The sequence below is a fragment of the Lynx rufus genome, unplaced genomic scaffold, assembly GCF_022079265.1.
Source record: "Lynx rufus isolate CCGP_SWC_20201006 ecotype Redwood Valley unplaced genomic scaffold, mLynRuf1.p SCAF_1, whole genome shotgun sequence".
Taxonomy (NCBI): domain Eukaryota; kingdom Metazoa; phylum Chordata; class Mammalia; order Carnivora; family Felidae; genus Lynx; species Lynx rufus.
Window position 1 is genome coordinate 11688664 of NW_025814823.1, and position 288358 is coordinate 11977021.

General features: G+C 37.4%; 1 protein-coding gene across 6 annotated transcripts; it reads left to right on the top strand.

Annotated features, from left to right (window-relative positions):
• The first annotated feature begins 7790 nt into the window (after positions 1-7790).
• PDS5B (PDS5 cohesin associated factor B) lies at positions 7791-201947 on the top strand. 6 transcript variants are annotated; one of them, XM_047078710.1, is made up of 35 exons: positions 7792-7856; positions 74328-74454; positions 77620-77823; positions 80476-80562; positions 80667-80764; positions 82012-82138; positions 88784-88864; positions 95774-95914; positions 97688-97803; positions 100921-101015; positions 112490-112635; positions 114484-114635; positions 115848-115961; positions 122826-122907; positions 125884-125932; positions 128114-128253; positions 129559-129674; positions 134463-134568; positions 137366-137526; positions 150805-150928; positions 153578-153736; positions 165441-165509; positions 167075-167211; positions 170121-170244; positions 176433-176637; positions 179376-179490; positions 181256-181388; positions 184249-184368; positions 185610-185672; positions 186255-186400; positions 188854-188959; positions 193596-194035; positions 194126-194236; positions 197330-197468; positions 198908-201947. In XM_047078710.1, exons 2-35 carry the CDS (start codon positions 74347-74349, stop codon positions 198941-198943), a joined length of 4350 nt encoding a protein of 1449 aa, XP_046934666.1. In that variant the 5' UTR covers positions 7792-7856; positions 74328-74346; the 3' UTR covers positions 198944-201947. The 6 variants fall into 6 exon arrangements, with proteins under 6 accessions (XP_046934703.1, XP_046934666.1, XP_046934691.1 ...); XM_047078735.1 differs by having other exon boundaries at positions 188854-188953; XM_047078728.1 differs by having other exon boundaries at positions 7793-7856; positions 194129-194236.
• Positions 201948-288358: the final 86411 nt, after the last annotated feature.

A 288358-nucleotide genomic window follows, 5' to 3' on the forward strand; every position in this document is an offset into this window, starting at 1 on the left:
TGAGTTCAAGCCCCACGTCAAACTCTGTGCAGACAGCTCAGAGCCTGGTGCCTGCTTCAGATGCTGTGTCTCCTTCTCTCTCTGCCCTCCCCTGATCGTGCTCTGTCTCTATCAAAAATAAACAAACACTATTTAAAAAAAAAGTAATTTTTTATAGTGACATGATTGTAATTGATTTTTTTCCTTTTTAATCTTAACTGCATTTACAGATTTCTCTACAATAAACTCATTATTTATTAACTTTTCAAAAAATAGAATATGCTTAAGCTGGTTTTATCTCAGCAAACTAAAAAAAATTTTTTTTAGAAGTAACATCAACATTTTTCAACAGCTCCATCTGCTGGCCACTAAATAAAGTTAATTTTCAGATATTAACTGTATTTATTTTTACTACAGCCAGGAGAAGAAATAGAATTCCTGTGTTAAAACAAAGGATGCTTCCTACATATCTTTGAAGAGTGAGTATTAGGAATCAAGTTAATTTACCTGCTATGAAAAGTGATGCGAACTTGGGTAGCTAGAGAGCAGGCTATTACCCCAAACACAACCCAGACCTGTTTGCCTAGAACAGAGACAGGACACTGAAAATCTGGTTTGGTGTTTTTGGCTATCTTCCACTGGAATGCTGATTTTGATGGTTGTACAAAATAAAAACATCGATAAGAGATTGAAAATATATATGTATGAAATATATGATATTGCCCAAATATTCAGAGGGGCAGTCTAAACTCTCCAATGTCATTCTCATTACTCTTCAAGTGAAATTGCTCTTGGTTCTGTATCTCTTTATTATTTCCTGAAATTGAATTGATGATAAATATTTTGCTAAATACAAATCTCTCTTTAGATGGTAATGGGAGGTATGATTGTATAAAAATCTCTTAGGGGCGCCTGGGTGTCTCAGTCGGTTGAGCAACTTACTTCAGCTCAGGTCATGATCTCACTGTTGGTGGGTTCGAGCCCCGCATCGGGCTCTGTACTGACAGCTCAGAGCCTGGAGCCTGCTTTGGATTCGGTGTCTCCCTCTCTCTCTCATTCCTCCCCTGCTCGTTCTCTGTCTCTCTCTGTCTCTCAAAAATAAACAAATGTTAAAAAAAAATTAAAAAAAACCCTCTTAGTTATCTAACTCTGGAACTGTTAAAAAGTAAGGTTTATCATTATGCTCAGTAAAATAAGCTAGTCATGAAAGCATGAATATTATATGATTTCCCTTGTATGAAGTACCTACAATATTTCAAATTCATAGAAATGGAAAATAGAATGATGGTTATGAGGGACAGGGGCAAAGAAGAGGGGACTTGTTATATTACGGGTACAGAGTCTTAGTTTTGAAAAATGAAAAAGTTCTGGAGATCTGTTTCACAACAATGGAAATAATACTTAACACTACTGAACTGTGCACTTAAAAATGGGTAAGAGGTGAATTTTATGTTTCTTACCACAATAAAAAGGTTTATTATATATATAATATTGATGTTATATATTATAGAATTTGTAACATATACATATATAACAAATTCAAAAGAACACATTGAAGCAACCCTGCACTACACTTCAGATTCCATTTTTCTTATCTTCTTGCAAGTAAATCATTATTTCCATACATTCATAGCATTTGTTTGTGACTTACATTTTAAAAAGATATTCAAACGTGTTTTTGAGATGGAATGAATCACATTGAAATTACTCTCTAAATTAATTGGAAGATGATGCGAGTCACTAAAAATGTCCCCCTATTTATGTATCCCTGTACAAGTCACTTAGCTTTTTGGGTCTCAGCTTCTTTATGGAAAGTGAGTTGAAAGAAGTGATCATTTCTATGCCTTATGAACCCTAAAATTCTCAAAATGTTTTCATGGCATCTTTTTGATGTCCTTCCCTAACCAACTCTAAAGCCATATATCTCTAAACAAACTGGTAATAAATTTTAAAAAGTCACCATCAAGTCGTTAAAGGTCTATTAGGTGCATTTTATATAACAAATTACACTTAGTTTGAGCCTATAAAAAAGAAGTCTCTCCTTTACAATAGGTAGAAGTAACACGAGCTTATAAAAAACACACTTGTTAAATGTAGATACACATGTAGGATTAATATAATATCCACACCTTACTTGGAGAGATGATTCAGACCCTAGAAAAGAATAGGGATTGTTTTATTTTTACCCTTATTAAATAAACAAAATGAGGTGAAAATTTTCTACAGTTTTAAATAGCATAGGCAGTACCACTATGGAGATGAAGGGTAAACTTACAGGACAAAAAAGTGTTGGGGCAAAGCAGCATGGGTGTGGGAAGTGGGGAAGAAGTGAAGAGGAATAATAACAGTGGCTAAGTAGCGGAGTCTGGTTGAGGTAGGAGTAGGCCCCTATACAGCCTCAGACTTACCTCATCCACACTAGTGGGAGCTGCCCTGGATGCCAGAGAATTCAAAGCAAAATATAAATACGAGGCTTGAGGGAGAGTCCTCATTTCTATTCCATTCCGTCATCTGGCCAGATTGCTCTAGTGCTCACTATATCTAACAACATGTAACAAAATTTATTCTAAAAAAACATGCTTAAAGAAGCTCATGTATTACTATAGGTATGCTTCTGGTACTAAGTTCAGTTGCTTGCTGAGATTGTGGCTAGTTCTAGTGGCTAATCACAATATTCCTTAAACCAATTCTCATTTGCTTTCTTACATAGCTGAACCAACAATATACTTGACATAAAATATGAAATTTAGAGTAAGTCATTATTCTATATTAAAAACACGAACATAAAATAACCACGTACATTCTGTATATGTATAATACTATGTAAGTATATATGTGTGTATGCCATGTATATATATTTAAATGCATGCACTTAAACTGGTATGAGCAAAATTCTTAACAACTTCAACAGTTGCAAAGAATACGTAATAAAACAGTGTTTGCTATTTATTACAAGTTGTTCAAAAGTAGCATTTTTGATTCCAGGGTCTATTGGCTGTGCTGTTCACAGCAGGAAGCCATCTGCCACATGTGCTTACAGAGCACTTGAAATATCTCTAGTGGGAATTGAGATGTGCTTTAAATGTAAAATTCACAATATGAATGAAAGAATGTAAAATATCTCATTAATATATTTTTTATATTGATGGCATGTGGAAATGACAATATTCTGGATATATTATGTTATGTAAAATATTATTAAAATTAATTTCACTAGTTTCTTTTTACTTTTTAAAATTGGAAGATGTTAAATTGCATACATGGTTCACCTCATATTTCAGTTGGATAGCATGGATTTACAGTGTAAATAAATGCAATTTCCTCCCATTAATCAAGTGCAAGCCCATGGATTACACACACTGCTGAGTGCTGACTACGGATAAGAGTGAATGGTCTTTGCTTTGGCTGTTCTGCCTCATATATTCAGGAATACTCAGTCAGCAGCTCAGACCTCACTCACAATGGTGACCTATGCTATTCAACTCCAAGGCAACCAAGAAGACTCTAGCAAGTGTGTATATTTATTCAAACAATATTTTATAACACACACACACACACACACACACATTTCTCTAAAGATCCAAGAACATTTTTTAAGAAGAAAAAAAGAATTTTAGTTTAATGTTTGCATAGATCAGGAGTACCATTGGTTATTAGGTAGGTAAGAAGATGTTCTAGAATTCCTTAAGGAACAAAATGTACTTAACAAGATGAGACCTTTAAGACAATGTTCAAAAGAAAGCATTTTCTGTTCTTGAAGAAGAAAGTTAGAAAACTGCTTTGGCTTATGTTTGCTAGCTCTGGTATTAAGATGTACTATGAAGTAGGCAGAAGTCACCTTTCCCTAATTTTCCTTTGTGCCATACTTCCCCTTCTAGCTCTTCCCCCTGTTTGGAAATCCTAGTGCCTTTCTCAGCTCTGTCTCTCTTATTTGTCTCTTTCCATAGAAAGAGAAATAATCTTCTGTTAATGTAAGGCCAGTAGAAGGTTGGGCTCAGAGACACATGCAGTTTGCAGAAATTTCCCAGGTGATTTTGGGATTCTTTCACTCCACTCCTGTCGAGAACCACTGCCCTCAGATTGTAGATGAATGTAGCATTCTTCCAGGAATATTTACCTTAAAATAGGAGAGTCACAGAAGGGGTACCTGGCTCACTCGGTAGATAGAGCATGTGACTCTTGATTTCAGGGGCTTGAGTTCAAGCCCCATGTTGGGCATAGAGGTTACTTTTAAAAAAATAAGTAAATAAAATTAAATAAAAGGAACAGGCAAAAACAAAACAATGTTTAAGTGGTGCCTGGCTGGCTCTTGATCTTGGGGTCGTGAGCTTGAGCCCCATGTTAGGCGTAGAGTTTACTTAAATATTTTTTAAAATAAAAATAAAGAAGGTCACAGAATAGGCACAATGCTTAATACAAGGAATTAATCATGGAGGGGGGAATTCTAGGCACCAGAAGCTGAGTTTTGGCTGAGGGTGGAGGACAAGAACCTCTATGCTATCTTTCCATGGTGGCTGCATTGTGAATAAGGGTCTGACTTCAGGGTTTTGGAGAAGATTGCTTCATCCATCACCTGATTGCCTAATGCCTAAACATCACAAAGCTAATTTCTACGGGGCTTAGTCTCTGCTAATTGATACCTATGGGCTAGTGGGTTACCTTTTGTAGGTAACACAAACACATTTCAACATGTTTTCTGAAGATCCAATACCTTAACCCAAAGAATTAATTAGTTGGAATTTCTGCACGTTTGTAGGCTGGCAGGGATCATATTTTTCAGATTGACTGGCCTTTGGGATGTACTTTGAATTACACAGAATAAATAGCACCCCATATCTAGGTAGGGCCCAGCCTTCTAATTTACTGACTATATTTAGATGCTTCTGGAATGAAATGATGACTGTGAAAGTAAAATAATACACTTACTCTTTTTTTAAAAAATATTATTTTTGAGAGGGAGAGAGAGAGCAGGGGAGGGGCAGAGAGAGAGGGGGACAGAAGATCTGTCTGTGCTGACAGCAGAGAGCCCAATGGGGGGCTCGAACTCATGAACCTTGCTTGAGATGATGACCTGAGCTGAAGTTGGACACTTAACCGACTGAGTTACCCAGGTGCACTGATACATTTATTCTGATCAGATATTACCTTTCAGAAATTCTCTCGTTGTTTTTTTTTTTTTTCTTTTGACGTGCCCATACAGTTTCTTATAGTTCAGCATACTTCCAGTGCATTTTAGGAAGTGATTCTTACATTAATTTTGCTATTCATATATTTCAATAAATATAATTGCCAACAATAAGTACTATATTTCTAGAGGAGTACATTTATATAGCATTCTATTTTCTTTTTAACCTGGAAATTATTTTCTTTCAAATGCCATTCATTTGAAATTCTAGACCCTCAAGAGACAATTCTCCAGCATACATCTGCTGACATACTTCCTGCAAGGTTCGCGTCCCCCAGGTAGGGTAGGGTGGGTAGTCAAGACTGTATGATTTCTGGCTTCAGGTGTGCAATAACAAAGATTTCAGAAACCATGCTCTACTGTAGTAAGGCTAGTCTAGTAGTATAGTAAAGTGTAGCAGAAGAGTACTAGGGGGCAATGTAGGCGTTTTTAGGGCATTCCTGATGTCTTCCAACTTCCTAATCCCCTTCATCTCAGCTTTAAATCCTACCAAAAGAAAAGAAAAGGTCCAGATAACCCAAATATGAGTAATGTGGTAGGCAGAATAATAGCCCCAAAGATATCCATGTTGTAGTCCTCAGAACCTGTGACTAGGTTAGGTTACATGGCAAAGAGGAATCGGGGTTGCAGATCAAATTAAGGTTGCTAATCATCTGACTTTAAATTAGATGGGGGGGGGGCTTATCCTGGACTACTCAGGTGGGCCAGTATAATCACAGCGTCCTTAAAGGTGAACAAAGGAGGCAGAAAGGAGTCAGAGAAAGAGATGTGGCAAGGGAAACGGGGTCAGAGAGATGCTGCCATGCTGCCTGTGAAGATGGAAGAAGTGGGACACGAGCTAAGGGATGTGATCAACTTCTGGTAGCTAGAAAGGTAGGAAAATGGATTCCTCCCAAGACCCTCCAGAAAGGAATGCAGCTGAGCCACATCTTGATTTTAGCTCAGTTAAACCCCTGCGGGTCCTCAGAAGCACAGAACTGTAAGGCAATACATTTGTGTTGTTTTAAGCCACTAAGTTGGTGATAATTCGTTACAGCAGCGGTAGAAAACTAGTACAGCTGGTAACTGGATTTGTGGTTCTTTGTAATCAAAGATAATTCTAACCAAGTCTGTATAAAATCAGCATTTTTAAAATATGATTCCCATATAATTCCTCTTTCTCAAGGTCGGCAGCAGTGACAGCTGACTTTTAAATGGTTTATGTTCTTAACTGTCTTAAATTACGCCATATCCTATTATATCTCTCCTGATGAATTAGAATTTTGTTGTTTTTTGGACTTCATTTTTATTAGATGAGTTTTAAGTTCACAGTAAAGTTCAGAGGAAGGTACAGAGATTTATTTACTACACACACCCTTGTCCCCACACTTGGTTATTTTTTAAAGCCCTAACACATAAGTTTATTTTTGCTTTAATACCAATTTCATTCAGATTCCAGTTTCCCTAAAGAGTGTTGCTTTAAATGAAGGTTTCTATTACAAATTTCTGGAAATCCACTTCCTGTTGTATAAAACACGGTTTCTTTTGTCAGAAACTATGCTTCTTTGAGGCCTTAAATATTTTTTCCTCTCTGTCCTAAGGGTAATTGCCAGGTCAACTCTTTTTTTTTTTTCTTTTTTCTTTTTTGGAGCCAATATACATAGTTTGTTTTAAATATGAATCCAAGTTAGTTAACATATAGTGTAATAATGATTTCAGGAAAAGAATTTAGTTCTTCATCACTTACACAGAACACCCAGTGCGCATCCCAACAAGTGTCCTCCTTAGTGCCTCGCACCCATTTAGCCCATCCTGATCAACTCTTAATACACTTCCCCAAAGCTGCAGGAGGGAGGAGCCGGCACCTCCCGCAGGTGAAGGGGGTTAGAGACCTAAATGGAAGGCTCCTTCACGATATTCAGATTATTTCTCCCTCCAATCAGGACAACTGTGATAACCTAACATATGAGTGAAATGTTTTGTTACAGGTTGAACCACTGACACTCTACCCACCTGCCGCTTAAATAATTCCTCAGAATGGGAAAGGTACGGATTAAGTAGACACATAATACACACAGCGTAGAAAAAAAACTACTCTCCGGTATTTTGAGAATACTAGGCAAGAGTTACCAAATAAAGAGCAAAGTAGTTAATACCCATTTCATTTACACAGCACAGCGTCAGTACTCAATTTCAGTGTTTTAAAACAATACCCAACTTTTATCCCCAAAGTTAGAGATCTATAACAATTTACGTGGTTTTCCCAAAAAGTCCAGGACCGCCGCAGTGGCAGAGAAATCATTGACAGCTGCGTGTCTGGCGGCCACCGCGGCCACAGCGGCGGCGGCATGCCCCCGTGGCTGCGTGCGCGCGCGACGGGGCGGGGCGGAGTCGGAGCCGGGCGCGCGCGCGCGCGCGGGGACGGGGCGGGGAGAGCCCAGAGGGCTGGCGGGCGCGCGCCCGGGGCTGTCTGGCCGGCAGGGGGCGCTGCGCACCCACGCCCCGCGCTGCCTGCCCCCGGGTGCTGTCCGCGGCGGTTCGATTGGAGCAGCCGCCGAAGAGCGCTTGGCGCCATTTTGAAGCGGAGAGGAGGAGGAACGGCCGGGCTGGCTGCGGAAGGGGAGGGGGGGGGGAGGAGGCGATTGGATGCGGCGGCGGCGGCGGATCCCGGAGAGCAGCGGAGTGAGAGGAGTAGCGAGTCGGGCACCCGGAGGTAGGAAACAATTCAGTTAACGGAAAGAAAATGTCTCTCTTCTCTGGTCTCCGTGCTCCATTTTTCAGCGCCCGCCACCGCGGCAGTGTCTGTGGCGGGGCTTAAGCGCCGCCCGCCTGCCAGCCGAGAGTCGCCTCCCGGCATCGGGGGCTGCAGCCGCCGGCTCCCTGGCGGCGGCCGGGGCCGGGAGGAGTGGGGCGCGGGCCGGGGGCGTGGGTCGGGCTGCGCGGTGGGGGTGGGGAGGGCCCCGCCGCCGGCGCGCTCCCTCCACGCCGCGGGCTCAGTCGCAGCCTCTGGAAATTAAACTTGCCGCCCTGGCCCCAGCCGGGGCGCCCGCGGCGGCGGTGGCGGCGGGCGGTGACCTTGCGCGCGGGCGGGGGTCCGCGCCCCGCAGCCGGGTCGCCCGCGCCCCGCCGCCTCCGCCTCCGCCCCTCCCCCCGCGTCCCGGCCGGCCGGCGGCTGTTTCCCGGGCGGCAGGCGGGCGGCGCGGTGCTCCTGTTGAATCCTCCCGCTGGCGGGTTTTCCCCCTTCCGGGCGAGGGGTGGGGAGCGCGGGTCCGGGCTGAACCCCGGGCGGCGTGCGGGCCTCGGGCGCCTTCGCCCCTTCGCCGGGTCCCCGCGCGCCTCGCCCGCGCCGCCCAGCCCTTCGCTCCGGGCGAGGAAACGGGCTGCTAGAGTGACATTTTTGCACTGTTACTTGCCAATCGCCGGACATAAAGCGCGCTAAGCGCGCTCTCGGAGCTGGTGCTGGGGGAACCTGAGGACCTGGTGGAGCGAGAGCGCAAGTACTGGCTGGAGAGACTCCTCCTGGGCGACAACTGGGTTCTGGCTTTCCTTTAGGAAGCCTTGGAGTTGGAGTGACAATGAAAATGGTGTGCAGTTGGAAATAGTTAACATTTTTGCGCTGTTATCTTAGTGACACTTGAAAAGTTTTGGTCAGAAGAAAAATCTTGTATGTTGCCGCTGTTGTTTTTTGGTACGTACGTTCAAGCTGCGCCAAGCAGAAGTACAGTTATTTTGAGGGAGTGGATCTGAACCCTGAAATGCGGTGCCTCGCCTTCAGACTTGCCTTGTTACTGCCTTCCTTCCCGGGGAACGCGTAAACTCCGGGAAGGGTTTGAAAGAGCAGGTTGCTACCCTTTCAACACACGTTGTAAGAATCCTAACTAACCCAGTAAAAGAGAACCCTTTATTTTGCTTTGAAGGATGTGCTCTGAACGCTGTTTTCACACTTCTATTATGAAGTGATGGATGGGCAGTGCTGTCCTGAACGACCCTACCCTTACTAGTTTAGGAAACTTGGGATACAGCCTTTAATTTCCAAGGCTGGCCATAGGTCTTTAGTGAGTTGGGAGTCTTCTACTGTCTTCCTAATAAACTTTAAAAATTCAAGCGTGATTGTAAGAGCGAGCTGTAAATAAATTACAGTTATTTCAAACTTGCATGGCGATACGATCATTGTTCTCAACTGACCCCTGTAAAGTTCCAAGCTAGAGCATTTTTGGTATTAACTTACGTAATAAGTAAAATAGTTAAAAACACAAAAATGGTATTAAGCAAAATAAGGGCTGGAAAGGACACTTCATATAGGCAGCACATTTGTCAGAGATGTTAAGCATTTTTAGGGACAGTAAGATGAGCATTCCCATGGTTGTATGCAGGTCAGTTTGTGGAACAGTTAATCTTGTATCACCTGGTGATAGCAGAAAACCTAATTAAAATTAATACCGGTGAATATGTAGGTGAAAGTTTCAACATGGGACTTATGTTAGATGTATTCTCAAAAACTTAACTTTAAAAAACACATCTTAGGTCCGAACGTTATTCCTTTGAAATAAACTTGCAAATACATAGAGAAAAGGTGCACTTTTGACATTCTTTGATTACTGAAGTAGCTAATTTTTTTTGCCTTTTTTTCTTTTTCTTTTTCTTTTTCTTTTTCTTTTTTTTTTTTTTTTTTGCTGTTTAAAAAATTACCATTTTTGCAGCTGGGTTTTACCTTAGGGGTTAAATATTTTAAGTGACAAGGTAGTGTTTGGATTGGTGTTTCGTTTTAAAGAACTTTTGTGCTCTTTATTATTTTCTCCTTTTTTTGAGATTGATTCTCCTTGTATGAGCTTTGTTTTCACAGCAGCTTTTGTATTCTTCCTGTTGCTTTTATTCCTGTCTAATTATGTCTGTCTTTTCCCTCACTTTTTCCAGGAATTGCAGGAGATAATGTGATGACAGTGATTCTTGTCATGAGATGTCATGAAATGTTGCTAAGGTTATTTGACAGGTAGTCTGAGCTGGCTGTTGATAGAAGTTGCTGTATTAAGTTTACTTAAAAATTGTTCTGCAGCTTTAACAGTCACAAAGAGTAACATTTTGAGGACTTGACTTTATCGATAACTTGGTAAACCTAACAATAAAGTGATACCCTGTATTAGACAGAACTTGCTCTGATGAGGAATGATACTTTATGAGGAAGGGAATATTTTGGGAAGTTGTGTTTTGTTTCTGTTTTTTTTTTTGTTTTTTTGCTTTTCCCTCTTGAAGAATTAGGATTGTCCTTTGACTTCCTCATTGCAACTTTTTTGATCATATGTGCCTAGAACTAACAATTTAACTGTGATTTGGCTTGGATGGCAAGTACTGTATATAAGTTAGAAAAGAATAAATTTATGTTTCCTTTGTTAGTGTTAGAGAGCTATAAAGAAACTTAAAGATGATCATCACCTTAGTTATGATATGCATGAGAAATTAGGTTCAGATTGTAATTTATCCAAAGTCACAGTCATATTCATATGGTGGAATTGGGGTAACTCTTAGTTTCTCATGGAAGCTTAGAAGCTTCTATATGGTCTGTATTGTTTTGTTCAGGATTTAAGTAATAGTTAAAATTCCTGCCAGATTGCATATTATTCTTCATTCCCTTCTCCATTCATTCAATCAAGAAGTAATATTTCAAGGTTAACATCTGTTTCAGAGTCTGGTTTTAATAATTTTTATCTGGCATTCAGTCCACTTAAGTTGTCTCAGAAGATAACCTTTTGCATGTCTCTTTTCTGGAGTTAGTTGATCTTTCGTTGTGCAACGTTACTTGACATGGCATTCATTTATTCTTCTTGAAACTTGTAAGCCAGGGTGATTTTGAGGTTAGTATTGAACTTTATTTTGTTATAAGATGGATGTGTATGACGGTATTTTTTTCACTTTTAAGCTCCGTTTGCTACACCAGTCATTTGTCACTTCCAGTTAAAATAGATATTTGGATAAAATTGTGTTTGGTTTGAGTATTCCTGTTTGGAAATGTTAAAAATTCCAGAAATTCTTAGTTTAAAAGTAAGCCCAGTATTTTCTCCGAAAATGTATTTACTTTTGAAGCATATTTAAGAAGCTGGCAAATGGTTCTCAGTTTTGACTCCTCAGCGTGTAGAGGTCAGCTCTTCCTCACATTATACTGTTATGAAGCTGATTATAACCATTTTCCCCTATAAATGAAAAGGGTTTTTAGCCATTTCTCACTAGTGCAAAAATAGGGTAGGTTTGTTGCTTTGAGACTGTAATTGTTTTAGGTGGGAGGGATGATCATGCACAGGGAGAAAATTATGAAGATTAAACTCAGATGAGCAAAATTTAGTTGCTTAAAGCCATTAATCTGAGATATTTAAACATATCCATAATAGTTATTGTGTTCTAACGACTAGGCATTAATAATAGGCAGTAATTAGAAGTGCTTAGTTTAGTTGCACAACTTCTAAGTGGCTAAGGGGACTGGAGGAAGACTGGTTAAAGCAGGAAGCATCTTTAAAGGGCCATGACCTGGAAGTACTCCTCTAACCTGCCTCTCCCTTTGACAGAGAATGCTTTAACCTGATTCAGTTAAAATGAACAAATGTTAAGCTCCCATATGCAGAGTGCCAGAGATGATGCAATAACAAGGACTGAGATCTTGCCTTGTAGAAGTTTAGGGTACTGGTTGGCCACCTGCACCAAGGTGGTGGGAACTGAGAACCAGACAGTAAGATCCCTGCTGTTAAGGCTTCTTTGAGTAACAATTGAGGTTGCTCTTCTTTATGTGGGAGAATGAAATTAGCCAACACTAAATATAAAACTGATAGGAAGAGGGAATATAATAACCATAAGCATTGCCTCTTTCTAGGAGAGGATGGTTGGGGGGGGCAATAGGAAATGAGAGTTTGTGGTGCTTTGGGCAGTGTAGGGATTCTTTTTCTTTTTCATCTCAGAAGTGGTTTTAGAGTGAAGAGATCTTAAAGAAAAGCCCCAGATGTATACCCAAAATCTATTTCCACAATATATCCTCTACTAGCTGAAATTCAGTCAAGCAATTTTAGTCAGTCTTCTGATATGGAGATGGGGGAGGGGCTGTGTGTGGATAGTTGATGGTGAGAGTCGTGGTTAAGGTTGTGGGGCTTAGAGGACTTTAAGTAATTTTATACTTTAGGTTAAAAGTTATACATGTATATGATAAACATTCTGATGGCACAAAAAAGTAAAAATAAAAGCTACTTGTCCTCCCTCCCCCCCCCCCCCACCAACAGGCAATCCACTGTTAATAGTTTCTAGAGAGTTTATTTTTCAAAAAACTTATACAAATAGTGTTATATTGTACCGCCCATTTTTTTTCAACTGCAGTTTACTTTTTTGCCTAGCTAATGTCACAGAGCAGTTTTCATATTGGCACATATAGATCAACGTAATTAAAAATGATTATTTTATGAGGATGTATCATGATTTTTTCTTTCGAGTGTTTAGATTGTAACAATTTACACTGACCAGTCGTTTATGAGTATGCCTGTAACATGTTCACCAACATTGGACTTTATTAAACCTTATGCTTCTTGCCAATTTGATATGAAATTTTTATCTTGTTTTGATTTGCATTTCTTTGATTATGAGTGAGGGTAATCACTTTCTTTTTTCTTTTTTTGGGGGGGTATATGTTTATTGGGCAGAAGTTACTTGTAGCACATACTTTAGATGGAGCTTATTTTACTTGACTCTTTCTCCCCCTCCCTCGTCTAAAATGAACTGAGAGAGGTGCAATTTTTAGAGAGTTATAATATTTTTAGAGCCTGTGGCACCTTGAGGGGGGCATTGCTCTGAATGGAGAGACTACAGTGCTAGACTTTGAATGACCAAGGGCCAACATTGAGCATATTGAGAGCCCTTAACTTGGTGTTAACGAGGTATATAAAGTCAGGAAGGGAGATTTGAGAGGGCAAATAAATTTTGTATAGGGCCAGCTCTGTCTTCTGTCTGCTTCTCCTGTCTCACTACTCCCTTCCACCTTCAATTGTCATTTGGTTTTTACCTGTGCTGTCATTTCGTTTGCTCCTGTTCCCTGGCAGGGGTAGCAACCTTGACCTTGTTATTTCAAGAGTTCCTCCAGAGATGAGGGACACTTAGTTTTAATTATAAGGGAAACTGATTTTGCTTCAAACCAGTCAAAGGGAGCAGTTCTCATTTCTTACATCCTTTAGATCTATTTTCTGATGTTTAGTAGTACCTTTCTGTAGTTGATATTCTCCTAGGGTGTCAGAGGCCTTACATGCTGAACTGTACAGAAATCAGGGGATGTTGGCAGGACTACATGGACTTTGTTCCTGTTTAATCCCTACATACCACCCTCACCCCCAGCTTCACAGTTTTTTTTTTTTTTTAATGAATTTTTTTCCTTGTAGCCTTGGGAAGTGATAGGTTTAAAGGGCTTTTGTCTGTCACCCCCTCTGTCCCCAATCACAAATGATAACCATGTGTAAGTGATGTTAATTAATGTGACTGTGGTGATCTTTTCACAGTGCATGTGCATAGTATCAAAACATCAGGTTGCATATCTTAAATATGTACAATTTTTGTACATCAGAGATACAAAGCTGTTAAATTTTTTGTCTAAAGTTACCGTACATGCTAGTTAACATCAGATAGCTAGTCCTTTTTCATCATTACCTCTAGCCTTGGCCAATGGTTCTCAAATGGGGGTGTTTGGGACACCCCTTCCCTCCCCAGTGCCTCACACCAGGACATTTGGCAAGGTCTGGAGACATTTTGGCTATCATAACTGGGGGAATGGGGGAGGGTGGTACCACTGGCATCTAGTGGGTGGAGGTCAGGGATGTTAAACACCCTACATTATGTAGGGCAATGCTCCACAACAAAAAATTATCTGGCCCAATGTATCAATAGTTCCAAGGATGAGAAACCCTGGTCTAGGTAGAATTTAATCCGGGAAGCCCGTAGTTAACCCCAGCTCAACTGAACTAGGCCTGCCCACCAACTCTTGATAGTAGCAATCCAGCTATTTCAAGGCTTTCATTTAGTTTTATGCTCAAAATGGCAAGCTTTGAAATACAAGTCTTGAGCACTTTTTTTTTTCTTTGTCTCTTTGGTAAATTTCTTTTTGGCTATTGACTTTCCTTCTCTTCTCCCTTATGATATAATATAATTGGGGTCAAAGCTTTGTAGTTCTAGTTGGGAGTTTGGAAGGTCAGTAGCATTTAAGACTTGAACGGCAGTAGGAGCATATGTAGGCATTTGATGCAATGCTTGATGAGCAAAAGCCCTTTCTAAGGAAGGCAAAAGAGCTTGGTGGTTAAGCCTGTAGACTTGACTTAGGTTTTTATTCTGTCTCCATTACTAGCTAGCTTTGTCACCATGGGCAAATTACTAATTTTGCTAAGCCTCAGTTTCTGAATCTGTAAAGTGGGTGATAATAGATACCTCACATTTAAAAACAGCTTAATTCAACTATAATTCACATACAGTATAATTCACTGAATGAACGTGTACAATTGTTTTCTAGTACATTCACAAGTTTATGCAACCATCACTGCAATCTGATTGTAGAACATTTTTATCTCCCATGAGAGAAACCCCAGACGTGTTAGTTGTCACTTCCTATTACCACTAATCTCATTCGTTGTTGTTTTTTTTTTGTTTTTTGTTTTTTGTTTTTTTTTGGGTGGGGGGCAGATAAGCCAGACCAAATGCTTACCCTGGTGCCAAGATGGTAAGTACTCAACAAAAAAACCATTAGAAGTTGGTGCAGGGATACTGTATTTGTGCAAAGTCCATTCATATCACTTTAGAGGGCCAAGATGGAAAATTGTTTGTTAAATGGTTTATTTTATATACTATACAAGAAATTCATGCTCCAAAATATAAAGATAAAAGATATTTTTTCAATTATGAAATGTATATTCAAGTAGGAAGAAAGAAACTGGTTGTATAAAATACCAGTTATAATTAGAAAATAATTGAAAACAAGGCAGAATAAAGTGTTTTCAGGAAGGTGTAAACAAAATATCTGAAATTGGGAATTTGATAAAAGGAAATTGATTAATCATGTCAAGCTGAGAGTACAGGAATCATGAAAAACCTCTTGAAGTGAGGGACTTTTTGGCCAAGTCTTAGATGATAAAATATGAGACTTTGACTCCTAAGAAGAGCCCTTGAAGAATGCTATACTTCTTGAGGTATTGGTGGTACCATCATCATCATCATTTCTTGCTGCCTCATGCTCCTGCCAAATGTTGCCTCTGGTAGCTTTATCCATGGTCTTTTTTGATGTTTCTAATCTGTTGTATTTGGGAATTTATCTAAATGCATTAAGTAAAGTTTTAGTGAGAGGTTGATGTCTGTGACAAAAGGATATGAATATGTGGCCTTATGTTGTCTCTTTGAATTGCATTTTTCGTTTATTTTCTGATTTAATTGGGTTTATTGAGTAAATAGTTCCTAGACAAATTAGGCTGATAAAAATGTTTTCTTCTTCCAGCGCTTCTACTATGAACTATATCCCTGACCTCTCTCCTAAATGTCCTGTCTTCTTTTTCTTGTATACTGTATTGGACACAATACCTCCAGTACAACATATTCAAAACTGAATTGCTTTCCTCTACCTCTACCCTTTAACATCCTGTCTGGGTTAATAACACAGATACCTTTTTTTAAGTTGTAAGGGATGACTAGATTTGTTATCAAGTCAGAAACCTGGAGTCTTCTTGATCTTTCTCCTTTACTTCTCATATCCAATGAATTAACAAATCTTGTTGATTCTGATACAGTATTTTCAAAGGTATTTATTTATTTATTTATTTTTTTAACATTTATTTTTTTTTGAGACAGAGAGAGACAGAGCATGAACAGGGGAGGAGCAGAGCAGAGAGAGAGGGAGACACAGAATCTGAAACAGGCTCCAGGCTCTGAGCTGTCAGCACAGAGCCCGACGCAAAGGTTTTTTAAAAAATAAATACTGTATGCATATTAGTACTTCAAAAGTGAAACAGCAAAAAGAGGAAAAAAGATACACAATCAAAAGTTTCTCATTCATAGCCTTTCCTATCTGTCTAGTTCCCAAATTTCTACAGTAGTTTACTCACGTTATTGATTTCTTACATATCCTTCTGGGGATTTAAAAAATACAGCCGTTAATAAGTACATTTATCCCATCTTTCTCTTTTCCCCTCCTCCTGCCCCCAGATGTTTTACATTAGTGTTGGAAACTAACTGCTTTGCCTTTTACTTTCTCTCTCTCTCTCTTTTTTTAAGTTCGTTTATTTTGAGAGAGAGTGAGAGAAAGTGAGAGGCGGAGGAGCAGAGAGAGGGGGAGAGAGAGAGAATCCTAAGCAGGCTCTGGCACTATAAGCTCGAAGCCTGATATGGGGCTCAAACTCCCGAACCTTGAGATCATGACCTGAGCTGAAGTCAGACTCTTAACAGGGCCACCCAGGTGCCCCACCTTTTACTTTTTTTTTCCCCCACTGAACAATATACCTTGGAGATCTTAACGCAGTAGTGTATAAAGTGCTAGTTGCTTATGCACGCTCTCTACTTCTCTCCACTTTTCAAAAGCTGCTGTTCCTTTTTACTTATGAACCACAATTTAACTGGTAGTATAAAACACCAGTTATCATGAAATAATTTAAAAGAAGGCGGAATAAAGTATTTTCTTTTAAAGCCCATTGGTGGACAGCTGTATTGTTTCCAGTTTTTACTATTATAAAAATTATAAGAATCTTGCATCAAGCAACACTGTTGCATATATCATTCTGTACATATGCCCATGTGTCTGTAGGATAAATTCCTAGAAGTGGAATTGCTGGGTCAAAGAATATAACAGGTATAATTTTGATATTGTTAAACTGTGTTTCATAGATGTTGTAACAATAACGTGTATATGAGAATACTTGTTTCCCTATACCCTTGCCAACACAGTGTGTAATCAAGCTTTTTGGATTTTTGCCAATACGATAGGCGAAAAATGGTATCTCAGTGTAGTTTTAATTAATATTTCTCTTACAAGTGAAGCCAAGCATCTTTTCATATGGTTAAGAGCCCTCTATATTATTTTTTTTCCTGTGAACTCTCTGATTTTAATCTTTACCCATTATTTTCTGTCCATTTGGGGATTCTTAAATTTCTCTTCAGTCCCTGTGCCATTGGTTGGTTTAGTAAATGTAAACATGACTTGCTTGTTTGCATGCATTTGTCTTCTGACAGGTATCTGCTTACACCATCACTCCCTTCTAGGCTATCTCTTAGACTATTAACAGAGTGATATTTCTAATCATGAATTTGAGTGTGTCATTTCCTTGCTTTAAACTCTTCAGTGGCTCTTCACGCCCTTTGTAATCCAAGTATCTTAGTATTGGCATGGTACCTACCTGCCTTGCCAGCATTTCATGTCACTTTGTGTTAGGCTCGCTCAGCTCCCAAAACACTGCTCATAGCTCCCTACTGTGTTGGACCTTTTGTCTCTCTGTCTTTACATGTGGTATTTCTCTTCTTGCAGTGGTCATTCCTGCTTGTTCACATGTCCAAACACCTGCTTTTCATCCTCTACCTAATGGAAAGGTTTTTCTGATACATGACTCTTCTTTTGGGCAACGTGTTGTGCTCTTTACCCCTTCTCACAAGACCCTGTGTATACCTTTATAATGGAAACCGTCATGTCATGTGTTGTTCTTATTTGTGTGTTTTTTGCCCTTATACGGTTAACCTTTGAGGCCATGAACTTATAGTTATTTTGGAACCTAGCAGAGTATTTGGCACTGGTAGATGATTAATATTTACTGAATACACACAAATGTATGTATATATACGCTAAATATAAGTCTGGACAACCCAAGACTAGGTGGAAAAAGGGAAAATTAATACAGTGAGCTCATGAATTGTTTTTAAATTTATTTTTGATTTACTTATATATGTATTATATATTATATATATTTATGTTCTGTATCTGCATATATTTATATTAAGGTGTAAACTAAATACAGTGAAATGTACAGATGTCACTTTGATTAGATCAATACCCAGTGCCCAAAAGATGACATTGAGCATTTTTGTCATCCCAAAAGGTTCCCTCTTTGCCTTTTTTATCCAGTTCCCTCTTCCCCAAGCACTCTGATATCTAACAAGGTAGATTAGTTTTGTTCTGTGTTCATGCAGTGTGCTTTTTTGCATTTAGCTTCTTTTGCTTAGCATTTCCAGATTTATCCATGAAGTGGAATATATCAGTTTTTCTTTTTATTGCTTAATTAAATTAAATTGGATGAATATACCACAGTTTATCTTTTCTTCTGTTGATGAACATTTGAGTTGCTTCCAGTTTTTTACCATTAAGAATAAGACCTATGCGTGTCTTCTTGCAAACAGTTGTTTTCATTTTTCTTGGGTAAATACCTAGGAATGGAATTGTGAGTTTATAGGCAGATGTGTGTTTAACTATGTCAGAAATTCCCACATTTTCAAAGTGATTTTCTACTTTATATTCCCACCATGAATATATGAGAATTCTAGTTGCTCTACATTCTTGCCAACATTTGGATAATCAGTCTTAATTTTAGCCATTTGTAAGGTATGAAACGGTTTCTCATTGTGGTTTTATTTTGGATTTCCTTGGTGGCTAATGATGTTGAGTAGCTTTTCATACAGCTATTGATAATTAGTGTATTTTCTTTTGTGAATTTGTCTTCCAAGTTTTCTGCATGTTTAAAAAATTGGTTATCTTTTTATTGGTGTGTAATATAGTCTGGATACAAGTTGTCAGATCAATGTGTTAAGAGTATTTTCTCCTAATTTGTAGTTTGTCTTGTTTTTTCTTTAATAGTGTATTTTGACAAAGTCTAAATAATCAAGTTTTTTCTTGAATAGATATGCCTTTTGGGGTGCCTGGGTAGCTCAGTCTGTTGGGCGTCCGACTTTGGCTCAGGTCATGATCTTGGGTTCATGGGATTGAGCCCCATGTTGGGCTCCGTGCTGACAGCTCAGAGCCTGGAGTCTGCTTCAGATTCTGTGTCTCCCTCTCTCTCTGCCCCTCTCCCGCTCATGTTCTGTCTCTGTTTTTCTCAAAAATAAACAAACGTTAAAAAAATGAAAAAAATAGATTACGTTTTTTGAGTCGTAAGAAGCTTTGCCTATCCAAAAGTCATGAAAATAATTTCTTGTGCTTTCTTTTAGAAGTTTCATAGTCGTAACCTTTATCTATAAGGCCATGATCCATCTTGAATTATTTTGCACGGTGTGAAGTAGGAGGTTAAAGTTCATTTTTAAAAATACATTTATCCAATTCCAACACCATTGTTTGGAAAACAAAAACAAAAACGAAACACCTTTTCTTTGCTGCAGTGATTAGCCTTTGTGTCTTTATTCAGAATCCTTTGAACTTATATGTGTAGATCTATTTCTGGACTCCATTCTGTTTCATTGATCTATTTGTTTCTCCTATGCCAGTGTCACAGTGTCTCTATTACCATAACTTTTGGAATCAAATAGTGTGAATCCTCCAGCATTGTTTGGCCAGTCTGGCTCTTTTGTGTTTCAGGGTCTCAATTTCTATAAAAAGAAAGTCTTTTGGGATTTTGATTCGGATTGTGTTGCTCTGTAGATATATATAGGGAAAACTGATCTGTACCAATATTGAATGTGGTAGTTAGCCTCTCACATGGTTCCCATTGATCCCTGTCTGGTATTTGCACTGTTTCATAGGCCAACTTGCACATTGATTAGGGTTGATGTGTGTGATCAATAGGGTATGGGAAAAGTGATGGTATGTCACTTCTAAAATTAGGTTAAAAAAAGATACAGTGGCTTGTTACTGGTCTTTTCCTCATCACTCACTGTAGAAAAAACCAGATGCCATATTGTAGAGAGAACTTATGTCAAGACCGTGAAGGGTCTGAGTTTTTACCCTACTTGCAAGCTCTCAAGTTAGCTTACTATAGTTTCATGGGTGCTGATAAAAGACATGAGGCCCCTGGGTCAGATTGGAAAGACTGTCAGAATTACAGGAGGAGTAGCTAGGGTTTTGGCATTTTTGCACCAGTTCCTTGAGTTCCATTTCACACCTGGTAACATGAAGAGGGCCAGATGACACCTACATATGCAGTGGGCTATGTTTCAGGAGAGGAACTTTGGACACGGGGAACCTGGATATTTTTATTTATTTTTTTTATGTTTTAAATGTTTATTTTGAGAGACAGCATGAACAAGGAGAGGGACAGAGAGAGAGAGGGAGAGGGAACAAGGGAGAGAGAATCCCAAGCGTGGAACCTGATGTGGGACTTGATCTCATAAACCATGAGATCATGACCTGAGCCGAAATCAAGGGTCAAATTTTTAACCTACTGAGGCCACCCAGGTACCCCAAAACTGGATATTTTTAGATGTGCAGTAAGCATACCTGCTCTTTGCTTTGGAGGTGACTTTCTTTATCTTCTAAGTCTGTTCATTTTATAGATACCTTTGAAACATAGTTTAGAACAAAGGGCAGTCCATCCTCAGTTGCAAAATGTGCAGAAATGTAGGTCCCATGGATTATTGTCTCCTAACATCTACGTGACAAAGAACTGGGGCTTTCTGCCAATAGCCTTGAGTGACCTTAGAAGCAGATCCTCCTCTAGCCTTCAGTTGACTATTATTTATTTGACTACAGTCTCATCAGAGACCCTTGATCCAGACCCACCAGCTAAGCTGCTTCTGGATTCCTGACCCTTAGAAACTGAGATAATTTTGTTTCAGCTGTTAAGTTTTGGGATTGTTTCTTACACAGCGATGACTAATACAGTTGTATATCTCTCCTTTTATTTAGTTCATCTTTAACATGTGTTGTATATGTGTGTGGAAGATCTCTACATCAACCTATTAAAATGGATTTTTGCATATTAATATGTTAACATATCAATCATATAATGTGATGTTATGTTAATGTGTTAATTTATATACATGTAATAAAAAGTAACATTTTGGGGCACCTGGGTGGCTCAGTCCATTAAGCGTCTGACTTCGGTTCAGGTCATGATCCTACTGCTTGTGAGTTGGAGCCCCGTGTTGGGCTCTGTGCTGACAGTTCAGAGCCTGGAGCCTGCTTCAGATTCTGTCTCTGTTTCTCTGCCCCCTTGCCTGCTTGCGCTCTTTCTTTCTCAAATATAAATATTAAAAAAATCTTTTAGGGGCGCCTGGGTGGCTCAGTTGGTCAAGTGTCCAACTTTGGCTCAGGTCATGATCTCACAGTTCGTGGGTTCGAGCCCTGCGTCAGGCCCTGTGCTGACAGTTCAGTGCCTGGAGCCTGCTTCAGATTCTGTGTCCGCACCCCTCCCCTGCTTGCATTCTGTCTCTCACTCTCTCAAAACTAAATAAAACATTAAAAATTTTTTTTTAGACAGTAACATTTTAATATTCTCTGTAGAGATCTTGCATGTATTAAAAATCTTTTTGATGCTATTACAAATGAAATTTTGTAAATGTTCTTTGTATACAAAAATGCCATAGTTACTTTAAATTGAGTTCAGATTCGTTTAGTTCCAGGACTCTTTGTAGATTCTTTAGGACTTTCTTTACAAAAATAGTCAGATAATTTGTGAATAAGACCGTTTTATTCCTTCCTTTCCTCATCTTACAAGCTTTTTCTTTGTCTTGCCTTATTTCACCATCTCGCATTTTCAGTCTAATGTTAAAGAGCAGTGGTGAGAATGGACATCCTTGTCTCGTTCCTGATCTTAAGGGAAAACATTGTCCTTCACCATAAAATAGGATGTCAGCAGTGGGTTTTTTTGTAAATTAAAAGAAATCAGATGGAAGATACTCCCTGTTGTACTGAAACTTTTAAATTATGAATGGGTGTTAAATATTGTCACACATCCCCCCCCCCTTTTTTTGTATTTAGTGAGATGATTGTATGGCTTTTATTCTTTATTCTGTTATTTATTTTGGTGAAATATATTTATTGATTTTTTTTCTAAAGGAAAGTTTTTTTAATGTTTATTATTGAGAGACAGAGAGAAACAGAGCATGAGCAGGGGAGGGGCAGAGAGAAGAGGAGACACAGAATCCGAAGCAGGCTCCAGGCTCTGAGCTGTCAGCACAGAGCCCGACAGGCCTTGAACTCACAATCCGCAGGATCATGACCTGAGCCACCCAGGTGCCCCTATTTATTGATTTTTGAAAGTGATACCAATCTTGCATTTCTGGGATAACCTTACATGATCATGATGTTTTGTCCACTTACCTGTTTTTGGGTTTGTTTTGTTAAGGATGTCTGTGTTCTTGATAAATACGGTTTATGATGCTTTTTTTTTTTTTAATTTTATTTTTGAGAGCAAGAGAGAGCACGTGCCAGCAGGGAAGGGGCAGAGAGGGAGACCCAGAATCCTAATTAGGCTCCAGGCTCCCAGCTGTCAGCATAGAGCCTGGTGTGGGGCTCGAACTCACGAACTGTGAGATCATGACCTGAGCCAAAGTCAAGCAGTTTGTGGGTTATTTAAGTTATCAAATCTTTTGGCATATGGTTTATAATTTTCCATTGTGATCCTTTTAATGCCTGCAGGATTTGTCGTGATTGGTCTTTTATTCCTGATGTTGGTAGTTTGTATTTTACTTTCTTCTGTTCTTCGTCATTCATGCTAGGGCTTAGTAATGTTATTTCTTTTCACAGCTTTTGGTTGGCTTCTGGTTTTAACTTGATAATTCCTTCATTCTTTTTTCTGTTGGTTTAATATTTTTTTCTGGCTTTTTTGAAAAAAAATTAAGCTTTATTTTTGAGAGGGGGAGAGAGAGAAGCAGAGAGAGGGAGGGAGAGGGAGGGAGGGAGGGAGAGAGAGAGAGGGAGGAGCAGAGAGAGGGAGACAGAATCCGAAACAGGCTCCAGGCTCTGAGCTGTCAGCACAGAGCCCGACACGGGGCTCGACCTCATGAACCACAAGATCATGACCTGAGCTGAAGTCGGATGCCCAACTGACTGAGCCACCCAGGTTCCCCTTTTCTGGCTTTGTGTCTAAATGTGGAAATTTAGACATTTAAACTTAAGACTTTGTGTTTAAATATAAGCACTTGAAGCTATCCTTTCTTCTCTAAGCATTGCTTAATTGCATGTTTAATGTTTACATATTGTATTTTCATTATCAGTTAAAAATATTTTCTAAATTTCTTTGTGATTTCTTTGACTCATGGAGTATTTAGAAACATGTTGTTTGATTTCCAGGTATTTTGAGTTTTCATAGATAGTTTCTTATAGTTGAATGCTAATATGATTCTGTTGGGGTCAGAAAACATACTCTAAAATTTCTGCCTTTTAAAATTTGAGACTCATTTTATGATGCAGTATATGCTCTATGATACAGTTGGGTCAGATTGGTTAATAGTGTTTAAGTCATCTATATCATAATCAAAACTTTTTCTTTATATATAAAAAATATTTTAGGGGTGCCCATCCCCTGCTTGCACTCAGTCTCAAAATAAACATAAAAATATTTAAAATAAAGTATTAAAAAATACGTAACATAAAAGGTGACAGTAAAGGATGGGAGAAAAAAACAGGTTAAAAAAATAAAACACATAGCAAACAACAGAGTTGATTAAAAAAATACAACACACGTAGCAAATAACAGACTTAAATTCAGCCATATAAATATTGTTAAATACAATGTTTCCTAAAACTCCAAAGACAGAAATTGCTATATAAGTAGGTTTAATATTAAAAAAACAAAATGAGGGGTTCCTGGATGGTTCAGTCGGTTGTGCATCCATCTCTTGATTTCGGCTCAGGTTATGATCTCTTGGTTGGTGGGGTCAAGCCCCCCAGTGCTGAGCCTGCTTGGGGTTCTCTCTCTCCCTCTTTCCCTGCGTCTCTCTCCTCTGCCCCTCCCCCATGCATACACGCACGGCCACACACACTCTCTCTCTCAAAATAAATACTTAAAGAAAAAAAAAATGAATGAGATCTTGGCCTTTTGCGACAACATGGATGCTAATAAGTTAAAGACAAATGCCAAATATGTCTTTTATATGAGGAATCTAAAAAAAAAAATAAGTAAACAAACAGCAGAAACAAACCCATAAATACAGAGAACTGATGGCTGCCAGAGGGGTGGAGGGTGAGGGGATAGGCAAAATGGGTGAGGGAAACTGGGAGATACAGGCTTCCAGTTAAGGAATCATTAAGTCATAAGGATAAAAGGTACAGCATAGGGAATATAGTTTTTGGTACTGTAATAGTATTGTGACAGATGAACTATACTTGCAATGAGGATAGCATAACATAAACTTGCCATATAACTATATTGTACACTTGAAACTAATGTAACATTGTATGTTTACTATATCTCAATAAAAAAGGAAACATTTTTAAAAATGAAAATAAAGTCCACTAAATATATGCTGTATATAAGAGATGCATTTTAAGAACAAAAACACAAGTCAGGTTAAAAGTGTAATAATGAAAATCATACATCATGAATGTAAATAGTAAACACAGGAGAGGTTGTGTACTTACATTAATAACAGAAAAAAATGTAACTTCAGGTGTGCCTGGGTGGCTCAGTTGGTTAAACATCTGACTTTGGCTCAGGTCACGATCTTGTGGTTTGTGAGTTTGAGTGTCTTCTAGGGCCCTGTGTCGACAGCTCAGAGCCTGGAGCCTGCTTCAGATTCTGTCTCGCTTTCTCTCTGCCCTTCCCCTGCTTATATTCTGTCTCTCTCTCAAAAATAAATAAACATTAAGAAAAATCTTTTTATTAAAAAAAAAGGGGGTGGTGGTTAACTTCAGTAAAGAATTATCAAAAGTAAAAAGGTCAATTCATCCAGAAGGCATACCAATACTAAATGAGAATCCATCTAATACCAGAGAGCCTGAGGCAAAAACTGCATTAAGGAAGCACATGAAGCAAAAGCTGATTAAGTTATAGATATAAAAGTTATAGGAAGAAATGAACAAATCTGCAATTATAGCTGGGAGTTATAATACCCCTCTCTTAACAAGTGAAATGGGTATAAAATAACCTACAGAAATATAGATCAGAGATCAGCAAACTACAGGGCAGATCCATGGCGCTCTGCCTGCCTTTATAAGTAAAGTTTTATTAGAACACTGCCATGCCTATTCATTTCCATATCGCCATGGCTGTTTTCACACTACAATAAGAGAATAGCCACTGCAAGGGCTATAATCCACAAAACCCAAAATATTTTTTTTTTTAATTTTTTTTTTCAACGTTTATTTATTTTTGGGACAGAGAGAGACAGAGCATGAACAGGGGAGGGGCAGAGAGAGAGGGAGACACAGAATCGGAAACAGGCTCCAGGCTCCGAGCCATCAGCCCAGAGCCTGACGCGGGGCTCGAACTCCCGGACCGCGAGATCGTGACCTGGCTGAAGTCGGACGCTTAACCGACTGCGCCACCCAGGCGCCCCCCCAAAATATTTTTTTAAAGTTGTTTGAGAGAGAGAGAGACTGCAAGCAAGTGGAGAAGGGGCAGAGAAAGAGGGAGAGAGAATCCCAAGCATGCTCCATGCTGTTAGTGCAGGGACCGATGTGGGGCTTGAGCCAGCGAACTATGAGAACATGACCTGAGCTGAAATCAAGAGTCGTATGCTTAACTGAGCCACCCAGTTGCCCCTATTTTAAATCTTCTATTGGCTTTTTAAGCTAAACTGCTTTGTAATTTTTTAGTGGTTGCTCTAGGAATTACAGTATTCATGATTAACTTTTACATTTTATTTTGCACTAACATGCTATTTCACGTAAAATGAAAGAACTTTACAAAGTATAATTATATTTGACCTTTGTGCTGTTGGTGTGTTATTTTTTGCTTCAGCACAGTGCTGTGTTTGCTTTAGTCACTGGTCTCTTGAAGAATTTCAGAGAAAATAAATGAGATAGTCCTTGATATATACCTACATATTATTTCAGGTTTTCTTTCTTTCTCTTTCTTTCTTTCTGTCTGTCTGTCTGTCTTTCTGTCTTTCTTTCTGTCTTTCTGTCTTTCTTTCTTTGTCTTTCTTTTTCTTTCTGTGTACATCTAAGTTTCAACTGATGTCATTTCCCTTCAGCTTGAACAACTTCCATTAACATTGCATAATGCATAAATAAATTGATAAAGTCTTGAGTCTTAGTTGAATATGTTTATGTTTTTTAAGAGTATTTTTGCTGGATATAGATTCTGGGTTGATAGTCTTTTTAATTGCTTTAAAGATGTATATTTATTGTCTTTTGGTTTCCATTGTGTCTTCAATTTTCAATAATTTGATTTATATTTTTTCTTTTCCTTTTTTTTTCTGCTACTATGTTTAGAGTTAGCTGAGCTTATTAGATTTGTAATTTGATATTTTTCACCAAATGTGGGACATTTTAACCATTATTTAAAAATACGTTCCCTGTTCTGCTGTCTCTGCTCCTTTTGAGATTCTTGCTATTCTGCTTAAAATTGTACTGTAGGTCTCTAAGTCTGTTAACTTTTTAAAATCTTTTCCCCTCAGTTCTTTAGATTGAATAATTTCTACTGCTCTGTCTTCAAGGTCACTGACTCTTTTTTATGTTTTTTTTTTTAATTTGCTTTTAAGTATCCCTGCCCAAATCTTTTTTTTTTCTTTTCTTTCATTTTTCAGCTTTATTGAGCTGTAATTAACAAATAACATTTTGTAAATTTAAGGTGTACAGCATGATAGTTTGAAACGTATATATTATGAAATGATTACTACAGTAAGGTTAGTTAACACATCCATCACCTCACATAGCTAACATTTTCTGTGTGTTGTGAAAACATTTAAGATTTTTTCTTAGCAGCTTTCAATTATATAACATGTATGGGATTATTAACTATAGTCACCATGCTGTACGTGAGATTCTCAGAATTTATTCATTTTATAACTGAAAGTTTTTACTCTTCAAAAAAGTCTCCCCATTTCTCCCATACCCCAGCCTCTTGCAACCACCAATTTACTCTCTATGAGAGTTCTCCTTTTTCAGATTTCACGTATAAGTGAGACTATTTGGTATTTCTTTCTCTGATTCATTTCATTTCGCACAGTGTCTTCAGGTTGCATCCATGTTGTTGTAGATGGCAAGATTTCCTTCTTTTGCTTGACTGAATGAATGCATTTTATGATATACACATACATAAAATACACCTTTATCAAGTCATCAACTGATGGACATTTAGGTTTCCATGTCTTTGTTACTGTGAACATTGCTGCAGTGAACATGGGGGTGCTGATATTTTAAGCCCATTTTTAAATACTATACCCTTCAGTTCTGGTATTTCACTTGGTTCTTTTTTTTTAAATGATTTTTTTTCTTTAAAAAAAAATTTTTTTTAATGTTTATTTTTGAGAGAGACAGAGACAGAGCATGAGAGGAGGAGGGGCAGAGAGAGAGGGAGACACAGAATCCAAAGCAGGCTCCAGGTTCTGAGCCATCAGCACAGAGCCTGACATGGGGCTCAAACCCACGAGCTGTGAGATCATGACCTGAGCTGAAGTCGGACACTTAACTGACTGAGCCACCCAGGCGCCCCTAAACCATTTTCATTTATCCACTGAGATGTCCCATTTTGACCATATTCTTCATTAAGTTTTTCAACATATTTATAATAGCTGCTTTAGCATCCTCGCTTGTTAGTTCACTCTTCTGAATTATTTCATAGTGTTTTTCTTTTAACTGCTCCCCCCCCCCCCCCTTGACAGCACCTCATATTTTCCTGCTTATTTTCATGTCTAGAAGGTTGTAATTGTAGAGTGGACATTGTGGATGATATGTCATCTCTAAATTCTCTTTATCTTCCTTTGGGGAGTATGATTAAATTACTGGCTGATCATCTTGAACTTGTGGAGGCTTGGTCTTATACTTTAGTAAGATGGGTCTATAGAAAGCCTGAGGTGTTTTCTAATGCCTTGTAACTTGGTTGGATTCAAACTCCAAGCTCATGTCTCTGCAATGGGAAGCAGCTGACATTGCTGCTGAATTCTTTCAGCTTTCCAGTTTTCCGCTGGGCTCCTTGGAATCTTCTTTAAGCATATACAATTCAAGGGTTTTTTTTGTTTTTTTGTTTTTTTGTTTTTTGAAGAATTTGAAGAGTTTATATTAGTTTTTGAGGGTTCTCTTGCTATGGCTAACTCCTTTACTGAATTTCCTCTCTGAGTTTTCAGCCACTCTGTGGCCATGAACTTCAATAAAACTTCAGTTTTCTGCCTGAGGTATAGTGGACTTGTGTTATTGCAGTTGAGGAGTGCCCTTCGAAAAAAGCTGTATAAATTTGAACACTGTACTTCTTTTCTTTCAGTAGTCAAATTTCCCAATATCTACCTGCTCTTGGTTGCTTTGTTTTATCTTTGAGTCATTCTTAAAATTATTTTATCCAGAATTTAGGGGTACCTGAGTGGCTCAGTTGGTTAAGCGTCCAACTCTTGATTTTGGCTCAATTCATGATCTCACGGTTCCTGAATTTGAGCCCTTCATTGGGTTCCACCCTAATAACATAGAGCTTGCTTGAGATTTTCTCTCTCTCTCTCTCTGTCTCTCTCTCCCTCTCTCTCTGTCTCTATGTCTCTCTGTCTCTGTCTCTGTCTCTCTGTCTCTTCCCCTCTCTCTCTGCCTCCCCACTGCTTGTAGCTTCTCTCTCTCAAAATAAATAAACTTTAAAGAAATATTTTCTACAGAATTTATAACTGACATCTGTGGAAGGGTTAGTTTTAGGAGTAGACAAAAGCTACTCCACCATTATTAGAATTCTTCACAAACTAATTTTCATTCATTTCAAATTAGGCCTTTAGGCATAGTTGCTTTTAACACACATCTTATTTTAGGATTACACATTTTTAGAGTAAGAGAAGTTTGCTCTTGCTTCAATTACATACACTTGGTCTAAATCAGTAATTTAGTGAAGAGTTGGGAGCTAAAGAATGTTTACAAAAGCTGGTGAAAGGGATTATATTAAAGCTGTATTTCTACTGCTGTTCCTTCTTCCCCTTTTTAGCACAGACTTCATAGACAGCATTGGGGACACATAGGATCAGATAATAATGGAAAAAAAGTCATTTTTCAATTGTCTTTGACCTTCTCTTAATATTTCTGCTTTGTGGAAAAAGTACTAAAATGTAAATGTTGCAGCTGCTTCTGTCTTCAAAATTTGTGTTCATGATTGGGCTGTTGGATATCTATTTATGTTTAAATGTTTAGCTAGGTACCAGCTCAGGTCCAGAGGACCCTTTAGATTCATTCTACAAAAATTTGCCTTTAAACAGATTAAAAAAGAAAAAAGTGTGTGTAAGAGGGAACTGAATGGATTGGTTTAGAGATGGCACATACGTCTTCTAAGAGATTTATTGTTTTGTGCTTTCAACACACATCTAAGGTTAACATTAATGTAGTCATTAAAAATACTAGTACATTAAGGTGTTGTTGATTTTTAGTTTTCTTGAATTTGGACAGCATCTATTTTGTTATTTTAATGTGAATATAACTATGAGAAGGTAGATTTTATTTTATTTTATTTTGAGAGAGAGCACAAGCTGGGGAGGGGCAGAGGGAGAGGGAGAATCAGAAGCAGGTTGTGTGCACCATCAGCACAGAGCCCAGTGTGGGGCTTGATCCCATGAACTGCAAGATCATGACCGGAGCTGAAATCAAGAGTCTGCCACCTAACTGAGCCTCTCAGGTGTCCCAAAAAGGTAGATTTTAAATTTGAACTTGCTCCTTTAGAAAGTAAATGCATTTGAAACTTAATGTTTTTCAGTTAAATTCTAAAGTATTTTTGCTGATAGAAGGAAAGTGAGGTACACGATAACCCCCAATGTATGATAGTTGACTTTTTCTTTTTAGTTGGGTGTAATATGAGGTGGAGAAGAGAAGGGTGGACACATTCAGCCCTTTCTACAGTAGTCTAATCCTAAATAACATTTCCATCTTTATTAATTAGAGTTTGATTAGAGAAGTAAAATTATTGTAGTGATTGATTTTTTTTTTTTTTTTAAATGAATTGTGGGATCTAGGTATACACTCCTGAGTGTGGTGCTAGGCTTAAGTCAGTAGGGATGACATGTGGGAAGGGAAGATAGACATTAAGTTGGGGGAAGTAAGGTTAAACTGAAACATGCAAAGATCATTTGGAACTTATGGAAATAGCTAGAACCTGTAAGCCCAAATTTCAACCTTCATTGCTCTCTCATTGCTTCCAAACCTGCAACTTTGATGATGTGCATAATTAGTAGGTATGGCACACCACAACTTTCAGGAAGTATGGCACAGTCTCAACTTCCAGTTTCATCATTGCTGCATCCCTAGGTGGAAACTAAGATCCGTTGTGGAGCTGCACACAACCTGCCCTAGTATTACTTGGAAAAATGAAGAAGGAGATCTAACAGGAGCTAGGGGAGCTGTGGGCCCAGTTGCTGCCTCATGCCAATGACTGTGGGCCCAAAGATCCATGACAATGTGTGAGAACTGCAAAACTACCTGACTTCATGTTGAAGTTCTACATATGGCTGTTTCTTCACTTTTATTTTCTAAATTTCATGGGAATGTCTTTTGAGGCCAACCCTAACTCGCAAGCATGCAAGGAGTGAAATTTGGAGAAATGTAGTTCCGGCCTAGCTAAGATGACAATAAAAAGCCATCATAGTCCATTCTTTGATACCATGGCACCTATAGACCCCTCTTTTAATTATATTTAACTTACAAAGACAATTGGAAAATTATGCTTTTGATGAACATAATGCAACTATCCTTTGTCCAACTGATAACATACAAATATTCTTCCTAAGATAGGAAAGAAAATTCCTTTATCCATAGTGGGTTCATTTTTTTTTTCTGCTTAAGTCACATTTTCTACTTAATGTCCTGTAACTTAAATATTGATATGAAATTAACTACTATTAGATGGTTGTAGAAAGATAAAAAGTTTATCTATATATACATATATATGTGTGTGTGTGTATATATATATATATATATATATACATACTGATTTCTTATATCAAAACAAATAGTAGAATGTTCATTTCTGCAACTAGTCATGCGGTTGTAATTGCTATCTATAATTGCCTTCTCCTGTCATTCCACATTCCCTGTGTTCTTGGCAAGTACCTCAGCTGGTTGTGGTTGCTTGCCTGGTAGGGTGGCTCAAACCTTTATTCCTTAAGGGTCTGTGTCATTAGCAGTCTTGCCTGGATTGTTTCTACTGACTTTAATCACATTACATGGAAATACTAAGTGGTGTCCCAGAGGAACTCCTGCATTTCAGACATACTTTTTCTTAGCCCCTCTTGTGTAGTAGGAACGTAGCTTTCTCTTCATAGTAAGATCAGTCACCACAGTCAGTTCCGTAACCTCTTCCTTTGTTGATTCATTGGCATGGAAAGCCCAAAGTGGCTGAGTGGTGGTCTCAACTTCCAGTTTAATCATTGCTGCATCCCTAGGTGGAAACTAAGATCCACCGAGGGCACTGTATGGGCATAGGTGTATATATAGGTGGGTAGATGATGTGGTGTGTTGTATGTCAGTGAATTGGGAAGCAAAGTGCATCAGGTAAGAGTGAGAATGAGTTAATAAAAAATAAGTACATTTTGTAAAACACAGAGAATTTATCAGGATATCCTGTACACAAATATTTATTTACATTGAAAGAAGTATAAATATATCAAGGAAAGTATATGTAGTTTTTCTTTTTTGTTGTCTAATACTTAATGGACAGGTGGTATTAGTAATTTGGTTCTAATTCCAGTGTACTTTTTGGATATTTTACTTGAAGGAGAAAACAAAAATTAAAATTAGTAGTTCGAGCTTTTATAAATTTTCAGTAATATGAAATAGTGAGCATATGTGGTTTCTGTCCTTTGCACAAAGGAAAATGGTATAGTAGCATTGCATGTCTACTTTGAAACTGAGGAAGTTATATAATGTAAGTAGGAGGGTGAGCTTGGATCCAGACTGCCTGACTTTAAATCCTAGCTCTTCTGCTTACCATGAATTTTGATTAGTTATTGCTCTAACAACCCAAACCCCTGCCAAAACAAAAACAAAAACTGGTGGTTAAAACGAATGTATATTATTACTCATGCATCCATGGGTTAGATGGATGGTTCTGATCATCAGGGCTAGATTTGGCTTATTTCATCTGGAATTGCTCCTATATCTGCAATCACTTGGCAGGTTGGTGGTGGGGGTGCTGCTCTAGGGTGGCTTTTTACATTTGTGGCGGTTTACTGGCTCTCTTATGGGGGGGGGTGGGTGACTGAGGCACATGTCTCTCATCATTCATCAGTGAAGTCTGGGCTTGTTCATACATGGTGGTGGCAGGATTCTAAGAGAGGTAGTAGAAACATGCAAGATCTCTTGAGGATTACACATGGAACTGGCACGTCACTTCTGACTTTATTTGGCCAAGTTCATTGGCCAAGGCAAATCAGGAGGTCAGTCAAAATTCAAGATGTGGGGAAATCAACTCTTATCTTCTTATAGGAGGAGCCAGGGTCATATTGCAGGGGGTATGGATACTAGGAGGGGTGGAGAATTTGGGCCATTTTATAATCAATTCCGCTATACAGCGTGATCTTGCACAGTCCTTCATCTCTCTAAACCTGTTTCCTAACCTGTAAAAATGGTTAGGAGAGTCACTATATTTTCTGAGATGATTTTGAAGATTAGAGAACTTCTGTAAAGTGCTTATGGTAGTATCTTGGTATACCAAGTTTTTTTGTTTGCTTGCTTGTTTGTTTTCCTTTAAAATCTTAAAATACTTGCCTTTGAGAGCCAGTACAGTGTTTAAAAATGTGGGCTCTGGAACTGACTGTGTTGGAGTCCTTGCCCCACCCCTTCCTGGCTTTTAGCCTTGGGCAAATTACTTAACTTTTTTGTGCCTCACTTTCTAGGAAAGATTACTTATTTTGCAGGGTTGGTGAGGATCAAATGAATTAATACACAATAAGTGTTTAGAACTGTGAGCACTATATAGGTACTCAGTGTGTTGTTATTCCTCCTCCTATTATTACAGTGTGCTGCCTTTAATCCAAACCTTTTAAAACCTTATTGAAAAGTTTAGATCAGGCTGAAATTAGCATCCTTTCTTGTTTAAACCCATCTAATTTTTTAATGAAGCAGTTTTAACCTTTATGGTTGGTTTGCTAATATAATTATGAATTTTAGTGATGTGAATTCATTACGTAGAAACATTTCAGTTTGGAGTAAAACTGTCCTGTAGTATTTTGTCTTTTATTTACTTGCTTTTTAATCTTCTTTCTAAGCTTTTCCTGCATGTCACTTATTTCCGTGGCTTCCATTCTGTGTTGGTTACCCCCACATTAACGTTTCAGGTTTAACTTTCAGTTCTGATTTTCATTCATTAACGATTTTTTTTTTCTTCTCTCCAGTTAGTCATTAAATTTACTTTTTTTCCTTTCTCCCACCCTTCTCCTCCTTTATGCTTGTTACTTTTCATTTGGTCCAGGTCTCTTTTCCTTTATGCTTGTGGCTTTTAGTTTAGTCAAAGTCCTCAATTATTTCCTTAAATTAGTAGCCTCCTAACCAGTTTCTCAACTCCAATATTCTACTCCATCCTCTAGGAACTGTCAAGATAATTTATGTAAAAGATGTTTGATTATTTCATTTGCTTGGTTAAAATTTCTTTTTTAAACTTCCCGTGCTTGCAAGAAAAAAATAAATTTGAGCATCCAAGGTTCTTGATGAATCTGCCTCTGCTTCCCTTTTCAGCAGAATTTTTAGTTCACAGTAGAATTACTTAGTCCTGGCTATATGAGATTATTGAGGACTGTCAAAATCTCTTGCACTTTGTGCTTTTAATTTCATCCGTAATCCTCTGCCTAGGTTTGTTCTGTTGGCAGACTTTCAGATTGTGCATTTTTATTTATTTTATTTTATTATTATTTAAAAAAAAATTTTTTTTTTTTAACGTTTATTTATTTTTGGGACAGAGAGAGACAGAGCATGAACGGGGGAGGGTCAGAGAGAGGGAGACACAGAATCTGAAACAGGCTCCAGGCTCTGAGCTGTCAGCACAGAGCCCGACGCGGGGCTTGAACTCACGGACCTGGAGATCATGACCTGAGCCGAAGTTGGCCACTCAACTGACTGAGCCACCCAGGTGCCCCCAGATTGTGCATTTTTTTTTTTAAATTTTTTTTTTCAACGTTTATTTATTTTTGGGACAGAGACAGACACAGCATGAACGGGGGAGGGGCAGAGAGAGAGGGAGACACAGAATCGGAAACAGGCTCCAGGCTCTGAACAGTCAGCACAGAGCCCGACGCGGGGCTCGAACTCACGGACCGCGAGATCGTGACCTGGCTGAAGTCGGACGCTTAACCGACTGCGCCACCCAGGCGCCCCCAGATTGTGCATTTTTTAAAAAGATTTAGCTCAAGTGTGATTTCTCAAGGAGGGTTTCCTTATCCCTACTACCCATTCTCAGACATCTGATTCTTTGCCTGGTCTGGTGTATGCTTTTATTATAGCATTTATCACATTGGTGTTTTTAAACATCTTTGTTTAGGTATGATTCATATGACATACAATTCATTGAAGCGTGCAGCTCAGTGGTTTAGTATATTTATAGTTTTGCATCTATTACCACAGTCAATTTTAGAACATTTTCATTATTTTAGAAGGAAACCCACACCTCTTCACAAGTACCTCCTAACATCCCTTTCCTTCTATAATCACTAATCTATTTTGTCTCTATAGATCTGCTTATTCTGTGTATTTCATATTAATGGAATCATTTAATGTTTGGTCCTTAGTAATTGGCAGCTTTTATTTAGCATAATGTTTTCAGTTAGTCTGTGTTGTAGTGTATAGCAGTATTTTTTTTTTTAATTGCCAGATGTTTCATTGTGTGCTATATTTTGTTCACTAGTTGCTGGGCATTTGGGTGGTTTCCACTTTTTAGCTATTATGAGTAGTGCTGTTGTAAGCATTTGGGTACACGTTTATGTGCAAACATGTTATTGTTTCTCTTGGGTATGTACCTAGGAATGGAATTGCTGGATGCTGTGGTAACTGTTTCACTATTTGGGGAAATGCTAGACTGTTTTCCAATGTTGTTGCGCCGTTTTACATTCCCACTATTAGTGTGTGAAGGTTTCAAATTTTCTACATCCTTACCTACACCTGTTATTGCCATTCTTTTGATTGTAGATATGCTGCGGGTGTCATCTGGTATCTCATTATGGTTTTGATTATTTTGTGATGGCTAATGATGATTAGCATTTTTTCATGTGTGTATTCACTATTTATATATTTCATTTGAAAAACTATTAATATCCTTTTGTCCATTTTAAAATTGGGTTCTTTTTATTAGTGTAGCAGTTTTCTAGATACAAGTCTCTTATCAAATATAGGTGTTTTTGTTTTGCATTTTCTGTCATTCTTTTTGGTTGTTTTCACTTTCTTGATGTTCTCCTTTTAAACATGTTTTTTTTTCTTTTTCTTTTTTTTCCTTTTTGCTGTGAATTCCTAATTCTTACTGTATTTGAAGTTAAGCCCAGTCTCTCTCTCTCTCTCTCTCTCTCTCTCTCTTCTGTGTTGTCGTAGTCTTGGTACTTGAAGGGCTCCAGCATAAGTTACTATGGCATAAAAAATTATTTTGGGAAGGTATTTGAGTTCCCGAAATCTTTTATCTGCCAAAGAACAGAGCCTCTTCAAAGAACTCAGTTGTCATAAATTCTCTCTGCCCAGGAGCAGCCTTGGAAGACTCACTCTTCTCACTGGTGATGAGAAGTCTCCATACCACGCCTAAACAGACATTGTCACAAAACTACCATATCTCCTATCCTGTTCTCCTAAGGGCCCATTTATTTTTCCAGAAAATGATTTGTTTTCCTGTAAGTGCCCTTCCCCCTTTCCCCTATTAAAGCTGGTATGTAAGCCATAGGTTCTAAACACCTTCTTGAGTCACACTTTTTTTGTGAACTACTATATATACACACGAATAAAAATCTGTCTTCTCTCTAGCTAATCTGATGTAGGAGAGGAAAAAAAATATATTTTCTTTACCCATCCTAGGTTTATTAGCTGGGACCATACAATTTAACTGACAAAAGACAGAATAATAAGAGAAAAACAGAAGTTTATTCATTTTTGCATTGTGCATACACATGGGAATACTCATTGATGAGTAACTCAAAAGGGTGGTTAGAACTTGGGCTTATGCAACATCTTAACAACAGAACAATACTTTTTTTTTTTTTTTTTTTAAGAGAAGGACAAGACAAAAAGGACTTTGAGCTTCTAAGGGTGGCAAATTGTGGGAAATTATATGGGGGAACTAATGGAACATAAGTGTTAGTAAAGTTAAATTTGAGATATAATCATGTACACCCAAAACTGATTATATAACATGATTTAATATTTGTATTGCAAAATGATCATAATAAACCTAGTTAACATCCATTACATGTAGTTACACTTATTTTTCTTGTGGTAAAATCTTCTAAGATTTACTTACTCTCTTAGCAACTATTTAAATATACATCTCATTATTATTAACTGTAATCACTGTGTTGTATATTACATCCCAAGACTTAGTCATCTTATAACTGGAAGTTTGTACTTTTTTTTTTTTAATTTTTTTTTAACGTTTATTATTTTTGAGACAGAGACAGAGCATGAAGGGGGGAGGGGCAGAGAGAGAAGGAAACACAGAATCGGAAGCAGGCTCCAGGCTCTGAGCCATCAGCCCAGAGCCCGACGCAGGGCTCAAACTCACAGACCGCGAAATCGTGACCTGGCTGAAGTCGGACGCCCAACCGACTGCGCCACCCAGGCGCCCCTGGAAGTTTGTACTTTTGACCACCTTTACCCATTTCATCCATTCCTCAACCTTTGGCCACTGGCAAACTCAGTGTGTTTTCTGTATCTATGAATTCAGCTTTTGTTTTTGTTTTTATTTTAAAATTTTTTAATGTTTATTTTTGAGAGAGGGACAGAGTGCAAGTGGGGGAGAGGCAAAGAGAGAGGGAGACACAATCTGAAGCAGGCTCCAGGCTCAGAGCTGTCAGCACAGAGCTGGATGCGGGCCTCGAACTCACAAACTAAAAGGTCATGTCCTGAGCCTAAATCGGATGCTAAACTGACTGAGCCACCCAGGTGCCTCTGTTTCTGTTTTTGTTTCTAAAGTTAACTTATTTTGAGAGAGATGTTAGAGCTGGAGAGGGCAGAGGGAGAGGGTCTTGGATATCTAGTTAGATTCTATAGGTGTTCCTTACAATATGCTTTTTGATTTTAAATTAAATTTTTACTTGCTTTGGTTGGTATATGTATATCATACTTTTTGCGTACTAATCTGCCCATCTTGCGAGACTTTAGTTTCCCAATATTTAAAAAAAATTTTTTTTTAAGAGTGTGCAAGCAGAGGAGAGATCAGAGGGCAGAGGGAGAGAGCAAGAATCTCAAGCAAGCTCAGTGCAAAGCCTCACATGGGGCTCGATCTCACAACCCTCAGGTCTCACAGCCTGAGCCGAAATCAAGAGTTGGATGCTCAACAGACTGAACCACCCAGGCACCCCAATATATTGCTGTTTTTGAGTTACAGTACAGCCAACTGCATTATCTGGAAATAATGAGATAGTGTTTTTTTCCTAATCCTTATACCACTGGTTTCTTTTTCTCAGTGCACTGGCTAGAATCTTCTGGTAAATATTAAAAAGTGGTAGTGATAGTGGGATTCTGTTTGTTTTGGCTTTAGAGGGAATGCTTGATAAGTTTCACCAGTAAGAATGATGTTTGTTGTTAGTTTTGGGTAGATAACCTTTCTCAGATAAGCATATTTTCTTTGTGCCATTTTTAGCAAATGGGTACTGTTTTCTGCCTCTATTGAGATAGTTTTCTTACTTCAATTTGTTGATATGGTGAATTGAATTATATTGATTTTTTTCTGGTTATTAACCAACCTTGGCGTTATTAAGGTTACTCAGACTTGGTCATGATATAGCTACACTGTCCAATGTATAGCTACACTGTGCAGTGTATGAAGCAGTAGCTACACGTAGCACTTGAAATTCATGAAAGTTAAATAAAATCCAGTTTCCCAGGTATACCAACCTCATCATTTCAAGTGTTAATTGTAGCTGGTGGCTATCATATTGGAGAGTGCAAAGTACACATTTCAATTATTGTGGAAGGTTCTGTTGGGCATTGTTGTGATATAGTTGTCATTGAAATATATTGCTGGAGTTATTTGGCTAATCCATGTATATATGTTTGTTTATGCATCTGTAATCATGCCAAAATTTTATTAGTTAAAAAAAAAACAAAATTGTATTAGTTTCATAGAAAGAGATGGAAGGTAGTCTCTTTATTTCTGTTCTCTGGAAGAGTTTGTGTAATATGTAACCCTTTCTGGTCTTCGAAAATTTGAAACATCTCATTAAGCCTTCTTTGTGGGAAGATTTTAATTATTTTCTCTAATGATAACTGATCTTTTCAGATTTTTGGGTTTCTTCTAGAATAAGTGTTTGTTACTCATATTTGTTTAGGAAATCATCTGAGTTATCAGATTTATTGCCGTGAAGCAGGAGTCCTCAAACTGTTGCCTGCAGGCTGCTGCCTCCTTTTGGTAAATAAAGTTCTGCTGTAATACAGCCATGCCCATTCATAAGTTGTTGGTAGTTGCTTTAGTGCTATAAATGCAGAGTTGAGTAATTATGATGGAAGGTATGAGCAAAAACATTAAACTGTCTAGTCCTTTAAGAAAACGTTAGCCAATCCTTGGCTTAAAGTATTCTTTATTGTCCTATCTATTAGTGCATCCTTAAATCTCTGTAGATACATTTCTTTTTTTATTCCTAATGTTAATAGTTATTACTCTTTTCTTGATAAGTCTTGTCAGAGATTTACCATATTTTGATTGTTTAAATGTATACTCTCTAATTAATGAATTAGTTTCGGTTCTTTATTATCTTCTTTCTTAATTCTTTGGGAACTTTCGTATTGTCTTTTGGTTTCCTAAATTTCATGCTTAGTTTACTTATTTTGAGGCGTTTTTCAGTATAACATATAAGGCTCTTTCTTTTTTGTGTTACTATCCCTAATTCTATCAAGTTTTATGTTCATTATCTTGTATCACTCAGTTATATTACTTGTGAGCTTTTTGTAACATATGGAAATACTTATCTTTCTGTTTTCTACTAATTTAATTACATTTTAGTTATATAGGTGTGGTGGGTGAGATTTGGATTCTTTTGAATTTTTTGGGACATGCATTATATATCAGATTGTTCTGACATTGTAAATGTTTGTGTCCTTGATAAGATTATGTAAGGATGCAGGGTTGAATGACTCACAAATTAAGCTTGCTGTCTTATTTCCGTCTTCTATATCTTTACTAATTTTTCTAGTGTATAACCTATCAATGTGGAAAAAAGTATGTTAAATCTCTTGTGTCGTGGTGATTTTATTCCTGTGGTTTTATCAATTTTTGCTGTATTTTCATCTTATTTAATAGCTTACATAAACTTAAAATTATTTTTGTGGTGATTTGAATCCTTTAATCATTTTGTGATGACTTTTTTATGTCATAATTCTTTGTGTGTTAAAATTTGTTTGGTCTGATAAGAATGTAGGCACCTACTTTATTATTTTTCTTACAGTTCTTGTTTTTTACTTGGCCTTTTTTTCTCTTTGCCTTTTTTCTTTTTAAAAGATTATTTTCATTTTACTCCAGTCCCTTTTTTCTTTTTTTTAAAGCTTTTTAATTGAGTAAATTTAACATCTGACATTTTGCAAGTTTAAGGTGTACCTTGTGTTATTTTGATATGCTTATATATTGTAATATGATTGCCAATGTAGCCAAATTTATCATAGTGCATATAGTAGAAGATTATTGTTTGTATTCATTATGCTGTGCATTAATTAGGTCTCTATGTGTTATTTACTACTCATTGAAAATTTGTATCTTTAAACACTATTACTCTTACCTCCTCCATCCCCTAAAAATAAAAATTTTACTCTATGTTTTACAAGTTTAACTTTTTGGATTCCACATACATGTGGTATCATATGTACTTGTTTTTCTTTGTTCACCTTATCTCACTTAACATAATGTGCTCTGGGGCCATCCATGTTGTTGCACATGACAGGATATCCTCCTTTCTCATGGCTGAATATAGTTCCTTGTGCATATGTACCTTTTTTTTTTTTTTTTTATCCATTCTTCCATTGATGGGCATTTGAATTGTTTCCATATCTGGGCTATTGTGAATAATGCCGTGATAAACACAGGAGTGCATATATCTTCTCAAAATCGTGTTTTCATTTCCTTTGGGTATATACCCAGAAGTAGAATTGCTAGATCATAATGTTAGCTCTATTTTAAATTTTTGAGGAACCTTCATATTTTCCATGGTGGTTGGACCAGTTTACATTCTCACTGGTGCTATATAAGGATTCTCTTTTGACCACATCCTCACTAACACCTGTTTTCTCTTGATAATAGCAATTCTAACAGGTGTGAGGTGATATCACATTGTGATTTTTGATTTGCGTTTCCCTGATGATTAGCATTGTCGAGCATTCTTTCATGTGTTTTTCACTGGCCATTTTGATGTCCTCTTTGGAACAATGTTTAGTTTTTCTGCCTTTTTAAAAATTAGATTATTATTACTATTATTTTTTAAAGTTTATAAATGTTTATTTTGAGAGAGAGGGAGTGTGGGAGGGGCAAACACAGGGAGAGAGAGAATCTCAAGCAGGCACTGTGCAGTCAGTGTGGAGCCTGACATAGGTTCGAACTTACGAACTGTGAGATCATGACCTGAGCCGACACCAGGAGTTGGGTGCTTAACCAATTGAGCAGATTTGTTTTTTTATTATTGACTGAGCTTTTCATATACTTTTTATGTTGATCCCTCATCTGATACATGGTTTGCCAGAATTTTCTCCCATTGTGTAGGTTTTTTGTTGTTGTTAATTGCTCTTTTTCTGTGTAGATGCTTTTGAATTTGATATAGTCCCACTTGTTGAGTTTTGCTTTTATTTTGGCTTATGATGTCATGCCCAGAATTTATTGACAAGACCAATACCTGCAAGGTTTTTCTCTGCATTTTCTTGTAGGAGGTTTATGGTGTCAGGTCTTATGTTTAAGTGTTTGATTCATTTTGGGTTAATTATTGTGAGTGGTGTGAAATAAGGGTCCAATTTCATTGTTCTGCATGTGTTGCTGTAGTTTTCCCAGCACCATTTGTTGAAGAGACTATCCTTTTCTCCATCGGATATTCTTGGCTCTCTTGTTGATTGTTGATCATATATGCCTGGATTTAATTCTGGGCTCTCATTCTGTTTGATTGGTTGAGGTATCTGTTTTTGTTTTTGTGTTGTACTGTAGTTTGAAACCTGGAAGCATTGTGTGTGTGTGTGTGTGTGTGTGTGTGTTTGTTTTCAGGATTGCTTGGGCTATTTGGTGTCTTTAGTGGTTTCATACAAATTTTAAGTTATTTCTTCTATTTCTGTGAAGATTGCGTTAGGTATTTTGATTGTGGGGGTAGGTTGTGTTGACTCTGTAGATACCTTTGGGTAGTATGGCTATTTTAACAGTATTAATTCTTCTGATCCATGAATATGGGATGTCTTACTCATTGTGTCTTCTTTGATTTCTTTCAGTGGAGTCGTGTAATTTTTGTTGTACAAGTCTTTGGCTTCCTTGGTTAACATTTCTAAGCATTTTATTGTTTTTGATACTATTTTAATTAAATGATAGTTTTGTTTCTTTCATAGATACTTCATCATTAGTATATAAGGGAGTGCAGCTGATTTCAGTGTGTTGATTTTTTTTTTTATGGTGTCATTTTCCTGAAATCATTGCTTAATTTTCAGAGTTTTTTTGATGGATTCTTTGGCATTTTTCCATGTATAATTGATCCTTGAACATTATAAGGTTTAGGGATGCTCACCCACTGTGCAATCAGAAATCTGTGTATAACTTATGACTCCCCCAAAACTTTACTACTAATAGCCTACTGTTGACTGGAAACCTTACCAGTAACATAAACAGTCAATTAACATATATTGTATATGTTTACATGTATAATATTGGTATATTCTTAGAGTAAGCTAGAGAAGAAATGTTATTAAAATCATAAGGAAGAGAAAATATATTTATGATACTGTACGTACTGAGAAAAATCCACATATAAATGGACCTGGGCAGTTCAAACCTGAAGTTGTTCAAGGGTCAGCTGTATAAGATCATACCGTCAGCAAATGGTGACGGTTTTACTTCTCTCAGATTTGATTGCCTTTTATTTCTTTGTCTTGGTTAGTTGCTCTAGCTGGGACTTCCAGTGTTATATTGAGTAGGAATGGTGAGAGCAGTCATTCTTGTTTTTGATCTTATAGGAAAACACTTTGAATTTTTCTCCATTGAATATAATGTTAGCTGTGGTTTTGTCTTATGGCCTTTATTATGTTGAGGTATGTTCCTTCTATGCCTTATCTGTTAAGGGTTTTTATCATGGAAGGATGTTGTATTTTGTCAAATGCTTTTTCTGTGTCTATTCACGTGATCATGTGATTTTTGTGTTTTATTGACATGTGATATATGTATTGATATGTGTATGTTGAACCATCTTTGCATCTCAGGGATGAATTACACTTTGTCGTGCTTGATTATCTGATGTGTTCTTGAATTCAGTTTGCTAATATTTTGTTGAGAGTTTTTTAATCTATATTCATTAGGATATTGGTCTATAGTTTTCTTGTAGTACTTGTATGGTTTTGGTAGGAGTATAATACTGGCTTCATAGAATGAATTTGGAAGTATTCCCTCTGCCTTGATATTTTGGAAGAGCTTGGTGTTAATTCTTTAAATGTTTGGTAGAATTCTCCAGTGAAGTCTTCTGGTCCAGGAGTTAACTGTGTAGGGAGTTTTTGTGATTACTTATTAAATTTCTTTATTTGATCTGTTCAGATTTTCTATTTTTTCTGATTCAGTCTTGGTAGGTTGTTTATTTCTAGAAATGTATCCATTTCTTCCAGGTTTTGTAATTTGTTGGTGTATAGTTACTTTGCTACTGGTCATTTACAGTTTTATTTTTGTAGTATCAGTTGCAGTGTCTCCTCTTTCATTCCTGATTTTATTTATTTGTGTTTTCTCTTTTTTCTTAGTTTAGCTATAGGTTTGTCAATTTTGTTTATCTTTTTGAAGAATGAGTTACTAGTTTTTGTTTATCTTTTCTATTTTTTTTGGTCTCTATTTCACTTATTTCCACTCTAATCTTTATTATTTCCTTCTTTTCACGACTTTGGGCTTAATTAGTTTGTAAAGTTAGGTTGTTTATTTGAGATCTGATTTCTTAATATATGCATTTATTGCTATACATTTTCCTCTTGAGAGCTGCTTTTGCTGCATCCTACAATATTGATATGATGTTTTTCCATTTGCATTTGTTTCCAGATACTTTATTTCCATTTTGATGTTGTCGTGGACCCAGAGTTTGTTTAGAAGTGTGGTGTTTGTTTAGAAGTGTTTTGTTTAGAAGTGGGTGGCGCAGTCGGTTAAGCGTCCGACTTCAGCCAGGTCACGATCTCACGGTCTGTGAGTTCGAGCCCCGCGTCAGGCTCTGGGCTGATGGCTCGGAGCCTGGAGCCTGTTTCCAATTCTGTGTCTCCCTCTCTCTCTGCCCCTCCCCCGTTCATGCTCTGTCTCTCTCTGTCCCAAAAATAAATAAAAACGTTGAAAAAAAAATTAAAAAAAAAAGAAGTGTGGTGTTTAGTTTCCACATATTTATAGATCTTACTGATTTTTTCTTGTTGATTTCTAGTTTTGTACTTTTGTGTTGAGAAAAGACAGTTGGTATAATTTTAGTCTTAAATTTGCTCAGATTCGTTTTGTGGCCTGTCATATGTTCTGTCCTAGAGAATGTCCCCCGTGCAATTGAGAAAAATATGTATTTTGCTGCTGTTGAATATATATGTTAAGTCCATTTGTTCTTAAAGTGTGGTTCAGTTTCAGTGTTTACTTGTTTATTTTCTGTCTGCGATATCTTTCTGTTGCTGATAGTGGGGTATTTAAGTCCCCTACTATTACTGTATTGTTGTGTATTTCTCTCTTAAGATCTGTTAGTATTTGCCTGATATATTTTGGTGGTTGGGTGTTGAGGATGTATATTTTTATGATTATTGTATATTATTGATCTTTTTAGCATAATCTAATGCCTTTTTTTTGGTCGCTTGTTAACCTTTTGTGGCTTGAAGTCTTTTGTCTGATGTATATATATATGGCTGTGTCTACCTTTTGGTTTCTGTTTGGAATACCATTTTCCATCCTTTTGCTTTGAGCCTATGTGTGTTGTTAGAGCTGAGATGAATCTCCTGTAGACAGGATATAGTTGAGTCTTGTTTTTTTAATCTATCCAGCCACTCCGTACCTTTTGGTTGGTAAGTTCAATCCATTTATATTTAGGGTGATTATTGATATGTAACGATTTACAGCTGTCACTTTATCTTTTGTCTTTTGGTTATTTTGTCTCTTTATTGTTTCTTTTTTCTACTGTTTATCTACCTTTGTATATTGGTAGTTTTCCATGGTAATTTGCTCAGTCCCCCCCCCTTTTTTTTTTCTTTCTTTCTTTTTAAATGATTTGTGTCTCTGCTGTAGATTTTACTTATTGGTTTCCATGAGGTTTACATAAAATATTTCATAGATAAAATAGTCTTTCTGTTGGTAGTTTATCTTCATTTACCTATAAAGCTGTTCCATTCTTCTGTTCTTCCTTGATATTTTTGATGTCATAAATTATCTTTTTTAAAATTTTTTGTTTATTTATTTTTGAGAGAGCGAGAGACAGAGTGCAAGCAGGGGAGGTGCAGAGAGAGAAGGAGACTCAGAATCCAAAGCAGGCTTCAGGTTCTGAGCTGTCAGCATGGGGCTTGAACCCATGAACTGTGAGATCATGACCTGAGCTGAAGTTGGAGGCTTAACTGACTGAGCCACCCAGGCGCCCCCCTGATATGCTTGATTTTCAATGAAACCTAATGCATTCCTTATTTATCGAGTTCTTTATCTTTAGAACTGTGTAGTTCTTTTTTAGAATTTCTCTTCGCTAAGATACTCCTTGTGTTCATAAATTTTATTCCTGAGATCATTGTATTGCCTTCCTGAGTTTTCTTTTAGCTCAACTTCTTCACGAAGCTATTTTGAGTTCTTTATTAGTTAGATGGCAGTGTTTTGTGTTTTTGTATTTAGTTGCTGGAAAGTTTTCATTTTCTTTTGTGATATCATATTATCATGATTTTTTTATAGTGTTTGATTAAAAAGTGCTTCTGCCTGTATTGGAAGTAGTGAACATCTTTCTTATTTACTTAAAGCTTTATTTCCTTTCATTCTCAAAAGCTCAATAGGTTGGTAATTAGGAGCCTTCTTGTTTTTCAGTAGGTAGTGCTGTAGCACAAGTTTTTGGTGTCTCTGACCAGGGCTTACTTGCCACTATGTTTGTGAGTATTGGTATAAAAACAAAAACAAAAAAAACTGCCAGAGAGAAAAAGCATGGTGGCAGATTTGGGGGGAGGTGTGTGCTTAGCACTTGGGGCTTTGGGTTTGCCCACAGTCCAGTAGGGGAGAGTCCTTTAATGTTGGGGGGGGGGGCTCTTAGAGGTACACCGTGAGTCTTGATCGGCTTACCAGAATCCTGGGGTAGACAGTAGAAAACGATTTTCTGAAGTTCTTTGCCTGCTTCCTTTTACCCTTCCCTCCCTGCAGTCACTGTGGATTCTTCTCAGAGAAAGTAGTGGGTCTTTCCAGCTGCAGCATGCATGGCAGCATGCACTGGACGTCCAGTGATCACTTTCACCTTCCACCTTCTCTGCCAAAACGGACACTAGATCTGCTGCTTTTTCTGCTACTGTTCCTATCTGTAGCTTCCTATCCACCCATTGGTGCACAGACGGGTGGACCATCATTTGTGGTCCTGTTGTGCTGTGCAGAGGTGCTTTTTATTGGGCTATGGATGTATGATTAGTTACAAATCGAAGGAGGGAGAAAAAAGCAACTACTTACTTACAATGCAATGATGTTGATGTCTAACTGCCCTTTTTTTTTTTTTTTTTAGGTGTGGTAGTTTTAGTGTGTTTCTTTTAAAAAATAGTTAATACCTTTGAAATTCTGTATTGCATAAAGTAGTTTTAGTATTAATACCTTGGTCCCTTTCAAAATTGACACAAAGTCCCTTTTACTATCAATAGCACCCTCCTCCCAGCTTCCATGATGATATTGCCCAGCATTTTAGTTCTCTTTTTTATCCCCTAAATGAGACTTGTTAGTTGTGTACAGTGCTTGTTTGTATTCTGCTACCTTGTTTAAAAGTTCTTTTTTAAAAACTTTCTTCTATTAGAATTTCAAAGTTTGTTATCTCCTGTCTCTTAATTCTCCTTTAAATTTCTCACCTCCTAGCTTTGCATTTTATGTGGTTTCTTCAAATTACTAATTTTTATGACTTTCTTTCTGCCCATTTTTAATGTTTAACCTGTTCATTGAGATTTTGAAATCATCCATTAGTTTTTTTTGTTGTTCATTTCTAGTTTTTTTTGGTGATTTTCAAAAGTTTCTTTTTGTTCGCATATTCTGTGGTTTAATTTTTAAAAATCCCTTTTATGTGTGTGTCGTTTCATATTTTATAATTTGGCAATATTGAAGATCTGAATTCAGTGGTGTATAACATGTTCACTCTTGGTATTTGTGTCCTTAGGTGTGTGGTGATCCTTGAGCAGGACTCATATTTTGTTGAGCTTTATTTAATATGTGGAAAATTTGGGAGCTTACATTGAGAAGTTTTTTTTTGTTTTTTGTTTTTTTTTTTTTTCACTCCATAGAGGAATTTCTTTTGCATCTGCTAGGAAATAGGACTTGTTATGTCTTGGGAGCTGTCTAGGGTCTTATATGCTTAAAGCATGACTCTCAGGTTCAGTTTGCCTCCTAGTAGCTAGCACTGTGCTGATATGAATGTTTGTTTTCTTACATCTTTATGTGCATACTACTTATTACTCAAGTTTCATTTCATCCTATTTTTGTGGAGATGGATAGGTGGGGAGTGTGGCAGTGAAGGTGGAGTGTGGAGATATCCTTATAGATTTTCTTTTTTATGAGCTCAGCAACATAATTTCCTGCTGGATTTGTTGGGCTCTTTATAATAAGTCTGTATATTGTAGGATGTTCCATTTTTATTTATTTATTTATTTATTTTTTAATGTTTTTATTTTTGAGACAGAGAGAGACAGAGCATGAACGGGGGAGGGACAGAGAGAGAGGGAGACACAGAATTGGAAGCAGGCTCCAGGCCCTGAGCCATCAGCCCAGAGCCCGATGCGGGGCTCGAACTCACGGACCGCGAGAACGTGACCTGAGCTGAAGTCGGCCGCTTAACCGACTGAGCCACCCAGGCGCCCTGGATGTTCCATTTTTTAAGTTGTATTTGTTAGGCTCATCACTACCTCTGTTAGATACCTTTCTCTTCACCCTTTCCCAAAAGTCACCCTTTCCCTTTCTCATGCTTTCAGGTCCCCAGAATTTTCTTGTTTTACTGTTGCTACTTTTCAGGTAGTCTACTCTAGTCGTATACATAAATCTCTCCACGTTTCATTCAGTGTACTAATTTAGAAATTCTTTAAAATTTCTTCTGTGTCTTACTGTAGTTTTTAAATTTTACTTGACCTTTTTGCCGTGATACTCAGTTGGTGTACTTCTTTTGGACCCTCTGACTCTCCTGATGTGCTTGTTGATATGTCTTTGTTGATATGCAGTTAAGCGAGATTCTAAATTAATTATTATTGACAGTGGGTGTGGGCTGCTTTAGTAGTTGTACCAATTAGATTATTTTCTCTAGATGAGTTCTCCTAAGGGATGTGTGGCTCTAATCCTCTATGTGGGTTATCCCTGGTGTGGTAAATGAACTGAGACAGCATTTAAAAAAGTGAATTATTGTTTAGGGTATGTGGGCAGGGAACATATTGGCAAGGCTTGTGTCTCCCTTGAACAAGACAAATGGCTGAAAGAGCATTTGGGTCACAAAATCCCAAATGATTTATCTTGCAGTCTGTGTTGAGTCAAGAAAGCTCATATGAAAGCTCTTTGCCCATCTTAGCTTTGCTTTGATATCTGGTGGAGTTCCAAAATCCTATTTGCTGTGTTCTCTTGAGCTGAGATTATTAACAGGAATTAGGAAGTAATTTGCTGTAGAGGTAGGAGTAGTTACTGGAAGATTGTGTTTTATTAATTATGGTGGGCCAGAGCTAGGGTACATTCATCTTGTTGTCTTCAGTCCATTCCACTCCATTTCTTCTGAGTTGGGGTGGTTTATGGAGTTTTGGTTTTGCTTCTGTTGACTATCAGCATGGTCAGTGACCTTCTGATTTCTAACATTGCTTTTTCTTTGTTTTTATAGTTCTTGGGCCATTTTAATAGATTTGGGGGAGAAGAGAGATATATTATAATGTGATTAACCACTGTAAAATCAGAAGTTCTGTTGAAAAAGATTCAAAGGTTTATTCTCTTCTTTTCAGGTAGAAAAGTTCCTTCTTAACTAGGGATAAGATTTTGATGATTTTACTTTTTACATCGGAGCTCTAACTTCTGCATATCCACTCCTTCCTTACTGTTTCCCTCCTTTTTCATCACCCCTTTTTGTTGTTTTTGTTTTTTGTTTTTTTGGTTTTTTTTGTGTATGCATGATGAGGTGGGAATCTTAAGTTTTTTTTCTCTTTTGTGTTCCTTTATTACTAAGTAAGAATTTGTTGTCCCCTTTCTCGTGTTCGCACTCACTGACATTTTTTTGATAGATTGAGAAGTCATTGAGACTTTGAGAAGTCATTTATTAGGTCAGAGATTTTTTGTAAACTGGTTTCAATTAGAATAGAAAACCTCATGAATTACCCACAAAAAGAGTATTATTTAATGAGACTTTTTTTTTCTTAGCGTGTTTATGTATTGGGTTGTACTGCAATTAAAAAATGAAAATTTGAAAGTCACTGTCCTGGCCTTAGGTTATGGATTGTGACCTATGCCTCCCCCAAAGAATCCGTAATTCAAAGGAGATCTTCTGTAGAGTTGAGCAGCTTTAATTGAAGAGCTGGTGGCATTTCTGCCCCCTTCCTTGCAATAGCAGCCATAAGCTGTTTGTTGAAGTCTTGGAGTTCCAGTGGATACTGTTATAGGTGTGGAGGAGGTAGAACAGACTGTGGTCCTAGGCACCTCCTAGCTGTAGAGACTTCTGCTTTTTAGGTATTTTGTAACTTAGAATTTGGTGGGAGATTTTGTTTGACAGAAGAGCTCAAATGCTTAAGAGTATTTGAAAAGATTGTTAGATAACCAAGGCTTTGAGACCGAAATAGCCCTTGTCTTTATTTAAAAACAGTTTTTTTAAATGTTTGTTTATTTTTGAGAGAGAGCACGAGTGGGGGAGGGGCAGAGAGGGAGACAGGGAGACACATGCTCCAGGCCCTGAGCTGTCAGCACAGAGCCTGATGCGGGGCTTGAACCCATAAACTGCGAACCATGACCTGAGCCAAAGCCAGATGCTTAACCAGGTGAGCCACCCAGGAACCACGCCCTTGTCTTTAAATAAATCAGTGTAGTATAAGTAACGTTTGGGTATTTCTTTCTTTAGTTATTCAACCTTTAGTTTTGTTTCCTGCTTTTCTAGAATGAAATGTAGTGAACATCCTCACGTTTTGGTATGTTTTCAGTCTTTGCAGTTTTTCATTTTTTTTGGCCCTGTTACCAGTGAACATAGAGTAGACATGATGTACCATAGTGCAACTTAATAAAATATCTGTGACAATCACTTGTAAACATACAGTGAAAGGTTCCCAGAAATTCTTGGTTTATGGTCCCCTTTGTGTTTTGTCACTTTTTTCATAGAGCCAAAAAATGATAACCTAATAGTTCTGTTTCAGTACTCAATAACTTAAGTATTTATGGCTTAGGAATTACATATACATTGAAAGAAAAAATATATATTTTTAAATTCTTAAATAATGAAAGTTATTTACTAATGGGATATATTTGCCTGTTAGGATGGGATTGGACACTCCCACCTCATTTCCTACTTCTCACTGCAGTACTTTTTTTTATCTCATCACCTGCCCCCAAAGCCAGTTTCTCATTGATGTGGTACCTTCAGAAGGAATGTAGAATGATTTTATGTTGAAATGGAATTACCTCGAGCTAGTAGTTTACTTGGTGTCTGACAAATCTTGAGAATCATCACGTTTTATCGCTAATTAAAAATATCCCATAATGCCTGTGACTTTAGCAGTGGTGTTTTGGGTGTTCTGAGATATCTTGGAGCACCATTTGGTAATGGTAGGTGTAGGTATTTACAGCTTATACAGCAGTTAAGCAAATAGTTGCTATCTACATTTCATAGAAGAGAAAATGCAGCCATTTCTGTAGGGTAAGCTATAGGTATTTGTATGAAGCCAATCTACTGAGCGGTCTAGTTGCATCTTGTTAAAGGCAGAGGTGCCTTTGGCAGTTCAGAATATTTACACTCTTGGCTCCTGCCACGGTCTACAACCTTGAACATCTTTTGTCTAGTCTTCATTTAAAAGTTCAGTTTTAAGAAAAAAATGTTAAGGAAAGCTCAAAGGATAGGCAGTCCATAATATCTGTCGATTACTGGTTTGTTTTCCGTCTTTAAAAAATGCTTTTTAAAAATACTTTATTACAAGTACTTGAAATAACATATCTTATAAGAGAACTATTTTTCATTCAAAGTTCAAATCAAGTCTGTATTCCATTTTTACATGCTTGACAGTGGCAATAATTTTGAATTCTATATTTCCCGTTAATTTAGTTCTGTGCATATTTTTCCATCTCTCTAGAAGTGCTTTTATTTTTGGTATATGTTATGGTGGTACTTGTTTTATGAAAATGTTGTCCTTATATCCATATGTGTGTGTGTGTGTGTGTGTGTGTGTGTGTGTGTGTGTTTGCGCGCACGCATGCACAGACTTGAGAATAATACTTTTCTCGCTTAGCATTAGTATGGATGAGCTTGATAGAGCTTATTTATTGTACTGACTGCATAATCTTCTGTGGGAAGATTTGGCACGTTTCATTTAGCTGTTTCCTTGTCGATGTCAGGTTTTTCCCATGGTTTTTTTTCCCCCCACTATAAACAGTGCTAAGATAAATATTCTTGTACAATTTATATTGACATTTTTATTACGGTGAGATAGAATGGGAAGAGGAGGATTACTGGGTTGAAGGGAATGTGCTGTTAAATTTAATAGATATTGGGGCGCCTGGGTGGCGCAGTCGGTTAAGCGTCCGACTTCAGCCAGGTCACGATCTCGCGGTCCATGAGTTCGAGCCCCGCGTCAGGCTCTGGGCTGATGGCTCAGAGCCTGGAGCCTGTTTCCGATTCTGTGTCTCCCTCTCTCTCTGCCCCTCCCCCGTTCATGCTCTGTCTCTCTCTGTCCCAAAAATAAATAAACGTTGAAAAAAAAAATTAAAAAAAAAATTTAATAGATATTATGCATACATTTCTTTTTAGAAAGGCTGTAATAATTTACATTTCCAAACACTGACAGATCAGTGGTTTTCACATTGTTCCCCGGGACTTCCTTGACAAGAAGAGTTGGGGGCATTGGGGTACTGATCACCCAGTTCAACTGGAGAGCTCTTTTAACTTTTAATCTGTTCACTGTATTTGATGTTGTTGGAACATTTTGGTTAGAAGAATGAGTTTCATCATTAAAATAAGCTTGAAGAATCACTGCCCTGTGTAATCAGATTTTTCTTTTAGATCAAACCAGCCACTGAGATCACTAACTTTTTGGATGCTTGTGTTGGCTCCCAATTCCCATGGAATTGTTTTTATTGAACCATATTTTAAATACTTTGAATTGTACTTTGGCTTGCATTGAAGGATAAAAAGAAGTAAATAAAACTCATTTCTGTGCTTATTCTAGATATGGTGCAGGGTTATCCTTTGTATTACTCACTGATCTCCTGAGGGTTCAGTGAGGACTCAAGTGTCAGAAAAAGTTTCACTTCCCTTGAGCAAGTTTTAGGTTTTTAACTCTTGGACAGTGTTAACCTTACAGTTGATATTTCTGTTTGATTTATTCATCTTATGCTTTTTGAAGATAGTTTGTTAGAGACTTATTTGTTATATACCATAACTATAAAGCTCCATACTTTGTTTTTGAAATAAATAAAACCAAGAGGTTAGGTATGCTACTGTGGCCGTTTCCAGTCATATAACCATGTAAGCAGCTGAGGTGTCATTCCAGTTCTCTCATACAGGACCTTTCTGATCCTGGGTAAATCAGTCAACCTCTCTTGACCTAGGTTTCTTCATTTGTTAAATAGGAATGATAATAAAATGACAGTTAATGATTTATCAAAAACATCTTTCAGTACATTCAGTGACTGGTTTCATAGGTTTTTAAAGGGTTTTGTGATGAAAGAAAAAAAAAAAAGAAGCCAAAGTGCAGCCCATTAAAATTAAATACGTGGGGGCTAGGAGAAATGTGGCTCAAATCTGGAGCTTTCAGATGTTGTTTACCCACTTAAAAATATATAAATAAGTGTATATTTTCTGGTCAGATTTTGTATTTCTCCCTGATTCAGTCTTGGAAGAGTGTATGTTTCTAGGAATTTATACAATCTTCTTAGTAACCCAATTAAAATATTAAAGCATTCCTTAACTTTTCTTTTCTGGGTCTTTAGCCTTCTAGTATTATAAGCTGTGTACTTTCTCTCTAGAAAACACATTTTCACATATATGCAAACTTCATGGACTCTCTTACATGACTACATGCCTCATAGACCTCTTAAAGCCCATTTTTATGGGTTTCCTTTTTCGAAGTTCAATTTAAGAACTGATCTGGAGTGGTGGTTCTCAATCTAGAATGATTTTGCCCTGCAGGGATATTTGGTAATACTTGGAAACATTTTTGGTTTTATGTAAAACTACGGGTCATGGTGGGGTGCGTGTGTGTTTATGTTTATATGCTACTGGTGTCTGGTGGGCCAAGGCCAGGGATGTGGCTAACCATCTTGGAATGCGTAGGAACACTCATATGCCCACCCACAGCAAAGAATTCTGAGCAAAAACATCAACCAGTGGTGCTTTGGTTGAGAATCCCTGATCTAGAGGAAGAGATGAATCAGATTTCTTCCAAAAATCTTTCATAATCCTTGAAATCTAACTGGGCTTCTTTGCTGACAGTTGGGTAGGATATTGTTAAGGTTGTATTCTCTGGACCTTACTCTATCTTGAATATTCTGCCTTTGGTGTTTGCATAGTTTATTATTTTTCAGGTTTCTGTTTAAATGTCACTTCATTCAAGAGTCCTTTTTTGTCTTTGCAATCTAAAACAGCTCCCTTCTCCACTTACCCTTAGTTTTATTAACATTTCACATTACCTAACACACACGCTTATTTGTTGTCTTTCTCCCTTCAACTTTAAGTTCCACAAGAGTATGCTTCTTTGTCTTTATTGCTATATCTCCCCTAGCTCAAACAGTGCTGTGGTATAATAAATGTTCAAATATTTCTTGTTAAAAGAATGAATGGCATGAGTCTGGTATTGTGGCAAGTTTGTGTTATTTTAGCAAAGTTCTATGTTGTAGAGATCAAATGAGCGGATGGTAAGGTTGACAACCTTTTGTGAAAATTAAGGGCTCACCCAGGTGTAGAATAAGCTAAGAGCCTATCTGAGGGCTAAGCAAGGATTAAAAAGAAATAGTTCTGGGGGGCCTGGGTTGCTCAGTCAGTTAAGCGTCCTACTCTTGATTTCAGTTCAGGACATTATTTCTTGTTTCTTGAGATTGAGCCCCATGTCAACGTGGAGCTTGCTTGGAATTCTGTTTCCTCTTTCTCTGCCTCTTCCTCCCTCGCTTGTTCATGCTCTCTCTCTCCCTCTCTCACAATGAAGAAACAAACCTAAAAAAATAAAAAGAAATAGATTTTTGGCTGCTCTAGAATATTCTGTACTGTTCTTCAAACTTGTTTGACCATGGGAATTATCTGAGACACTCCTTAAAAATGTGGGATATGGGGGTGCCTGGGTGACTCAGTCGGTTAAGCTACCGACTTCAGCTCAGGTCATGATCTCCTAGTTTGTGAGTTCAAGCCCTGCATCGGGCTCTGTGCTGACAGCTCAGAGCCTAAAACCTGCTTCAGGTTCTGTGTCTCCCTCTCTCTCTGCCCTCCCCCGACTCACGCTCTGTCTCTCTTTCCTTCAAAAATAAATAAACATTTAAAAACAATGTGGAATATGAAGTCTCTCCCAAATCTACTGAATCAAAATTTCTAGAGGAGACACCAGGACATTTTTATTAAGAATAAATAGGAGAAGTGTAGTCTTTAGATGACACTGGGAGAACTGGGTTTCTACATGCAAAAGAATGAAGGTTGGACCCATATCTCAAACAATATATAAAAATTAGCTTAAAGTGGATCAATGGCCCTAAAGAGCTAAAGCCCATAAACTCTTCCAAGAAAACATAGTGGTAAAATTTCATGCCCTTGGATTTAGTAACAAATTCTTGGCTGTGATACCATCAGCAAAAGCAGTAAAAGAAACAAAATGGATAAATTTGGCTTCATAAAAATTAAAAACTTGTGCATCAAAGGTCATTATTAAGAAAGGGAAAAGACAATACAGAATGGGAGAAAATATTTATAAATCATATATCTGATAAGGATTTAATATCCAGAATATATAAAGGATGCCTGCAGCTCAACAGCAAAAGGACAAATAACCTACTTTCAAAATCGGCAAAGGACTTGAATAGACATTTCTTCAAAGAATCCGTAAAATCCTAAGTATATACCAAAAAATTGAAAACAGGGCCTTGAAGAGATATTGGTACACCCATGTTTATAGTAGTATTTATAATAGCTATAAGTGGAAACAACCTAAGTGGAAACAATCCATTAACAGATGAATGAATAAAGTGTCATATGTGTTCAATGGAATGTTATTCCATCATAAAAAGTAATGAGGGCATGATAGTTGATACAGCATGAATGGATCTTGGAGATAATTCTGAGTGAAATAAGCCAGGCACAAAAGGACAAATACTGTATGGTTACACTTAGATGAGATACTTAGAATAGGCAAATTGATAGAGATAGAAAGTAGATTAGAGGTTACTAGGGGCTGGGGAGAAGACAGAGTGGGGGGGGTTATTACTTAATGGTTATAGAGTTTCTTTTTAGGGTTATGAAAAGTTTCAGGAATAGATAATGGTGAAGGCTGCTCAACATTGTGAGTATAATCAGCGCCACTGAATTCTACATTAAAAATGGCAAAAATGGCAAATTTCACTTTATATATATTTTACCACAATAAAAAGTACCAATAGCAAAAGCTGTTGAATTGTGTACTCTATTATTATTTTTTAAATGTATGTTTATTTTTGAGAGAAAGAGCATGAGCTGGAGAGAGGCAGAGAGAGAGAGGGGAGACACAGAATCTGAGTCAGGCTCCAGACCCTGAGCCGTCAACACAGAGCCCGACGCTGGACTTGAACTCACAGATTGTGAGATCATGACCTGAGCTAAAGTTGGACGCTTAATCAGCTGAGCCACCCAGGCACCCCTTGAATTGTGTACTTTATTATTTTATTTTTTATTTAAAAAAAAAAAATTTTTTTTTTTTTTTTAACATTTATTTACTCTTGAGAGACAGAGAGATACAGAGCATGAGCAGGAACGGGGCAGAGAGAGGGGGAGATACAAAATCCGAAGCAGGCTCCGGGCCCTGAGCCGCCAGCACAGAGCCCAATGCGGGGCCCGAACTCAGAAGCTGCGAGATCATGACTTGAGCTGATGTCAGATGCTCAACTGACTGACCGACCCAGGCGCCCCTTGAATTGTGTACTTTAAATAAAGAGTGAATTGTCTGGTATGTGAATTATATCCCCATAAACTTGTTTAAGAAAACAAACAAAAACAAGCATTCATGTTTGGGCAGTAATGCCAAAGAACAAAACCGGGTTGATTTTAGCTAGGAAGTGTATTAGGTAGTTGTTGGCAATTATCTGTCATAAACAGAAAAATCTTTGTAATTCTCTCATGGAATAAGCAGCAGTTTCCTCATCAGGGTGATGCAGCTGCAAATATAATATGCCTAAATAGGTAAAGAAACTTTTGGACATTAATACAGTTGAAAATAACTGAAAAAAGTGATATTAATCAGTGAGACTAGATTAAAACGCTTGTGCATACCTTCAAAGTTTATATATTTAGGAATATCTTCAAATATTTATGTACTGTGTTGGTTTTGGTATGTTTTCCCATTATAGGGAAATTTACTGAGAAAGTTATCAAATTACACTTCTTGGTGGACTTGACATCCAGGTTTATCTTCCAGTCATCCTTCTCCCAATTTAGTCATTATACTTCCATCTACAAGGTACATAACTTAAAACATTTTTTAAAATTTTGTGGTAAAGATGGTTAATACAATAGAAAACAGGAGAGAAGTATGGTTTAGTGGGAAGAAAAAGGTTAAGACAGCAGTATAATGACCAGTGTTTAATTAACAACCTTGCTTAGGTTATGTAGTTACTGTACTTACACTTAAAAATTTTTAATTCTTAAGAAAATTTGTAACTTGTTAATAACTAGACTTATTTTAGTCATCATTTCACAATACATACATATACTGAATCATTATATTGTACACCTGAAATTAATATGATGTGTTATGTCAATTCTGTCTCAGAAGTTTAAAAAAATTTAAAATGTGGGACCAGTTTTATTATGTTTGAAGTTATATGGGATCTAGGTGTTTGACAAGATTGTTTAGATTTATTGTGTTATGAAGAAAACTACGTTCTTTAGTTTATTTTAAAGTGATAATATTTTGTACCCATAGATGCAAAAAAAAAAAAAAGGCTGAAAATCCTGATGCAAAATTGCCTTTGTTTTTTACAAGCAGAAGATTATTAGAGTCGAGAATCCCTAAGTCTTTCTGTATTAAGCAGTCTAGTACGGCTTCAAGTGCAGATAAAGTATCTGTAAGGCTGTTTCCTTCCTGTTTAACAAAAAATTGAAAGCTGTTTTCAATTTTGCTAAATTTATTTCTGTTAGAAGTCAGTACTACCTTCAAGGGCCTACATCTTGAAGGAGAAAACCTGAACTCTAATGTTCAATGTTGAAAAGTTTGATTACGATGCTGGAAATAAATGGAGACTAACTATGCTTGTATGATATTTGGATTGTTGTTGTTTTGCTAATGTTCTGTTTTATCCATTATTTTGAAAAGTGTGATTTGCAGAATGAGATTTTTCTAGAAATGCACATATAACAGATACCTGTACTTTTTTTTTTTCAGGTCTAGCATATTTTTGTGCTTTTTCTAATTGCTCAGTGTTTCCTCTGCCTCATAGCCATTTTGAATCCTAGAATCCATACCTAGCTATCTTCCTGTCTTCCACAGCTTGAATTCCAACTTTGTGATGTGCTGCTGCTGATTTTCTCTACCATCTTTGACAGAATGAGTTGTTCTCTTTTGTGTTTCCTTGAAAACACTTAGGTCTATAAGCCAGTGATTTTTAGCAAATTTAGAGTGTATAACCATTGTCCTCCAAAGATTGCTGGTGTCCATTTGTGGTTACTCCTTTCTCAACCCCAGTGCCAGATGACAACTCGTCTATTTGCTTTTTATGGATGTTTCCTGTAAGTGTAATCTATGCAATACATAGTTTTTTGTGTCTTGCTTTTCTTATTTGTGGAATATTTTTGAGGTTCATCCATGTTGTATCATATTTCAGTACTTTGTTCCATTTCATTCCTAACTAGCTTTCCCTTGTATGGGTATACCACATTTTGTTTATCCATTCATCAATTAATAGATGTTTGGGTTGTCTCTACTTTTTGGCCATTAAGTTGCATTGTTATTTAACTTTGCATATAAAAATCCTCATGTAACCTTTTTTAATGTTTGTTTATTTTTGTGAGGGAGAGAGAGAGAGACACTGAGTGTGAGTGGGGGAGGGGCCGAGAGAAGGAGAAAGACACAGAATCTGAAGCAGGCTCCTGGTTCCAAGCTGTCAGCACAGAGCCCAACGTGGGACTTGAACCCACGAACCATGAGATCATGACCTGAACCAAAGTTGGATGCTTAACTGACTGAACCACCCAGGTGCTCCATGGAACCTTTTTTAAGTGTGGGTGTTTGGGCCTGAAGATTAGGAGATTCAAGTGTGCTCCAAAAATTGGGAGCCATGAGGTTAAGGGAATAGGCTTTGGGAATCAGATATGGATTAGTTCCAGTTTAGTTGCTGGATAACTTCAGCATAGTTAATCTCTTTGACTCTCAGTTTCCTCATTTATAAAATGGGCGTAATTATGTAATTCATCTCATTATTAAGAATTATTTCTTGAGCTCAGCTCTCGCTTTTTTGCCTATCACTGTTACTTAGATATACAGCAGTGAACAAAATTATATTCTTATTCTCATATAGTTCATGAAAGTTCAGAAGGGAATATAGACATTAGAAGATAAACACCTATACTTATGATAAATTCTTTGAAGGAAAAGTACAGGGGTAGTGTTGAGAGCATATAGTAGAGATTTAGTTTAGTTTGGGCAGACTTGGGAAAGCGTACCTGAGGAATTGACACATAAGATTTGAAAAATCAGTGTTAGCCAGGCATGAGGGGAAGAGGTGACAGGAGGAAAAAGGTTTGAGGCAGAAAGAATAGCACACACTGAGACAGAAAGATCTTGGTTTGGTGCCTTTAAGGAGTAGAGGTGTGATAGGAGTATGGTGATTAAAGTGGTCAGATTAATATATTTGGAACTTATTTTAAGGGTACTGGGAATCTATTTAAGAATTTTAAGGCAATGATATGAGGAGATTACTGTGCTAAGAAGATCAGTTCTGGCTGCTGTTATGAAGAACAAATTGGAGGTGGCTTAGATTAGGTTGTGGTGAAATGATGGCTAAATGAGGGTGGATTTCATTTATCTTTTACAAGTAGCATTCACAGGACTTGGTTGGTCTTAAATGTTGAAAGGGTCACTCCCAGTTTTTTGGGGAGGAACAAATTGGGTACACTAAGGCACCATATACAGAGAGAAGATAGAAGGTGGGTTATTTTGGAAGGGGAAGAAGTTGGAAGATAGCTTGTTGTTTAATTTGGGGGATTTTAAGTTCAAGATGCCTTTGTGAATAAATTTTTTTTTTTTTTCAACGTTTATTTATTTTTGGGACAGAGAGAGACAGAGCATGAACGGGGGAGGGGCAGAGAGAGAGGGAGACACAGAATCGGAAACAGGCTCCAGGCTCTGAGCCATCAGCCCAGAGCCCGACGCGGGGCTCGAACTCACGGACCGCGAGATCGTGACCTGGCTGAAGTCGGACGCTTAACCGACTGCGCCACCCAGGCGCCCCGAGATGCCTTTGTGAATAAACCAAGTAGAAATGTCAACTGGTTGTATATGTGAACTAGCTTTTATAAGAGATCTGTTGGTAGGGTATGTATTATTTTAAAGTCTTTGGAGTAGGTTTTAAAAAGCTTATGGCAAAAGTCTGGAGAAAAACATATAGACTAAAAAGTGAATAAAAGGGTCAGGATTGAATTCTGATGAATTACTAATATTTAGAGGCTGGGTAGAAAAGGAGACAACGAAGACAAGAGAGACCAGTAAGGTAGGAGGAAAATCAAGAAGAGGTAGAGTAGACTAGGAACCAAAGGAAGAGAGTGTTTCAAGGAGAAGGGTATCATCAACTGTGTGTCTGTACTGCTGAGATCAATTAAATAAGGGTTAGAAAAGTGTTCATTTGATTCGACAGCATGGAGGTCAGTGATGACTTCTAGTTAGCTTTTATTGCATAGCAAATCACCCCACAAGTTAACGGCTTAAAATAACCACCGTTTATTTGGCTTCCAGTTCTACAGGTTGACAAGTTGAGTTTGGCTTAGCTGGGCAGTAGCTGGGCAGTTCTACTCATCTGGATCAGCTTTAGTGATCCCTTACCTGGGCTTGCTCATGCATCTACAGGTATGCCTCTGTCATTACCTGCTAGTTTGGCTGTGGCTGGCTTGTTCATGATGATCGTGGCTGGAAAAACTGGGACCTCTTTCCATATGATCTCTCATTTTCCAGTGTGATGACTTCTGGGCTTGTTTGTGCACAGGTTCAGTAGAGTTCCAAAAGCAGCAAGTCTGTAAACTCCAAGCCAGAAACCCTTGTTAAGCTTGCCAAATGTCCTAGTGGATCAAGTCATAAGTTCATTTCAGATTCAAGGGCTGGAAAAACACTCTTGATTGGAGGAGCAACAAAGTCACGTTGCAAGGGTGTAGTTACAGAAAAAGGAAAAATCCTTTGCCGTTTTTGAAGCCTGCTACGATGATTATGGCAAAGGCATTATTGCTGATGATGGGGGGGGGGGATGTTGGAAACAAGATTGCTAGTATGAAAAGTGAATGGGAACTGAAGATGTGAAGGTAGAAAATATACTTCTTGAGAGGCTTGGCTGTGAAAGTAATTTGAGAGAGAAGACAGTAGTAGTTGGAGGGGTATTTGTAGTCTGAGCAGGTGTGTTGCGGTATTCTTTCCACTGGAGAACAGAGTATGTTGAGTGCTGAGAGAAGGGATCGAGTAGACACTGAGGATGCTGAGGCAGAGGAAAGAGGAGACAACTAATTAAGTGAAAGTCTCTGATAAACCTGTAGAGGATGGGATTTTGTGTACCTGGTTAGGGATTAGCTTTTGATGTAAGGCTAATATACTTTCTAATAACAGGAAGGAGAAAATGGATATAAATGCTGTAGGTAGGCCAGTAGATTTAGTGATAGGACCCTGAAGAGGTTCCTGTTTGATAGAGCTGTTTTCTCAGTGAAATAGGGGCGTGCAAGAATGTATGCTTAAGGTTTGATGTTCATAGAGGAATACCCAATTTTATTTCCCCACTGAATGGGACACTGAGCTGATGTAGAGAAATACCAGTCATTTAGTAAATGGGAGATACTGTCATTATTAATACAAAAAGTATTACTTTAAAGAGATTTACAGGGGCACCTGGTTGGCTCAGTTGGTAAAGCATCCAGCTCTTGGTTTCAGTTCAGGTCATGATCTCATGGTTCGTGGGATCGAGCCCTGCGTCTGGCTCTGCACTAACAGCACAGAACCTGCCTGGGATTCTGTCTCTTCTCTCTCTGCCCCTCCCCCCACTTGCACACATGGGCATTCTCTTTCCCCTTCTCTCTCTTTCTGTCAAAATAAACATTTAATAAAATCTAAAAGATTTAACAGAATACTTTATGTATTGTTAGAAACTGGTGCTAATTGATGGAGCGCTTCACTGACTCCAGTTGGTTAAGCATCTGACTTCAGCTCAGGTCATGATCTCATGGTTCCTGAGTTCGAGCCTCCTTCGGGTCCTCTGTGCCCCTCCCCTGCTCATACTTGAGCTTGCTCTCGCTTGCTCACTTGTCTCTCAAAAATAAATAAACATTAAAAAAAAAAAAAAACTGGTGCTAGTCGAGATATTCTATGGCCTAGGGCTCTTTTTCTTTTTGAACCAGTTAAGTTAAACTTTACTCCCTTCTGTAATGTTGATGGTCCTTAAAAAGCATGTAGGCAAGAAATATGTTTAATCTTTTGTAAATAAACATTACCAAAAATATGAACAGAATGAGTTTGCTGTCTAAAAGGACTTTAAGCCATTTAAAATTGCTTTGTTTCACCAGAACTCATAGGGATAACTATTAAATAAACTTAATTTGAATTAAAAAAGATTAATTCAACTTGCTTAGTAGCTTAGTGGTAACACTGTATATGGAAAACAGCTTTTTGTTTGCATAGTTGGAAAATATGTAAACGTGGCCTTAAGGTTATACACTTAGGGAAAATTAACATAATTTATTTTGTCTTTTATTCTTTTAGAAAGCACTCTTACTAGCTTTTTAATTGTTCCTGGCTTAGAATAAGCCTAACTTCTATTCTCTGTAATCACTCTGGACTGGAAAGGTTGTCTTTATGGAGGGCACCATCTGCTGGTTATAAGAGGTACCGATTGTGGGAAGACTGCATTTTGCAGTTACCAGAGTCTTCACAAAATCTTGTTTCCCTTCTAATTCCAACTCGGACTTGGAGTAAAGTCCCAGGAGGAACAGCAGTTTTTAATAAACACAGCCAAGTAGAGATTCTAGTAGCAGTTTGATTTGATTTCTGTGACCCTGAATTTGTTGTCACATACTGGATTTTTAATAAAAATCACGACAGTGTCAGATGTCTTTATTTCTTCTCAGATCAGTTAAAAAAATGATTATTCCTATTGCTCTTACCTTTGCTCTTCAGTCCAGTCAGTGCTTTGTTTTTTTCCATTCATTGAAAGGATCTTAAATATTTTTACTGTAGTCTTATTTGATCTTAACAACATTTATTTATATGTGATATTATCAGAATAAAGAACAATGTTTTCATTGATTTTTCTTCCAGTGACTGTCAGTATGATTTTTAAAAATACTGATATGGGGGTGCTTAGGTGGCTCAATTGGTGGAGCATCGGACTTGAGCTTGGGTCATGGTCACATGGTTCATGAGTTTGAGCACCATGTCCAGCTCTGTTGTCAAAGCCCAGAGTTAGCTTCGGATCCTCTGTCTCCCTCTAGCTTTCTGCCCTGTGTGTGTGCACACGCTCTCAAAAATGAATAAACATGAAAAAAGATCAGATTAAAAATACAGATGTTTCCCTTAATTAACATTTTAGATGAACTTACTCAAAGGTTGTATAAGCTCTTTAGTATTAGAATATTTTATTGTGTTTTATTTGTTCATATTGGATATAAAAATGTAAATATTTGTAACAACATGCATTACAGTGCATACAATGAAATTAACTGCTTTCTGAAACTATTTGTTTCACATTACCCTTTAAAAGCAGGAAAATTCTATATCATAGTTTTACTATAAATTGGGGGTAAATTAAAAGCATATATATTTTAAATGGAAAAAGGAATTTGTTCTTCTATAGTGTATTTAGTATATAAAATGGATTCTGATAGTGGTCAGTTTTATGTAAATTATTATTAAAAAAATTTTTTTTTAGCATTTATTTATTTTTTGAGACGCAGAGAGAGACGGTATGAGTGGGGATAGAACAGAGAGAGAGGGAGACGCAGAATCCGAAGCAGGCTCCAGGCTCTGAGCTGTCAACACAGAGCCCGACATGGGGCTCGAACTCACAGTGAGATCATGACCTGAGCCGAAGTCGGACGCTTAACTGACTGAGCCACCCAGGTGCCCCTATATAAATTATTTTTTAAGTACGGTTATTATTTTCTTATTTTCAATGTATCCACTCTGCCTTACATGTGAATAATTGAAAGTCCACAAAGTTGAAATATATTATGTCAGATAATTTAAGTCTGTTAAACCTCAGAGGAGCAGCTGTATATCAATATCTCTTATTCATTTCTGATAAAAATTGAAGATCCTATTTATTTCCCATACCCTTTCTTTCTTCAGCATTGCTCCCTTTCCCTCTTTCTCATTTACACTTTTTTTTTTTTCTCTTAGGTTGCAGTTTAATAGTTATTTCTGTTATTTCGGGAAACTTTTTCCTTAAAGATCACCTTACCAGGTCCAAGGGAGTATTTACTAAGGCCATTTTGTATGTTTCAGCAACATGTGTTTCTGAAATAATTAGCACTGTATGCCACCCCTTCATCTTCAAGCATTTTTTTCTAGGTTAAAACATTTTTTTTTATTTTTATTTTTCTACCTTTTCTGACCCTTCTGTTTTTCTTCCTATCCCCCTCCCCATATCAATATAGATATTTCCTCAGGGTTGAGTCTTGGTGTCTCAGCTCATCCTACATGTTTTTCTTAATCTTGTAAACCCATAAAGCATGAGCTTTATGACCAAAATATTTTCTGGCTTTGATTTTCTTTAAAACTTCAGATCTATATCTTTAGTTACCTTTTAGACCAAAATTTTTTCACCAAGACTTGACCTCTGTATGTTTTTTCCCTATCTCCATTATGGTGAGAGCAGAGATTTTATATATTTGCTTGTCATTGCATTCCTTGTATATGGTGTAGTATATTGCACCAAGTAAATTCTCAGTAAATAAGTAATTGACTTTCAAGGAACAAAGGCTTTGAATCTTGTAATCATCTACTTCTCTTTCCTTTTTTTTTTTTTTTCTACTTCTCTTTTAATATCATCCATAAGTCTTTGAATCAGTTCTTGTTTCCCCATTTCTTCCTTACTTCTTATCTGGAATGTTGTAGCAGTTTTTTAACTGGTTTTACTGTATTTGATTTCTCCTTTCTGGTCTGTATTGCCTGTTGTAGCCATCATTTATTAGAACAGTTCTGGTCATTCATTCAGCAAGGATTTCCAGAGTACCTGCTTTGTGCTAGGTTCTCTGATAGATGCTAGCATAAAATGATATACTATCCTTCGCTTATAGGGCTTATGGCCTAGTAAGAGACATAGAATAAGTTCACTAAATATGATGTGATAATGCCAATTATGATATGTTCAAAGTTTTCCTAGCTATAGGGGGAGGAGTCTTGCTCTGGTTGGAGAAGTCAGTGAAAGTTTAAACATAGACTTAATTAAGGTACATCATTTGCTTAGTAGACAAGGGCCAGTAAATATGTCATTCTGAAGAAACAGCTTGTATATATTCACAGAGATACTTCAAATCTCTGCTTCCAGTTCTATTGTTTATAAAACTGAAGTGCAAACTGAGTAAACCTGCCTCTTTATTGGCTCTTATCTTTTCTTCCTTAGCTCCCTTTACTTCCTTCCACCTTTTCCTTCAGTCACAATTCTAGATCTTAAGTTAAATTCTGAACTTTCTTCTCTAGATTGGTAACACATTCTAAACTGTTCTCTCTGTCCTTTTGTTCTATACATCATTACCACTTCACCCCCATTCACCTGTAGAAATGGGCTTTCTTTTGATCTTATATTTTCCAAGCTTGTTATTTCTGTTAGAATAATTATAGAATTTACTGTGATTTAAATATTTAGGGAGATGTTTGGTTTTTTTGGTAGATTTTGAGATCTATCTTACTCATTTTGCCCGATGGTCACTGCTAAAGAGTTCTGCAAATAACAGGCACTTGACAAATTTTACCAAGGCCAATTTTTGACCATGTAGATGACTTTATTCTACAAAGGCACCATATCTATATTACTTAGTTGCAGGGTGTGGTCACAATTGTATATCTATTGTTAGGAATAATGAGCATTAGCTTTTACTTGTGTCGAGGCAAGGCAGAGACTTTTTTGTATTCCAGCTTCTGTGGAAAACTGGGAATCCTGTCACATTTACTATCCTCTGAAATGATTTGTCCTGGGCCTTTGCTAAATATCTATCTTCTTTGGTTGAAGGAACACAGCTATGACCTTGGTTCTTCTCACTAATCTACCTGGAATTCATTTTGTGTAAGCTGTGAGGTATAGGTATGATGTTATTTTTTTCCTTTTCCTTCTTCCTTCTCCCTCCTCCTCCCTCCTCCTCCTCCCTCCTCCTCCTCCCCCCTCCTTCCCCCCATCCTCCTACCTCGTTTATGTATTTTTGAGAGAGGGACAGAGTGCAAGTAGGGGAGGGGCAGAAAGAGAGAGGGAGACACAATCTGAAGCAGGCTCCAGGCTCCAAGCTGTCAGCACAGAGCCTGACACAGGGCTCGAATCCACGAACCATGTGATCATGACCTGAGCTGAAGTTGGATGCTTAACCCACTGAGCCACCCAGGCACCCCGATGTTATTTTTTTCTATGTAGGTATTAAAGTATCTCAGAACTTGAATGAATTATTAAAATTTCAAACAACTTTATTGAGCTATAATTTATATATTGTAAAATTAATAAATTTTATCCCTTTCAAGTGTACAGTTCAATAATTTTTTTTTTAGGCAATTTACTGAAAAATGCAATCATCACCATAATCCAATTTTAGAACATTTTCATCGGTAAGATCCCTCATGCCCGTTTTCAGTTAATCCCTCAATGGTTTCTGTTGAGTTTTTTCATCTTGAGCTCTCTGTAGCATCTAGTACTGTTGGCCACTCCTTGTCTTGAAACATGGTATACCTCCTACTTTCTGGTACAGCTTCCTTCCACATCTTCTCCATACTTCTTTGGTCATTCTCACATTCCTTTGTAAGTTCTTTTTCCTCTCCCTATTTCTTAAAGATGTGCCTTCTCTTATCTCTTCTTACTTTATAAGACTTCCTGAATCTGTCATCTGTGCCTCTGGTTTTAACTATCACTGAGGATCCCCACATCTGTCCCTGGCTCAGACATCTCTCTGGAAATCTAACTGCCCACTGACCATTTTCCCTCCTCTTCTTTTTCTTCTTCTTTCTCCTCCTCCTATTCCTCTTCTATCTCTTCCTCCTCCTCTTCTCCCCTGCCCCCACCCTCGACCCAGCAGATGGGGCAAAGCATTTTATTTCCCAAAGGGTACCTGAAAATCTTTTCTTTTTTTAAAACAGATTTATTGCTCTATAACTGATAGAGAAAACACTGCATATATATTATATACAACACCTATGATACCATTACCACACAGCTATCACTTCTAATAAAATAGCTATTACTTCTAAAAGTTTCCTTGTGCCCCTTTGCTTTTTTTTGGTAAGAACACACTTCACATGAAATCTATACTCTTAACAAATTCTTTTTAAAAATATTTTGTGATGTTTACTTTTGAGAGAGCAAGAGAGGTAGCACACATGAGCATGAGTGGGGGAGGGGCAGATTGAGAGAGAGAAAATGGAAAGCAGGCTCCAGGCTCTGCACTGTCAGCACAGAGCTCACTGTGGGGCTCCAGCCCATGAACTATGAGGTCATGACCCGAACCGAAGTCAGACGCTTAACCCAGTGAGCCACCTTTAGGTGGCCAGGCACCCCTACTCTTAAATTCTTAAGTTAGTCCTAAATACTGACTTAGCTATAGGTGCCATGTTGTATAGAACATCTCTAGAATTTAACCGTCTTGTATAACTGTAACTTTATACTCATTGAATAACTCCCCATTTCCTCCTCCTCTCATCTCCTGGCAGCCACTATTCTATTTCCTGCTTCTATAAGTTTGACTATTTTAGATACTTCTATAAATGGAGTCCTGCAGTATTTGCCCTTCTATCACTAACATATTTCACTCAGCATAATGTCTTCCAGGTCCATCCATGTTGTTGCAAATGGTAGGATTTTCTTCTTTTTTAAGCCTGAATACTGTTCTATTTTAAGTATATACCACTTTTTCTTTATCCATTCATCTATTGATGAGGATTTGGGTTCTTTCCATATCTTGGCTATTGTGAATAATATTGCAGTGAATATGGGTATGCAGATACATCTTAAGAGATATTGATTTCCATTGTTTTTTGGATATATAGCCAGGATCAGGATTTCTGGATTGTATGGTAGTTCTATTTTTAATTTTTTGAGGAGCCTCCCTACTGTTTTCCCTACTGGCTGCATCATTGTATATTCACATCAACAATGTACAAGAGTTCATCTTCCACGTTTTGTCAACACTTGTTAGCTTTTTTTTTCTTTTTCTTCTTTTTCTTCTTCTTTTCTTTTTTTTTTTTTATAATGGCCATCCTAACAAGTGAAGTGATTCCTCCTTATTGATTTGCATTTCTCAATGGTGAAAAATAGCTTTCTTCTAAGATCAGTAACAAGACAAAGATGCCCAGTCTTGCCACTTCTGTTCAACATGGTACTGGAAGTCCTAGTCAGAGCAGTTAGACAATGAAGTAAAAGCAAGAAATAAAAGGAATCCAAATCAGAAAGGAAGAAGTAAAATTACCTGTTTATAGATGATGTGAAAACCTTAAAGATCCTGCAAAAAAACCTTTTAGAGCTAATAAATTCTGTTAAGTTGCAGGATACCAAATCAACATGCAAAAATCAGTTACATTTTTATATACTAACAATGAACTGTGGGAGATGAACAAAAGAATTCCTTCACAGTAGTATCAAAAGGAAAAAAATGCCTTGAGAACAAACTTTATCAAGGAGGCAAAACACTTGTGTACCAAAAACTGCAATACGTTGATCAAAGAAGTAAGACACAAATAAATGGAAAAACATCCAGTGTTCATGGATTGGAATATTTAATGTTGTTGAAATATTAGGCAATATTCGGAACTTTTTATCTTGTCCTCTCTGATCTTTTCTTACTGTTGTGCGTTTCATATATTAATTTTCACGTATATTAATTTCACGTAGCTCTGATTCTAGGCTGTCTTTTCCATTGATTTTTTTTCCCTCCTGCACTAATGCTACATCATTTAAATTACCTTTATAATGGGTTTTAATATCTGATAGAACAAATCCATTTAGAGTGTTTTCTTCTTTAAGTATCTTGCTATTTTTGGCCTTTTGCATTTACATATAAATTTTAAGATAAATTTGCTATAGTTCTTTTAAAATCAAAACTTGAATTTGATTGGATTGTATTGATTCCATAATCACAGGGAAGATTTGCTATCTTTACAGTATTTGAGACTTCCAACCCAGCCCATGATATATCTTCATTTATTTAGGTTTTCTTTCATTTCTGTCAGTGAAGCTTTAAGATTTTCTCTAAAAGCACATCTTTTGTTAGATTTACTGCAGGTATTTTATGCTTTTCTATGTAAATTGCATTTTTAAACTTTCTAGTTGCTGTCCATATGAATACAATTGATTGGTTTGCTCTTAAGCCTTCTTATTTTGAAATAATTATAGGCATAAAGTTGTAAAAAATGAACATAGAATCCTATGAACCCTTCAGTTATCTTTTGCTGGTTGTGACATCTGATGTAGCTGTAGTACAATATCAAATTAGGAAATTGACATTTGTATAATATTGTTAATTAAATTACTGATCTTACTCTGTTTTCTCAAGTTTCTGCACAATATTTTCTCTCTCTCTCTCTGAGTGTATGTAGTCCTGTGTACTTTGATCCTGTGTATAGATTCTTGTCATTACCATCACAATCAAGATACAGAATTATGAAAGAATTCTCTCATGCTACCACTCAGTCGTATCTGTGTACCCTGGCAACCACTAATCTGTTCTCCATGCCTATAGTTGTCATTTTGAGAATGTTAAATTAATGAAACCATATAGCATGTAACCTTTTGATATTGCAGTAAGTCTAATGACCATAGATTATTGCATGTGTCAGTAAGTAAGTTTTTTAGTAGTGCGTTTTATGGATCTGTCAGTTTAACGGATCATTCCTTGAGGAGCTTTCGATTGCCTCCGGTTTTGGGGTGTATGAATAAGCTGCTATAAATATTCTTGTACAGGTTTGCATGAACACAAGCTTTCATTTCTGTGGGAAAAATACCCAAGAGTGAAATTGCTGGTTTGTATGATAAAGTGCCTGTTCAGTTTTATGAGAAACTGCTAGATTATTTTCAGCTATGTTTGTACTATTTCACATTTCTGCCAGCAGTGTCTAGATTCAATTTCTTTGCATCCTTGCCTACATTTGATGTTGTCGCTATTTTCTATTTTAGCCATTCTAATAGTATATAATGGATTTTTTTTCCTTATTTTGTTTTTAATTTGCATTTCCCTAATGATTAATGAGGTGAACATTTTTTCATGTGCTGATTTGCCATTTGCATTTCCTCTTCAAATGTCTGTTCATGTCTTTTGCCCATTTTGTAATGGATTATTTTTTTATAGTATCTTTTTAAGACTTGTTTATATAGGCTAGATACATGTGCTCTGTCATATATGTATTTGCAAATATTTTCTCCAGTATATAGCTTAACTTTTAACAGTTTTTTCACAGAGCAAAAGTTTTTAATTTTTGAAATCCAGTTTGTCACTTTTTCATTTTATGGATCTTGTAGTGTCATTTCTTAAAACCTTCTAGTCTCAATAGTGAAGATATCTTCCATGTTTTCTTTTAAAAATTTTTGTTTACATTTTCTATTTAAATCTTTGGTGTATTTTAAATTAATTTTGTATAAGATATGAGACACTTAGGTCAAGGTTTTCTTTTTTTCTTTTTCCTTTTTTTTCTTTTCCTTTTTTTTTTTTTTTCCTGAGTCTGTGTTTATCCATTGCTCCAGCACTATATGTGGAAAAGACTATTATCGCTTCATTCAGTTGCTTTACCACCTTTGTAAAAACAACAACAACACACACACACACGCACACACACCAATTAGGCATACTTGTGCAGATCTCTTTCAGGTTGTCTGTTTTTTTCTATTGATCTATAGGTCTGTCCCTTTTACCCACATCACATTGTATTGTTTATTGTACTATATAAAAAGTTTTAAAGTTGTGTAGAATGATTACCTTCTACTTCATTGTTTTCTAAAATTGTTTCATCAATTTTAGTTCCTTTGCCTTTCTATATACATTTTGGAATAGGCTTGTTTCTGTCTACAAAAAGTCTTGCTGGGATTTTGTTAGAATCTCCAAACCTGTAGATCAGTTTGAGGGAAATCTGATATCTTTACTATGGTGAGTTTTCCCATCCATGAACATGGTATGTCTTCCATTTATTTAAATTTTCTGTGGTTTCTTTCATTAGTATTTTATAATTTTCAGCATACCAATCTTGTATATGTTTTATTAGGTTTATACTGAAGTATTTCATTTATAGTAGGAGTGATTGAAAATAGTATTGTGCTTTTAACTAAGGTTTCCATCTATTCCTTGCTAGTATATAGAAATACAGTTGATTTTGTATATTGAGCTTTATATTCTGCAACCTTGATGAATGAGTTTTTTTATTTTTTATTTTTGTAGATTCTTTTAGAATCTTCTATGTAACAACCATGCCATCTGGAAATGTGGCTTCTATTTAATCTGTGTGGCTTCTATATCCTTTATCTTGCCTTAGTGTGTCTGGCTAGGGCTTCCGGTATAATCTTGAATAAGAGTGGTAAGAGCAGACGTATTTGTTCTGTGTCTGATCTTCAGAGGAATTATTCAGTCTTTTGCTGTTATGTATTGTGTTAGCTATAGGCATTTGATGTTTACATATTGAGTTTTCTACTCTATACCCTTGCTAAACTCAATCTTCTCTCTCTCTCTTTTTTTTAGTTTGTTTTGAGAGAGACAAAGACAGTGCAAGTGGGGGAGGGGCAGAGACAGGGGGAGAGGGAGAGAATCCCAAGCAGACTCCATGCTGCTGTTGCAGCATGGGGCTCGATCCCACAAACCGTGAGCCAAAACCAAGAGTTGGACACTTAACCAACTGGGAGCCACCCAGGTGCCCCACTAAACTCAATCTTCTTAATTCTGAGGTTTTATCTGTAAGTCCTTTTGGAGTTTCTATGTACATAATCATATAATCTGCAGACGGTAGCTGTTTTGTTCCTTCTTTTTTTATCTTTATATTCTTCATTTCTTACTTCGTTGACTACCATCTTTATTACTGGGTCAAGTAGAAGTGATGATGGAGGTATGCTTGTGTATGTTTTGATCCTAAGTAAAAATCTTTCAGTGGATCATGATTAATGGGCCATCAATAAACATGATTTATGGTGTATAGTATTTGTAACACCCGACCTTTCTCAGATAAAGGAAACTTTCATCCAGTTTTTAGTTTGTTAAGCTTTTTCTCTTTTTTGTCTTAGTTTTCAAACTTTTGTTGAAGTTTTCAAACTTTTTTTTTCTTTATTTATTGAGATTATCACACCATTTTTCTTTTTTTGTCTCAGTTTATTTGTTTTGAGAGAGCACATGCCAGCAGGAGAGGGGCAGAGAGAGAGAATCCCAAGCATGCTCCCCACTGGGAATGTGGAGCTAGAGCTCATGAACCATAAGATCATGACCTGAGCTGAAACTAAGAGTTGGATGCTTAACCCACTGGGTCATCCAGGCACCCCTTGTTTTTCTCTTTTTAATCTGTTAATATGAGGAATCTAACCTTGCATTCCTGGGATAAACCCAAGTTTTAATAACGTTGCTACATTTGGTTTCCTAATATTTTATTTAGGAATTTTGCATCTTTGTTTATGAGCAAGAATGGTATGTGATTTTTCTTGATTTTTCTCATTGGGTTTTGATATGTTGTGCTAGTTAGTTGTATAAGATTAGTTGGAAAAGATTCCCTTGTGTTTTGAGTCTTTGGAATTATTTATGTGGCATTGAAATTATTTCTTCCTCAGTTATTTGATAGAACTCACTAGTAAAGCTATGTAGACCTGGAGTTTTTTCCTTATAGGAATATTTATTGATTGTTGATTAAGTTTATTAAAGGTATTTTTTTTTCTTGAGTCATTTTTGGTAAGGTATAGATTTTCTTCATATTTGAATTTTCACATGCTGATATGTCAAAAATTTATGATTGTCTTCTAAGTTTTTACTTTATTGATCATATACTTGTTTTCTTTTGATTCATTCATTATTAGGAAGTATACTTACGAATTTTTTAATGTTTGGAGATTTTTATTTTTTGTTGAAGTAGAATATAACTGAGGAAAGTAAAAAATTATGTTGTCTAATATTGTCTAGCTCTGTGACTTTACACAAAGTGAAAACAGTTCTATAACCACCATCCAGATAAAGAAGTAGAACATTACCTGTACCCAATATAGCCTCTTTAGCCCTGTTTTAGTTACGTTTCCTACCAAAGATGTTCAGTATCTTGACTTATCATAGATTGTTTCCTTGATTTTGAACTCCTTCAGAAATGTAAGCTTGTGTCGGTGGGCGGGGGGGGGGGGGGCACATAGTATATGCTAAACAATATTCTAAATACTATATGTTTACTTATAGCTTTCAGTTTTTCTTTGGCTAATTTGTCCTTATTCCAATCTATTCTTGAAAATTATATTCCTTGGATGTAAGCTTTAGCTTTGCAATTATAGTCTTTTCCCGCATTGAGGATGGCATTTTGCTGTCTTCTGGATTATATTGTTGCTACTGAGAAGCCACTTACTAGTTTAAATACTGTTCCTTTCAAGGTAATATGATGGCTTTAAGGTTTTGTTCTGTAGAATTCTTAGTATTTTGAATTTAATTCTGTTTGCATTCTTGAATTTATGGATTGATATTTTATGCTGTTTTCCTCAGACAGAGGTCTCTTTCATGTTTTCTTTTGATACTCCCGTGAATCATGTTAAACTTTTCTGCCTTCTGTATATTCTTTTGACCTCTCTTCTAGTTGACTAATTCTGATAGCTTTTTCTAATCTGCTAATAAGTATGTCCATTGAGTTTTTAATTTCAGTTTTTGCATTTTTTATTTTTAGAAATTCTACTTTTCTGGTTTACTCTGTATAATTATTTATTCCTTGTTATTTTTTTAATGATATAGTTTTGCAATTTGTTTAATAATTTGTTCAATAATTGTAACATCTGAAGTCTTCGTGTGTCCTGTCTTGGTGTTTGGTATTTCTGCTGATTCCTTCTCTCATAGTGTCATGTTTCTTCAGGTTCTTGATTATTTTTGACTTGATAGTGCTCATTTTGACCCCTGGAAACATCATAGTGGGGATTGTTTGAGGTGCAGAATTTTACTTAATTAGGTGCTTGGAGGTACTACCACTCAGGGGTCACTGAGTTCATATGTTGAGGTTCTCTGGACAACTCAGGTAATATGAACCTCAGCAAACGTGCAGGCCCATGGCAAAAACTAATTAGCTGTACCTCCCTTGTATCTATGTTGCCTTGCTTAGTACCAAGGCAGCTTTCTCTGCTGTCCCCTGGTGATGGGGGCATGGGCACATGTTGATTTCTGGCTTATCTTTGTGATTTCTTTTGGAGATGGGGTAGTATTCTGCATTGATGTCAGGAAGGTCTCTTTGATATTCTACTTTGACAGGTTGAGATTTACTTCTGTCCCTCTTGCCTCATAAGACCACCAAAACTGAACTCTAGATTTGTGAGGGTTGGCAAATGGCCTTAGAGCCTAAATGGATATAATGTTCCAGTGCTCCATTTACTATTCTCAGGTCTTGTATTTGGTTTTATTTTGGCCAAGTAATTTGTGATGCTTTAAAAAACATGCTTATTTTGTTTTTTTTCCCCTTATTATTTATAATTTTTGTAGTTGGAGGGTTAGTGCAAATAACTTAGCTTGCCAGTAGTGGAAATGGAAATTAACATACAATTGAAAAAAATTGGGGAAATGTTTAATAAAATGTTTTTCGTTAATTAGGTGACCTACTGTAAATTAGGAAGTAGTTATAATAAATTACTTGGTGGGAAGATAGGTAACTTATGTTTATTATTAATTTTGTTTACACTTATTTTTTGGTTTGCATCTAATAGTTTTCTTATTTTAGGGGTAAAAATATTTCCATCATGGCTCATTCAAAGACAAGGACCAATGATGGGAAAATTACTTATCCTCCTGGTGTCAAAGAAATCTCAGATAAAATATCTAAAGAGGAAATGGTGAGACGGTTAAAGGTGAGTATAATTGTGTTACATTTTGGGGGCATCTGTTTAGGGTGGGCTGTTACCTGTGGAAATCACATAGAGCTGTATTTTATTAGGGCATCTGAAAAACAAATGAAAGCTAAAAAAGCAAATGAAAGCTAAAAATGGCTTTCTAGGGCCTCCTATACTTGAGCATAAAGAATCAATCTGTAGTACTCTTTATATTCTTTGTTGTCTGTAGAGAGTTCTCCTTTGTTCTATATCTCATTTATTTTAGAAAACAACCATTTTACTCTAAGAAAGGAAGTTTACAGTCTTTGTACTGAGCACTCAGGCTGTGTTTTACTTTCTTGTAAGTTATTTTGAGAGGTTAAAGTGCTTTACTTTTAGCTTCTCTCCCTGCTTCTGACATGCAGCAATGAATCAAGATTGATGGTGAACTTCCATAGATGAGGCAGTCATTGTATGGCTAGAGTCTCTTTATACGTGTTTGAACAATATTTTACTTTTGCTTCAGGGCAGTGATAGTCCCTGTGATTATAAAATGGTTAAAGGAGCAGAATGGCCAAAGAGAATGTTAAGCTAATTCATCAGTTAGTGGACATGTTTTTATTTTTCAGCATTTTTCCCCTTCTAGGTTATATCTACCTAGACGTTTATGTTGCTTGATACATTATTATTATTTATCCAGTATTTTAAGACTGGAAAACTTACCTTAATTAATCATTGAAGGCCTAGGAACCTTAAAGCAAAGTACTGTTTTATGGGTATTGCTGCATGGTTTATTCCTAATGCTCGTAAATTTCCTATAAAGTCTTAGTATTGTACCTTTATGCATAAAGTATTAGAATGTCAAAAAATATCGGAAGTTTATTATTCAAAGGAAAAGACATCTTTGAGCACATTAAAAATACCAATTTGTGTGTGTTATATCTAGTTAGGAACTTGTGTATGTTTTGTTAAAAATAGTGAAGCTACAAGCCCTTTGTATATGACATGTTCCATTTTCTGTGTATCTACATTCTCTTCATCTATTGACTTTTTAGAGAAGCGAGTATTCATTTATTTCCTCAGATTATATTTCAGCAGTGATAGGTAAACTTCTCTATTGTTTGCTAAGAAAGTATTATTAAATGCAGAAATTATACTTAAAGGCTGATTAACATTTAGTGTCTCGTAGAGATGTTATTTTCTCAGACATCTTTAATAGACAACTTAAATGTGAGTTACTGAGTTTTATAACACCATTTGAGTTGTAGACAATTTTGAGGGATTCTCATTATCTAGCCCTTGAGTAAACTTTGTTAATCTAGGTGGAATGATTACCACAGTGCTCACATTTAGTGTTTGTAATATGTTTTCATTATTTTGTTGACATCTATGCCCAGAAATCTGGTTCATATACTTTTCCTTCATTTTTGTTTCCTAATTTATACTTATACTTACCCATATTTTTAGCAACCCTCTTAGAGAATTGTAAAAAGGATTTAATGTGGGCTGATGGTAATTTTTGAAATGTACAATTATGGGGATAAGTTTTGTGAATTACAACAATTTGTTAACAGGTAAGGTGTCATTATATAATTTCTAGAGTTTCCTATAACATTTTATTCAAAGTATACTGAAACTCTTCCTCTTTGGTGAAGAGATTCTAGAGAAAGTAATGGTTTCCTGCATGTGGGTCTCTCTTTTTTTTTTTCTTTGCCTCTTTTCATAATATGCGTAGGCCGTCAAAGCATACATCTTACATCAATAAAATTAATAAGTTAGGAAGTAACTCTGGACCTCGTGCCCTTAAGCTAACTGTAGTGCCCCACTAGCAGGATTAGTCTACTGTTGTTTCTGGTGTCTGGCATAATAGAACTGAGGGTCTGCCCTCTGAGGAACACTGTTCCCTAGCAACACATTAGATGGTTTATTACTCAGAAGTCTAGCTCTCTGGCAGAGTAGAAATCCTTGTGTTTTTTAAGGACCAACTCATAGCTATTGATACTTGGTGGCAGCCCTACTTGTTGATTAGTATTCGCAGCACCACCTAGTGGATGCCAGGTGGTTACCTTTCCATTAGAATTGTATTTAAATGTGTGCTCCTGTCAAGTTAGGCGATTTAAAGTCTCATTTGAAGTAAGAATAGTACAGATGGAGGGTTCATTGCGACAACTGGTACTGAAATTAGAGAAAGCTTTTTACAGAACTCAAATGGTACCAATTCTCACCATTTTTATTTCTGTCCTGCTTCCTTTATGTAAATGTTTTTGAAAAAGGAACCATTTCCTATAGGTTATTTCTGCTCACTCCATACATGTCAGTGAGTTCTGCTAGTAACTATCCATGTCATATTCTCTTTTACAGTGGCGCAAGAAATATTTTGTTGGATGCTGTGGTAGTCACTTCATGGTAGCTTTTTAGTGTTTAGGAATGCATCTTCATCATCCTTTCTTAAATATATTTATATATTCTTTTTTAGCTGAATATATAAATCTGTATATCTGGAATGGTTTATGGCTCAGATGGAAAAAATAAATTGTTTCTTTTCCTAAGAAGTATAAATAAGGATTAGTTATATATAAAAAAGGGGCACAGTTTTTAAGAAGGACATACTCCTTTTAGTCCAGTTGTAAAAGACCAGAAATGCCATGTAAGGCTAGTTGTTTGGGTTTTTTTAAATATCTATATAATTTATTGTCAAGTTAGCTAACATACAGTATATACAGTGTGCTCTTGGCTTCGGGAGTAGATTCCTGTTTTTCATCACTTATATACAACACCCAGTGCTCATTCCAACAAATGCCCTCCTTAATGCCCATCACCCATTTTCCCCGTCCGCCCCCGCCCCCCGCCATCCCCATCAACCCTGTTTTCTCTATTTAAGATTCTCTTATGGTTTGCTTCCCTCTCTGTTTGTAACTATTTTTTTTTCTTTCTCTTCCCAAATGGTCTTCTGTTAAATGTAAGGCTAGTTTTAAACTTATTTGGCAAGCAGGTATGATGGGTAAATGAAAGTATTTTAGTCTTTTAAAAGAAAAGTTATTTTTCTGTAGTTTTAGAAGGATCTGTTCTCTCTCAGAGGAAAAATGAAAGTACTTTATATTAATTATTTGGAAGTTAATCTTTGCAATTAATTTGGATGTTATTTCAAATGACTGTATTTTTGCATGAAAGATTTCATTATTTCATTATTTTATTTTTGTATAGATGGTTGTGAAAACTTTCATGGATATGGACCAGGACTCTGAAGAAGAAAAGGAGCTTTATTTAAACCTAGCTTTACATCTTGCTTCAGATTTTTTCCTCAAGCATCCTGATAAAGATGTTCGCTTATTGGTAGCCTGCTGCCTTGCCGATATTTTCAGGATTTATGCTCCTGAAGCTCCTTACACATCCCCTGATAAACTAAAGGCAAGTACTGACTTAAAGAACTTAAAATAGTAACTGGTGCTTCTATTTATCTTTCTAACTAAAATGGGAGTTAAGGTATTTGGATAATTTCTTTGGATTTTTCGACATTACCTGCAGCAGTCTTTTATTAAACAACTTTACTTTTTAAAGACCCCCCCCCCCCCACACACATACCCCATTTAGTACTTACTTTTATTAAAGAATTTTGATCCTTAGGATAAGAAGTAGATTAGTACAGTGTACTCTATACTTTTTATAGTATGTTATCATTAGCTCTGTTTCAGCAACACTTGGAGGGGGACACTTTTCCCTTTTGAACATCCATACTGAAGACCATATTCATTATTTAAAACATGGTATTTAATATAAGCCTGAATGTATACCATATGAATCATTCATTTAAAGGAAGGTGTGATTGTGATGTCAATTGTTTGGAAGACAATACAGTGAACAAAATTTTAATGAAAAGTTAGGAACGACTCCTAGTACCTGTTTAAAGTAGTAGTAAGTAAAGCCATATGAATGGAGAATCTTTAAAAGAGGAAAGAAAAAAGGAGACTAGCATGATTAGTCTAGCTGCTAGAAAGTGTGAAATAACTAGAGCTGTGCAAAAAGATATTGAATAAAGCAGGTTAGAAAATGAGAAAAACCAGTAATGATAAAAGATAATTGTGGAAACTGTGGGTTAGAGAATGAATCCATAAGATTATTAATACCCAGTGTGGATAAAATGATGGACAGTTTAGGTTTATTTCATTTAACAAGTATTGATGTTTTAATTATGTGTCAGGAACTGGGTTTACAGTGGTGAAAAAGAGTCATGACACAGCCCCTAATTTCATGGAGTTGCTTCTTGATTATTGGAGTGAGGAACTTGCTCATTTCATCAAGTCTGCCAAAATTCTAGCATGGAATGCCCAACCTGCTTTGGTTGTAGTTGTTTAATATTTTAATTTGGTAAAGAATCTCAGGATAGGGGCAGTATTTGTCACTTAAAGGTGGAATTGAATTGTGAAATTTGAGAATGGTCAGAGGTTTAAGTAGATAACATGAGCTGATCTGTGGACTTGTGTACCCAGGTATATATTTTATTTTGTAATTACAAACCTCTGATTTGGAGATGGGATGTGGGCTCTTCCTTACTAGTGTCTTGTTGGCATTCTGATGAAGAGGAAGGTCTAATTTAAGAGTACTGCCACAGGTTTCTTCTGCGTCTTGTGGATTTCTCAGTTTGCATCATCAGTAACCTATCCTAGAGCTTTTGGGTAGTGAAAAGTCCTCCCAAAAGAATATTACACATCTGTTCTATTTATAACAGGACAATTTATAGGAAGAATATTGAGGAGCTGAGACTAAATTAGCATCGTTTTGGATTATTCCATCCCTGAAAAATTTAAAGTATCTTATATTTTCTGTTCATATTTTTTGGTCTTATTTTAAATGCCTCTTTTTTTTTTTTCTTTTGTTGAGGTAGTACTTAAAATTTAATCATTTCAAGGATGTTCTCTAAATATTTATGGAGTAGTTTTCACTATTGATTAGCATAAAGTTTGTATTTTTCTTTGTGGTAGCAGCAATAGAAAACTGACACATTGATCCTCGTATTTCCACTGTCAATTTATTGTTGTCATCAGAAAACCCTTTTTATACATCTGGCTTCATGTGTAATAGGTCAGTGATTGTTGTAGAGGTTATAAATGATTGTTTTCTTTCTATCTCCAGGTAGTCAATGTGGCACTTAGTTTTCTCTTAATCACACTAGGAGGGTTTATTCACAGAGGATGTATTTTGTACAGTATTGCTATCAAAGTAACCATTTTGCAGGTTGTACTTTTCATAGTATTTTTTTTTGAAAAGCTAGTCAGTTACCTGTATCTTTCTTCTCCTTTAAAAATATTCTTATCATTTTATTTAGAAGAGAAATATTTTTTTTTCTTAGTATTGATTGATTAGCATGCTTCCTTTGCAGATTAGCTTTTTTAATTTTACCCTTTTCTACGATCTTAAAAGGCTTATCTCCATAAAAATTGCCTTAAAGTGACATTGAACCTATCTCTATCCAGGTACAAAAGGAAGACATAGTAAAAAAATCAAAAGCCAGGAGATATGGGGATAGATCAAGAAATGGTGGGGAAAAACAAGTAATTACAATGATTAGGTAGGAAAGCTTTATAAGTTAACTTCCACAGGTCTTTTTAAAATTTCTAAGTTTCTGTGACCTAGTATATTTTCACTTGGTGATTTATTTTGGAATTTTAAGTTTCCCAAGCTGTGTTTTTGCTGTATAATTATCTATATAGTGCTGTTCCAGCAAACCTAATTAGCTCTCTGTCACTGCCACCTTTGTTATACTCATAATAGGATAAATTTTGGTTTAGTAGTTTTTGGGTCTAGTTTTTTAACTTTAAGATGGAGGTTTTTCTTTATCTAAGAGCATGGTAAATTATTTACTGTTTTCCTGTGAAGGGCAATAAGATGTTTAGTGTTTCCATATGGTAAGATTTTTCTAAGAAGTTCCAGCTAAATACAGTTTTTCCCCCTGGTTCTTTATTATGGTAGATACACATGAGTGCTGAATTAGCTTTAGGAGTTTAGTGAATATTTTTCCTTAGCATTCATAATCTAAACAATACTTTGTCTCTTTTTTTGAAGGATATATTTATGTTTATAACAAGGCAGTTGAAGGGGCTAGAGGATACAAAGAGCCCACAATTTAATAGGTATTTTTACTTACTTGAGGTAAGCAATATATCTTGAGATGATATTTCAAATTGGGTTTTTTGCTTGTATATTTTTACTAATTAAAGTGTTTACCTTTCGCTTTTTTTATTTCTTATTTTTAGAACATTGCTTGGGTCAAGTCGTATAACATATGCTTTGAGTTGGAAGATAGCAATGAAATTTTTACCCAGTTATACAGAACATTATTTTCAGTTATAAAGTAAGTTCATTTTACTAGGCATATAACTTATTTTAAATACATAGTATTTAAAACCCATAAGTGAATATGCATTAACTGTTTGTTATGATGAGTATTTGGAAGGTTCTAAGTAACATTAGAACTCATTAACATGGGGCACCTGCTTGGCTCAGTCTGTTAAGCTACCAACTCTTGATTTCAGCTCAGGTCCGTGATCGCACGGTTAGATCAAGATCGAGCCCTTGGTCAGGCTCTGAGCTGGCAGGGTGCAGCCTGCTTGGGATTCTTTCTCTCTCTCCTCCTCTGCCTCTGCCTCTGCCTCTATCCTGCTTGTGCTCTCGCTCTCTCTCTCTCTCTCTCTCTCTCAAAATAAATAAATAAACTTAAAAAAAGCCTCACTAACATTATTTTTATAGATGTTTTAAAAGTGAATAGAACTTAATTTGTAAGGTATAATACAAGAGTGGCATAAGGCAGTCTATATAGCCAATATGAAAATATTTTTTGGATTATATTTTTTTATCTTTAAATATTATTGGCTCCTTGATTCATGTAAATAGTTGAGTTTTTGTGTATTCTTTAAAATTATCTACTAGAATTAACTTTGCAGCAGTTTGATTTTCTGAATTTAAGGCAAAACTAAAGTTGATATTTGATTCAATTGCTTTTGATTGTGAGACTGGTTAAAATTAGGGAAAAGTAATCTAGGAAATACAGTTTAAAATATATTTTGGATGCTCCTATAAGATTTGGAATAGAGGGAAGCTTTAAGTGAATATATGGAATTTGACTTGATATTTTAGTATAATGTTTTATAAAGTAGTGCTCTTCAGTACCATGTTATGATTAAATCCTGTACACTTTATTTTTATTATTTTTGAGAGAAGGCGTGGTCCTTTGCGAAGTTGTATATATCCTAATACTTCATGTTGTACTAGTGTTAGGAAAATGTTTATGTGCACATTTGCGTGAACAAGAGACAGGTGGGAAGGGGCAGTGGTGGAGGGAGAAAGGGGGGGGGAGGCGGAAAGAGGGAGGGGGAGGGAGGGGGGAGGGAGAGGGAGAAAGAGAGAGGGGAGGGGGAGGGCGAAAATCCCAAGCAGGCTCTCCACTATTGGCACTGTCACTGTGGACCCCATGTGGGGATTGTACTCTTGAACAGTGAGATCATGACCTGAGTCTAAACCAGAAGTCCGACACTTAACTGACCCACCCAGGCACCCCTGAATCCTGTATGCTTTAAATAAAATATCTATTTTGAATTTCAGCAATGGCCACAATCAGAAAGTTCATATGCACATGGTAGACCTCATGAGTTCTATTATTTGTGAAGGTGATACAGTATCTCAGGAGCTTTTGGATACAGTTTTGGTAAATCTGGTACCTGCACATAAGGTAAGTAGCAACATATACCAATATGTCTAAAGCCTGTTAATATTAAGGTCAAGAATTTCTGCTTATGTTCCAAATACAATTTTTCCTGCTTTAACCTTAGTTTTAGAGAATCTGTTTTATTGGTTAATATTAATAAATATTAGTAAAACATGGTACACTTATTAGTTACTAATTAAGTAGATGTAGTTTATGTGATAAAATATCTGTAATAACTGTGTGGTGTAGGATATGTTTCAAGGAGTGAGTTAATACTACTTAGATGCTATCATATAACTTTATGTGTCAGGAGATGCTGAAAGCAGTTAGAGCCTTAGTTCTAAGACAGCAGTAGTTAGATGGAGTGGGGGGTGAAATTAAAAGGGAAGTCTCTACTAATTTCTGGACAAAGGATATGTTCATGACAGTGTTTCTTCCCTTGGTGATATTAATCAAGACTTGTTTGTGTGTCTTGTTCTTTGAAAATGACTAACTCTCCAGTAAACAGTTGGAAATAATGGTTCTGTGAAAGGGATAAAAGAGAGAGTTAAAAAGAGGGGCCAGGGAGTCACGAGTATAAAGATCTGTGCAAACTGAAGAACTTCCTGGCACGGTATAATCTAATTTCACAAGTATATGACATTCACACAAAAAGTGCTTCCATGAAGATGACTGCATAATTTAATATTTCCGGATTTAAAAAAAAAATTTTTTTTAACGTTTATTTGTTATATTATGGAGAGAGACAGCATGAATGCAGGAGGGGCAGAGAAAGAGGGAGACACAGAATCTGAAGGAGGCTCCAGGCTCTGAGCTCTCAGACCAGAGCTTGACACAGGGCTCCAACTCACAATCCAACTCACAAACCCGGAGATTATGACCTGAGCCGAAGGCAGACGCTAACCGACTGAGCCACCCAGGTGCCTCTAGTGTTTCCAGATTCTTAAAATAGTCCATCAATGCTGAAAGTTAAATACTGCAAATAGACCTAAACATTCAGATAATACATTTGTTAGATAAAAATAATAAATACCTTAAAAGATTTAAAGGTAATATATGCTTCAAGGGATCAAAGGCATGAAAATAAGAGTTAAAAACATAATAGCTAGATATATGAAAGAAGTTTAGGAAAAAAGTAGAAATGAGAAATGGTCATTGAAATTAAGATCTTGGGGCGCCTGGGTGGCGCAGTCGGTTAAGCATCCGACTTCAGCCAGGTCACGATCTCGCGGTCCGTGAGTTCGAGCCCCGCGTCAGGCTCTGGGCTGATGGCTCAGAGCCTGGAGCCTGTTTCCGATTCTGTGTCTCCCTCTCTCTCTGCCCCTCCCCCGTTCATGCTCTGTCTCTGTCCCAAAAAAAATAAATAAACGTTGAAAAAAAAGAAATTAAGATCTTTATTGGGTTATAAAAGATTTTGAAAACTAGGAGATAGATCAAGGAATTATACAGGTAAAGTGAGATAAAGAAGACATGAAAAATACTGAGACATGAAAAACAGAATGAAAAGGACCAATATAGTTTATAATGATTTCAGAACACAAAGTAGAGAGTAGAGAAGAAATGTTTAAATAAAAATTTGCTTAAAATTCTCCAGAACTGTTGGAATGCATGGATTTATGGGTTAGGTAGCAAAAGTCATGAGCAGAATAAATAAAAATAAATCCCAGTCCAGGAACATCCTGGAGAAATTCTAGAATGCCAACAGAAATTCTAGAATGCCAAATAATCTATAAAGCACCCAAAGGGAAAAGGCACGACACTTACCAAGGAATAAAGATTAATCTATTGCCGACTTCTCAGTAACAAGGATAGATGCCAGAAGATAATGGGACTATATTTCCAAAGTGCTAAGATAAAATAACTGTGCATGTATGTGTAGGTGTGTGTAGTCACATACCCAATTTGAGTGCAATTAAGATATTAAATACTCACTTGTCAATAGATTCTTCCTGAATGAACTATGTGAGTATTGTAGAATGATGGAAGTTGAATTAAAAGAAGGAACAAGAAATAATGATGTACAAAGAAATGCTCCAAATAAGAACTAATACATTAAAAAAAATAGTAGCAATGATAATGACTACAGGGATGTTAACAAAATAGTCCTGAATTACTGGATACGAATAACAAATAACAGATGAGATTGAATGGCTTAATGGAGAGTCAGTGAGTGATCTAATCCTGGTGGTGGTGGGGAGTATAGAGCTACTGATTAACATCAAACTTGAAGTATTCATATTAAAATTTTCAGGATTAGAGTAAAAGAAAGAATTACAATAAATGTAAATGGTCTAAATTTGCTACTTAGACTGTCATACTGGATTGAAAATAATCCGGGGGGGAGGGGGTGGTGTTGTGCATCTGGGTGGCTTAGTCAGTTAAGTGTCTGACTCTTAATTTCAATTCAGGTCATGATGTCATGGTCCTGAGATGGAGTCCTGTGTTGGACTCCATGCCGGTTGCAAAGTCTGCCTAAGATTCTCCTCTCTGCCCTTCCTCTACTATCTCTTGTGCATGTCTCTCACAAAATAGGAATAATAATAATAATAATAATAATACAGTGGGTCAAAGAGATAAGAACAAAAGTACTGTCACAAAAAAGTCAAAAGCTTATAAAAGGATGGAAAAAAGACTTGCCAGGCATATATTAACTGAAAGAAAACTGAAACAAGTTGTACTAATATCAGATGTAATAGTCATTACTGGGTAAAGAAGGGATTTGTACAATGATAAAACATTTAGTTCTCAGGAAGATATTCAAAGTTGCATGTATGTAGGCTCAAATATATAGAGTATAAACTGAAAGAATTACAAAGAGAAAGAAACAAATTCACCACTTGGTGGCTTATCTTAACAGTTTTCCCAATGATTATAAAGTTTGTGGGAATTTTGAAGATTTGAAACAAACAAGTTTATAGCAACCATGATTAACATGTCAAAAGAATAAATCATAATGGTTGGGGTTTTGTACATAGCAGAGCTGCTCCCTGCTGTGATCTGTTGAAAGTCAGCCCTCAAGACAAGGGCTTGGTGGGGTGGGGGTGGGGGGGCAAGAAAGAAAGAAAACAAAAAATTAAAAACAAAACAAAAACAAAATAAATCGTAATGGCAATTCTGAAAGATTTAGTAATGATAATTAAAATGATACATATTAAAACTTGTAGGATACAGCTTAAATTTTTTTTTTAATTTTTTAAATGTTTATTTATCTTTGAGAGAGAGAGAGAGACAGAGACAGAACACTAGCAGAGAACGGGCAGAGAGAGAGAGGGAGACACAGAGTCTGAAGCAGCCTCTAGGCTCTGAGCTGTCAGCACAGAGCCTGACGCGGGCCGAACTCTCAAACTGTGAGATCATGACCTGAGCTGAAGTTGGATGCTCAACCAGCTGAGCCACCCAGGTGCCCTGAATGTTTTTTAAATCTAATTTTATTGGCCAAGTGTCCAATTCAGGAAGTTTATAAAAATAATCAGATTATACACCGTATACAAGGAAGAAAACAAGTACAGAAATTAAAGACATAGAAAATACAGTACATTTCACACAAACTCAAAGCTGGCAGTTTGAAAAATGTATTAAATAGTCAAATCCATGGTAAGTTGAATCAGAAAAAAAGAGATGGTATCAATATATGGTTTTGGAATGAAATGGGGAACAACAGACATTAAAAAGCTAAAAAGACAGTTCTATGAACAATATTTTATGGTAATATATTTGAAATTAGGTAAAAGAATTTCCTAGAAAATATAACTTGCCAGAGAAAATTTTAAATAACCTTTAACCAGTAAAAGAAATAGAATTCGTTTTAAAAATTGTATCCATAAAATGAACAAAATCCCTTCCTCCCAAACAACAGTGGCAGCAATAATAAAAGTAACAGCAGCAGAACACAAACCAACCACAAAAGAACTTAAACTGAACATCAGGAGATAACTCCTAATCATTTAAGTAGCATACAATTCAAATGTCAAGTACACCTTTCTAGATTATAGAAAAGGAAGAAATGCTCCACAGTTCACTTTATGAGTGGAATATAATCTTCATAGAGAAACTAGACAAAGCCAAGCAAGTTAGAAGAGTCATAGGCTAATTTAGTCTAAAGTTGTAATCATATCACATAAATTCAATATAAAATAATAACATTTGGAACGGTGTAAACTATTTATAATGAGCAAATTGGCTTTATTGTAGGAATATAAGAATGGATAAACAGAGAATCTTAGAGACTAAGATATTTGTGTAAATTAACAGATCAAAGAAAAAAGTATCAGTAGATGTAGAAAAAGACAGTTTGATAAAATTCAGTGTAATTTATGATAAAAACCTTTTAGCAAAGTGATAAGAATATGACCCACAGAAGACTCAATGATAGAGAACAAACTAAGGGTTGATGGAGGGAGGTGAGTGGGAGATGGCCTAGGTGTCTGTATTAAGTAGGTCACTTGTCATGAGCACTGGGTGTTGTATGTAAGTAATGAATCATTGAATTCTACTTCTGAAACCAATATTGCACTTCATGTTAACTAAAATATAAAAAATAAATTTTAAAAGTGGTAAGAATATGTATGATACTGTACATATGGTACATGCTGAAGAATTTTCTTTGGAGTTAGGAACACTTAGTCAGGAAAAAGGGAACTGTGCCATTTCTAATCTGCATCAATTAAGTGTCTTTAGTGGAGTAAAATGAGATAAATAAAAGATAAAAGGATTAAAAAGAAGAAATAAACTGAAATTGTTTGCAGATAATATGACTGCCTGTGTAGAAAACACAAAACAGTGTATAGATAACTTTCTAAAACAAATAAAATTCTGCAAGGTTGCTAGATATAAGATCAATATATTAAAGGCTGTTGGTATAATTTTATAAATTTGTAGCTTTAACAAAGACTTGAGCTGTTTAGAAATTTCACAAAAATGTGGACAATTATGCTGAAAATCATTGTAATTCAGGAAAAAGTATAAAAGAAGACTTAGATATTCTGCATGATTTGTTATGTTTATGGGTGGGAAACTCAGTATCATCATGATTCCAGTTTTATGCATACTAATAGATAATCCAGTCAAAACAGAAAGTTTGAATGTGTGTTGTGTGTGTGGGGGGGTAATTTGACTAACTGATTCTAAAATTCACATTGAAGAGTAAATGGCCCATAATAACTAATTTTGAAGAATAGAATAGTGGGGACTTACTCTACCACCTAGTATTAAGACACTGTTTCCATATCCCTTTGACTATAATCAGGCAGTAGTAGGCAACGGGACATATGGAAGTAATGGAGAGTTTACAAATATATGCATAGTTACGTAGAAACTTCAAAGTGTGGGTATTATAGGTCATTGAAGGGAATATGTACTGTTTATTTAATGATTGGTTTTAGGACAATTGAAAATCCATATGGGAAATAATTATTTAATACCATACATAAAAGTAAGAGGTAGAATAAAGATACAAATCTGAAAAACAAATCTCTAAATTTTTATTTGAAAATATAAAGCAACATCTTAACCTCATTGTAGAAGAAATTTTTTTAAGAAAGATACAGTGAGCACAAGCCAAATAGGAAAGTATTGATAGATTTGGTTACATTAAGTTTAAAAACTTCCCTGTGCTCTAAGATACTATAAACATTGTGAAAAGACAAGTATAGACTAAGATATGTTATACATAAAGTTGACAAAGTTTTAGTGTGTAGAATTTTAGAGAAACTCTACAAATAAGGACAAAACAGCCCATTTAAAAAATGGCAGAGATGGAATTTACAGAAAATGTCTAATACGCACAAAGAAGCATGTACAAGACATACAGTTTAAAGTCTATGAATAGGAGAATGAGTAAATAAGCTGTAGTGTATTATGTAGTAAAATACCTAACGGCATTTAGAAATGAAAGAAGTAATTCAGTAGAAGCATCAATAGATGTAAATCTAAAAATATGCTGAATGTGAGTTTTAGGGTATCTACAGTGTACCTGTTTTCTGTAAGATGTTTAAACTGGAGTAGCAATTTTCTTTCAGATCTTTGGTCTTGATGGTTTCTGTCATTGCCAGAATCGCTTAGAAACATGTTTTCTTAAGATGTTTTTTTCTTCTGCCTTTTTTCTTTTCATATTTTACTGTTTGTTTTGTTTGCTGTATCCTTGGCCTTACCTGTGGTCTGAGATGTCCTTGAGTAAGTTTGCTGTCCCATAGGTGCCCCAAACTCTTTTGTCTTGCCCCACCTATGGGCCCCCTATTCCTGTTCACATTAGAACCCAGCTCATTTTCTTATGACGTGTTCTTCTGGACCTGAGGTAAAACAGCCTGTGTTTGTACTCCCCTGAACTGATTTGACTTCGGGACTAGATGTAGAATGACTATCTCCTCTCCTATCTAATAAAAATTTGTTGACCGTTTCTGTGTGGTTTACTTCATGCTGTGAATGAAATAGGAAGAGAATGTAATTTTCCTTTCTTGGAAGGGATCTTATGATCTAGTAGACTAGTCAGTCTTAAAAGAAGAAAAATGTCTTTGCCTTTTCTTTTATTCGAATTGAGTTTTAGATAGTCTCATTTATGTACTCAGGAGCAGCTTTTTGAATACAGGTAATATTTTGTTTTTCATAATTAGAGATATATAATATATATAATATAATATATATAATATATAGGTTTTTTTTTATGTTTTTCAGAATTTAAACAAACAAGCCTATGATTTGGCAAAGGCTTTACTGAAGAGGACAGCTCAAGCTATTGAACCGTATATTACCAATGTAAGTTTTTCTTGTAATTGGTTGTCAGAAGGATTAGCCAAAATTTTAAAGATAGCTAGAGGCAAAATTTTGGCAAGTAATATTACATAATTTTAAATTTCATGTTGTTTTAATTATTAAATAATATATTTTCTTTATCCTTCTTATTTAAAATTATTCTTGGCTAATATTTTATGGGTGGTTAGCTCCCCTCTTGTTTGTTCATTCATTTACTTCTTTCAAGTTGCCTTAGAACTAGAACATCTTTAATTTTGGTTAGCAAGATACACTTTTTATTTCTAATATTACAAGTAGAGCTAAATGTTAGATAAAATATATAGAACTTCTCATTATTCAGGGAAGTTAGAGCTTTTTGAAGATTAAATTTGATTGTACAAGAAGTAGATATGAACTAATACCAAGACCTTAAAGTTGAAGGCACATATTAATGGCAGCGATTTGGTACAGTTGCCTATCTTGCTATTCCTGGGATAGATTTAAAATACAACTACCTTTTTTGAAAAAGAGGAGGAATTGAGATGAATCCTTTCAGTATCATCCCAAATCTGCTTGACCGTCTTGTAGCTGTTTTCAGAAGAAATGTATTTTAGCTAATAGGTTATTGTAAGTTTTATTTTTCTCTCCTTAGTACGCTTGAGTTGCACCACTCTAGATACATTCTGTGTGAATGGTGCCTCCTGGAACAAATCTAGAACACAGTGTTAGTGTTGGCCTCTGGAATTTATGTAGCAGTTCTCTCTACTTTCCACTTTCACTTACCTCCAAATATGTAAATGTTATAAATCAGTCTTCTTGAAAAGAGTGAGAAAGTCATTTATAATCACTTATGTATTTAATTTTCCTGAAGTTTATTGAAGGGGCATATTTCCTATAGTATATAAAAATTGAAGTCTATATATAAAATACATGATGAAAAAATGTGCTTTGAATAGTAACACACTTTATAAAATAGTATCTTGGTAAATCTCAGTTTTTGTTTCTGACTTACTTATAGCCTTAAATAATTCTAAGCACATGATGATTTGGAAAAATGAATTTGATTTGTAAGGAAATTGTTTTGGAGGGTGAATTTTCACAGTTTGGACAATCAAATTGTGTAATCTATCTTAATAGCTCGAAATTGGCAGAGAATTCTAAATAATGATATCTGCAGGTTTTGTGAGTCTTGGGTGTTGGCTGGAGTAAATTGGTTGGATTGAGTGGGTTGAGTTTTGTTTTGTTTTGTTTTGTTTTTTTTTTTTCATTATTGACCTAGTGGCATTTGAAGTGTTTAGACCCAGACTTATGCATTCTGTGATTAATTAGCCTTCCCTTTTCCTTTGATTCTCATGTATCTGAATGACTATCTCCGTGGCCCTTTAGATATACTAGGTGAGCTCCTCCTGGTGGTCATTTATTTAAACTGATATTGCCAACCCAGATGTTTCCTAGGGGAACACTTATATTTTTTTGGTGCCTTTTTTCTGGTTCATTATACTATTGTCTCAACATATGTATGTGTTTGAAAATACTTATAATTAGAGCTAAAAGAAAAAGGACCAGAGAAATACTTTTAGCAATCTCAGGTAAATCAAGGTAAAAACATTTCCTTATCACTAATACCTTATATTAATTTTTTGTTCTTAGTAGTTCTTGCCTGCAGAAGTAGAACTGCCCTCTTGTATCTTTATCAGAAGCTGGGGGAGGAGAGGAGATTAGTAGAATGGTCTGAGCAGACTTTCAATTGTATGTTTATTCCCAGTACTTTGTTCATTGTTTTATCTCATTTTCTTGTTCTTTGCTTTATTTGAGGGTTAGCTAAGAAGTCATTGAGAATTGCTTTTTTTCCCCTCTTGTAATCTTATACATCTTATTTTTCTACCTCAAACCTATACAGTTAACATTTAAAATTACTTTCTAGTGAACTTAATTGTTTTGTAGTAGGATGAAATGAATTACATTATTAAAATAATTCTCAGCCTTTTTGGACTTGTACATGTAGTAGCCATTATTCATTTATCTTTCTAGTGGAGAATTAGCAAGCAAAAAAAAGAGAGGTAGGATACTGAGGTAATAATAACCCCATTTCTATCTCTTTTTTGCTTATGTTGTTTTCACTATCATGGATATCCTATAGACACATTCAAGTTCTTAATAATTAGTGATTCTTAAATATATAGAACTTAAATGACTGTGGTGGTGTAGATTATTTTTTAAATATAAAATTTGTCAATTGACAATTCAAAACAAACCAAAAAGTATTAAATAATTTTTAAAAAGGTAAAACAGTATCAAAAACAAAAAGTACAGGGTACACTGTACAGTAACAAATCAAAAAATTTTCTGCATGGATCACTTCTTGGTAATTTTAGTTTTCATTAGGACGTTTTAATTACAAGTTTCAAGTTGCTTAATCTTGCTAGCCTCAGTATTTGCATCTGTAAGATGGGGTTAATAAAATGCTTGGAGTGATTGTAGAGAATGTGTTGTTTAATGTGAAAGCACTTTCGTAAGTAAAATTGACCATTAAACTTAAGGTAGAATTTCTTGCTGACCTTTAACTTACCCATACTCCTTTCATTAGGAGGCAGTTGTTACAAAATAAATTTGTAGTGGGAAAATCAGTTACCCGTTTATAAATAAAAGGCTAATGTATTTTGGAAGGAAATACTTTAATCAAACCTCTATCTGCCTCTTCCACTATAAGTCCTTATGGGGAACATGGATTGTTTTACTTATATTGTAGTACCTGCTGCATATTATTCATTTGCTAAATGTGTATTGGGCACCTACTCTGTCAGGCACTATGGCAAGCTCTTCCTATACAGTAGAGAAGACTGACTTGGCCCTTGCCTTTATGGAGATTATAAATGTTAAATAATTGTTATTGATGACATTTATAAGAAGTTAATCCAGGGAGTGATTTTTTGTTTTTTTTAATTTTCAAGTGACTTTTCTCCATACTGATGAAGAAGACAATTAGATCATGTGACAAGGTGGCCAGATTGGAAAGGATTATTGTGTTTTTGTTAAGGAAAGGTTAGATTTACTGTTTTTAAACAGGAGAAAATTTGTGAATGAAAACAAAGCCATTTTATTTTCAGCCTGAAGGAGAATTTAACCTCAGAGGTCATGCAATTCTTTTCCCACAATATTGATAAACCAGGACAACAAACAAGTTATTTTAAAAACGAGTAAAGAAAGAATAGTAAAATAGAATTTGTTCTCCCCCCCCCCCATCATGGATACTTAGTTTGTGCAGTCTCACAGACATAACAAACTTCATTTAAGAATAACCTGAACAGTATGGAGCCTGCTTGGGATTCTCTTTCTCTCCTTTCTCTCTGACCCTCCCCCTGCTTGCGTGCTCTGTCTCTCTTCCTCTCTCTCAAAGTAGTTAAATAAACTTTAAAAAAAAAAAAAAAAAGATGAACCTGAGTTAGGGACACCTGGGTGACTCAGTTGGTTAAGTGTTCGAATCTTGATTTTGGCTCCGGTCATGATCTGACCATCATGAGTTGGGTCCCCATGTTGGGCTCTGCACTGGGTGTAGAGCCTGCTTGGGATAATCCCCCCCCCCCGCCATTGCTCCTCCCCAGCTCATGCACATGCCTGCTGTCTCGCTCTCTCTCAATACCTGACGTAAAGTAAGCAGAAAAGACCTAGAAATGTGAAGTCTTGAACTTTGTACTATTCATATAGAAAACCTATTTAAGCCAGGTTGTGTTGACTGTAACTGAGAGAAGAGATCAGGGCTTATGTGTTATAAAAAATCCTTAAACTACTTCTTCAAGGAGACAGAATATCCTGTTGAGAATGTGTGGTATATTCTCTGGCTTAATTTCTTACAAATTTGGAAGACTTTAAATAGAAAGGAACTGGACCATTATGCTATGTATCTTTACCAGTTTTGGTAGTAATATGGTAAATGATCTGAATGTGGAAACCACTTATAGCTGGTTCCTTATAGAAATAAAGTTCAAATTTGGATTTTCAGTGTGTGTGTGTTGTGTACTTTTAATTGGATTTTCAGTAGTGCTGTATACCTTGTACATATGCACACACATTTCATCGGAATATAAAAGAAGACAAAAAAGATTAGAAAGAGGTTGTTTTGCTGAGAGCTTTCCCCCAAGGTCAGGAACACGACTGGGATGTCTGCTCTTGCCACTGTTATTCAACGTAGTGTTGGAAGTCTTAGCTTCAGCAGTCAGATAACACAAAGGAATAAAAGGCATTCAGATTGGCAAGGCGAAGTCAAACTTTCACTGTTCTCAGGTGACATGATACTCTATATGGAAAACCCAAAAGATTCCACCAAAAAGCTGCTGGAACTGATCCATGCATTCAGCAGAGTTGCAGAATATAAAATCAATGCACAGAAATCGGTTGCATTCCTATACACCAATAATGAAACAACAGAAAGAGAAATCAAGGAATCGATCCCATTTACGGTTGCACCAAAAACCATGAAATACCTAGAAATAAACCTAACCAAAGAGGTGAAAAATCTATACACTGGAAACTATAGAAAGCTTATGAAAGAAATTGAAGACACAAAAAAAGTGGAAAAATATTCCATGCTCCTGGATTAGAAGAACAAATATTGTAAAAATGTCGATACTACCCAAAGTAATCGACATATTCAATGCAATCCCTATCAAAATAACACCAGCATTCTTCACAAAGCTAGAACAAGCAATCCTAAAATTTGTATGGAACCAGAAAAGACCCTGAATAGCCAAAACAATCCTGAAAAAGAAAACCAAAGCAGGAGGCATCACAATCCCAGACTTCAAGATGTATTACAAAGCTGTAATCATCAAGACAGTATGGTACTGGCACAAAAACAATCAGTGGAACAGAATAGGGAACCCAGAAATGGACCCACAAATGTAAGGCCAACTAATCTTTGACAAAGCAGGAAAGAATATCCAATGGAAAAAAGACAGTCTCTTCAGCAAGTGGTGCTGGGAAAACTGGACAGCGACATGCAGAAGAATGAACCTGCACCACTTTCTTACACCATACCCAAAAATAAACTCAAAGTGGATGAAAGACCTAAACGTAAGACAGGAAGCCATCAAAATCCTCGAGGAGAAAGCAGGCAGAAACCTCTTTGATCTTGGCTGCAGCAACTTCTTACTCAACACGTCTTTGGAGGCAAGGGAAACAAACGCAAAAATGAACTCTTAGGACCTCATCAAAATAAAAAGCTTCTGTACAGTGAAGGAAATAATCAGAAAAACCAAAAGGCGATCGATGGAATGGGAGAATATATTTGCAAATGACATAACAGATGAAGGATTAGTATCCAAAATCTATAAAGAATTTACAACACCCCAAAAACAATCCAGTGCAGAAATGGGCAAAAGACACAAATAGACACTTCTTCAAGAAGACATCCAATCCACATGACGGACTGACACATGAAAAAATGCTCAACATCACTCATCATCAGGGAAATACAAATTAAAACCACAATGAGATACCACCTCAAACCTGTCAGAATGACTAAAATTAACAACTCCAGCAACAACAGATACCGGTGAGGATGTGGAGAAAGAGGATCTCTTTTCCACTGCTGGTAGGAATGCAAACTGATGCAGCCACTCTGGAAACAGTATGGAGGTTCCTCAAAAAATTAAAAATAGAACTACCCTACAACCTAGCAATTGCACTACTAGGTATTTATCCAAGGGATACAGGTGTGCTGTTTCAAAGGGGTAGTGTACCCTAGTGTTTGTAGCAGTGCTGTATGGAAAGAGCCCAAATGTCCATTGATAGATGAATGGATAAAGATGTAATATATACACATACATACATACAATGGAGTATTTCTCAGCAATAAAAAAAAAAAAATGAACTCTTGCCATTTGCAACTACATAGTTGGAACTAGAGGGTATTATGCTAAGCAAAATTAGAGAAAGACAAATATCATATGAGTTTACTTATATGAAGACTTTAAGATACAAAACAAATGAACATTGGGGAAGGGAAGCAAAAATAAGAACAGGGAGGGGGACAAAACATAAGAGACTCATAAATAGAACATAGAGTTGCTGGAGGGGTTTTGAGGGGGATGGGCTAAATGGGTAAGGAGCATTAAGGAAGACACTTGTTGGGATGAGCACTGGGTGTTATATGTAGGGGATGAATCACTGGAATCTACTCCTGAAATCATTGTTGCACTATATGCTAACTAACTTGGATGTAAATTAAAAAATAAATAAAATACAAAGGAAAAAAGAGGTTGTTTGGAGGCACCTGGGTGGTTAAGCGCTCAACTTTGGCTCAGGTCATGATCTCACAGTATGTGGATTCAAGCCCCACGTCGGGCTCTGTGCTGACAGCTCAGAGCCTGGGGCCTAGTTCAGATTCTGTGTCTCCCTCTCTGCCCTTGTTCCGCTTGCGCTCTTTCTCTCAAAAGTAAACAGAAAAAAAGAGGTTGTTTTGCATTATAAATATAAAATTGTATGTTTTAAAAATGGAATTGGCTCCTTCTGTGAAGATACAAGGCTTTTTCTTCAGTGTTCTTGTCTTCCATACATGCCAAGGTGATGTGATCTCTTGACTTTAAGAAATTTACCTAGTAGGGAAATTAAGACATGTACACAAATATAACTGTATTACAACTTAAAATATAGTAAGTACCATAATGAAAAATAAAGTACATATGGTAGGTAGAGTGTTGATTGATAAGCTAATTGATAAATTAGTACAAGTTATCTTTTGTTGTGTACAAGGTGAATTTCATGTACAAGGTGAACTAGCCTGTAGTTTCCTACCTACTGTTAGAAAATGTTTTGATAAACCTAGTTTGATTTTGTATAAAATAATAATAAATTTAATTGAATAATAATGAAGATTTTAGAAAATTCATTTTGTCTATGCCATTTCAATTAATGATAAATTTTCTTTCTCAAAAGTTTTTTAATCAGGTTCTGATGCTTGGGAAAACATCTATCAGCGATTTGTCAGAGCATGTCTTTGACTTAATTTTGGAGCTCTATAATATTGATAGTCATTTGCTGCTCTCAGTTTTACCCCAGCTTGAATTTAAATTAAAGGTAACTATTCTAAAAGGGATATGGTCTGTCAGCCACATTAGCAAAGAGCATTATTTGTGGCTCTTTAATTCTTAGGATGGTTTTTAGCTGGATATTACAGATGTTGTGGTATATTACTGTTATTAATTACATGTTTGTACCTTACCTGTTTACCTCCAGTACCCAGGGTGATGCCTAGCAGATAGCAGTTACTTAATGACTTAGGGTAGTATTTTTCTTCAGGTATTTTCCAAATGAATTCTAGATTGTGACTGACTTTTCAGATCATAGCTATACATCAAGCTTGTTTTCAGGCACAGTTTATAGTGGTTCCCAAGATCCCTTGATGAGGCAATAAAAATAGTTTAGGGTCTGTTATTCACATGTTGTGAAATATTTTCCTTTTGTGCATATTCTGTTATGCTTATGTTGAAAGCTCCGTTACTTTTCTCATAGTTCTCTGGGATCTGTTGGTGGCATATTGCTATCACCTTGACATTAAATTATCCCATCAAATTGAGTTCCATTTGCAGATTTGAGGAATAGTCTTTTCTCTTTCAAATTATTGCAGGAAGATTAAATAAAGCTGGTTATAATGAATAATCTTTGATGAAACCTGATGTACCACCCAGAAAAGTTCTTAAATGATTTCTGTATTACAGTTCTTGTTTCTAAAGATTTTTGTCTCTTTCAAAACAAAAAAATAAACAGTTCATATTGGTAGTGTGAGTACCCCACAAAACCAGCAAATGATCATTCTTGTTTTATTCTAGGGTATATTTTTTTAGCAATTTTGATGAGGCAGAATGCAGTCATACTTTTAATTTTTGGTTGATATGATTTTCTTTAATAAAAATGTTTAATACTATAAGAAATATAAGTAAGGGATTATAATCCCTGCTTTCAGCAAATTCAACATCTAGAAGAGAAAAAAAGTTCAGATTTAATAAGAGGCCAGATATTATAGGTGTCCTAAAAGATACAGACAACATACAATTGAAACAAAGGAAACAACTGCAGAAGCATACAGAGGTAGGAAGATGCTGGGTCAATTTGTGGAACACAGAGGATTATAGTTGGATAGTAACATCAAGTAAGTTTAAATCATCCCTGGCTGCACATTAGAATCTTCACTCTGTGGAGCCTTAATAAGCAGATGTCCAGGGATTAAATCAGACCAGTTGATCAGAATTATTGGCAATAAAATCCAGGCTGTTTTGTTTTGTTTTGTTTTGTTTTGTTTTGTTTTGTTTTGTTTTGTTTTGTTTTGTTTTAGAGCTTTAGAGGTCATTTTAATGTGCCCCAGGGTTGAAAAGTACTTATTTAGAGGAATAGTGAGAGAAATAATAGAGATGAGTTAGGTCATTATTGTGGGAGCTTCTAATGCTAGGCTTAGGCATTGTTTTAAAATTAAAAGAAAAAAAAAGTATACAGTAACAACTGTAGTACCTTGAGTATCAAACAAATAGTTTTTCAAGGATCTGCATAGGTTTGATGTGAGTTAGGTTTTGAATTTGATTGTGAATGGAAATGAGCCTAAATTGTAAGAAGGGCCTCTAACGTTTAGTCAGACTTTGGTATGTATTTTCATGTAGGGAGTTATTGCTTTAATGAGATGATGAGATCATTTAAGAGAAAATTTAATTTTTTGAAAAGTTTGAGCATTTTTGTGTATAAGTTTTCATTTGGAGTTCATGAAAGTTTTTGTGGAATTGAGAGATGAGGAAAATCATGGGAAAATTGTCATGAATATATCTATCTGATAGTTTTAAAGCTGTCTGTGTTTTGTTTTAGAGCAATGATAATGAGGAACGCCTACAAGTTGTTAAACTACTGGCAAAAATGTTTGGGGCAAAGGATTCAGAATTGGCTTCTCAAAACAAACCACTCTGGCAGTGTTACTTGGGCAGGTATATGACTTTGGTGTCCTGTTTAAAAGTAATATATGTTTGTATCTACTTTACATTATTTTAAAACACCCGATTTAATATTTTTCTGAACTATTAAAAATTAAAGGTTTTATATTTTGAGATTTTTTTTAATATATGTTGAAATGTTTGAATGTTGGTAGTGATTGGCCATATTTACAGTTGCCCTTCTTTTCATCTTATTTTGCCCTTAATTTTTGAAAGATGATACATTAATTTTTTTACTTTTATTTTTTTTAAAGATAATACGTTTATAAAGCTATCTCAAGGGGCACTTGGGTGGCTCCTGGGTTAAGCGTCTAACTTCGGCTCAGGTAATGATCTCAAGGTTTTTGGATTCGAGTCCCGCATCATGCTCTATGCTGACAGCTCAGAGCCTGGAGCCTGCTTCAGATTCTGTCTCCCTCTCTCTGCCCCCCCCCCCAAATAAATAAATATTAAAAAATTTAAAAAGCTATCTCAAGAGGTATTCTAGTCATGAAATTAAAATGTGTTATTATTACATAGCAGTGATTCATTCCAACTGGAAATAAATCATGAGACATTTGTAAAGACAAGGATATCCACAGAATGAAGAAATAAATGATATGCATGTTCTTCCTCCTAACCTCCATTGTACATTTCTCATTTAAAGAAAATGATAACCTGAATTCCATGTATGCTTTTAATTTCCACAAACCTGAAATTTTGCAAAATTTTGAGTGTGTTTGTAGATTTCTCTTTTCTATGAGAAGAGTTCATTTCATTACATTTCTAAAAGTATCCCTGACCTTGAATATGTTAAAACCACCTCTCAAGTGCCCTGGCTGAAATGTACTTTGGCCCTGAAGTTAAAGGAGAACCCCTCCCACCCCTACCCCTGTCCCCAAATTTTTCTCATAACAAATAATGCAATTAAGTCATAAATAGGATTTTAAAAGTCTTGTTCTTTTTTTTTTTTGTATTGAAATATTTGTTATAACCACTTTTCTGTCTTCTCTTAATACTAGAACTGTCGATGATGATGATAAATTTAATCTCTTTTGGCCTTATTTTTCTAATTTTTTAAATGAGGTAGAAGGTTTTATAAATTCTTAAGTGCTAAAGTCATAATGTGATTTCCTGCCTCTTATGTAGCTCAGTACTATTTCACAAGGTGCATTAAATAAATAAATTTTAGCCCATTGTAATTTTGAGTTTGATTTCTAGACTTTTTCCCCTGAAACAACAATGGAAAGTTCTTGGGTAGTAGAGCAAAATATTTTATACGTTTAATTATACCAGTCAACTTAAAGTCCACTTAATGTGGTAAAACAAAAATACAGTTTTTACTTACAGACATTTAATATATCTTTAAATCAGGACTTGATTTACCCAGACTTTGTGAGATTTTAGAAGGGGAAAAAAATCTCGATTAAAATTTATGTCACATTTCCATTACATTGTAATTTTTTCTTTTAATTTTAATGGCCTAAAATTGAAACTCACTGATTCTTACCAAGTTTAAGGACCTAGACTATTTTTTTAAAGAGGTCTTATATTTATTTGTAATGGTTAAATAGCACATGTTTAATTGAAAAATGGTAAAGTACATAAGGATGGAGTACTTGGATTCAAACACTCTGGAAACTTTACATGAGATCATAGACTGGATGTTAAAACTTTTTTGAGTGTACTTCATAGAGCGTTTTTTTTTTCCTAATAATAAGCTTTTATGAATAATTTGGTGCTCATTTTGAAGACCTCTTTCCCACCCCCTTTAAAATACTGAATTTGTTTCTTACAGTATAGGGTGATACATGATTTCGAAACCTTTTGGTGATACAGAATTAAGACATATGAAAATACTGAGTGGAAAATTCTTGCTTTACTTTGATGTTCTTGTTGATACTAGACAAGATTTTTTTTTTTTTTTTAATTTTTTTTTTTTTCAACGTTTATTTATTTTTGGGACAGAGAGAGACAGAGCATGAACGGGGGAGGGGCAGAGAGAGAGGGAGACACAGAATCGGAAACAGGCTCCAGGCTCTGAGCCATCAGCCCAGAGCCTGACGCGGGGCTCGAACTCACGGACCGCGAGATCGTGACCTGGCTGAAGTCGACGCTTAACCGACTGCGCCACCCAGGCGCCCCGATACTAGACAAGATTTTTTAAGAAACATCACTGTTTTTGCATTCCAGGATGAACCAATGCATATAGGCTTTCAACATCAATAGTTTAGAGATGACTAGACATCACGTGCTTTATGATGGAGGAAGAAGATGCCATCTGTGAAATAGCCTTGCTAAAACAGTGAATCTGAATATTACTGGTGTCTAGATCTGTCAGTTTATAAGATTTAGGAGAGAGGGGAGCCTATTAATTTAAGTCAGAAAAATGTAATGTAGCAAAATCTAAACTCTGGAAAAACACTACACACACAATCAAAAGCAGTTACTTCACCAAATAAATTATAAGGAAAAAAATTGATGGAGGAGAAATACAAGATCAAAAGATACTTAAGTGACATCAATAAATGAGTTTTAGTATTTTAGAAATATATACTAAGATACTTCTTCATATAAAAATTGGCTTTAGTATTAGTGGAAATGTGATGGTTAACTGGATAGGAGTAATTTGGGCTCAGTTTTTAGAGTCATGTAAAATAATATGGGGTTTAGTGCAAGGTCTGCCACACTTTTGTGAATGTTCTATATTTAAGAAGGGATACTTTGAGGAAAGGTTTTCTTTCCAGACACAGTTTAGGATTTATATAATGTATCTATGAACTATGTACACACATATGCATATATAAACAGGCATATTTGAAAGTATAATACTTATAGGAAAAATCTTGTCCTTCTAAGTTTTGTGCTTGAGCCAAGCATGTATTGTTTATACATGTTCCTTGAAAGTACATAGTTCAGGAGATTGTGCTGGTTTAATATCGACATTCCAAAGCATTCCTAGATATATAGCATATCAAAACTTTGTTGAAAGAGTCTGACTTCCACTTTGAATTACTCTACATAAATTGTTTTTTCTTTTAATTAGAGGAATAAATATAAATTGAATACAGATTAAACACATATCTGTTTCTCTTATTTTAAAGATCATTCTGTGCCTTTATATTTTTTCAGGTTTAATGACATCCATGTACCAATCCGCCTGGAATGTGTCAAGTTTGCTAGTCACTGTCTCATGAACCATCCTGATTTAGCAAAGGACTTAACAGGTACTATATACCCACAATAGCCAATATTTCTAGATGCTTGTTGGTGAAAATAATTAGTTTCATATTTATATATATATTTATATATATATATGTGTGTGTGTGTGTTTGTATATAACTGATATATATGTGTATATATATATACATATATGTGTGTGTATATATGTGTGTATATGTGTGTGTGTGTGTGTATGTGTGTATATATATATATGTGTGTGTGTGTGTATAGGAAAAGTATCCCCCTTTTTGGTTATTGTGTTAAATAAAGACTTTATTTGGTAAAGTCTTCTTTCAGCTCATCATCATGGAAGTTACTCTCTGAAGCCAGAAGCTTGACTCCTTGTGCCGCCTTAGTCTAGAAGCACCTATAAAAAGTCAGTGTTACCAGAGACAGTACTAGTTCTTTAGTTTAAGAACAATTTTAAAGATATTCTAGGCATTTGGATTTGAACAGGTTTTGACTTTGATGTTCTTTACTATTCTTTAACATTTTAGAACTGAGTTGTGAGTCATTAATTTTTAAGCTTATTAAACTATGCTAAATGGAGGTAACTTTTCTGAAATCTGTATATTTATAAGGCAGTTTAGAACTTTGCATTTTTGTAGTAATAAGAATATCATATATCTGACTATTGCTCTTTTATAAAATTTTTTAAAGTTTCTTTATTTTCGAGGTGGGGGAGGGGCAGAGAGAGAAGGAGACAAAATCCCAAACAGGCCCTGTGCTTTCAGTGCAGAGACCCAATGTGGGGCTTGAACTCACGAACCACGAGATCATGTCCTGAGCTGAAGTCCAATCCTTAACTGACTGAGCCACCCAGTTTTTTTTAAATTAGGAAATAGTTCAGAAAATAACAGATGACTATGATAGCCACTATGTCTTTTTTAGAAATGTTAGCATTTTTGCTGTATTTCCTTAAGAGATTAAAAAAAGAAAAGAAATTGTTGATGTAGTTGAAATGCCCCTCATAAATTGTATTCTTCCTGTTTGCAGAGGGTAGCCCACTCCACTAAATTTGGTCTGCATCCTGTTTGTTTTTCTATGTCACATGTGTCCATAAATTATATGCAGTATTGTTACGTGTTTTAAAAATCTTACTGAATTTGATGGTGTTGAACTTATTTTATATTTTTTATTTTCCATGCTTCTTGTTTTGTTTTCCTGTTTCCCTCTTTTCTGCTTAATTGATTAATTTTCTTTGTTCTCATTTTTCCTTTTCCCCCTGTGGGCTTGGAAGTTAACATTCTCTTTTGTGCTTTCACTACATAATTGATTAGTGAAGTCTAAAGTCAGAACTCTCACTTCTTTCTGAGCAATCAAGGAACCTTGAAAGTTTTAACTGCACACTCTCTTCCTAGCTTTCATATTATTGTTACTTTCTCTTTTTAAAACTTTACTAACTTGTAGTACATTTTTAACTGATTTTTTTAATGGTCTTTGCTTATGCTTCTTAAATCTTACTACTTCCTTCTGAGTTTCTTTTGATAAAGAAAATGATAAAGTGTATTATTAGTTCATAATATTTTTAACAATAATTTGTCATAGTCATGCTTTCAGGTTTTGCTGAATTTCTACCGGTCAGATTTAAACAGCAAATATTTCTCATTTTCATCCTTTTTGGGGGAGATGCCCTGCCTTGAACTCTCTATTTACCCACTCACTTCTGAATTTGGACTGATTGTTCTTTAAGCTTCTGCTTTGTAGTATTGATCTTTAGATGATCCTTTCTTCCTCTCACTTTTGTCTTTTCCCTCTCTTTCGTCCTTTCTTTTCCTTTTCCTTTTCCTTTTCCTTTTCCTTTTCCTTTTCCTTTTCCTTTTCCTTTTCCTTTTCCTTTCCTTCTGTGTGTGTGTGTGTGTGTGTGTGTGTGTGTGTGTGTGTTTGTTTCTTCTTTCTCTTTTTCCCTGGACGTTTCTTTTGCTGTAGCATTTTGTTCTGTTCTTATGTTATTGATGTAAGATTCTTTGAGAAAATTAATGATAATATTTTGGGGAATTTTTTTTTCCTACAAAATGTTTGTTTTAGCTAATTTGTTTTTCCCACCTTTTATTTGCTTTTGTTTATACTATCCCGTGTTTAGAGGCTTTCCTCAAATGCTTGGCAATGTGTGGCTCTCTGCTCATAATTAAGAGTGTGGGACTAAATAAAGAGCTATTTGGAAAGCCCTGAATGTATACATGGTATTGGTGACTCTGAACTTAACTTTAGGGTGATTGCAATGGGTTGTTTGTTGGAAAATCTTCAGTTTAAGTACTTGCTCTTCAACTAAACTGATCTCCCACTGAAGAGTATCCTGTCAGAAGTTTGAAAGTCTAGCTGTTAGTGTCTTCGGGACTCCTTTATTATTACTTTATTCTTTTTTATTATTGAGTGCTATTCTGTTGTATAAATACACAATAATTTATTTATCTTTTTTTTGTTTGATGGACTTTTTGATTTAGGGCTGTTAATACTGAAATTACTGTATTCTTACAAGTGTTTCTATGGGTTTATGTTTTTATTTCTCTTTAACTACTTAAGAGTGAAATTGCTGGTCATAGGGTAAATACGTGTTTAATTTTATAAGAAATGAGTAAGTTTTCCATATTAGCTCTACTGTTTTCCAGTTGCACTGATAAATGCTTGAGAGTTTTATTTCTTAAGCATTTTTGTCAACATTGTGTGTCATCAGTCATTTTGATTATAGTCCTTCTCATCAGTCTTGCTGTTTGTTGTGGTTTGAACTTGCAGTCTCCTGATGACTGATGAGATCAAGCATCTTTTTTATGGGCATATTGATATTTTCTTTTATGAAGTGTCTAAGTTTTAAATCCATCTTTTTAAAATTGGCTTGTATTTCTAATTGATTTGTAGTAGTTCTGTATATATTCTAGACTTTAAAAAAAAAAGTATTTTTCCTGTAGTCTGAATTTTTTTTTTTTCCTATTACCAGTGTATTATAAAAGGATACAGGAGGGGCGCCTGGGTGGCGCAGTCGGTTAAGCGTCCGACTTCAGCCAGGTCACGATCTCGCGGTCCGTGAGTTCGAGCCCCACGTCGGGCTCTGGGCTGATGGCTCAGAGCCTGGAGCCTGTTTCTGATTCTGTGTCTCCCTCTCTCTCTGCCCCTCCCCCGTTCATGCTCTGTCTCTCTCTGTCCCAAAAATAAATAAAACGTTGAAAAAAAAATTAAAAAAAAAAAAAGGATACAGGAACAGTCAAATGAAAGAGATGCATAGGGCAAGGTGCGGTGAGGGTGGTTGGGTGCCTTCTCTGGTCTTATCACTCTCCTAGCACCTCCAAATGTTCACCAAACTGGAAGCTCTCTGAACCCCATTGTTTAGGATTTTGTTTTGTTTTATTTTGTTTTTTATTCTCAAGGTAGCTAACATACAGTGTAGTCTTGGCTTCAGGAGTAGATTCCTGTGATTTACCACTTAGATACAATATCCAGTACTTATCCCAGCGAGTGCCCTCCTCAACGCCCAGCACCCATTTTCTGCACCCCCATAACTCCCCATCCCCATCAACCCTCAGTTCTCTGTACTTAAGAGTTTGCCTCCCTCTTTGTTTTCATATTATTTTTGCTCCCCTTCTCTTAGGTGCATCTGTTTTGTATCTTCCACATGAGTGAAATCATATGATATTTGTCTTTCTTTGACTGACTTATTTCGCTTAGCCTAACACTCTACCCTTGTAGGGTAAGTCCTGTTTGTCCCTAGCTGTGTTCAGAATTCTCTCTTTATTTTGTATTTTGCCAGTTTCACTATCATATGTGAAGTGTTGACCTGTTTTTGTTGATTTTGAAGGGAGTTCTCTGTGCCTCTTGGACTTGGATGCCTGTTTCCTTCCCCAGATTAGGGAAGTTCTCAGCTATAATTTGTTCAAATAAACTGTCTGCCCCTTTCTGTTCTTCCTCTGGAACTCCTGTGACACAAATATTTCATTTCATCTTCTGGAACTCTAGTGACACAAATAATATTTCGTTTCACTGAATCACTTAGGTCTCTAATTCTCTCATGGTCTAGTAATTTCCTTTCCCTCTTTTTTTCAGCTTCATCATTTTCCATAATTTCATCTTCTGTTTCACCTATGCTCTCCTCTGCGTCTTCTGTCCTCACTGTCACTGTATCTAGTTTATTTTAACATTTCATTTATAGCATTTCTTAATTCATTGAGATTATTCCTTAGGTCTTTGATCTCTGCAGCAATAAATTCTCTGCTCTGCTTCTTTTTCTAAGCCCAGCTATTAGTCTTAGGACTCTAATTCTAAATTTTTGCTCAGCTATATTGTTTGTATCTGTTTTGAGCAATTCTCTCACTGGCTGTCATTTCTTCCTGGATTTTCTTTTGAGGAGAATTCGTCTGTTTGGTAATTTGGGCTAGGTTTCTGTCTTTAATGTGTTTGAATAGCTTTTCATGTGTTCTGCACCTGTGAGTACTACTATGTTAAAAAGGGGTCGTACACTATCCAGGGCCTGGCACTTCAGGAAGTGTTTTTGCAGTGTGTTGTGTGCTCTGTTTTCGTGTATTTGGCTGCTTTCACTGGTCAGTCCTCTACAAAGCTTCTCCTTGCTCCTGGTGGTGGATTGTTTGGACCTTCCACCAGGTGTGCTTTGATCCTTGAAGTAACCCTGGAAAAAAGGAAGGGGTGGGGAACAAAACCACAGGACAATTGTTTGTTGGTGCCTGGGACCGGTGGCTGTGCTCTTGTGGTGGAGAGGCCATCTGGTTCACTCAGTGTCAGTCCTCCTCCAGTAGATAAGCAGTTGCCAGGCATGGAGGTGTGGGGTTTGTTATAAGGGGGTCCTGCCTCCACTGGGAACCACTGTCCTGAAGTCCCACCATGTTGGTGATGGGGAGAAAAATGGTAATACCCCAGTCTCTCTTCCCTGGACCGGGTGTCTCAAACCATACTGTTCAGGCAGAAATAGCGCTGCCAGTAGGCTTACTCTGCTCTACAGTCTCCCGTGCCTCCTAGGTGTTGGGCTGGGGTTCAAAACTTGATGTCTTAAGGTGCCCTGCACCTCGCAGATTCTGCCCTGGTGTAGTGCCACTGAGCCCTGCCAATAAAGGGCCCTGGGCTGGCACCTCCAGGGTCTTTTGTCCTTGGGAAGGAACTAAACCCTCTTCCCAAAGTTCTCCGGGAAGTGGACTGTTCTTTGCCAGTGCGGTGCTCAGATCTCTACTGCACCCCAAGGCTGGCTCCCTGCCTGCCAGCCACACTTACAAGGCTCACTCTGGTCTGGAGAAAGCTGTGCACTTTTGAAAACTCCAATCTTCAGCTTCTGAAGCTGTTTGCAAAGTAGAAATTGGCACTCTCCATATTTCTTGTTCCCCAGTCCATGGTCTAGAGATGTTTTTCTCTTGTACTAACACAATACTGCAATTCCACAGCCTCTCTGTCTCTCTCTTCCTTCTGTCCTTTCACTGAAGGGATTCACTCCCCTCTGTGCCTGCGCTGTTTTATCTCCCCCAATTCGTATACATGCACCCCTGTCCCTCCAAGCTGTTTCCTGTCACCTGTGGAGACCTTTCTGTTACTCCACAGACTGATCTCTTGGGTGTTCCGAGTGATCTGACCTCAATAAGCTGTGTCTGAGGGAAGAGGGAAATCCTGGTCCCCCTACTTCTCTGCCATCTTCACTCTTCCTCAGAATTTTTAAAAAATGTTTATTTCTTTAAGATTTTTGAAAGAACACGTGTGTAGGTTTGGGGCTGAGAGAGAGGGAGACAGGATCTGAAGTGGGCTCTCAGCAGACAGCAGAGAGCTCGATGGGGTGCTTGAACTTAAGAACTTTGAGACGATGACCTGAGCCGAAGTCAGATGCTTTAACCAACTGGCCCACCCAGACGCCCCATCCCATAGTCAGAATTTCAATGCAAAATTTACTGTTAGCTAAATAATAGATGTTTTCAGTTTTTATAGCTATTTAAAATATATTTTATATGTGAAAAATTTCACCAGTAACCTGTTTAGTCGTCAGCATTGTTTGAATGTTTGAAAGTTTACCAAAAGATACTATGTAGTTTCATTTTTTTTTTTTTTGTAGTTTCATTTTTTAATAAAACATTTATGTTACTGTGTTGTATGATTTCCTAGTTTTCAGACTCTGGGTGCATTTTAATATTTTTTTTAATTCCCATCACCTGTTTCACCCATCCCCCCCACCCACCTCTCTTCTGGTAACCATCAGTTCTCTATAGTTGAGTGTGTTTCTTGATTTGTCTCTTTTTTTTTTTCCCCTTTGCTGATTTGTTTCTTAAATGCCACATATAGGTGAGATCATACAATACTTGTCTTTCTCTGACTGATTTCACTTAGCATTATATTCTGTAGCTTTATCCATGTTGTTGCAAATTTCATTCTTCCTTATGGCTGAATAATATTCCATTGTGTGTGTGTGTGTGTGTGTGTGTGTGTGTGTGTGTTTGTGTGTGTGTGTTTATGTATGTGTATCTGTATACCACCTCTTATTTATCCATTCATTTATCACTGACCACTTGGGCTTTCTCCATAATTTGGCTATTGTAAATAACGTTGCAGTATACATAGGGCTGCATGTATCCCTTTGAATTAGTGCTTTTGTATTCTTTGGGTAAGTACCCAGTAGTGTAATTGCTGGGTCGTAGGGTAGTTCTATTTTTAATTTTTTGGGGAAACTCCATACTGTTTTCCATAGTGGCTACACCAGTTTGCATTCCCACCAACAGTGCCAGAGTGTTGACCTTTCTCCACATCCTTGCCAACATTTGTTGTTTCTTGTTCATTTTGGCCATTCTGACAGGTGTGATATGATCTCTCATTGTAGTTTTGAATTGCATTTCCCTAATGATGAGTGATGAGGAGAATCTTTTCATGTGTCTGTTGGCCATTTGTTTGTCTTCTTTGGAGAAATGTCTGTTCATGTGTCCTGTCCATTATTTAATTGGATTGTTTGTTTTTTATAGTGTTGAGGTATATCAGTTCTTTCTGTATTTTGGATACTAACCCTTTATCACATATATCATTTGCCAATATCTTCTCCCATTCCATATGCTGTCTTTTAGTTTTGTTGGTGGTTTTCTTTGCTGCACAGAAGCTTTTAATTTTGATGTAGTCCCAATAGTTTATTTTTCCTTTTGTTTCCCTTGCCTCAGGAGACATATCTAGAAAACTGTTGTTACGGCCAATGTCAGAGAAATTACTACCTGTGCTCTCTTCAAGGATTTACATGGTTTCAGGTCTCACATTTAGATCTTTAATCCATTTTGAGTTTATTTTTGTGTATGGTGAAAGAAAGTAGTCCAGATACATTCTTTTGCATGTACTGTCCAGTTTTCCCAGCGCCATTTGTTGAACAGACATTTTTCTATTGTATATTCATTCCTCCTTTTTTGAAGATTAATTGACCATATAATTGTGGGTTTATTTCTGGGTTTTCTGTTCTGTTCCACTGATCTGTATGTTTATTTTTATGCCAGTACCATACTGTTTTAATTACTACTGCTTTGTAATATAACTTGAAATCCTGAATTATGATACCTCCAGCTTTGTTTTTATTTTTCAAGATTGCTTTGGCTATTTGAGGTCTTTCGTGGTTTCATGCACATTTTAGGATTGTTTGTTCTAGTTCTATGAAAAATGGTGTTGATATTTTGATAGGTATTGCATTAAATCTGTACATTTCTTTGGGTACTATAGACATTTTAACAATATTAGTTCTTTTAACCATGAGCATGGAATGTCTTTCCATTTTTATGTGTTGTCCTGAATTTCTTTCATCAGTGTTTTATTTATTTATTTAATTTTTTAGAGAGAATGAGAGAGCGCACACCCATGTGAGTGGGGGAGAGGAGTAGAGGGGGAGAGAGAGAATCCCAGGCAGGCCTCACACTCAGCACAGAGCCTGATGAGGGGCTTGATCCCACGACCCTGGGATCATGACCTGAGCTTAAATCAAGAAATGGATGCTCAGTTGACTGAGCCACCAAGGTGCCCCAGTGTTTTTAGCTTTGAGAGTACGGGTCTTTGATCTCTTTGGTTAAGTTTATTCCTAGATAATTTATTGTTTTTGGTGGAATTGTAAATGCGATTGTTTTCTTATTTCATTTTATGCTGCTTCATTATTAGTGTACAGTAATGCAACTAGATTTCTGTACAATGATTTTGTATCCTGTGTCTTTATTGAATTCATTGATCAGTTCTGGTAGTTTTTTGGTAGAGTCTTCAGAGTTTTCTATGTATAGTATTGTATCTTCAGATAGTAAATGTTTTACTTTTTTCTTATCCTTTTGGATGCCTTTTATTTCTTTATGTTGTCTAATTGCTTTGGCAAGGACTTTCAGTACTATATTGAATAAAAGTGAAAGTGGACATCTTAGTCTTGTTCCTGACTTTAGGGGTAAAACTCAGTTTTTACCATGGAGTATGATGTTGGCTGTGGGTTTTTCATATAAAGGCTTTACCATATTGTGGTATGTTCCTTCTAGACCTACTTTGTAGAGGATTTTTATCATAAATGCATCTTGTACTTTGTTGAGTGCTTTTTTTCTGTATCTATTGAAATGATTATATGGTTTTTATCCTTTTTCCTATTGATGTGATATATCAGGTTGATTGTTTTGTGAATATTGACCCACCCTTGTATCCCAAGAATAAATCCCACTTAATTGTGGGGTATGATTTTTTTTAATACATGGTTGGATTCAGTTTGCTAATATTTTGTTGAGGATTTTTGCATCTGTATTCATTAGAGACACTGGCCCGTAGTTCCTTTTTTTGTGGTATCTTTATCTGGTTTTGATATCAGGGTGGTACTGGCCTTATAGGATGAATTTGGAAATTGTCCTTCCTCTTCTGGTTTTTTTTGTTTTGTTTTGTTTTTGTTTTTTTTTTTTTGAAATAGTTTGAGAAGAAAAGGTATTAACTCTTCTTTAAATGTTTGGTAGAATTTGTAAAGCTGTTTGGTCCTGGACTTTTGTTTTTTGGGAATTTTTTTGATTACTGATTCAATTTCATTGCTGTTGATTGGTCTGTTCAAATTGTCTATTTCTTCCGGCTTCAGTTTTGGTAGGTTAGATTTTTGCAGGAATTTATCCATTTCTTCTAAGTTGTCTAGTTTGTTGGCATATGGATTTTCATAATATTCTGGTACAATTGTTAAGAATTGTATTGTTATTGGTTGTTGGTTGTTATTTCTCCTCTTTCATTAATGATTTATTTGGGTCCTCTCTTTTTTCTTTTCTTTTTTTTGGTGTGTGTGTGGGGAGGCTGGCTTAGAGGTTTTTATCAATTTGATCATCTCAAAGAACCAGATCTTGGTTTCATTGATCTGTCCTGTTTTTGTTGTTCTTGTTTCTTTATTGTTTATTTCTGCTCTATATTATTTCCTTCTTTTTGCTGGGTTTGGGTTTTGTTGTTTTTCTAGCTCTTATGTAAGGTTAGCTTGTTTATTTTAGATTTTTCTTGCATCTTGAGATAGGCCAGTATCACTATAAACTGTACATTTTAATTTTTGTAGTTGACTAAAAGACAGCTCTGAAAAAATCTAGGAGTCTCAGTACTTTTTATGCACATTTTCAACCATTTCTCATTTCACAGCATTCTTTATCTGTGCCTTTCTCATTCCTTGGTGCCTTGAATTTCTCAGTGTTTCCACGGTTCTTCTACCCTGGAAATAAGCTTATTTATTAATCTCTTTCCTTTTTGGATTTCAACTTTTTCTTTTGTTTAGAAGTCATACATCTGTCACAATTTTGTTGAAAAATCTCTTTTGCTGTGATCTTTTGTACTTGTCTCTTTTAAAAGATGTTTTCATAGGGTTTCAGGAGTGAGCTAAGATTAATGTATGTTAGACATTCACGTTTATCTTTATTTACAGCGTGTTTGATATTCATCGTTGTGCCTTCAGCTACATTTTGAGGGACATGGCCATATTGTGAAGAAGAAATTCTCAGCTGCTTTGTCATGCTAACTGAGAATTTCTTCTTTCTCCTTTGTGTTCTCTTCCTCTGCACAGTTAAGATCTGTAATTTAATAGCTCTTGTATATACCCTGCTTAATATGAAAAATTTGTTTTAGGGAAATTGGGACACATCTTAAAATTGATGGTGTTGTCATTGGTTTTGTTTTAGTGACACCTAAAGTGGTATGTGTTGCCCTTGAAACAAGTACTGTGAAAGCTAAAACTCCTGTGTTTATCTTGGTGGGGAAGTGAACTTGATCTATTTTACATACTTCATTTGAAATCAATACTAAAAGCAGTTTTTTTATTGAGTTAGGTAAATAACATTTCTGTTTCTTCAGAAGTTTTTATTTTTGTTTTTAATGTTCACTTTTTTTATTTTTGAGAGAGAGTGTGAGCGGGGGAGGGGCAGAGAGAGGAGGGACAGATGATCTGAATTGGGCTCTGAGCTGACAGCAGCAGGCCCCATGTGGGGCTCCAACTCATGAACCATAAGATCACAACCTGAGCCGAAGTTGGATGCTTAATCACCTGGGCGCCCCTTTATTTATTTATTTATTTATTTATTTATTTATTTATTTATCCACCTACCTATCTATTTATTTATTTATTTTTAAGCAACGTATTGTCTTTCTCATTTTTGGAAATAGTTCCTTTTAGGGAATGCTTAAGGTGAAATTGCTTAAGACCAGAGTAGTGGTTTTATAGGTGTTTGCAGTGTAATTATTTGCTAAACTATCAATTTATAGGGAAGTAAATCCATTTATAGTCATAAGCACTATTTGCTGCGTATAGCCATGGCTATGTGTATTACTCCAAATCCAAGCAATGAAATTTTAGCTTGCTGGTCTTATAAGAAAAAGCTGAATAATGTTTGGGGTTTTTTGCTCAGTTGTAGTATCTCTTTCTTAAGCCTCATGTAGCATTACTGAAGAGTGTTAATTTTTTCTTTCAGCTTTCTCAGTGCCAGATCTGAACTGCAATGTTTTTGACTTTAAGATCTTCCTCCAGCCACTCCTAATTGTTAAATGTTTAATTTCTTCTGTGTTCCTTTTGGCTTTTCTTAGTTCAGTCAGATGAACTTGCCTTGTGGTATTTCCTATAATCCTGTTTCTTGGTGACTGGTATCTTAATTTTGTTCTTTTAGAAACCTTAGGTTTTCCATAGTTAAGGGATAGAAACGTGAATACTCTAACCTTTTCCTAGTAGGTCCATTTGACTTGAATATTTTAAACATTGAAACAAAAAACAAGTGAGATATTTAAAGTTATTATACTTCTTACTTCATTTATATGGTTTAATTAATGAGGTTAGGAATTCCTTAATACACTACCCTGTTCCCCTGCTGCTCAACCCTACTTGGTTGCATGTAAACTACTCTATTTTGACTGAAGGACTGACCTTCATTTCTACTCCCCTCCCTCCACTACTCTTAATTTTCTTGAAACATTGAACCCTCTACTTAGGTTTTGCTTTTGTTGTTTTATACAACTTTTAAAAATATTTTAATTGTTAAAGTTCCATTTTAATCAATAAAATTTTATCTTTCAGAGTATCTTAAAGTGAGGTCACATGACCCTGAGGAAGCTATTAGACATGATGTTATCGTGTCTATAGTTACAGCTGCTAAAAAGGATATTCTTCTGGTCAACGATCACTTACTTAACTTTGTGAGAGAAAGAACATTAGACAAACGGGTGAGTAGGAATAATAATTAGTAGTAGGCTTTCACTTTGAATACTTGAAGTTTAATAGTATTTCATTTGAAAATACAGAGATTTAAGTGTAATTAATTAACCCTTTTTGAGGGGGTCATTTTAATATTTATGAGGTTTTATTTTTTGTTACATTAAATTTTGTTAGTTTTTTAAGTTGAGATTATTTATTCTCATCCTAAAAGTGAGATGGCTCTAAATGGTAGTCAGGTGTTTTAGCCTGGACACTAGTTTTAATCAGTGACTTGTAAAGGGCCTTAATAACTGACACAGCTTTCTTATATTGTTGGCTCTCTTTTCTTTTTCCTTTCCTATCGGTATCAGTTAATAGTTCTTTAGCTGGTGGTATTATAATTTCTGTGGAATAGAAAATAACACGTTTTCAACTTGGTAAAGCTATACCTAGTAGAGCAGCATGCTTCTAGCTTATCTTCTGTGATCCTAAACCCTTTCTTCTTGAGTGAGCACCTACTAGCTCCACTCAGCAATCATTGGCTTCTTTAGGTAAATACTTTACATCATTTTAATAGTCGCTGATACGGTTGATTTTGCCATCTTCACTTAATAATGCTCACTTTGATAATGCTGGTTGTGGGTGAAGTACAGATGGTCAGGAATTGCATGGTTTTCCCTCCAAATCTATAGATATTTGGAACAACTTATTTTAACTAATAAATTTAGACTTTTCTTTATTGAATATTTCATAGGGGTATTAATGAAAATGCCAAAAGGTGTAAAGAAGGAAAAGGAGATTTGCATCATGGTAGGCTAACTGCCTTCTAAGTATTCAAGTAGTCTTTCTCTTAGACTTGGAATTTAAACTAAGTGTCTATGTGTTGTTGGGATCACATATATGCACATAATTTTTGATAATCATGTTGTATTCATCGTAGGGCTACTTGGTTCAGTCATATAAATATTAATTGGATACCAAAAAGTAATTGAATATATTTATGTACTTGGTAGTATTAGAATATACTCTGTCTTTTAAATTCTCCTTAAAGCAGCAGTTTGGGGCATTAGAGTTAAGATAGAGAATTAGGAAGTTTCTACAGATAAATTGAATTCCCACTTTATGAGTAAGTCTTTTGATGTATATTGGTGGATGGATGAGATAAACCAAGGGAAGAATATCACTATGAATGACAGACTGCAAAGGAGAAAAAAGTGGATGATCTGATCTGTGCAGTTTCATGAAGTTCTAAACATTACATCCTGATTGTAGTGCTGTGTTTGTGTAAAATTAAAGGATAAACTCATTCCAAGATAAGCAGTATTAGATATACTATAGCAAATAAATACTTAAAAAAATAGTTGAATACATTCCTTTTACACCTGAACTTGATTCTCAAATACACAAAATGAACCAAGTGGCTTCATATTTAGCATTTGATAAAACCAGCATCATGTACCTTTAATTGAAGTATGATTAATATATACCATAAACTGGAAAAAGTGTATAAGGGATAGGTCACAATTAATTCAGTCTTTGCCTTTTAAAATTTGGTAACACGTTTTCTCTCACCAATTGTAAGTGACTTTATGTAGATTGTGATTAACTTTTATTTTTTAGGTGTAGGCAGTGGGTTTAAGATATTAAAACATTAAAATTCTTTATACATGTTGCTATCTCTGTACTTTTCATAGTAGATATATTAAAATGATAGTTGTGTTTTTTTCATAGTCATTATAAATCGATATCCAGTATCTGAGGATTGATGAAAATGTATTGTGTAAAGTAACTAACTTAAAAATAAGAAAACAGACTTTCCTGAAGTATAACGGGAGCATTTTTAAATTATAAGAAAACATTTTTGTTTTTACTTTAAGTGGAGGGTACGCAAAGAAGCCATGATGGGACTTGCCCAAATTTATAAGAAGTATGCTTTACAATCAGCAGCTGGAAAAGATGCTGCAAAACAGATTTCATGGATCAAAGACAAACTGCTACATATATATTATCAAAATAGTATTGATGATCGGTAAGTTAACGACACTGGGTAAAATATCTGGTGTTTGTGTTGTATTTAACTGTTGTTGAAACGCTGTTTTAGGCAAACTGTTTTCTTTATAACTTGAAACTCTCTTCTCAGTTTTTACTGCAAATTAAAGATAGTGACTAGTTTTCCTCCCACCAAAGCCATAAATGAAGCAGTAAGGTACATATGACTTTAGGGATGGATACAGCTTTTATGTTCATTTTTGTATACTGTTTTTGAAGAGTAATACTTAAAAGTAGAAATGTGTGTAATTTAAATTTTATTTCATAAGTAATTTTTCAAATAACATTTTTTTCAAATAAATGAAAATAAACCCTTTGGATTATAGATAGTTTTAATAAAAAGTTTGTACTCAAGCCTAAAAAGACAGGTTATAATTTAATATAAAACACATTATCTGAATATAATCTTTGTATTTTTCTATTGCAGCATAAAGTTAGATCTTGTTTGGATCCTAAGCATTTAGTAGTTAATAGATCTGTGATTCCTGCTTGCAGTCTGAATTGATTTCACTTGATTGAATTTATTTTAAATTGCTAGATCCAGATGGTAGTGCCTATAACAGATCAGAATGAGAAAAATAAGAACCAGTGGGCCATCTTACAATTTTATGAGTTACAGGAACTAGAAACTGGGTGTCTTATGTTAACATTATCAAAGAAACTTCGTAGTTATTATTTTTATAAAGTTGAAGTTTTTAGACGTTTTGAGTGTGCAGCAATCATTGTCTGGAGATTTGCATTATTATGAGTTGCTGGTTCTTTTTTTTTTTGTACTTTTAACCAGGTCTTTTTTTCATGATGATTACTGCAGAAACTCAGAAGAAGAATCTTAACAATTTCTTTATAATTTTAACTTAGAGGTGCTTAGAATTTGCCACTTGGAAGGACGTGGCGTGTTTTTTTTTTTTTTTAACGTTTTATTATTCAGATAAGGAAATTGAATCCCTGCTACACATTCACTGTCATGCAGAGGTAGTTATCTTAGCTGGGTATAGGGATGTTGCTAGCACATCCAGCTAAATTGTTTTTTGGCCCCTCTTCTTACAGAAGGAAATCTTTGATTTGGAAATCTCATCTTCATTTTGAAAGCAGAAACTTCTTTTACACATATTCTTTATATGTTTTGGAATTTTATATACAAATTCAATACATTAAGAAAAGTCATTACAGTACCTTCTCTTTGTTTTTGTAGATTGCTTGTTGAACGGATCTTTGCTCAATACATGGTTCCCCACAATTTGGAAACTACAGAACGGATGAAATGCTTATATTACTTATATGCCACACTGGATTTAAATGCTGTGAAGTATGTTTCAAATGTCAAATTTTGTTCTTATCCTCTTTTGCAATGTATTTTATGGGGGAAAATCACAACTGTATTTTTAAATGTTAACAATTTATGTAATAAAAATACTGTTTAATTAGTCAGACACAATAAAATATTTGGTTCTCTTTTCAGAAGGTACTGCTGTCAATATGAGATTAACAAGGATTTTTGTAAGCAATTTAAAAATAGAGCTGACTGGCATGGAATCTTTCAGGATTTGATTCCCACCACCCCCCTCACACCCCCCATCCCCCGCCCAGACATTTATATTGTTGTTTCAAGAAGGATGGATGTACCTTTTTTATTTTTTTCCTTAAGGCATTAAGAAGGTCCATACTGAGAAAATCCTACCACCTTATTTTGACCTGATACTAATTTGAATTTTGCAGTGGGGCAGTAGGGAACATATTTTTGTGCTGCATAGCCTCAACATAGTGTTATAGTTTGGCATATGGGTAAGCACAAATACATTTTTATGACCTCTTTCATTCAGAAAATACTTTGGATTGCCTTTGTAGGGAGTTGAAATTTTGGACATGGAAGAGACATTGCTAATTGAATCACACTGAGGGTTAGGAAATTGAGGCCTTGAGATTGATTTGCTTGAGGCTTTAGAAAATGTAGATCCTTTGCATTCCAGCAAATGTAGTTACAAGTATAGGGGATTAAATGTTTAGAAATTGGAAGTCTAAGGAGCTGTATAAATTTTCACTTTTACCTCTGCTTAATGGGGCTTTTGACTTCATTTCCTCCATGGAAATTATTATATGTGCTATTTATGTCTTTCATAGAAACGTTGAGGAAAAGGTTGTAGACGGGGGAAATTTAATTTCTTAATACCTCCTGTATTTCAGGCAGAAGAGTATTATCAGTGGCTGTTTTTGTGCTATAACAGCAGAATTGAGTAGTTTCAACATAGATTGGCCCACAAAGCTTAAATATTAAATAAAATATTTATTATCTGGCCTTCTGTAGAAAAGCTTGCCAGCGCCTCATGTAAATGATATTTTTCCTGTTTTTCACATGAGGAACTGAATCCCAGAGAGGTCAGTTAACTTGCACAAAATCACACAAGTGGTAAGAGACAAAGTCAGGATTTGAACTCTGTTCTGCCTGGTTCCAAAGTTCATTCTTTTTCCACTGCAAACAGTCAAATATTTACTACCATATTTTGTTGATTTTGAAACCTAAAATTGTCATATGCTAACATTTTTAGACTCAGAGTTTATCCTCTTCTTCATGGTGCAATTGAAGGTTTCTTTGAATGAATGAATGACATAAGATATGTATCTTATATCCTATTTGAAACAACCTATGGAAATCACAGTCTGGACTTCTTGACTCAGCTCACCTGTCATTCATGAGTAAAAATGAAAACACTTTCAAACAAAAAATGAGAGTTCTCCACTCATAGATCCAACATGAAATTACTAAAGAATAATAATTTCTTTTGGTAAAAAGGACATTAAATCTAGAAGGAAGGATTAGGATGTAAGAAGCAACAAAATTTTCAAACACTTGTGCAGATCTACATAATGCCTATAAATTAGTCATAATAATAATAACAAAGTTTTCTTGACAAGGGAAGGAGGTGTAGATTAAAGAGTAAGTTGGCATCAGGGTGTCTGTGTTGCTTAGTCGGTTAAGTGTCCAGCTTCAGCTCACGTCGTGACCTCGTGGTTCCTGAGTTTGAGCCCCGCATTGGGCTCTCTGCTGTCAGCACAGAGCCTGCTTCAGATCCTCTGTCCCCCTCTGTCTCTGCCTCTCCCCTGCTTGCACTGTCTCTCAAAAAAAGGTAAACATTAAAAGAAAAAAACAAAAAAACTTTAAAAAGTAAGTTAGCATCTAGGCTGATATTTAGCCAGCACACACTTCTTGAACAGCATGTCAGCTCTCTCAAGAGTCCCCGGGATCCTCCCTCCGCCTGACTCTCTGCTGTGCCTGGGCACAGCAGAAGGACTGCCTGCTGTTCTGATTGGTTGGTCCTGTGTGTTTGTAAAAAATTTTGAATACTAGGTGGACACTATCCGATAACAGCATGTAGGATGGTAGATAAAATGTTCTACAGTTCTTTTATCACAGAAGAATGAGGACAGACATGTTGATTAATTAAGCTGTGAATTAAGTGTGCGAATTAAAAATTTGAGTTGCCCTAAAAGAATAGAATTAGAACGTATGGCTTCCAAACCCAGAAGGAGCGAGACGGAACTAGTGAAAATTTTAATATGAGAAATGTAAAAAATTAAGAAAAATAATTGTAAATAGAAAACACTAAATAAATAGCAGTTATAAAGCTATATGTATCCAATATTATTTGTCACTTAAATAACAACAATGGTTGATTGAATTAAAAAGTAAAAATGCTGGAGCACCTGGGTGATCTCAAGGTTTGTGATTTTGAGCCCAGCATCAGGTTCTGTGCTGTCAGTGGTCGATGGAGCCCACTTTGTATCCTCTGCCTCCCTTTCTCTGCCCCTCCCCCGGTTGCTGTCTTGCACACATTCTCACTCACTTTCTCTCAAAAATAAACATTTTTTTTTAAAAAGTAAAACTGCCAATCATAAAAGATACACTGAAAAATAATGCCATGGCAAAGTCTAAAGTAAATTCCAGTGTGTGGACCAGTTGATTCTACAAAAATGGTGAGTGAATAGTTAAGTATTTTAACTTAAAACAGATATTTGTAATATTTTTATTTTTTAAAAAAAGTTTATTTTAAAGACAGCGAGCAGGGGAGGTGCAGACAGAGGGAGGAAGAGAGAGAGAATCCCAAGCAGGCTCCATACTGTTAGTGCAGAGCCCAACAGGGGGGCTTAAACCCATGACTCATGAGATCATGACCTGAGTTGAAACCAAGAGATGGACACTTAGCCGACTGAGCCATCCAGGTGCCTTTATAATACTTTTAACATAATTTTTTATTTTAACCAACATTTTGGAATTAACTAACTGTAAATCAAATACTTAACATTTTGTAACTTCTACTTTACATTTGTGATTTCTCCAAAAGTCGTTACATTTATTGTTATGAAATATTCAATGCACACCAAGAAATTGCATTTGGTTTCAAAACAGTAATAAATATATCTGTGAATCCACATCCATCTTGTGAACTCTTCTCTTTTTCGTCCTCCTGTCTTTCACCTAAGGATACTACTAGCCTTAATTATGTATTTTTCATTTCCTTTTAAAAAATAGTCTTATACATATATGTCTATATATATGTCTCTGTCTCTGTATGTCTCTATATATATGTCTCCTTATGTCTCTCTATATGTCTCTCTATATGTCTCTCTATATATGTATGTCTCTATATGTCTATATATATGTATATATATCTATATGTGTCTATATATATGTATGTATGTCTATCCCTTAATAATATTACTTATTTTTGCTTGTTTTTGAACTTTACAAAAGTGGAACGATTGTGGATATAGTCTTCTCTAACTAACCCCCCCCCCCATTTTATTGTGTTCCTAAGATTCATCCAAAATATGTATAGCTTGTTGGTCATTCAATTTCACTGTGGTATTGAATTACATTATGTCATGATGTCATAATTTTATTCTGTTATCTTGTCATTGGCAATTTGAGTCCGTAGAAAGAATGGACATTTGTCTTTCCACTTTTTTTTTTTTTTAAACTAATGCAGATAGTACCACTATGAACAGTTTTCAATTGAGAATACACATGCATAGGTTTCTTTAAGGTATGGTTATAAATGGTTCTCAGATTTGGCTACATGTTGGAATTACTTGAAGAAGGTTTAAACAATACGGACACCTAAATCTCACCTTAAGAGATGGTCATTTAATTTGAAGTGTAGTCTGGGCATTGGGGTTTTTAGAAAAGTGTTTCTGTAGATTTTAGTGGGCAACCAAGGTTTAGAATCACTGATGTATAGCTAGGAGTAGAATTGATGAGTATACACATTTTCAGTATTGTAAACTGGTGTCAGATTATTTTCCAATATGATTATGCTAATTTGTATTCCCATCAGTGGCTTGTAATTTTTTGCATCTTCCTAAACATTATTAGCCATCTTATTTTTTGCAAATCTTTTGAGTCTCAAATTTTATCTTTTTTTTTTTCATTTTCCTGAACAGTAATAATCATTTGCTGAAAGAGCCTATATTTTTTTCTATGATCATGTTCTTCTGGGGAAGACAAAGTACTTAATATGTTTTAAATTTTTGATGTATATCAGTTTTGGGTAAGCCCCTACGTTAACTAAATATCTTCACTAATGAAAAAGAGAACAGAGGGAGGCTTGAGTGCTCTCTAATCCTGGTGTGTGTTGCCACCTCCCCCAAGTTTCCTAGAACAACTGTTAATAACAAAAGTTAGTGGTAGTTTCAGGTGTCCTGGTTGTGATCTCTTTGGTTAGGTTGGCTCTCCTCTCGACCCATTTTTGTACGGCTTCATCTGGTGGGTAATTTGCCAACTGGGAGCAGAATGTTGGAAGGGAGGTTCTCTTCAATATTTGCACAGGTTTCTGACTGCAACCCAATGGTGGCTGTCTTTTTCTTCGAGTTAGTGCAAAACCCTAGTGAGGGGACTCGACAGATGACAACTGTAAGAGTATCTATGCTTTAAGCAAATTTTTCACATTTATGTAGTGACAGAGCTGGAATTCAGGCTCATATGAAATGATACGAGTCTTTATAATAATGTTTCTACTATTTTTTTTTTCTTTTTAAGGACTGTTGAGAAGGGCAAACACAAACATAAATTTGTCTTCGCTGCTTAAGATAATTTTATTAAAGTACTTCAGAGGATGGTTTCCCTAAAAATATATTACAATATAAATTCTTAGTGGTGGTCACTTTTTGATTTAAGCTATAGCCGTAATAGTTTAGAAGGAGATTTAGAATTACTTGAGATTTCATATTTAAAGTAACAAATAACTATAATAGGTAAAATAGTTTCTGTTTTAGTTTAAGTGAAGACAGGTTACAAAATCTAGGCCTGTCAGAAGTTGTAAGTAATAATATAGTGTTAGCAAGTGAGAGACCATTCATTGACTTTGGAGTTCAGGAATAATTTCACAGATGACTGCTCTGTTTCTTTGAAAATTAACTCTTAGCTGTTAGACTTTTACAGCCCTCTGTATACTGGTCATTTTTCTTTTCATATTTACATTCTTAAAACATGCCAATTAAGCTTTTAATTGAAATTTAATAACTTGAAAATAGTATAGTTATTTTAAATTTAACTTCTAAGATACAATGTCCCCAGTACTGTTGGTTTGCCAGTACCATTTTGAGGTGATGACTGTAAAGGAATTTAAGTGTCCACATTTAAACTATTTTACTTCCATAAAGGTATCCAAAGGTATTCTTAAAACCTAGTGTTAAGGAGGAGAATGAAAATTTTTAACAATCGTCTGTCAAAAGAGAAAGGGTGGTTTTATTTTTTAAAAAAATTTTTTTTTTCAAACGTTTTTTATTTATTTTTGGGACAGAGAGAGACAGAGCATGAACGGGGGAGGGGCAGAGAGAGAGGGAGACACAGAATCGGAAACAGGCTCCAGGCTCCGAGCCATCAGCCCAGAGCCTGACACGGGGCTCGAACTCACGGACCGCGAGATCGTGACCTGGCTGAAGTCGGACGCTTAACCGACTGTGCCACCCAGGCGCCCCAAGAAAGGGTGGTTTTATATGCTTCTGTACCGTATTTCTTTTTATGGCAATGCTTCATATGAATGATACTGGAGGGTAATAGATCTATAGAAAATTGGAAACAAAATAATGGAAAGTATTTGGTTTTGGAAAATTCTCTTTTCATATATTAAAATATATGTGGTTTTGAATTCTGTAACGTAATATTTCAATAACATTAGCTGTTCTCTTAGGATTTATGCATATTTTCTTGAGTATGTGTATAGTTTCATTTTAGATTTAAGTTTCTGCCTGAAAACAATAAAAGTATTAAGAGGACATCAAAAATTTTGCCATATAAAAATAGTATTCAAATAATATGTAAATACATGTATGTATGTAATACATATTTATATAACAAACATTTATATATAACATGTAGATACATGTACATGAAATTATATAGTATACATATTTTTACTTATAATATATGGAATATGTTATAGTTGTATATAACATATAAATACCTGGTTTATATAATTTATATAAACATGTTATTTAATTAACTCTGTATACTTCATTCAGACTGTAAACCTCAGTGAGTCCTTAAAAATCTAAACACATAAATTGTACCTCTAAACTGTGAGACTTTGAGGATTAAATAAAACAAGTGAGAAATTGTCATTTTTTAATTTACATCAGTTCGGTTACATATTTTAATCTTATTTAATGACTGTTTACTTATATATAGGTATATATATTTTTTATAATACATAAACGTAATCTGTAAAGTAACATTGTAAATATTTCTGTTGTAGGAAAAAGTATCCCTCGTTCTCTCAGTATTCGCTCTTTTCTGTCTTTGATTCCTTTTTATCCTGCCTACTGTAGGACCTTACTCCATCACGCATTCCTTTATTTCTAAAGGTTATAATCTCAGTAGGTAATTCTTCTACCCTAGTTTACAGACATGTTGTAGTTAATAATAGTTCTTCCCTATTTTTGTACAAACCAAAAAACAACCATTTTCTTTTAATACAAATATTGCTTCCAATGTTCGTGTCTTTTATGTAGGACTCTTCTTTCTCTCCATACATCATCAGTTGCTTAGTCCTGTGAAATTTACCTCGTCTCTCATTTTTTTGTTAATATTTGAACTTGAAAAGCAATATATTTGGAATATTCCAGTAGGATTTTTATTCTGTTTTGTTATTTAAATTGATGTGTTTGTGTTTTTCAGAGCATTGAACGAGATGTGGAAATGTCAAAATCTGCTCCGACATCAAGTAAAGGATTTGCTTGACTTAATTAAGCAACCCAAAGTAAGTTAAATTTAACGAAAAGTTTTTCTTTGACAAGTTTTGTAAAACACCTATATTTTAGTTACTCTTCACCGTTGCTACAGTGTGTTGAAATACCTATTTCTATATGGAACCATTCTACTCGAGAAGCTATGATCTCTAATTTAGAACACTGAAAAAAAAATTTATTTTTATTTTTATTTTTTTTTGAGAAAGTGAAATTTCATGAGCAGGGGAGGGGCAGAGGGAAAGGGGGGAGAGAGACTCTTAAGCAGGCTCCATGCCCAGTGCAAAGCCCCAGCACAATATCTGATGTGGGGCTTGATTTCACCACTGTGAGATCATCACCTGAGCCACCCAGGTGCCCCAGAACACAGAAATTTTTAAGAAATCGATTGCGTAAAACATTTAAAATTTACATTTACTATATTTGTAAAAGATGACACCTAACAGGAAAGAGAATGTACTTCCTTGTACTCAGAATTAAAGTTCTTTTATAGTTTAAAAAAAAAACAAAACAATAACTGTCATTGAAAACATAGAAAATAGAGTAAAACTGCACTCTGTCTTGCCACACTAAAATGTTCCCATCATCTTTGAATAGTCTTGTGGTTTTAGAAAATTTTAGTATCATACAATTTTAGTTAAGTATCTCTATATTTTTACTTAAAATATCACGGTAGTTTTAATGTACTGCTTGATTTTCATAATTATAATTGTGGTATTCACTCAGTTGATGTATTTTATTTTTTGAAATTTTACAGTGATTCTAGTTTTTTCCCCCCTTGAATATTTTTTGAGAATGTTGTATATAGGCCTGTAAAAGGTATAATTCATTGAAAAAGCAGTACGTGTGGTCATTTTAAATGACACACATAAGTGACAATATGCTGTTATGTTTTATTTCCTTTCAGTCTATAGTGGAATGCCTCACCACCATCCCCCCCAAAAAACTTCCACAAAACAAAACATATACTGCGTGGTCATAGAACAGAGGTCAATAGAGAGGAGTTGTTTCATGTTAGGGCTAACAGTAATCTCTTTGCTTCTGGTTTATTGAACATAACATAATCTCTTTGATTATTGAGTATATTGAACCTGCTAGAATTACTTTTTTCTTATTATAAATGACTTAAAACTAATATTAGTGTGATTCTGCTATTTCAGTACTTTCTCTGCCAACTAGCAAAATTGGAAAATTCCATTTAAGTTAGTATGCTTCAGCCAGTAAACGTGTGTTTCAGTTAATGTTCTAATGCGATAAGTTAGTGTATTTTAGTTAATAAGCTCTGGATAATGTTCTCCTATTTGCTGTTTAGAGCTGTATTAATTTACTTCCTTTTGGTCAAAGTTGCATGGTTAACCAAAAATATGAGATGTTTTCATGTGCATGTAAATAAAATTATTGCTGATTTTAGGCATTATTGAAGTCATAGTAGCCAAGTAGTATATTAAGTGTGCAGGTCATATGTTGAACAGCATGATGTATGAGACTAATAAAAAAAAATAACTTTGTTCTTGACTTTCACTGTCCTTTTAAAATTTATTTAGTGGGACCTTCTTTTCCCTTGCCGGTTGATAACAAGTTGGGAGGGTCTTATAATTTCATTCTCATGTGAAATAACAAAATATAGTCTCAATTCAGTTAAAATGTTTTAATGTCTTCTACCTAGTGGAATTTTCCTTTAACTTGTCTTAAAATAATTACTGAGTTATCCAGGTTAAAGAGGAAATTCTCATTAATGTGTCAGGTTGAAGAAGAAACCAAATGGAAGATAGTACCTCACTTTATACTGAGAATTATAGTAGACATTATAGAGTTAAGGGTAGAAAAAATTAAAAGCTATATTCCTCTTTTACTAGGAAGACTCTTAGTAATCAGTATGTTTTTTTGCATTTTTCCTTGTTCAGTCTGATAAAGGTAGCTTTTATTCCTATTTAGTTCAGCAGTATAGCCCTTCTTCTCTATTTAACTAAATTTAGATTTGCTCAGTGTCACACAAAGGGACATAATTTCTAGTGTTGTACTTTTGTTGATACTCTTTCCTTTTCATGTGGATCAACTTCTTGAAAGCCCAGCAACACCTGCTTCCCCCAAATTAAACAATAGAATCTTTTGATTCTGGACAGATTTATTCAAATACTTTAAATTCCAAATATTTGGGAATTAACTCTTGAATTCTGTGTTTTGTATCTTACTTTCTCTTAGCAAGCTCCTTCTAACTAGGGATGATTTTTGTATTTTATTTTTTGCCTTCACTCCAGTATTTTTCTGGTTCAGTATATTATACAGAGTTGTTGAATGACACCTTTAAAAAAAAACAACACTAACTTGATGCATTGAATAACTAGCACCTTTAGAAACATTTTTTACACATACGACTTTACAGACTGTATTACATGAAGCACAATATGGTGACACGTTGATTTACTGAAATAATGTTCATACAGCAAATAAACAGCACTCTTGGAAGAATCTTTTGTACATGTCAGTGGCGTTTTTGTAATGGTCTATATCTAGTTCTTCCCCATAAGCTGCATGACTATGCCTTACAGTCCTCTGGCTTAAAAATTTTAGGAAGGCCTTAAGTCAACCGGCATTATATCCTTATCAACTTTTTGTTTGAGATAAGCTTAAAAACTTGAAAACCAGGTTATTTTATTCCTTTTCTAATCTAAGTTGCCCTGTTCTTTCACTACTAAAGAAAGCAAAATCTCTCCCTGTTTCTAAAGGTTGGTACAACAGTCTTTGTTTGTTTGTTTGTTTGTTTGTTTGGAGGCTGACCAAACAGGGTGAGGGAAGAGATGGTGACAACAGAGCATTCACTTCCACTTTCATCCACTTTGTGGAGTTTGAACCTAGTTCAAGAAGGAGCTCACAGTGGTGGTGGTCAGGGTGTGGGCCTGGAACATTAGTAGGTTATTCTCTAATTTTCTGAAGGGTATGATGAAGATTATTAGGAAATACTAATTTTGCGTTTTTTGTGTGATTTACAGACAGATGCCAGTGTCAAGGCCATATTTTCAAAAGTGATGGTTATTACAAGTAAGTTATTTCAGATATTATATGTAAAATTGAAGGTTTAATTGAAATATTTGTTTTTGATAATTTGTTTTCATGGAGTTCCACTTTAGGCTCTGATAATACAGGAAAAGAGTCAAGTGTTTTTGATTGTTGTTTAACAGACAACTCAGCTTCAGCTTTTCTTGTTCTCTGATTCTCATTTATTTTGCTACACAGAATTTTTCTTTTTCTTTTGTGTGTTGGAATGAACAAATGCTGGAGAAAGGATTTATTATATAAATATGTTTTGGGGAATTCGTTCAAATTATTGCATAACCTTGCTGTGAAAACTGAATCTTTTCCTTGGTGTTGCTTGCTTTAATGTGAATCTGTCTGAAGCTAATTTCATTCTGAGCCAAAATTTAGAGGAAAGGGTATACCTAATAACCACAAAAGAGCTTCTTTGGGGGAAAAAAAAGTACTGGTTTGCTTTTTTGCTTTCAGTGATTTCAAATAAAATGTTACTGCACTTGACAGTAAATACAAAAGGATTGTGTGGCACATCTCCTTTGTTCAGTGCAAGGATAGGGCAGTGTAGCTGTTTCTGTATGGCAGTTGCTTTTCCACCCGCCTCAGAGATCACTGTGTAGCGTAGCACACGGACAGACTGAAAATCAGGTAATGCTTCTGCTGAGTTTCCACTTGGTAGTAGTGAACAGATTTATCTTAGATGGATTTCTGAGATGTTAACAAATATTTCAAGCTGTGTGTGGAAGTAATGCTCAGGTTCTGAAGAGAACAGTAACCTAATTAACTGAATTTTAGACTAAGTGATAGGATTTTTGGCATGAGTACGGGTTTAAGACCAAAGTATCTTTTAGTTTGGGGCAGTTAAACATAAATTAGTTTTCAGTCTCTTTGGATAACCTTAAAGCAAGTGATTTTCTGGTATTGGTTTTTAATAACTATTTCCTCAGTAGTTTGGCTGTGGTGCTATCTCTTAAAAGGAGATATCTCCTATATTTTTTCTATATTTTACCCCTGTTTTCCCAAATTCTGTTCTGAGGAATGCTGGTATCTTGAAGGTGTTAATAGTACTGTTAGAAAAAAGGGTTCCATGGTCAAGTATGTTTGTAGAATGTTGAAATACAGGTTTTTTGTTTCCTCCCTCTTTTCTAGCTCTGTCTCCTCCTCCCCCATTTCCCATTTCCCTCTTACCTCATTCTCATTCTTTTTGTTTCTTAAATGGTAGATTTTATTGTAGCCTTTAATACGATACTTACACATTATGGAGGGGCTGTAAAGTTATATTGTCCAAAATTATTTGAAGACACTACAGTAGATTTTTTTTGTATTATAGAAACATGAAAAAGTCAGATAGTCAAGTATTAATAATTAATATAAAAGTATTAATAGTCAAGATTAATAGATCCTCATTGATTTAGCCAAGACTTGAAATGGAATTTCAAAGTTGTATATGAACTTAAAGACTGCATTCATGTTTTAAGATTTAGTTGAGTTTCTACAACTTTTATTACAGTCTGTGGTTCTGTATTATAATTTCTGTTTTTAGAAGTATCCTAGTCTGGTCCTCTGTAACATTTGTGAATAATTAAAAAAAAATAGACACTAGGATTAGCATTTTACTAGCTTTCATAAGTGTTTTAATACATGGAAAAGTTAGGAGAGTAGTATAAAAAATCATCTTTGATTCTATCAGGACTCATCCTTTCTCATGCAATCATAACATCCAGCAGCAATACCTGAAACTGTTACTCAGTGTGTGTCATCGACAGATAGCCATGTGTATATGAACCGGATGGTTTTAACAGTAACTCAGTATAGGAGAATAGTTTCTTAAAGGTGAAACTTACTGATCTCTTTCTGTGAGTTACAAGAGAACAGTATACACAACAAACTCGAGACAGTAATAAATTGGTATCTTCAGGTGGACATGTAATGCCCTTAAATATTATAAGGGGTATTTAGAGTCAGTTCAGTCTTTCCCTACCAAGATGTTTCTTCATAGTGTTCTTGTTTCCTATTTCTAGAAAGCAGAATTTAGGGAAAATTGACTACTGAGGTTGATCCACAATTTCTAATTAAAATTAACAGAATTTGTAAATTAGGATTATTAAAGTAATAAGAATGAAGAATGTTGATCTTCTGTTAGTTTGAGAAATTTCTGAAATAGCATTTTAATTGGATTTTAATTGATTGAAGGAAATTTGCCAGATCCTGGTAAGGCTCAGGATTTCATGAAGAAGTTCACACAGGTGTTGGAAGATGATGAGAAAATAAGAAAACAGCTGGAAGTACTTGTTAGTCCAACATGCTCCTGCAAGCAGGCTGAAGGCTGTGTGGTAAGGGAAGACGATTAGAAGAGCTAATGTTTCAAGAAACCCTCACATCTTTTTTTGACCCTTTTTATAAAATAATTTATATTTGTTGGGTAAAATTTAGAAAATATCACAGAAATGACAATACAGATAAACTGTAACCCCCGTGTAGAGACAATTGCTGTTAATACTGTAGGATGTATCTTCCAAAATAAGATATTATCTGTACAGCTTTGTGCATTTTACTTTTTTTTTATTAGTTTTTTACAGCATTAATAGCAACATAGCATACCATTGAATTGAACAATCCACTTATGTTACACATTGAGATTTTTTTCCCCAGTTTTTGTTTAAAGAACACTTTAATATCTTTATAGCTAAATCATTTTACACAGCCTTGATTATTTCTTTAGGATAGATTCAGTGTTGGATTCTGTCATTGTTGGAAAGAAGCAAAACTCAAAACATAATTATTTTGGTGGGATTTGTAGTCGTGGTTCCTGGTCATTTGACCATTTTTTTTCTCCTTGGGCATGTTAGCCATTTATGTTTTTTTGTGTATTGTATGTTTTTAATCTTTGCCTATGGAATGACATTTATCTTTGTCCTATTGATTTGTTAATCATATATGTTAATTAAGCTGCAAATAATTATCTGTCATTTATAGTCTACCCTTCCGTTTTGATTTTGATGTTCTTTATATACCATAGTTTTATTTTTATCTAGCTAAGTCTATCAGCAGACTCTTTAAGGTGTTTGCCTTTTGTGTCCTGCTTTCAAAACCCCATTCTATCGCAAGTCAATGAAAATATTTACTGATGTAAGGATTTCTCAGTCTGTTGCCAGTGCATCTTCCGAGAGGTTTTTAATAAAGAGAAAACGATGATTCTTGTCTCCACCCCAGATTGACTAATCTCCTCAGTGAGGTCCAAGAATCTATAGTTTTAACAAGCTTCCTTGATTATATTACTCTCTGAAGTATTTATCTCCACTGACCCTTGGTTTTATTCTTTTGTACTTGTTCTATCTTTTTGGAATTTTTTTGGTATAGAGTATGAGATAGGGATCTGTCTCTTTATTCTGTATGTCTGTTCAGTTATTTCAAAACAGTATATTGAATAATCCATCTTTTTCCTGTTAGTTGAAATGTTACCTCTCTCATATGCAAAATTCTTAGTTTTGTTTGCTCAATTCATGCAATTCCTGTTGATTTTCTTATTCCAATACCAGTATTGCATGATTTTAATTACTTTAGGTCCTAAACATTTTAATGTGATGTATTTATTTAAACAAATTTTTGTAATATTTAAAAAAAAATCTACCTTACAGCGTGAAATAACTAAGAAGCTGGGCAACCCCAAACAGCCTACAAATCCTTTCCTGGAAATGATCAAGTTTCTCTTGGAGAGGATAGCACCTGTGCACATAGATACTGAATCTATCAGGTATTTGTATATAAAAATACTAAATTTTCATTACTATTCATTCATTCATACTTCAGTCAGTTGCTTTTGAGTACCTGCTATACACAAGGCACTTAACTGTGTAGATTTTTTGTATATGTAAAATGGCTATATACGAATCTATATATGTCTGTACATCTGTCTGTTCATATATATGTGTGTGTAATGTATGTGTACACACTGATCTGTACATATCTGTGTATATTTATCTTGTTATTTATTTTAATGTTAAATATTACTTGCATTTAGATGAGAAAATGTCATTTTAAGCCTAGTTTCTGTTACCAGTATACCAGGAATTACTCTTTTTAGGTAGCTTGAATAGGATAAGTAATGCAGACAACTTGTAATTATGCCCTCAGGAAAAGAAAATTAGGTGAATATGTTGTAAAGCAGTATATGACGCATTTTCACAGATATTTGAGAACGCAAAGTGTTATTTTTAAAACAATACTCACTTCCGCTTATATATCACCTAACTGTGACATCTTGGAAAATACTTTTCTTTTTATGACTGTATTCCCTTAGGTAAAATGTTTTGTTTTTTTTTTTTTTTAAACATTTTCCTAAAATGTTTCAACTGGTTGAGAAAAGAAAGCACTTATAGAATGTGTGTGTGTGTGTGTATGTGTGTATATACACACACATACACGCATACATACATTCATTACATTCTGATTTACTGGTCATCAGTAAATGAGATATATTACAATCTACACTAAATAATACCATCCTGTACTCAGTGAACCCTTTTGGGGGATTTTTTTGTTTGTTTGGGAGGGTAGAAGGTGTAGCTTTTGGACTGTGATCCCCTGCAAAGTAGGGAGACACCACTTTGGATACCCTGTAGTCACTTTGGATTCCTCTTGCATCAGTTTTCATTTGAAGAAGGGTTTCTATGGTTTTAAAACAAAAAAATCAGACCCCTCTATATTAGTACTGAATCAGACTGAAACTCCTTATTTAAGTAAATAATCTCATGCTTTCTATACTCAAGGCAATGCTAGTTACATACTAGCAAACCATACTTTTTGTTTTTCATTAACCCTCTGTTTGGTAATGGAATAAAGAGTTTTAGCTGAGAGATTATATTATAGTTTCATAAAATTAATGCAGACAGTGTTCAGAAGACTCAAGGATTTCTCTAAGAGAGTAGTATTTGACCTAAGAGGAAGAATGTGTAAGATTATGTTTTTATGGAGGTGGGAGAAAGAATATTCTAGGCACTGAGCTAGCTGGATAGGAAAAAAAAAAAAGGATATTTAGGAAATGATTGCCATCCATTTAAACTATAGTGTGGAAAGGTATAGAAATATTATGAGATAATGCTAAAAAGAGTTGGGATCAGATTGTGGAAAGCATTTAAGGTATAACTTTAGAGCTTTTACTTTAGTCTGTTGAGAACAGTGGATGATTAATGATGGGTAGGAGGAAGGAAGTAGAAGAGATAGACCGTAAAGTGTTATAAATTTTGGATGCTGGTAGTGGAATGGAAAGGAAAGATTATATTTGGGGAAGGTTTTAAAAGAATGGGTCATCTTACCGGAGATGGGAATAAAGTTGAGGAGTCAAGTCTAAGAACTCAAGTTCCAATGAAGCACATAGTAATAACTTTGAAAAGAATTAAGGGAGCTCATGTGCTTCTTACTTGGACATGACCAAAAAGTTCTTTAAAAATCAAGGAAAATTGAGCTTAATGTGAAACTGTGATAATGGATTCTTTCCCTGGGCAAGAGATTGTATAGAAAGAAGTAAAAAGATAAAAAGATCATGGACAGAACCTTGGAATTTTGTTTAACAGTAGAAAAATTACAGGAATGTAAGAACACCAGGTTTTTGTAGTGTTTTGAAAGATAAGTGCGAGAAAGTTTTCACAAATAATGTGTACCATGAACATTCTGACTGAGAATCAAAATAGGTCTTTGGCTTTATTGTCAATAGGTCATAGTGATACAGAAAATATATCAAAACATAAATAACAGTAACAGGTAGTAGCAGTTAGTCCTTATAAAGTGCCTGGGATGATTCTAAATGTTTATCTCTTTTGCTCATTTACTTCTTAACCATATGAGACAAGAAATGTTATCATTTCCAATTTATAGATAAGGAACAGTGAGTTACACAGATGTTGAATAATTTCCCCACTGCTAGGAAGTGGCGAATGACATTGTAACCCAGGAAGTTTGGTTCCAGAGCCCTCTTGGTTAACCATCACACTATATATGTCTCAGATTCCACTCTTAGTCCCCACCAGTAGTCAGTGAGTATCCAATTCACCTAACTCTTCCTGCTAGAGTGGCTATTAACCTTTTTAGTCCTTGCCATTTTACAGGTGAATGATGATCTTCTTTTTTAAAAACAATGTGTCACTAATAAAGTTGAACATTTTTCCCCCCATATATTTCTTGGTTAATTGCTTTTTAAAATACTTTTCTATGAGAGACTTGGAGAAGTTGTCTTTTGCTTATTAGTTGTAAGAATCCTTTATAAAATAAGGCCATTAACTTAGTTCTATTGCCTTTCAAATTTGTATAAATTATATATAATTAAATCTGTCATTTGTTTCCTTTATGATTTTTCTGCCTTTGGTATCATATTAGGTGGTTATGTTTTTTCTGTTTAAATCTTTAATTGGTCTGGAATTCATTTTAGTATAATGTGGAAATAGATATCCATCCTTTAAATGCTAGCTGTATCAATTCCATTTATTGGAAGATTCTTCCCTTCCCAATTTTGATTTGCAATGTTTCCTTATTATAGCATACATTTTTGTATGATTTGGATTCTTAATGAATTTTCAATTTGGTTCCTTTGTCTTCTGAAGGTTTAATGATACTTTTTATCTTGTTGAGAAAGTTCTTTCATCCTCCCCCCACTAAAATTAATTGGCTGTTCCCAAACCTTAATTGATTTTTCCAGTTGAGCCATAGAATGAATCTGTTGAATCTTCTTTACCAAGTTGTGTTGCCCTGATACATTTGTAGATTTAGTGAAAAATGCCATTTGTATAATATTGTGTTCCCATTTTATAAAAAGACTTGTTTTGGTTTTTTTCAAATCCCTGTGCTCCCTTCATATAGTTTTAGAGTTTACACATAGATTCTGTGCATTTATAACTTTTTATTTTATGTATTTTGACTTGTCGTTGTGAATAGATTTTCCCCATCTGTATTTTATAGGTGGCTTTGGCTGATAGAGAAAAGCACTGTTGATTTTTTTGTGTTTTGTTAGTGTCACGTCACTGAACTCTCAGTATTTTTTAATAGTTTTTCAGTTGATTCTCTTTGGTTTTCCAAAGAGGTTGATGCTTTTTCTCACAGATTTTTATATGACTGGCTCTTGTTCTTTGGTTCTTAGCTCAGAAATGCCTTTCCTGACTATGCTGGGTAACGAACTTCACTTCTTGTCTTTGCCTTCTTTCTAATCTTTGTTGTTCCCTGATTATATTTTCTCTGTATTTGTTTACTTATTTTTGGCCTTCCTTCACTAGACTGAGAGCTTCATGCCCTTAATCATGGAAGAAAATAATGAATTTGATTTTGGATAGGTGGTATTTTTCATTCCTGTGGGATGTCTAGGTAAAAACCCTTGAGGCCCCTGAGATAGTTTTATTCGGGATAGTTGGAGCTATGAGACACAGTTAATCAATAGATCAGCCACTAAGAGGTGATAAATTTTAAGGAGACCCTGAAGGGGGACAGATAAATTTGACTCGTAGCTTGAACTTAAATTTGAGTACATAATATTTTTGTAGAAATATAGAGCTACTAAGCATTTTAAGGAACATTGAATAGTTGAATTTTCCTGCTTTTGATACATACTGTGTCTCTACCCTTAGTGTATGTTATGCCTGAAAATGTGAGTGATTATTTTAGATAATTGACATTGCATTATAAATGTTTATTTTAAAATAACAAACTTGTTTTTAGGGGCGCCTGGGTGGCTCAGTCGATTAAGCATCCAACTTCGGCTCAGGTCATGGTCTCGCAGTTTGTGGGTTTAAGCCCTGCGTCGGTCTCTGTGCTGACAGCCTAGAGCCTGGAGCCTGCTTCAAATTCTGTGTCTCTTCCTCTCTCTGCCCCTCCCATGCTCATGCTCTATCTCTCACTGTCTCTCAATAATAAATAAACGTTTAAAAAAAATTTTAAAAAAAATAGCAAACTTGTTTTTAGAAGAAAATTCAAAGCATTTTGTTTCCTTTTTAATCTGTTTTAATTTCTAATGAAGTTTTATTATAGGTCTATTATCTAGGTATTTTTACACCTTTCAGGAACAGGCCTGTGTGTTTCTGGCTCTTAACAACAGTACTGACACATAGTAATATTTGGCAAGTGCTTTTGGCAATATTTTGGCAAGTAATATTTGAAAGTGCTTAATGTTGCCGTTTATCCTTTATTTCAATATACATTGTGGGACTTCTGGAGCAATAATGAATTTTAGATAATTAGAAGACATCTGTTTATGTGTTTAGGCATAGATTTTCCATGGAAAATGCAAGAATAAAAATATAGATAGCGTTAATAAACAGCAAATCAGATAACATTTGGACTTCATTTGAATGGACAGGGGAAAATACTGTTTTGAAAACAAGTGCCTCAAAATACCTATTACAGTTTTTTTGTTTTGCAATAATGTTTGGGAAACAACTATATCAGATTTTTATGTGTTTGGATATGGTCTGTATAGAAAATATTCAGGATTATTTTTCTTAGACATTGCTACTAAAGGCCACTTGAAAATATGACCGTCTTTTTTCCCCTCATACTTTAGTGCTCTTATTAAGCAAGTGAACAAATCAATAGATGGAACAGCAGATGATGAAGACGAGGGTGTTCCAACTGATCAGGCCATCAGGGCAGGTCTTGAACTGCTTAAGGTAAGTATGCATATGGTGAAATGAAGAGCCTAATCAGGTGACTGCCTAATATGTATAGTATATGTTTTGTGTGCTTCAGACTTGCTTCTTAAGTTTATAGAACCTGAAGTAAAATTTTCTCAATCATTTTAGGTCATGTAGAAATGCCTCATTTCCTCTAACATGTACGCTAAATATTTTAAGGTTTAAATTGTATAATATAGCCTAGTATTATTACACTAAAATAGTGCATTATACTTAGAAGTTGTCATCAGGAAGCAAAGATGGAGCCAAGTTCTTCCTAAAACTTCATTTTACCTTTTATTTTGTTAGTTGAAATAAGCTACTGCCTTGTACTTATTACAAAAATACCAGTTAATTGTTGACAACTTAGAAAGTATAAAATTATAAAGAAGAAAACTTTCATAAGCCTATCATACATAAACATTTCTTTTGTTTCCCTTTTAATCTTGAAAACAATGCACACTTTATATAGTTGAGATTAGACTGAGTGTATAGTTTTATATCTTGACTATTTTCCCTCATTAAATTACAAGCATTTTTTTCAGTGGTTTTTAAGATAGTGTTTTTAAGAGTGCCAAAAAACATATCTGATTTATGGCTGTTATTTATTTGATGGATGCGTTTGGGTAAGTTCATTGCCTCCGCTTCCTTATCTGTAATGGAGATAATGATAGCACTTATCTCACAGAACACTAAATTAAACCATGTACGTAAGTTTCTTAGCACAGTGTCTGGCTCATATTAAGAAACATTATTTTTTTTGAAATGGTGATTAGTTCACTTTTGCGGTGTCATAGTATTCCCAACTGTTTCTCTGGATATTTAGATTTTTCTAATTTTATTCTTATAATCACTGCAAAGATAAATATGTCTAAGATCTCTTGCAAATGCCTTTTTTTAAAAAAATCCTGAAATGTAAAGAGAATGATCAGTTTCAAAAATTTTTGATGTATATATTTAGTCGAATTCCTTCACAGAAAAATCATACTCCTATATAATTCCATCAGCAGTGAAGGAAGGTGCCTAACTTATCTTCACAAACATGGAATATTGTAAATTTTAAAGAGATTTGCTAATTTGATAAGTGAAAATAATGTTTTAATTTGTGTAATTATTGCAGTGAGGTATAACTTCCATATGTTAATCATTAGTGTTTTCCTTATGGTGAATTCATTATTTTTTATCCTGTGTTCATTTTCTACTGACATCTCAATTTTTTGTTCTTTTTAAACTGATGTGAGTTTTTTATTTCCTTTGCTTTTTTAGAATTAAAAAAATAAAATGTAATCTATTATATGTAAGTTATAAGGTCTGGTAATGAAGTGAATACAGTGAAAAGTAAATAGGATGCTAACTCAAATAGAGTATTAACAATTCTGTTGAGGGGCACCTGGGTGGCTCAGTTGGTTAAGTGTCCAGCTCTTGATTTCAGCTCAGGTCATGATCTCACAGGTTCGTGGGATCAAGCCCCACATCAGGTTCTGCACTGCGGGCTCTGCGCTGACAGCACAGAGCCTGCTTGGGATTCTGTCTCTCCCTGTCTCTCTACCCCTTCCCCGCTCACTCGTGCACACACAAACACTCTCAAAATAAATAAACATTAAAAAATAAAAAATACTGTTGCATTTCCCTGAGTAGTTTTTTCCCTGATTCACATCCCCCAGATATAATTGTTCTGAATTTGAGGTCATTATTCATTATTCATTCTCATACTGTCTTTATAGTTTTATCATCTCTATTTACGTATCTCTAACATCACTTACTTTGCTTGTTTCTGTATCTTACAAACACGGCATTATGCTTAATATATTTTTCTATGACTTGCTTGATTTTACTTTCCACATTTGATTCTACTTGTTTATTTTAAGCTTGAAAATCCTGTCTTGTTCAGAAAATTTTTATTCTGTTCTTTAATCTGAAATATAAACATCTGAAATTTATTTTGAAAGTGTGTATTGGAGGGAAAGATCTAATTGGATTTTCTCCCAATAGCTATGCAGTTTTATCAGGACTGTTTATTAAAAATCCCATTCATTTTCGTTCTCTGTTGCCTCTGTAGAATCTAAGTTCTTATATATGTTAGGACTATTTATTGCTTTATGTTTTCTGTTTTGTTTCTTCTATTAGTACCATGTTGATTTGATAATTGTAATGTTATGATACCTTTCACTATCTGTTTTACCCCCTTCCCTGAATAACCTTTTTTCAAAAATGTTACTAGCTAGTCTCTTTTAATCCCCTCTGTTTAGAAAAATGAGCTATTTTGGTAAATTCTCTCTTCTTGTCCCTCTTCTCTAATTCTCCTCCAAAAAAAAAAATCAGGGGCACCTGGGTGGCACAGTTGGTTAAGCATCCGACTCTTGATCTTGGCTCAGGTCATGATCTCATGAGATCATGAGGACCCATGTTGGGCTCTGTGCTGACAGCACAGGGCCTGCTTGGGATCCTTTCTCTCCCTCTCTCTCCTTCTCTCTTCTGCTTCTCCTCTGCTTGTTCTCTCTCTCTCTCTGTCTCTGTGTCTCAATAAATAAATAAGTCAAACATTAACCAAAATCTAAATTATTTTGAGTAGAATTATATTAACATGTAATTTAATTTTGAAAGAAAGGACTTCTTTAAATCCTGTGATTTAAAGAACATATCTTTTACATATTTGAGTAAGTTTTAAAGTTTACTGTGTTCTCATATACTTGTTAGCATAAATATTTTTGTATTTACTTTGATTTGAGTATTTCCAATTGTATTTTAAAGATGAAAAGGGTTTACAGACCATTTTTGTGACTCATTTTTTTAGGTACTCTCATTTACACATCCCATCTCATTTCATTCTGCTGAAACATTTGAGTCTCTCCTGGCTTGCCTGAAAATGGATGATGAAAAAGTAGCAGAGGCTGCACTCCAAATTTTTAAAAACACAGGAAGCAAAATTGAAGAGGATTTCCCACACATCAGATCGTAAGTTGAGTTTATTCTGATAAATACTCTGGAATATAGAAAAATAATTTACTGTTTCTCGATTTATGTAGTAGTTGGAATCTTGTAAGTTTTGAGGAAATCATGTCTAAGTTATATTAAGTTGGTATCGTTCGGTTTAGATTCTCATTTCCTGAGGGGATAGCACTGGTTGGTATTTTGGATGATTTCATGAAAATGTGGGGCAAACATGGCATTTCTTTCTCAAGCATCTATTTTGCGTAAATATTTTAATGAAAACAATTTTCTAGTAAAACATTCTCTTGACATGGCATAGAATAAACAATTCACATGAATTTAAGGTCTAGTGGGAAATTTCAAAGAAATTTCAGCAGGACTGTGCATAGGACTCTTCACTATCCTCTGTGATTAAAGGTATTGAATTGAAAATTTTCAGAAGCACTGCTTTATTTGACGTAGGGAAGCATGGAATAATCATCCTAATAGCAGTGTACTTTTGTGTGTGTTTTCAGTATTTCTAAGAATTGGAAATTGTGCTGTTATCCTTGGGATCTCTAATGCTGGTTGATTATTCAAGATTCTGTGATATCTCAAAACGATGAGTCTTCATTCTGTATGGACCCGTACTTCTCTGTATGCATCTCTCCTCCCGCTTCCTGGAGGGTGTATCTGACAGTTGGTCCTGATCTTGCCATAGGCATTGGTGGTTCGCTTTACATCTGCCTCATTACTTCTGGCTTAGCTGCTGGTCTAATTAGTTGTGGTTGGGGTAGCATGCTTCTTCATGTTGAAGAATTACCTGTGGCCTATTTCCTCAGAGAGAAAACGGACAAAGGTAGCTCTTAAAATCCCAGGTACACTTTTTGTTATTCTTTGTTCATGTGAACTTAATTCTAGTTCACATGGTAATTGAAACATAACCAGAATTTTATAATCCCATCCTCTTTGGCAGGAGTAAGAAACTTTATTGTTTAGAATTGACTTCTTAATTTTTAAGAGGATGGGGAGCATGAATATTCCTTTGGAATGGTGCTCTGATTCTCCAACACAGATCAGAGATCAGAGTTTGGGGAAAAACACATGCACACACACAGTACATATAATGCTGTATCACTTACTGAATGCCCACTTATTGTATTATCTCATTTAAACCTTGTAACAGTTCAGTAAAGTGTAGGAATTATCCTAATCTTCCAAATGAGAAATCTGTTATTCACTTGAGGTAAATGGTTTTAGATCATATAGCTAGAATGTACAGAGGGAAGATTTGAATTTAGGCCTCTGGATGCCTATGGTACCATATCCATAATGGCACAGTTCCTCTCTTAATTAGGGTTTTGGGCAAGTTTTAGTTTGATTTATTCACTAGTGGTTTTTATTTTCATTCTTGACTATCTTTCCTAGTATCTTTAATATCTTAAACATTGATGTATTTGTGGGAGAACTATATAAGAGCAAGGTTGAAAGGTAGACATTTTAGAACATGCAAAGGTCATTTTAAAACATACGCTGCTTTAATATGGAACTTGAAGATTATTTGATTTATATGCTAAGTATATTTCACATGTTTCTCATGAGGAGAATTAACTGATATTGAATACCTGCTGTGTGCACACACTGTTCTTGGTGAAGTAGCTCATAGTATAATATGTCTTCCAGGAGATAAAATATGTATGCAGATTTTATGTTTTAAATTATTAATTGGGTGAGTTGATTTTGAGGAAAAATGATAGAGCTGAGTGTTGATTAAAGCATCTTCCCTTGAATTCACCAAAATAATTTAGAGGAACCACAAGAGAAATGAATCGTAAGTAGAATTGGACAGAATTGCTCCTAGATTATTTAGACCGAATTGAATGTGAGAACATTGATGGTTGATACCCATATTCCTGAATCAGGCATATAAGGGAATGGATAGTAAGTGTTCTGTCCTTGGTTAATTTAGAAGGAGGAGATTGAGGTATGGGCAGGCTTTGAGAGAAATAAGGAGAGCCTAATTTCGGCTGTCATAGAACTAAAGGAGAGACTTCGTGGTCACACCGTTTTTCTTTGGACTGACCTACTTTCCTTAGCAGGAGGAGCAAAGCTTAGAGGTGAAGTAAAGCTTAGAGGAGAATTTTGAAGCAAACGTCTTACTACCAACTTTAGAGACACATAAAAGATTGTGTGTTCGGCCACTAAACAAAAATGATGGTTGCTATGGTTTCTGTTCTGATTCCTGTCTGTCAGGAGTCTGACTTACCTCCAGAGTAGGCAGTTGTCCCCAAACTAAGAGTCCCCTTATAGCATGGAATATAGCCATAGTTCAGGTGGAGCTAGTTCTTGTCACTGGCAGGTTTCAGTAGACTTGGAGAGAAATTCCACGGAGATGAGAGACTTGCTGCCTTTAGTCCGCACTCCCTTCTCCATGCTCCTTACTTAGCCAGCTGATGAAGGAGTTGGGAACTTTGATATTAATTTTTTAAGAGTGGCATCTGATGTTCAGTCTTCAGGGAGATGCTGCCTGCCTTTTTGTTCAAATGGCAGAGCCAGAGAATTTCTGTTGCTCAAAGGTGAGTTAACAGAGTACAAATAAATTAACAAACATGAAACCGATGCACATATTTTAGTACTCAAAAGAAAGCTGATAATCACTGTTGGGAAGAATTGAATTTTTCTAGGAAAAAAGAAAATTTTAAGTGATTCTAAACTGCCAAAAAGTTAAGCAGCAAATGATACCTGGAAAAAAAGAAAACAAAACAAATATATAAAAAGGGAAGTGTCAGAACCAATGGTAAAGAAGACAGGAACATACTTGCATTATAAAGTATAATTTAGTATAAGCAGCAAGGAGCAAAGTAAGCAATTTTGAAAATGTAATCGGTAAGCTAGCATTGCAACTTGAGGAGATTGCATAGAATGTGGAAATGTAGGCATAGAAATGAAGGCAGTTAAATTTCTTTAATAGCAGAAAGTGAAAAGCCCTAAGTGGTTTTTGTGGTGAAGACAACAGAGTGATGGAAAATGGAAAATAATAATAAAAAAAATAATAGTAAACTTTTTCAGAATGATTGGCTACTTGAATCTGGATATCAAGAGGACTCCTGTTTTAGGAAAATATCCTGGTGGAATTTACTGAATTTTCAGGGATTACAGAAGTGATTTCACAAACATCAAGGGCAAAGAAAAGGAAGTATGTTATGTACAATGGAAAAATAAAGAGGCTCGCTTATTTCTTTCAACCACCTAAGATTTCTGAAGTTAATGATTCAACAACTAGAGAGATTTCATGGACAAAAAGAATATAACCTAAGAATTTCCTAAGTAGCCAAGTTGTGCTTAAGGACAAATCAAGGATGTTCTTTAGGATATAAAGACTCAGGAAATGTATTAATAACCCCTTTTATATTATGAACTCTGCCTACCAAGTTATATACTCTTCCCCTTTGCATTCAGTTTTGCTTAAGCTCCTAATTCTACCTTTTGTTTTTGTTGGCGTTTCTGATTTGTTTTTTTCTCATCATTTTACTTTTAGTGTTTAAATTAAAATTTTTTTTTTAACGTTTATTTATTATTGAGAGAGAGTGAGCAAGGGAGAGGCAGAGAGAGAGGGGAACACAGAATGTGAAGCAGGCTCCAGGCTCTGAGCTGGCAGCACAGAGCCCGATGTAGGGCTCGAGCTCACAAACTGCGAGATCATGACCTGAGCCGAAGTCAGACACCCAACTGACTGAGCCACCCAGGCGCCCCTCAGTGTTTAAATTTTAGATGTGCCTATATCTATGTTTTAAATATTGGAAAACCTGATTTTTTTTTTTTTAAGGAAAATGTAAATAAATAAAATTGGCTCGAAGAAGAAGAAAAAACCTAATTGGGCTATGATAATAAAAAAAATGGTGAAAAGTATCCTCTAGTAAAACGTGCCAGTAAAAGTTACATGTTAAAGAAAGTATTATTTCACATCTGTAAGAAACCAAGGATTCTAATTTTTTTAAGTTGTTTAGAGCATGACAAAAAAAACCAAACAAACATTCAGATTACTTGTAAAGCCAAGATAACCAGCAGGAGTGCTAAAACTAGTTAACAGATATTCCCTCAAAAGAAAACTTCAAACAGAGCTTACTAATATTGCTGCAAAAAGTTTAAGTAAAATTTTAGAAAAAAGAGAGTTGACTACAGTAAAACAAAAATATATTATGGTCAGATGTGATTACTTTCAGGAATACAAAGAGGATTGGTATTGATAGGCCTAATATTCATGTTACAATTTATTATATAATTGAGTATAAGGGAAAAGGCACACAGTAGGTCACATTGATGTGACAAGGATTAGAATGCTAAAGGAGTCTATTTCTAATTAAACCTAATAAATTAGGATTAAATGCCTTCATAACATAATAAATGTGTCTCAGACCAAAAATAGGTGTCATCATATAGTAAACACCAGAAGCATTCGCAGTAAAATTAGGAACAAAATGAAGAAATTACACTATCTCTGCCATGATTTAACATTGTTTCAGAAACATTAGCCAATATAATTACATTAAAAAATAAATTTAAGAAGTACAAGTGTTGGAGGAGATAGAGTTATTGTATTTCATGGAAAATCTGTGAATCAACTGAAAAACTACCAAAACCAAGATAGCCAATATAAGCCAAAATCCCATATAACACTAACAACCATTTTGAGAATATTATAGGAATAAAAATCAGAAGACCTAGGGGTAACACAAGAAATTTGCAGCCTTATAATACTGAGTGGAGAAGTATAATATTTAACAAAAAAATTAGGAAAAGTTAGATTGCCCAGTAAATTATTGGCAAGCTGTTTTGAAAAGAAAAATCAATGTAAACTGCTTGATTTTACATATATTTGAAATGAGTTAAAGATTTATCTAAGATTTTAAATGTATAAAATGAATCAATAAAAGTACTGGTAACCAGAACAGTTTTGTAATTCCTTTTTTTTTTTTTTTTTTTTTGTGGGTGAAGGGGTACTGATGCCAGATCATAAGATGAAATACTGATGGATTATATTATTAAATATCCATTTGTTGAAAAATATTTATAGAGACTCTACTGTGTATAAGGTACTGAAGTGTGTATAAAGTTTTGTTGATGAACAGACTCTGTCCTTATATTTTAGTGAGGAAGAATACCATTTAGACAAAAGCAGAAATCATGAAGTAAGTTAGAAATACAAATGGTATGCTTGGAAACTATTTTCAGTATGTATAACTTTGAAAAGGTTAATATCTGTAACGTATAAAGACTCTTAAAAATATAACAAACAGGTTTCACAGTAGAATACTGGCAAAGGGAATGAACAGGAAATTCACAAACAGGAAAGCCTTCTAGCTCCTCAAATCAAGAAAAGACATTTATGCCTACTAATAGTAATTGAGGCAAAAACAAATAAAAACACCAGGATTAGCTAGCATTCCAGTGATGTCTCTTGATTGAATTATAAATGATTCAGCTTTTCTGGGTTGGTAATGTGGTAATACATACCAACTTAAAATGTGTGCTTGTAGTCTTCCAACTCTGCAGTGTTATTTTCAGGAACTTATTTCAGAGATAATTAGAAAAGATACCTACCTAATGATACTATGGGTCAGGGTTGAGTCAGAGGAACAGAAACCACACAAGGTATTTTAAACGTACATTAATTAATACAGATGTTTGAAGGATGAAAGAGCAGGTTGTTTTGGTAACCCAAGGACTATGAACTGCTGGAAGCAGCTATGACCCCTAGGGCTGGCTGGCTGACAAGTGGTGTTCAGGACTGCCCATTGGATGGAAGAGCCCTGTCAGTATTGGCACAGCCAACCAGCTGTCACAGTAGGAGTGTCCTAGTTGTTGCTGGGGGGGTGGGGGTGGGGGTATGGCAGAGCTACTGCACAAGATGCCTGAAGAAGCTATAGTGTCTCTTATTGGAAGAATCCAACAGGAAGGCAACTCTTGAAGGAATCTAGGAAATACAATTTCTGATTTATAGCACCAGGGTCTCAGAGCAGATTATAGGGTAGGCTTAAATCTTAAAGCTCAGAAACAGTGCATAAATAACTAGAATAAGGATGTTGGTGCTTTTGTTGTTAAGACTAAAAAAGAAAAACCAAAACATCTAAATGTTCATCAGTAGGGGATTGGTTAGACTAGTTGTGGTATAATATCTATCTGCTAAAGATATATATGAGCATTAAAATTAGTGTTTAGCAGTACTTGATACAGGAAGTTCTCTACAGCATTATTGGTGAAAAAATGTTTCCAAATACTATGTAGTTTGTACCCTGGTTTACTTAAATATATGTATGTATGTATAGAGAAATTTTAGAATTGTTAACCAAATGTTAGCAGTAATTATTTCAGAGTAGTAGAATTTTGAGGTTTTTTTTTTTTTTAGTGGTATTAATGTATTTTTCAGTTTTTGCATTTTCTGCATGTGTGTGATTATTATCGGGAGGAAAAAAACCCTTGAATTGGAAAGAAGAAAATCAATTTAACAAGGGAGTAAAGCATTTCTTTTAACGGGAACTTAGAAAAAGCAATCAGAAGATAGTTGTTTCATTTACATTTCACTGACTTCTAAGACTGCCTAGTAGTTCAGAATTCTTGAAAGTTTTTTTTTCTTTGTTTTGATTTATTTCTGTTCTGTTTATTTTTTTTCTGTTTTCTGTTTAAATGAATATGCAAAACATTGGATGAGCTTAAAATTTCTCATTCTGTCTTCAAAAATTCCAACCCAAATTGCTTTTTTACTTCTATGTGACATGTAATTTTCTCTTGATTACTAAGAAAAGGTATTTATGGATGTTGGTATTGGAAAGTCTGATCTATGATATGATGGGTCTTATCTGGGGAGTTTAGTTACTGAAGTTACCAGAAAGTAATAATTTTTCATTTCATAAAGAACTTCAAACCATAGACTAAAAGGATAGTTTGGTGAGACTCTGAAACATTTTACTCCTGAAATTTTCAAACATATAGAGAAGTAGATAGACTATTACAATAAACTCCTATGTATCCAACAACTGGCTTATATATGAATAACTTACAGCCACTTTACTGTAATTTATAATTCTACTTCCCCTGTTCCCCTTATATCTGAAAGCAAACCCCAGACTAAATATATCATTTTATCTATACATCTAAGTATCTCTAAGAGATAAGAGCTCTTAAAAATAAACATAATACCTTTCTCACAAACATAGGTGACATTAGTTGCTTAATGTTAATATCCAATTAATTTTCTCAAAAATAGTAACTTTTTTTAAATCAAGATCCATAATGCTATTTGTAGATGCATTTATTAAAGTGCCTCATTTCTTTCTTTGTGTTTGATAAACCAGGTTTCTCTTGCAGAGTTTCACATAGACCGATTTTTGCTAATTGTATGCCTTTGGCATATTTTAATGGGTTTCTTATATTTTCTGTAAGGTTATAGTTAAATCCAGAGGCCTGATTGGATTCCAGTCAACTTTTTTGTTGTCAGAGGACCACTTTATAGATGGTGGTATGCCCCTCTGTCGGTTGTTGCTTAGTGATCAGAGGTGATGTTCTGTCATTCCTTCTTCAGTTACTAGCTGAATACTTTCGTAAAGAGGAACTTCTCATCTATTCTCTGGTTCCCCAATGTTACATCTGTTCAGGAAAGGCAGGTTAAATGCTTCGTTTTTTTTAAGTTATTGAACGGTGTTCAAAATAGTGATTTTACTAGCCTCCTTCAAATGTGACGAATTAACTGTTGTTGTCTTTTTAAAATAACCGTTATAAACCCATGAATTTACACATACTTGACAAATTGACAATTTGTCACTGATGCTCATATTGCCCCATCTATATCCAGGAGCCTATTTAAGTTGACCTTTGAGTCCCTTTGAACAGCTCCACTAATCTCTGTAGTTTCTTAACAATTCCGATGTGACAATTTGTTCCAGGCCCATCTTCTACATGTCCCACACCTGAAATCAGTCATTTCTCTAAAGAGCCCTGGTTCTTTTTAATGGGAATGTTATTAAGATGATCATAATGTGAGTCTTGTGGGTACTAATGCCTAGTGTGTGGGTCATTTTTTAAGACAATTCAGCGGACATAGCAAAAAAAAAAAAAAAAAGAAAGTCTTTCTGGAAGATAAAATGCGTTGTGTGTTTATATTGATTATTCCAGTTCTAACTCAGGGCTACAGTATTTTTACATAATCTCTTCAATTTTACATTTGTATCTCTTTTTCCCCAACTTAGATAACACAGGATGATAAAATCATGGTATTACATATTAACTCATTTGAATTATGCCGTATTAAATACCTAACAGTCTCAGAAATGGCAGTAACACTACCAATGTTACTCCTAAAAAGAGTTAAGTTTGTTGACTTGTTATCTTTAAGGTATGTATCACATTAGGGATTTACAGTCAAATTTCTCTATTTCACAGTTACTTAAAATGATTCTTTTTTGTGTAGTTACGCCACCAAATGGATACATACTTTTGTTCATTTGCTTTATTTTATTACTTTTTTTAATGTTTATTTTTGAGAGAGACAAAGAGTGAGGGGTGGGACAAGGCAGAGAGAGAGGGAGACATAGATTCGGAAGCAGGCCCCAGGCTCGGAGCTTTCAGCACAGAGCCTGATGCAGGACTCAAACTGAAGGTAAGATCATGACCTGAGCAAAAGTTGGACGCTTAACTGACTGAGTCACCCAGGTGCTCCTGTTTGTTTTATTTTATTTTTTTTTAAGTTTGCTCTTTTAAAATAAAATTTAAAAAATATCTTTTAATTTTAAGTAGGCTTCGTGTCCAACGTAGGGCTCGAACTCACAACCCTGAGTTGTATGCTTTACTGATTGAGCCAGCAAGGAGCTCCTAAAATTTAATTTAATTTTTAAGTTATATGAAATATTCACTGGTTTTGAAGAGAGTTCTGAAAGCAAAATATATTCCAAGAAGTCTAGCTTCAGTTTCTCATCTGTCTACCTATTCCTTTTTACCTTTAGATAAACTTGGAAAAAAAAACAAAAGTCCTCTATGCATGTCTGTCTGGGTGTGTTTCAGTGTGTATATGTATGTGTATTCATATGCCCCCTTTGACAGATAAATGATAAAGTACGCTGTACACACTTTCCTCCACCTTGCTTTTGTCTTTTGATACATACTGATAGTTATTCCATATTTAAGTAGTTATTTGTGCTTTTTATCAGAGTAAATGCATATATAATTTTGCTAGATTTTGCTACATTTCCCTCCATGGTGGCTATAACGTTTTGCATTCTCACCAGCAGTATACAAATGTACCTGATTCCCCACAGCCTTGTCAAGTCTGTGTTGTTATGATTGTGTCTCTTTTTCCTGGTCATCGTCCTTGTTCTGCAGTTATTGTCTGAGAGTAGCATAACCACTTCTACTTTCTACTTTTTTTTATATCAGTGTTTGCAAGTCATGTTGTTTGCCTTTTTTTTTTTTTTTAACTTTAAATCTTTGTGGGACTTGATATTTAAAATGAGTTTCTTTTAAATATCCTACAGGTTAGTCTTTGTTTAGTTACATTTTTGTTGGTTTGTTTTGGTTTTGGTTGTTTTAATCCAGTTTGACAAACTGTCTTTTGGTTGGAATATTTAGACCATTATGGTTAGTGTAATTATTGATATAGTTAGATTTAAGCTGCCATCTTTATTTTTGTTTTGTCTTTTCTCTGTTCTCCTTTCCCTCTATTTCTGCCCTCCTTGGGATTAACTGAGTATTTTATTTTTAATTGTTTTTTAAAGTATTTAAATTCCAGTTAACATACAGTGTAATGTTAGTTTCAGGTGTGCAGTATACTGCTTCAGCACCTCCATGCAACAGTGCTCATCACCACAAGTGCACTCCTTAATCCCTGTCACCTTATTTAACCCATCAGTTTGTTCTCTATAGTTAGGAGTCTGTTTCTTGTTTCTTGGTTTGTCTCTCTCTTTTCTTCCTTTGCTCGTTTGTTTTGTTATCTTCACTACTGGAGATAATCTACATTCAAATAAAATTATATCACTTAATGTATATTATAAAAGCTTTGCAACAGTATATCTCCATGCCTTCCCCCTCTAAGCTTTTGTTGGCATATTTTGTTTCTGAATATGTTATAAATTCTACAATGTGTTGATATTTTTGCTCTAAACAGTTTGATAAGTCTTGGATTAACAGTGATAGATTTATTGGTACACACACATTTACCATTTCTGTCACTCTTCATTTTTTAGATATCTGTATTTTCATCTGGTATCATTTTTCTTCTAGAATAACTTTATTTCTTATCGTATAGTTCTGCTTGTAATTCATTATCTCAGCTTTTCTTTCTCTGAAAAAAATCTTTATTTTGCCTTCATTCTTGAAAGGTATTTTTTCTCAGTAGAATTCTAGATTGGCAGTTTATTTTCATTTAGTACCTAAAAGATGTCACTGCATTATTTTCTGGATTGCATAGTTTTTGATGAAAAGTATTCCTCTGTATATATTGTTTTTGCATATGTAATGTGTATTTTTTTTCAGACTATTTTTAGGATTTCTTTTCTTTATCACTGTTTTTACCAAATTGATAATGGCATGTCTTGGAATGATTTACTTTATGCTTCTTCTCCTTGCAGCTTATTGAGATTTGGGGGACTATGGGTCTTTTTCCCATCAGATTTGGAAAAATTGTGGCAACTATCTCTTCAGATATTTTTTTCTGTTCACCCCTCCTCACCTCTTTGTTTTCTAGGACTCCAGTTGCATGTATTTTTTTTTTTTAATTTTTTTTTCAACGTTTATTTATTTTTGGGACAGAGAGAGACAGAGCATGAACGGGGGAGGGGCAGAGAGAGAGGCAGACACAGAATCGGAAACAGGCTCCAGGCTCCGAGCCATCAGCCCAGAGCCTGACGCGGGGCTCGAACTCCCGGACCGCGAGATCGTGACCTGGCTGAAGTCGGATGCTTAACCGACTGCGCCACCCAGGCGCCCCTAGTTGCATGTATTTTTGACTACTTGATACTGTCTTACAGGTCACTGATGCTCTGTTCTTTTTTTTTTTTTTTCCTGTCCTTGTTTCCCTCTGGTTTTATTTTGCATAGTTGCTATTGCTATGTCTTCAAGTTCACTGATGTTTTCTTCTGTAACATATAATCTACTTTTGATCCTATTGGTATATTTTTCATTACAGATTTTGTATTTTTCATAGTAGTTGCATTTGGGTCTTCTTTATGTGTTTCATTTCTGTCCTCATGTTCATGTTTTCTTGGGCATATGGAGCATCTTGATAACAGCTGTTTATGTCTTTGCTAATTTTGTCACCTGTGCCATTTCTGGGACTATTTCTATTGATGAATTTGTTTTCCTCGTTATGTATTACAAGGTCTTTCCACTGTGGCTGGTGGAGACCTGAATTACTAGCAGCCCCAGGTGCGTTAGGGAATTTCTTGGCTTATTGCTTTCCAGTGTTCTTTTCCTGGTCTCAGGTAGTTTTTTTCTTCCTCATGCATGGCACTGATTTTTATTCAGTCAGTGACTTGCGACACCCCTCTGTGGATCTCCAGAATTCAAGCTCTCTTGCTGTCTTTGTAGCTCACTCCTCTGTGGAACTCTGCCCTAGAAATTGTAGCTGCTTCAACTCCCATCTCGGTCTCCCTCAACTCCATGCTACCACCAGATTCTTACTGGGTTACTTCTCCTTACATGGCAGTCTGGAGCCTTGCAGGCAGCAAGTGAGGATAGATGTAGGCCTCTTGTAGTTTATTTTCCATCTTTTAGGGATTACAGTCATATGCTGCCTGTTGTCCTGTGTCCAAAACCTTTAACATGTTTATCTGTTTTCTGCTTGTTTAAAGTAGGAGAGAATCCCATTTCACATATGCCCTCATCATGTGAACTTTTAATTTGTATGTTTTTAATTGTTTGTAAATGAGTGAAAGTAAACGTCTTTTCACACATCTCTATCACACATAAATATCTACTTATTTTAATATTTATTTTTGGGAGGGAGGGAGAGAGAGAGCGAGAGCGAGAGCGAGAGAGAGAGAGAACACACACGTGAGTTGGGGAGGGACCGAGAGAGGGAGACACAGAATCCAAAGCAGGCTCTAGGCTCTGAGCTGTCAGCACAGAGCCTGATGCGTGGTTCGAACTCTCTCAGATCATGATCTGACCTGAAGTCAGATGCTTAACTACTGAGCCACCCAGGTGCCCCTGTATATCTACTTTTGAAAAACTTTATTTTATGTCCAGCCCATTTGTCCATGATATTGCTTGTCATTTCATTCTATATTTGTAGACGATCCTTACATTAAGGATATTAACCCTTTGTGAAACAAAATGTAGAATTTCCCCTCAATTTATCACTTGTCTTTTTATTATATTTTACTGTTGGTGTCTTTTGTGGTACTCTATTACTGTTGATGAATTATTGTATCTATGAATTCTTAGTATTTGGGCCCTGGGTTGGTATTGAGCAAGGAGGTAGATTCAGAAGTTGCTTTCACTGTGAGATGTTTGAATAGTTGAGCTAAGAGATCTTGCTTTATCCATTATTCTTTCTACGTTTTTGTGTTGTGTAATGATATGATACCTGAACCTTCTTCCAGCTACATGACTTACTCCAGAACTCTGCTCAAATGTTACTTTATCTGCAGGGTCTTCTGTAACCACCCTCTTTCAAATTATAATACTCACACACCTCTCCCCACTCCCTATCCTGTCTTCTTTCTTTTCCTTTTTTTCCTCCACAGAAGTTATCCCAACTTGACGTAACACATATTTTGCTAATTTATGTATTATTGTTTGTCTTGTCCAAAATATGCTGGTAGCATGAAGGCAAGCATTTTGGGACTTTTAATAGTGCCCAGCACATAGTAAATACTTAGTTTGTATAGGTTTTATAATCCGATTTCCCGTTATGTAGGTTGTCCTGGTATAAAATGAAAAATGAATCAGAAGAAGAAAGGGACTTGAAAAAGTTTAGGTCCCATTATAGTGGTCTTATATGTTGTATAAGGTGGCAACAATTTAGCGGGAGTGATAGCTGTGAGAATAAAAGAGAAGAAGCTAATGGGAATGACATTAAGAAGAAATGGGTCGCCATCCATGTTTGTATTTAGAATTGTTAAGTAAAAAGAAAAAAACTCTTGTATTTGGACTGTATTTTTAGTATAGATGTTTATAAAGCAGAATTAGAGACAGTTAAAAATGAGTTCAAGTCAATTTTTTTGTTCTTACAAAACATTACTTAAAAAATACAAATGGTAAAGTATCTAGTGGAGTCTTGCTGATTTTTCTGGTTTACTGTTTTTCTTTAATTTCATTTTTTGTTTTCTTTAGAGCTTTGCTTCCTGTTTTACATCACAAATCTAAAAAAGGACCCCCCCGTCAAGCCAAATACGCCATTCATTGTATCCATGCGATATTTTCTAGTAAAGAGACCCAGTTTGCACAGATATTTGAGGTAAAGAGAAAAAAAAATTTTTTTTGTTTCATATATTATAGTTAAAAAAACACATATTAATGATTTTATAGAATGTGCACATTTGGAGATGCATCATTTTATAGTACGTTTTCAGGATTTGAATCCGTATAATCAATATTGATGAGTGGTTAAAATATGAAAATATCTGATTATTTAGATGTTTAGTACTAACTTAAATTCAGAAATCAAACAATTATATCGTAATTTTTGGTATTATACATTTAATATTAGGAAGCTTTTTCATTAATAAGTAACTATATATAAAATCATACTTAGTGATAATCAGTAATGATTATTCTGTCAGTTTATAGGTTTAAAAATTAGAGTTCTGTTTACGAGATACTGCTGAAGTTTGTGGAGTTTTGTCAATTCTAATTGGTAATATAAAGTACAAATAGATTTATACTTAGATAATCACTGACCTAATTTTATACAGGTTAAATTGTTTTTTAAATACATATTTCATCTTATTTTTTCTATTTTATTAAATAGAAATTACTATTTCCCTTTCTAAGCATTGCATTTTATTTTAATCTACTATAATCTGGGGCTATCTTTAGTATTCTTACTATATATTTAGCATTTTTACATAGTGCAGGAACCTTGAATGAAATCAAAGCAGTTTGGAAAGTATGCTGAAGCTACTTCACCATAAAAACTTTGACTTGTTATCCCTGTTTTGAAACATTTATGGTAACCTTTTCAAATCTTCATGTATAATGCTAAAGACCTGAACAAGGAAGAAAAGTAGTTGTCTTTATCAAACATTGTCTTTGCTGTATATAGCAAATAATTTATTTTTAATTTTGTGCCTTTTGGGGTGGAGGCATTTTTTGTAGTCTGTTTTTATATATGAGAATGACTTTAATGAATTCATGTTGATTTAGAAAGCTTTTGTTTTTCTTGATTAGTCTCCTTTCTCTTCCTTTCAGTGGTGATAAAGAGCAAGATAACGTTAATAATAACTTGAATTTGTTATGTACTTTTATTTTCATTTTGATATTATATATCTGGTATTTTATTTATTTTTTTCTCTGATATTTTATTTTATCTTTACCACAACCTAACCTGTGATCCTTCTGCTATAATGTATAGGTTGGCTACCTTCTGAGAAAAGGTTTCATAGAGGTATCTGGCCTTTATGAGATTACTGTTAATCCAGGGTCTATTAATTTTGCTTTCTTAGAAATGATTTTATTACCTTATTTTGTAAAATTGTCACACTCATTATTGAAAAACCCGCATGATCAGATTTTCATTTATAATACAAAGAATCTGGCATTTTGGTGTACAATGGAAGTATTGAGGGAAGTCATCAAGAATAGCGAGAAGTAAACTCATTTAAATATACTTTCGGCCAAATGAAACCTTATATTGACCCGATATTTTAGGGGAAGAACAGTTTAATATGTTTTTCAAGCCTAGAATTCTTGGTGTTCAGCATGGGAGGACAGCATCAACTCTTTATTAAAAGTGTCACTGAAAATTTTAATAATCTATTTACTTGTTTACAAATCAAAAGATACAAAACAAATCCAAATAGTAAGTAGTAAAATAATAAGTTTTCTCCTCCATCTCAGCCCCGTATCCCCAGCTACTCACTTCTCATTCCCAGAGGTAACCAGTGTTAACCAGTTTCTAATACACTTTTCTCAAGAATATTTATTCATAATACACATAATACACACACACACACACACACACACACACACAAAACACAAAATCACACACATAGATTTTGTTCCTTTCCCTCTCTGCTTATGCTAGTGATAGTCTACTATAGTCACTCTTGGGATTTCCCTATTTTAAAATTGTAACGAAACATTTTAGGTATTATCCTACATGGGTATACGAGGAGTCTCATTCTTTTGTCATGGCCAAATATGTATTAATGTTTGAGTTTTCCATCAGAACAATAAAAATAATTCTCTTAGTTGTGGCACTTAATAGTTGATGGTATAAAAATGCACAAAAATGCCTGTGACTCTATATAATAAAGTTTATTTCTTGCTCCTGAAAAAATGTCCAGTTGGGTGTTTGGATTGCATTCTAATCAACAGTTTAGACACACAGACTTTTTTTGACAAATGCCTTCTCTTTTTAGTCCCGCTGGAACTTTGGTAGTAAGCCTGTCAGTGAGTAAAGAGAGAATATGGAGAAGATACATTTCTCATACTTGCTTCAGTGCGGGGATTGCATACCTCACTTTTACCCCCAATCTGTTAATAACCAGTGCTTTTTCACATATTCTCATCTAACTACAGAAGAAGCTGCATGTGTAGCCATGCAGGAAGTAGAACAGAAGTGGATATTGGTGAACACTGCCAGTCTCTAACATATTCATCTATGTGATCATAAAATATACAATACATAATATGATTCTCCCATGCTGAAATTTTTTTTACCTATTTCTAAAATATGACTTGGGCAAAACTGAAAATAATTAAATGTGATGCCTTTTAGATATAAATAACCTATAGTTTAAATATAAGCTTGAGCTACTACTTACATCATGTATATGTATTGAAGCTTCTATAGGTTTTTTTTTTTTGATTTGAGCATGAAATATGTGAATAGTTTATTTACATATTTATAGAGTTGAATATGTTTTCCTTTTCTCATTTTCAGCCTCTGCATAAGAGCCTAGATCCAAGCAACCTGGAACATCTCATAACACCATTGGTTACCATTGGGCATATCGCTCTCCTTGCACCTGATCAGTTTGCTGCTCCTTTGAAGTCTTTAGTAGCTACTTTCATTGTGAAAGATCTTCTCATGAATGATCGGGTAATTTATATTTTTTAGACCTGTGTTCCTCACATTGTTATCTTCTAAAAGTGAAATGTTGTAAATAACACTTCCATTTGGCTGCTTTCTTTGAGGTTTTCCTATCTTTTTAACATGCTCTTTTCTCCAGTAGAACTAGAGGCATTGAAACATGTCTTTAGTTGAGCATATGCATGTAACCTGCAATACATTCCTTGATAAATACAAAATATCATTTGATTTTCTTTCAGCTTTATAGTGGATTAATTTTTATAATGATATCTATTTTTAAAAATGTGAAGACTGACAAGCTAGGTCACATTATGGTTGTCATGACAATAGTTGTTTCTTTCCCTCCATACAGTAGAGAATTAAGAGCACTAGGAGAAAACATTAGGAAAGAACTAAGTGATTTTGTCTGTCTTCAGTTTGTGAGTATTTGGGGTAGGGCATGTTTGAGTCTGGGAGAATTGACTCCTTATAGTCATGTGGCATTTTATGCATGTGTGTGCATATTTATGTATACACACACATATAAACATGCATGTGCAGACACTTATGTAACCAGTTTTGTGGCTGCTGTGTGCTCAGCACTGTACTAGGTTCTTTGGAGAATTAAAAGAAGTATAAGATAAAGTTTCTCCTCTTAAAATATAGTTATAAATCTTGCAGTGTGTAGCTATATTACTTACATGTTTCATATTCATCATTATCTTCTATTAATATACTTTAATATACTATTAATGCTTTTAAACTGATTTATTATGGAAAAATAGTTTTGGGAGATAATAGTCAAGATAATTGTATGTATTAGATCTCTAATGATTTGTGGCTATTTAACTTTAGTTGACCAGAGCCCTGTAATTTGGAGACCAAAGGCCTGTGTTAATTACCATTGTCCCTGGCTGTGTTCTTCAGCTATGTCTCTCACTTTTCTTCTCCCTAAGTACAGTATTTCATATGTTCTTTCGGTTATGTATGCTAATCATGTGTTTCAAGTTTGATATCCTTACTTTGTTTTGTTTTCTTTAATGCAGAAATTTTGTTGAGATAAAAGTGCATACTTTTTAAGGGTGTGGTTCATTAAGGTTTCACAAAGTTAGCATTTTTGACCAGCTGACAATCCAGGCAAAGAAGTAGAAATTTACCAGACTCCCAAAGCCCCTGTGTCTTTTTCTTGTTATTAACCTTCCCTTCTCCCAGAAGATAACCATAATCTTGACTTCTAACACCAAAGATTAGTTTTACCTGTTTTTGAACGTTTATAAATGGAATTATGTAGAGTAAATTTTTTATGTCTGACTTTTTCTTAACTCAGTATTACATTTGTTAGATGAATCCATCCTGGTGTATATAGCAATGGTTTGTTCATGTTTGTTGCTGTATAGTATTCCATTGTTTGTGTATGCCATGTATCTGCTCTGTTGCTAAACATCTAAGTTACTTCTGGTGTTAAATGCATACCGCTATTACAAATACTCTTTTACATATCATTTTGTGCACTTATGTATGAATTTCTTTTTTAGTTGCTGTATCTTAGAGTATAAGTATGTATAAGTTGTTTTAGTAAAATTTGCCAAATTATTTTTCTTTCTTTCTTTTTTTGCCAAATTGTTTTTCAAAATGATTATACCAACTAATATTCTTATGTATGCTGAATGAGGGTTCTAGTTGTACCATTTCCTTGACTGTACTAGATATGGCAGTCTTCAACATTTTAGTCATTTTATGAAGTGTAATGAATGATATGCCCTTAGGCACATTTTCATATTTGTATTGACATTTTGGTTCTCCTCTTTCGTGAAGTGTCTGCTCAAGCATCTTCCACATTTTTCTATTAAATTGTCAGTCTCTTATATTCATTTGTAAGATTTCCTCATGTATCTTGTTGGCAATATGGTTAGCAAATCTCTTTTCCCACTTTGTAACATGCCTTTCACTCTCTTAATGGTGTTTTTTTTTTAATTTTTTTTAATTTTTTTTTTTTTAATGTTCATTTATTTTTGAGACAGAGAGAGACAGAGCATGAATGGGGGAGGGTCAGAGAGAGAGGGAGACACAGAATCCGAAGCAGGCTCCAGGCTCCAAGCTGTCAGCACAGAGCCCGACGCGGGGCTCAAACTCACAGACCGTGAGATCATGACCTGAGCCGAAGTCGGACGCTTAACCAACTGAGCCACCCAGGCGCCCCCTTAATGGTGTTTTTTGATGAGAAGTTCTTAATTTTAACAGAACTCATTTTATTATTTTCTTTTTAGTACTTGTCTTTTTTGTCTACTCCAAGGTTGTGAACATATTCCCTGTATTATTTTCTAGAACAATGGTAATATACAAGCTTCTAGCCACATGTAGCTATATAAATTTAAGTTTAAACTAAATATAATTGTAAATCTAGTCACACATTTCAAGTGCTCACTAGCCACATACTGCTAGTGTCGAACAGCCCAGAACATTTCTGCCATTTCAAAGTTCTGTTAGACAGTGTTGCTCTAGAAGCTTTATTTATTTAATTTACACATTACACTCTGAAGTCTACTTGGGATTGATTTTTATATATGGTATATGATTACTATCCAGATTCATTTTCTTTATTTCCATCTGACTCAACTCACATTTATTGAAAAGACTGTCTTCCTTGCTGCATTTAAAAAAAAAATTGAGATGAAACTCACATAATGTAAAATTAGCTGTTTAAAGTATACAATTCAGTCACATTTTATTTAGTACATTGACAATTTTGTGTGACCGCCACTTGTGTCTAGTTCCAGATCATTTTCATTAAGCAGTCACACCACATTTCCCCAGCCCTGGGCAACCACCAGTCTCCGGTCTGTCTTAATGGATTTAACTGTTGTGAATATTTCCTATAAATGGAATCCTGCAATATGTGACTTCTTGTGTTTTTCTTCTGTCACTTAGCATAATCTTTTTGAGGTTCATGTTGTAGCATACATCAGTACTTCATTCCATTTTATGGCTGAATAATATTCTGCTGTATGTATTTATCACAATTTGTTTATCCATTTATTCAGCGATGGACATTTGGGTTATTCCCACCTTTTGAATATTATGAAAAGTGCTGCTATGAATTTTATGGCTGGGCATTTGTTTGAGTACCTGTGTTTAGTTCTTTGGGTATTTTCCTAGGTATATACCTTTGCTAGATTATATGGTGATTCTGTGTTTAACTTTTTTATTTTAGAGAGTGCTCAAGATGGGGAGAGAGGCAAAGGGGGAAGAGAGAAAGAGAAAGAGAAAATGAGAATCTTTGGCAGACCCATGCTCAGTGCAGAGCCTGACACCAGGCTCAAACCTATAACCCTGAGATCATGACCTGAGCTGAAATAAAGAGTTGGGCTCTCAATTGACTGAGCCACCTAGGTGCCCCAGTGTTTAGCTTTTTTGAGAAACTGACAAACTATTTTCCACAGAGGCTACACCAATTTACCTTCCTGCCAGCAGTGTATGAAACTTCCAGTTTTCTCCACATCCTCGCCAACTTCCTATTTTCTGTTAATTTGATTATAGCCATCCTAACGGGTGTGAAGTGGCATCTCACTGTGCTTTTGATTTGCATTTCTCTAATGTTATTGAGCATCTTTTGATGTACTTATTAGCCATTTGTGTATCTTTTGGAGCAAAGACTATACGTGTCTTTTGCCCATTTTTTTAGGGCTCTGTGTTGAGTAGTGAAAGTTCTTTATACTTTCTAGACACAATTCTCTTGTCAGATCCATGGTTTGCAAATATTTTCTCCCATTTTGTAGGTTGTCTTTTAAGTTGTCCTTTAATTTTTTAATTGAGATATAATTGATATGTAACATTATTTAGATGTGTGCAGTGTAATGATTCAGTATTTTATATACTTTGAAATGATCACCGGGGCGCCTGGGTGGCGCAGTCGGTTAAGCGTCCGACTTCAGCCAGGTCACGATCTCGCGGTCCGTGAGTTCGAGCCCCGCGTCAGGCTCTGGGCTGATGGCTCGGAGCCTGGAGCCTGTTTCCAATTCTGTGTCTCCCTCTCTCTCTGCCCCTCCCCCGTTCATGCTCTGTCTCTCTCTGTCCCAAAAATAAATAAAAAACGTTGAAAAAAAAAATTTGAAATGATCACCACAAAAAGCCTAGTTAATATCCATCCTACACAGTTACATTTTTTTCCCCCCTGTGGGAACTTTTAAGATCTTGGCAACTTATCAAATATACACTATATGGCATTACTAACTGTAGTTACCAGGCTGTACATCACATTCCATGACTTATTTATTTTATAACTGTAAGTTTGTGCCTTTGACCCCATTCAGCCGTTTTGCCCACCTACCCCTTCCTTTGTCAACTATCAGTCTATTCCATGTATCTTTGATATTATATTAGCCAGTCTGATAAGTGCGAGGTTATAATCTCATTCTGGTTTTGATTTGCATTTCGTTGATGATTAAGGACACTGAGCATCTTCTCATGTGTCCTCTGTATGTTTTCTTTGGAGATATTATCTATTCAAGTCCTCTGCCCATTATTTAATTGGGTTGTGTTTTTGATACTAAGTTGTGTAAATTCTTTATATATTTTGGATATTAGCCCCTTATCTGTTGTATGATTTGCCAGTATCTTCTCCCATTCAGTAGGTTGCCTTTTCTTTTTGTTGGCAATTTCTTTTGCTGTGCAAAAGATATTTAGTTTGGTATAGTCCCGTTTGTTTATTTTAGTGTTTGTTCCCCTTGCCTGGGGAGACTCTTGCAAAAAGTTACTGCTGAGACAAATGTCAAAGAGCTTACTGCCTGTGTTTTCTAGGAGTTTTATGATTTCAGGTCTTTTATTTAAACTTTTTCCCTTTTGAATTTGTTTTTATATGTGGCCTTAGATAGCATGTAGCTGTCCAGTTTTCCCAACACTCTTTATTGAAGAGACTGTCCTTTTCCCATTGTATATTCTTGTGTCCTGTGTCATAGATTGTGTGACTGTACTAGAAGCACACGCACACACACACACACACACACACACACAGGTTTACATCTGGGCTCTCTATTCTGTTGATCTCTTTGTCTGTTTTCATGCCAGTACCATGCTGTTTTGATTACTATAGCTTAGTATAGCTTGAAATCAAGGAGCATGGTGCTTCCAGTTTTGTTGTTCTTTCTCAAGATTGCTTTGACAAGTTTTGATATCTAGTAACATAAGTCCTCCAAATGTCTTTAATGACAACTGCTGCTGTTGCTGCTGCTACTACTGCTGCTTCCTTATTGTCATCAGTAGCTTTTTCAAGATTGTTTTGGCTATTGTTAGCCTTTTGCATTTCTATCTAAATTTTAGAATCAGCTTGTCAGTTCTCCCTATACTTCACCCTAACTGGCTGGAATTTTGATAGGTATTATGTTGAGTTATAAATTTTATTCATCATCATTTTAATACCACTTTTCATTCAGTGAACATGGATTTATAATCTGAGCTTTCTATTTCACGAAGATGGTATATGTCTTAGTCTTCAATTTCCCGGGATAAGTTTTCTTAAATTTTTGTGTGGATGTCTTATCTTTCTTAACTATGTTCCTAGGCATTTTATGTTATTTGATGCTATTGTAGATAATATGCTTTTTAATATTTACCTGCTAACTGTATATTGTTGGGATATGGATGTAAAGTTTCTTCTCTTTTATATTGACTTTTATCCTAGGGTCTTGTTAAAGGCAGTTTGTAATTCTACCAGTTAGTTTTTGCATTTGTGGGGTTTTCTCTTTTCACAGTCATGTCATTTGTTCATCGAGACAGCTTTAATTTTTTCTTTTCCATTCTTAATGCTCTTTATTTCTTTTTCTTCCTCATGCCTTGGCCAGGACCTTCAAAACAATAGAAGTGGTGATAGTTGACATTTTTATCTTCTTCTCAGTCTTAGAGAGGAAGATGGACTATTGGTAATCAGTAGAGGACTTGAAAACTTCATCTAAATGACATAACTAGGACACTACAGTGAATCTCGTCCTGGCGTATATTCTTTCAACTTCGTCTTTTATTTAGAGTAGTCTGTTTATATGTAATGTAAACAGTGATTTGGGTTAATTTGCCATCTAATTTTTATCTTAAGTTTGTTCTGTCACTTCCGTATTCATTTTACTCTTCTTTCTTTCCTTGTTTTTGATCAAATATTTTTATTCTGTTTTCCCCTTTACTGACTTCTTTTTTACATTTTCCTCTTCTTTTAGTAGTTGCCCTAGAGATTACAACATTCTTCCTTGACTCACTGAAGGCCAGTATTAATGAGTCTGTTTTAAACTTTCAGGACAATAGTTTCAGTATTCTTAAGAACTTTAGCATACTTTAATTCCCTTCATTTCCTGATGCTTTTTGTGCTCTTGTACACATAGGACCATTACTGTTGTGATTTTATACAGTTAATATTTATTTAGATTTACAACATATTTTTCCTGTTTTCTTGTTTTTCATTCCTTTTTATTTATGTGATGATTTCTTTCCTACTTAAAGAATTAAAGTAGTATTTCTTTTAGTGTGGATTATTGTGAATTCAGTCTCTTGGGTTTTATTTGTCTGAAAATGTCTTTTCTTTGCCTTGATTTTTTTAAAGGATATTTCCTCCAGGTTTAGAATTCTACACAGGTATGTTTTCTCCCCTTACCATCATCTTCCATTTTCTTACCTTTTCTCTTGAAATCAGCTGATGGCCTTGTTCCTTTGAAGATTTTCTTATTGCTTTGAATGCTTTTAATTTTTTCTATTTTGCATTGGTTTCCAGTTTCACTAAGGTGTGTCTGGATGTGCTTTTTTTATATTTATCTTACTTGGGGCTTGTAGATCTTCTTGAATGTTTAGCTTTGATATCTTGCATAAATTCTAAAAAATTTTTGTTTCATATTCTCTTTTCTCTCTTACTGTAGTTCTAATCATGCACTGTAAACATACAATTTATTTTACTATGATACAGTTTTTTTTGACACCTTCATATACTTTTCTCCCTGTTGATGCTTCAGTTTTGTTTTCTTCTGACCTGCTCTTCAGATTTGTTTAATCTGTGTTAAGCCCATGCACTGAATTCTTAATTGCATTTATTTTATATTTCAATTTTATAATTTATTTGTAGCTTTAAAAAAAATTTTGTAAGTTTTTTTTTTTAGATGTTTATTTTTGGGAAACAGAGTACAAGCGGGGCAGGGTCAGAGAGAGACAGGACACCAGATCCGAAACAGGCTCCAGACTCTGAGCTGTCAGCACAGAGCCCAACATTGGGCTCGAACTCATGAGACATGAGATCATGACCTGAGCGGAAGTCAGCCACTTAACCCACTGAACCACCCAGGTGCCCCCCTGTAGTTTTTAGTATAGCTTTTAATTCCCTGTCAGAATTCTCTATCTTGTCATTTAATTATTGAACTTCTTTAATTATGTTAATGTTGACATCAGCCTTAATTTCTACATCACCTGTGGCTCTTTTTGTCTTATCTGTTTTTTTTTTTTCTCTTTTTGGTAAAATCTTGTCCTATACACATCTTTTAAAATATTTATTTTGAGAGGTGGGGAGGGGCAGGGGCATAGAGAGAGGGGGACAGAGGATCCAAAGCAGAGAGCCTGATGTGAGGCTCAAACTCCCAAACTGTGAGATCGTGACCTGAGCCAAAGTTGGACACTCAACCTACTGAGCCACCCAGGTGCCCTGTACATGTTATTTTTGATTGAGTGGTAGATTTTGTGTGTGAAAAATGTTACAGATAATTTGAGGCTCTGAATAATTTTGTAATTCTTCTGAAGAGGATTTATTTTTCCTGCTGATGGCTGGTTGAGCTGTTGTCAGATCACGTTGGTCCAGTCAAGAATGCACTGTTTGGAAGCTAGACTTCAGTTTCTGACAGGCTGATTCTTTTTCTGATCACCTTTAGGTGTGGGGTGTATTTGTTAGGGATCCACCTAGATGTTCAGCATGTTTTATAGGGACTCTGTTCTTTATTGGGCCCAGAATTCCAGTTTTTTTCCTTTCCACCTCTGTGACAGTGATGAAAACATTGCTTAATTGTCAGTTTCTTTCCCTTTTAGAATCAGTTATCAGTTTTTATGAGAAAAGCAATCCTAGGGCCAGACTCAAATCTCTTGATTTCTCTCTTCTTTTGAAACTTTATCCTGCAAATTTTCACTGCTTTGGTAGCTCTTTTATCACCTTAAAACTGATTTTTTTTAAAAAAAGATCTGTTGTCTAACCTTTCTGTTTGTTCCAAGGAAGATGGTTCAAAAAGTCTAATCAGCTTTTGTCAGAAACAGAACTTTCACCTTTTTTAACCCATTAATTTGTCTTATTTTAATGTTATTTTTGATCTGTATATATTTAACATTTCTGTAACTTGTTTTATAATAATACAGTGAACACTTATGTATTGTTAGCTCCTGGTTTATTACTCTCCAGACCTTTCCTTCTGTGTCTTCTCTGTCCCAGGTAACCACTGTGTTGAATTGGGATCTATTACTCCCCAACTAAAACAAAACACTTTACCACATGTATATCTCTAAAATACTTGTTTAGTTTTGCTTATTCCTTTTTTTTTTTTTTTTTTGTAATGTTAGTTTATTTTGAGAGAGAGAGCCAATGCATAAGCCTGGGAGAGGCAGAGAGAGAGGGAAAGAGAGAATCCCAGGCAGGCTCTACACTGTCAGCATGGAGCCCAACGTGGGGCTCAATCCGTATGTTTGAGTTATACCGTATATATTCTTGGCTGATTTGCTTTTGTCATTACACATTTGTTTCTTCATATAATCCTTGTTATTATATCTAGCTGTACTTCATTCATTACTCTGCATTATGATATCAGTGTGTGAAATCACTTACATGTATTCTCTTAGTGGACATTTGGAATATTTCCATTTCTTTCCTCTCTGAAACAGTGCCCCTATGAATGTTCTTATAGAGGCCACCTGTTGCATATGAGCAAGAATTTCTCTAGGTTATCGTTATACAAGTGAAATTGATGAATCACAGTGTATACACACATTTAACTTTTCATTCCCAAATTATTTTTCAAAATCAGTGTTAAAACTTATTTTTTATTAGCAGTATATATACCCAGGATTGTCAGATCTTTTCACTTTTGCCCATTTATTAGAAAATACATTAAGACTCATTCTGGTCTTAATTTGCATTTCCCTGGTTGTTGATTAAGTTTTTATGTCTAGTTACTATTTACGTTGCCTCTTTCTGAAATTCCTTTTGAGGTCTTTTGCCTTTTTTTCTGAGCTTTTTGTCTTTTATAAGTAATCTTAACACACATTAATGCTTTTCTGGGTATATGTTGCAATATCTTGATAATAAATGCATAAAATCTCATTTATGGTGTGTCTTTACTCCCTTTGTGTGGTGTCTTTTGAACAAAAATTATCAATTTTAATGTAGCTAAATTTATTCCTTTCTTTTGTAGTTAGTGCTTTTTACATCTTTAAGAAAGCCTTCCCTACTCTAGTGTTACAAAAATAGTCTCCCATATGTTCTAAAAGTTTTAAGGTTTTCTTTTCACATTAAAAAAATTTAATCCATCTGGAATTAATTTATTTGTTTGTATGCTGTGACTTTAAGGATTTCATTTCTTTTTTCTTCCATTAGGGCAACCAAATTTCCCATCATAAATTATTGAGTAATCTTTCCTTCTTCCAGTCCTCTGCATTGTACCACTTATATCGTTTATACCCTCTGTTCTTTACGGATGCTTTGTTGGCTCATCTACAGGGTGTCTTTCCTTAAAGTTTTGTAATTTTCTTTGTAAAGAAAATTTTAAAAATTTTCTTGTAAAACTTTGTTAGGTGCTTTGATTTTTTAAGTTTTGTATTATATTCGTGGTTGTGATTTGGAGAATTATTTTATAGTTTGAGTCTTTTGTTCATTTTTCTTGCTAAATAAACTCTTTTCTCCTTATTTTTATTTTTTTCTGAAGAATGCCAGTCTTGATTATTAGAAATGAGAAAATTTCTAATCCTTAAATATTTTATCACTCTACTAATTTCCTTATATTTCTATATGTGTTTCCTCTGCTTACCATTTTTCATCTCCACTTCATATATCAGGTTTTGAAAGTGATATAGTCAAGTCTTCTGTGGTGATGACATTTTCTATCTTTTACTCTTTTTTTTTAAATCATTTTTGTTTTTATTTATTTTGATATTCTGCTAGTTGTACAGATGTTCATGAATTTTATATCTTGCTGTGTTATAAGATTTAAAAAGCACATCAGTATCCTATTTACACCAGTGTCCCAATCAAATCCATATCCCATTTCATGCCTTTGATCTTGACTGATACATTTTTTCATCTTGTTAGTTGTACATTTACTCTGTCATTGATTTTATTGCATCTGTTTGGGATTTATATTATTTTGAACCATCTGAGAGTCTGTTGGTTTTATTTATAACTTTTTCTATTTTGTAATATATACTGATTGACTTTTTCTTATGAATTAAATATTTTAGTAGAATATATATTTGAATAATTCTTTCAAAATGGTGTATAACTTGGAAACTTTCTCTGTGTCTTAGCTTGCTGAAAATATATTTTCCCTTATTCTTGAGTACTGGTATCCTATGTTTCAGGGCACTTGGCTGCAGAAAATTCAGAAAATTGTTTTTTGGCATCTAGTCTCGGCAGCTGAGAAATCTCAACTTGATCTGATTCTCACTTGTTTTTTGGAAGGTTTCCCCATGGAATCTTTGGGATCTTTTTGATATTCTTAGTTCAGAAATTTCATCAGAACATTTCTAATGTGATTGCTTTTTCATTATTTCCACTTTATACTTTGAAGGCATTTCTCAACTGAAGTGAGCCGAAAGCTGTATGTGTTTGACAAGTTTGCCTTCTGGATGTTGGGACCACCTGTCCTGTTGCCCAAGAGTTACCTGAGCTGCCATTTATTTGAGTTCTGTTTCTGAGTCTGCCTCTGGAAATCACTCCTGTCATCTGGCAGCATACTGGATCTCTAGTATTCCAAGATTGGGTTCAGCTCTCTTGTCATCTTACTTTAGTTCCCTGGCTGCCACTGTAAATTCACACGTATTGCAACGCCTGTGCTTTGTCATCTCAGGATTGTTCTGTGATTGTGCTTAAAAAAATAAAAACAAAACAAAAAAACACCCAAACTTTTTTGGAGGATATTTCCTTCTGTGCTTTTATGGAGACGGAAAACTTCTAGCTCTGTTCATTTTTTTACTGTATATTTTTTGTTTTTCAATTTTCTAAAGTTCTGGCCTTCTCCTTGGCCCTTTTTGGTTTCCAGCCCTGCTGTGTATCTGTTGCCATTTTGGTGGGATTTAGGTAGGAAGATATTGATGCATGTTTTTTTCTTCCTTAGAGTCAACTGCAAGCCTTCCTAATTTTTCTTCTCAAAATTTTTTGTATGTATCTTACCCCTTGTTTAAGAACTGCTTTTTGGCTCTGTTGAGTTTGATTCTAGTCTGTGCCAACTGCCTTAAATAGTTGAATCATTAGTCTCAAAGGGCTAAGTAAGGAAGCATACGTTTAAGTGGTTAGAGTTGGTCCTTCCTCACACTTATAAAGCATCAACTGCTGATGGATGTGTAAGTGCTATATGTGGGTGCTAGTGAAGATAAGTCAACCTTCTTGAGAAATAGATGAGGTAGGTTAGTCATCTATAATGACCATCACTGCAGAAGATAAAGACTTCATTCATTCACTAAGTATTAATTAAACATGAAAATTCTTATTTATGTTTTAATGTCCTTCATTTTTGTTTAGCTCCCAGGAAAAAAGACAACTAAGCTTTGGGTTCCAGATGAAGAAGTTTCTCCTGAGACAATGGTCAAAGTGAGTGATATACATAGACCTTTTTATTTTAATACATTCACTAGATTGTATTATCATTATAGGTATTAAAATTCCTGTTATAAAGATATGGCTGTTAAAATCATCCAAGTGTTTATATTTATTATATGACATCCCATCTGCTTTTATAAATTTTTTTTTTTTATGTTTATTTATCTTTGAGAGAGACAGAGACAGAATATGACTGGGTTAGGGGCAGAGAGAGAGGGAGACACAGAATCCGAAGCAGGGTCCAGGCTCTGAGCTGTCAGCACAGAGCTCAACGTGGGGCTCGAACTCATGAGCTGTGAGATCATGACCCGAGCCGAAGCTGGACGCTCAACCGACTGAGCCACCCAGGCACCCTCCATCTGCTTTGAGAGTAAAGAGCAGTAATGAAAACCTGAGGCCTCATGGACAACTGCACATAATCTAATGCGAAAAGAAAAAAAAAAAAGTGTTTAAAACTGCCTCCATGTTGCTGCTTAGAAAAGACCATGCTGGTTTTCTCATGTACATTCTCCTATTCAGTAAAGATGGTCATCCAGGAGAAGACTGTTCACCTTTTCTATGAGATTTGATAAAACTTTTTATTTTGATTTAAAAAACAATTCAACCCATTGTTCCTTGAAGTAGGAGTAATACATAAAAGATTATTCATCACTAGTGTAGAGAGTATTTATTAAAAGGATCTACAGTCTGTAATGTAGACCACATCTCATTCCACTGCCAGGAAAAAATATATTAGATACTGTTTTTCTAGTTGTAGTTTCATATAAATCTGTTCGTGTTGTGTGTGTATGTGTGTACTAGTTTATATTTTATATTAGGAACTATTTTGTCATGTTATTCCAGCTTCAGATTTTGATGCTGTTTCTGCAGCTGGTGGAATGATGCTTGGTGCTTTTAGTTCCAGTATAAACCTGTTTTCTCAGCATTGGTCTCAAGCAGCAGTTTTGTGTAGTCAGGCAGCACTGGACTAGAAGGCAGGTGACCTGCACTTAAGTTCATGCTTAACAGATGCCCTAGGAGAGGGATCTGAAAAGTTTCTGCCATATACCATTGTTCTAGACCCACTTAGCTCCTGAGCCATAGATCTGTAAAAAACTAAGATAATAAGTGAAAACGAGATAATATGCACCTCTTCAAAAAGGGTTGTTGGAAACATTAAAGGCAGTAACATATTTTAAAGTACTTAAGTACTTCATAATTATAAAATGTAGCACAAAAGATGGAATATAATTTGTAGCTGGGAACTTAACTTTTCTGACTAAGAAAGTTAGCATGATTTACTGTGGGGTCTAAGGAGTAAAGCTTATGATGGGGAAACATTAAACAAAAAGAACTGGTCTTTAGTTCTATCATTCATTTGTCAGTTGCATGGGTGGGAGGGTAAAACATCTTTAAGGCATTCAGTTATCTTGATATATGCGGAAAAGAATGATTCTTTTTTCCTTTCCTTTTCTTAAAAAGCATCCATTGAAACCATTTCATTTTTTTGAAGGTTGATACAGAATTTTTTCTTTTAATGTAGCAATGTTGTATTTGTCAATTTGTCTTTTAAATAGATTCAGGCTATTAAAATGATGGTTCGATGGCTCCTTGGAATGAAAAATAATCACAGTAAATCAGGAACTTCTACCTTAAGATTGCTAACTACAATATTGCATAGTGATGGAGACTTGACAGAACAGGGGAAAATTAGGTATGTAATTATCATTTCAAAATTCTTGTGCAGTATTTCAATATCATGTGTAAATGTTTAAAAAAATTTGTTTTTTAACATTCATTTTTTGAGAGACAGAGAGCACAAGCAGGGGAGGGGCAGAGAGAGGGGGAGACACAGAATCCGAAGCAGGCTCCAGGCTCCGAGCTGTCAGCGCAGAGCCCGATGCAGGGCTTGAATTCATGAAACACAAGATCATGACCTGAGCCGAGGTCGGATGCTTAACTGACTGAGCCACCCAGGCGCCCCCGTGTGTAAATGTTTAAAGGTCATTTTCTTTTTAAGAAAATAATTAGTATTCCCATGGAGATGTGCATATATTTTTCTTATAATATGCTTTTGTACAGTGGTTATTTCAAAATGGCAGTCATATGTCTGGGGCAGGGTATTGCTGTACATTGTAAATATTTTAAACAATAAATGTTTACTTTTTTGAATATCTAAATGTGAAATGGCTAGTGTACCAATCAGTAATTGATGTTTTCCATTCTTATTAAAGTCTAAAGGAAAAAACACACTGGGTAGAAGACAAGTTATTGAATCTGTTTCCAGAACTATAAATCTAAATATATGCAAACTTAAAAATGTACTTGATTTAAATTAAATTATATAAACACACACACTTTGTTTTGTTTGAAATATGTAGTTGAGTATAGTGATTCAAAAATTGGACCCTGGAGCCTGGATTCAAATCCTGGCACCACCACTCACTAGCTAGGTGACCTTTAGCAAATGACTTTAACTACCTTGTGTGTCTGTTTCCTCATTTATAAAATAGAGATAGGGACACATGGGTGGCTCAGTCGGTTGAGCATCCGACTGCAGCTCAGGTCATGATCTCACAGTTCGTGGTTCGAACCCCGTGTCAGGCTCTGCACTGACAGCTCAGAGCCTGGAGCCTGCTTCGGATTCTGTGTCTCCCCCTCCTTCCCTCCCTCCCTCCCTCCCTTCCTCCTCCTCCTTCTCCTCCTCCTCCTCCTCCTCCTCCTCCTCCTTCTTCTTCTCTCCCTCCCTCCCTCCCCCTCTCCCCCTCCCCCACTTGTGTGGGCACATGCACGCTCTCAAAAATAAATAAAATAGGGGGCGCCTGGGTGGCGCAGTCGGTTAAGCGTCCGACTTCAGCCAGGTCACGATCTCACGGTCCGTGAGTTCGAGCCCCGCGTCGGGCTCTGGGCTGATGGCTCGGAGCCTGGAGCCTGTTTCCGATTCTGTGTCTCCCTCTCTCTCTGCCCCTACCCCGTTCATGCTCTGTCTCTCTCTGTCCCCCAAAAAAATAAATAAACGTTGAAAAAAAAAATTTAAAAAAAAAAATAAATAAAATAGAGATAATGGTTATAATCATTATAAGACATTATAATGTTTTGTCTAGCTATTCATGTGCATATTTAGATTTCATCTCACCTGTTTTTATTCATGTTATTCTTTAATGAAATCAAATGTGTGTTTTAATTCTGCAAATATATGTGAATTGCATTGGTTCACTTTTTTTTTTTTTTTTTAATTTACATCCCGATTAGTTAGCATGTAGTGCAACAATGATTTCAGGAGTAACATTGGTTCACTTTTAAAACAAGTCTTTATATAGAAATCTGGTCTTCAAAAACTTAGTTGTAAAATATTGAATTTAATTATTTGTCTTTATTTGCACTAAATAAACTCCAGAAGAAAACCAGAATTTCCTTTAGTGGTGGTCAAGTGAATTACCTCATAATAGCTACTTGGAATATTGCTGTTGATTAACTGAATAGCACCTCTAGGACATGTAACTTTAGAACCTTATAAATGTTGACATGCATTCAGTCAGCATTTTTGCGTAATCCTTAGAGAAAGGAGAGTCTTAAACCAATTAGGTCATTAGATTGTAGAAGACCAAGAATTTGTCTTTTAAGTCACTCTCAGCGCTGTATATATGGTAGACACATACTTGTTTTATGAATATTAAATAATCTTTTACTGTGAAAGTACATGGGGAGTCAGTTTGTCTTTTAAATACATTAAGGCTATTAAAATGATGGCTCGGTGGCTTCTTGAAGTGAAAATAATCACAGCAGATCAGGATTTACTGTGTAATTCATCTGATACATCACTATATTAGGAAGAATTGTTTAGATGTATTTACTATTTAAGAATTTACTAATGTTTTAGGGGTGCCTGGGTTGCTCAGTCAGTTGAGCATCTAACTCTTGATTTCGGTTCGGATCATGATCCAGGGGTCATGGGATCGAGCCCTGCGTCAGGACTCCGGACTGAGTGTGGAGCCTGTCTCAGATTCTCTTTCTCCCCCTCTCCCCCACTCCCCTGCTTGCATACTCTTTCTCTCTCTCCCAAATCATAAAAAAAAAAAAAAAGAAAGAAAGAAAAAGAAAAATTTTGCTAATGTTTGAGGTGTGTCCCATTAAGCAGAAGTTTTCTTAAATTTAAAAGGACCTTCTTGGTAATATTTGAAAAGTTGAATTCTAAAAATTGTGATGTTTTCTGCTACACCTGCTTTCATTCTTCTTTTATACTTAGCACATTAGTTTTAGTTGACTGATTAACAAGTTAGGACATTTTTGTGCCTAATCTATAAGTAAACACATAACCAAAAAAAATCCATACCAGAAGACTTTAGCTAAACATACAAATATATTCTAAGCTTTAATCTTGGCTAAAGCTATTTTATGTAGAATTAAATGACTTCAGTATAGACTGTGTTCAGGAAAAGAACTTTGGAGTATTAGACACCATGTTCCAAAGTTAAGTAAACATAAGTGTTCAGTGTCACTGAATTGCCTTCTGCCCTTTTTTTGGCCACAGGGAATTTTTAAAAGTTTGATGTAGCAAGTAGGAATGTTCTTATGCAGACATTTAGAAATCTAATTTGTAATTCTTTCTTATTTATTTTTTAGTAAACCGGATATGTCACGTCTGAGGCTTGCAGCTGGAAGTGCTATTGTAAAGCTGGCACAAGAACCTTGTTATCATGAAATCATCACATTAGAACAGTACCAGCTCTGCGCATTAGCTATCAATGTAAGGAAGATGGCCATATAGAATAGAACTTTATATGGTCTTTGACTTTTTAGGAAGAAAAAAGTCCTCCATGATATAGAGATAAAAATGTTGAATTGTCTCCTTTTGGAAAATGTATGCATGAGAAACATTTCATAGTTCTAAAACTGTTGTTTGAGTTTTGGGTTGCTAACATAGTACATTCGATTCTCGTTATTTGTAGTAGTTCTATTCTACAGAGTCAGCCCAGCCACCAAATTACCAAATACTGATCCATTGCTTCTAAGGGAAATACAGGGGTGGTTTCTCCAAGGCTCTGTTCCCAACATTTTTGTCAGTCTGTCAGTACATAAGCTTGTTTTATGTGTGTTTCTATTTGAGGACATATGATTTAATATATAGTTGTGTCACTACCATTGAACTCATGACCAACAGCGCTGTAACTCCTGCCTGAATAAAACTTTGCTAACATGTATTCTCCCTATGGCATATCACAACCTTCTTGCTTTTAGGAACACTGAACAGCACTATGCTTGGGAGCTCTTTTAAACAACAAAACCACCAACAAATGCACAAAAATGTGAAAAAATGTGGCACTAAATAGACTGTCAAAAGGACACTTGTTTGCAATACAAGAGCTGACACAACAGGCCTTGCTTTGTTCAACTTCATTCAGATGGGATGTATGTCACATGATTCAGATTGTTGCTTGTTCATTTACTCACTACTGTATTGATTTACTTTAAGTATTGATTTTGGGGTTACAAATAAATTGTAGTGAGTAGGTGAATTCACAGATTTGGAATGTGTAAATAATGAGAATTGAATATATTGAGGTCTTAAAAGGAATAAAAAATACAGACATTTACAGTTTTATAAAGATATGATACAGATTAATAAACATTTCTTATTTCTCCAGCCAGTTAAAATTTGAAGTTATTAACAGCGATACCAATGGATTCATTGTCTAGTCTTGCAGATTTCATATTAGAGTAACATAGTATTTGAATCCTGTTACTTTGGAAGTTTTTAGCATCATTGAGAAAATTAAAAAGGACTTCCATAATGGAAAATATGATATTTAAATATGAGCTTTTCATTCATTTTTTTGGTCATTTTACACTTAATTTTCCTGTTCTTTTCCAAGTAGTCTTCTGTATAAGAATTTGGCATTTATTTTAGGGATTATTGTAATTTTTCTTTCCACCCTTCCCTCTGCTTATTTTTAAATTAGTGCTTATGTGTAACTCCTAGCCATAAGCAATTGCGTGTTTTTTGTAATCATTTTGTCAGAATATGGTACTTTAGTCTTTAAAAAAGCTATTCCAGATCTCCAAATCTTGTTTTTGTTTTGTTTTAGTTTTAGTGTTGTAATTCAGATATTATACTAAACCATTTGAAAATGAGATTTCGAGGAATCCATAATTTCCTGGTTTAGTTTTTCTCATTAAATTTTAGAAATAATCTTATTTTGCAAGAAAGTGAAAATTGTTTAAAAATATATATTAAATTTCTTAGAAGAAAACCTTTGTAATTTTTTTTTAGATTGGTGATACAGTTGGTTGATTTATCACATTCTTGGTCTGATATTTCTAAAAGTATTGGTGCTACCAGTTTTAAGGTGGAAACTGTTACAGAAGTATGGAAATACGTGAGAGAAATGGGCTTTGTTTGAAACTTATTGTGTGTAAAAAGTATGTACAAATCGTTAAATATTCACTATGTGTGAAAAGCATCCATACTTCTAGAGATTTTCTAGCACAATATATGTTATGTATTACTATCTCAGTCACCAAATCCCCAAGGTGAAAGTTCAGATTGCCTAAGTTTTAAGATTGCTTTAGAATACTGTTGATTGACTATGGAACATGTGTTAATGGTTGAAAGTTAGTTATTAGCATATTCTCACAACTTACAGACATACGCAGTTACCCTCCTGAAAAATACCTTTCTGCTGTGCTTCTAAACCCTGTGCTTGTCTCTTCTTTTTCAGTCTCCAAACCTCAGAGTGTTATCTGTATCTTTGTCTCTTTTACCCACTTATCTCTCAGTCCTCACTACTCACATTTTGGCATTTGCTTTTCTTGTTTTTCCAAAAATGCTTTATTGAAGGCCTCGAATCCAGTGATACTAGTTAGTCTTCATTATACATGTCCTTTCTGCATTATTTGACACAGCTCACTGCACCATTATTCTTGAAATTCTCTCTGGTTTCTATCTCCTGATTTTTGTTGTTCCTCTCTAACTACATTTTTTTGTTCTGTTTTCCTTTAAATGCATGTATTCTGTAAGGATTTATTGATGACCAAATTTTCCACTTATACATTCTTCTTTAGCTGTCTTATTTTCTTCGTAGGTGACCCCTGTACTAGCAACATTTTAACATTTTTGCAGGTCAGTCTGGTGCCACTTATAAGGCTAAACAGAAATTTCAAACTCTTATGGTCTGTGAATGTTAAGACTGAATTCATAATCTTTCTGAAATCTATTCTTTACTGACATGTAGAGCCTCAGTAAGCATTAAATAAATCCAAATGGTATTCTTAGATTGAAAAACATGATTTATATTTGACTATTTGCTTGTCCGTGTGCCTTGTTACAGAAGTGCAGATAATCTGTCCTGTGTCATATCTTTTCACTCATATCTTCTTAACTGTTCTTACCACTGTAATCATCATTAGCTTTCACCTGGACTGTTGGGAGACTTTTCTGCTGTGGTTTAAATTTCCCTATCACAGTTTCAATCATATTATTTTCCCAGTCAAAATATTTAGGGGCTTATACTTGTAAAAAAAAAAAAAAGAGAGAGAAAGAAAGAAAGAAAAATTGCATGTATTTTACTGTTTGGCTGTTCAAACCCTTCTAATATTGTGGGTCCAAATATACACTTAAAAAATCTTGTTTAACCCACTACCCTTACCTACCTTCATTTCAGTGAAACTGAACAGTTTTTTTCTTTTATGTGCCTGTAGTTTGCTTTCTTCTCATTCTCACCCTCCCATTTCCACAAGTCCATCTCTGACCCTTTTTGCAAATCAAGGCTTAAACACAACCTTCTCCACAAAACTTGCTCAGATTCTTACAGCTGGTCTCATTTTTATTCCCCACAGATTTTATCTTCAGTCTTTTGACACATACATGCATCATGCTTTATTTATTTTTATATACGTCTGCTTTATTTCTCTTACTCGAGTTGAGTTCTTTAAAGGTAATATTGTGATTTATATATACAATGGAATACTACTTGGCAATGAGAAGGAATGAAATATGGCCTTTTGTAGCAACATGGATGGAACTGGAGAGTGTTATGCCAAGTGAAATAAGCCATACAGAGAAAAACAGATACCATATGTTTTCACTCTTATGTGGAGCCTGAGAAACTTAACAGAAGACCATGGGGGAGGGGAGAGGGGAAAAAAAAAAAGAGAGGGAGGGAGCCAAACCATAAGAGACTCTTAAAAACTGAGAATAAACTGAGGGTTGATGGGGGGTGGGAGGGAGGGGAAAGTGGGTGATGGGCATTGAGGAGGGCACCTGTTGGGATGAGCACTGGGTGTTGTACGGAAACCAATTTGACAATTTCATATTAAAAAAAAAAAAAGGTATCTCCGAGGTTCTTGTATATTTGAATAGAAAGTAAATCTGGGGAAACAGAAATTCAGTAATATGAATCTTAATATTATTTAATAATTAAGTATTTTAGAATTTGAATGCAATTCATGAAAAATTTACTTTGTACTGCTATCTGCTGTACGTTGTTCTAGGTTCTGTAAAATACAAAGCCATGGCTACTGCCCTTAAGAACAAAAGCTCTTAGAACAGAAAATATAAAGAAGTGTTGATAATACAATGTGATACACAAAGTAATTGAACTATTTGCAAGACACTGTCAGTAGTTCTGAGGATAATTTGTACTAGGAAAGGGCACTAAAAGTGAATTTACTTAAGATGCAGACAAATTAATTTCACAGTTAGTGAATAAAAGCTTTAATTGGAACTTTGAGGAAAATGTTTTGTAGTATTACATACCATCTTCTTTTTTCTTATATTGAACCAAATAGTGGTTAGAACCATAACCATGAAAGTATTAAATGTTTGCTTTTTTGAATGTTTTTTTCCTGCAAAAAAAATTGTATTACTCTGTTCCGTACTTCACATTTAACTTTTGTAACATAGTCAAAAGGATAATCATCTTTGCAAAAAACAAACATTTGGAGGCTGTCTCAGTTCCTAGGAAGACATATTTTAAGTTTTTTCTTCACATGCTTTTCTATTTGATGTACCTATTTGTCATCATTCTTGTCAGTTTTCTCCTCTTTCATTATTAACTGTGACAGTTAGCTTGCACATGACTTAACAGTTCTTCTCTAACTTTAATGACATATTTTGGGAATCCTACTACTTTTGCCATGATTCAGTAATTAATTTATATTATTGGATCCTGAATGATTAGTGAGAAAGTAACAAAAACATGGTCTTGGTTGAGAATGTATCTGAGTAGGGGGAAGGGATGTTTGGAGATTAATTTTTTAATGAATGGTGAGTTCATCTGTGAATATATTTGTGATATTTTGACTTACACAGTTTGTAATTGGGTATTTTCATGGTGAATAATCAGATAGTGAAGATTCCTCTACCCCGTGGGAGTTTTAATACTGAGGAAGGAATGAGTTGATGTCAACTTTATTTTGTTGGGTGTGAGGGTTGACAATAATTCTGTGGAATTAGAATACTCTTTAATTTCTTATTTTTTTAAATTTTATTTTAGAGAGAAGTGCATGAGTGAGCAGGGGAGGGAAAGAGAGTGGGGGGGCAGAGAGAGAGAATCCCAAGCAGCTCCACACTGTCAGTGCAGAGCCCAACATGGGGCTCAGTCTCATGGCCTGTGAGACCATGGCCCAAATCGAAACCAGGAGTCGGACCCTTAACTGACTAAGTCACCCAGGTGCCCCAAGAATACTTCTTAAAAAATAGATATTTGGGGCACCTGGGTGTCTCAAATGGTTAAGTGTCGGACTCTTGATTTCAGCTCAGGTTATGATCTCACGGTTCATGGGATTGAGCCCCGTGTCGGACTCCAGTGACAGTGGGGGAGCTTCCTTGGAATTCTCTCTCTCCTTCTCTTTCTGCCCCTCCCCTGATCATATTTGTGCTCTCTCTATCTCAAAATAAACTTAAAAAAGAAAAGAGATAAACAAGTCTAAATTAAATGAGAGAAGGTACACAAAATAAGGATTTAAAGATAAGAGCAAGATGTTACGACCTAGGTTTTGAAAAAAACCAAAATGTACATTATAGATAGTAGAAATAGTATGCATAACATTGCAATAGTATGAAAGACACCACACTTTGTGTTAATTGGTGGAGGGTAAGGTGTAATTATGAAGGTCTTTATACGTTTCATATATGACTCAAATGTCATATTGAGCTTTGTCCTATAGCTTATTGCATAGATAATCTATATGCCAGATACTGTGCTAGGTTTAGAGGCTCAAAAGTGAATAAAGGCATAGTTCTTGTCTTTAAGGAATGAGCCGTGATGGGTAAGACCTATAAACCAATCATTTTAATACTGTATAGTGAATGCTATGCCGGAGATACGCACAGAGTGCTAAGAGAGGATAGCTGGATGCCTGATAAAGACTGGAAGATATAGGAGCTGTTGTTAGAGATGAGGAGGAGTTAGCTAGAAGAGTGGAGATGGGTGGTTTAGTAGAGGGAGTTAGTATGAGGAAAGCAGGCACAGTGGTAATGAACAATCGGTTCATTTATAGGACTAAAAGTAATTTGGTGTTCCTGAAATTGACTAGTAACTCTTGCCTTCAGAGTTGTCCATTTTAATCTGAATAGTTTTTTCACTGTTAAAGCTAAAATATATAAATTGGACAGTTTTATCTTGCTCAGTAAGTGCAAAAGCTAGATAGGAGATGGTATTTAAACTATTTTTAATACCTTAAGTTAGGATGGATTTATATGTACTAGCTTTATCTGTTTTAAAAGTATATTCAGTATTTTCTAACACATGTAACTTGGTACCTTGTGAACACTACAGCCTTGAAATGAACATGTCACAATCCCTCAGTCTTGTGAGCAGAAGCAGTGGTTGTCCATAAACTTGCTCTCCTTTACCCTTCAAATTTTGTATGTGAGGTTGTTACTTATTCTTTGTTGCCATGTGAATAATCTGTGGAATAATTCTGTCTTTACAGGATGAATGCTATCAAGTAAGACAAGTGTTTGCTCAGAAACTTCACAAAGGCCTCTCCCGATTACGGCTTCCACTTGAGTATATGGCAATCTGTGCACTTTGTGCAAAAGATCCTGTAAAAGAGAGAAGAGCTCATGCTAGGCAGTGTCTGGTCAAAAATATAAATGTGAGACGCGAGTATCTGAAGCAGCATGCAGCCGTTAGTGGTAAGCATATGTGAAAATGGAAGTATACTATTCTAGCCAGTTGCAGTTTTATTGAACACAAAGTGATGTTACTGCTATTTATTATACTCTAATTGGCCATCATTAAATACAAAGTTGTTACTAATTTTCAATAACCGTTTTCCTTTAAAAAAGTTCATTTGACAAATATGAATCCATAGGTATTTAAATATCAACCCATGTTTCTTTATGTAACTGACTGAATGGCCAAGGAAAATAAGCAATGACATTGGAGATACTTTTAATAAAACCGTGAAATATGCGTGCGTGCGCACACACAGACATATGTGGTGTAAGTACTGTCTTTTAGATTTAAAAAAGTACAGGTCTTTTATCTTTGATTGTTTTTCCTGGTAGCTGATGTTAATATCCGGTGCTTATGTGCCTGTTTTTAATCTCATTTTATCCCATTTGTGTTACTAGTTTTTGTGTCTGAGTTCTTCATTGTATTTTTAAAAAATTTTTTTAAATGTTTATTTATTTTTGATAGAGAGACAGAGCATGAGCATGGGAGGGGCAGAAAGAGGGGGAGACACAGAATCTGAAGCAGCCTCCAGGCTCTGAGCTGTCAGCACAGAACCCAACGTGGGGCTCGGACTCACGGACCACGAGATCATGACCCTCAGAAGTCAGAGGCTCAACCAACTGAGCCAGCCAGGCTCAAGCCACCCTTGAGTTCTTTTAACAGCATTAGAATCCACCTAGTTACCCAAGTCAAAAATCAGGCCTTTATTTTTGTACCTTCTTTTTTCCTCTTATTGGTCACCAAATCCTCTAGATACCTTGAATGTTTCTCTCCTTAGCTCTCCTACTCTGGTATATTTCACTTGGGTAATTGAATACACTCCAAACATCTTCCTGTTGTGTTTCCTTGCCTCTGACCCATCTCCAGCTGTGCCACACACCATTATCAAGAATACCATTCTAAAACAGGTTGGATCATGGTACTTCCTTGCTTGAAATCCATGTTGATTCTTCATTGCTGATAGGATCTAGTTGAAACTCATTAGCATGGTCCTTACTCTCAGCCTGAGTTTCAAGCTACCTATAAATTTTGTGTATCTTATACTATGGATTATTTGAAATTTGTGCAACCATCTTTTAACTTTGTTGTCAACTCTATCTGGAAATTGCCTGCCCTTCTAGACAAATATAAAGAAAACTAAGGAGCGTGGTTTGCACCTTTTGAATCCTTTAAAATACAGTTTTGGTGTTACTGCATCACTGGGGCCTTCTTTCTTTCTCTTCCTTCTCAAACTTGGAGAATAAGAGCTCTGGAGTCAAATCCCTCTTCTGTTTACTGGTTGTTTGGGGGCAGGTTACTTTCTCAATCTGAGCCCTAGTCTCCTTATTTGTAAAATTGGTATAATTATACTCATTTCTTATGGTTAGCATGAGGATTTAAGTGTTATGTGTATAAAGCACCTGGCATGATGTGTGGTTCAAAGAAGTACTTGATACTTGTTAGCTATACTTACTTGAAGGCGCCTTTCACATTGAAGTATAGTTTGTGTCTCTACACTTTCCTGTGAGATCTTTATCTAGTCTTACTCATCTTTGTACTTAAAATAATATGCCCCAATAAAAGTAGTAAGCCTAGAAAATAGTAAGCATTGAATAAATACTTGATACATTTGAATTTGAATATCACTGAGTTTTGAAACTTGTTACTTTTTTCTTCTGTATTCTATATTTTCTTGAAATAAATATTACACACCAACTATTCTCTTAGAGTTCAGCAATAAGGAAATAAATAAAACTTGGTGTCTTATTGACACATGTAGTATTTATTATATGCCAAGTTGAGTATCTGATTTAAAATTTTATTTTGAGGGGCGCCTGGGTGGCTCAGTCAGTTAAGCGTCCAGCTTCAGCCCAGGTCGTGATCTTGCAGTTCATGAGTTCGAGCTCTGCATTGGGCTCTGTGCTGACAGCTCAGAGCCTGGAACCTGCTGTGGATTCTGTGTCTCCTTCTCTCTCTGCCTCTCCCCAGCGCATGCTCACACTCTGTCTCTGTCAAAAATAAATAAACTTAAAAAAAAAATTAAAAATTTATTTTGAAAGTAGGAAATATAAAAGGAATTGTTCAGTATATGACTCCTGGTCTTTTTGACTAATGTTTGGTAAAACTAGTTAGGATTACCATTCTGACCTCTAGTGCAATTTCTGATCTCAGGTCAAAATATAAAAATATTTGAATTTAAAATAAAAGTTTGTTACTTCAAATGTCCTAGAAACTCTGAAGTCCATTACTTTAGATCTGTTCATTTTTTTACAAATAATCTCAAGTAGTATCAACCTTATTTTTTGTACCATATTAACATTGAAAGATGCATTATTATTATTATTTTTTTTTTGCTCAGCTTAATAAGGGAGTGTTAAACATAAGGTTGCTCATAATCACAAGAAAAATAGATCTTATGTTTCTTTTTCTTAGATATAGTTTGTTTGGGTCACTTTTTACCATGTGTGTTTGAAAATGAAAATATTTGTCTTTGTAGACTCAGCATATGGTGCATTTAGTAGGCATTTCAATATTGGACATGATGGATGAATGAATAAAGTCTTTATGGTGTAATTCAACACTGGACATTTCAATAAATTTTTCTTGTAGCCAAATTTTGGGAAACTACTGGGATGCAAGAAATACGGTATCACAGACAAAGTGTAAGGTTTGGTTTTCTAACCTGGATGTTTGTGTTTTGTTTTTTCTTTTTCAGAAAAATTATTGTCTCTTCTACCAGAGTATGTTGTTCCATATACAATTCACCTTTTGGCACATGACCCAGATTATGTCAAAGTACAGGATATTGAACAACTGAAAGATGTTAAAGAGTAAGACCTTTTTCATTCCATTTTCATATTTTCTGAAAGCTTTTTCTCTTTGTTGCTGATAATGGAATTGCCATTATAATTAATTAGATTTATTTAATTTCTTAGGAGTTCCATGTTCTTCCCTTATTCCTTCTCTTGTTTTTCTTTTTTCATACCATATCTTCATATTTCATTTCCTATATGATTTCCCAAAAGTTAATTTAGCATAATTAGTGCACTGCTGTGTCTCTTTCGTTCTGGCACTTCTTTTCTATTGATGCAGTCCATTAAGAGTTTCCATTCCAGTTCTTACCTTTTCCTGCTTTCTTCTACAACTCTAAATTTTCATGTGGGCGAATTAATACTCTCCTTTATTCACATAGCACTTTTTCTTTGCATTAACTATCTTTCTCCGTAGGAAGAGAGAATGGTCTAATTTAGTAATGGGCCAAGTTGGTTACCAAGGAACTACCCCACTTACTACTTCATTGGTGTTTTTCTAGCTCAAGTTTATGGCACTTGTAATATTTTCAGAGATTATTGTTGAGAGGCAGAAAGACCATCTGTGCCTGGGTGTGGAATAGGGAAATACAATAATATTTAGAGAAGTCTTCCTAATACCGCCATACTTCTTTAAATAAGCTTAAGACCCTAGTCCTCTTTCTGTTACGATAAACGTCTGTGGTTTTGAATAAATGAATTTATTATGCCTTTAGCTTCCTATTAAAGGAAAATAACTGGTGGTGTCTTAGTTCATAGAAATATTTGATAAATATTTGTGGTACCTCAAGAGAATAAAATCAAATTACTGGTAACTTTTTTATGGCAAGGGAAAAGCTGTTACTACCCTCTTTTAGCCACAGTTTCTGTTTTTTTTAAAACTAAGCAGTTCTCCCAAAATGAGTTCTGTGTTAGGGTGATTGTAACTAATGAAAACTTCTAACCATCTTTCTCAGACAACTTTGGTTTTTGAAATACATTTAATATTCTTTGGAATTTACTAAATATTTTTGGTTTATTTGTAAAATGCCCAGTACAGTCTTGAGTACTCTTCCCATTCTGTCAGAGAGCTGCTCCAGAAGAACTTATTCTATTCCCAACATCCTTAAGGTTATTTTTCCCCTTCTAGAATGATACCTTGCTTCTCACTTTACTTTTCTCTCTTCTCACTTTACTTTTCTCCTCTGTGCCACAACTCTGTTCCATTCTGTCTATATAGTAAAGACACAAAGCACTTTTGGTTTGGTCTTGAACAGAGTTGTATGTAATTAACTGAGCTAGTGAAACTTTCTTTTAATTTTTCCCTCTTAAGCAAAGACAGTATGTGTAGTTGTCAACCATGGTTTTTTTCCTCTCTAATTTATTCATTAAGATGCTTAACTATTGAGTTAGGTGGTTATATTTTCTTGAAAACGTCCAATCAGGACTTCTGTCTTGAGTGCTTGAGGCTTCACTTTATCTATGGCCCGGTTATTATTTTAGGCAGTTTTCTTTCCCTGTCATACCTAGGGGTTAAGATCACTTCATCATTTCCACCATTTAAGTTCTTTTTTAACCTGCCTCTTTGGTATTGAGATTTTGAGAAGGGGTCTTTTGAATTCACACCTACATTGCTGATAAGTTGTGATTTGTATGTGTGACATACCTTTTTTTCTCTTTTGATTTATAGCTGTTTTTTCCTTTTTAATTTTTTCCGTTTGTGGAGTTTATTATATTTATATTAAGAATTATTTTATCTATATTTAACAACTAATTTTTTCATTTCTTTTTCTTCCCTTTTTCTTAGATGTCTTTGGTTTGTTCTAGAAATATTAATGGCTAAAAATGAAAATAACAGTCATGCGTTTATCAGAAAGATGGTAGAAAATATTAAACAAACAAAAGATGCCCAAGGACCAGATGATGCAAAAATGAATGAAGTATGTAATTCTTTGTAAATAATCATGCTTCCCTGTTGATTTAAGCATTTGAGTGTGGGTGTGGTACTTCTATAGTATGTATAGACATTATCAATCTTTTTTATTATTTAATAATTAGTATTTCTATTAGTAATTAGAAATATTGAAAACAATAGTTTAACTTACACTATTGTACTGAAAACTACACACAGCCATACCTTGTTTTAATGCACTTTGCAGATAATTGCATTTTTTTTTTTTTTTTTTTTTTTTTTTTTTACAAGTTGAAGTCAAGTGTGTGACAACCTTGCATGGAGCAAGTCTGTTGGCAGCATTTTGCCAACAGCATTTGCTTATTGCTTATTTCATGTCCCTGTGTCACATTTTGGTAATTCCTGCTATATTGTAAACTTTTTCATTGCTAATTATATATGTTGTGGTGAACTGTGATCAGTGATCAGTGCTTTGGGGTTCCACAAACTTCACCCACATATAGAAGATGGCAAACTTAACTGATGTGTGTGTTTTGACTGTTGTAGCCACCAGTCGTCCTCTCTCCCTCTCCTCAAGCTTCCCTGTTCCCTGAGACACAACAATATTGGAATTAGGCCAGTTAACCCTACAGTGGCCTCCAAGTGCTCAAGTGAAAGGAAGAGTAGCATATCTCTCACTTTAAATCAAAAGCTAGAAATGATGAAAGTTAGTGAGGAAGGCGTGTAGAAACTGAGATGGGCTGAAAGCTAGGCGTCTTGTACCAAATAGTTAGCCAAGTTATGCATGCCAAGAACAAGTTTTAAAAGGAAATTGAAAGCGCTACTTCAGTGAGAACACAAATGATAAGAAAGTGAAATACTCTTATTGCTGATACAGAGAAGGTTTGAGTGACCTGGATAGATCAAACCAGCCACAGCATTCCCTTAAGCCAAAGCCTGATCCAGAGCAAGGCCCTAACTCTGTAATTCTGTGAAGGCTGAGAGAGGTGAAGAATCTGCAGAAAAAAGAAGCTAGCAGAGGTTGGTTCATACGCTTAAGGAAAGAAGCCATCTCCATAAGATAAAGTACGGAGTGAAACAGCAAGTGCTGACATAGAAGTTGTCCAGAAGATGTAGCTAAGGTAATTAATGAAGGTGGTTGCTCTAAATAACAGTTTTCTAACGCAGCCTTCTGTTGGGAGAAGATATCATTGAGGACTTTCCTAGCTACAGAGAAGTCAGTGCCTGGCTTCAAAAGGCAGGCTGACTCTCTTGTTAGGGGCTAATGCAGCTTGTCTCTTGAGGCTGAAGCCCGTGTTCATTTCCCATTCTGAAAATCCTAGGGCCCTTAAGAATTATGCTAAGTCTACTCGGTGCTCTATAAATGGAACAACAGAGCCAAACAAATAGCACATCTGTTTGCAGTATGTTTTACTGAACATTTTAAGCCCATAGTGGAGACCTCAGAAAAAAAGATTTCTCTCAAAATATTACTGCTCACTGATAATGCACCTGGTCACCCCCAAGGCTCTGATGGAGACCTACAATGAGATTAATGCTATTTTCATGCCTGCTAACACAGCATCCATTCTGCAGCCCAGGGATCAAGGAATAATTTCAACTTTCAAGTCTTATTGTTTAAGAAATACATTCATAAGGTTGTACCTACCGGAGATAGTGACTCTTCTCATGGATCTGGGTAAAGTCAAATGAAAATGTGGAAAGAATTCTCCACTCTACATTCATTAAGAACATTCATGATTCATGGAAAGAAGTCAAATTATCAACATGGACTGGAGTTTGGAAGAAGTTGATTCTAACTTCTTGGTTAGAATCATTATGGATGACTTTGAGGGGGGTTCAAGACTTCAGTGGAGGAAGTAACTACAGATGTGGAAAAAATAGCAAGAAAATTATACCTGGAAATGGAGCCTAAAGATGTGATTGAATTGCTGTAATTTCATGATAAAACTTTAATGAATTTGGAGTTGCTTCTCATGGATAAGCAAAGAAAGTGGTTTATTTATTTTTTAATGTTTATTTGTTTACAGACTGTGAGCCAGGAGAAGGGCAGAGAGAGGGGGAGAGAGAGAATCCCAATCAGGCTCTGTGCTGTCAGCACCGAAACCGCTTTCCTGGGGCTCCATCCCATGAACCGTGAGATCATGACCTGAGCCCAAATCAAGAGTCAGATGCTCAACCGACTGAGCCACGCAGGCGCCCCAGGAAAGTGGTTTCTTTAGATGGAATCTGCTCCTGATGAGGATGCTGTGAAGATTGTTGAAATTACAACAAAGGATTGAGCATATTACACAAACTTTGTTGATAAAACAGCAGCGTTTGAGAGGATTGACTCCGATATTGAAAATTCCGCTGTGGGTAAAATGGTATCAAACAGCATCACATGCTGCAGCGAAATTGTTAGTGAAAGGAAGAGTCAGTCAGTACAGCAAACTACAGTTTTGTCTTATTTTAAGAAATTACTACAGTCACTCCATCGTTTGGCAGCCACCACTGATCAGCAGCAGCCGTCAACATTAAGGCAAGACCCTCTTCCAGCAAAAAGATTTTGCAAGTAACCGAAAGCTCAGATGATGGTTAACGTTTTTAGCAATAAAAGTTTTTAATTACTTGTACTGTAATTACATTGTACGTTGTTTTTTAGACATAATGCTGTTGCACACTCAATAGATCATAGTATAGTGGAAACATAACTTTTATATGCACTGGGAAACCAAAAAATTCATTTGACTCACTTAATTGAAACATTTGCTTTATTGTGGTGGTCTGGAGCCGAATCTGCAGTATCTCTGAGGTATGCCTGTACTAATTGCATGTTGTAGAATTACTCCTAATTCAGAGTCAAGGCTGCCACCTTAAGTACCTAATTTTCTTTAATACCATTGCAGAAACTGTACACTGTGTGTGATGTTGCCATGAATATCATCATGTCAAAGAGCACCACATACAGTTTGGAATCTCCTAAAGACCCAGTACTACCAGCTCGTTTTTTCACCCAGCCTGACAAGGTAGTTATTTTAGATTTTGTGTGTGTAGATTGAAATAAAATGTATTCTCAGCACTAGGTTGTGGGAAGATTAGGAAGGATCAGTATCAAGAGCTGGCGCACTACTAATGTCGTGGAAAGGTCGGCTTGCGTCTTAATAATGTGGTGCAAGACTAGCACATGGGCCAAATCGGAGGACACAAACAAGGTCTGGAGGTTAATCAGGATTATCTAGAGTTTGTGTTTGGAGTTTTATGCCAGTCTACGAGTACAGGCAAAAATGTGATCAAAGCATGTAGATCTGTCAGTTAATGGCCAGTGATCCAAAATGGGAAGGAGAATGCTGATAGAGTCTGAAGTTACAAGCCCTTGATTGAAATTTATAACTGGTATGAAGAAACAAGGGCAGACACCGGAACAGGTTTGAGACCCGGGGAATACCACAAGAATGTTCCCCAAACTCAGTACAAAACTCAAGTATTGTAGGAAATACAAAAAAAAAAATTTTTTTTATGTTTTATTTTTGAGAGAGAGGGCGCAAACAGGGGAGAGGCACAGAGAGGAAGAACACAGAATTTGAAGTAGGCTCCAGGCTCTGAGCTGTCAGCACAGAGCCCGACGCCGGGCTCGAACTCACGAACTGTGAGATAACCTGAGCCAAAGTCAGACGCTTAACCCGACTGAGCCACCCAGGTGCCCCTAGTATTGTACGAGCTATACAAGGTGTTTTCCAGATTCTCTTAGAGGTTCATAATGCATCTAAGCCTGTTGACTGAGAGTTTGGAAAGCACCACTACCGTTTTTGTTTTTATGTTTGTGTTTGTTTCTAAGTAAAATAGCAGTTAAGGTCTTACCAACATACAGAGATTTGCAACAGCCTTGTGGAACAGGCTCACCCAGTAGCTAAAAGGGACTGTCTGCTTTCACCTTGTCATGATTAAGATAACAGGAGTAAATGTGGTCTCTTCTGGAGAGTTTTTTTTTTTTTTACAGAAGCATGTGTTTTCTGATGCACTTACAGAGAGCTCTAGCACATTAGAGCTCAAATATGTTTTGTTAATATTGGAGTTGGTAGAAGGTTAGTTTAAGCTTATTACAGTATTTAAAATCCGTGACTGAAATTTTGTGTTTGAACTTATTATTGAAGTATGTCTTTTATTATGTACTTTAAAACAAAATCTGTTATATGCTTTGTTGGCTTTGAAGCACTTCTTGTATAGTGTTTGATTATTCACTAACTACAACTTTTTCTCCTGCTTGTAGAATTTCAGTAACACCAAAAATTATCTGCCTCCAGAAATGAAATCGTTTTTTACTCCTGGAAAAGTACGTTTTGAGAGTCATTCTGATTTTTACATGGTAGTTTATTTTACTGTGATTATTGGCAAAATTATGTTATTTTGTATTTCTTTAAAAATTAGTGTATCTTAAGGTAGAAAATAGTTATTAGATCTCTTCCATTTACTAGTAAGAAATAATATATTTACAGTATAAATGCAAGCTGAGATACATGAACTTATTTTGTAGCCTGAAATAAAGTGCTGGAGACCTTGATCTTTAAATATCTTATCCTGTAATGTCAAGATAAAAATCTTAAAGTTAAAAACATCTTATGTCTTTCCAAAGCAGTTTGATTATCTATTTTTATTGTTGACTGTACATTTTATTTGTTCTTTCTATGTAAGCCTTTTCCTCTAAATCGCAAAGAAGCTTAACTATTATGCTTGTCTGTATAGTTTTTCACTTATTCAAGTGATACTCAATTTATAATCCTTATTTTGCTTAAGGATAGGTATATTTGTGTGTGTGATTTGTATGTAAATACTTGGACAGAGATTTATGGTTCTTTATGTATAAATTTCTTCCTGCTTTAATCAAATAGAAAGAGATATGCATTTTTCATTTCAGCCTAAAACAACAAATGTTCTAGGAGCTGTTAATAAGCCACTTTCATCAGCAGGCAAGCAATCTCAGACAAAATCATCACGAATGGAAACTGTAAGCAATGCAAGCAGCAGCTCAAATCCAAGCTCTCCTGGAAGAATAAAAGGGAGGTAAGCACCTAAGAAATACCATACTTTACATTTAAGGATTCCATCAAGGCAATGAGATCTAAAATAATGTAACCCAAAACATTTAATGTCAGTGAGTGGAAATCAGTGCATACCCGAACAGCCATTTACATCTTCCTGTTTATTTGCTTCTTTATTTTAGATAGGCACTCTATCTTGGGCTTTCATATTTTAGCTTGTTGGGATACCCTGTATTGGTAGACATAAGCTAAATGTCTGGCAAACTTGAAACTGTTATATTATAGTACAACCATACATTAGAAAACATAATCATTAAAAATGATGAGGTATGAGCTAATGTGAATTGTTTCCACAATACATTATTGAGTAAAAAAGGCAAAGAATAGGACAGTATTATAGTATTTTCGAGTTTTTACAAGGGATTTGTCTTCAGATTGGCTTGTATATGCATAGAAAAGTTTTGGGAGAATACACAACATCTTGTGGTAGTCTAGTATAGGAAGGAGATTCTCTACTTTTTGGTTTGAGTTTCTTTTTCCCATGCACATGTATAAATTTTTTTGTTTAGAAAAATTGTTTTAAATTTGTACTTTCAAATCATGCTCTACAGATTTTTGTCTTAAGAAAGAGGAAAAGAGAAAATAATTCACAGTTTAACTCGTTTTTGTTTAGTACTTAGCAGTTTGTTAGCAGCAAAGCCTTGCACAGGCCCTAACTGCCACTGATTATTGATTTTGCTTAGTTATTATGAAAGACTGTGCTATCTTTGCATTGTTTGTAACCAATCAATAAAGAAAGGATGAGACATTCTAAAATGTCTTATCAGTTTCCTTGTAACGAATAAATTGTCAAATGATATATGCTAGAGAGTGAACAAAAATACATTTATAGTGCTTGTTTTAGATTCCTGTATTAATACATATTAGTGGCTGATACTTAAGTCGCCTTCACCTATATCATTTGGACATTTTCTAGTGGGATGGCTTCCTACTTAACAGGACCAAACCATTTCCAGCAACTCATATCCTAAGTTACTGGTTTTTCTTTTTGGATCTTGGATATAATAAAAGAAGATCAGTCATTTAGGCTGAGAGCCTCAAAATTGCTTTCGACTTTTTCCCTTTGCTCAGATATTGCTGTGGAGCCTAGTGATCTAATTTGCAACTTTTATTAGATTGCCCTATCGTTTATGGAGAAGAGAGGAACTAGAATTGAGATTAAAAAAAACCAGTTAGGAGTCAGCTAATGGTAATTCAGAGAAGGGATGAAGAGGGAAGAAGATGGTAGTCAAATGTGGGATTTATTTTGATTTTAGACCCAAATTGTCTTGCTGATGAGGTAGATGTGAATAGTTATGAAAAGGGAATATTTAAGGATGTATCCTAGGGGTTTTTTTTGCTTGAATGTTTCTATAGGTAGCGGTGCCATTTACTGAGATGTTAGAAGCCTTTGAAGAGGAACAGGCTTTGTGCATGCAAGCGCGCACGCGCGCGTGTGTGTGTGTGTGTGTGTGTTTTCTGGGGAGATGGGGAAAAGAGGAATGTCCAAATAACTATTTTGGCTGTGTTAAAGTTGAGATGCCTATAGGAAATTCAAGTGAGTGGGCAGTTGGATATGTGAGTCTAGAGCTCAGGGTAGTTTCTAGGCCAGAGATTGAAATTTAGGATTTAACGATGTATAAATGGTTTTCAAAGTCACATTAAAGATGAGATCACCTAGGACAGAAGACAGGCTTCATACCAATAAATGAGAGCTTGTGAGCTTGTGCTGTTAATTCATTTACTAAGTATTTATTGAGTGCCTATTTTATGTCTGGCACTGGTACAAGTGCTTAGTATAAAATAAATACAGTTGGCAAAAGATCCATGCTTACATTCTAGCAGGGGAAGTTAGTAGAGAATAAACATAATAACTTTAGTGTGTGACAGGGTGTTAAAAATACAGAGAAGAAGGCCTGGGTGGCTCAGTTAAGTGTCCCATTCTTGATTTCGGCTCGGGTCATGATCTCACGGTTCGTGAGATTGAGCCCCACGTCAGGCTTTGCGTGGACCACTCTGAGCCTCCTTGGGACTGACTGACTCTCTCTCTCTCAAAATAAATAAAATTTAAAAAAAAACTCAAAGAAGAAAAAGCGGAACTGGGAATATGGGAGAGATAGGTGCGGATTGTAGTAACATAGGCCAATCCACTTGCTAACCAGAAAGGTTTTAATTTGCTTTATGTTCCCACTCCAAAATAGAATTTAGTTTTTAAAAAGACTTAGTAAGAAAACTAAATTTGTGATTCTTCAAGTTTCTCTATTAAATGTAATTCATTGCTTGTTGGTTTGGTGCTAAATATGATAGAATGAAACAGATACTTTTCAGAAAAGGATGAAACTTTTCCTCATATAGCTGTAAAGCTACACTAGGGAACAGGGAAAGCTTTTAAGGTTGTTTCGTTGTAATAATAATAACAAATGTCTATATTAAAAGGCTTGATAGCTCTGAAATGGATCACAGTGAAAATGAAGATTATACAATGTCATCACCTTTGCCAGGAAAAAAAAGTGACAAGAGAGACGACTCTGATCTTGTAAGGGTGAGATATTTGGTTTGATTTTATAATTATAATAAAAATTTTACTGTATAAGTAACAGTGTTTACACTGAAACCAGTTAACATTACTCTCAAATTTGACATTTGATTTTCTCTTAATGATTTTAATCACAAATGTGAGTTCATCATTATCCTCTACCTTGTAATTTAAGTATATTGAATCTCTTGTGTTTCTTGTCATTCTAATGAGTGATCTTTATTCTGTAGATCTTGGAAATCAAACATGCCAGTCCCATACTCAGAACTATTTGGGGGTTTTTGTTGTTGTTGTTGTGTTGTTGTTGTTGTTATTGTTGTTGTTTAAAACACAGTAAGTTTAGACTTAGCATTAGAAAAGGGAAGTAGAATGAGGATCCTTAAAGGCTCCTCCATTTTAGATGCTTTCTTAAGCCTTTCATTACTAAGTAAGCTTCGAGCAAAGGTAGGGAATGCTGCAGTTTTCATAAAGGCTTCTTTTTAAATTTTAATAGCAGTGATAATTTGTATGATTAGTTAGACTGTAAATGCCATTTAAAGACAGGTTTGTTAAATTTTAGTACAGATACAGAATACAGTTATGTATTTCTATACATCCTGATAACCTTAATAATTGGGCACATTTTGACTTCTAGGTTAGCTTTAAACTTTTGAAAAATTCATGAGGCTCTCTGAATCAGTTTATCTGTAAAATGTGGCTACTTAGCTGTTAAGGTTTATCAGAATAAATGAATTAGTCCAAGTCAGTTGGTGTTGCTGCTATGTTATCATTACAAAGATCAATATTTTTGAGTAATGATTACTATAAAGTAAATGTTAATGCATTTGAAATCTACCCAGTAGAGGTGGAACGTTATTAATAAAATACCTTTGCTTTCTCTGAAATATTACTGCCCTTCTTTTCTACCACTGGCCCAACATTACATATTCCAAAAAGCTTTAGTTATTTTTAATTGTTTTCAAGTTTCTCCAGTAATTTGTTCTGCCAGATTGTTTTTCTTTCCAGTTAAAAAATTATAATTCTTAAATTCTTACTAAATCCTTACTACTTATACTGTAAATTCTGATTTTTATTGGCTGTTTAAAAATTTTGCCCAAGCAGAATTAAAAATTGATCGCTTAGCCAGAAAGGAATCCTGTTATCTGGATATATAGAAGAGAACCTTGAATTGGAAAAGGTATTTATGTCTTCTAGTCCTACTTCTCACTTAATGCAGAAATTCCTTCGCTAGCATTTATGAGTTGTTTACCACGTGCTTAAAAATGCCTTAGGTGGAAAGCTTACAATTTCTCTCATTTGTTGGAAACATCAACTCATCAACTAAGCCACCTATACCCACATGCTGACCTGCTCCCTTATGTATATCCCCCCCCCAAATGTGGGAAGCATGGTAGTGATGAATTCTTAATATTTTGTTATCCTGTAAATTCTGTATCTAGTTCTGCCATATTACAGAGCAGTGAAGAGCAAGTCTCTCTTTTCCATAGCAAAGTTGTGAAATTTTGAGCTTTTGAGATTTATTTGTATAATTATAATGGAAGCAAGCCTTTGGGTGCCTTTTGTGTAACATTGTATCCTTTTTCAGAAATACTATAAGAACCTTATTAATACATATCAACTGAAATATCCTTAAAGAGGTTAGCATTTTGAGACAGAAGTTCAATTTAAAGACCAGTAGATTATAGAGAAAGAGTCCTGTCTTTGTATATACTACCACCTTGATACTAAAACTTCATCACAAAGGAATTGTTGTCCATATACATTTATATTCAAATATTTAGTTTTACAAATAGAATGTTTTCCTGATTTCCTGCTTTTAACCTCAGTTTTATACTCCCTCTGTTCTTAAGATAATGCAGTGCAAAATGAAAAAGAAACTAGAGAATGTAGTGCTTTAGTAAACTAGCTTATTTTATAGTATTCTCAAGAAAGCAGACATTAAATTTCCTGTTTACCACCAACCTTTTCCAGAGTATGAAGGAATTCAGCCACCTTATCACATTTTTGGACATTAAAATGAATTGTAAAGTTTAAAACTGGAGGTGATAATTGTAAAGTTAACTTTAATTCAATATTTCTCTTACCTTTGCATCTCTGAGTAACAATAATTATTTGTACAAAAATGCAAATAAATGCTAACAAATTAAAACCAGTCACTTATAGGTCTGTTTTTTCTAGAATGTAAGGATAATTTAATGTTAAGAAATCTTTTAACATAATATATCAAATCAGTATACCAAATAAGAAGAATACTAACAAGATAACTTCAGGTCATGTCAAGAAGATATAAATACAACTTAAAATCCATTCTTGATACATATGAACTCTTACTAACCTAATACCAGAAGGATACTTCCTTAACATACTAAAAGTTTTATCTGTTTAAATCAGTAATCATTGACTCAGTTATTCTTCTTAAATTATTCTTACATGCAAAATACTTGAAACATTTTAATTAAAAATCAGAAGCAAAACAAGTAATTTGTTGTCATCACTATTATTTAAGATTGTTCTAGAATGTTTGACAAATTCAGGAAGACATGAAATAGGAATCAAAGGTATGACAGTGAAAAAGAAGAGACAAATTCATTTTTCTTTTGTACTCTTAGAAAAATAAGAGAAGCAATTGAAAAACTAAGTATTTAGTATGGTAGCCAATTAAACATCTATACGTGGTAGATGTATGTATGTGTATAACTAACTTTAGTCTGGTAATTTTGCTTTATATCAAGTATACATTTGGGGGAAAGGAGATTTGCTTCACCACAGTAACCTCTTCCACAATAAAGCTAGGTAGGTAGGTAGGTAGACAGACAGACCGACCGACTGACCAACCAACTGACTGATCAACCTAAACATAGCCTTAAAAAAGTAGGGGGAATCCGTGTGGGGAAAATATCCAAACTGAGAAACTTAGAAGACTTGAATAGAAGGAAGACATGCCATGTTCTTTAATGGGAGAAATGAATAAAAACAAATGATGGTTCGTTCTAAATGAATCTATATGTAATTATAAAATAATCTATATGTAATTATAAAATTCCAGTGTGATTTTAAGTCCATGTGGAAGAATAAATGGTACAAAAGAGGAGTAATAACATCAGCCTAACCAAACACAAATGTATTTCTTTATTTCTCTATGTTTAGTAAAATATTATGCCATTGTTACAATAGCCCAGAAACATTCTTAATTTTTAAAACCTAATACAAAGTAAAGGAACCATTATAAGTCAGTGGTTTTTGAAATGATTGAAATACTCTTTGGGGGTGGATAGGAAAGACAATTTAGAATTCCATGTCAAATCCTATCAAGATATGGTAATGTCTTAGTCTGCTCAAGCTGCCATAACAAAGTATCGTAGACTGGATGGCTAAACAACAGAAATTAATTTTCTCACCTTTGTGCTGGCCGATTTGCTTCCTGGTGAGAGTTTATTTTCCTGGTTTGCAGATGGCCACCTTCTCACTATTCCTCACATGGTGGAGAAGAGAGACAAAAAGATCTCTCTGGTGTCTCTTTTCATAAGGGGCTAATTCTGTTATGAGGGCCCCACCCTCATGATCTTATCTCAACTGAAATATCCCCCAAAGGCCCCATCTTCAAATATCATTACATCAGAGGTTCTAGCTTCAACATATGAATTTTTTATGGACATAATTCAATCCTTAACAAATAGGAAATAAAATTTAAATACACACAAAAATATAGAAGAATGTAGATTTAAAATACTAAGACTCCACTATACAAATGGACAAAGCATAATACCAATGACATAATTAGCGTAATTACCAATGACATAACAAAATGACTAAACAAATCAGATAATTTTTGTTGTTTTCTTTTCACTGATTTTTAAGAATGTAAATTGACACAAACTTTTTGGAAATAAAACACTTGTATTTGTGAGTTTTATACATGCATGTGTATGGGAAGCTGTAAGGGCTTATACTGTTCTTGGTTTCTTTGGAGAATTTCCTCAGTCTCCATCTGCCGGTCAGTGCATATATATTCTCTGAATGTAGACTAGGCTTTTATTTTGAATTTGAGTTTCTGATTAACTAATTTAAATTGTTTTTGTTTTTAATTGGTTGTAGCTGGGAAGAGACAGTATCTTTGATTCAGAAGTATTTTCAAAATTTTTAATAAATGAATATGTTTAACTTTTGTGTCTTGCAACCTCCATTTATAAAGGAAAAGTAGCTCTTTTATGGTGTCTAAGCATAATATATAACATAGTTGATATTTTATATCTTATACACTGTGGAATAAAATTAGAATCACTTAATTTGACTATTAAAGCAGATCCATTATACTTTGATATAGTTATCCATTATTCATGCATGGAATTTAAATTTTTTTAAATGAAATAACTCATTAAAATTTAAAGTTTAATAAAATACTGATCTTGAAAGGTGTCAATTTGAGACTCTCTAGCTCAAGTAAAAATGAAAATTTACCCTCTTAACTCCAGATAATTTTTTAAGTTAAAAGACAAAGTAGTTATGGTTCTGATATACTTAAAGACTCTATATTTTATTTAGGTACAGTTTTATGACAAAAGTGGATAACATTTTCTTGTTTCATTTTTCAAAATATTCATCCTAACAAATTTATATTTGAAATTGTGATTTTTATTCCTAGTCTGAATTGGACAAGCCTAGAAGCCGGAAAAAAACACCTGTCACGGATTCAGAAGAGAAATTAGGTATGGATGACCTCACTAAGTTGGTACAGGAACAGAAACCTAAAGGCAGTCAGCGTGGACGGAAGAGAGGCCATACGGCTTCAGAATCAGATGAACAGCAGTGGCCTGAGGAAAAGAGGCTCAAAGAAGATATATTGGAAAATGAGGATGAACAGAATAGCCCGCCAAAAAAAGGTAAAAGAGGCCGACCACCTAAACCTCTTGGTGGAGGTACACCAAAAGAAGAACCAACAATGAAAACGTCTAAAAAAGGAACCAAAAAAAAGTCTGGACCTTCAGCACCAGAAGAAGAGGAAGAAGAAGAAAGACAAAGTGGAAACACAGAACAGAAATCAAAGAACAAACAGCACCGAACATCAAGGAGAGCACAACAGAGGTAAGTGCATGTAACTCTGAACTGCATGTATTTAGTAACTGTGTTCTAAATCATAATTTGATGCTATCCACATTTGGGTCTTCCCCAAAGCAGAGCAGAATCTCCTGAAACTAGTGCAGTTGAATCCACACAATCCACACCACAGAAAGGACGAGGAAGACCATCAAAAACGCCATCACCATCACAACCAAAAAAAAATGTGTAAGTTGTAAATAATATTAAATTTCAAACCAGTTTCAAATTATTTTGCGAGAGTTTATCAGTTTTTTAAATATACATAGGGCTGTATTTAAAATCCCATATATTTAGTCCCATTATACTAGGTAAGATAAAATTTTTATAAACTTACCTAGGTAATTGATATCCCAGTTAACCCTCTGGTAACCTCTGATTACAGCTTTTAGGCAAATCTCTTTAAATGAACACCTAATAGTTTATTATTTCCAATACAGACTTTATGATACCTAAAGAGATGAGAAAGTATTTTTAAATAATCACATCATACTGACCAAGTTGCTTGTCTTTCCACACTATAGTTTTTAATATCTCTCCTCAGCAACTTTAAAAAAAATAGTTTTTATATTTTTGCTTTTATTCTTTGAATTGTGTAGGAAGGTCACAGGCATTATTTTTCTTTAAATTATAGCCAAAGAGATTACCACATGTAGATCTGAAGTTTTGGGGGTTTTGGTTTTCTTTCTTTTCTAATCAAATGAACAGATCTGTATCTACATATAAATAGTTGTGGAAGTTCACACAAGCATATGTTCATGAGAAAATCACAATAACAAATCTGTACCTAAAATTGTTAAAGTAGCAGGAGCGTCAGTGCTGTCATTTGTATATTTTGCACTTTTTTCTCAGTTATTTAAGTGGAAGTAGAACAGCATGTCTTCCATTAGTCAGAAATTCTGACTGTAATTCTGAGAGTGACCCCGTTGCACACTTACATCACTGCCTTGGCTTTGCAGAGTTGCCAGCACACCTTGGCCAAATACTTAAGTTATCTTGGAAATTTTTCCTCTTCCTGTGTATTCCCCAGGAAGAGGAAAAGTTGCTTGAGTGTCTAGCTACTTCCTGCCTTTTTCCATGTAATTTTTTTCTCAGGTAAAAAGTAAAGGTAAGTACATTTTTGTGGCAGCTTTGTAAATGTGTTTGGATTCAATTACGAAAAGTAGCTATTTTTAAAAAACAAATTCTTAAGGAATATTAAATTCCCACGATTAATTTTCTAATGAGGAAATAACAGAAATAGCTTTCAGGCTCATAACTTTAATTAGTTTATATTTGCGCATCAAAAAATTAAGGGCGTAATCATCTAAAATTATACACATCCTCATACAAATGGTCTAAACCAAACAAGTATTTCTTTTAAAAATCAGTGCAGAAAAAGACTCTATATTCCATCTTAACAGCATATCTTCCTTTCATGGGGAATCTATTTTTTTTAAGAACTAGAATAACATACGTTATGATCTGCCTGTTTTTCTTGTTCTGACCTCAGTGGAATTGAGAAAGATTATATTATTTTCCCTGTAATTCTTGTATTTTCTTCCATTAACTCAGAAAAGCCGAACCAAGTAAAAAAAAAAAAAAAAATTACTTGGTTTGAGTGTGTATTAAAGAATACATATCGTGGATTACCCAAGAGAAATGATAAACTATAGTCTTAATTAAAAAAAAAAAAAGTTAATCAGGGGCACCTAGGTGTCTCGGTCGGTTAAGCATTTGACTCTTGGTTGCAGTTCAGGTCATGATTCACAGTTTGTGGGTTCAAGACCTGCATCAGGCTCCATGCTGACAGTGTGGGGGTCTGCTTGGGATTCTCTCCTTTCTTCTGCCCCTCCCCTGCTTGTGTGCACGCACTCTCTTTCTTTCTCTCTGTCTCAAAAATTAAAAAAAGTTATCATACGGAGAATAAACTGATGGTTGTCAGAAGGAAGTGGAGGTGGGAGCATGGGCAAAATGGGTGAAGGGGAGTGGGACATACTGGCTTCCAGTCTGGGAATGAATAAGTCACAGGAATAGAGGGGCATGGCATAGGGAATAAGGTCAGTGGTGTCGTAGCAGCGTTATCTGGTGACAGATGGCAGCTACACTTGTGAGCACAGCATATAATATGTAGAAAAGTTGAACCACAGTGTTGTATGCGTGAAACTGATGTAACATTGTATGTCCACTATACTCAAAAATTTTTTTTAATTTAAAGAATATACATGCAAATAAATATCAAAAGGGATACATTTGATTAAATGGTGGTATCTCTTACATATATTTGATTGCCTCCTATGTTTCAGAGAGTACGAGGTGCTAGGGTTTACAGTGCCTTACAGTGGCACAGAATAGACATTATTCTTGTCCTTTTGGGATTAACATCTAAATGGCATGTAGTCATTACATAATCACACATAAATATGGAATTCTAAATTGTGATCTGTGCCCTGAGGAAAACTTCAGGGTACTATAAGAGAACATAATGGGAGGGCTAGGGAATTGGGGAAGTTTTCTCTTTGGAAAGTGAGAACTGATTTCTTGAGAATAGTAGGAGTTAGGCTGATAGAGAAAAAGGAGAAGAACACAGTTGGAGGGAACATTGTGCTAAAGGTTCCAGAGTAGGAAAAGTCTTGGCCAATTCAGAGAGTTTGAAGGAAGGCAAGAATTTGCTGGATTGTAGTTGTAAGGAATTAGGGAGTGGAAAGAGATGAGAATGGACAGATGGCCAACAACTGTCTGCAAGGCCTTATATATTATGTTAAGAAGGTTTACAGAATTTCTCGCAGTACAGCAGGGAGCTGTCTAGGGGGAGTGAGTGACATCAGCTGTTTTTACATTTTTGGAGAAGAGGTGAGACGAGAATGGTGTGGAAGTTGTGTGGTAGCAGTAGAGGTGGAGAGAAGTGAATAGATTGGAGATTTCTTTGTAAGAATTATAGGGCCAGATGAAGACTGATACGCTATTAAGAAGGACTCTAAATTTTCTGTTTTGAGCAGCTTAGTAGATGCAGATGCCTTTTACTGAGTTGGGAAAGATAAAAGGAAGAGCAGACTTTGGGTTATGTTTTATAATCTTTTATTGTCTTGGTTTTTTTATTACTTGGTCAGTGTTTGTGAGATTCTAGGATTAAACACTGGGTTAGGGGTTAGAATAAGAATAACATTTCTTGTTTTGTAAGGTAATGGAGGATAAAAATGGTAATAAATGAGAATTTATGAAATATTTTGAGCATTTCCTCTGAGGTGATCTACTACTTAAAGATCAGAATGTTCATTTTATTTTACCTCTGTTTTACTCTAGCCGTGTAGGACGCTCCAAACAAGCAGCTACTAAAGAAAATGATTCAAGTGAAGAAGTAGATGTGTTTCAGGGTAGCTCTCCTGTCAATGATGATGTTCCACAGGAAGAAACAGAGGAAGAGGAAGTTTCTACAGTAAATGTATGTGTCTATTAAAGTACCATGTGTTAGCATAGAATATAGGAATAGAGTTGGTAAATACTTGGTCAGCTCCATATAGCACTTGCTGTTACTTATAATTCTAAGTATTTATTTACTTTTCTTGAGCAGTTTGTAACGTTGGTTCACCTACCACCTTGGGTAATGAGAGAACTTCCTTTATGGAATCCTGAAACTAAGTGAGAATGACAGATGTAGCCTAGTGAAAATGTAAATGTCAAGTTTATAACAATGTGGAGAAGAACAAGTAGCATTCTGATAAATTGACCCTTGAAGCATTTAAGCTGTACCTTGATTTTAGACCACTGTTATATGTTAAATAGACTATGGCTAATGTTTCATAACTTTTTCTTTGAGTTTCATAGTAGTTTTACAAGTTAGTCATCTAGAATAAAATCATGTCTTTGAAATTTACGAAATTGGTAACCTAGATTTCTTTTACAAAGGTCAGAATGTGATTCTTCGTGAGATAATTTTTTAAGAATGGCTTTGTCGGTTAACACATCTTCAGTGTTTCTTTTTGGAAGAAATACAGTTAACACATTGAAGTAAACTGTTCTGATGATATACCAGTGCTGAATCTTTGGATCAGCACAGTTAGCCATCTTTGAGAAACCTGTGTTGTGAGATCAAGTCCCAGGGTTGACCCCCGCCCCTCTGTCCTTTTTAACATAATCAGCACTTTTGTCTGCACCAGGGTTCATTTGTGTACCAGATATTCACAGAAAAATATCTGAACTGTGGTCTCAAACTTGTTGGGCTTGTTTCTTACAGCTTTGTTTGTTTGTTTGTTTGTTTGTTTGTTTTGGATGTAAAAATAAGACAAGAGTCCATAGTGATTAATGTCTTCATCAAAAAAACCCCCAAAAAACCATAAATTAATTGAATTAAAATCCTGTTCTGTTTATATTCATCTTAATACTGATCTTTTTAGAACTGAAGTTTTACACTTTCATTAGTACTTGCCAGTAAATGGTAATATGTCTGAATTCCATATATTCCTATGTATTTGATAATTGTTAGGCTCTACATTCAGTAACTGTTTTCCCAGAAAGACAACTGTAAGCCTAAGTTTAAAATGTTTTCTTTTACCACGGAAACGTAAGTGAAGAGATAGTTGCAATTGTTTTTCTTGCTGTCGACATTGCTTTCTGTTCATTTCTCTTTAAAATTATTAAATAGTGAAGTAAAATAGTTTTTTCTCTTGCTATTATGGGAAAGGCTATTTATGGGCATTCAAATATTACATAAGGTCTAAATATGTGATGCTGAGGCAGAAAGTTTTAAAATAGAAAGGTTTGAAGTGAAGAAAAGCAAAGAAAATCAGGAACAACTAAGAATAGTGATTTGTTAAAAAAAATAATATTAATTACTGCCAAGTCTGGTATCTTAATTAAGCATCTGGTAATTTTTCTTTTAAGGTACGGCGGCGAAGTTCTAAAAGAGAAAGGCGATGAACAAATGTAATTAGTAACTTTCTGTGTGAAAGCTTTGAAAAGAAGCATTTTTTTTGGTCAAGCTTGAGGCTAAGTAAAGCCTTTGATGCACAAAGCGGGACTGCTGGAGAGTGGACAGTTGGACCTTACTTTGATGACCTCATGTATTTGTGGTCACAGCGCTTTAGCCATACGCGTGGTGATAACATTGACTCTGGAGTCCTGTGAAAGTGTGATGTGCGATGGCTATGTAGACATAAACTAAAGAAGAAACTTGTAAATATGTTTTTTTCTTTTACTTTTTTCTTTTCTTTTTCTTTTTTTTGTTTTTTGTTTTTTGTTTTTTTAATGTTTCTGACTTCTAAAGTGCTTGTATAGCTTTTATCTGCGGCTTTAAACTGACAGTCCCAACTGTTTATTGGATCTATTGATTTGGAAAGAGTTTGTTAGGATAGATCTTAAGCAGTGATCTGTCAGTGTTTGTATTTGTATTCTCTGCAATTTTACTGTGAAAAAAATTTTTTCAACAAATGGTGTCATTTTCTTGATGTCATTGTTTGTTGGAGAGGTAAATGGTCTCTTTCCCTTGTGTATCTTACCTAGTGTTTACTCCTAGGCACCCTTAATCTTCAGAGGTGCTAAATGGTCTGCCATTACACCTGCATGATGCCTCCAGCGGGAGGACACCACGCAGATTGTGAAATAGTCCCGAAGTTTGATTATTTTACACCTCAGTATTGGTCTCAGAATTTTCTGGCCTTTCATGGCAATGAAAATTTTAAGAAAAGAGAGATTTAAAATATTTTAATTTTAAAGAGTGTGTTATAAAATAATGTACTGAATTCTTTATCCCATTTTATCATCATCCCTTTTCAGTTTTTATTAATCTACTGTATCAATAAAATTCTGTAATTTGAATTAGTTTTTAATAGTCTAGAATGTTATTGTGTATAGATATTTCCTCTTGAACATTATGTTCAGAAATACAGATTATTACACTATAATATTAAATCCGATATATACACATAGAAAGTTCCAGTTCTCCATAACAGTGTAAAGTTAATCAGAAAGAAAAAAATTTTATTGATGCAGTGTGTCTTTATAAAGCTGTTCTTGAAAGCAAGTGTTTTGTATTTTATAGTGAGTTGCATGTTTATGAAAAAAGTGCTGAAAATGGGATGTGCTCTTTTCTGTAAAATCATATTTAGCCATAGTATATGATAGATTGCCCCATAACATAGTTTTTCATCAAGAGTTTATTATTGTACTTTATTTTGGAGCCAAAAAAGTTGTTTTGGGGGGGGGCAGGGTGGGAATGGTATATCCAACTATATGACCTACTGTAGGTATCACAATCTTAAAAATTTTGAATGAAATTCCACTTTGTCTAGATTGGGAGAAGTGGAAATTTATTTGGTTTTAGAGCAGATCTTTTCTTTTCTTCATTGTAATCTGCAAAATATAGAAACAAATTACTTAAATCAGTATCCTTTATACAGTTTTATAAACTGTATTTTGAACCAAAACATAAAAGTTACTACTTAATGCTTGCCTAAATTCATTTTAGTATTTCAGGTGCTGTTCTTTTGTTTTTTTCACAGTTAACATCAGAAAAAAAAATCATATCCTAACTTATTAAATGTATCACATTGAATAATGGAGCATTTTCATATAATACACCATTATGTTGAAGGTATATTTCCAAGATTGGTTATAATAGAGGGGGGATATAATAAAGAAACTACTATTTTGGAAAATGACATTTTACTATTTTCCAGTGTATATCACAATTGATGTGATTATTTTTCTTTTAAAGATTTCTTCATGTTTATGAAACGGCCTTTTATTTTTTAAAAAATGTTTTGAATTGTGTCTTAATCTCTCAATATTTAACTATTCTTCATTTCCAACAGTACTGACACCAGTGATTACGGGAGGCTGCTGTATACAAGGCAGCTAATGTCGGACCAAGATACATTGGTTTTTAACCGTTTCATGAACTCAGTTCTCCCAAACACGCTATTTGTATCTCAGCAGTACAAAGGCATGTTTTTAAATCTATAAAATAAAGAATAAGGGATAGCTTTGTATTTTTGTCGTTGACTAAATTGCACCGGAAATGTTTATGGAAGTATATCTTTAAGACCATTTTATAAAACATAATGAAAAAATGATTGTGGAAGATTTTTATTTGCATGATCATAGTTAACCAAATTTCATTGCACAACTAATTCTGTACATCAGTTCACAAAAAATGTTCATTGTAGATTTTGTTTAATGCCAATAAGTCTGTGATTTTACAACTTGTCTGTTCACTTTTTGGGAAGATTATGATGTAAATTTTCCATTTTTCTGTAGAAAAATAGGTGCAATAACGATCAAAGTTTTGATGTCCTGAGTCTTCATCTTAGGGGATTATCTTATTATGTTTGAACTTAACATTTCACGTACTGACATCTGGAGAGCCACATACTATAACTAAAGTAAAATTACGTATGTATACAACATTAATTGCTAACGATAGTTAGCAAACTCTTCAGTCGTAATGTTCATTTTGAAAATATGTACTGTATAAAATTGAGAAAATATTTAACTCACTGTAACAACTTCCATTATGAAAATCTTACGATTTTTCGGTGAGGTTATCTTGCTGCACTCTGTAGCAAGTTCATTTAATCTACATTATAATATGATTTCTTGCTGCAGTGCAACAGGAAGCTTTTGTTTTCAGTGATCTCCACTGTATATGTAAATTACAAATGTGGCTGTAAAACTTGTTCCAGGTATTAAAGGTTAAATTACTTTCTGTATCTTCTTACAGCTTGTAAGTTTGATTTTTAAGATCTCCTTTTGCCCATGTGAAGAATGTCAGGAATTTAAGAATTTGTTTAACCTGGGCATATCTCCCCTACCACATAGTATTATGTCACCATCACGAACAATTGGTATTTAGATAGATAACCAATATCAGACACATTTTTTGGATTTTCTGTGAAGTTGAATAAACATGAAAGTTAATATGTAATTGTATTATTTTATTTATGTTAATCAGTATATATACTTACATGTGTTTACTAAATGAAGAAAGGCACATTTTGATGATTTTTTATTTTAGAGACTTTTGTTGCATGGAAAGGAAATCTGTTTCCCAGTAACATTTTTTCAAGCTTTTTGTTTAAACTTCTCCTTTAAAATTTTGGCTAACAGAGATTACTAAGTACTATTTAAGTTAAAGGATTGCATAACTGAAGAAAATAAATGTATCATATAAACTTTAAAAGTAAGCACTGAGAATGTGAGTTGCTAGTGGCAGTTTTATGCATTTGTTCAGCAAATACTTATTGAATGCTTACTATGTGTTAGGTTAGTGTGATTCTCCCCAGCCGGGGGAGGGGAAGGGAGATAAGGAAACAATACTTAAATATATAATGTCAGATTATGAAAAGTGTGGTGAATAGAAAAGGAAAAACCAGATGGACAATAGAAATGATTGGAGGTGAAGCTATTTTATATTTGGAGCTATGTTATTCAGTACATAAAATGTAGGTTTATTATGCCTTTATGATGAAGTTATACTTTTAGAATTGTCAAATGTCACTCGATATGTGTACAAATACTCCATGCCTACTTTGTCTCGTATGAGTATAGCCATTCCAGTTTTGTTTGCGTGACAAAGCTTTTTCTGTCCTTTTATTTTCACCCTATTTATATATATCTTTAAGTTTAAAGTGTGTGTTGTGTAAACATTTTAATTCTTTGGCCTTGTTCTTTTATTCAGTTATAGGATCTTTGTCCTTTAGAGTGTTTAGACTATTTACTTTTGGTATAACTACCGATGCATAGTAGGCTTTAAGTTTATCAGCTTACTGTCTTTTTTGCCAATCTTTTCCTTATTTATTTGCTCCTTTTCCTACCTTCTTTTGGCTCAGTCAAATACTGTTGACCTTTGAGCAAGTGGGGATTAGGAATGCCAATCCCCCCATGGTTGAACATCCACATAAAACTTTTGAGTCCCCCAAAACTTAACTACTGATAGCCTAATGCTGATCAAAAAGCCTTACCAGTAACACAGTTGATTAACACATATTTTGTATGTTGTATTTATTATATACTGTATTCTTACAATAAAGTAAGCTAGAGAAAGGAAATTATTATTAAAATCATAAGGAAGAGAAAACACTTGCACAGTATTGTAATGTATCAAAAAACAATCCAGTTCAAACTCATGTTGTTCAAAGGTCAACCGTACTTAATGCGCTTCCGTGCCTTCCGTTGGCTTTTTCGTTATACCTGATTATATTATTCTTCTGTGGTTACCCTACAGATTACATTATCTATGTTTGGCTTATTATAGTCTGTGTTTTATTAATGCTTTTACTACCTTCTGGACAGTTAAAGAACTTTAAAATGGTTCAACTCCATTTGCTGCTTCCCTCCCCTTTGTGGTATGGTTTTTATGTTTTGTAGTTATAAATGCCAACGTATCATTACTTTAGGTAGTCGGTGTTCTTGTTTACGTATACATTTTCTCCCCTCTTTGCTACTTTTTTTTTTTTAATCTAGTTTTGTGCTTTCATCTTAATTCCTTTTCCTTCAGCCTGAGAAGCTTCTTTTAGTATTGCCTACAGTGCGGGTTTTGTGGCAGTTAATTCAGTCAGCATTTGTTTGAAAGGTCTTTATCAGACCTTCATTTCTGAAGAGTGTTTTCTTTGGATACAGAATTCTAGATTAGCAGTTTTATTTATTTGGCAGTTTAAAACTTTGCATTCCATTTTCCTCTAGTTTTCGTATTTTCTGTTGCAAAGGCAGCTGAAAACCTTTTCATTACTTGTAGGTCATGTGTCTTTTTTTCCTGGCTCTTTCCTGGCTCTAAATTTCCTCTTTATCTCTGTTCTCAGCAGTTTGGCTATGGTGCACCTACTTACGGTTTTCGTTTTTTTTAATTTTGCTTAGGGTTTACTGAGCTATGGAATCTGCATGTTGATGTAGTCTATGAGTTGTGAAAAATCCTTGGTCATTATCCCTTCACATGTTCTACTCTTACTGCTTCTCTTTCTGACACTCCAGTTATAAATATGTTGTACTGTTTGTGTCTTGTGTGCTCTGTATTTCCTTCGGTATTCCTTCTATTCTTGTTTTCTCTTTGTGCTTCAGTTTGGATATTTTCTATTGGCGCATCTTCAGATTTACCAATCTCTTCTGACTTGTGCAGTCTCCCATTTAACCCACCTAATTAGTTAATTTCAAAAACTTCTCAATTTTTTAGTTTTAGAACAATTAATTATATTTTATGGATTTAATTTCTGAAAGTGTTTTTTTCTTTTTAAAATTGCTGGCAGAGATTTGAATTATGTGACTACAATATCTGAGTCATCTGTGGATCTTAGTCTGTTACCTAATTTTTCTTTCTTAATTATTAGTCACATTTTTCCTGATCATATTTCTTTCTCCCTCTATCTAGGGCTTTTATGCAGGACAATGTGTATAAAAGAACTGAAGGATTGAAGTTGATTTGATTTCCACCCCCCGTCTCTGCCCCAGGAGAAGATTTACCTTACTTTCTGCTAGGATTGTAGGGATTGATCACTTCAATCTGTGGAGTTGGTCTTGGGGTACAGCTTTAATTAGACTAGTCCACTTTTTTCAAAAGTCTTGAGGGTTAGACTTATGTGACAGGCCTTTACCTTTAGCACAGCAAGACTACAGGTTTCATTCAGCCTTTCCAGCCCAGCTGAGAAGTAGGAACGCTGTTTTACATAGGATAGTCAAAGGAACTTCTTTGAAAAGATGACATCTGAGCATGGACTTCTGTTAAGTGAGAGATAAGCCCTATGAACACCTAGGAAAAAAAATATTACAGGCTGAAGGAAGAATAAACACAGAAGTCCTTAGGGAAGAATGGACTTTTAGTATATCAGGGATTTCAAGAAGGCCAATGTTTCTGGAGTGAAAGTGACCATGGATATAAGGGTAGGAGGGAAAGTCAGAAGATAGTGAAGAGTCGGATCATAACTGTATGTCTCTCAGGAGTTGTGTTTACAGTTTGAAGGGAGTCCATTGTGGGACTTTGAGTAGGAGAGTGGCACAATCTGGGCTTTTTCTTTGTTGTTAATTAAAAAAACATAGTTGACCCATCAACAATGCAAGGTTAGGGGTGCTGGCACTCTCCCTTCCCCGGAGAAAGTTGAAAACTTGTGTATAACTCTTGAGCGCCCCCCCCCCCCGAATTTAACTACTGATAGCCTTATTGTTGACTGAAAGCCTTACTGATAACAGTCGATTAACACATATTTTATATGTTACGTATATTATATACTGTATTCTTACTATAAAGTAAGTACGAAAAAATATTAAGAAAATCAAGAGAAAATACATTTATAGTACTGAGTGTATAGGGAAAAAAACCCATGTATAAGTGGACCTGCACAGTTGAAACCTGTGTCATTCAAAGGTCAACTGTACTTTCAACTCAACATGTCCAAAGAACTGAGCACCTAACCTTCCCTTCCCAAATCTGGGCATCTTCATATATCTGAAAATAGAACTAGCATTCAATTAGTAATACAAATCAGAAATCTAAAAATTGCCTCTGGCTTTCCCTCTCTCTAACCCTGTCATCTAATCCGGTTGAATTTATCTCCTGATTATCCCTGGAATTTTTCTTTTTACACCGATGCAGTCTGTCTTAAGTTCTTACCATTTCTTCGCCTCCAGACTGATACGCTGACACTTACTCTTGCGTCACCTCAAATTCATTTTCGCCGTGTAGCCAGACTGTTGAAATTGAGTGATCCCATCTACCCCAGTGGCAACAGTAACAATGGTAAACAATAGAAACTCTCCAACCCTTTAACCATTTACCATTGCCTTTAGGATGATGTGCCCCACAAAGCTCTGCATCCTTGGTCGCTGCTCTCTAGCCAGTCTTTGTAGTCTATGCCAGCTACACTATTCTCTCAGTCCCTTGCACTTAGTTGCCAGAGGTACAAGATATTAGGGTGTATATAAAGCTATGTAGACTTTGAAAAGATAAAGCATATTCTGTTGTCTTCCTGGAGCACTTTTCCTTCTGCTGCTGCATCTAGCTTCCTACTCACACTCCCAAGTGAGAATTTTCCCTAAGGCAGCCTTCTCGAGTTCTGTGAGCAGAGCAAAACCCTCTATCATGTGCCCCCTTAGCTTACCTCTCTGTAGCACTTCGCACAGTTGGCATCTGGATTATTTGATTAATGCCTGTCCCAGTGCCCCAGAATGCTCCACTACATGGAGACAGAGATGACACATATTTTTGTTGACTAGTTTATCTCTAGTTGCTCAGCACATTGCCTGGTACACAAAGTAAGCACTTAAAAAAAGTTTGTTGAATAAATTAACTTTGCATTAGTAAAATTTACATAAATTAGAAAGTTTGTTTAAGATCAAGGAACTTGATAATTTGTTGTGTCAGATACCTTATTAAAAGCTTTCCATAAATTATCATCCCACACAGTCCTCACTGCAGCTCTGTGTGTTGGTTGATGGTATGCCCTTTAACAGATGAGGGAACTGAGGATCAGAAATTGTGGTTTACCCAAGATTTCTCCTCTCTAAAGTGGTGACCGAAGATTCGATCACATCTGTTTAACTCCAAAGCCACCCTTTCTGTGCTACATCAAATATTAATTATCAAATCAACGTTGACTAAATACTAATAAATTTTAAAGTAGTGATAATGTAATTCTTCAGTTGTGTTGGGATTTCCTAGTCAAGAGGACGAATGTAATATTGGCCACATTTTGCTGGATAGTCTGCTACCCGTTTGCCTATATTATCTCCCATTAGAAGAAATGTGTATAATCAACATTTTACAAATAAACCCCAGACTTGCCCAAAGTTCCCAGAGTAGAGCTATTCAGAGTTGATGGTCTTAATACTTACACTATGATGGGTTTGGACCAGAATTCAAACTACTTACTTAAAACAGCTTTCTGTTTATTGAAAGCATATAAAATGCTTCACACCGAGATCTTAGAAAGTGATGGATAAAAATGTCAATTTCATTTATTGTTCATAATCTACATTCTTGAGCTAATGAGTTTAACTGGGTTCACTATATAATCTTCTGCATTATGGCCCTTGGGTGCTTGTAGTTTTGTATAAAAATCTTGGGGGAAAAATTCCTGGAGAGATGATAATACTGTTAACTGTGAACATGTTATAAATGACGTGTGAATGTTTATGAGTCGGGTGCCTACCAGACCTGTTCAATTAGGAACTGAGACCCATTTGGCTGAGGTGGAGAACTTTCTGCGTTGTGCTTGGGTAGTGGGGAGATGCTTTCTTTGCACAAGCAGTTTGAGAGAACATTTTGTAGGGCTTTGAATTCAAGCCAGCTAAGGAAGCTACTGATGACTTTCGAGCAAGAGAATGAAGCATATAAAACATATTAAGACTTTTAACATCACAGCTTTAAAAGAGTGTGTAATACAGTTAAGGGACTATAAATAGAGGGTCCGGTAAGTTAACTATAGAATATATTAGTAGTTTGCCCTGATGAAGCAATTGTCTTCAACACTGAAGCCATTCATAACTAGAAATTGTTAGAATGAGTTCTAGAGTTCCATTGTTCAGATAGGCAGACAACATTCAACATTAAGTTAAATATTTTTGTTTTGATTTAAAAATTCACATAGGGGGTGCCACTGGGTGGCTCAGTTCGTTAAGCATCTGACTTCTGATTTTGGCTCAGGTCATGAACTCATGGCTTGTGGGATCAAGCCCCACTTCAGGCTCTGTGCTGACAGTGCAGAGCCTGCTTAGGATTCTGTCCTCTCTCTCTGCTCCTCTCCCACTCACGTGTGCTCTCTCTCTCAAAATAAATAAACGTTTAAAACAAACCCCTGTACTCATTAAAAAAACCAATTCACACAGGGACTTCCAAAATACTTTCCCATTGAAAGGAGGTAGAAACAACAGGACATTCAGCACAAAATATGAAAATCACTCTTTAGTTTACTAGATCAGGATTTCAGTCTGTCACACTTTCTCACTTATATATACCTATTATCTTTTGTTTTTATGTAAGTGGGATCATACTATACCTTTTTACAACTTTTACTCTACTTAATGTTCTTATAAGGCTATCAGCACATACAGGTTTATCTCACCCTTTGAACAACTGCATAATACCCATTGTATGGGTATGCCATGATTTATTTAATTACTGTTGTTTTGGGCATTTGGGTTATTTACACTTTTCCCTATTACAAATAATTCAGTAAATGGTCATCTCTGTATACGTCTTTGTGCCACAGGGCCAGGTTTCTTGTAAGAAATAGATTCCTATGCAGAGAAGTGTTGTGTTCCTTTAATTTTTTTTTTTAAAGTTTATTAGTTTTGAGAGAGCAAGCACGTGGTGGTGGGACAGAGAGAGAGGGAGACGGGGGATCTGAAGCAGGCTCTGCGCTGACAGCACAGAGCCCAACGCGGGGCTTAAACTCAAGAACCGTGAGATCATGACCTGACCTGAGCCGAGATGCAGAGTTGGATGCTTAACTGACTGAGCCTCCCGGGCGCTCCTGTGGTGTTCCTTTAAATGATAAATTCTGCCCAATTGCTTTCTGAAAAGTGTACCCAATAATGCTTTAAAATTTTTTCTCATTCCAGTGGTTACAAAATTGTTTTGTTTTCATTTCTCTGATTACAAACAAAACTGCACTGTGGCATATGTTTTCATTTCAGTTATTTCTGTCCTGTGAATTACTTGTTGATGTTCTTTGCCCATTTTTCTACTTTTTTTTTTTATTACATTGTTATCTCTGGGTAAAAAGGGAGGAGGTACGGATGGGTTATGGATTATAGCCCCACTGTGTTACATTTCCTTCCAAAAAGGTACTGCTATTTGGGGCTAGCATACAATAGTCCCCCCCCCCCTTACCTGTTTCGCTTTCTGCGGTTTCATCTGTCTATGGTCACCTGCAGTCCAGAAGCAGGTAATCCTCCTTCTGAGGGATTGTCACACGGTCAATAGAAGCCTAGTGCTGTCACAGTGTCTGCGTCATTCACTTTACTTCATTCTCCTCACAGAAGCATTTTGTTATCTCACATCATCCTAACCAGAAGAGTGAATGCAGTACAATAAGGTATTTTGAGAGACTACATTCACATAGTTTTTATCACCATATATTATAATCGTTCTGTTTTATCGGTATTGCTAATCTCTTTTGTGCCTAATTTATAAATTAAGCTTTATCATAGATATGTATGTATAGGGAAAATACATAATGTATTTTCTAGGGTTCGGTCCTATCCATGGTTTCAGGCATCCACTGGGGTCTTAGAATGTACCCCCCTGTGGATATGGGAGGACTGCTACGTGTGCTGGAAGTGGGCTTACCATCTGTCTTTACATATTTTCACATTAGTCTCTTGCTTATTAAATATATGGAAGATACCTTCTAGTGAGTCACCTATCTTTAAGCGTTTTAAAATGGTATTTTCTGTCATATGATACAGAGGTTTTTCCTTTTTGCGAGCACAAATCTGTCGGTATTTTTCATTATGTCTTCTGGGATTTGTGCTTACTACAAGATTGTGATAATACTTTCCTGTTTTCTTCTAATACTTACAGGTTGTTGTTTGTTTTTGTTTACGTTATTTAACCCACCTGGGGACTATTTTTGTATCTTGCATATGATTGTGGTATAACTTAATTTTTCTTGAGTGTAGTTACTTCTCTTAACACAGTTTACTGTATAGTTTCTCTTACCTCTACTAGTTTGAAATGCCACAGGTAACATGAACTAAATCTCTATCCACCTGAATCTGTTTTTAGTCATATTTGACTGATTTCTGTCTATGCCTATAACCAACATCTAGTGTAATTACTATACCTATATGTTTTTATATTTGGTGTGAAAAATTTCCCTAAGTTTTAATTTTAACATGTCTTACTATTCCTGGCTATTCTTGTTGTTTTCTTATTCAAAATACCAACATCTTTACAATAATACTGAGTCTGCTCACTGAGAGATTTTTTTAAAAGGCCTTCCCTTCAAGCAGTTTTGTTATTTTCTCCATAAGAATAGGCTTTGCATCTTTAAAAATGTATATATTTTATGGATATTAGTATCATTGCAAACATTGTTATTGCTATCATTCCTTTATTTTTTAATTGTTTATGCCTGCTGAGTTAATGTTTTCAGTCACTTTATTGAACTTTTCTATTGGCTGTAACAGTTTTCCAGTTAATTCTCTTGGATTTATTAGATAGATAACACTCTCTCCAAATAGTTCTGCCAGTATTACTCCAAATTGTTCTGATACATGTATGTCATGTTTTTCTGGTCTAATTGTGTTGGTTGACACCTTTAGAGCATTGTTAAATAGAAAGCCTCTTGCCTTTTTCCAGTTTAAGAAAGTTTCTATTTCTGTTTAATCAGGGATATTAAAAAATAAAATTTGCAGTGTGTGTTGAATTCCATGTTTGCATAACAGTTTATGGGGTTTTTAAATGTAATTATTAATGTAATGAATTATATATACAGTCATCCTTGCTTTGGTAGGATTAACCCAGCTCGGCTTGGTCATGATAGATTCAGTGTGCTAACATTTTTCTTAATATCCTTATTTCCATGTTGAGTAATAAGGTTAGTTTATAATCTTCTTTGTTGTGTTGAAACTTTTTTGAGTATTGGTATAAGGGGTTTTGCTGACCTTCTAGAATTAGTTGAAAAGCTGACTATATTTTTCTTTTTAAAAAAAAATTTTTTTTAACATTTATTTTTGAGACAGAGAGAGAGCACGAACGGGGGAGAGTCAGAGAGAGGGAGACACAGAATCTGAAACAGGCTCCAGGCTCTGAGCTGTCAGCACAGAGCCCGACGCGGGGCTCAAACTCACAGACCGCAAGATCACGACCTGAGCCAAAGTTGGACACTTAACCGACTGAGCCACCCAGGTGCCCTGAAAGCTGACTATATTTTTCTATGAAACAGTTTATATAATGTAGGAGTTATTTACTTCCCAAAATCTTGACAGAGCTTACATTTAAATTGTACATGGTGCCTTTTTAAACGTCATTTTTAAAAATTTCCAAGTTAATATTTCGGAAATCCAGGAAACAATACAGTCGACCATCATGATCTCATTCTCCAAGTTTAAAAGGTGTTAACACTTTACCATATTTTTTTCAGTTCTAATCCTCCCTCCTCCCCCAGTACATACACACGTTCTTTTGCTCCTCTCCCTGTGAGGGAGCAGCAAAATCTCTCAGGAATGTTTACCAGTCAGTGTTGCAATGTTTCTTTCTTGTGTTTTAAGAATAAACATTCCATAACTGTGCCACAGATGCTGGGGAATGATTGAATTTATGTTTGTCCCTTCATGGGGAGGATATGCTCCCTTTTAGTATATGTGCGATGCAAAAGCTGCATCCTTCTTTTGTTTGTAATAAGAAGTAAGATATCAAAAGGTGTGACTAAAGCTTAGAACCTCTTTCCTCTTCGTTTTTAACTAAGAGATAACTATCCTGATATTAATGTGTATTTTTCCCGTGAATGTTTTCATCATTTTACACATGTATATGAAAAAAAATACATGGGACTATTTTATGTGTTTTTAAACATGGAAGAAAGCCTATCATGTCCATAATTTTGACCTGTTTTTCACCCAGTACCGTGTCTTGGAGATGTAGCTCTGTTGATACCTACTGATCTCTCCATTTTTTCACAATATAACATCTCTGAAATTGTATGCTTCTTAAATCAGTAATGTCGTAAAATTGGCAGCATTTCTTTCTTAATGATGTGTGCCTTATAATTGATGGCATCTAAGATTTGATTAGTTAATTCCTCTTAATTGCTTTTGTGAGGCATTCTATTGTTTGAATATACCACAATTAATCCATTATAAAAATCCATTGTAAAGCACTGTTAACCATTTTTCTTTTGATGGATAATCAGATATTTTGCACCTTCACTATTGCAAACCAGTGCCCAAGTGAACAAACATCCTTCCTGTCTCATAAAAACAATCATTTGGAATGAAAATGTTGAATTTAATGACTATGGAAATGCTACTTTTAGGTATTGCCAAATTGCATTCCGAAATAGTTGTATTACTTTATATTCCCACCAGTAGTGTATAAGAGCTTTTGTTTGCTTTTCATTTTTAGACTCGTATCCATTTGAAATTAACTCTGTGTGTGCTGTGAGTTAGGGGTCTAATTTTTTACAAATGCATAGCCTTTCACCTCAGCACTATTAATTTATTTTTCTACTTTTATTTAAATGCCACATCTGTCATATACCAAGTGCCTTTTTACGATGACAATATATTAAAAGTTAATATTTATTTTTATGTTTGTAATATTTCTAGGCTCTCTTTTGTGCTCCATGAGTTTATATATTTCACTCTAGTGAAATAAACGTATTAGTTTATATATTTTGCTTTCCTATTTTCACTCGATAGTTTTGTAGTAAGGCATCTCCCTTATTAATACCCTTCAAAATTGTCTTGGCTGTTGTCTTTTCACACGTTGCACATGAATTTTAAAATCAGGTTGGCAAATTCTGGGGGGAAAATCCTTCAGATTTTTATCCAAATAGTGTTCAGATTTTTTTGGAGATGATGATCATCTCTATGATATTGAATCTTCCCACCCATAAATACAGTCAGGTGGTTGGTGTCTATCTATCTTTTATATCTATCAGTAAGTTTTACAGTGTCCTTGATAAGAGTCATGAGAATTGTATCTTTCCTTATTGCTTTTTCTGTTTATTGCTGGTGGATAGGAACACTAGCTTAGCCTACCCTGACTCCTTTACCCTGAGTCTGTTGGGGCCTAAAAGCTTTTTTAGGAGCTGAAGCTCTTACTATCTTTTTTAGCCTCTTTTATGGTTATTTAATATAAGTTTCCCACTTCTTCCTGAAGTGAAGCTTTGGTAACCCATATTTTCTTTGGATATTGTGCATGTCTGGATTTTAGAATTTGTAGGTAAAAGTTTTAGATAGGCTATTTTATTTCATAAATCTCTGCATCATCTCTATGTATTTTTTTCTTGACTCAAAAATATTTGGCACCTGTTGTTTTTCCTCTGTCCCTGGATTTCATTGAAATTTTCTTAACAACCAGCATTTGGTTTTTTTGATTGAGCATTTTTTTGTTGTTGCTTGTTATCTTTGTAATTTCTACAGTGATCTTCATTTTTTTTTTCTTTCAACTGTACTTGAATTTATTGGTTCTTCTTTTAGTCTCTTGGGCTGTATACTTTGTTCATGTACCTTTAGTCTCTTTGTTTTGTAATGTATACATTTCTAAGTACTACTTGGTTACATTCCAAGGGTTTTCTGTTTTGTGTTTGTTTTTTTGTAGTGTTTTTCTTGTTACTCATTTCTAAATAGCTTATAATTTTGGTTTTGATTCTTAAACCTGGTTTTCTCTCAGAAAACTTAAAAAAAAATCTGGATAGGTTTGAAGGGGGGGAGTAGTTTTGTTATCTTTTTGTGATTAATTTTTAATTCAAATGTGGGCGAAGAGTATCATTTGTGTGATTTTGCTTTGTGGTCTATATTGAAAGATTTTCGTGTGTGTGTGTGTGTGTGTGTGTGTGTGTGTGTGTGTGTGTGTGTTTCTATTTCTATATGTGTCTGAAAAGAAGGTTTATACACAGTATTTTAGGTACCAAATTCTGTATATGTGTGTGTGTTTTAGATTGAGCTTGATTATTGGATTATTTCAATTTTTATATCTTGTTTTTATTGTCTGTCAAACCTGTTGGTTTAAGAGAGTTCTGTTAATATTCCACCTGAATATTGTGAATGTGTCCATTATCCTTTGTATCAGTTTTTATTTTATATATTTCAAAGTTGTGTTGTTAGAAGTTCCATGACTGATACATATTCTTGATGGATTGTACCATTTCAACAGCATAAAGTATGTTTTCCCCCTTTACTGCTTTGCTTGAATTCTGTTTGACCTTAACCTTGCTACACTTTTTATTTGATACCCCCTTTTTCTGACTTCCCTGTGTCATTTTGTTTTACATCTGATCTTATAACAGCATATAGTTGTCTTCATTATTTATTTTCCTCCATTTTCTCCGTGCTCTTTTGGTAATTCTTTTTAGATTTCTAGAGCTTTTCAAATTGTGTTCCCCATCTCAACTTTATCCTTGCAACACTTATCTCTATCATGTGTGTTGGGCTATGCTTCTTCCTAAAGATTTGTTTTTTTATTTCTAGATTTGTCAAAATTTCTATATTTTAGTTTTCTTATCTTACTGTGGATTTATCTGCAGTGTGTATGTTCTTATCTGTTTTCATAAAATAATTTCATGAGGTAATTGCCAATACTCAATTTTCTGTCTGGATCCATAGAATTCCTTGATTTCAGCACTTATATTGTACTCCTACTCATTTTTCTTCCTATTTGCTTGGGGGAGTAAAGTTTCATAAGCTTGGCTTAATCCATCGTCTTTGGGCCTTCCTGAGCTGCTTAAAAAACACAAAAACCTAGTTATCTTAGCATGTCTTTGCTACTATTACTTATCTCTATAGGTTGTAATCACTTCAGTTCTTCAGAGCTTATAGTATCCAGCCCGATTCAGAGCAACTCATTTTATAGGAGAGTTATTAGAGTTATTAAATCCAATCTTCTCAGTTCTCTTTTCCATGATTTCTATGTATCACTTTTGGACAGTGTTAGGATAGGGTTTTCTTTCTACTTTTCTGAATGTCATTTTTACTGGTGGTTTTTCTTCCTTACTCCTTAATTGGCATTGTAAGTTAATGTGAAAATTGTCAACATTTTGCCCTCTTTCTAAAAACAAAAGACAGTTTTACTGACTTCTGCACAGTAGAAATGGTACTCTTTGTATTTGTTGATCAAGAAAATTTATACATATAGTTGTAAGTTAAGTAGAGCCGTATCATAAATTATTTAACTTATACTGATTTTAGAACCTATTCCCTTGGAAAGATGTAATTCTCCTATCTCCTTTAATCCCCAAAACACATGATATAATATGATTGAATAAGTATGTAAAAGGCAAATACTTAAAATGAAGTAAGTCTTACAGGAAGCAAGATTCTCCATTCCCCAGTGTTTTCAGTTGTTTGAATACCTTGACACCTAAATATACATCCTTCTACATCTTTCATAGGTTTAAGACACTGGTTCTTAAATTTTAGTGTGCACTACTTTGGGTTATACATATAAAACCATGGGAGATGTAAAGGATTTTTAAGGGTACTTTGACTATACCTAAATTTATATGGCAACTTTAGACTTGCCACACTCGATGAATTTTTATTCTCCACATACATTTGAATGATACTACTATATATATGGAAAAGACATGTATTGAAACTTGTGTAAATGTAGATCCGTTCATTCCTTGTGTTAACTCCAGGTATAAATGAAAGTGTAGACAAATAGCTAGTAGAGCCTCATGCTCCTGGCTTTGCAGGTTTAACAGATGTGTGATCTTACACAAATCATTTTACATGTCTGTGTTTCATTGCCTCATCTGTAAAATGGGAGTAAGTAGCCTTTTTTGAAAAACCTCAAAGTATAGTCAAAATACAGTGTGTGTAAAAAATATATATATATATACATATATATATATATGTATATATATATTGTCAAGTATATATATAGTTGTCAAGAATTCAGTTATCAGGATAACTACCCACTATTAGACAAGACAGTAGTAGTTGGTTCTTAAAATATGTGTAACTGAAAAAGCAAGATACATGGGGAAGTGAGAGTTAACGTGTGTGTGTGTGTGTGTGTGTGTGTGTGTGTATTAAGGTGTATGTGTTATATATGAACTGTTTTAGGGCAAACTGTTTCCATCCTTTTATAGTAACCACCTTTGGTGGTTTCTTAAATCCCTGACCTCTATTAATTGCCCAAATCATAGTTCATCTTGCCCACTAATCCTGTTATGTTTTTTCTAGTTTTTTTTTTTATTGTGATAAAAAACACATCACAAAATTTGCCATCTTAACCATTTTTAAGTGCACAGTTTAGTGGTATTAAGTATATTCATGATGCACGACCATCATAATTCTTCTTGCGGAAGTGAAACTATACCCATTATGCAATAATTCCCCATTCCCCTTCCTTCCAGCCCTGGGAACTACCATTCTGCTTTGCCTCTATGATTTGACTACACTCTAAGTACCTCATATTAAGTGGAATCCTGCTGTATTTGTGTTTTTGTGACTGACTTACTTTACTTAGCATAATGTCCTCAAGATTTATCCATGTTGTAACACGTGTCAATTTCCTTTTTTTTTTTTTTTTTTTAAAGACTGAATGATACTCCCCTGTATGTATGTACCACATTTTTCTTGACCATCTGTTACTGGACACTTGGGTTGCTTCCACACTTTATTGTGAATAATGCTGCTGTGAACATGGGGGTTGCAAATATCTATTTGAGACTCTGCTTTCAATTCTCTTGGGTGTATACCCAGAAGTGAAATAGCTGGATCAGGTGGTAATTCCATTAAAATTCTTTGAGGAACCTTCATATTGTTTTGCACAGCAGCTATGCCATTTTACATTCCCACCAACAGTGCACAAGGGCTCCAATTTCTCCACACCACAGAACCTGTTTTGATTTGTTTATTATGTGTTGGTCTGTAATCCTAACCAAATCTGAATCTGAGACTAAGCCCTGTCCCTTCTTGCCTTACCTTCTGCTTATGACATGTTAAACTTTAGCTTACTCTTTTAAGTGGCCCAACTTGATTACACTGTAGAAATGCCATTGTTTTTCTGAATACCTAGGATATAGACCTTCATGGAATCTTATCTATCCTACCTTTTAAAACCCGGAGACTCTATTCTTTCTATGCCAGTGCAACTGTTGAAAAAAAAGAATTGAAATAAATAGAAAATTTCATAGGTAAAGAAACAGCCATAAATCTATACCACAAATTATGAACAATATCTGTCAAATATTTTTGGACTAAAGGTAAATTCCAAGAGCATCGTGAAAACAGACATCAAGAAAGAATTCTCCAAAACAGTCACCATTCTGAAAAGTCCACTTACAGACCATCCGATAGGAGTGTCAAGTTGGTCTTGGGGCTTAGTTAGACCTTTGACAAGTGCTGGAAATGAGAAATTTCATGGAATCACTACCTTTCCTGCCTTTCAGTCTCCAGATGGAGAGAGAATTTATCTGATAGTGAGAGATGGCCAGAGGGAAACACAGCTGCACAACCCCCTTGCAGTTGGTGACTGAATTCAGCCCAGAGAAACACCAGCTGGATCTCCAGAAAATCTATGACAAAGGCTTTACTGTGAGCCTACTGACCTCTTGCTCTGCAGGAGGTGGCGCAAAAAACGGAGTGTGGATGTGCTCCCTCCCCCATGTACCCCTTGGTGAGAATGTATTCTGAAATCCAAATTAAAACTGTCAGCTGTTTCAGAACCAATTTCCCTTACAATGTCCTGGACATTGTAAATAGAGGGCCTGGATAGAATTGCTATCATCAGAAGATAACTAATGGGCAGAAAGGAACCAGCAGAGGAATTGGATAGTCACCACAACCCAACCAGACCCTTCCTACCCCCCACACACTTCCCCTTCCCAAAGGGACAGAATAAAAGACCCCCCCCCTTCCCAAAGGGACAGAATGAAGAATCTATGTCCAAAGAATATTCCAGGAAAGCAGATACCAGACATTCTCCATACTCTCAATGATACGGGAGAACTCAGAAAAAGAGCCCAAAGAAGTGATGAGATTGAGGAGATGAAAGCTTAGCCTGCAAATACTTACAGATAAAAGTATATCAGGGATCAAAACAAGATAGATCTAATAGATACATGTTAAATCCTCGGTCCTTGAAATAGAATATACGTAAAATATTTTTTAGAGAGTGCAAGCAGGGGACAGGAGCAGTGGGGGAGAGAGAGGATTTTTTTTTTTTTAATGTTGATTTATTCTTGAGACAGCGTGAACAGGGGATGGGCAGAGAGAGAGGGAGACACAGCATCTGAAACAGCCTGACGCGGGGCTCGAACCCATGAACTGTGAGATCATGACCTGAGCCAAAGTTGGATGCTTAACTGACTGAGCCACCCAGGCACCCCGAGAGAGAGAGAGAGAGAGAGAGAGAGAATGAGAATGAGAGAATCTTAGGCAGGCTCCACACTTAGCATGGAACCTGACACAGGGCTTGATCCCATGACACTGGGATGATGACCTGAGCCGAAATCAAGTTGTATGCTCAACTGACTGAACCACCCAGGTACCCCAGAATATACCTTTTCAAGCAACCCTGGATCATTTACAGAAATTGGCTATCATGCCAGAAACAATCTCAAATTCTAAAATTAAAAATTAAAACCAAAGAAATATTTAATTGGAGTTTTTCTTTTTATATGTATATATATTTTCAGATCCAGGGGAAAAAATAGGTGAGTAGCTAGAAAGTAACTGTAATAATACCATTGCCAAAGGCAATTTATCTCTACCCTATGGTTGAGAATGTGAACTTCACAGCCACAGCCTGATGGGGTTATGTCTGCTGCACATCAGATGTGCAACTTGAGCAGGTTGTATAACCTCAGGTTCTCCGTTTCTGTGGATTAGATGAATGTACGGAAGAACCTAACACATGGTAAGTGCTCGAAAACTTCGCTATTACCATTTTCTAAGATGGCTGGTGTGGCTAGAATGGGGTAAAGAAGGGAGAGCCATGTGCTAGGTGAAGTCAGAAGTGTAGGGAACACAGATATAGGGCCTTGCAGGCTAACGTAAGGACTGTGTCTTTCACTCAAGTGTGATGGGAAGCCATTTGAGGTTTTAAACAGAGAAGTCTTATACTCTGACTTCCATTTTAAAGATTCATTTACGTAATCCTTATTACGTCTCACGACCCTGAAATCAAGAGTCTCATGCTCCAACTGAGCCAGCTAGGCGCTCCTGACTTCCATTTTAAAAGGATCCTTTGGCTAACATGATGAGGACAGAGAGGAGGGCTGAGACAGTAAGACCAGTGAAGGGGACTGTTGCATTAATCTGGGTGATATATGACTGGAAAGGCCATGAAGGACTGGGATGGTAGTTATGGATGTAGTGAGAACTGTATGGATATGTACTGAAGGTAGACCCACCATGATTTGCTGAAATGAACCTGACCCAAACGCTGGAGAGGTGGAGAGGCCATTAACTGAGTGATCTCTATTACTACTAAAGAACTAGGCTAGACAATAATTAGAGAATAAATATTCTTTTCTAAATATGGGATTGGATTCTTGAATTCTCCAACGAGTTATGAGCTGTGTGGAATTCATAGCTGACCTTTAGGGGAATGAGTCTGCTCCCAGATTCCCTTGCAGGGGAGCCTGAGCTGACACCGGGGACCTACATTCACCCTGTTCACAAATTAGAGCCCCTCTCCCTCAGGAGCCCGTGGTGATTCAACAGATAATAGTGACAAACATCTGGTGGAAGGTGCTGCAAGAAACCAAGATGTGGCATTTTCTCCCGTGGTAAAAGTGTGGGATGAGAAATCCCTCTTGTGAGATATTCACCCAGGTTTGGAGAACACCGAGCCTCCAGACTGGGAGTCAGTTGGCCCCAAGCTATCCTTGGTGAGTGTAGAGAGAAAGAAACTGAGAAAGTGTGTGAAGGAGAAATTTATCAAATAAAATTATGTTTACTGTATGATCTCACCTGATTTACACTAAAATTTACAATTCATTGGTGAGATTGGGCTGGTTTGGGTATACTGTGAAGAAGCAGGGTTCTCTGCATCAACTGACACAAGGTAGAATCAGAGACACAGAGACACTGGGTTATTGTTTTTGGGTTTGGTAACCTGGAATGTCACAAGTGCCTTTTCATAGGGCAGTGTCAGGGCACTGTGGGGGTGGAGGGGAGGGGGGCTGAAGCCAGACTGGGTTGAATGGATGGGAAGTTGGGAAATGGTGACAGTGGAGACTGATTTGGGGACATTTGGGTGATAAGCCAAGAGGAGAGTGTTTGTTTGTTTGTTTTTAAGGCCTAGATTAAACTTGAACATCTTTTCTCCACAAATAATATATATATTTTGGGGTTCCTGTCCACAGCCTTTTTAAGGAGTCTGGCTTGGCCCACAGCCCCTGCTAAGTCACATGAGACTGTGAAGGCGTAGCCTATTCACGAGTGACCTATGCATTATGTGATCTTAGAAGATAAGCCACACCCACTTGAATTGCCCCCTAGGAATCTGATTAAAGACACGGACAACATGAGGCACCTGCATGGCTTGGTTGGTTCAGTGTCTTACTCTTGATTTCGGCTCAGGCCGGGTCATGATCTCGCAGTTGCTGAGATCAGGCCCCACATCGGGCTCTGTGCTGACAGCACAGAATCGGCTTGGGATTCTCTCTCTCCTTTCTCTCTGTTCCTCCTCTGCTCGAGCTCTTTCTCTCTCTCAAAACAAATTAAAAAATAAACATTTTGGGGGTGTCTGGGTGGCTCAGTCGGTTGAGCGTCCGACTTTGGCTCAGATCATGATCTTGCGGTCTGTGAGTTCGAGCCCCGCGTCAGGCTCTGTGCTGCCGGCTCAGAGCCTGGAGCCTTGCTTTGGATTCTGTGTCTCCCTCTCTCTGCCCCTCCCCTCCCTCCCCTCTGTCTCTCTCTCTCTCTCTCTCTCTCTGTGTCAAAAATAAAACATTAAAAAAAAATTTTTTTTTTTAACTTTTTTTTTTTTTTAAAGACACAGACAACAGTTTCTAGTGAGCTGTGGATAGTAAATACAAAACCGTTGGGCCACATTCAAGAGAAAGATGTGGATGAGAGAGGCTGGTCTCCAGAAGTGAATCAGTTCCTGCACCTTTTGAGCTCGATGGCCTTACCATAACCCTCTTTCCATTTCCTGTTACTCAAACTGGTTGGAAGGGATTTCAGCTCCTCCAGGATGAAAGGACCCTGACGGGAGCCGTCTTCCTTGGGTCTCCTTGTTTTCAGCCCCTCCTGCTCTGCCGTGTTGTACAGGTAATAGCAGGGCGAGTACCCGAGTGCTCTCTTCACTGTGTTCTTGACCGTGTTCTGCATAATAAAGTGTCAACTCAGTGAGCCCTTCAGAGCCTGCCAGGATATGGCCCATCCCGCCTTTCCAAACATCCTCTGGCTATTTTCTAATGTTAACTACTCCAACTAAACTGATTCACACCCATCACCCCACCAGCCTGCTTGTCACCACTCTTGTGCCTAGTTCACCCCATTCTACCTGCCTGTGCTCTGTGCTGCTTCATTGCAGCACAGGTGGGGCGTCACCAGGGCCCCGCTCAGACCCCCTGACTCGACCTGACAGGCCTGAGTGGTTGGAACCCACGTTAAAATTTGAGAAGCATGGGTCTCTGCTGTCTGTGTAAACCTCGCCCCTGCTCTAGGTCCCGGCCTCTGGGCTGGGGGTCCCCACTCTATCTTTTCTGACCCTATTGTGATCGTTGACCTCAATCTGAACTCCCGCAGCAGGGTCAGAAACCAACAGTAGCTTTCCTGAGCGCTTGCTGTGAATTGGTTGCTGGAGTGAGCACTTTTATGTGTGTGTCACCCACTTCATACCTCAGAACAATCCTATGAGGTATCACTACCCCCTTCTTCTAGATAAAGGAACCGAGACTCGGAGTAACTCACTATGTTCAAACAGCTAGTGTCAGAAACAACATTCGAATTGAGATCTTTTCTGATTCTTGAGCCCACGAAACCTTTCGTATACCCTTATGGCAAGAAGTCTGACTAAAACTGGACACGCTGGAGCATACACATCCACGTGGATACTTCAGGGGGTTGACTGTGATGACTTATCATTTTCATTTTGCGAAGGACAGCCGTGAAATTATGCAGGAAATTAACAATTTCGATTATTCTGATTACAAGACAAACCACGCGTAGCTTGCGTCACTTCTCTTATACTTGGCATTTCCCCCTTCTCAAGGTCGAACATCTTCTCCGCATAATGTGTAGTAAAGTTTCTACACAACAAAAACTTTACATTTTAAAATATCTACTTAAAAATGCCTCGGTGTTTTGCACACACTAGTCACATAACGAATATGTGTTGAACTCATTTGAGTCTCACAATAATCATGTCATAGTCATCCCTACCTTACCTATATAGTCCCCCTTATCTATATAGCATATAGCATATGCTATATACCTAATAGCATATCCCAAACTGAATTCCTGGTCTTTCCTCCACATCCACCTCTAAGCCTGCCTCAGCCCCAGGTCTCCTCATCTCTGTACCAGTTTTATCCCTCTGGTTATTTAGGCCCCAACCCTAAAGTTACCTACACCCCTTCCGATCTGCCAGGAACTCCTGTTGACTTAAAATATATCCAGAATTTAACCTCTTCCGTAGCCATCCTGTGGTCCGAGCCACAATTACGTCGTAGCCAGGGTGTTAGTGCGCGAGGGCCGCGGTGACAAAGTGGATTAAACGACACAAGTGTACTGTCTCACACTTCTGAAGGCTACGTGTCTGGCCTCAGCGGGATTGCTTCCTTCCGAAGGCTGTGAGGGAGGAGCGTGTCCTGGGCCTTCCTCTCTGGCTAGTGACCGGCCATCTTCTCCACGTGTCCCCGCGCACTGTCTTGCCTGCGTGCGTGTCTCTGTGCCCAAATTTCCCCTTTATTAAGATGCCGGTTGTATTGGATCAGGGCTCACTCCAATAACCTCGCCTTAATTTCAGTACTTCCGTAAGGACCCTATATCCAAACACAGTCACATTTGTAAGTACTGGGGATTATGACTTCAACACATTGGGCTCAGGGGCACAACTCAACACCTAACACCCGGATTCTTGCGGAAGCTCCTTCCCTGGTCTCTCTACTTCTCTTGTCCCCTAGAGTGCATTCTCCACACCGCAGCCAGTTACCTTTTGTAAATGGAAGTGAGATCATATTTCTCGTTTGCTTAAGATCCTGAACGCATCATCCTTGGAGTAAAAGCCGAAGTCCTCACCGGGCCTAGGTGCACGGCCCTGTGACCGGCCTCTGTTACATCGCTCTCGGTTCTCACACGCCGCGCTTCAGCCCCAGGGGCTCCCTTGAAGTTCTTGCCATGCCAGACAAGTTTCCGTATTACACTGGTTTTATGTGGTATTTCCTCTGCCTGGAATATTCTTCTCCCAGATATTGGCATGTGTTGTCCTCCTCTCCTTCAAGTGTTCAAGTGTTTCTAAGTCAATGAGGCCTTCCCTGAATTCCTTGTATAAAGTTGCATCTCCCACCCCAGCTCTCCTCAAGGTCCTTTCATGCTTTATTTTCCTCCACAGCACTCATCACTTTCTGGTATACTATACAGTCTGATTTTATATTTTGTTTATTGCCTGTCCCCCTCCATTTGAATGTGGCTCGGTGAGGCTTGTTCTCACCTGCCTCCCCAAGGTCTAAAACAATTTCTACTTGCCGGCAGTCAATACATATGTATAGTAGGAATAAAGGAATCCCCATTTTGTAAGTGCTGAAACTAAAGAGAAGCTGTGCATTTTTCAAGGTTACTCAGTAACCAAGGTTACGCAGTAACATGGTAGAGCTTGGATTAGAACCCAGGCAGCCTCCTGGTTCAAAGCTCTTTGTACCATAACCAGACCATGAATATTTTCTTTGTCATAATGACATCAATATATATGCTAGTTAAAGCTTCATTTTCATCTTATAACCTGTCTTCTGCTCGAGCAAGCTTGTTTCTACCTTAATAGCCGAGTTAGATCACTGCATTGTCAGTCTAATTGGTCCAAACCCTAACCTGTACAGCAAGTACAGCCAGGCCCCCAAACACAGACTCTCTCAATTGACTCTCTGGTTGCATCTGGACCACCGATGATACCAATATTATTTTATATTAAGATAATTTTGTGGTGCCTGGGTGGTTCAGTTGGTTAAGCGTCCAACTCTTGATTTAGGCTCAGGTCACGATCTCATGGTTTGTGAGATCGGGCCCCGCATGGGGCTCTGTGCTGACAGCATGGAGACTGCTTGAGATTCTCTCTCTCTTTCTCTCGCTGTCCCTCCCTCTCTCCCTCTCTCAAAAATAACAAGCACTTTTTAAAAAGATAATTTTTATAAGGTAATATAAAGACATGGTTGGAAAAATCAAATATTATGTCAAGGACTGTGATAAAATATCCCAAACTCTCAGGATAATATATCTCTTGAGTGCCACCCACCTCCTCTCTCCTGCACTCTCTGAGCTTTGTGTCTTTCTGGGCACAGCTCATTCTGTGACTTTTCCTTCTCTTGGGTGAAATCAGTTTCCTAGCTCTCATGTCTTCTTCTTAGATTATTTCCTTATTTTGCCAGAATTCTTCCAGTACATTCTTAAGAAGGGGTTATGGAAAGTAAACTTTGTGAGTACTTGAATGTCTGAAAATATATTTATCCTACATTCACACTTGATTATCATTTGCCCAGAATGCAGACCCCCTGCTTCTCAATGGAGAAGCATCAACTGTAAGGCAAGTGGTAGGATATATATTGGTGTGGCTCTGGAAAATTCAATCTGCCCTACTGAGTGAGTTAGCAACAGGTGTAGTTGCGTCTTTTAGTTTCTGTCTCGTCCTTCCTTGCCTGGTCCCTGATCCCTAGCTCCATTTTTCCTGTGAGCTCCTCTCCAGTCTTTGGAAACGTTGAGCTTTCTGACCCCTGACCGTGCGCTCGATCCCAGGCCAGCGTCAGCTTTCTCCCTCTTGGCTTTCTGTTTTGCACTTCGCTGCTACCCTCAGCCTACGTGTCATTGACACATTGATTAATTTGTCTGCAGACCTTATGAAGGGGAAATAGTGCTTGCAATTATAGTAATCTAATCCAAAAGACAAGTACAACAGAGGCCATCAATCCCCGTGTACCTGTAAGTTTTCGTATTTCCCCTTTCCCCTACTCTATAGTTTTTCTGCTGCAAACAAAACAAAACAAAACAAAAAACCCGAAACAAACAAAACCAAAAACAAACAAAAAACCCCTAAAGCTAGAGATCTTGGACGCAGAAAACAAATAATTTAAAAGAAAATAGTTTGTATTTGAGGAGTTTCTTTTTTGTTTTGTTTTGTTTTGTTTTGTTTTGGCAGACAATGATTTCACATACGGGGCTTCCTTTGCAGATTGACGTGTTCAGAGATGAGTGAATAAGGGGCAGAGCTGTTTACAGCTCAGGGATGTGAAGCCACAACCAGTAGAAGACTGAAAGAAAGACCACCCAAGCATGGTATTCTCGCGAGTGGGAACGTGTGGCTTGAACACTGGTTAGAAAAGATATGAGAGATCACACATATAAGGGAAGACACGCACACAAATAGTGTGTGGCTTGGAGGCCCAAGGCCGAGGGAGGGAGGCTGCCCCCAGCAGTGCCTGGGAAGCGACGCCTCCCCTCTGTGGGCCTGGCTGCTCCACAGCACAGAATCCTGGGCGCCGGGTGTGGAGTCTGGGTAAGGGAATGACTCGGGGTCATTTAAAAGAGATCATGGCTACAAAGTGGCCTGCCAGAGTCAGGATTGCTCAGCATGAAGAGTTTGGGGGTTTCCAAGGGCCAATGAGGAGGGGAGTCCAGTGTGACTGGATGAAGGAGAGGTGCCTTGAAGCAGGGAAGCTCAGAAGGGGAGACTGACAAACCCACTCGAGTTCCCATGAAGGAAAGAATCTGCTAGAAGCATCTGCCAAGCCTGGAGACCTTGCCAGCTGCATGTCCCAAGAGCCTTCTTTCCCTGGTCTCTATGTGCTCCTAACCCTCCAGGAGTCACCACGGAGCCGTCAGAAACAGTCCCCAGGCGGCGGAGGCAGCGGGAAGGAAAGAAGGAACTGAGCACATGCCCGCCTCAAATCAGGGCCCACACCTGTGGGAGAGGGTGGGCGGTGATTGAAGTGTTAACTGATACATTGGGGTTGAGATGTGAGATGTATGACTGACAGGACTTTGTCTCTTTAACAGTGTCAAAAGGCCATGGGCTTGCTCTCATTTTCGTCTAAAACCAAGGGCAGTACTCTCCCCACTGTCTAAGTCAAAAAGTAGAGTGGGGGACAAAACAGTAATACAAAGTTGCATTTGGAATGCATCTCACTAACGCCAGATCCATGAACTGGTAGTAAGAAAGTGCTTGGGGAGGATTATTCTATGCCTAAACCTAGAGTACTTGACTTTTCCCTCCACCATGATTCTTAGTAGAGATGTAAGTGGAAAAGAAGCGGCGAAGGGGCCAATCCAACGGTCCGAGTAGCGGCGGGCTGGCCAGACAGGGAGAGGGATGCGGCGACGGCAGAGTCCCAGGTGTGTGGGTTACAAAGAAAAGGTTCACTCGTGTTTGTGGGAAGGTTTATGATGCATACACTGTTATTATAAAATTAATTTATTTTTAACTTAATAGACTTTAAATAGCTTATATTCTAGTTAGAAACCAATAGAAAATAATAAAACATTCAAAACAGCTTAAATAGAATAAGGAGCAAAACTGAGTAAATCAGAGTTTATTCATGATAGAATAATACACAGTCATTAAAAATCATGTTTTCAGGGCGCCTGGGTGGCTCAGTCGGTTAAGCATCCGACTTCAGCTCAGGTCATGATCTCACGGTTTGTGAGTTTGAGCCCCGCATCGCACTCTGTGCCTACAGCTCAGAGCCTGGAGCCTGTTTCAGATTCTGTGTCTCCCTCTCTCTCTGCCCCTCCCCCGCTCATGCTCGCGCGCGCGCTCTCTCTCTCTCTCTCTCTCAAGAATGAATAAACATGTAAAAAATTTTTCTAAATCATGTTTTCAAAGAATATTTGATAACATGAAAAAAGTCCCTGATGCATTATTTGAAACATTTAAAATTCCTGTTTCTATACAAAAAATGGTTTGATGTTAGTAGTTTCATATAGTTTAATCTAGCAACAAATGGAAAAAAAATGTAGAATACAAATTGTTTATACAGGATGATCCCAATTTAGGGGAAGAGAAGCTAAATAGAAATACTTATTGAGAGGCTTCTAGGTGATTAGTATTTTATTGTCTCTTAGAATCCTCCCAGAAACCCTTTGAAATAGCTATTGTTATTGTCTCCATTTTATAGGCTCAGGGATTCTGGGTGACAAACATGATAGGTTTATAGCCCGGTTCTGACAAACCCTGGCATTGGTGCCCTGGGACATGGGGGTCCTGGCCACAGAAGAAAGTGAACTGACACCCTTGGCTCTAGCCTTCACTCCTTACCCCCAAGGCTCTCTGGGAGGGATCCCTTTTGGGGTGGTGACCAAGGACATGCTCCTCACCTTCAGAGCCCAATCCCTGGGTGGCTCAAACTTTGGGACATTGCCAAGTTCCATCGTGGCCCCCCTGACTTCCCCTCTTCCCTCTCTCCAACTGGCTTGCACAGCAGAGTAGAAAGCAGTGTCCCCTTCCTGACCAGCCAGGAGTGAGCACAAGAATGCAGGCTTCATGGTCTCCATGCATCCTGAGAGGGTGCCTTTTGCTGTCACTTAGCACCAGTAGCATGAAATGCTATATTCTCCCATGGAGCCCTAAACAAAACTCCAGGGCACATGCATTTAACAATCCATTATCTTATAAGGGCCACACAGAAAATGGCAAGACTGGATCTAAATTCAGCTTGCCTGTCTCCCTAATCAAAACCACAAGGAGCTGCCAGTTCACACCCAGTAGGTAGGCCGTAATCATAAAGACAGACAGTAATAAGTGTTGATGAAGATGTGGAAAAATTGATCCTCATACACTACTGGTGGGAATGTAAAATGGTACAGCCACGTTGAAGACAGTCTGGCAGTTTCTCACTTTAACTACTTGTCTATGTTTAACCATAGACTTACCATATAATCCAGTGATTCCAACTTTTAGGTATGTACTCAAAGGAAATAAAAACATGTCCACACAAACACTTCTGTGTGACTCATCAGAGCCGCATTATTCATAATATACAAAAAAGCAGAAACAAGCTAAATGTCCATCAACTGATGAATAGATAAATAAAATGTGCTATATCCATACAATGGAATATTAATTGGCAAATAAAAAAGTACTGGTACATGCTATAACACGGACGAATCTTGAAAGCGATTATGTTATTAAAAAAAGACAGTCACAAAGGAACCACATATAATACGATTCCACTTATAAGAGATGTCCAGGACAGGCAAATTCATAGAGACATTTACAAGATATGTAAGAAACATGCTATATTAATGGGCAGAAAGAATCAACATAATAAAAATGTCAGTTGTCACCAAGTTCAAGATAATTATAATCCTAATCTAATTTTTTTTTCCCCCAGGGAGCTTGACAAATCAATTCTAAGACTTAAGCGAAAGAACAAAGATACTCTGGAAGAAGATAAGAAGGGAAAATTTGTTCTAGATAGCAAGACTTACAAAGCAATGATAATATAAACTCCTGAAGCTCAGGGCTTAAAACCTTTTAGAAAACAATGTAGGATGATATCTTTATGACCTTGCGATAGATAAGCGGTTCTTAACTAAGACAAGGTATGCTCTAACTGCAAAGGAAAAGATTGTTTGACTACATTAATGTGAAGAACTTCTGTTCATTAAAGGTCAACATGAAGAAAGTGAGGAGTCAAGCCAGAGTCTGGGATATGGTAACTGCACACATATGACTGGCAAAAGGTTCGCAATCTGGACCATAGAAAGAACTCCTGCTTATCAGTGAGAAAAAGACAACCCAACAGAAGTATGGGCAAAAACTTGAACAGACCTTTCACACAAGAGGAAACAGATGGTGAATAAACATGCTTGACTCCTCAAGGCAATGCAAATTAGGACCTCAACTAGAAACCATTTTACATCCACTAGATTGGAAACCTTAAGAACTTTGCTAATGCCGAGTTTTGGAAAGAAAGTGGATCAAAGATATTTGCATATTGCCATTGAGAATGCAAATGAAATGTTTTGTGTATCCTATGACAGAGCAATTCCACCAATATATACCCTGGAGAAATTCTTGAATGTGACATCATGAAATGTAATAAAGTGTTCGATACAGCCATGCTCACAAAACAATGAAAATGAATGAGCATGGATGAATCTTAGTACTAGAAAGTTCAGTGAGAAAAGCTGGTCTCAGAAGACTACATAGTGATGAGACATATTTATGAAACTCAACAAGCAAAACTAAGCCCGATATTGTTAGTGATACAGTATAAAACTATATATGTGTATGTAAAAAAAAAAGCAAGGAAATGATAAATCTGACATTTGAGAAAGGGGTTATACCTGCTGAGGGCACAGGTTGGGATAGGAAAGGAACACAGATAGGATCGTGTTTCTGTTCTGTTTTGTACGTGGGATGGTTTAATGATAGGCATTTCATTTATTATTATGCTGTGTAACACATTATAGTCTTGTTTGTGTATTAAGTGCATTAAAATTAGACACAGAGAAGAAAGCCATGGCCAAAGCACGTCGGAATTCCGGGCTCAGATGTAGCTGTGTATATCCATCCATCGGTTTTCTGCGTGCGTGTTGCAAGGGGCAGCATACAAGAGCCCAGCACCCCCGCCAGAGCCCTGGTTTCCAGAGGAGGGAGGCATGCCGAGTAGGGCTTGTAGTTTCTCTCACTCGACTGGCTCTTGGCCCAAGTCTGTGTGCTAACGTCTGTGTTTCCTCCCGAGAGGACACAGCGAAAGCTCTGTTACCCAAACTCTACAAGTCACCAGTAGAAAGGCTGCTGTGGTTTGGAACACCTGTAACTGAATATCACCGAAGAAAGGAAGGGAGCCATTCCGCCTTGCTTGCAGGGGTCTGAGTGCACTGTGAGGGCTCCGAGGAGGAGGAGAGGGACAGGACAGGAGAGGACAGGAGGGCACAGGGCCTGGGAGGTGGCCCTTGCGCCTCTCACAAGAGGTAGTGCTCATTGGACACATCAGGTGCCAGTGGAACTTGCCGGGTGGAGGCTCGGTGCCCAGGGAACACTGCCAGCGAGTAGGCTGTGTGTCCACAAGGACAAGTAGGAGACCCTTGGAAATGCCTGTATCCACAGCTCGGAGGATATTTTTATTGAAGAGAATGGGATTTACGGAGCGCCTGGGTGCCTCAGTTGGTTATGTGTCCAATTCTTGATTTCAGCTCAGGGCATGATCTCGAGTTGGTGAGATGGAGTCCCGCATCAGGCTCCTTGCTGGGTGTGAGCCTGCTTCGGATTCCGTCTCCCTCTGCCCCTCTCTGGCTCATGAGATTGTGCACTTGCTCTCTCTCTCTCTCTCTCTCAAAACAAAACAAACAACAACAAAACAAGAGAGAATGGGATTTATAAAATATTTTTTTTTGGTTGTTTATTGGGACATGGTATCAGCATTAGTCATATCTCTCTGTCTCCCTCCCTCTCGGTCTCCCTTTGTCTCTGCTTCCCTCCCTTCCCATCTCCCCGGATCCTGATAGCAATATTGTGCTACAGCTCAGAGCACAGATACCTACTTGTTATTATTTGCTCTTCTAGGGGCCCCTAGATATTTCCCCAGAAATAAAGGGTAACGTTTCCCAGGAAAAGTGCAAATGTCCATGGCCTTCGTTTGAACATGACCTCTGTCCCCCGTGGCTCCCTCAGTCCCCCTCAGTCTGTGGGGCATGATTCACTTCTGTGTGGTATGCTCTTTAGTTTCCAGAGCCGTGGTACGAATAAGATGACGTTAGGGTTTTAATTGTGCCCCTTCTCTGGCATTGTGCTTCTTAACTCCCAGCCTTCTAAATAAATCTCTTTAGAATCTTTACATAATTATCAATGTTTTATGTGTAAATGCCAAGGTTGACAAACTGCTCTGAGAAATTTAATTAAAAACCGAGTACGCTTATTTGGAAATTGAGAAGTGGCATTTTATTTCCTCCTAAATATATTTACACATAAAGAGAATATAATATGATGCTGCAACTCAAGAGATACGAGCACAGATTAAATGATTCTTACGACAAAAGCTTAAGTGTATCGTCCCTATCCAATCTCCTTCAACAATGCAAATCGCTGCATAGCTAATGGTTGTGCAGCCCTAACAGCAGTCACTTGTGTCAAGTGAAAGTCTAAATATGAAACTTTTAAAACCTTTCTTAGAAACTGTTGCTGTTGGGTTATCCTATAATGTAAGGGTTCACTACGGTCTCCAACAGGCAACATGGCTTTTTGGTTAATTTTTCTTCAATAGACTGGAAATGAGAGTGCCAGATCAACTCATTAAAACACTGAAATGACAGTCTCACTGTTCAGATACCACAGGGTGTATAAACCTTGCATTTTGTAAGGTCAGATTTTTACACTGGAAGTCTGTAGACATCCTTAGATTTTTAGCAGAAGGCTACCGCTCCATTAATTACATGAGCTCTGTTGGGCTACGTAGAATATGATTAGGTTTTGTCGACATTATATGAACACTGATTGCTGTCTAATCTCTGTGGATCTACAGAACTAATGCTCTGATCATAAATAATACATGTGGGGTAAGAATTCTGATGTTAATAAGCATAATTTGCTGTGAATATTTCTAATATTGAAACATTTTGAACTTCCTACATTCTGTTTTGATGACCCTGGCACTATGAGAGTATAGTAAGGAGAATATATTTTGTTATATCTTCTGTTAGGTTTAGCTTTTTTGAGTGGTTATTTAACAGGGTTTAGGTTTTTGTTTTTGTTTTTGTTTTGAGTGGTTATTTGATGGGGTTTATTCTTTGCTCCACTACTAAACAAACAAACAAAAAACATCTGGAAGAAACCAAGTCAGTTCCCAGCAGGTTGGAAGTGGAATGTTACCATCTTAGAATATAAAATCCGGGGCCCCTGGATGGCTCAGTCAGATAAGTGTCTGACTTCATGGTCATGGTCTCACGGCTGGTGAGTTTGAGCCCCACAGAGGGCTCTGCACTGACAGCATGGAGCCTGCTTTGGAACCTGTCTCCCTCTCTCTCTGCCCCTCCCTATCTTGTGCTCTTTCTCTCTCAAAAATAAATAAACATTAAAAAAAAAAAAGAATTTAGAATATAAAATTGAAATTCTCTGCCCCTCCCCATCTTGTGCTCTTTCTCTCTCAAAAATAAATAAACATTAAAAAAAAAGAATTTAGAATATAAAATTGAAATTCTCTGCCCCTCCCCATCTTGTGCTCTTTCTCTCTCAAAAATAAATAAACATTAAAAAAAAAGAATTTAGAATATAAAATTGAAATTCAAAATAATATTGACAAGATGAATTGTTGGCAGGGTAAGTACAACTATGTTTCCTGGGAAGAAGAGCATATTTCAGGTGTGTGAGATCTAGGTTCTAGTGTTGGCTTGCGATACTGAAAAAGTTACTAGACCTTTCTCAGTTTTGTTTTCCTTATTTGAGAAATGGTTGATTAGACCTAATAGTCTGTAATGTATCTCTCTGTAGGAAACAGCATTTCTCCAAAATAAAAATGAGAAAGGGTTTGTTATACACAAATATAGAAGAATTTCTGTTCCTACTAGTACATGAAGTGACCACGTCCTATAAAACAAGATTGTGTGTTGAGGCGTAAGCCCTAGGGCAGCCCTCTTAATGAGATGCCCACTCTTGCCCTACATCACTCACTGCTCTCGAATCTAACGGATGAAAAGCGATGTTTGTGAATGTCTCCGTGCATTGCTATAACTTGTAGCGTTCACATTCTTTGCCATTGGGTACCCAACGTGCAGCCAGCCATCTTGAAGACTACAACTATTTTTATACCATGCAGGAATCTTAGGCTTTGGACTTTACTCTGGTGGGTTACAGAGATGCAGTTTCACATCACACATGACCTTGGCATAGGTTAAAGCACGATATGTTTCTGAAGATGCCTCTCTGTCTCATGACTTTTCTCATCGGAAGAATTTTCCCTCCAACCGCAACTCTCGGAATCATTTGTACATTCACCTCAACTCTGCGACTTGGGGATGTCGGGATCTTCTCTATCTAGATCCGGCTCTTGCCCCCCCACGATGCCAAATATGTGCCCTGCAACATTCCTTGTGTTTATACACATATCTCCTATCGTAAAATCTCCACAAGCAAGTATATCGTCCAGGACACTTTATGTTGTTGGTACTGTTTACCTGGTGTGACTTCTCTAAGCACCAGTAATAGGAGAGTTAATTGGGGTCTTTAATCATAAGTCTGGTTTGGGGTGCAAGAAAAAGAAAATATTCAATTCAATGAGCTTAAAAAAGAAAATGTATCACGTGAAATAAGAAGTTTGGCTCACGAACCCAAGTCAGGGTAAAGGATGGACTCAGGTTTACGTTGCTCAGCTTCCTGGCTTCTCCTGATGGTTGCAGAATGGTTGCAACAGTTCGGTCATCACATCTAGTTGTGGTTACATCAGCAGCAGAAGAAGCATTTTCTGTGTGTCTCTTGTCATTAGTGAAGGTATTTTTTCCATATTGCCTCCCCTCCCTGGCTCAGAGTTCAATACCTGTGCCTTAACCCATTACTTGGCTAGAGGAATAAAACTATCACGACCCTTAATTGATATCTTGTTTCACCTGCCCAGTTTATTTATATAGACATAACAAGAAATGTGGAATAATGCATACAACTTTCTTTTCATAGGTAACAAAGCCAGAACCACATAATATTAAAGCTTTAGAATTAACTTCTGTCTGGAGGCTTTGTAAAGCCTCTGGAATTATAAATTATTTTTATGAGAGAGGATTTTTACCATTGCTATCAGCATTATTTTCCCTAAGATTAATTCTTTACTATCTGTGAGGCTAGAAATAGGTTTTTCTAGGAAGGCTTTGTAGATGTTATTTCTGTGTGTAAAACGTATTCCTCATTCCCAAATGGTGGGCTTATCACATCGAATTGAATGGAATTTTTGGCCTGGGCAGTATCCAGTTATATTCTGGTAATAAAAGGCCATAGTCATAAGGAGTAATTTCTTCTAGAGGTGGATAAATTATATCAATTTGTCTGGTTAAATTAAAAAAAAATTATAACAAATTTGGTCACAAAAAATAAGGAACTTAGTCAAGTTACTTTCCATATTATTTAATCTTTGTTATATTGTTTTGTAGACAGGACCAATCAATACACGTCCATATAATCCAATTGTTATTTTAAAATTGTTTTGACATAGTAGCTTATTTGAATTTTTTTTTTCTAAATTTTTTAACGTTTTTATTCAGTTTTTGAGAGACAGAGAGAGACTGTGAGAGGGGCAGGGGCAGAGAGAGAGAGACGGAGACACAGAATCCGAAGCAGGCTCCAGGCTCTGAGCTGTCAGCACAGAGCTCGATGCTGGGCTTGAACCCACGAACCGTGAGATCATGACCTGAGCTGAAGTCTGCCGCCTAACTCACTGAGCCACCCAGGCACCCTGACATAGTAGCTTTTAATTTAGGTCTTATGAGACAAGATCTCTCAGAGGAGTTTTTTCCTTTTTCTCTTTTGAATTTTGACATTTCATTTGTGACAAAATGCCATATTAGGAACGCTTCATTCCAGCATATGAGTAGCTATAACCCATTAAATTAAGGATGAGATATTAAATTAAACATATTTTTCTAATGTAGATTGAAATTAAATATTATTCATAATGAAATTAGTACTCACCGACTTTTCAGGAACACATATCCACCTTCATTATAATTCACCTTTCCATTTATTGAAAAAATTGAATTTATTATTCGATCAAGTTGTTAAATAAAAGTAAAAGTTCTTTGCAATGTGTGTTTGTGTGAATGTGTGTGCGCACTGAGGGAGGTGGCAATGTATTTAATGGTACCTTCAGCCTCCAGAGCAGACAACATTTTCTGCTGCTGGTCTTGATTTTCTTTTATACTTCTAGATACATTCCCAGCAGGACCTTAATGTAGTTAAATGAGCTTATAATGGCTAAAGGGAGAAAACGGTCTCCTAGATAGCATATTAGAATGCCCCTTCTGAGAAAAGAATTACAGCAAAACTTCGACCTAATTGTGAAAACATCAAACTTATAAAAGCATGAAATTGCATCTTAGGGTGCACATGAATTAATATTCTCGTCATGCTGGAGATTTTTCCACGTATATCAGCGCTCAATAGCACACAGGCTTTTGCACCACTGAGGATTGCATTGCAAAGCTGTATTGTCTGCTGAAGAAAAAAGAATAAAGGACAATAAGTGAAATACCCAGAAGAGTTGGGGCTGCTCCATGAGTGAAGGATGCTTTAAGGATGGCCTTTCTCTGAAATTCCACTCTCGTGTTCTGCCCCAAGTGGGAGTAGAGCCGTTTCTCGCGGACCGATGACCCCCGGGAATTTGTGGGGCTTGCCAATTTTGGAAAAAATTGTTTAATGTTTACTTATTTTTGAGAGAGACAGAGACAGAGCACGAGTGGGGGAGGGGCAGAGAGAGAGGGAGACACAGAATCGGAAGCAGGCTCCAGGCTCCGAGCTGTCCAGAGGATTAGGGCCACGCCGGATGGCCCAACACCACACCTGGAAACACGTCACTGCCACCTCTACTCAACTGCAATGTCAGTATGTTTGCAAAGGGACTATCCGGTGCTGCGTGCCCGTGTTGCTGTGTGAAGCAGAGTAAACCATCTCTGAGCCCCAGACAAGGCCCTTCGGAGACCTGCGGATTCTGAGCAAGTTGGGCTGATGGTGTGAAAAGGCAGAGGAAAAAAGAACTATCTCCTGCCTACCTAGCAGTTTTTTACTCTTGATTTTATTTATTTATTTATTTTTTCCAACGTTTATTTATTTTTGGGACAGAGAGAGACAGAGCATGAACGGGGGAGGGGCAGAGAGAGAGGGAGACACAGAATCGGAAACAGGCTCCAGGCTCTGAGCCATCAGCCCAGAGCCTGACGCGGGGCTTGAACCCACGGACCGCGAGATCGTGACCTGGCTGAAGTCGGACGCTTAACCGACTGCGCCACCCAGGCGCCCCCACTCTTGATTTTAAATAGGAGTAATAATTTGGGGGGCCAGTAGTTTGAAAACAGCCCTCACTAGAAAATGGTTCTCTGGCATATGTCTACACGGACGGTAACATACTCACTTGGCGACGAGGCAAGGAGCTCTTCCAAAGCAGAGGTGAAGGGCACTGGCCCTGAGATCAGAGAGAGTAGGTTCTAATCTCAGCTCTGTCTTGAGCACATTCCAGTAGATTCTCATTTTTCACGGTAGTTCTGTTTTACGAAGTCGCCACAAACACTGAATTAACACTGAAATGCAGGGTTAGGCGAACCTTTTCGTCAAGTGATCAACACATACCCCAGTTTTACGTGTGTCTCTGTTTAAGCGCATCTACTGACTACGTATTGTTGACTCATTGACATTGCAATCCTGGCAAACAGCACTGTAAACGAGACGGGAACAGAGCTTATCTAATGCACACGTTTTCTCTGCAAAGCAGAGTCTAGGCTCTGCAGGAACGGAGGGACACTAGACAACACCTCAGCGCTGCGTTTGGGAGTCTTTTTCAACAGTGAAATCACCAACCAAAAGCCCAGAAACGCGAAAAACGCGGCCCTACCTAGATGGCAGGAAGGACACTTGCCTCGGTGAAAGCTGAAGCAATAGGGCGGAGCACTGCCTTGTGGGACCTCCCCCGGAAGGGGCGTGCAGGCAGCTCAAAGTTTTCCTTGCTCCGCCCATGTCCACAAACAGCCATGAAAAGTACCATGAGTTTTGATGTTGAGGGACAAGTAAATTTTTGCGAGTAGGTGAATTCCTCAATAAAGAACGCATAAAGAATGGGGACCAGCTGTACTTCACCTCCATGTACTTTAGTCTCCTCATCTGTGTATTAGAGATTGTACAATTTCTTCTAGAAGATTTCTGGGAAGGTTAAATGAGATGAGGTTTTCACAGCACCTGGTCCATCTGAGCTCCTTCTTCTGTCTCTGCCCCTGCATTCTTTCCAGCCTTGTCTTAGGACCCAGCCTGCTCCCCCCTGCCCTGGTCCTTCCCTCCACCAGTGTATACATCCAGACTCCAGTGGTTTCTCACCCGTATCCTCTAATTCCGGTGTGCCTCCTCCTTTGAGACTGGGTGAACCCTCAACTTTGCCAAGAAGGTTTTCAGATAATCTTAATCAATGCTGGTTGTGCCATACCTGTTAGGTGGTAACGCTTTGCTTGAATCTGGTTTTGGGCTCTTGTTTCCTCCTCCCTCGTATACTTCAGTGGGCAGGGAACATGTCTTCAGCCTTTCCTCTGCCTCACAGCACAGGCGCCAAAGCTGGGGGCTTTGAGGATACGCCATAATTAATATGTTTGAGTGAATAAATGCACAAAGGAAAGAAGGGAGAAGGAAGAGAGGAAAGGAGAAGAGAAGAGGGAAAGGGAGGGGAGGGGAGAGGAGAGGGGAGGAGAAGGGAAGGGAGGACAGGGGAAAGGGAGGGGAGGGAAAGGGGAAGGGAGAGAAAGTAAGGTAAGATAAGGTAAGAGAAGAGGAAAAGAGAAGGGAAGGGAAGGAAAAAAAAGAAAGAAAATAAGAAAAGAAACGAAAAGAAAAAAAGAAAAGAAATGAAAAGAAATGAGGTTTTCACAACACCTGGTACATATGGGCTTTAAAAAAAAATTTTTTTAATGTTTATTTCTGAGAGAGAGAAAGAGAGAGAGTGCAGAGAGAGAGGGAGACACAGAATCCGAAGCAGGGTCCAGGCTCTGAGCTGTCAGCAGAGAGCCTAACGTGGGGCTTGAACTCGTGAATCGGGAGATCATGACCTGAGCTCAAGTCGGACGCTTAACTGACTGGGCCACCCAGGTGCCCCCAAAACCTGGGTTTTCCATACAGCATGTGCTTGCCTGCTCCATGTAGTTCAGGCTGAGAAGTCATTGTGACTGACAGAGGTACTTGATGTTCAGCGCTGAGTGTGGTTTAAGGGCTGTAGATTGCAGCTCTTCACTGCATCTCGTCAGGGTGCAGATTCATCACCACGGGGAGACTGGCAAAGGGGGAGGAGCAGCCGCGCAGAGGACGCAGTGGGCCATTCCTCTCACCGCCAGCAGGTGCGTCATGGAAGGTGTTTTGGACCGAATCTTACCGATACTCTGCTCTCAGATCCAGTTCTCCATCTGGCTAATTTCCTTTCTCTCTACTTCATGTACCTGTGTAAACTGAGCTTGTTTGACACGCCCCTCGTGGTCTTTGATGGCTTTCTGGCTACCCGACTTGCAATCAGCCACTTCCTCAAGAAGCCTTGACTTCTCCTAGAGAGAAAGGGTAATTTCAGGACCAAATTGGGACGGTCAATTTGTGTCTAGTCCCTTAAAAATATTTTTTTAATGTTTATTTATCTTTGACAGACAGAGAGAGAGAGAGCACGCACCAGCAGGGGAGGGGCAGAGAGAGAGGGAGACACAGAATCCGAAACAGGCTCCAGGCTCTGAGCTGTCAGCACAGAGCCCAACGTGGGGCTCGAACTCATGAACCATGAGATCATGACCTGAGCCGGTTGGATGCTTAAAGGACTGAGTCAGTCACCCAGATGCCCCTGTGTCTAGTCCTTTTAAGTTAACAAGGCTAAAGGGAAAAAACTTATATATACAACAAAACACCTCATGACTTCATATTGATAATCCCAATAAAAATTTGAGACAGATTTTATTTAACTTATTCTCTTATGTCACCATCTCCTTTTTTCCATACTAAAAATGCTGGTTCTTGAGGACACAAGGAATGAAAAAGTCAGTATAAACCCTAATTGCTTATTTTTTAAAAATCCCATAATCACACACCACAGTCTCAGAATAAAAATACTAAAACCAATGTGACAGCTGAAAAAAGCTTTGGCATGTGCTTCCTCCATTCTTCCCCCCTAAAATAATAGTTATGCCGATCCACAACTATATGGTCAACTTGTCTTCGACAAAGTAGGGAAGATTATCCAGTGGAAAAAAGACAGCCTCTCCAACAAATGGTGTTGGGAAAACTGGACAGCAACATGCAGAAGAATGAAACTGGACCACTTTCTTACACCATACACAAAAATAAACTCAAAATGGATGAAAGACTTAAATGTGAGGCAGGAAACCCTCAAAACCCTAGAGGAGAACACAGGCAGCAACCCCTTTGACCTCGGCCAGAGCAACTTACTAGACACATTGACAGAGACAAGGGAAAAAAACCAAAACTGAACGATTGAGACTTCATCGAGATAAAAAGCTTCTGCACAGCGGAACAATCAACAAAACTAAAAGGCAACCTGTGGAATGGGGGGAGATATTTGCAAATGGGATATCTGATAAAGGGTTAGTATCCAAAACAACTTATCAAACTCGACCCCCCAAAACAATGCAGTTAAGAAGGCAGAAAACATGAATAGACACTTTTCCAAAGAAGACATCCAGATGGCTAATAGGCATATAAGAATATTCTTAACATTACTCATCATCAGAGAAATAGAAATCAAACCACAATGAGATACCACCTCTCACCTGTCAGAATGGCTAACATTAACAACACAAGAAACAACAGGTGTTGGCAAGGATGTGGAGAAAGGGGAACCGTCGGGCACTGTTGGTGGGAATGCAAACTAGTGCAGCCACTCTGGGGAACAGTATGGGACGTTCCTAAAAAACTAAAAGTAGAACTATCCTATGACCCAGCAATTGCACTACTAGGTATTTACCCAAAAGATGCAAAAATACAGATTTGAAGGCATGCATGTGCCCCCGTGTTAACAGTAGCATTACCAATAATAGCCAAACGATGGAGAGAGCCCAAATGTCCATCGACCGATGAATGGATAAAGAAAATGTGGTATATATACAAGGAAACATTACTTAGCCGTGAAAAATAATGAAATCTTGCCATTTGCAACGATGTGGATGGAGCTAGAGGGTAATAAGTCAGTCAGAGAAAGACAAATACCACAGCATATGTGGAATTTAAGAAACAAAACAGATAAATATATGGAAAAGGGGGGGAAAAGAGGAGAGAGAGAAACAAACCACAAGAGACTCTTAATGATAGAGAACAAACTAAGGGTTGATGGAGGGAGGTGGGTGGGAGGTGGGCTAGATGGGCATTGGGTATGATGGAGGGCATTTGTGATGAGCACTGGGTGTTGCATGTAAGTGATGAATCACTGAATTCGACTCCTGAAACCAATATTGCACTGTATGTTAACTAAAATGTAAATTAAAAAAAAAAAGTCATGCTAAGTCTGTATTGTCAGCACCTATAGCCAGTATGTACTATAGGTATTCTCTCATTCTAAACCTTCATTGGGTCTTAATTCTACAGGTTTACCAAATTTATTGCTCCCCCACTCATCTTCTGTCTCTCTAGTTATTTTGGTTATCTGAAGCTCATTCTCTAGTGGATTTCTCAAGAAGGGCTCATGGAAACAACATTCCTCGACTTCTTGCATATTGGTAACAGTGTGTCTGTATCTTTTATACTTAAAACCCAGTTTTGCTTGATATAAAACCAATGGCTTACATTTTTTTTCTTAAGGATCTAAAAATATGCCTTTCCATTTTCTTTTGGCGTAAGTATTCTCTTTGAAAAGTTTGATGATAATCTAACTTTGTTTTCTTAGTTATCCATTCTTTTTTCTAGATGCCAAGACATTTTTTCCCTTCCTTCCTTCCTTCCTTCCTTCCTTCCTTCCTTCCTTCCTTCCTTCCTTCCTCTCTCACTCTCTCTCTCTCCATGTCTCCTCTCATTCTTTCTTTCTTTCCCTCCAGTAATTTTATTAGGTAATCTTTGGTCATTCTACATTGATATTCTTAGGTACAGTATGTGTTCTTTCAATGGGTGGTTTCAACGCTTTTTATTTTAGGAAAGTTTTCCTGAATTATAGTTTTTTACCATTTACTCTGTTCCCTTGCTTTTGATTTTTTTCTTCAGATACTTATATTATCTTCATTTTAAATCTTCAATATTTGTTATTTTCTCTCAAATCCTTTTTATCTCTTTCTTCATTTTTTGTTGATTTTTTTTCAATTTTCCTCTTTCTATCTTTTATGTCTCTTAAGGCATTATTTTTTGTGTCTTTTTATTCTTGTGTTTCTTCTGGTTTAGTCTTTAATTCTGAAAAACTTTTGAAAAAAGCTTTTCCTGAGTTATGCAGCCTCATTTCTGAGTTTTTCTAATTCTTATTTATGTTTTCTTTCATGTGTTACACTTTTTAAAAACATCTTCTACTATTTGAAATAGTAAATTATAGTTTTGATCGGCTTTGTGGGCATGTCTTTCTACTAGGCTTTAGTTGTCTGTAGGATGTTATTCTGCTCTTTATTCCTTTTTCCTTATGGTAAGTTTGTATAGGATTTGACCTTGAGGATTTTCTGTTGTCAGCTTTTACGCGGAGTTAGTTTTCCTGAAATCTTAGAACGAGATCGAGTCCAAAAGCATTCCTCTAACTCAAGGAGTGCCCGCTTCTGTTATTTTGTGTCGTTTACAAAATCTGGTGACTTTGCTTTCGGAGGTTTCCGGGGTCGGTTTCCTTCCCACTTTGACCTGGGCCTTTGCTTTATTTTATTTTATTTTATTTTATTTTATTTTATTATTTTTAAACGTTTATTTTTGAGAGAGAGAGAGAGAGAAGACCCACAGAGTGTGAGGGGGAGGGGCAGAGAGGGAGTCACGGAATCTGAAGCAGGCTCCAGGCTCTGAGCTGTCAGCATGGGGCTGATGTGGGACTCGAACTTTTGAACTGTAAAATCATTACCTGAGTTGAAGTCAAACACTTAACTGACTGAGCCACCCAGACGCCTCTGGGCCTTTGCTTTAAAAAGTATGGACTGATTTCTGAATTTGCCACAAATTCAGGGGCCACACTCACCTCTGCATTGTTCCAGGTTTAGTTTAGGTGCTACCAAAGCAAGCACGATTATAGCCTTTTGACAGGTTTTGCTGCTCTAACAATTCTTTCCATAGAAACTAGTATTTAAAAAATGCAAATCTGATTATGTCACTTCCATCCCCACCCTGATTGCTCTGTGGCTTCCCACTGGACTTAGAATAAAATCCAAACTCTTGCCGTAGGCTCAAAGCTGTGCACGCCCTGGCCCTCGTCTTCTTCTCAGATTTTGTCTTATTTTCTACCTCTCTTCCCTAGCCCCCTCGCTCCAGTCAGACTTGTCTATGTCCGGGAACAACCAAGCTTGTTCTGCCTCAGGACCTTTTCACCTGCTGTTCTCTTTGCTTGGAGCTCTCCCCTGCCTAGGGCTTCAGCTCTCACGTGCCTGGCTCTATCCCATCCTTCAAATATCAGCTCAGATGTAACCCTGACCGAGGTGATTCTTGGCCACCCTGTTTAAAGTGACCCTGCACCCCTGTCTGTCACATCTTTCTTTAATTTCCATCTGAGCTCTTGTCACAGTCAAAAATTCTCTTAGCCTTTTCTTTACCTGTTTGCCACATGCTGACTGAGGCCGAGGATCTCTCCTGCCTTGTTTTCTACCATGTGTCCGCTGCCTCGCACAGTCCTGACACACAGCCAGGGCTCAATAAATATTTATTGAAAGAACAAATAAGTTGGGTTCCCATCATCTGTGTGCTTTTAAAAATCTTCACTGCCTCACTGCCCCGTCCACCCTTTGTGCACAGTCACTTCCTAGCGCACAGTGATGCCTTCCTTAGGACTTTTATCCCCTTACTCTGTTATTCAGCCATCCATTCACAATTGTATCTGCTTAATCCTCTCCACCGGGGGCTCCTTGCAGACAGAGTTAATGCTATTTGCCTCATGTCCCCAGCTCATAGTGGGGATGCAATAAATCTTCCTCGAATGAGTGAGTAGATGTTTTCTCTGGACAGCCGAGGTGAGAGGACATTTGGGAAGACACCCGACGAGTAAGCTTGAGAAGTTAGAGAGAAAGATATTTTCAAAGCCCACTCTTCCGCTGCGTGGCACTAAATGTCCTTTCTTCTGTGGTCCCTCATGTGATCCCCACAAAACCCTAGAAACTGGAGCAGGTTTTACTATTTTGAAACGAAGACACAGGAGCCTTGTGAGTTTAAGTCTGGACTTAACAAAGTCTAGAGGGAGTGAATTGAAGACAAAAAGCCATTTGATTCCAAGCACGGTGCTTTTTGCATGAAACCGGGTTGGGTGTGTGTCTAACACAGCACAACGAGACAAGCGTTCTTTCACGGATGATGAATGTCGGAAGGTAAATCCCAGAGAGCTTGCATTGCTCTAGGCCAGTGCGGCATCATCGGAACAAGGGTATAAACTCGAAAGGGCTGTGATGGATAGGACCCATCTGGGTGCACAAAGCCTGGTGTGGATTTTTAAAACATAAGAGTCTGGCTATCATTCTTGTCTAGAACAGGAGCTGAGAACCAAACAAAGGTGGGGACATGATGGGTCAGGAGGAGGCGGGAGGCGGGAAAGGGTTGGTAAACAGGGCCGTGCGAGGATGAGTGAAGGTGCCCGCGTGTGGCGGCCGCGGATTATGGACGGCGAGGAGCTGTGTGGGAGCTAAAGGGGTGATGGACAGTTGGTGGCAAGGGGTGGCCGGAGCGCTTCTGCCAAGGTGGGGAATGAAGTGGGCGCCCCACGCCAAGGCCAGATCTTGTCCACGTCCATATGGTGCCCTGAGCGTGGGGATTCTGAAGTGCGCCTTCTGTCTGTGGCTGGTGTGCATTTCCTGCGGGCTCCTCTATTCTCTCTCTACTTCAGATTTTCACTTCGAAGAAGCTGCACTACAGTCTAAATTGGATTCTGGGAGACAAATGGCACGACGCTGCCACCTTCATTCCTCATTTACTCACTCTTTCAGGAGGGCCTCCTCATGGATGGTGGGTGCAGGCCACTGAGAATGTGAGGCTGAGTCTCCCGGGGACCCGGAGGGTGTCCCGAACAGAAGCAGGCCGTCATCTCCCACGTTCAGGCAGCAGCCTCCCTGCCCCACACCCTCAGCCACCACGTGAGTTAGGGATGCTCGGCGTTTGTGGCATTTTCTGAGCACTGGCTGCCGCCCTGGGTGGAAAAGCCATTTGGAAGCTGGTGTCAGACCCTGTGACCCCGCCTGTCCCTGCCCAGCATCTCTGTCCCTCCCCTGTCCCACCTGTCCGCCTGATGTCTCCATCTCTGGACACAGACGCTTGGACCCCCGCCTCCCCATCGGGTTGGTCAGGTCAAGGTACTGATATGCTCTGGTTAAAGGACCCTGCTCTGGGAGATCACCTCGCTCCAAATACTTGCCCCCTGTCGCTTGCTAAAGTTTCACTCACTTCCTCCAGCAGCCCTCAAAGGTACCTGTTTCATAGTCCCAGGGTCAGTGTTAACTCGTCCTCCTCTTTTCCTTCCCTTTGCCTCACTGAACGCTCATGGGAATCACTAATGCCCATTACCACACCTGGGAGCAGCGGTTCTCAAACCTCTCTGGAAAACGATGACATTTCATTTATTTCATTTATAAGATCGAAAGCCCAAACTTCGGCTGAAAGCAGCCACCAGCTCACGCTAGTCTCCCGTGTATGGACTCGTGGTAGAGAAGTACCGGCAGTCCGGGAAAAGTATATTGGGGGAAATTATGAATTAAGAAGATTCCATCCATGAGCATGGTTCTCCTCTTCCAAATGAAGACCTGGGGATTGTGAGCCTCTGGCAGAGCCCCCTCCGTGTGCTGTGGGGATGAGGCAGCATTTGAAGGAGGGAGTGACGAGGGAAGGAATCACGCACGTCGCGCACCCACCATAGGAGAATCAACGCTGGGGGCTTTACAGTGAAGTTTAGGTGTCATCGGAGGGGGGCCCCGAGGGCTGGAGAGGGTTAAGAATAGCCAAGGGGTCCCTAGGAAGCTCCACGACAACATTTTTACCCTGGAGGAAAGCTGTATAGAGGGTTGGGAATGATACTAATAGCTAACACTTCTAATAATGTCTATGCCATGGCCACCACTGTTTTTTTTTTCTTTTAAGCCACTTCATTGAGAGGTGACTGATATGCAAAAGGCTGTATGTAATTAATGTATACAACTTGATGAGTATCTACCTATGAAACAATTACTAGAATCAATCCCATGAACGTGTCCATCGTCTCCAAAGGTTTCCTCCTGCCTATTGGTCCCTTCATTCATTCATTTCATTCATTCATTCCAGCACTGTTTTAGGGGTGCTTGTATCATCACCATTTTACAGATGGAAAAACTGAGGCACAGAGAGTTAGTTAGAGAGTTAGTTGCCCAGGGTTAGTTAGTAGAGGTGGGCTTTGTGGAGTCTGTGTCTTTAACTACTGCCTTACCTCGCCTTGCCGACCACCGCCCTTCAGCGTTCCCTGCTCCCCACCAGCGTGTAGCCTCACTGTGTGTGTGTGTGTGTGTGTGTGTGTGTGTGTGTGTATGGGGGAGGGGGCGGGGGAGAGAGAGAGCATGCCAGTGAGCCCAGGGGTCAGCGCTAAGCCCCAGCAGCACTGAGACTCTGTTTTCCTCAGTGCCGTGTCCTTCCCACCCACACAGTGCTGAGGAAATGTTTGTTGACTCAGTGAAGGAATAAACTTAGATTTTTCTGAGCGCAGGGCTCATGTAGCTCTTTTGTTAGCAGTTATTTCGTGGCCTTCGTTATGACCCAGTTTTCTTTTTTCATTTGGGTGAAAAACGATTCTGGCATTTAAACAGCATGACTTCATTGTTGATTTTTTAAATCTATCCCCACCATCAAATTCCCCTTTTGGTATTTTGTCTCTCCTAATATATTTAAAAACATCTGTCTTTGTAGTCTTTTTCTTCTTTCTTTTGAATCTGTGATGCATTTTAACAAAGGGTATTCTACATATGCAAAACAGCTATATTTTTTAGATTCATTCCATAATAGAGGTTAAGAGTATAGCTTTTTGATAATAAAGAACTTTCTTACTATCTTTCTGATTGACGGAATAGGCAAAGGAAACACCATAATTGTGTGAAACGGCCTGACTTAGAAACCAATTATAAGGAACATAATTATCTACTAATAAAATATGCATGTAAGTCCTTGGTTGCTGCTTCTAATGTTGCCGTAGACAAATGTGTAGCTAGCAGAAACTTGCATAAAGCAAATTGAAAGCCAACCTTTTCTAGACTATGTCTGAAAATCTTGTGACAGCCAATATCTCAGAATCAGAAATAATACCTGTTTTTTTCTCCAGCAAATGTCTCACCATCTCCCCATTTGAGTGTGTGTGTATGTGTATGAACATGTGAGTGTGTGAGTGTGTGTGTGTGTGTGCATGTGTCGGAGTGATGGGATGGCTCAGAAGGGATATTTTCTCATTGGAAATTAAAGTTCACAACTCCCCCTTTCTGTCTACTGATGATTATCAGTCTATAGGTTTCTCTGAGCTTCAAAGCTGGAACTCTAAGGTTCTTTTTTTTTCTTTTAATTTTTTTAGTGCTTCTTTATTTTTGAGAGAGAGACAGAGACAGAGAGAGAGGGAGAACAGAGGAAAGGCAGAGAGAGAGGGAGACACAGAATCCGAAGCAGGCTCCAAGCTCCGAGCTGTCAGCCCAGAGCCTGACGCGGGGCTTGAATTCACAAGCTGTGAGATCATGACCTGAGCCCAAGTCGGAGGCTTAACCGACTGAGCCACCCAGGTACCCCGGTTCTTTTTTTACCATAAGGATGCAAATGAATAAAAAGCTCCCCCGGTTCCCTTAGAAAGCACATCACTACAAAATATCCCTTTGCCCACCTCAGTTTCTGTAAGCTGTGGTCAGTGGAACAAGGGAGCCCAACCAACACCCCTCACTTTCTTTCGGCGTCTCAACGGGACCAGGGCTGTCTGCTCTGGGACAAAACAAGAGAGGCTTCCTTGCGGCCCTCCTCTCCCGCCTCTTCAGGGGCATTCGTGAGAAGTCTGCTAGGCTGGGGCAGGCTTGCCGAGGTGGGGTCAAGCTGCACAGCCCTTCTCCTTAGGCATTCAGAGCCTTCACTCCTACCTGTAACATCCGAATAAATTCTTGTCCTGAGGCCGGTCAAGGCCTCACTGCGGTGCTGTGGCGCTGAGATTATGCCTTGTGCTTCCTCCGTCCTATTGCTCTGCTGCAATCTCCTCACTCACTATGTTTAATCAGTTCTAAAGGCATGTTTTTGGGGGTGGACATATTTTAGCATCTTTGGAATCGGGATGCATCTTACAGTCAGTAGAAATTCCATTTCGTACCAACTCTGTCCTGAAGGCTGTGCTGTGAACAGCCTGCGGCCCCGAACACATGCTGAGCTTTCCTGCCAGGCCGTCTCTGCTCCTGCTGTGTCTTCTGCTTTCCGTGCTTTGTCTGCCTGTGGAAATCGGTCCAGCTCAAAGACTCGGGTGTGCGCGGAGGCTTCCCTGGTTACTCCCATCCAGAAATGATCCCTTTCTTCCCTAAAATCTGTACAGAGATCTGTTTGTGCCTTCTCGTGGTATTTAGAGCCTTCCTGAAAACTGTTCATCAAATTGTTTTTCTTCCTAATAAATTCTTACTCTGATTCTCGTGGGTATATGTAAGCACAAGATACATTTAAATCCTCAAACGGTTGCTTTTCCATGAGCAATTTGGTAAGGAAGTTTTGGCAAAACTCTGATTCAGATACAGTATCTGCTATTAATTTTATGTGAGATTTTTCTGTGTAAGGATCAACAAAAGGACATGAAAATACAAGTACTTAAGAATACTTTAAATGTCCTATTATTTATTCTAAAAATTTCATATTTTTTCGAATTTAAAAAAATCCAAGGAAAATAGAAAAATAGAAATGTTTCTGAATTTTTCATCTCCTCTCTTCTACCCCTAGGCCATTTACCTTTTTGATCCTTGGGGAGAAAGCAGGATAGATAATGAGCCCAAATTATGGTGGGGAGGCTTGGGGGTGTTTGCCTTGAATGCCAGGGTGGAAACATAGATTTAAACCTGCTTAACTAGGAGGAACTCTTTCAGAGAGTTCTGAAATGAGGGAAGCGGTAAGCAATTTTTCCTGTCTCAGCTCACGGAGGCCCGAGACACTGTGGTCACTCAAAGTGGGAAGTAGGGAATGAACCCCAGGGCCTTCAGCATCCCCTAGCAAACACTTACAGAACTTTCACCGTGTGCTGGGCAGAGGATGGCTTGTGGATGATGGATGTCTGGCACTGGGCTTTCCAGAATGTGTATTCAAATTAGCCAGGCAGTTTCCACGCCCTAAGCTAAAGCAGTGAGAAACAACAAAGGTTTGAGTCTGAGGAGTGGAAGGAAAGGACTACAAAAAAGTAGATAAATACGATAGAGAGAAGAGTTTCTGAGAGTAAATGATGAGTTCAGTTAGGTCCTCAAAGAAATCTTCACTGACATACTTTTAGTTGGAGAAACCGTCTAAGCTATTATCAGTACGTGCACCTTAGTGTGAATGAGTCTGGGAGCATTTCCGTAGAGCAGATTTTACAACAGTGGCTGTGGGGGAACACTGAGCACCCAAGGAGGAGAGGGGTGCGGCTGAGGGAGGAAAGAGTGGCAGGGCAGAGGACTCCTTCCCCCTGTGTTCCTGAGACTGCCCTGGAGGAAGAGGCAAAGACAAGATCTGCTCTGGTTTTCCTGTAAGCAAGAGCTCTCTATGCCTGCCGGGTGACTTGGGGGACCATGAGAAGCTGGGCTCCACCTCCAGCATCTGCCCTCTGGAGGGCTCTAGATGGGTTGGCCACGGCTTAGCCTGTGCTTGCGATCTGAACCCTCCAATCACAACGTGGCCTTTTCAGCCACACAAGTTGCGAACGCTGGGTTTGGCTGGTCACTGTTGTTGCCATCTTTCCTCAAGCTTCACAGAGTCTCATTTACAGCTGGGAATACAGTACATAAAGAAAGGTGCTGAATCACTGGAGCGCCCGACAAAAACTGGCTTTCTATCACTTCCTCTGAAGGCCCCGAGAGCTAAGATAGCATCTGAGGCGAGGGAAACTTTGTTATCTGGCAAATAGGTATTCCAGTGTGTACTCATATGCCCAGTCACTCAAGATTCATCTCTGCAGGAAACTTTCAACCAAACACAAGCATCGCTTTCTTACTCCCTTAGGTTTCAGCAGTATTGAATCATTGCATTGATCTGTCTTTTCATGGTTGGTATTGTGTCTTTTAAGTGCGAATGGGATCTGTGGCCAAATTGCAAATCCTAAGATTGTTTCTCAGAGCACAGCATGGAAATGGTAGCATACAAATACTGTTTGCAGAAGGCCTTGTAGCCTTCCACAGAAAGGTTGATTGGCAATGCGATTTCTCAATTCAACTCCAAAACAATTAAGCATTTATTGAACATCTATTATGGACTAAGCTTTATGCCGGGCACAGGAGATGCAAAGACGTAAAGTGAGAAACTATCCTCACCCTTCAGTTTCATTCATTCATTTATTCAACAAAACCCTATTCTAGGCACCGCTGATACCACGCCAGTGTTATCTCATGGAGGTCATATTACAGCAGGGGCAGGAAACAAATAATATAACAGCAGGTGAAGATTCCTAGGCCTTAGGGAGAGAGAAAGCAGGTAACCCGAGTCTATGTGTGTCTGTGTATTTTAGATGGGTGGCCATGAAAGACTTCTCTGAAGAGATGGCACCTGGGTAGAATTCTGAATAAATCAGGGACAGATTTACCAGGGACAGATTACCTTGTAGGAGGTGGCTTGTCTCGTGTGCCCGAGCAACAACTAGAAGGCAGTGGCTGGGCTTGGTGAGCAAGGGGGAATCTGTAGGAGGTGAAGGCCAAAGAACCAGGTCAGATCGTGCAAGGCTTAGAGGACAATTCTGGACTTAAATTTTATGCTGTTTTATTTTGATTTTTGCAGTTTGATTTATTTTTAGCATGCGGGATTTTAAAAGTTTACTTATTTTGAGAGACAGAGAGTGAGCACAAGCAGAGGAGGGGCAGAGAGACAAGAGAGAGAATCCCGAGCAGGCTCTGCTCTGTCAGCACAGAGCCTGATGCAGGGCTCAATCTCATGAACCATGAGATCATGACCTGAGCCAAAACCAAGAATAGGACACTTAACTGACTAAGCCACCCAGGCACCCCTAGCATATGGGGTTTAGAAAAAGAAAAACATTAAAAAAATTTTTTAATGTTTATTTATTTTTGAGAGAGAGAGAGAGAGAGAGAGAGAGAGAGAGAGAGAGGAGGGGCAGAGAGAGAGGGAGACACAGAACTGAAGCAGGGACCAAGCTCTCAGCACAGAGCCTGATGTGCGGCTTGAACCCATGAACGATGAGCTCATGACCTGAGCCAAAGTTAGATGCTTAGCTGACTGAGCCACCCAGGCACCCCAAAAAAGAAAAACTTTAACTGAAGCATAACAAACACAGAAAAATACACAAATCTCAGGTATACAGACTGAATATACCTGTGTAACCAACACTCAAGGTTGAGAAACAGAATTTCACCGGCACCCCATCCTAGTGCCGCCTCACAGACACCCTTCCCTCCCCATAGAGAAGAACCATCTGGCTCCCAGAATGACTGATTTTGAAGTTCATACAAATGAAATGTGTCTTTTGTGTCTTGTTTCATTCATTCAACATTATGATTCTGAGATTCTTCCATGTTGTGTGTTGTGTTTGTTCATTCTTGTTACTGTATAATATTTCATTATATGAATATTCCACAGTTCATTAATCTATCCATTTGGGTTGTTTTCAGCTTTTTGGCTATTTCAAATACAGCTGTTATGAGCATGCATCTATGTATCTTTTGGTATATATGTGTGTGTTGATATAAATCTAGGGATCAAATTGCTGGCTCATGGAATAAATATATGTTCAACTTCAGTAAATAGTATCAATTTCCAAAGTGTTTGCATCACGTTTCACCCGGATCAGCATTTTATGAGAGTTCCAGTTGTTTCATACTCTTGCCAGTGCTTGGGATAGCTTGTCTTTTGGCTTGTGCGTATTAGCCATTCTGTTGTGCATGTTGTGGTGTGCCATTGTAATTTTAATTTGTATTTTCCTAACACTCATGAACTTAAACACATTTTCATTTTCATATGTTTGTGGGCCATTAGGATATCTTATGTTGAGATTTCCCTGTTCAACTCTTTTGCCCATTTTTGTTTTCTGTTAATTGAATGTCTTTTTGAATAGTTTGTAGTTCTCTATATATTCTGGATACAAATCCTTGGTTGAATATTTATATTGAAAATATCTCTCACTCTGTGTTTTGTATCTTTATTCTCTTTATGGCATCTTTTGTGGGGGGAAGTTCTTAATTTTAATGCAGCTCTTTTATTATTTGTGGGGTTTTATTTTTGTGTTTTGTTTAAGAAATCTTTTCATATTCAAAGCTAACAAAGATCTTCTTTTATGCTTTTGTTTTGCAATTTTATTATGTTATCTTTCACATTCAGGTCTGCAGTCCATCCAGACTTCATTTCCTTGCATGATGTGAGGTAGGGATGATGCTTCAATTTCACACATATGGCTAGCCATTTGACCCAGCACCATTTATTGGAAAGATCATCCTTTCTTCATTAGATTTAATTTTGAGTGCAGTGAGGAGCTGTTTGAGCCTGTTCCACAAGGGATTGACATGATCAGATCTGTTTTGAGGGGATCAATGTGACTGTGCTATAAAGAACAGATGGTGGGAGGCAGGGGTGAAAGCAGGGAACCTAGGAAAGAGGTTGTTATAAATAGGCCAGATGAGAGATGGTGGGTACATGGAGTAGGGTGGTAACAGTGAAGACGAAGAGATATATTTTGAAGATCTTGTTTCATAGGGCCAGTTCATGAATTGGATGCAGGGTGTGACTAAAACGACAGAAGTCAAATGTGGCTCCAGAGTTTTTGAACTGAACAATTAAGCAAATAATGGAGAACTATTGGAGGGTACCTGGGCTCTCCAATATCCATGAAAATAATTCTAGCTGTCAGACCTGTGTTCAAATTTGGTTTAAAGTTTTATTTATAAACACGTGGAAGAAAATATAAGTTGATTAAGTCAACACGAATTTGAGCTCTTTTCTCCTTTGGCTTTTGTCTACCAGTGAAATTGGAAAATGAAAATACTTCACAGCCTCCCTTGCAGCTAACAATGAACATAACATAGTCCTTGTCAACAACCAGTTTCAGAGGTGTCTTGGAGCCCCGAGGGGTGCCTGATACATGGTAGGTGCTGTGATATTTGTTGAGTGAAAGAATAAAAGAATGAAAAGTATAAATGATGTAATTCAAGATATAAGAGGTAAAGAAGATATTTCTGGAATGACATCGATGGAAGAAAAAGGAAAGTGATGGAGAACAAAGGCTGAGTAGCTGGCTTTGGCAAAATAGAAGGACAGGTTTTCTCTGAGAGCAGGTCATCGATTGTCCTGATGGTCACTCAGTCCAAGGAACTTCTTTTATTCTTGACTTTGACTCTGGTGAGTTAATGTTGATTACCCTCTCTGAGTTTTCCACTTTTATCCTCTCTTCTAGTTCTCTTACTTCTCTGGTCACACCTTTTTTTTGGGGGGGGGGAATAGCTTTGTTGAGATATAATTCACATACCATACAATCCATCCATTTGGTATGTACAATACAATGGCTTTCAGCCCATTCACAGATATGTGCAAACTCTACTTCGAAAAGAAATCTGTACCTCTTAGTGGTTCACCGTTCTTTCACCACCCCCAGCCCTAAGTAGCCATGCATTAAGTGCTTTTATTCTTCCTTTCCAACCTGGGTCCTCTTACTTCTCTTTCTTGCCCAATTGTCCTGGCTAGAATCACCCATACAGTGGTGAATAAAAATGGTGAGAGACAAAAAAATGGATGTCTTCATCTTATTCTTGATCTTAGGTGGAAGTTATCCAGTTTTCACCATTAAGCACAATGTTAGGAGTAGGTTTTTGTAGATGCTTTTTAATTGGGTTGAGGAAATTCCTAATTCTTCCTCTTCTTAATTTGTAGAGTATTTTTGACATGAAAGTATGTTGGATTTTGTCAGATACTATTTACTGCCTTTTTTGAGATGATCATATAGCATTTCTTTTTATTCTATTAATATGGTCTATTATATTAATTGACTTTTAGATATGAAATCAATCTTTCTTCCTGGGACAAATCTCACTTCGTTAATGCTGTATAACTACATTTATATGTTGCTAGATTTAGTTTACTCATATTTAATTGAGGATTTGTGTCCATATTCCTAAGAGATATTAGTTTTCTTGCGCTGTCCTTGGATTTTGTATCAGGGTAATACTGGTTGTATACATGAGTTGGGAAGTATTTCCTCCCCTTCTATTTTTTGGAAGAGTTGTAAAGAATTGGCATTAACTCTTTAAATGTTTGGTAGAATTCAATGGTGATGCCATCTAGGCCTGTTGTGGGTAGTTTATTGATTACTAATTCAACCTCTTCACTTGTTAAAGGTCTATTCAGAATTTCCAGTTCTTTTTGAGTCCATTTCAGTAGTCTGTGTCTTTCTAAGAATTTGTCCATTTCATCTACACTATTTAACTTATTGGCACACAATTGTTCTTAGTATTTTTTTACATTCTTTTTTATTTCTGTAAGGTTAGTAGTAATATCCCTTCTTGTACTTCTGACTCTAGCAATTTTTTCTTGGTCAGTCTGGCTAAAGATTTGTTGATCTTTCCAAAGAACCAGACTTTGGTTTCATTGATTTGTTTATTATTTTTCTATTCTCTAACTCAATAATTTCTGCCCTGATCTTTATTATTTCTTTCTTTTTGCTTGCTTTAGATTTAGTTTTTTTCCCCCAATGTTTTAAGGTAGAAGGTTAGGTAATTGATTTGAAATTTTTCTTCTCTCTTAATATAGTTTTACATATACAATATACAATACAACCATAATACCTTAGAGAAGCTTTTAGGGAAGGCAGGTGCCTGAGAACCTGATCCTCTTAAAAGACTATAATTTGTGCTGCCAAAATCTGGAGTCCTCTCCTGGATGGCTCTTGGTGTGTGGTCAACTGAATGAGTTTTCAGATTTATAAGGAAAGATCTGGAGAGAGACATAGACAGGGAAAAGACTCTTCATGATAAAGTGGGAGAGTCAATTTTTTCTGCCAGACGGAGGACAAGCTGGGAAGAGGGACTCTGGGGAGTGACATCCAGAGTGGGCCACAAGATGCAGATAAAGCCACCTCATACAAGTGACAGGAGCAGGTGCAATGATGGAGGGAGAGGATTCAGCAGGTGCTGAAATGTAGAACCAAAGAAACGTATTAGGTGAAACAGAAGCTTGGGGAAGAAAGGGAATCAAGCCCATTTTTATTTAAGTATTACAAAATAAACATGACTTCCCAACACTGGCAATGTCATGGTCACCTAGGTAGTCTGGCTTTGTCCATGTCTCTTTTCTCCGCAAATGGGAAGTGAGTCCCTTGGCTCATCTGAGGACATCACATCCAACACAGTACGGGACTTGGTTGTTGAAATAATCAATGAACAAGACATGAATAAGGATGGAAGAGATTGGGGAGGGAATTAAGAGGCTGGGAGTGCTGGGGCATGCCAAACAGGGTTGAGTGATCAAGGAAGAGGATTAGATAAGGACCCGACAAGAAAAAATTCCGTGGGACTCAGATTTCTAGCAGCCATGTTCCCTGAGAGGAGAAGTGGGCCCAAGGACTGAAGGACCAACCAGGTGGGCTGTGAGGCAGACAAGGGGCCCTTTCCCTGGCTGGGGACTCTATTGTCAGATGTTTTTTCTTTTTTTTTTAATTTATTTTTTTCTTTTCTTTTCTTTTTTTTTTGTGAAATTTATTGTCAAATTAGTTTCCATACAACACCCAGTGTTCATCCCAAAAGGTGCCCTCCTCGATACCCATCACCCACCCTCCTCTCCCTCCCACCCCCCATCAACCCTCAGTTTGTTCTCAGTTTTTAAGAGTCTCTTATGCTTTGGCTCTCTTCCACTCTAACCTCTTTTTTTTTTTTTTCCTTCCCCTCCCCCATGGGTTTCTGTTAAGTTTCTCAGGACCCACATAAGAGTGAAAACATATGGTATCTGTCTTTCTCTGTATGGCTTATTTCACTTAGCATCACCCTCTCCAGTTCCATCCACGTTGCTACAAAGGGCCATATTTCATTCTTTCTCATTGCCACGTAGTACTCCATTGTGTATAGAAACCACGATTTCTTTAGTCAGATGTTTTTTCTAAGTGCAGCCACTATTTACTTTTATAAGAAGTGTGGCTTCAGGCGCCTGGGTGGCTCAGTCTTTCAGGCATCCGGACTCTTGATTTTGGCTCAGGTCACGATCTCACGGTTCATGAAATTGAGCCCTGTGTTGGGCTCTGCGCTGACAGTGTGAAGCCTGCTTGGGTTTTTCTCTCTCCCTCTCTCTCTGTCCCTCCCCTGCTCACATGCTTTTTCTCTCTTTCTCTCTCTCAAAATAAATACATAAATAAACATGAAAACATTAAAAAAAAAAAAAAAGAAGTGTTCCTTGAGTGACTTTGCTATGTTTGGATAATACTAAGTAAAGCAATGATTTATGGGCAACTGTTGAGAGCAGCCTTAAACCCCAGCCGTGGGCTGGCAAGATAATATTGCTATATTCTCTGGAAGATCTCCTCTTCAGAGTTTATTACCCTTCTCGAGGTTGTAGTCAAATAAAGTTATGTTTGCTTAAACCGGATGTGCTTATCTGAGTTGTCTTCCTTTTAGGAAAAAAAGAATGGATACAGTGACATAAATCTGCAGGGCACCACGGAGATGAAACTGATGGGGCCACATGCCGCGGGAGGGAGTGGGTGATACCCTGGGGGATGGACACACTGGGAGAAAAAGTGAAAGCAAACAGTCACGTTTGTACAGCCCCAGTCCTGGAAGTGGATTTTGATTCCTGTCACACGCAGCTCCAAGGTGCCCCAGCAGCCGAGCCCCTTCTGTGTTTGCTTATTTGTTTAGCAAAGGGAAATGTCCCCAGTCTAGCAGACTTCACGAACTGTTTGCCTGAAGGGAATCACAATGAGGGAGTGAAACCGGAAGGCAGGAAATAAGACTCGAACATAGGCTATTCTTTTTGAAAGGGCATTTGTACAATGACTGTATAATGTTCTGTCTGACCAAACAAACCATAGTTTTAAGAAATTATCTGTTTTGTCACTTCTATTTCCTCAGTGTCACATAGTAGGCACTCAGTAAATATTGCCTTGATGCATCTGGTTTGTTTTCAGTTTTTGTCTTTCCAAGCGATGCTGCCTGTGAACACGGCTACCTACAGGCTCTGCGTGTATCTGATCACGTCCTCCGGATAAATTCTTAGGAATGAAATCACTGGTTTAGAGCCATGCTTCTCAAGTGCACACGAATCATCTGGGGGTCTTGTTACAATGCAGGATCCGATTCTATGTGTCTGGGGTGGAACCTGAGAGCCTGCATTTTTAAGAAGCTTTGGGTCCTGCTGACGCTGCTGGTTCGGGTCACTTGAAGCCCTAGATAAGCAGGTGGGGCCACTCACCTCCAGGGGGTGGGTTTGAGTGGACCAGGCCCTGGGTGTCGGGAGAAAAGAGGCACCTAACCCTAGGTCTCTAAAGTCAGTCCCTAGACTGTCCAGGTGAATGTGTGTCCTTCCCTCATGAAATATAAGAACGACTAAAGAAATATTGGTGGTGAGTTTTGTGAACTGTTGGGAATCAAATAGACACTCTGGGAATCCAGAAAATCACTAACGAGCTAATAAATAGGCAGCTGGCAGCCTGCCAATTCTTAGGAGCATCCATCCAGGCCCCACGCAGGAACAGGTGATTGCGGGGTCAGCTCAGGCTAGCTTTGCTGGGGACAGTCACACTGCCATCTGCCGAACCCTGCCTCGGGCTGAGAGCAAACTGCTCCCTCCTCCTTGCCTCCACTGTGGGGTCTTGAGGGACAACTTGCCGCAATTCAGCCCTCGGTCAGCAGGAACCCTTTCCTCCAAAGAAACTTGCCCCAAGATACCCATTGTCCTTCTGTCTGGGTTTACTCCTTCTTATGTTTATTTCCGGGACTGTTCTCTTCAAAGTGGCACTCAGGGGGCCGGCCAGAGAAGGGCGGGAAGTGCGGTGGGTAGCGTGCCCCCAAGAACTTCCACCGCAGATTTACAAACGGAGTGTGAGCTCCGGCTTGTGATGTGGTCGACCTCCAGGGATAGTTCTGAAAAGCTGCCATGGTTTTATCAGTTCTTATTAACGGTTTCTTTTGGAGAGATTTGCCCCTGAGGTGATTTTGTGAGATGCAATCTAAAACCGAAACAAAGAAATGATTCACCAAAAGCATCATTTAGCCTGCAAGGGGAGAGGAATCATTTCTTCCATAAAGGCCTTTGCTAAGAACTAAACGCCGTGAAAACCCTGAAAACATATTTCAAATACTGCAGTTATTCTCAAGCAATCTGCTATGTCCTGTGTTTCTGCTAGTTCGATCACATGAGAGGAAATTTCTTTTCCAGCCGGGAGTTTCAGAGAACCTGACCAGTGCCAGGACACCACCTGGGCCCCAAAGGAGTGCTGGAAAGGTCTCGCAAACATGGGACCTGCTTTCACTCGGCCACCTGACCCAGCTAAGGAGACAAACCAGAGGCATACAGAATGTCCTGGTACCCAAGCCCAGAAAATGCGCATCACAAGACCGAGCGAACGTAGACTAGTCTGATATGTACAGACGTCCGATTTCCCAGCGGAGGCGGCCTCCCCCTGTCTGTAGTTCTGGGACCCTTGTCTCTCGTGTGGATCACTCCCATGACTCTGTTGCTTCTGATCTTACAAAAAGTTTTTTGTGAATTTGTCTTAACTCCCTATCTCATAAGCTTCTTGGAGAATGTTAGGTCTGGCTCGACGTGGTAGCCTTCGTGCATAATAGGCTCGACGTGGTAGCCTTCGTGCATAATAGGCTCTCTGTCTTTTTTTTTTTTAATGTTTATTTTTGAGAGAGATAGAGCATGAGCAGGGGAGGGACAGAGAGAGAGAGGGAGACACTTAATTTGAAGCAGGTTCCGGGCTCCTAGTTGTCAGCACAGAACCTGATGCGGGGCTCAAACCCACGAACCGGGAGCTCATGACCTGAGCCAAAGTCAGATGCTTAACCAACTGAGCCACCCAGACGCCCCTAGACTCTCAGTCTCTTACGAACGAATGATGAGTAGAGGATCAGGTAGAGACAAATCAAGAAGGTTTCCTGGAGGCGATGACCTTCCTCCTAGTTTCTGAAGAAAGTGATGATCTTGGGTTTGGTGAAAATATCTCCTTGATTTTCCTTTTCTCTATTTTGTAGACTTTCTATACCCTGTTCTTATTTTATTTTATTTTTCATTTCATTTTTTTAAGTTTATTTATTTTTGACAGAAAGAAAGCAAACAGGGCAGGGGCAGAGAGAGAGGAAGAGAGAGAATCCCAAGCAGGCTCCGTGCTGCCAGCACAGAGCCTGATGTGGGGCTTGAACCCACAAACCACGAGATCATGACCTGAGCCGAAATCAAGAGTCAACCCTTGACCAGTTGAGTCACCCAGGCGCCCCCTGTTCTTATTTTAAACGTGACTGATTCTCCAGGTCCTTCCATGTGTGTCTGTCTGTGTCAGTATCATCCATCTATATCTATACTCTTTTCTTTCATCACCGTAACTCTCATCTACATTTATATGGTGGCTCCCTTCCTCCCAAACTCCCATCAGACCTCCCTGTGGAGCGTGGTTATTCCCGTTCACGTAACTGTGCTCGTGGACAAAGACGCCTGCAGATTCCTCCCATTTCCCTTTGTCGCTTGGGATCTCAGGATATGATTTCACTGACAGCCTGACTCTTTCTGTAATTCCTTTGCTGAACTGTCGATTCACAATTTCCTCACAGCCTTTTGCTGAGTGTAACTCAAATCATCTGTGACTTTGACCCAATGACAGGAAGCTCACACCTCAGGGGCATATGTCCCCTGGCATCAGAGTGGGCAGACGGTGTCCATCCCCCTTGTTTGTGAGAACATTTCAGGGCCAAATTCAAGCGCTGTCACCTTTGCCTGGATCTGACTCATGAACTAATTAGTCACATTTGCGGCTAAAGAAGAACGAGCTGTGGGAACAACTTGATTTATTTTCTCTTTCAACAATCTTTTGAACCTGACCGTGTATGGCGCAAGAGGTCTGCTCCTGTATCAGCAGCTTGACTGAAATATTTATTGAGCACTTCCCACAGACAGAGGAGTATGAGGGCTAAGAATTACAACGAAGGGAAAAGAGGCAGGGGCTTTAAACTTACTTCCCGGGCTTGACAGGCAGGTCTCTGGGGAGCAGGAGACACCTGTTAACTTCTGATCCCAGGATGGGGCCAGGTCAGCCCTGCTCTCTTCTATGCTTCTGGCCATTTCTGGACAGACTAGAGCTCAATGGGGTCTCTGGGGACAGAACCAGAGGCAGGAGCAGAAGTGCAAGCCTTCTAGACAATCCTACGATAATGGAACCGGCAGGGAAACAGAAGGAGAATAGCAGATTTTATGGTTGTATTTAGCTCACATTTTGTCATGCAAATAACAGTGTGACCATTAGGTGAGGGCAGTGGTCAAGGACCAGCCTGGTACTTAGCCCTGCCCAGTAGTACTTGGAGAGAAACACCAAGCACTAAGCAAAAAGCACTCAGGGTCCCACAGTCCCAACTCAATAGCCAGATGAGGCTTTCAATACTGTTCCTCCTTATGAGGGAGGAACCTTCTTTTTTCTTTTCTCTCTGCGTCTTCTCTTCACCATGAAGCCATCTCAATTCGAGGGCTGTCTGGAGCTGGGGCAGGAGCCCGGGGCGTGTCCATGTGCAATGTGTGCATAGTGTGATCGTTGCCTAAGTTCAAGGGCTCTCTCAACAAATGATTTGCTTCTCAACAGTGCCTCTTATACCTACTTAAAAAAAAAAAGCTTCTGGGGCGCCTGGGTGGCGCAGTCGGTTAAGCGTCCGACTTCGGCCAGGTCACGATCTCGCGGTCCGTGAGTTCGAGCCCCGCGTCGGGCTCTGGGCTGATGGCTCGGAGCCTGGAGCCTGTTTCCCATTCTGTGTCTCCCTCTCTCTCTGGCCCTCCCCCGTTCATGCTCTGTCTCTGTCTCTGTCCCAAAAATAAATAAACGTTGAAAAAAAAAAAAAAAAGCTTCTGGAAATACAAATGAGAGCAGAGACCTCTGAAAGTTCCCTTGTCATAACTTCCTTCCATTTAAGAGACTAGTCGTGTGTGTGTGTGTGCACGTGAGGGAGAGATGAACACTGAGTTGGTCTTTTGGGATGTTTATGACTTGATTGTCACCAAAACTAATGGTCAAACTAAGCGCCCCAAGAGGGGCCTCTATCCTTGCAAACCAAAGCCAGAGCATTTATCATGTTTCCTCCCCCTGTCCGGCTCCCACCCTCTGCCCCCACCACCTCTGTCACCACAGCAGAGAGGCTCCTGCTGAAGGAGGCAGATGCCGGCAGAGCTAGGACACGACTGAGACGGCTGTACCAGCTTCTCTCCCCATGTGGGCACATCTCTTCAACAACAGGGTTCTAACTCATCGTGCTCTTTGAAAACTGCCGGGTGCCTGCAGGATCTCGCTGTGAGCGGAGTCCCGGAGTCTCGAACTACTGGGATCTAAAGAGGAAGCAGCAGGGGAGCGGAGAGCCCAGGGAAGATGGGTTTTCAGATGCCCGTGGAGGCTGGCTGGGACTCGGAGATCTGTGTGCGACAGGGCTGTGCACCCTGATGCCGGGGCCGTGCTGCCTGCCCTCGGGGTTCAGGAAGGTCTGGCGGGAAAGGCAAAAAGCTAAGTCTATAGTGTCGCTCTTCAACTCAACTCATGGAGTAACGTTTGGTAGGCCGGGGAAGCAGGAAAGCAGGAGCAATTCCTTCCTGGACATTCTTCTAATCAATAAAGCAGGTGAATCTAAGTCCTATAAATATGTACTTCCCACCAAGGGAGAAAAAATACAGCCCTTCAATATTTTAGTTTTCCTTGAATTAGCCCTTATGCAAAGCAGTTGCTCCCCTCTGCCATGAGAACCTATTCACCCCAGAGTCTGCTTTCTCACGAACCTTCCAGACGCCCTAGACTTGAATTCCAAAGAGCTTTCTGAAGGGTCCAGAGCTGAATCTTTACATGTAGAAACATTCAGAACAGAAAAGAGCATGGGGATAATTATTTTTCTCATCATCTGTACAAAAAAGTCCTTTTCTCAGCTTTATTGAGATATAATTGACAAATAAAAATTGTATACGTTTAAGCTGTACAGTGTGATGTTTTGATACACACATACTTGTGAAATGTTTACCACAATCAAACTAACACATCCATCACCTCCCATAGTTACCTTTGTGTGTGTGTGTGTGTGTGAAACATTTAAGATCTACTCTCTTAGTAAACGTCAAGCATATAATATAGTATTATTAACTGTCTGCGCAAATAACTTCTAAAATCTCCTGTGGTTCAGGGTCACGGCCAAGGTTGGACAGGGAATGAGTAGGAATGAAGGCTTAGATTACCTCATAAGAGCACCGTGCTCATTAAACTCCCGCTTTCAGAGTCAAAGAAGGAAGGTGTGGGGGTGGGGAGGCCGTCTGGGACTCAGAAGGAAGGGGGAGGAGAAAGTCAGTGACTCATGCATTTACCTACACCTTCATGGTCAGACCTTATAACTGAGCTGCTTGAATGAGCCCGGGGGATGTGCTGGGCTCCATGAGGTTTAAAGGTGCGGTGACTCAGTCTTTTCCACCTGATCTCAGAATCTGGCGGAGGAGCAGAGTGAGGACACCAACTCTTGGAATACATGGAATGCTGTGTTATATGGAAGTTTCTAAAGTGCTCTGGGAAACCAGAGGAAGACGAGAGCAACAGTATCTGGGGCCAGTGGGAAGGTTTCATGGAGGAAGCAGCAGCAGGAGGAAGAGGCACAGCTGGGAGGAAGGCGGGTTTTTGCAGGAGGTGGTCACCCAAGCCTGCTCTCTCCTCTGAGAGGGTGAACTCAGAGACGCCAAGAGGCACAGAACTCTTCTGGAATTTACCAGAGGCCTGAAATAAACTCAGGATACTACTGGCATTTGGAGACTGCCATGAACTATAAATAGACAGTAGAGAAGATGTTCAGAATATTTTCTGAATGTGGAGGAAACTCATAGATGTTCCCAGCATTGAGGCTGTCCCACGAGAGCTGGGGCAGGGTAGGATCCATTGAACGACAGCCCTCCTTTCACAGCGAGCCTAAGGAGCTTGAGAGCCCCCAGAAGACTTGCTCAGAGCTTAGCGCTCAATGCTCTGCATCCACGTGACTGTGGGGCGAACAGAGACCACACTGGGGGCAGAAGCCGCTCTGGGATGCCAATCAGCCGGTGCAGCTCACTGGCTTCTCAACAGCTTAAAAATAATGCTTCGTTATGACTCATGCTCTTTGTATAGGAAAATCCAAAGAAAACAATTTTGGGGGGCTTTCTGCATTTTCCAGAAAAAGAAATCTTAGGGTGAAAGAAGCAGATGCGGTTTCTGACCCTATTTTCTCCCTGGCCTCAGTTTCCTCATCCAGACCAGGAGGAGGCGGGGCCGGTGGAGCACAAACTCTCTTTCCTGCTGAGACACTTTCTTAGTCTGAGCGGTACGCAGACCAGCAGCTGTTTGCAATTACTCAGCCAGGCAGTCAGAGGATGTTCTCTCCCCACCATGTTTCTGCATCTGCCAAACTGAATTCTTTTTTGGGCAACATCTGTTCTTATTTCCCGTGTGATGTTGTCCCAGTTGACCACAAAAATAATTACATACTTATTCTGAAGTAATCAGTTCATTGAAATCCCTTTCAACAAGATAGCAGATTTCACTGGGAGAAGTGACATGTCAGGAACAGAGTTCCTTCTGGGGGCCGCAAATCAGGGACCTTACCGGTGCCCTTGTCTTTGGGGGTGGTGGGGAGAGGCAGAGATGACTGCCGTTTGGAGTCGTGCTAGACCTAAAATATCAGCCTCTTTTCCCTCCCTTGGAGCTGAGCTGTGGGAGGGCTGCTCACAGACGGTGAGCCAACTCTTATATAAAGTTCATGGCAACATAGGTAAAGGAGCTGAGGACTTTCTTACGGCCAAGAGTAACACAATTACATATATTCTATTTCCTTTGTTATCTACTTAAAAGGTCTCAAGTAAGCCAGTAGTAAAAAAATAAAAATAAATATAAAATAAAATAAAATAAAATAAAATGTGCCCGAGACAAACTCATCTCTTGATCCCTTGAACATAGTATGAATAAAGGTTTTGGGTCAAAGGGTGATAATAGGAAAATAAGATTCACAGTCACTTTAAGGAAGTGAGTGAAGGTTTGTAGAGCAGAAAATAACACTGGAAAGGCAGACCAGGTATTAGATCTTTGATGACCTTGTATGACACGTTGAGCCTCTGTACTACATTTTATGGAAAATCATTGGAAGGATCTGAACATCTGGTTTAATTGGATTTCACATCTTCCTTATCTCAGCCTGCCCCCACTTTGAGGGGACAGAACACAATGTATCATCTATCCCTGGCATATATTGTTCTGAGCTCTACATACTTCCCTTTCCTTCCTCAAATGATGGTCTTGCATAAATGTTTTCCAGGAAACTGAAAGTTTTCTGGGTTTGGGGGGGGACTGCTAAACCTTTTAAAGTCAGTAATTATGGAACTTGTCTGTATTCATTTATTCAGTGAACTATATATTAAACACTTGCTATATGTCAGATGATATTCTAGGTTCTAGTGACACAATGAGTAAATCATAGTTCCAGACCTCAAGGATCTTAACTGTGGAGGGAGATGCTAAAAGGTATATTTCTTATAATGTAGTAAATGAGATAGAAATAAGCACCAGGAACGGGGCGCCAGGGTGGGTTAGTTTGTTAAGTATCCGACTTCAACTCAGGTCATGATCTCATGGTTTATCAGGTGGAGCCCCACTTCCGGCTCTGTGCTGACAGCTCAGAGCCTGGAGCCTGCTTCCTATTCTGTGTCTTCCTCTCTGTCTCTGCCCCTTCCCTTCCCTGCTCCTACTCTCTCGTTCTCTCAAAAATAAATAAAAAACATTAAAAAGAAAGAAAGAAAGAAAGAAAGAAAGAAAGAAAGAAAGAAAGAAAGAAGCACCAGGATCTGTGGGATTATAGAGGTTCAAGGGAAAGGCTTCTTAGAGAAGATGAAACAGGCCTGTGGGTTAATGGATAGCCAAGAGTTAAGTAAACAGGTCAAGAGGGGTGCAGGAGCATTTCAGGTAGAGGGATCAGTTTGGTGTGTACAGTTTGGTGTTATGAGAACAGAATGCTCCAGAGAGAGGGGAACAAAAGTCAAACTGTTATAGCTGGGAACTCAGGAACCAGAGGAAATGGAGGCAGAGAGGGAATAGCTTATTTTAATGACCGTGCTGCTTCTAGAAATACGTAAAACAGGATAATCTCCAATCCTTCTGCAAATATCCAGAAATTCTGGACAAAATACACCAAAGATTCTTCTGAATGACTGAGGAGCTTTGAGAAAACGAGAGGACATTCTCTGGTTCTAGAAACAGAAGGAACTGAAAATCATACTGGTAAGCTTTTGCTTTATTCCTTGGATTAGAGAAGAGCACAGAACAGGTGGGCAGTCTGTGTAGTCTAGGAACTTGCATTCTAAGGCCCACATGGCAACAGGCCATGTGACCATAAGCTGATAAAAAAAGACCTGGAGCTGAACCAACCCTCTCCTTCAATCCACATGCTCAAGAGGCTATCTACCCTCAGTGAAAGGGGACTAGGAAAATTTGTGCTCTGGCACAGAAAGATAACAGATAGCTTGTTTGTCTTTGGTTGGAAAAAAGAGATCCCCCTTCCCTCTTCCTCCAAATTAATAATCGCAGGGCTGTGCTTCATCAGAGTTTTGGGTAGTAAGTTGATACTACTCATATGGTCCAGCAGCAGCCAAACCAAACATTTTTCATAAAAATGGTTTCCAGATTAGGGATACAGTGAGGACTCTTTGCAGGAATGAATGAAAAATTCTTCTGAAGGGGACATGTTCTCCCACACAGGACATAAAAGTTTGTATAGCAGAGACAACAAAAATCAGGTTAGACCCCTAAGAGCTTTCTTTAGATAATTAAATGACAATATATTAAGGATAATATAAAATAAATGTATTTAAGTGATTAAATACAAAGTGATTAAATACAAAGAAGGGTTTAAAGTCATAACAAGACAATATGTGAAAATATTGGCAGATTTGAAAGACTCACAAAGAACTTTTAGAAAAAAACGTCATTGGAAAAATTTAACGAGTAAACAGCACTGAACAGAGAAAGAGTCAAGTGGAAGATACACCTGAAGAGATTTCCAAGGGTGCAGCACAGAGATAAAGAGAGATAAAGAGAGAGATACGTAAGTGATGTTAAGAATCATGGAGGATAGAATGAGAACATACAAACTATGTCTATCAAGAGTTGTCACAGGAAAAATAGAGTAAAAGGATAAGCAATATTAGAAGAGCTAATGACTTTGAAGTTCCTTGAACTGACAAAAGATACAGGTTCAAGGAGCACAATCATTCCTGAAGGAAAAGACATACAATGCCACTTCTGGACAAATGATTTTTGAAGATTTAGGATTTCAAAGACAAGAAAAGATTCGAAGAAACCAGAGAAAAAGACAGATTTCTTAAAAAGGAATAAAGTTGGAATTTTCATAGACTTCACAACAATATAAACCAAAAGATAATGGAATGATATTTTCAAAATCTGAGTGTCAGCCTAGAATTCTCTTTCTAATTAAATTCTCCTTTAAGAGTGAGGATGAAATAGAGACATTTTTAAGTTCAAAAGTTGGAGGACTTACTACTTTTAGGGAATGAAATGCTGAAGAATGTACTTTAAGAAGGCAATGCATTTAAGTTGTATGTAAGTGATGAATCATGGGAATCTACCCCCAAAACCGAGAGCACACTATATACCCTGTATGTTAGCCAACTTGACAATAAATTATGTTAAAAAATAAAAATTAAAAAAAAAAGAGAGGAGACAATGCAACCCAAGAGAAAACAGTAAAATCATGAAGTAATTGTGAGCGCAGAACCTGGTAACATGCAGGTAAATTTAAACGAGTATTGACGAATGATAGTGACCAATTCAGGTGCTAAAAACAAAAACAAAAAACTACCAATAATGTCAGCATGGAAGATGAGAACAGAGTAATTAGAGTTAAACTGTTTTAAGGTGTTCATATTTTGGAGAGAAAGGAAGAGAGGTTGGTTATTTTAAACTTTGTTAGGTCAACTGCGTGTATTAAAAATTTAAGAGTTACTACTGAAAGAATGTGAATAGAATGTTTAAATTTCAAACTGGTAGAGAGAGAAAAAACAATATAAGGAAAATATAGTTAATCAAATAGCAGGCAGGAAAGAAGAAGAAATAAGCCATGAAAGAGCAGGGTATATAGAACATATAAAATAAGGTGATAGAAATAAATCAAATATATGTGATCTGAACTGTTGCGCATGAATTAAAAAGGATAGATTATTAGGAGAGTGAGGGGTAAAATCCAGCTATAGCCTAATTCTGTGACACACATCTAAAACATAATTAATTACACAGAGCAAAAATGAAGAGATAGGAAATAGCTGTCAAGCAAATGCAAGAGAAAAGAATATATGGCCATATAAATATTAGATGAAACCAAGTTAAAGGCAAAAACCTCGCTGTTAATAACAAATAAGTTACAGCATAATGCTAAAGGAACAGTTCAGTGGGAAGATATACAAATTCTTAAATGGGTACAAAAAATGGTGTGAAAAGATACCATCTACACCAGCGTTTAGTTATATGGCCTCAAAATACAGAAAGCAAAAATGGACAGAATTATAAGGAGAAATCCACAACCATGGTGAAATATATCATAATAAGTAAACTTTTCTCGGTAACTTATCAAGTAGACCGCAGATGCAATATTTTAACAACATAATTAGCAAGATTGATATAACACACATATACGGAACTCTGTGTACCCAGCATTTAAGAGCCAATGCGAATTCAGCTTTACCCATTCTGAAGAGAACAAAGCCTCAGAGGGCGTGTACAGTGGAGAGAACTTAGAGCAGGAGTGAGGAGGACAACTCTTTCACTAGTGTGGCCCCGAACCTCAGGACTGCCGTGTGAGAGAAGACTGCTTTATTCTTTAAGCCACCGTATTCTTTGGGGTGTCTATTACAACAGTTTAGCATTCTACCCTAATCAACGGAAGTTCTATCAGACATTCTTTTTTAATTTTAAAATAATTTTAGGTTTATAGAGAAGGTAAATAACAGCACCAAGTTTCCACATGCCCTTCGCTCAGGTTCCCCTAATATTAACGGTTTTACATACCTGTAATACAATTATGGAAACTAGGAAATTAACATTGGTACAATACTATAAATGAATCTGGAGACCTTATAAGAAATTCTCCCATTTGTCCCCTAATATCCTTTTTCTGCTCCAGATTCAATCCCAGATTGCATTAACTGTCTTCTTTTTTTTTCAAATTTTAATTCCAGCATAGTTAACATTCAGTGTTAAATTAGTTTCCGATGTACAGTATAGTGACTCAACACTTTATGTTACTAGGCACTCATCATCTCATCATGATAAGTATACTCTTAATTCCCCTTCATGTATTTCGCCCATTCAATTCATCCCCTTCACCCACACTCCGACTCAGTTAGCATTATATTGTGACATATTTGTTATTAACAATGAGGTTTTGGCCTTTAACTTGGCTTCATCTAGTATTGAAATGGCCATGTATTCTTTTCTCTTGCATTTGCTTGGCACCTATTTCTCATCTCTTCACTTTTGCACTGTGTAATTAATTGTGTTTTAGATGTGTGTCACGGAGTTAGGCTTTAGCTGGATTTTACCCCACACTCCCCTAATAATCTTTCCTCCCCCCATTTTAGGTATACGGTGTCATACTGTATATACTTTTATTTTGTGAATCCCTTCATCGGGTTTTAATTTTACTGCTTTTGTGCTTCCTATTTTTCTTACTCCTATTTATGGTCTTTCCTTTCTACTCATACTCCCCTTGACCATTTCTTGTAGGGCTGGCTTTGTGGCCATGGATTCCTTTAACTTTTGTTTGTGTGGGAAACTCTTTATCTCTCCTATTCTGAATGATAGTCCTGCTGGATAAAGTATTGTTGGCTGCAGGTTTTTTTCTTTTAGTCCTTTGAATATATCATGTCACTCCCTTCTAGCCTGCAAAGTTTCTGCTGAAAAACCGGCTGCTAGCCTTATGGGGGTTTCCTGTGTGTGTAACTATTTTCTTTCCTCTTTCTATTTTTAAAATTCTCTCTTTATCACTGCTTTTTGCCATTTTAATTACTATGTGTCTTGGTGTGGACCTCCTGGTGTTGATTTTTTGGGGGACTCTCTGGGCCTCCTGGACCTGAATTTCTGTTTCCTTTCCCAGTTTTGGGAAGTTTTCCGCTATTATTTCTTCAAATAATATTTCTGTCTTTTCTATTTCTGGGATCCCTATAATGCAAGTGTTATTATGCTTGATGGTATTACTGAGTCCCCTAAGTTTTTGTTTTTTTGTTTTTTCTCTTCTTTCTCCTGTTCAGCTTGATTGCTTTCTCTACTCTGTCCTCCAGGTCACTGATCTGTTCTTCAGCTTCTTCTGGTCTACTATTGATTTCATCTAGTATATTTTTAATTTCAGTTATTGAGTTCTTCATCTCTGATTGGTTATTTTTTTATGTTTTTTAATCTCTTTGTTGAGGGTCCCACTGAGGTCCCCCAGTCTTTTCTAAAGTCCAGTGAATCTTTATGACCATTAATTTAAATTATCTATCATTACTTTCAATTCTTACCTCCATTTTGTTTAGCTCTCTTGCTGTGATTTTGTCCTAGTCTTTCATTTTGGACACACTACTCTGTCTCCTCATTTTGTCTAACTCTCTATACCTGTTTCTATACGTTAGGAAAGTCAGCTATGTCTCCTACTCCTGAAAGTAGTGGCCTTACGAAGAAGAGTTTCTGTAGTGCCCTGCAATGCAGTGTCTGTCCCCTGTTCACTAGAACCTGGCACTTCAGGGGTGTCTCTTATGTGTGTCGTGTGTGCTCTGCTGTTGTGGCTGAGTCACTTTTGCCTTTGGTCCAATCATCTGCAATGGCTCTCTTTGCCTGTTGTAGACAAGGTTTGGTCCCTGTGTTGTTAGTGGGCCAGCTGGGGACCACTTTGGGCTTGAGTTGAGTCAGATCGGGCCTTTGCCAGAGATGCGGGAGCACCAAACTGTGGGGCACGTTCCCTGTGTTGTCCCCAGAGAGGCTTTTGTTGGTGGGCAGGGCCTGCAGTCAGACCAGATGTCTGCTCCCAGTCCCCTGCTAGAACTACAGTACTACTGGTGTGTGTAGTTACCTTCCGCTCTCCCTGGACAGTCACTGAGGAGTGGTGTTGGCCTCTCTCAGGGCTTCTTATACACTGTCAGGCTTGTAGCATCGTTTTGGATGGGGTCTGGAGGGGACAGGTGCACAGGAGAATGGGGGGCAGGACACTTGGTACTAGCAAGGTCCTGCAGCTGCCTGGGAAAACTCCTGCCCGAGGTTAGGCAGGTTGGAGGGGGGTGATCTGCAGAAGTGTGTTGGAGGCGGGGCTGTGGTATAAGCAAGTTAGGTGGAGAGTGTTGGCGCTGGTTCCCACAGTGTCTGTGTGTCTACACTTGGGGGTGAGAGGGGGGAAATGGCACCCACCAGCTCCTTTGATCTTGGAGAAGTCTTCCAGTGATCCCTGCCTCTCCAGCACATGCTCTGAGATTAGTAAACAAATCTCCCTCTCTAATAGCCTAGATGTTTTTCAAGCTCCTGCTTCTATGCTGTATCTCAGAAGGGTTGTTCATTGTGCTGTCTGTTTAAGGTTGGGGACCTAGTTAACTCTAGGTTAACTCTAGAGCTGAGCCTGCTGGTTTTTAAAGTTCCAGGTGTTAAGTCCTGAAGATTTGTAAGAACTCATGAGGTTAAACCCCTCTGGCTTTCAAAGCCAAATGTTATGGGGATTCATTTTCCCCGTGTGGGTTCTCCATGGCTAGAGTGCCTACTCCTCTCCCCTCTCCACACCCGCCATGTCCCTCCCTCCCATGGATAATCCAGAGGGGCCATTTAGCTCCCAACCATGGCTCTACCCCTCCTGCCCTCCTTGATGTGGCCTCCTCTTTACATTCAGCTGTGGAGAGTCCACTCTGCCGGTTGTTTTCTGGGTTATTTACACTGATGTGGGTGTTATCTAGTTGTATTTGTGGGATGAGATGAGATTAGGGTGCTCCTCCTTTCCCATCTTACCTGGAAGTCTTTTGTATTTTCCTATTTTTGACAATTTCTCAGCCTTCCTTTGTCTTTCATGACCTTGACTCTTTTGAAGAATACTGGCCAATTTTTTAGAGTGCTCTTCAATTTGAAATTTTTACATCTTCCTCATGACTAGATTGAGATTATGATTTTTTGACAAGAATACTACAGAAATGATACTGTAATCATTTCTTAATGCATCATATCAGGAGGCGCACATTGTTGACAAGTCTTTTTCCTGCTGATGTTGACTTAGTTACTTGTTTAAGGTCACATCTGCCAAATTTCCCACTGCCAGGTCATTCTTTTCCTCTTGTGATGAATAAATATCTTATGGGGAGATACATTAAGACCATGTAAATATACTGTTTCTCATCATACTTTTAGCCAGAAATTTTAGCATCTGTAGATAATTTTTGTTTTTATAGGAGGGGTCTTCTTTTGGGCTGGCATCTACACAGGGTGAACCCACGTTCCTCAGCCAAAGGGTGAAGGAACTAGCTGCTCCTCCTGGTGGGCTGGGCAAGTGGCCAGAGCAGGCAGCACAGACTCTCAGACTGCAGGACCTGACATGAGTAAGAGGCCATGGTCTGGGTGGCCAAAACACGAGGGGAAGTATGGCCAGTGAGGAGTTATAAGCTGCTTGAGGACCAAGTTTGTCCCCTTCATCATGGTTGTAACCCAGGCTTAACACAATGGCTGGACATGGTAATGCTTGTTATGGGCTGAATTGTATCCTCCCTTCAAATTCAAATGTTGAAGCCTTAATCTCAAGAATGGGGCCTGGCGTTTTGCACATCTGACAAGCTCCCAAGAGAAGCAGCAGGTCCAAGGACCACCCTGGGTAGCAAAACTTTGGAATGCCTTAGAGTCCTAGAGTGCTGAGGCTTGCTTTTGAATTGAAAGATCTTTAGTAATTTCAGAGGAAGATGGGGAAACTTATTCGAGTTCAATTCAGCAACTACTTTGAGCACTTTGTAGATGCAAAGCCTGTGGAGTAGCCCCAGGAGGGCCAGTGACAGCTCCTCAAGGAAGAAGGGAGACCATGCAAGACAGTCTGCCCTGACTGCCAGGCCCCCTATAGTCTGAGGAAAGCCAGTTTTATTCCACTGCAGGTATAAAAGATGAGGCTTGCCCATCAGTCATGTAGGGCCGCTAGGGAGACAACTTTTTCATCAAAGCTTAAGAAAAATAAGATTAGTTTTTGAAAAGAGTGGGAGGCAGCTGAGAGTTATTTGTTGATGTCAGTGGCCTTGGAAATTCTAAATGAGATTCTCTTTCATTTTGCTGCCCTTGGGTCGGGCTCCTTCTGTGGAAGCATCGTCTTCTTCCTGCGACCTGCCTGTGAAGGCACCTGACTCAGGCTCTCTAGCGGTGGTCAAAGTCAAGCGTGCCTCCCCAGGCCCCAACCCCGTGTCATTTTAATATACTTTTCCCTCCACCCAACAATCAAACCTCCTTCAGGAGCTGCGGTAAGGAACAATTTCTGTGCTCACAAAAATCAGTAACCTAGTTTTCACATGGCTCTTCGTCCAAAGCTCTAGGAAAACACTTTGCGATGGAAATTTGGCTGCGAGTCATTGCTGAGAATTACAAAATGGTGGGATTATTATTATTATTTATTAATCAACCTATAAATAGCCTCAAAAAAAAATCCAGGTGACTCAGCCTGAGAGGAATGAAACTGAGCTCCATTTGCCTTCTTTAGTGAAACCTACCCCCAGACCAGGAGGCTGGAATGGTGTGGGCCAAACCTGGGAGAGGGTCTGTTGGACATCCTGTGGGGCAGAGGGCCTTGTGGGAGGTGGTGGGGAAGCTAGGATTTCTGTAGGGAATTATTTACAGAGGGTGTTGGGCCCACTGAGTTTTTCTTTGCTTCTTTTGATAGAAAGAACCCACACCCATGACTTTTTACCTTTCTCCTGTTTTCCCCATGGCAGGATGTCATTTTCACAGGAGTAGAGCAAGTAGAAGGGTGGTTTCTCATCTCACTCATGCCAGAAGCCCCCACAGGGGTCCCAGCACTGGAAATCCGAATGTTTGCCATCCTCCTCTGCCCCATGGCTCTTTTAAAAAGCAGTTCCGAAACAGTCGGCTGGTCCTGGGCGTGTGCCAGGCTGCTCTCCCTTGGAAGCTGAGGGCCTCTAGGAGGGCCCCGCTGGCACCTCAGGGCATGGAGCAGAGAAGCGTTTACTGTTTCTGCTCTATTTTGTTCTCCAGCTTTATTGGGATACAACTGGCATGGAACGTTATGTAAGTTTAAGGCATATAGTATGTTGATTTGATAGGCTTATATATTATTGCAAAATGATTAATTACCACCCTAGCATTAGCTAACACCTCCATCACTTTACATAATTACCACTTCTTTTTTTGTGGTGAGAACATTTAAAATCTATTCTCTTAGCAACTTCAATTATATAATACAGTTTTATTAGCTATAAACCCCATGTTGTATTTTAGATCCCCAGAACTTGTTAATCTTATAACTGAAAGTCTGTACCCTTTGACCAACATCTCCCCATTTCCTCCATCCTCCAGCCCCAGTATAACCACCATTATACTCTGTTTCTCTCTGGGTTTGGCTTTTTTAGATTCCACATATAGGTGATATCATATAGTATTTGTCTTTCTCTGTCTGACTTGCTTCACTTAGCACAATGCCTTTTGGTTCACCCAAGTTGTCACAAATGGCAGGGTTTCCTTCTTTCTCATGGCCGAATAATATTTCTCTCTGTATATATTTTGGAATATTAGTCAGCCATAAGAAGGAAGGCAACCCTGCCATTTGTGACAACTTGGATGAACCTGAGGGCGTTGTATATATTATATATAGAGAGAGAATCTTTAAAAAAAATTTTTTTAATGTTTATTCATCTTTGAGAGACAGAGAGCAAGTGGGGGAGGGAAAGAGAGAGAGGGAGGCACAGAATCCGAAGCAGGCTCCAAGCTGTCAGCACAGAGCCTGATGCGGCGCTTGAACTCATGAATTTTGAGATCATTACCTAAGCCAATGTCAGATGCTTAACCGACTGAGCCACCCAGGCACACCGAGCATCTTTTTTATCCACTCATCTGTTGAGGATTAATGGTTGTTTCCATATCTTGGCTGTTGTGAATAGTGCTGCAATGAACATAAATGTGCAGATACTTCTTGGAGATCCTGTTTTCATTTCCTTTGGATATATACCCAAAGTGGGATTGCTGGATCATATGGTAGTTCTGTTTTTAATTTTTTGAAGAACCTTCATATTATGTTTCCTAGTGGCTACACCAGATTGCATTTCCACCACAGTGCACGAGGTTCCCTTTTCTCCACATGCCCCTCAGCACTTATCAATCTTGCCTTCTTTTTTTTTTAACTCTTTCTTTTTGATGGTAGCCATTCTAATAGGAGTGAGGTGGTATCTCATTGTGGCTTTGATTTGCATTTCCCTGATGATTAGGGATGTAGAGCATCTTTTCATGTGTTTATTGGTCATCTGTGTATCTCCTTTGGAAAAATGTTCAGATCCTCTGCCCACTTTTTTTTTTTTTTTTTTTACGTTTATTTATTTTTGAGACAGAGAGAGACAGAGCATGAACAGGGGAGGGTCAGAGAGAGAGGAAGACACAGAATCGGAAACAGGCTCCAGGCTCTGAGCTGTCAGCACAGAGCCCGACGCGGGGCTTGAACTCACGAACCGTGAGATCATGACCTGAGCCGAAGTCGGACGCTTAACCGACTGAGCCACCCAGGCGCCCCCCTCTGCCCACTTTTTAATTGGATTATTTTTTGGTGTTAAGTTGTAGGAGTTCTTTATATATTTTGGATATTACCCCCTATCAGATATATCATTTGCAAAATCTTCTCCCATTCAGTAGGTAGCCTGTTTGTTTTGCTGATAGTTTCTCTCACTGTGCAAAAGTTTTTTAGTTTGATGTAGCCCCAATTTAATTTGCAATGCACACATGCTTTTAACTCTAGTTTTTGAAAAAATTATAGACGTTTTTTTCTTTCTACAATACACCAAACCATTCATGACAAAGTAAATTGATAATGGTGAAGGCAGACTAACTGTAAGTTATAATTATAAATCAAGAATGGTAGGGGTGTCTGGGTGGCACAGCCAGTGGGGCATCTGACTGTTGATTTCGGCTCAGGTCATGATCCAGGGTCATGGGATCAGCCCTGCATTGGGCTCTGCACTGAGCATGGAGCCTGCTTAGGATTCTCTCTTTCTCTACTCCCTCTCTCACTCTCTCTCTCTGTCTGTCTCCCTCTGCCCCTCTCCCCCACTCACATGCTTTCTCTCTCTCTAAAAAAAATTAAATTAAAAAAGGAATAGTAGCAACTCTAGCCAACTGAAGACAACCCTCACCATACACTAATAGTAGAGAATTCTTTTAGAAAAATTTGGAAAATACAAATATTTACCCATGCACTTTTGTTGCCACACACTGTGTGGCTGCCAGACTTCCTAGGAGACTATTGAATGAATGGCCCCAGTAAATTCTGATCACATGTTAATTTTGGTTTATGAATTCCATTTTTCAGTTTCTATCCATAACTCATTTAATAGATGACTACTGAGTAGCCCTAATTACTACTGAGCCACCTAATTTTGTGGTTGAGTGATAGTCTGAGGGACAGCCTACGAAGTATGGAGGATAGGGTTTTCATGTTTGGAACCCATTAAGACTCACCAGGTGGTTTATAAGGGGATGCGCTGGAAAAAAAAAAATATTGTTCTGGGGAAAGAAATGGGATGGAGTCGAGAGAGGTCATATCAGAGTATCCAGGAGGCACGTGTAGTTTGGAAACAAAGGTGTGTTTTATTTCATTGCTTTGCTTTGCTTTTAGTCATGATATTTAATTTCTTTTGAATTTAAAATAATATATTAAAGTAGGGTATGAGATTGTGTATCCAAATGGGAAATGTATTAGAAAGCTGTCAGATCACTGAGCATGTAAAATTGGTGTAAGTAGAGTAGCAAATTCTTCCCCAAATTTATTTATTGATAGAGTCTGGTTAAATGGCAATGGATGCCATTACTCAAGTCTCTTGCCTCAGATCCATTGCCGGAGACTACCAAGCCCCCTACCTCTCCTTGCCCTCCAGTGACCCCTCGAGCCTCTATTCTACCACTCTTCTTGTTACCCTCTCCCCTCTGGCCATACTGGCATTCTGATTGCTCCTCAATCAACAAGACATGCTCCTGCCATGGGGCCTTTACACTGACTGCTCTCTCAGCCTGCAATGTTCTTCCCTCAGATACCATCATTGCTCATGCCCTGACTTAAGCTCTAGTCCTTTTACCAAACTCATTTTCACAAGGAGGTCTATCGTGACCATTCTCTTTGCTCTGCAAACTTCCCTGTACTCCTTTCCTCTAACTCCTGAATGCCCTTATCCTGTTCTGTTCTTTTTGTTTTTTCTTTTTAATAGCACTTATTTCCTTCTGACACATTGTGTAACTTATGTAATTATTGGTTTGTGATATTTATTAAGTCATGAATCTATTGAGTGAGATTTGGAAACCCAGGTCTCTAATATTTGGAAGGTCTATTTTGTCACTGTTCTGCAATCCGAGGAAGACAATTTTGAACAGTTGTAGACTTTTCTGATTGGGCATGAGTAACATGCCCTCATTATTTTTTGAACTGCTTACAAAACATAACTTTTAAAGACTTCTCCATTAGCATTGTTTATGGTCAGTTCTAATCCAGTTGGCTTTTAAGCTTGCACACTTGCTTACTCTTATCACTTATCCTGGTCTGTAGAGGATGCTGTTTACCACGCACATGGCCCCTTCAGGGTCGAGACCCCCATTCCCCTAGCTTCTGGGAGTGTCACCTGCTGATGGCTCTCTGGGACTTGCTTTCAATGTAAAGGGAGCATCTCACCCGAAGTTATACCTCTCTCTGAACATCCCACATCCACTGACTGGTTGGGATGGGGTACGAAGGCCTAACCTCCTTGACTCAGTTCTGAAGGGCCAGAGCTGAGGCTTTCATCACAACTGCATCAAGTGTCTAATCTGACTTTCCTTTCAGTTGTTCTTCCAACATTCTCCACTAAACTTCCTGCACGAAAATCCTCATCTCAGAGTCATTTCATAAGCAACTCAACCCAAGACAATTAGAACTAGAAGTGAGACTTTAGAGCTGGATTACCTACAGGGTGGCTGGCAGTGAGGGGCCCATCACTGGTGTTAAAGCATTTGGAGAGTTCCTGGCAGGTTGTCACGGGAGAATTGTTGAAACTTTCACTTGCAAATTGGGGTAGGATACTGGAATGTTGATAGAAGGGAATGCACTGGTGGGAGCAGCATCGTGGGCATTTGAAAGGTCCTGGGGAAGTAGTGACTATAAGGACAATGAAATTGGGTAACTTTTATTAGGTGCTATCAATTAAAGAAAGACAATCAAAGGCTGAGGGAAACTAATCACTGGTTTAATGTGTTGTGGCAAAGCTAGACAGCTTTCTTACAGCAGATAGAGATACTCTTATCTCCTGCAACTGGAAGGTAGAAAAAGCTATATATCAGGCCCAGGCATTAATTATAAGGGTTTTGGAACTTTATATAAAGTTGAATTTGGAATCTGGCAATTCTGGCACATCAGGGTCAAGGTCCAGGTTAGGAATGAGTGAGACCCTCAAACTTGGAAGAGGACATCTAGGTTGATGCACTTCAGATTCTTCAACCCCTAGATATCTCTGAACCTACTGGTCCTACAGAAGTACTCCACTCCTCTCTGTTAAAGACTATCATCCCCCCCCTACCCCCCACCCCCAGCTTTTACTTAAAGAAAATGAAAAGGCCTCTGTCTTACGATACAACATGTACCTCCCTCGGGATCTATTCCTACCCTTCTACCAGGCCAAATACTCAGTTGCATCCCAATCTGGCTGCACAACTATTGGTTCTGTTTAGGGAGGAAAAGTACTGATGGAAGGAGCTGTAGGTCTTAGCTAACATGCACTGGCAGGAGCCAAGGGATTCTATCTGAGGGTAATGGATCAAGGGTGGCAGAGCAAAACTTGGGAATGAAGAATTTATTGATGGGCATGATAAAGTTGGAACAGTATGCAAGGGTAGAAAGCCCACCAGCCCACTGTAGTCCACAGGAATGCATAGAGGACACCCAAAGAGGTAAGGAACACACTGGTGACAGCTGCCAGCCAGGCTGATGGGTGATTCTGTTAGAAACCTGGGATCTTTGATAGCAACGGGGATTATAAAATCCTGAATAATAGACTCCAGGTGGCGCAATGTTCTTTATGAGCAAAAGAGTGAAATCTCTGCCTTGGGGTTATCGTGTGTAGAGAGCCATGAAATGAGTAATGGAACATGGTGTCCTGGAGCAAGATAGGTGGGCTTCCAACAAGAGTATTGTTCCGTTGAAGCAAGTAAAAGAAATCAAGTATAGGTTATCAGGAGGCTGAAGTCACCTGCTTTAATAAAAAGTCATAATTCTTTGCCCCATTTCCTCATCTGAACCAGTTTTCAGGATGATGACCCATTCACAAAGGAGAGGCAGATCCTCAGGAGGAAGAGTCCTGCAACACTACAGTAAATGTATATGGTAATGAGTTTCCCAGTCCTTCTCCAAAGGAACCTCTGGCCATTTACTTGGGTAATTATACACCGGGATAAGGGGAATAACTGGGCATTTCAAGGACTGTTGGATGTAGGGTCCCAGTAATTGTAATCCAGTAATCTAGCAACTGAAGCATCATCATGGCCACCTTGTTAGAGAAGAGACATATGGAGGCCAAATAGTAAATGGAGTCCTGGCCAGGATTTATTTCACAGTAGTTCCACTAGGCCCAAGGACCTACCTTGTGGTCATTTTTCTGATTCTTGAATACATATTTGAACTGGACATACTTGGTAGTCGGAACAATTCCCACATCTGAGTTTAGGAGCATGTGGAAACCTCTGAATCTGCATCCTTGCCTCAAAGGTAGTAAAACAAAAATCATATTGTATCCTGGGGAAAATGGTACAGATCAGTGCCATTCTTAAAGATTTATGGGATGCATGGGCTGTTGTGCTTTTCACATGCACATTTAGTTTGCTAGTTTGCCTCCTATAGAACCACATGGATCCTAGGAGTGGATTCGTATCAATTCAGTGATGGAGAAGATCTAATTGCAGCTGCCCTGCTGGTATCATTACTAGAGTAGATTAATATGGCCTCTGGCTCATGGCATATGGCCATTCGCCTGGCAAATGTGTTGTTTTCTATTCCTATTAGGAAAGAGTGCTAGAAGCAGTCTGGGTTCATGTGGGACAAACAACAGTATACATTTAGTATTTCTCTAGCTTTTATGTTAACTCATGGCCTCTGCCTTATTATAGTCAAAGAGGCCCCAGACCATCTGGAAATTCTGTAAAACATTATTTTGTTCTACTAGACTGATGACATTATGTTAATTGAACTGATGACCAAGAAGTGGCAAGTATGTTGGAGCCCTTGTTAGGACACATGCCCTCCAGATGGTGAGAGATAAACCCAATCGGAGGGCCACCTTGCCAATGTAGCTTTAAAGGCTGTGTGGCCTGAGGCCTGTTGGGATCTCTTTCCAAAATAAAGAACACATTATCTCTGTTTGTTCCCTCTCCTAGTAAAAATGTAGCACAGTGTTGGATTGGCCTTTTGGGTTTTTGGAGATAGCACATTCCATACTTGGACATAATGCTTGGGCCCATTTGCTGAAGGACATGGAAAGTTTTCAGCTTTGAGTGGGGTCTGGAGCAGAAAGGACTCTACAGCAGGTCCAAGCGGAGCTATAGGCTTGGCAGACCTTGCCCAATTTTGATAGTAAGTGAATGAAGGCAGCTGCCATTACCTGAGAAGGCTTGGTGATCAGGGATTCAGACAGGTTCTGGTTCACTCCATCAGGTAAGTCATGAGAAGAGCAGACATACTAGTATCCAGTGAAGGAAATGTAGCATGATTGGTAGAAGAAGGAGAAGATGAATATCATTTGGAGCCTGAGATCAGCTGCAGCAGCCGGGGCAATAGTTTGTGCTATTACATTCAGACTCCTAAAGGAGATATTTCTGGAAGGGGTAAACTGACTACACAAATCAAATGTACCCAAGCAGTGCAAGGATTGGACAAAAGTGGATGCTGTAGCGTGTGTCCCAGAACTTCCTTCAGGACTGAAAAAAGGGTCATCTTCATAGCTGCTAGGCATGATGGCTGATAGCTAAGCCCCTCCTTGGGAAAAGCGCACATTTAATGACTGGTCCAAGTGCTGGGTCAAAGGCTAGGCCACCTGGCCTTAATTTGAGATATCTATGAAAGGCTATCCCAGCTTCAGAGCCCTCCACAGCATCAGATGGGGTCTCTTGCAACTGAATTACTGTCTAACTTCTTCCCCTAGCCAAGTCTGCATCCTCATTCCCAATGGGTATTGTCTCCAAAATAACTCCCTGATATGCTTTTTATACACACGTATATTTCTCTATTACGTATATTTTCTACGTAACATAACTCACAACACTAGGAGATCCAATCTGTCATTATATTAGGTGTTAGATTTGAGGCATTTGGAGATCTGGTGATAAATGGAGTCCTGGTCCAAGTCCATGTCTAGCTGGTCTAGAGTTCACTGCCTAACTGGTCATTTCTCTGGTTCCTGAGTCTTCTAAATGGTTATATTAGCAAACAGAGCCTTCAAATTTCTCTCTTGTCTGTGGTTCTCTGACCCATAGGAAAGGCCAAGTGTAGAAGTCTGAGATTGCCACACCTTCCCAATTTCCCCATCTGCAGCCCAGATAATGACTCAGAAGCAAAATCTCATCCTGCTGACTTGGCAGAAATTAGTGCCATCCTTAGAGATGTATAGGGATGGTTGTCCAGATCATCTCTTTGTTTAATTCATCTCTCTCTGACAATGGACTGCAGTAAATTTAATCCAGTGGTATCTCCAATCATAGTTGTTGTGTGTATGTTGTATCTTTACTTGAAAAAACCAGCGCAGCTTCTGGCACTTAGTATGTAGCTACTGGTATGGGAAATGCATGTTTTTCAATTCATAGTAAGAGGAGATGCTGAAGCAGTTTGCATTTACTTGGAATAGATAACAATGTACGTTCATGGTCATGCCACAGACCTGTATCTTACATTCTTTATTATAATACGGTCCAAAGGTGCCTTGATTATCTAAACATTCTTCAGAGCATCAGATCTGTCCACTATTTTGCCAATATTATGTTGATTTAGATCTGGAAGAGTAGATGGCAAATACTTTGGGTGTTCTGTTAGGACACATGTGCATCATAAGGTGGGAAATAAACCTCAAAAAATTCCAAGACCCTGGAATCCTGGTAAAATTTGTGAGCTCCAGTTGTCTGGAAACATATATGATGCTTTATAGTGTTGCTATGGTAGACCAGAATGTTCTACAGTGTTTCTGGCAAGCTCTGATAGGAGAGTTGAAGAACAGAATCCTTGGCTTCTAAAGTGAGACCATGCCATCTGCAGCAGAGAGCTATTCACTATTTGAAAAGTAGCTCTTGGTATGCTACTGGGCCTTGGTAGGGCCTGAACATTTAACATGGGAAAGGACAGCAAGTGATTGGAGATTTCCAACATGTCCTGGGTATTTTTGGACTTGCCAAATCAGGCTTGATTCAATTCATCATACCATGGGAATATTACATGTGGGATCTGAGTACATCTGGAAAACACAAATAAGTTTTCAGAATGAATGGTCCAGTTTCTTGTGCACCTATCTCTCTTGCACTAATGCCTCCCCTATGGATTTAGTGATGCTTCCCTATGACCAGATGATCAACAGAGAAAAATCTTGGGTCTTGTTCATAAGTGGGTCAACTCGATATGTGGTTACTTTTGATATGCTGCTGTATTACAGCTCCACTCACAGATGCCTCTGAAAGACAGTGGCAGGGGAATGGGGAAATCTTCCCAGTGAGCAGAGCTTAGAACATCACACCTGGCATTCAACTTTATAAGGGGGGGGTGCAGTAGTTTGAGGTAAGTACATACTTGGATCAATCAGCAGTGGTGAATGATTTAGCTTTTTGGTTAGGGCTTAGGATAAGAACGATTGGAAGCTCAGAGACAAGGAGGTCTAGAGAAGTGTGGATACTTCTAAGGGAGTGTGAGGACCTTTGTGTTCACCTCAATGACCAATTCAAGAAGCATCCTCCATACAGGAAGCCCAGAACAACTGAGTGCATAGGATGATTCATCCAGTGGAAATAAACCAGCATCTCTCCTTGGTCACCTCCATTCTTGCATTATGGTGCTGTGAACATAGTATTCATGGGGGTGAAAACTGAGTTTGTGCATAGGTCTAAGAGCATGGACATCATCACAAGGCTGATCCCCCTACTGTCACTGCTGAATGACAGAGCTGTCAGCAGCTGAGGCTGATATGGAATCACCTATAAGGAGACCAACCAGCCAACAACTGCAGGTTCATTGCATTAGAACTCTTCCATCCTGGAAGGAATACTGAGTCATCCCTACTGGAATTATTACATATTCCAGGTATGTGTTTTCCTTTCTTGCCTTTAGTGCTACTGCCAGAACCACTGGTTCTCAGTCTTTCTGATTTATTCTATCACTTCGGACCAGTGAAGGAAAGTGAAAATGGGCACATGGCCTTGAGATCCACTGGTTCTATTGTGCTTCACACCATTCAGTAGTGACTGGCCTAACAGAACACTTGGAGGGTCTCTTAAATGTGCAGATCAGTTGCTAGCTTGGAGTTGGCACCAGAGAGGTTGATACACTGTCCTTCAAGATAGAATAAAAACATTAAGCTAATGACTGTGATATTTTTCTCATACTTAGACGAGATGGGTCTAAGAACCCAGTGGTTAAGTAGGAATGGCCCTTTTCACCATTACTTTCAGCAACCCACTTGGGGGAATTTGTGCTTCCAGCCCCTATAACCATAGGCTCAGATGGATTAGAGGTCCTGGTCCAAGGGGAGGGATGTTCTTCCAGTGGATGCAATAAGGGGTCTACTAAATCTAAGGTTACGGCTTCTACTTGTTCACTTCGGGTTCCTCATGTAAATAGACCAGTAGGCAAAGAAAGAAATTGCCATATTGACAGGGGTAGTGACCCTGCTTATCTTGAAGACAGTTGCTGCTCCATAACAGGAGCAGGAAAGGTATGTCTGGAAATCCCTGGGTTGTTTTTTGGTGTTTTCATTGCCAAATAATAATTATAAATAGGCAATTGAAGCAGCCATAGCCTGATAAGAGCATGATGGCCAAGGACTTAGATATACTAGAAAGAAAGAGCTGGGTTACCTTGTTAGGTAAACAACGTAACTGGGCACACTGGCTGGGTGAGCAACTTAGACCAGTGAGCTGCCTGAAGATGAGGAGAATCTAGAATGGATTCTAGACATGGAGATGATTAAATATCAATTGCAGCCTTGGAACCCACTGTAGCAGAAGGGGCTATCGCTTCCTGTTGTAAGCTGTTTCTTTAGGAAGTTGTGACCAGTCACCACCTTGAAGAAACATTGACCAGACAGCGTGAACTTAAGAAGCAGTACGACTGGATCTCAGTGGTGCAAGGCCAAGTGGACCACAGACTGTCAGAGCCTTGCTCACATATCCGGACCTTGCCATTTTGGTAGTGTTCTGCAGGATGACTTTTAACTCTCAGTATCTGCTTGGCACCACAGAGCTTTTTATATTTTATTTTATTTTATTTTATTTTATTTTATTTTATTCTATTTTATTTTATTTATTTTTACTTTTTTACAATCTTTTTTTTTAAATATGAAATTTATTGTCAAATTGGTTTCCATACAACACCCAGTGCTCATCCCAAAAGGTGCCCTCCTCGATACCCATCACCCACTCTCCCCTCCCTCCCACCCCCCATCAACCCTCAGTTTGTTCTCAGTTTTTAAGAGTCTCTTATGTTTTGGCTCCCTCCCTCTCTAACCTCTTTTTTTTTTTCCTTCCCCTCCCCCATGGTCTTCTGTTAAGTTTCTCAGGAGCCACCTAAGAGTGAAAACATATGGTATCTGTCTTTCTCTGTATGGCCTATTTCACTTAGCATAACCCTCTCCAGTTCCATCCATGTTGCTACAAAGGGCCATGTTTCATTCTTTCTCATTGCCACGTAGTACTCCATTGTGTATATAAGCCACAATTTCTTTATCCATTCATCAATTGATGGACATTTAGGCTCTTTCCATAATTTGGCTATTGTTGAGAGTGCTGCTATAAACATTGGGGTACAAGTGCCCCTATGCATCAGTACTCCTGTATCCCTTGGGTAAATTCCTAGCAGTGCTACTGCTGGGTCATAGGGTAGATCTATTTTTAATTTTCTGAGGAACCTCCACACTGTTTTCCAGAGCGGCTGCACCAGTTTGCATTCCCACCAGCAGTGCGAGAGGGTTCCCGTTTCTCCACGTCCTCGTCAGCATCTATAGTCTCCTGATTTGTTCATTTCAGCCACTCTGACTGGCGTGAGGTGATATCTGAGTGTGGTTTTGATTTGTATTTCCCTGATGAGGAGCGACGTTGAGCATCTTTTCATGTGCCTATTGGCCATCTGGATGTCTTCTTTAGAGAAGTGTCTATTCATGTTTCCTGCCCATTTCTTCACTGGATTATTTGTTTTTGGGGTGTATTTTATTTTTCAAGTGCAGAAGGCTGCCTGCTTGCCCAGCAAACCAAAGGCCTGGAGAATTAACAGCCCCCACCCTGGGAGCTGCCCTCAGCAATGACAGACAGGAGTTGGTGTATAACAGCTTTGAGACAAGTATTTTGCAGTTTCTTAGCCTTTTTGTGTGGCATAAACTGGCTGCCCACTGTTTCAGGTGGTTCAATATGCACACTTTATAAGCAACTTTCTCTGCCTCACTTCCCTACTTCTCTGTGATTGCTTGTAACTTCTACATAAACTACTTCTGCTCAAATCCTGTGGCAGGGTCTGCCTCGGGGAGAATTCAAGCTAAGAGGGCTTCAGTTACTGTTTCTACCTTTATTTTCCTTTTGCATGGATCTCTTATACCTCTCATTTGGGCTCCTGTGGCTCCGTTTGGACTGTGTCCGGGGGCAACTCATCGGCAGATCCTTCTTAACTGAAGGCAATCCAGTCCATGTCGTCTTTAGGCTCTAGGGCAAGTGGGCAAACATCATCTGGGGATAACTAAGAAGACAAACCTCAAGCAACTAAGGCAGCTTAACCAAAGCCGTGTGGCATTAGTAGTAGAACTGGGAATAGAACGGTTTTCTAAATAAGTTGTGTCTTATCACAGAGAAGAGGGTTGATGAAAGTCTCGCCAGCCTGGGAGCACATATGTTAATCTTCGGCCTTCATCTTGCCAGCAGGAACTTCACATCCCTAAAGAATGTGCCAATGATTTCTGAGTGCTCCAAGCTGGCATTCCAGAATTTGCTCAGAAATCACCTCTCAGGTTCTTTTTCTCCCTCTCAGGCTCCTGAGGTCACTGTCCACAGCCCTGGACAATGTGCTCCTGATGAGAATGCCAATGTCTTTGCCCAGGGCATTGTCTCGCAATGCTCTGGCTTCCCTGGTTGATGCATACAGCTCAGGAATCTTCCACAACTCTTGGCCAGCCATCGCGATGATGTCCCTGGTCAGCATACCCATGTCTTCCCCAAGGGGCTGTCTCTGAGGCCCTCAGAGCTGCCATTCCCAGGATGCAGGACCGGTCAGACCCAAATACGGAGCACAGAGCCTCTTCCAGGCCTCCGGAGCTGCATTGTTGGCACCTGGGGTTTTCATCTTCTCTCTCTTGAGAGCATCTCCTCCAGCTTCTGACCCTCGTGCCCAGATTCCCCGACAGCCTTGATCCAACAAAAACAGACACATCCTCCCATGAACAAACAGCAGTTTTCCTGCACAAAGACGCCTCCATCCATTCTTAAAAGGTAAAAATGAAACAAAATCTCTCCAAAGGCAACTAAATACATAGAATAGAAAGTGCACTTTACATACAGACAATACTTTTCATGATCACACAGAGCATTCCAGACACAGCAGTGTCTCAAAAGCCTCTTGATTCTCCAATTATGGTCCCAGTTTCATGTTTACATACCCAATGGCCCTTTGAATGGGTTTCCTGGAACAAACGAGCTTCCGAAGGTATACCCAAGTCTTCTTCTCTTTACACCCCAAATTCCTTTGAAATGACAGCCTGCCTCACCCACACGGGCTTCCTTCATTCCTGTCATGTTTTCAGAGGTCTTAGGACCAAGTTCATGGGACCAGTGGTATCTGCAAAGTCTTCCCTTTAGTGGTGACAGTGGAAAGTCCTGTAGCCTTCCTGGACATACATGAGCACAAATGCTGACCCACCAGAGCCACCGGTCTGGAGCCCTTTTTATCGCACTCATGCCAACTCATAGTCAGTTTTTAAGCTCAGTCTCAGGTTAGCCTCTGGGCCCAGACTACTGACAAATGGTCTTTCTGGCTCCAAGTGCAAGACTGTTGCCTGGTGCCCCTTAGAAAAGAGGGTGAGATTTTGAGAATGGCAGGGTCACTCCTTGGGGGGCCCCGTGGAGGCTGGCTCCAGACAGCTCTCGCCAACCATTCAATGGGAAAACGACCGTCACAAACTCTCCTGCTGCCAGACTTGATGCCCCCTAGAAAGTGGCTGCACCATGTGAGGACAGCTAGGTGAAAGTCCTCACTTTCAAAGTGAGTTTGAAAGCCTTTCTGGAGTCCCTCTCTCAATCCAGACCCAGCTGATAGAAGCGAGTCTTGGGAAAGCTGACTCATCCTGCTTTGCTCAACTTTGCTCTGCCTCCTACTCAGTCATAAATTGCTGCACAGGCTGTGCTGGATAAATTGACATTAAGAGTTATTAAAGGAACGAGTCGAGAGTTTAGAAAATATGCATCCACGGCAGGCGTCGGCGGTCTTCTGGAAGAGCCAGGGCAGGGCAGAGTGACTTAGTGAGCCACGGAGCCAGGGCCTCGAAGCTCCAACAGTGGGAAGAAATTCCAGGGCTCCGGGAGGCCCAGCACAGCCTCTCAGGGAGGCAGCCATAAAGGAACCCAGTGATGAATCAATGTAGCCTTGTCTATGATACCGGGTTTTATGGTCTGTGGGTTTATGTAATTATTTGGGTTTTGCACAGAGATTTGTGTATTTAAGCCTTGCTTTAAAAATCATTGTTTTTATTTTTGGCAGTCTGATCGTAATGAATCTCGGTGGGAGCAGGGTCCCTCCTATCTGTGCGTGGGCAGTTGTAACTCCCCGTCTGTGGTGTTCCCCTGGATCTCCCCCACACCAGAAGGGGCTGGTGAAATTGGATCACACCCAGCCTGGTGCTTCTCTTGCACACGATTCTCAAACTCCTGTGTTGCCACCGAAGTGTTTGTGCGTGGCTCGTCTCCCCTACCAGACGGTGAGCTCCCGGTGTAGGTCTGGCCTTCCCACCATGCTGTGGAGACAGTAGGTGCACATCGTTCGCACGAGTGACCGTGGAGCTGCCTCAAGGGCCGACCGCCGGCATCGGGAGGAAGACGCTTACCTGTGCCTTGTCATTTCCTGTACAAGGGAGCAGGTAGGTTTGTTAGAATTTAGCGTGAAATCGGCTGAGACCCGTCTGTGACTTCAGCGGCCAGGCCGTAGCGCCCCGGTTCTGCAGAAGGCTTACTTGGGTGTTATCCCAGAAAACTGTGGTTGCCAGAGGAGTGACCTCTGGATAGCAGCAGTTAACGTTTAATTACATGTTTGCTGTATGCTGCAGAATGTTCTGCAGGCTGTATGTACATTAACTCATCTAATCCTTACAGCAACTGGTTGAGCTAAGGTCTCTTATTATGCCTGTATTACGGACGAGGAAACTGCAACACATAATAGGCCTTAAGTACCTAAGCAAGTACTTAAGCTAGCAAGTTATGAAGCTGGGATTTCAACTCAGACATTCTGGCTCCAGGCACTGTGCTCTCAGGCAGGACGCTACGGGACTGTTTAGCAACTTTTGAACACGTACCCCCATCCCCACGCGCCACAACCACAACTCCCACACCCTTCCACCCCTCCGCCTACTCTCTCACACATGCACCCACACACCCACTCACCCATCCGTCAAAAATTTAAGTCCCCTTTGGAATAAACAGCTTATATACAATGGCTATGTTTTTAAGAAATCTGTTAAATCTGCTCTGCCCCTCTTCCCAAGCCCCCGTTTTGGCTGTCAGGCTTGGTAGAAGAAACCCACAGTGAATAAAACCTCTGTCTGGGATTTTAAAAGCAATAGTGAACACTAGAAATGACGACAGTAATTTGGAGTCCACGGAGTTTATTCTGGAAAAATCAAGATAGGGACTCACCGAAAATGACATGATTTGCGATATGTATTAAAAATTCTCAGTTGCTTTGTTATGTGGCTTTCATATCGGGCAATATTCAGGGAAGTTTCCATGTTTTCATTATGTTCCAAATGTTGATTCGTATCTTTATGTTCGATTCCTCCAAAACCTCTGAAGGAGGTTATTGTCCGTTAGTGTTTAAGAGGGTATCTGCCTTGGGGCGCCTGGGTGGCGCAGTCGGTTAAGCGTCCGACTTCAGCCAGGTCACGATCTCGCGGTCCGTGAGTTCGAGCCCCGCGTCAGGCTCTGGGCTGATGGCTCGGAGCCTGGAGCCTGTTTCCGATTCTGTGTCTCCCTCTCTCTCTGCCCCTCCCCCGTTCATGCTCTGTCTCTCTCTGTTCCAAAAATAAATAAACGTTGAAAAAAAAAATTAAAAAAAAAAAAAAAGAGGGTATCTGCCTCTCCTACTCGTGAAGCTGAGTGATTTGAATATGTGCTTTTGATCTAACTGTTACCATCACTAGCTGACTGGTGTGGGAAAAGGGACGGCCTGGATCCCGATCTGGTAACACTGGACGACTACTGACCTCTTTGGGACTCAGTTTCCTCCTCTGTACAGTGAAGGGAATGAATGAGAGGACTTCCAAAATCTGCCTCAGTTCTAATAGCCCATGACTGTGAGTATTTTAAGCCACATTGCTGGATGGCTAACCTTTATGCACATTTTTCTTACATGTGTAACAAAACTTCATCCTTGGCACTGGGTTTTTGGCACAACAGCACCTTCAGACAAGCCTTCTTATCTTGGAAAATAACATTCAGAGAAAGAAGCGATTTAATTTTTTACTTTAGACAAGTAAAAAATGCTTTTTTTCTCATCCTCCAAATCATCTTCTCTTCATAACTTTTCCTAACCATTGAGTGGGCAGGGTGTCTGGTGGCCAAATAACCTTTACACGGAGAGGACCAAGTCCTGGCTGCCCCCAGAGGCTCATCACAAAAATCACTTCGTAGATTAGCAGGTCTTTTAACAGGGATAAAATGCTGGTTCTGCCTGCTGGTCCGT

Bases quoted from the DNA above. Each gene is read 5' to 3' on its own strand.
- PDS5B (XM_047078710.1), top strand. From the start codon at position 74,347: ATGGCTCATTCAAAGACAAGGACCAATGATGGGAAAATTACTTATCCT. The intron at 95,915-97,687 runs GTAACTATTCTA...GTTTTGTTTTAG, and splicing joins AGCTTGAATTTAAATTAAAG to AGCAATGATAATGAGGAACG. The intron at 128,254-129,558 runs GTAAGGGAAGAC...TCTACCTTACAG, and splicing joins AGCAGGCTGAAGGCTGTGTG to CGTGAAATAACTAAGAAGCT.